General features: G+C 46.7%; 22 protein-coding genes across 45 annotated transcripts; 8 read left to right on the forward strand and 14 right to left on the reverse strand.

The window, feature by feature from the left end:
- The first annotated feature begins 18,191 nt into the window (after positions 1-18,191).
- LOC120953370 (broad-complex core protein isoforms 1/2/3/4/5) lies at positions 18,192-33,529 on the forward strand. 8 transcript variants are annotated; one of them, XM_040373242.2, is made up of 6 exons: positions 18,195-18,481; positions 21,394-21,594; positions 28,856-29,081; positions 29,161-29,478; positions 29,545-30,926; positions 31,015-33,529. In XM_040373242.2, exons 3-6 carry the CDS (start codon positions 28,911-28,913, stop codon positions 31,598-31,600), a joined length of 2,457 nt encoding a protein of 818 aa, XP_040229176.2. In that variant the 5' UTR covers positions 18,195-18,481; positions 21,394-21,594; positions 28,856-28,910; the 3' UTR covers positions 31,601-33,529. The 8 variants fall into 8 exon arrangements, with proteins under 8 accessions (XP_040229182.2, XP_040229176.2, XP_049462690.1 ...); XM_049606733.1 differs by lacking the exon at positions 18,195-18,481 and adding an exon at positions 20,167-20,343; XM_040373243.2 differs by lacking the exon at positions 18,195-18,481 and adding an exon at positions 20,167-20,339.
- Positions 33,530-33,695: 166 nt separating this feature from the next.
- On the reverse strand, positions 33,696-34,864 carry LOC120953380 (TOX high mobility group box family member 4-B). Its single transcript, XM_040373262.2, has 2 exons — positions 34,332-34,864; positions 33,696-34,264 (listed from the first exon to the last, which is right to left on the reverse strand). The coding sequence occupies exons 1-2, from the start codon at positions 34,641-34,643 to the stop codon at positions 34,001-34,003; spliced, it is 576 nt and encodes a 191-aa protein (XP_040229196.2). The 5' UTR covers positions 34,644-34,864; the 3' UTR covers positions 33,696-34,000.
- Positions 34,865-34,941: 77 nt separating this feature from the next.
- Positions 34,942-39,061, forward strand: LOC120953366 (probable DNA mismatch repair protein Msh6). The gene is made up of 4 exons (XM_040373236.2): positions 34,942-35,874; positions 35,957-38,479; positions 38,546-38,701; positions 38,796-39,061. Exons 1-4 carry the CDS (start codon positions 35,077-35,079, stop codon positions 38,913-38,915), a joined length of 3,597 nt encoding a protein of 1,198 aa, XP_040229170.2. The 5' UTR covers positions 34,942-35,076; the 3' UTR covers positions 38,916-39,061.
- A 58-nt stretch (positions 39,062-39,119) lies between these two features.
- LOC120953373 (glycoprotein 3-alpha-L-fucosyltransferase A) lies at positions 39,120-44,640 on the reverse strand. The gene is made up of 5 exons (XM_040373254.2): positions 42,373-44,640; positions 42,199-42,283; positions 41,385-41,980; positions 40,587-40,770; positions 39,120-40,500 (listed from the first exon to the last, which is right to left on the reverse strand). The coding sequence occupies exons 1-5, from the start codon at positions 42,459-42,461 to the stop codon at positions 39,973-39,975; spliced, it is 1,482 nt and encodes a 493-aa protein (XP_040229188.2). The 5' UTR covers positions 42,462-44,640; the 3' UTR covers positions 39,120-39,972.
- A 106-nt stretch (positions 44,641-44,746) lies between these two features.
- On the reverse strand, positions 44,747-48,390 carry LOC120953375 (alpha-soluble NSF attachment protein). The gene is made up of 5 exons (XM_040373257.2): positions 48,146-48,390; positions 47,571-47,757; positions 47,356-47,487; positions 46,958-47,278; positions 44,747-46,873 (listed from the first exon to the last, which is right to left on the reverse strand). Exons 1-5 carry the CDS (start codon positions 48,235-48,237, stop codon positions 46,724-46,726), a joined length of 882 nt encoding a protein of 293 aa, XP_040229191.1. The 5' UTR covers positions 48,238-48,390; the 3' UTR covers positions 44,747-46,723.
- Positions 48,391-48,670: 280 nt separating this feature from the next.
- On the forward strand, positions 48,671-49,728 carry LOC120953374 (GPN-loop GTPase 2). Its single transcript, XM_040373255.2, has one exon. It carries the CDS (start codon positions 48,787-48,789, stop codon positions 49,696-49,698), a length of 912 nt encoding a protein of 303 aa, XP_040229189.1. The 5' UTR covers positions 48,671-48,786; the 3' UTR covers positions 49,699-49,728.
- On the reverse strand, positions 49,714-52,036 carry LOC120953372 (serine protease inhibitor 77Ba). The gene is made up of 5 exons (XM_040373253.2): positions 51,350-52,036; positions 50,979-51,178; positions 50,601-50,880; positions 50,161-50,523; positions 49,714-50,084 (listed from the first exon to the last, which is right to left on the reverse strand). Exons 1-5 carry the CDS (start codon positions 51,716-51,718, stop codon positions 49,812-49,814), a joined length of 1,485 nt encoding a protein of 494 aa, XP_040229187.2. The 5' UTR covers positions 51,719-52,036; the 3' UTR covers positions 49,714-49,811.
- Positions 52,037-52,871: 835 nt separating this feature from the next.
- Positions 52,872-54,948, forward strand: LOC120953378 (elongation of very long chain fatty acids protein AAEL008004-like). Its single transcript, XM_040373260.2, has 2 exons — positions 52,872-53,932; positions 54,030-54,948. The coding sequence occupies exons 1-2, from the start codon at positions 53,678-53,680 to the stop codon at positions 54,576-54,578; spliced, it is 804 nt and encodes a 267-aa protein (XP_040229194.2). The 5' UTR covers positions 52,872-53,677; the 3' UTR covers positions 54,579-54,948.
- A 1,268-nt stretch (positions 54,949-56,216) lies between these two features.
- On the forward strand, positions 56,217-57,398 carry LOC120953377 (elongation of very long chain fatty acids protein AAEL008004-like). Its single transcript, XM_040373259.2, has 3 exons — positions 56,217-56,433; positions 56,520-56,710; positions 56,795-57,398. Exons 1-3 carry the CDS (start codon positions 56,376-56,378, stop codon positions 57,356-57,358), a joined length of 813 nt encoding a protein of 270 aa, XP_040229193.2. The 5' UTR covers positions 56,217-56,375; the 3' UTR covers positions 57,359-57,398.
- A 2,489-nt stretch (positions 57,399-59,887) lies between these two features.
- Positions 59,888-72,814, reverse strand: LOC120953367 (small G protein signaling modulator 2-like). Its single transcript, XM_040373237.2, has 12 exons — positions 71,679-72,814; positions 67,723-67,943; positions 66,358-66,530; positions 65,809-66,250; positions 63,896-64,205; positions 63,652-63,831; positions 63,432-63,571; positions 62,147-63,358; positions 61,948-62,072; positions 61,693-61,872; positions 61,333-61,610; positions 59,888-61,265 (listed from the first exon to the last, which is right to left on the reverse strand). The coding sequence occupies exons 1-12, from the start codon at positions 71,722-71,724 to the stop codon at positions 61,177-61,179; spliced, it is 3,396 nt and encodes a 1,131-aa protein (XP_040229171.2). The 5' UTR covers positions 71,725-72,814; the 3' UTR covers positions 59,888-61,176.
- Positions 72,815-73,078: 264 nt separating this feature from the next.
- LOC120953379 (mitochondrial import inner membrane translocase subunit Tim22) lies at positions 73,079-74,144 on the reverse strand. Its single transcript, XM_040373261.2, has 4 exons — positions 73,880-74,144; positions 73,485-73,803; positions 73,342-73,414; positions 73,079-73,271 (listed from the first exon to the last, which is right to left on the reverse strand). Exons 1-4 carry the CDS (start codon positions 74,017-74,019, stop codon positions 73,189-73,191), a joined length of 615 nt encoding a protein of 204 aa, XP_040229195.1. The 5' UTR covers positions 74,020-74,144; the 3' UTR covers positions 73,079-73,188.
- Positions 74,145-74,756: 612 nt separating this feature from the next.
- Positions 74,757-76,621, reverse strand: LOC120953371 (probable ATP-dependent RNA helicase DDX28). Its single transcript, XM_040373252.2, has one exon. The coding sequence runs from the start codon at positions 76,364-76,366 to the stop codon at positions 74,804-74,806; it is 1,563 nt and encodes a 520-aa protein (XP_040229186.2). The 5' UTR covers positions 76,367-76,621; the 3' UTR covers positions 74,757-74,803.
- A 171-nt stretch (positions 76,622-76,792) lies between these two features.
- Positions 76,793-79,291, forward strand: LOC120953376 (protein NipSnap). Its single transcript, XM_040373258.2, has 5 exons — positions 76,793-77,308; positions 77,611-77,793; positions 78,013-78,178; positions 78,251-78,518; positions 78,606-79,291. Exons 1-5 carry the CDS (start codon positions 77,256-77,258, stop codon positions 78,752-78,754), a joined length of 819 nt encoding a protein of 272 aa, XP_040229192.1. The 5' UTR covers positions 76,793-77,255; the 3' UTR covers positions 78,755-79,291.
- A 145-nt stretch (positions 79,292-79,436) lies between these two features.
- Positions 79,437-91,383, reverse strand: LOC120953368 (serine/threonine-protein kinase Tao). Of its 4 annotated transcripts, none has more exons than XM_040373241.2 (13): positions 91,275-91,383; positions 88,653-89,879; positions 88,099-88,536; positions 87,333-87,993; positions 87,044-87,214; positions 86,749-86,960; positions 86,515-86,665; positions 86,319-86,441; positions 86,130-86,246; positions 85,839-86,012; positions 85,538-85,759; positions 85,336-85,454; positions 79,437-85,256 (listed from the first exon to the last, which is right to left on the reverse strand). In XM_040373241.2, exons 2-13 carry the CDS (start codon positions 89,087-89,089, stop codon positions 85,133-85,135), a joined length of 2,949 nt encoding a protein of 982 aa, XP_040229175.2. In that variant the 5' UTR covers positions 89,090-89,879; positions 91,275-91,383; the 3' UTR covers positions 79,437-85,132. The 4 variants fall into 4 exon arrangements, with proteins under 4 accessions (XP_040229175.2, XP_040229172.2, XP_040229173.2 ...); XM_040373238.2 differs by having other exon boundaries at positions 87,044-87,217; XM_040373239.2 differs by lacking the exon at positions 91,275-91,383 and adding an exon at positions 91,130-91,252 and having other exon boundaries at positions 87,044-87,217.
- A 261-nt stretch (positions 91,384-91,644) lies between these two features.
- Positions 91,645-93,885, reverse strand: LOC120951208 (vacuolar protein sorting-associated protein 33A). The gene is made up of 3 exons (XM_040369789.2): positions 93,521-93,885; positions 93,234-93,447; positions 91,645-93,167 (listed from the first exon to the last, which is right to left on the reverse strand). The coding sequence occupies exons 1-3, from the start codon at positions 93,632-93,634 to the stop codon at positions 91,678-91,680; spliced, it is 1,818 nt and encodes a 605-aa protein (XP_040225723.2). The 5' UTR covers positions 93,635-93,885; the 3' UTR covers positions 91,645-91,677.
- A 2,074-nt stretch (positions 93,886-95,959) lies between these two features.
- LOC120948420 (major facilitator superfamily domain-containing protein 6) lies at positions 95,960-102,395 on the reverse strand. The gene is made up of 10 exons (XM_040364712.2): positions 101,473-102,395; positions 101,130-101,393; positions 100,827-101,063; positions 100,620-100,755; positions 100,207-100,542; positions 99,974-100,135; positions 99,541-99,907; positions 99,385-99,468; positions 99,117-99,325; positions 95,960-99,038 (listed from the first exon to the last, which is right to left on the reverse strand). The coding sequence occupies exons 1-10, from the start codon at positions 101,622-101,624 to the stop codon at positions 98,817-98,819; spliced, it is 2,169 nt and encodes a 722-aa protein (XP_040220646.1). The 5' UTR covers positions 101,625-102,395; the 3' UTR covers positions 95,960-98,816.
- Positions 102,396-102,800: 405 nt separating this feature from the next.
- LOC120948421 (monocarboxylate transporter 3) lies at positions 102,801-112,434 on the reverse strand. 2 transcript variants are annotated; one of them, XM_049606737.1, is made up of 5 exons: positions 112,257-112,434; positions 105,252-106,857; positions 105,006-105,185; positions 104,802-104,927; positions 102,801-104,715 (listed from the first exon to the last, which is right to left on the reverse strand). In XM_049606737.1, exons 2-5 carry the CDS (start codon positions 106,855-106,857, stop codon positions 104,564-104,566), a joined length of 2,064 nt encoding a protein of 687 aa, XP_049462694.1. In that variant the 5' UTR covers positions 112,257-112,434; the 3' UTR covers positions 102,801-104,563. The 2 variants fall into 2 exon arrangements, with proteins under 2 accessions (XP_049462694.1, XP_049462693.1); XM_049606736.1 differs by lacking the exon at positions 112,257-112,434 and adding an exon at positions 111,009-111,122.
- A 13,800-nt stretch (positions 112,435-126,234) lies between these two features.
- On the reverse strand, positions 126,235-155,691 carry LOC120949027 (monocarboxylate transporter 14-like). 5 transcript variants are annotated; one of them, XM_040365970.2, is made up of 10 exons: positions 146,902-147,012; positions 141,238-141,718; positions 132,724-132,848; positions 131,684-132,654; positions 131,364-131,566; positions 129,012-129,243; positions 128,739-128,917; positions 128,442-128,664; positions 128,115-128,346; positions 126,235-128,040 (listed from the first exon to the last, which is right to left on the reverse strand). In XM_040365970.2, exons 2-10 carry the CDS (start codon positions 141,259-141,261, stop codon positions 127,773-127,775), a joined length of 2,457 nt encoding a protein of 818 aa, XP_040221904.1. In that variant the 5' UTR covers positions 141,262-141,718; positions 146,902-147,012; the 3' UTR covers positions 126,235-127,772. The 5 variants fall into 5 exon arrangements, with proteins under 5 accessions (XP_040221904.1, XP_040221903.1, XP_040221899.1 ...); XM_040365969.2 differs by having other exon boundaries at positions 146,845-147,007; XM_040365965.2 differs by lacking the exons at positions 141,238-141,718; positions 146,902-147,012 and adding an exon at positions 154,871-155,691.
- A 2,046-nt stretch (positions 155,692-157,737) lies between these two features.
- On the reverse strand, positions 157,738-189,835 carry LOC120949028 (signal peptide peptidase-like 3). 8 transcript variants are annotated; one of them, XM_040365971.2, is made up of 7 exons: positions 189,726-189,835; positions 186,848-187,498; positions 160,748-161,455; positions 160,550-160,672; positions 159,816-160,464; positions 159,628-159,748; positions 157,738-159,534 (listed from the first exon to the last, which is right to left on the reverse strand). In XM_040365971.2, the coding sequence occupies exons 3-7, from the start codon at positions 161,103-161,105 to the stop codon at positions 159,466-159,468; spliced, it is 1,320 nt and encodes a 439-aa protein (XP_040221905.2). In that variant the 5' UTR covers positions 161,106-161,455; positions 186,848-187,498; positions 189,726-189,835; the 3' UTR covers positions 157,738-159,465. The 8 variants fall into 8 exon arrangements, 5 of the variants coding, with proteins under 5 accessions (XP_040221905.2, XP_040221907.2, XP_040221908.2 ...); XM_040365973.2 differs by having other exon boundaries at positions 189,655-189,789; XM_040365974.2 differs by lacking the exon at positions 189,726-189,835 and adding an exon at positions 188,646-188,938.
- LOC120949030 (solute carrier family 25 member 44) lies at positions 167,611-169,979 on the forward strand. The gene is made up of 2 exons (XM_040365978.2): positions 167,611-167,945; positions 168,279-169,979. The coding sequence occupies exon 2, from the start codon at positions 168,748-168,750 to the stop codon at positions 169,711-169,713; it is 966 nt and encodes a 321-aa protein (XP_040221912.1). The 5' UTR covers positions 167,611-167,945; positions 168,279-168,747; the 3' UTR covers positions 169,714-169,979.
- On the forward strand, positions 182,481-183,874 carry LOC120953089 (fatty acid hydroxylase domain-containing protein 2-like). The gene is made up of 4 exons (XM_049606743.1): positions 182,481-182,696; positions 182,890-183,065; positions 183,137-183,594; positions 183,673-183,874. Exons 1-4 carry the CDS (start codon positions 182,630-182,632, stop codon positions 183,830-183,832), a joined length of 861 nt encoding a protein of 286 aa, XP_049462700.1. The 5' UTR covers positions 182,481-182,629; the 3' UTR covers positions 183,833-183,874.
- A 4,599-nt stretch (positions 189,836-194,434) lies between the features above and the next one.
- Positions 194,435-239,419, reverse strand: LOC120951380 (cuticlin-4). Of its 2 annotated transcripts, none has more exons than XM_040370062.2 (5): positions 238,953-239,419; positions 207,479-207,738; positions 197,020-197,529; positions 195,679-196,957; positions 194,435-195,401 (listed from the first exon to the last, which is right to left on the reverse strand). In XM_040370062.2, the coding sequence occupies exons 2-5, from the start codon at positions 207,536-207,538 to the stop codon at positions 195,379-195,381; spliced, it is 1,872 nt and encodes a 623-aa protein (XP_040225996.1). In that variant the 5' UTR covers positions 207,539-207,738; positions 238,953-239,419; the 3' UTR covers positions 194,435-195,378. The 2 variants fall into 2 exon arrangements, with proteins under 2 accessions (XP_040225996.1, XP_040225995.1); XM_040370061.2 differs by lacking the exon at positions 238,953-239,419 and adding an exon at positions 210,284-210,664.
- Between the last annotated feature and the right edge of the window lie 8,435 nt (positions 239,420-247,854).

Here is a 247,854-nt window from a genome sequence, read left to right on the forward strand (position 1 = left end):
GCGTTGCAATCGAGCTCGAGGAAGTCATGCCACGACTGAGCTTGAAACCATGGTCTGAGGTGCTGCAGCTAGGAGAACGAAGCACTGGAGGGGAGACATACTCGCGCGACGGCTCGAACCATGTCCCACGTTCGTCAAGGAACAGAATTTCTATCCCGGAATCCAGAGAGATTGGGAGGATGGAGTCTTCTGTGTCGTCGAGAAGGGATCCGGTCTGGTCGATCGTGAGGGATCTTGCCACTAAATGTTGCCTGCTGCAGTGCCACATTGGACTACCTCATGGAAAAATGAACGGCTTGTGGCGGTATGTACGGCTGAAACAAAAGCTTAATTTAATTTCAGCAGCAGATAAAGGGAAGTCAGGATACTCATGCCAAATCATCCGTGCGTATCGTGGTACCATCCGGTGCTGGGAAACGTTTATAGACAGCTCGGCGAGTATGTGTGTGCGGTCCGGTTGCAGAAGCTGTGAGCGATTGAACCATTGCGTACAGAGGAGAGGTGTGAGGTACAGAAGCGGGGAGCGCACGGTTCTCCGTACTGCGCTGATAGCTAATTCGCTAAGTAAAGTGAGAGGCGCCGTTACAAAAAGATTATCCGCAGCGAACAAATTCATGTGTGTAGTATGCGATCCACTTATGTGTAGAAACAGTTTTGATCGGTTTAGGCACACAACAATATCGAGATGAATTGTAATCCGTCTTTCTTGTTCAGCTACACGAGTAAGCACGTTTATTTAGCGGAAGGTAAACAAACATTAGCTGACAGTCAGAATAGGAGTGTGACAACAGTTAACGTGGTCTAGTTCGGTGGTTAGAAAGAGAGCTAACTTTGTCGCACTGGAGGGGAGAATGTTGGAAACTGTTATAAGGTTCCAACAAACTGTCAGCTAAGGCGATGTTTTGTATATGGACATAGGCATAAAAAGGGAGAAAACCGCGCAAAAGGGGACAATTGCGATAAAAACACCCAAGAGCGAAGATAACGGAGAATAAATAAAAAAACTAATTTTTTGGTGCACCCTCAGTGCTTACCTATCAAATTCACTTTGTTCTCTTATTTTTTTGGTTAGAGCGCCAGTTTCTAACATGTAATATACCTCTTCTTCTTCATGAAATGCATCTTCAACAGTTCTTTTTACACTATCTTTTGTTTGCTCCTTGCATTCATCGTTAATCTCTCTTTTGTGTGCTGTTGTAGGGTTAATTTTTGCGATAATGGTATGTGGTACATAGCAAAACACTTTTCCGCTTGGTGTCGCTTTTGTTACTGTGCATGGATTGTTTCTATAGTTTAACAAAAATTGATTTAGTTTCCTCTGTAGATTTAGTACTTTAAATCTTGCATCTAACAGATATTTCTTCAATGCATCTTTGACCGTTCGCACTGCCCTTTCAGCTAATCCATTAGATTGTGGATGATACGGTGGTGATTTACTGACCTTAATACCTTTTGACTTTAAGAACATGACAAACTTTTCTGAATTAAAGGGAGGCCCATTGTCTGATACTATCTCTTCTGGCACTCCGAAACATGCGAAAAATGTTTCTATGACTTCAATTACATATTCTGCTCTTATACTTTTCATAATTTTCACTTCTATGAATTTCGAGAAACTGTCTACCATTATCATTAACGTACTATTTTCGAAATAAAAAAAATCAATATGAATTCTCTCAAACGGACGTAAGCTTTTTGGCCATTTTGTTGTAACTACTTCCTTCGGAATGATCTGTCTTGACTGGCAAATTTGACACAACGTAATGAAATTATGAAAATCCTTATCCATGTTTTTCCACCAAACTAATTTTCTTGCTGCCATTTTCATTCTCACTAGACCATCATGATTATCGTGGAACAATTTTACTATTTCTTCTCTCAGTTTTTCTGGGACTATCACTCGATCGTTGAATAGAAGTATTCCATTTTCGATTCCCAAATTGTTTTTGATTTTAAAATACTCTTTTAACTGAACTGACTCATTTTTTGACCAACCGTATTTTACGTTCTTATAAACTTGTTGTAATAATACATCGTTCTGCTGATATTTTCTTATCATCTCAATGTCTAAAATTTCATTTGATGATAGTGCATTCAATGAAACTTCTACTTCTTCTATTATTGATTCTTCTGCTAATGGTAACCTACTCATAGCATCTACATGACCCATATTTTTCCCCGGTCTATGCTCAATTATATACTCGTAATTCGCTAATATTAATGCCCAACGGCTTAATCTCGCCACAGCTATTGATGACGTTGCTCTTGAAGGCTTAAAAATTTCCTTCACTCCTGCATTATCCGTTACTAGTTTAAACTTTACCCCGTAAATATACTTGTGGAATTTTTGCACTCCGTAAATTACCGCTAACGCTTCTTTTTGAACTTGTGCATAGTTTTTTTGTGCTTGTGTTAGAGTCGCAGACGCAAAATAAATTGGCTTCTCTTGTCCACCTATTTCATGCGATAATACCGCACCTACCCCATAGGGACTAGCATCTACCGTTAATATTATCGGTTTTTCAGGATCATACGGTTGTAATACGTGATTTGCCTTTAGCAGTGATTTCGTTTTATCGAAAGACTCCTGACATTCTTTGGACCACTCAAATTTAACATTTTTCCGTAACAATTCGTGTAATGGTCTTAGTAAATTTGCTAAATTTGGCAAAAACCTTCCATAATAGTTTAACATCCCCAAATATGCTTGTAATTGCATTACGTTTACAGGTGCTGGGGCATTATCAATCGCTTTAACTTTCTCTGCGTTTGGCGTAATTCCGTCTTCCGTTATAACGTAACCTAAGTATTCTATCTTCGTTTTGAAAAATTCCGATTTTTTTTCATTTATCTTAACTTTGTATTTTTCAAGCCTCTTTAACACTTCCATTAGATTTTCCATGCATTCTTTTTTCGTTTTTCCTCCTACCAAAATATCATCCATATATGCTATACCTGGTGTTCGTATAAGTATTTGATCAATGATTGATTGAAATATAGCCGGAGCTGATTGCACTCCGAACGGCATCCTTGTGTACTTATACAACCCTTTATGTGTATTTATGGTACAAATATCTTGCGCATTTTTTGATAACCTCACTTGTAAATATGCTCCGGTAAGATCTATCTTACAAAATATTCTCCAGTTTGCAATCTTAGCCAATATATCATCTATTTTAGGCAATGGATAGTGTTCAACGGAAAGATATCGGTTTATTGTCGCTTTTCCATCAATACAAATACGTACCGAGCCATCGCTCTTTTCCACCACTACTATCGGACTTGCCCAAGCCGATGATCTGGTTGGTATCAATATTCCATCTTTCACTAAATTCTCTATGTTTTCTTCTACCTTTGCCACAAGTGCGTACGGCACCGCATATGCCTTATGAAATATTGGAGTGTAGTTTGGTTTTAATATCAAATTTGCTTCGAAATCTTCGATCGTTTCTTTATGGTTACCATCAATCAAACTAGGAAATTTCTCTCTCATTTCATTATTCCAATTACTTTCTTCGATTTGGTTTAACTTAAACGTTTTTCTCCATTCCGGGAATAAGACATCTAAACCATCTCGCCCTAATAATGCACTTCCTTTATCTCCAGTTGGAATTATTACAATTTGCAATTTAACCGTTTTATTATTTCGTGTCGCATCCACTACCATTTTACCCAAGGGGATTAACCTTTGCCCTGACGCCGTTATGAAACGTAATTGTGTTGGTTCTAACTTCACATTTCTAAATTTCTCGAGGTAAATGTCCTCTGGTAACACCGTATTACACGCTCCGCAATCAATCTCGAATACTACATCGATACCGTTAACGTTTAACACACACTCTTCTGGTTCACTTAACTTATATTCGTTTGATATGTGTGCTAGCGAAACCTCTCTCTCGTACGTTTTCAAACTTTGCACTCGCATATTCTTATTTCTACAACACGACGACACATGCCCGATCTTCTTGCATATAAAACACTGCCACGATCGTGCTGGACATGTTTGTGTATTGTGTAGTCTCCCACACCGGTAACACTTTCTCTCGATTGCGTGCACGTTGCTCTGCTTGTGTGGGTGATAACTGCTCCCGACGTGGTTGTAGTGCTGCGCACCGACGCTACTTCTTGGCGCGTGCCTAATTGCCGCCATTTCTCTAGGCTGCACCTTTACTGCAAAAGTCTCGTTCTGCTCTTCCGCCGCTTCCCACGTTCTCGCGATGCTTTCGGCTTGCTCGAAAGTCAGGTCAGACTCTCTTAGCAGGCGCTTCCTCAGACCGTCGTCTCGTACACCAGCCACCAATTGATCACGCAACATCTCCGATAAAAACGATTGGAACTTGCATGTTTGTGCATTAGCCTTCAATTCCACAACGTACTCAGCAATGGAATGTTCTTTCTGCATGCAGTGACGGAAATTGTAACGCTCAGCCACCACATTCACTTTTTGCTCCAATTGTTCTTTAAGCTTTATACACAGCTTTTCATAATTGCACAATTTCGGCTCCTCCGGTGATACCATCTTCGATATCAGACTGTATAGTGACGCTCCTCCTAGTGTTAACAGCATCACTGTCTTTTTAGGCGCCTCTATCTCGTTCACTTGAAAGAATATGTCCATTCTTTCCAAATATTCCCGAATACTTTCCCCCATGACGAAGGATTCTATTTCACCAATCAACGACATTTTTGGACTATTTTACTTTCTGCTGACTATAGACTTTAGCACACGGACCGAATTATCCTCGTCGCCAACTGTTATATCTCAACACAAAAGCTCTTTTCTGTTCGACTGTTCGTATGCGACTGACTGTATTTCCTGCTTATACACCAATACTCTTATTACTACTTACAACTACTTACGCCTACTCTTACACATATACACTCATACTATTCACACACTACACCCATAACTTATTTTCAGTATAACTAAAACCAATTCCGATCACGGCAGATCAGATTCGTTCGGACTGCCAAGATAGGACGTTACGCTGCCTAAAAACTTCGCCTTCCAACTTATTTCCAAAGTTTAGTTATGACCCCTTACCCAAGGTAAGGCTTCTAAACTCCAACGTTTCCAGTAAGGGAAACCCCTTCTGGGTTTCTATGATCGCCTGGACGATCAAGTGTTGAAAAGTCCGCCTCGACCAAAGTTTTATCTAATTAACCTCGATACATGTCAGCGAAACACTGACCTACCGCGACGGTACTCGATGATCAGTTGTGACGATCGTTTGTACGATCGTCACATTACATAACGACTGAATCTAAAATCAAACTTACTACTACTTACTACTGTTATTCAACAACATTTGCACCAACGAACCTGTAATTTTTGGAAAAGGATCGAGCCTATGAAAAAAAAACATGTATAAAACACTAAAATGCTTATTTTTTGTCATTTTGGCAATTATACTCACTTTTCAAGTTTCAGGGGTGAGCATTATTTTATCACCATAGCGCGACTACGTTAGCCATGTGAGATGCTTATGAGTAAGCGCAGCTTGGAAGGTTTTTGTATCTTCGGCTCAGGTTAGCTCTCTCTCTCTCTCTCTCTCTCTCTCGCTCTCTCTCTCTTTTTCTCTCTCTCTCTTTCTCTCTCCCTCTCTCTCTACGATGAAACGATGAAATTGAAGATGAAATTGGCATTCTCAATCAAGAAGGCACTTATTGATAAGATACAGGGTTTACCTAGCCAATCCGGCATCGTCAAAGCGTTATCGGTCGCCGTAAATACTTTTTCGGGCAACATAAACCCTCAATTGGGCACTGTCATTTCTATTCGAGCCTTGTGAAGTATGAATCGGGCATAGTACAGAATGAAAGCGTCCTACTCTTGAAGGTGTCAAATCGGTCGCTCCGGTGTGTTTGATCCATGAAGCAGTTTAAAAATACGTATTTTGCATGTTGTTTAACTTATTATGTGTTATTTTAAAATGTTTACCTAATTAAATCACCAAATATATTGTATTAAAAAAATATATAAAACCAAATTGCATTGTACGGGGTTGAATTAAAAATTTAAAAAAGGATTTTGAATATTTTTTTATGTAATTAAACTTAAAAATAGTGAATTTTCTTACATATCGTTTAACTGATACTCGCAAAAAAGTATTATTTTACAGCTAGAAAGCAACAAAATATAAAGTAGGCCCAATTCATTCTGTACTTTGCCCGATTCATACTTCACAAGGCCCGAATAGAAATGACAGTGCCCAATTGAGGGTTTACGTCGCCCGAAAAAGTATTTACGGCGACCGATAACGTTTTGACGACGCCCGATTGGCTAGGTAAACCCTGTAAGTCAAGACATAAGGCCTTTAACTTAATTTCAGCATCCATTCATCAAAAATGTTATCATGGCCGAAATTTGGAAAAAAAAAATTAAAAAAAAAAATCTAAATTGTCGGTATTTTTGATGATCACAATGGCAATCGAGTCCGGAGAAAGCATAAAACAAATGAACAGCGATTACAACGCACTATCAAGGGTTCATATACATTTCCGCGATTCAGTTTCAGCCCAGCCCTGTAATAGGACGACTTTTGACTCGTGTCGTACAAACGGATTTTCCAAAGGTCCATTAATTCCACCCCAAAAAATGGCAAGAAAAGTGAAAAGTTTTATTTTTTAAATGTGTTTTACACATTGTTATGAGTTCATCCTACGTCTGGCCAAGCGGCACTGGAGATGAACACACTGTGTTTATGGCCCGGTTTTTGCTCGTTTGTAATTTAACCCGCCAGGAATCAGGCCGACTCATCGTCAGTGTGCCGACACTTTTCGCAGCTGCTACTGCCATAAGTGTGTGCGTGTCGCTGTTCATGCGCATGTACTTCACGCTTCACGCCAAAGCTTCCGCCGCCGTTCCCGTTCTGACGCGCGTTACGCAAAAGGGAAGCTGCGCGTGCAACAAACGCGCCAGGCCACACTGTTGCAGCGGCAGCAGCAGCAGCAGCATGGCTCAAATTTAAAACCTTTTTTAAACCTTCCTAGTCTGTGTTTTTTTCCTCTTCTTTCATCTATTGCATCCTGTCCTACGACCACCCCTTTCCAAAAACCCCCTTCCTCCGGCGGATGCACTATCGACTCGATGATAACAAAAGGGGTGAGGGGTGAACAGGAGGCGAATGAAACCGGTACCGAAAAAAGTACCACCTCATTCCGGTACGATTATTACCAGCATTGTGTGTGTGTGACTGTGTCTGTGCAAAGGATAAAATCGACGGGATTTTTTTATCCATTTGTATTACGTTTATTCGCTTCAATTCACTCAAGCTTTGGAAAACGGTTTGAAAATGTGTTAACATTGCCGTAGCAAGGGGGGGGGAGGAGGTGAGAGGGCGCCACACATAGGAGATTGCCAAATTGCATGAATTGCGCAAATGAAACGAGGCGAACGTTTTCTTCCTTTTTTTTTCATCCCGTTTCCCATTCTCCAAAATCCGTTTCCGATCGTTTGTTGATGCTGCTCGAACCGTTTAAAAAGGGGTTTCCCCCGAAACGGCCAGCCACTGGCAGCACACACAGCCAAAGGCCACTCTGCGCCAGACGGGAACCGGGAGAGAGATAGAAAGAGAGAGAGAGAGAGAGAGAGCGTGCGCGCGCGTAAGGGTTCGCCAAAAGGGCGCAAGGGTTTGCGCACTGCATAAAAGGGGGTATGTGTATGGGCAGACCGAGTGGCAGCAGCAACAGCCAACAAAAAAAACAACGGACACGCTCAAATCGAACCCGTCCAGATGAAAAATAACCCGAACAACCAACTCCAATCAAGAGCAGGACAATGAATGCGGGAAAAACAGGAAAGCAAGCAAGAGCTGCTTGTAAGTGGAAAAAGGATGCAACAATGCGCCTAAATGCCGTCGGTAATCCGGGCGCGCAGATCGAGAGGGATTGCGCAAAAAAAGGAACATACTCACACAAGAGGAAACAATGAAGAACGATCTAACCCCAAAACGTCGGCAAAACCCCTGAAACGAATCTGTCTAAAAAGCGAACGCAAAAAGCAGGACGAACGCAAGATCGGTGCGAGATCGAAGTTGGACCAGACGAGAACCAAAAAAAAGGAAGGAGAAAAACACAGAAAGGGCCAAAGGGTGCTACTTTCCGAAGGGCGCTGCCGTTGGATGATTATTTACACGTTTAGCAAAGGTTTGGTACGGGTTTTGCCTACGTCATCGGAAGGTAACAGAGAGGCGCCCGGGCTAGCAATGGAAGGAAAGAAAGGGGGAAAAAGGGAGATGAAAAGGTAGCGCAAAAAAAATGTACACGGTATCTAATATCATGTTCTTGATTCCTCGTCTCACACCGTCTCTCTTTCGCTTCCTTCCGTTTCCTTTCCTCGCTCCTTGCGCACACACACGCCGCAAGAAGAAGGGACCATTCTTTCGCACCTTATGTACACGCCGGCAAGGACAAAGGACACACAGACACACACACACACACGCAACAGGGTGATGCACACTCGAGACCAGCCGCCCGGTGGAGAGTTCAACGACCATAAAGGGATGCTGGGCGAGCGCGATTTGTTATCTGTTTTCCTGTTTTGATCCTGCGTAAAGGATTCATTAATAGCTTTGTCTACTCGTGTGTTCATTGCATGCATTAATTTGGTTCACTTGAAAATGGGATATGTATGTGTGTGTGTGTGTGGGAAATGCGTTTAGTAAAGTAATGTTTAATTGCTTATTGCAAATGGGGTCTATTTATCATGATGCAAATGAGAGAAGGATAGCTTAATTGTGCTGCCGTTGGCCCTACGAACGGGTTAGGGGACAAGGGCAAGGATGTTCATCGTGTTTGGAAATTAATTTTGAAATTAAGTTTTTGAATATTAAATTAAAATAATTCACTATGCTGTCTCTATTCCCTGTTTCACAAACATTTTTTTATCAATTTATCTTTTGTTGTTTTTTTTATTGTTATATTTCCCAAAAATATTTACAATCATCCCATTATTTATCCCATGATGGGAAACTATAAATCAATTTTTGGACGAATAAAAAATATATTATAAACTGTCAATGAATCAACTGAGTAACAAGATAAAAAAATATTGAGAAACTAACAAAAAAAAATAAAGAGAAAAAATAAAAACCGTTAAAACAATGAAAGATCAATACAAACAATAAAGCACCAAAAAAACGTTGATGATTTTTTTTAAATTTTATTATTTTGTGATAATCATTTAAGTTTTACTACATAAATTATTAAAGGGCGATAATTAACGAGCTAAAATACAAATAAAGGAATATTCTCAGTGTGTAGAATATCTACTGTCAATTCAAAATTGCCCTACTAAACTGGATAGAGTTTGGTTTTAAAACTTTTTAAATGCCGAGCCCAAGGTACAGCCGTCAACTGACACAATTTTAAAACAAACCCGTCATGGGTTCAAGCCCCGAATGGACCGAGGACCCGATACGTTTCACACTGACTATTCTGCGATGGGTAATCAATATGTCAGAAATAGACAAGCCCATTAAGGACTTAGATTAAGATTAAATCGCTAAATAAGTAGAAGAAAAAGAGAACTTTTGAAATAGAACGTTAGCCAATTTTTTCTATTAATAAACGTTTTACTACATTTGTTAACTTTTGTCATTCCCGCGGGAAAATCAGTGCTTTCGTGAGCACAGTTTAATTAAACATTTCCATTATAGGTTCAAATCCCAACAAAACTTGAGTGTCTGTTCTGCTGATCAGACAAGTTTACGAGGGGGAGCTGTGATAGACAGCTAAACCCGATTGTAATTGATACATTAAAAAAATCAAATTTGTTTCAAACCGTTCTTTTGAATAAAGGCAGATACATCTTGTTATAATTCTTCTATAATTGCATTTCACTGCAATGATGATCGTTTTTTGTTACCTAAACAGGACATAATTGGATAGAAATGAGTACCTCAGATAAGGATTTCTTTAAATGGGTTTGAATTTAAACGAGAAATCATTTAAACTTGCTTTCAATTGAGCCAAGTTATTCTAGCAAATCAAAAAGCTTTCCTTGCCCCTAGGACAGGGCAACGCCCGGCCCAGTTGTAGTCATCTCATGTCCCAAAAACCACTTCAACTGTTCGTTGCGTTTGTCGTCGCTTATCTGAATTGAAGATATTACCGTGCGACCACTTTTCGTGGAATGTCAATTTACCCACCCCAATTGCTGGAGCAGCACACCTCACTTTCCCAGCGCAAAGACATCTTGGCTGGACGGTTTTTTTTTTTAATTCTTTTTTGCTATGCCATCCCTCCCTACTTTCTGATGTGCTAAAACCCATTCCGTCAAAATTGTCCTTTCCAGTAGGTCTTGAGAGATTTCTCAGCACCTTGACAACCGACCGGGCAAGCATCCCGCTCTGCCGAAACCTTTTCGATTGCTCCGTTTCAACCGCCTCGCAGCAACATATGAAAAATCAACAACAAAAATAACAAAAGCACACACACACACACGCACGCAGGTCTATGGTGAGGCGCGGAAAGAGGAAACCCCATGATGCCTGGGAAAGAAAGGGATCAAACTTGAAAACGGTTAAAAACTAGCAAAAAAATACACGCCAGGCGCTATTTTATTCCCCCTTTCCCACAACCATACACGCGCATAGATTCGCCGACCATCACACACACGCACGTACACACACTTATAGACTTTAAAATCGACTACCGTTTGTTTCATGCTGCCGGGGAAGGGTGTAAGCGGCGCACCACCACCACAACCGTATTTGCTGTTTGTCTGGCGTTCAGTGCGTATGCCGCGGCGGCTCCCGGAAGGGACGACCCGGGGCCTGGAAAAGGGGCAACCCGTTTTTTAATGAAGGGATACGCGGTGAGGCCGCTCGTTTGTTCGCTCGGGTTGGGATTTGGATTGTGTAGATTCACGTCATCTCATCTCGCCCGCTCTCTCTCTCTCTCTCTCTCCCTGTAGCTCTTTTTCTCCCTCATCGTATGCTATCGTATCGCACCTCTTCACACTTTTCAGTGCGTGTTTTTTAGATGGGTTGAAAATTTCTGTTTTACCTTTGCCGTTTTTTTCTCTCTTCAAGTTTGATTCACCCCACCGCCGCCGTCGCCGGTGGAAAACGGCTGCAAGGATTCTGGCCGCGCGGCAGCACCCCTTGCTTTTCGGGCTGGTCGGGTGCTCGGGACAGACTTTCAGTTCACCTGGGAACGGTATTGCGTGCGCATCTCTCTCTCGCGTACTCCGGGCGGCCCGGCGGTCATCCGGGGCCCCGGCGAAGCCAGCCCATTTGGTGGTGCGGTGGCCCCAGCTTTTGGGTGGCCCGGGTTTAGTGGTCGCAGTGGCACGGAAATAGGCTCCGCAAAAGACAATAGTGTGTATTGTATTGCTCAAAGTGTATTTGCCGCAAAAAGCTCCCGCAAAAGCCCCGGTTTTTTGGTTCGTTTTTGTTAGGTTAAACGCGTGTGATTATAGAGGAGTAAATTAGTGGAAACAAAGCGCAAATTCATTACAAACACATACTTTAACTTGGATTAACATACGATTAATGGTACTAAACCAAAAAAACAACGTAAAATGCGTAGTGCTCCTAAGGCAGAGGAAAAGGAAACGGTTCTGCGTACGTCGAAATGCATTGCATACCCTACAGGCGCACCAGCAACGCCCCGCCGAAGGGTATGCAAAATACACTAAGCCTTTCTTCCTCCTGGCAAACGACACCGCCGACCCGGCCCGGGAAGCTACGCGACGTTCACGCGCCCCACGCAGATTAATTGAGTGTTTCCACGCTGGAAAAAGTGAAAGTGTTTCTCCATTCCCAAAACTACCACCCGTGTATCGTATCAATTGTTCGCTACCGCCGCCATTTCCATTTCCCGAGTGTGTTCTTTCCCGCTCGCACTGCCGGTCTCGTTGCGTGCGCGTTCCGATTGGTGGAACACGAGGCCAGGGAACTTCAACACCACACCACCACCACGCACACACATATACAGCGTGTGTGGGTGTTGATTTTCCCTCCCACCCATTTGTAACCGCTGCAAGCTATATCCTTCTCTCCCCAGCCTGCGTTTGTGTGTGTGTGTGTGTGTGTTGGTGAGTGCGCGAAAGTGTGTAGCAAAAGTAGCAAATATGGCGGCTGGTGTGTGTTGCGTGCTGCCGAAACAACGCTCGCTTTCGATGGCCGCTGTTTTTTTCTCCCACTGTTGTGCTTGTTGTCCACCGTGGCCTTGAAGGTCTAACTATTGCGTGGTTTAATTGGCACCAAAAAGCTTTCCTGGACTGGTTTTTTGTGGTTTTGGAAGCAGTTTTGATGGTTGCAAGTGCCAGAAGCAAAAGTGTGCAAAATTCGTCGATAAGTGTTGCAAACGCGAAGCGTTTCCTTCCGCGAAAATGGAGGCTTGGAATGTAGTAGAAAGCACCCCAGGAGTAAACAAAAAAGGATTCGTGTAATGGAGCGTGAAGAAAGTGGACCAAAACTGATGTAAAGTGGAGTGCCAATAGGAGCAGATGCTTGAAGAAATGAGTTCAAAAGTAAGTTTGATTGCACAATGCCTTCGTGAGACGGGAAGAAAAGGTGTCTTCAACGATGTGGCAGCTTACAGCACAGACGACTACACAGTTCCATCTGTTAGTGAATTAATAAATTCAACCCATCCCCTGCACTGTAAACTATGTACCTTTATGTTGCTCTTTTAGATTAATGGACGATTTAACGTGCCCGCGGACACTTTTGACACGTGAAACGCCACAAAACCCAACCACAAACGCTACCCACCGCTACCCCCTTTGGAAACACGTTTGATTGATGGCAACCATTTTAGGAGCTCTCGAGATGTAGATGCAGCTACAATTTAGCCGCTGTAAAGGCTCTGTGCTGTACAGAACGAACAAGTACGAGGGTTAAATTTTTAATCACCGGAACAAACCATATGCAAAACCCGCACCATCCATACAAGCGAGCGCGTCACGCGAGGCTGTCAGTTTTCATTCGGTTTTGTGGGAAAACCCCCGGCCTCCGGAACGACGACGACCGATGATTGCGGAACGGCGAAAATGCTGTCTTATTGTGCACTGTTGCTGTACGTGTGTGTGAATGTGTGATTTTGTATGAAGAGTTGAAGAAAAAACACGCGGAAAGATGGACCAGACCTTCGCTTTTAAAGACGATTTCCCAAAGGTGCGACGAAATGCAGTTCAACATACGGATGTCTCTACGAGCAGGAACAAACTCCAGACGGAATGATATCATGGATTTTTTTACAAACAACGGCAAGATGTATCGTCCAGAATGTCACACACACACACGCACACGCAAGGACAAAGTGTTGGTTCCAATGGACAAGTCATGTCGTTTTATGGACATTTTCAGTGGTAGAAAAATTGCAAAACTAACACTCTTAATCGATTCCATTAAACCATTATTGTGGACGTGCAATGGAAAATTGGAGACACTACCAGAGGGAGGGAGAGAGGGACAGATGGTGGCCAGAGCCAATCGACACCGGAGTCCGTTACAACCGAAGGACAGTGTTGACAGTGCCGGAGCTGGTACGAATCGCTACATGGCGCTGCCAGTTTTAATCAACACCAGCCCGGGATCCCGGCTCCGGTGGGAAGAGTGCACAACACATTTTTCTACATTTCCCTGTGTGATTGTGGTCCTTCGATCGTCCCTCAGTTTCCCCCCTTCAACAGCTGCACGATGCAATGCACCAACCCCTTTCCGGTCCATCCCAACCACCGGGAAAAGGCGTCAAACGATGGATAAGCGTTTTCCAGTAGAGCTTGCCGAAAAACCGGACCATAATTTATGCAGGAAGCTGCTGCACACTCGGCCAGTGTCTGCCGGCGACAACGACGGCTACGACGAAGGTAATGCATGTCAGCTGTGCTCTCTCTCTCTCTCTCTCTCTCTCTTTCGCTTGGCAGTTGATTTCCGTGCAATAATTTGTTTAATTATTCAATACAAACGATTGCAGCCAGCTCGACATGGATAGTAGTATATCGCTGCGCGGGAAAGCGCGAGGAAAGTTTACAGAAAGGAGGAGCAAAATAAAAAAAATAGCGGAGAAAGATATAGAAGAAAAAACGAACGAAACCGACTGTTTCCAAAAACATGGAAACTGCATCAAGCCGGCTGTCGGTCAGTTTTCGGGCTGTCGAAGCCGTCTTCCGTGCATCTCCCCCCTAACTGAAAGGCTTCTGGTTGGCTTACACACAACAAGGTCAATAATTTGCATACGTCAGCATCCATCCGTAAGCCACTATCCATCGGACAGATGGATGGAGGTGCGGGAAGAGCGAAAAGCATTGCCCAAACTGTCAAACGATGGGTTGACACGCTGTCAAAGGACGGTGGATGGAGCCTCGACCAACAAACGACGAACCCCCGGCGGTTGAGTGCAAATTCAAACGTTATGGAATCGTTGACAGCAGTGTGGCAAAGCGTATTGCCGGCTCTTGCTGCTCCCTGTTCGTACGGTTTGTGCAAGCCTTTCAAACGGTTACAAGCAAACCACCGGTGGTGGCAGTAATTATGAATGCGCGAAATTGTGGCACATGTATGCAATTAGCTCGCTCAATCAAAAGTACAGTAAAGATCAGCAGCCGGGATACGTGTGGACGTGAAGGAACAAGGCTTTCCCATTAGTGTTTTTGAAAATGATGTGTTCAAGTGTGTGTGTGTGTGTGTGAATTTTTTTTTTTTGTTTTTGTTTTGCGTCGTCTTCCCGGATGCATACATTATGAGAGCGATACGGCCATCCATACTAAAACAAAGTTTGTAGCGTAGAAAGCTCTTTTTGCATAAATTGTCAAAGAAAATGGTATATGTATGTTATATGTCCCGGTTGTTATCAAAGTTTCGCATATGTAGCTTGATAACATTGGTCAAGGCAAAACAGCAAATCAAATGGAAAAGAGAGCTTTTCTTGTGGTCACAGGAAACAAAATTTTACAAAAGGAGACAAACAAATCAACAACACGTAACCGTGAAGATCAAACGATCAACGTGTAACGAATAAACGAATATACAAAACAGCTTTACAACAGCAAAACAGCTTTGGTAGGGATTTGTTAGCTTTTTATCAACCTTATTTAGTCGCTTCAGGTTTTGCGACAGTTAGTACTCAAATGAAAGTTTTTTATTTAGATTTTTAATAATTATTTCACACAACTCTTACCCACAATGTGAATGGTATATGTGCCAAAAGCAAGAAGCAACAGCATTCCGCAACTACATGCAAACTAACGGTAAATTACATATTTAAAAAATCAAATTCACGACTATTTCACGTGTAAATAGTTGGGAAAAGGACTAATCTTTCACTTGGTATCAAGTGATCTACAATTTGATGTTTAGTTTATGAGTTATTATCGAAAATTAATCCTTCATATTTACCTCAACTCGATCTCAAAAGCTCATCTTTTTGACAAACGTTTGACAAGCTCGTGCCCATTTTAAATAAAAAAAATACAAAGTTTAACGTGATGTTGCAAAAAAGTAAAATCATAAGAAATTCTGTAGAGCTAAACCCTGTACAATTTAATTATTTAGCATCTATCTATCCCTTAATTGGTCTTAATTGCTGCTAGAAAATGTCAATTTAAAAAATTAATATTAGAAATACACACTTTCACGCTCATTTACATAAGCATCTCGGAAAAGAATGAGTATATAATGTACTCCACAGTCGTAAAAATAAGCAATCAAAATATTGATACATTGTTTTTCAGTAATTTACCCAAATACATAGCTTCTTGGTAAGATGCAATCTCCCCCCTCTATTACAACAATATCTATTATCTGTTGTTGTTTACTTCCGCACTCGCTTATGTCCCAAAATTCGCGAAACCATATGCGCGCTGCTGCTGCTGCTGCTGCTAATGCCAATGGCAACTTGACGCTTATATACTCGCGAAGGCAACGAAGAAAACGTTCGAATGGATGCACATCCACTACTGCGCTGGATGCACGGGACGGATGGCACATGCATGTGTGTACCCCAAAATCGGTCGTCCTCCAGTGCGCGCACGTGTCGCACTAGTACATAGATCGATCGACCCTCTCTCTAACCGGAAAGCTCCCATCCGCACGGTGAGCTTTGTTAAGCTTTCGCCGAGATGCGATCAGTTGGTATCAGTTGTGTTCTGGCCACGAGCGTGGCGGGTCGTTCTATTCTGCCCACTGTGGTACTGGTGTGGTGTGTCTGTTGCGATGTTGGTGTAGTTTTTGGATGTGATTCTAGTGCAAATAGTGTGTTGCTGGTGGTGTCATGGCTGCACAAAGTCCAATAAGGTAAGGTAGTTTGTAGTTAGTATTATAGGCCTTTAACCTCCCAAAATCAAAACCACAGCAAAGTGAACCTGTACGTATACGTGTGATGTGTTTGTATAAAATTTTGATTGTTGCTCAGAAAGCCGTGTCGATTAAGCAATTCGCTTTCGGGCAGTAATCAAAGTCAAATACAACACTAACTCTGCATTGTCTGGTCGCGCTATACTTCCCAAACAAGTAGTATTAAGAATAGCTAAACATTGGTACGTATTCGAGTCGAGTTGGCATATCTATGGGGATTCAAAATCGAACTTGATATTCCTAACGAAACCGTGATGTGATAGATGTGAACACTGTATTGGTCGAGACATCTGCTTGAAAGTATTTTGCAGGTTCTATGGTTATATTTCTATAAATATGCGATGTATGCAAAAATGTCAAGGTTTATTTAGAAAAATGATTTTCCTACATTTTGATCTCGACTCATCTCTGTGAGATTTTTATTTGGTGATCACATATCGACACATCGACAACTTGATCGTCGATCGCATAGATATCACCGTTCTTTTGTTGTGGTTACTAGATGTCATTTTTTTTAGATATCAGGGCCTGACTCGTTCGCAATAAAATTTACAATGGAGAATAGAGACTATTATTGTATACTAAAAAGCTGCTATTATTATCTACAGTGAACCCTCTCTTATTTGACACCTCTCCAATTTGAAAAACCTCTCTTATTTGAACATTTTACACAGACCCTTGATTTCCAGTACATTTTTGTTCCTCTAATTTGGAAAACCTCTGAAATCTGTGTCCCTCTTATTTGTGTATGGTGTTGCCATGGTTATTGAATGATGTATGCTCAAATTGGCAATCGTATGCACAGTTTCCTATAGCAACAGTTAAGGCTGCATACTAAATGTTCTGTCTCTTTCGTGTTTGTATGGACCTTCCATTCACTTTCAACCTCTCTAATTTGAAAACCCGTCTTATTCGACAGTCCCATCGCCTCTCAAATAAGAGAGGGTTCACTGTATATGGGGAATATATTCCAGTAGAGGGCAAATATAATTTATATGAGGAAATAATTGAAAATCAACCATGCGATTTTCTTCTTGTAATTCTACATCCAGCCAACACAATAGTTTCCATAGCACTGATTATCCATAGCAGGGTAGCCAGTTCTACGTATGAAGACATGGACCATTCGGGTCTTGAACTCATGACGGGCATGTTTTTTTAAGTCGTACGAGTTGACGACTGTACCACCAAACTGGCCTCATTCTATTTGCACTTCCAGCCAACAAAATAGTTTCCATATTAACTTTTACAACATCTTATTAAGCGTTATGACAAGTAAAGTGCCTTTACACGGTTTCCCACCATTTATTGATTGGTTTCCATCAATTTTAGGTGGGTTCTTATATTTTTTGGTGCGTTCCCACGACGTTTTGGCCGTTTCCCACTATATAAGTTTTTGATTGAATTGAGTACATCACAAAATAAATTCAACTCTTAAGTGAGTTAAAAATATTCAAAAAGGCATTACTAAAGCCTTAAGACAGTTTTTATTAAATAATTACGCTTTTAGTAAAATTCGATCAGTAATTCCGGCACATGGTTTGACCTTAAAGTACGCACTCGCTCTATAATGTGGCATGAGATTAACTAATCCCTGGAACACTATGAAATCTCACCGGTACGATCACGATCGCTGCAAATGCTTGATCCACAACATGTTGCCGAACACGATCATCACTGCGCAGCAAGCCAACATTAAACTGCATCGTAGCTACTACCCACCGCCGCATCGTACTATAGTTGCGATCGGCAATGCTGTGGATCGTTTCCGAGCGATCGTGTATCTACACTCACGACCACCAAAAACGCTCCGCTCTCGGGGGCACTCTGGCAGAAAATCCCTTGCGCGGAAAGAACAAGAAAAAAACACCAACGGTCACGACACGGTTCTCACCGGGAAATGTTTTTCCCGGTAAACGAGCGCATCGCAGCACCGTCCCGTCCGAAGATCGGCAGTCGATCGGCAAGTGTGAGTTGGGCACGACGAGCTCTCGCCTCTCGTGCTTACACGGGGCCACAAGCGCCATACACATCCGTCAGCGTAGCGCACTACCGGACGGGTCAATCGCACAAATCTACTTCCAAACATCGAACGAACGAAAAGAAAAGACCGAAAAGACAGCGCTCGACGGGCGACAGCGTGGGGCATTCAGCGTTTGTGTAGCCACCATTAGGTAGTTAGTTTAGTGTGTGTGTGCGTGTGTTTGTTTTTTCGCAACCCGTTCCCGCTGATCCAGGACACACAAGACACACGCGCGTTCCGTAACCATGTGCAGTTAGTTCCATTTCCTTAACGACGTGGATAGGCGTGAGCCGAGTGTGAGTGAATGTGTCTATTTTCCCACCGCACGATGGTGAAAGTGCGTAAAATTTCAGCACATGCGGCTGATTAAAATCGATGTTTCTGTGTGTATGCGTGTGTGTATGTGTGTGTGAAAGTAGAACAATTACACAGGGTGGTGATGAGATTCGAAAAAGGAAGAAGGAAAATGCACTACCTTTTCCCTCACTCATACGCGCACACCGATGCGCATTCTTACTGGTTCCCCGGTTTCCCGGAATAGCAAAAAAGCACACACATGCAAAGCGAGAGTGGGACAAAGAGGGAGAGAGAGAGAGGGAGAGTGGAGAAAAGCGAGGAAAACAATCACGATCGCACATCGATCGTCACTCGGTCGGTGTCAATCTCATCTCTTGTTTCGAGTTTTTCTCGGTGTCCGGTTGAGAGTTTTTTTTTTTGTTCTGTCGATGACGGTAAAGTCGTACACACACACACGCACACACTTTTCCTTTGGGATCCAACAACAACAACAAAAAACACACACTCCCCCCACACAATTGGAGCCGATCTCGATCAGCGCACAGATCACATTTGGAGCTGATTGTAGTTGTGAGTTGTGAAAAAAGAAAAGAAATCCCGGACACGACCGGGCACGATCGTGCGTGTGCGTATTGCAGTAAGCTCACACCGTCCCAAGAAGGAAATTATCCACATAACTTGCTTACTCCTCCTCCTCCCCCCGCCTACCACTCCCCCACTCAGCTCACGGGGCCCTACGTGTGTGTGTGTGTGTGTGCGTCGATGGACATGGCAGATTGATGGACGTGCCCGTGTGGAGTGTCTCAAAAACCCCTGGCTGGATGTGGTTGCGGCTGCCGCTCGGTCGGGCAATTTTGGTGCGCAAAAGGTGCGAATGGAGACGCTTGGTTGTCACGCCGGAGACCCAGGGGCCAGGAGCTCCCCCCCCCCTCCCTCCCCTGCCATCCACCAACACGTTCGCACGCTCCGGCGGCACCGCGAGCAGCAAGACCTGTTGGCGCAGTCCACACTGCCCGCAAGAAGAAGTGCGCGGACTCGCCCGGACTGTCACTACTGCGCGGCGCGTTGCGCATTGTTGTAGTTGTAGTTTTCTCCAGGGCTGGCCGGCAGCAGCAGCAGCGGCGGCGGCGGCCCGCACCGGCGGGTTGCCACTAAAAATAGTACAATTCGGCCTGGATTTTTGGGGGAAAAAGATGTCGTCGCAACCGTCGCCGCCGTCGTCGCTGCGAGCGCAACGTCTCCCCGTCTGACCGTCTGCCGCACTCTCGCCCTCTTGGGGCGGGATCGTCCACACTGCGCCAAATGGAAAACGCGCTGGCACAGCCCGGAGCACAACACACGGAGGGCCGCCGCCGACGACGGCGACGTTTGGCGTTCGCTTCTTCGTTCTATTTATTGCTGCGCTGCGGTCCGGACACGCGCTCGCTGCCGCGCCAGTCCATCCAAGCCAACATTGGCGAGCGTGCGGCTGTTTCGCTCCAACCCACTATCACTCTCTCGCTGTGTCTCGCTCTCTCTCTCTCTCTGATGGGTGTTCTTGTCCCCCTTTTGCCCACACACACACACACATACATTGCCAGCCCGCAGCGATCGTTCGTCCGTCCACGGAAGGGAGGGCCATTTCATTCGCGGTCCGCCGATCGTTTGCGCTAAACGGTGTGTGCTGTCGTGCTCAGCCTCGACCAGCAGCAGCAGCAGCAGTAGTAGTGATAGTAGGTTCGATTGGCTCGAGAATTGGCGCGGGGTGCGGGTCTGCCTCTGCTCACATAATCCTTTGGGGGGACGGCTTCGATCTGTGCGCAACAACAGGGTCACTGAATCGGAATGGGCTCCACGCAGGAACTAGGTGGCAGCTGAGCAGCAGTTGCAGTGTCCCGGGGCTTTTGTATCTTATACGTTCCTTGCGTTTGGTGTGCGTGTGTAGGTGTGTGTGTGTGTGTGGCCCAGGCCCATCAGTGCGTTATATGTTCCCCCGAACGACCGATGGAAGCGCCTGGTCGTTCACGATCAGTGCGCACATCACCTTTGCTCCACCATCAAGAAAGTCAACGGTCGATCGGTCGCGGTAAAGATCACGATGTGTGCAAGCGATAAGAAAGCAATTAAACACCACTCTCCACTCTGTTTGCATGTGTTTGTTTGTATTTCTTTTTTTTTTAAGCAACTATCGATATAGGGGGTAATCCGAGGTCCTTTTGCTGGCACGGATCATCACCAAAAAAAAAGCGAAAAAAAGCAAAGCCACCACAGCATGTGATATAAGTGCGCAATCTTCGCAGGGGATTGGAAGAGGGGACTGTTGGGGGGATGTGATCGTGTCGTGTGGTGATAGTCGCGGCCGGCCTGTCCACAGTGAAGCATCAACGAAAAAAAAACCCATTCAGGCGCGCAAGTGATGTACGATCGCTTCTGGGTGCGCACGCACGAAGTACGGCGCGCGGTGTGTTGAAGTGGTGGTAGCGAATATAAAAATAAAACCGCAACATGTGCCACCCCGCGCGGGTCCACGCTGTGAAGCCAGACCGCCGCCACCGTCTGGAACGTCCGCTGGAACACGTGTTCCATGCACCTTTTGGGTTGCGCGGATCATCCGGGGCGTGTTACTTCTTGGTGGCTTAGCGAGCGATCGCGTGTGTGTGTGTGTGTGCAAAACCTGGACACCCCCCTGGACTGTATCGATCGTGTGTTGTGGAGCGTTGTTTTAGTTCGTTGCGAATAGTGTTTCTTTACAAATTTGTCCTTTTTTTTGTTTTCGTTTTCATCCAGTCGACCCCGAACCGAATGTGCGCGTGAGGCAGGAAGTTTTACAGGATTGGTAGCACACACGCGCGCACAGGATTGGTGTGCTCAGTGTTCCGTAGTGTACATGCAGCCGCACGCGGTGTGCGCGAAATAGTGGCGCACACATCGCAAAACACCTCGAACCGTGTACAACGACGGGGGGCAAAAGCTGAAAGGAAATCGAATGTAAGTTTGGACTCGTCGTTCGCCAGCGCACGAATCACAATGACACGCCCAAAACAAGCCCAAATCAATGGTTGGCTTCTCCCACAGCCCAGCGTAATGCCGTGAGTTGGCCAATTTCGTACCAATCCATTTAGTTGATATAAACGTCCCTCCCTGGAGCAGGCAAGGTTGCAACGATAATTTCTTGGACACCTCTTGGAAGATTGGCCTGACTCACTGCAAGACACTACAGTGTACGCTCATCACTCGGTGTGAGGATCGCCAGCTACTGTCGAGTGGGGGGTATAATTGAAGGAATTTTTCTTTTCGCGTTACGTTGCCCGACTTCCTTCTTTCCGACGACCCCTTCTCCCCTTTCTCCCTCTCAGCACACACACAAACACACACACTTGCTGCTGTGACCATTTTCCATCCCCTCCGATCAACCAACCACCCTGTTTTGGTTTTGAGCAGGCTGCTTTTGGGCTGATTCAATTACGATGGCCGAGAAGAGACGTAGGGGGTTAAAAATAAACTTAATTCTACTTTATCCATTTGCGCGCACTAAAGAGAGTGAACAAAAAGAAGAAGAAAAACACACACACACATACGAATCAGCATCAACAACAGCAACATGACAAATAAATCACACACTCGTCGTTGTCCGTCGATGTCGTCGTCGTCGTCTTCGTTGCCGTGCTATGAAAAACCAGCCGATTGCCCGCTGCTTGGCTCGTGGAGGCCAAAAGTAGTGAATAGGAGGCTGCAGTAGAATGGGTTTGGCGCGATCGCGCCTCTACCGACGGCAATGGTCCGCGTACTGTGTGTGTGTGTTTTCGAAAGGACACTCACCGAGGGCACGATGCTCTCCGTTTCACTCCCCTGCCTATGGCTTTGCTAATGCTGCTAAGAGTCCTTTTATGTTCTTACAACAATACAACAAAATGATGCAGATAGGAATTTTTTTGTACGCTTCCTTAGTATCATCGCTAAGTTCTCACCCCATTTCGAAAAATGCATTTGAAAACATCCTGCAATCAGTGCCCTTTTTCCTACTCGCCGATCCCCTTTTGGTTGCAAAACCGCCAATGGATGATCGGCGATCGACAAAACGACATACCAACCAACACATTTTTCACGCGAGTTCGTGCGTGATTGATCGCTTGCCGAGCGTGATGTGACATAATCCACCACCAGCACAGCAGCCAGCACAACACGCCTGTGTTCACCGATCGCTCCAACGTGGTGTACAGAAGTGCGTTTTTTTTTCATGGTGTTGTATGGCCAAAAAACACACACACACTCACGCAAACAGACACTCGTGCACAGCCACGATCAGCAGCCGAGTGTGTCGAAGAATCGAAATTAGGAACGCTTCACGCCAAAGCCAGCCAGGCCAGGCTTCAGGACAGGCAAAACAGATAGCAATCTAATCACGGATAGCGACAGAGAGAGAGAGAGCGAGAGAGAGCGAGAGACAGTCATACACACACACATTCGAGCCACTCAAGTCAGTCGGGCCAAAGACACTGCGAGATATCTGCGTGATACACGGTGGTGATCGAACGGTGACGCGAATAATGGCTGCCTGAAGATGGGGCAGAGCGGGAGTGGAGAGAGGAGCGGTCCTAAAAATACACTGGACTATCGTAGTAGGATCTTCCCAGCTTCTTCGCAGCTGGTACTACAACACACAGGAGCATCGGGAGCAAGAATAAAACTCCGCTCACAGAACACAGAACAGAAAAATGCAACGATACCAAACACCAAAGTCCCGTGTGCGTGTGTGTTTTTTTCGGGTCAACCCGTAGCAGTAAAATGACTTCCTCATTTGGAGAATCTTAAAAGGAGGGATGAGGGGGGAATTGATGATTCGGGGCACGAGACACACTCGACCACCCGGCGCCGTCAGATAGCAGGATTTACGCAGCAGATGTCACATATTTAGAACTTGCTGTTCCGTGCTGTCCCAGTTCTGGATCGGAGTATGTCAATCACAAAACCTCTCGGATAATGTGGTGATGAAGCGTTTTGCTACTATTGTACGATCACCTTTGATTATCTACAAAACGATCGGAGGAACTGTGGTTTCAAAGTAGAAATTAACTAGAACAATACCAAATTCCAGGTTGGTGATGTTCTACTTTTTGTAGGTATCTTTAAAGTTCTGAAGTAATGTGAAGTTCTGAATGTGTTTTATGAGGTGTGGTCCTTAAGTCCAGAGGGAATATGTCAAGAAGGAGGGATTATGTTATCGTTTCTTCGATATATGTGTCCCGGGATTTCCTAAAGTCTTATCTTACAGTCATTTCCGCCAACCTTTGGCTCTAAGGCATCATTTTGTCTGAGGCACCACAGTGATCGTTTTTTGACTGTAAGACGATCGTTTTGTTTAGAAGGTTTTAGGTTTTGTATCACCAATAAATAAATCAATGAATTTTGTTGACATATTACATTTGTTATGCAGTTTTTGAAGTCTTCAAAGGAGTCTGCAAGCTTTCTTAATTTCTTAACAACATTCTGAACAAAGCGTTTACAATAGAACAGTACCATACTGTTCTTCTGTTCTGTAAAATGAAACATTAACAAATAACAAGTAACAAGATTGACGAAGTCAAACAATTGTTGGAATATCGTTATGATTAATGTCTTATTTTAGCAATATTCACTGACAGTACATTCAAATCAGTAGCAATATTCACTGACCTTCTTCAGCTGCATATAAGAATTGAAAATAGTTTGTTTTGTCTGATACCATTTCCATAAAGCTTCTCCAATGTGAGAAGAAAGTAATTCTCGACCAATTTTCCAAAGCCGTACATTCTTGCTCACATTTCCGTGGGAAAGTGATCAGTAAACCTATGGGCAAGAAGGGGAATGATACAAATTCTTTATCTATTTTCAATTGCTATCGCAATCTAACAGTTTTTGGTATTTGATTGTCGTTGGTGTTAATTTGTTGCTTCTAAAGAAGTGTTGATGCTTCCTGATTGTGTTTTGTTGAATTTGTTCCGACAAATATTTTGGCATTTCCTACAATTTTTTAAACATTATTTTTCATTACTGTTGGAACGAAGCAAATAAATCGTAAAAACAATTCAAATGTGTGAGAAAGGATCCAAAAATCGTGGAACGAATCCCAAAAAATGTCGCGAAACAAGAGAAAAACCATCGGAAACCCTTTACCTTGGGGCATTGTTGATTGTTTCGCTGAAAATGTATAAATTCATATTTAGAACATATTCTAGATTATGTTTATCTTTAAATTGAACAACAAGAGCTACATTTCAATATAATTTTTGCAAAAAAAGAACAAGCCGTGTAAGTTATCCTCAAGTACATACATATCCAATGTATCTGACTGCATCATCAATTCTGTGACCCACTAAACCCACTAAGATATCTCAAAGCAGCTCAAACCTAGCTAATTTGAGAAAAAGAATGCTACAAGACGTGAACAATTTGAACTTGCAGACAAAATTTACAAAAAAAAACCCGAAAAAATGCAGACAAAATTTACCGACAACGAAAGAGTTATCAAAAAAGATTGATCCTCATCACTGCGACTCTTGCAACAGATCGAGTAGTGTCCGCGCGGAGTGGTAATCTAACACATTAAAACCTTGTAGATACCACCGCTTCCTATCCATAAGCTGTAGCGATACATCCAAGGACTGCACAGATCATGGGACAGTTTTATCATATTCTTCCTTGAGCTTGTGTACTACACACTAGCACCCACATAATTAACAAAACGACTTGACTCATCAAAGTTTTGGACACAAATCACAACTAAAGTAACTCTTCTAATGTAAGCCTTTCTCATGCAGCTCGTAGAGCTGTTGCAGGGAAAGCATTTTCTTGTGTTATTGTTCGACACAAGTGGGTATTGTTTTCCCGTAAGTCGATCACGGATCGCTGGTACACGTACGCGTGACGTACTGACGATGCTGACTCGGACAAGGACCGTCGACGATCGGACATTCCGCAACAACACAGCACAACATACATACCGTAGCAGCAGTTCGCGCCTCTCGTTGCGTACTTGCATTTGGCAATTGCTCTACGCTTACTCATTAACCCTGCGTCTCCGCTTTCCCCGTCTTCATTCCACTCCATCTCTACCTCTCTCTCTCTCTGTGTAATGTGCTCTCACACTCTCACACACACACCCACCGTCACACAGCTTGTCCTGTTCTCGTTTGATATCGGGTGGAAATTCGTCGCGTTCGGTGACATTCGCTCGTTGAATCCACACGGCTGTAGCGAGGAGCAGCGGATGGGTCGGCAACGATCATGGCGACGACGAATTTCCAACGGTACACGACGCAGAGAGCGGAGTTTCGCGCACACACACACACACACACAATCTTGCACACAAACTAGGGGGGAAACCAGCAAGGGAGGGGGGGCTGCAGGGGGTGGCTCACAAAAAAGCGATTGCCGCATTATCATCAGCTTTTGTCTTCTGGGAGGATTTATTTTAAGAAATTCTATCAACCAGCAGCGCGCAGTGGGCAAACGGAATACGGGCAAACACAAACACACACACCAGCCAGCCAGCCAACCAGCCAGCAAGCCAGTCAGCCAGCCAGCCAGTCAGTCAGTCAGCCAGCGGCAACCTTTTCGAGCATCAGCAGCAGGCAGTCGTACAGTAGTAGACGAGCATGGAAAATTTAAAAATACAAATCCCGTGCGCCGTGACAGACTGACAAACTGGCTGGCTGGCTTGGTTTTGGCGTTGGATTTGGCTTTGGCGTTGGCTGGCTAGGTTTGGCTGACAGTTTTCGGGGAACGAACGGGCGACGGACACACCAGCGCAACCTACCTAAAAGGGTTCCGTGTCTGTACGTGTGTGTGTGTGTGCTTGTGTTTTAGTGTCTGTAAGAGTAGCAAAAAGGTATGCGCCGCCATGCATTGTTTCGGTGTGAGTTGTTCCCGGTGTGATTATGCCCCCGGATTTCGCGGTTTCCATCCCGTGTGTCCCGGTGGTGCTGGTATTTTTGTTCGTTTGGCCAGTTCCTCTCTCTCTCGCTCTGTCCTCTATCCGCCCCATATCCCTCCCTCCTTGCTGCCGATCGAGGACGATCGCGGGAAAATCTAGATCCATCTCCCTCCCCATGAGACGAGATCGAGACGCGCATATCGGTGGAGCAATAAAAACAACAACCCCCCCCCCTGTCCTCCACCCCCTCCCAGCAGATGGGGTGGTTGGAGTGTGGTCGATTTATCCTTCTCTTTCCCACCGCGGGCAGTGTTTTGTCCAACGGTCGATTCTTTACCCCGGACCGCGCGTGTGTGTGTGTGTAGGTCTGTGTTTTATTTGCCGTTTGTCACGCGCTCGGTCGTTTAAGTGGCGGTGTGACGGTGGCGATCGTAAACGGCGATCGACACACTCGAGGGGATGGTTTTTTTTTTTCTCCTGCTCCCCTCTCAGCAAACGGTGTCGTCCATTTTCCATGGCCCGGGTGACGAAAGGGCGGAAGGAAATGAGTAGAAAAAAAATAAAATTCACAAACACTCAGAGCTCTTGGTAGGACGTGCTACAGTGACATCGGAGGGAGAGGTTCGTCGTCACCAGTCAATGTCCTTACAGTCAAGGTGCATATGAATCACATGTGTGAAGAACCTTGGTGTACTGAGGTTGCGGGAAATTATTCGTTTTTGTTTTTTTTTTTGTTAATTTATTCTCACTGCCAAACCCACGTTCCATTAAGAAACGACGGTCGACGGCAGCAAGTGGGAGTGTCTAATCCGAGCGTCTAACGAACGCCCCAGACGGAATGGCTTGGTGGCTGCGCTTGATGCTGTCAATCATTGGCGCTTCCTTTTGTGCTTTCTTATGATGACTTGACTTCTTATTGCCAATGCTTGCCATCCTTTTGTTTCGGCAGGTGGTTTTTCTCCGCGAAAGCAAACAGGAAGAAGCATGCAAACAGAGATCGCAACAAGATCGAAGTAATGCTGGTAAAAAGAGAGGAGGGGAGAGTTACTAAAACATTACACCGTATTTTGTGTTTCAATTTTGTTCTGTTCCCCCTTACCCAAATTACTTCCTGCTTCTTAGTTTTGCTCAAAACCAGTGGCTCTAAAAATAATCTTATTGTCTTTTTGTCGCGTTTCGTCGTCACCCTGGAAGGGAGGAGGGGGTGGCCAAGCGACCCAACGAATGGGGTGGGGGGAGGAGAGGAGTGGGGGTACACATGAGAAGGGAAAATAGAACAAATTAAAGATCACAACCTCCTACCAAAGACGAGCGCCGCGCTTCCGTGTATCTTGCACAACCGATCGCACAGACACACACACACACACACACGATCACACCGTGTCTCACATCCCAGAAATCCGTATAAATCACCCGCCCGCGTGGAGAAACCTTGCCCCCCTCCCGGCCCTATCTCCATCGTGTGCCACATCTCGCCGTCCAACGAGATGTGTTTTTCCTCTCGCGATGTGTTTTCTAAATGCTCGCTCTCTCTCTCTATCTCTCGCTCTCTCGCTTGGTGGCGTTATTTTTGTTGCTTGCTGCCTCCCTCCCCTCCCCCCCCCCCCTCCTCCTTTATCTCCGTTTGTCCGTCCGATCAAGTCCAAATTTTCCGCCACCCAGCAGAGAGCGAATGGAACTCGTACGATCGTACACACGATCGTTGTGACACTCTCTCTCTCTCTCTCTCGCTCTCTGTTTTCCGCGAGCCGCTCAGCGATACGGATCGCGAAAATCCCTTCCCCCCCCCCCCCCCCCATCGGTAGTTGTGTGTCTGTGTACAACACCACCACCACGACTGTGTCTCAGTGTCAGTTGCCCTGAGCTCCACATTCCACGGTGACGGTGTGCCATCCTCCGGCCGGGGACCTGCTCTTCGAGCTGCGGGGAGAAACATTCCCACGACACACCGGCCCTAACAAGTGGTTGGTGCGTATCGCACACGCAACATGGGAAGGAAATATCCTCACAATATACACAGACACACATGCGCACACACACAGAAACGATCGTACACATCGCATGACCCGCCCGGGAAGACAGAGAAGCGGGTGAAACGGAACGAAAAGCTCGTCGCCATGTGCGCGAAAATCGCCAATCGAAGGGCGCCCGACGCCACCAGTGTTTGTGTGTCTGTGATTGTGCGTTTGATCGGCGTTTGATCGGCATTGTCGTGTTCGCGCATTCGTTCGCGTACGGCGATTCGCCACACGTTGGAGCGTTTGGGCGCTTGTGTGCATCGCGCAAATGTGCTAAAAGGTTTCGCATTTCTTTCCTTTCTCTCGATACCGTTTGCAGCGCGCGTTTCCGTCCGTTCGCTGAAGTGACCTAAAATTGGCCTTTATTTTTAAAAATGGACACCGCAAACACGCACCCACTTGGAGGTCGGCCCAGTAGCTGCACCGGAGGAGGAGGTGTCGGTGGTGGTGGTGGTGGCGGTGGAGGAGGAGGTGGTGGAAGAATGCCAGGAGCAGCGGGCAGTTCAAGTCCGCAGCAGTTCTGCCTTCGATGGCACAATCATCAGGTAAGAGAGAGAGAGAGAGAGACTGAACGCCCAATTCCGGCCCCGCACCAACTAAACTTGCTCTAACTCATCCTGCTAGGCAAGCCTGCTCAGCTCGCTGCCGCTGCTGCTCGACCAGTCGCACCTTACCGACGTGACGCTGATGGCGGAGGGGCAGAAAATTAAGGCGCACCGGGTCGTCCTGAGCGCCTGCAGCACGTTCTTCTCCGAGCTGTTCCGCACGCTCGATGGCACCCAGTACCCGGTGGTGGTGCTGCCGGGCGCATCGTACCACGCCGTCGCCGCGCTGATCACGTTCATGTACTCGGGCGAGGTGAACGTGTACGAGGCGCAGATATCCGTCCTGCTGTCGCTCGCCGAAACGCTCGGCATCAAGGGGCTGGCCGACTTTAACAGCGTAAGTACAATGCATGACTCTGTAGCGCACTGTGTATAACACGGTTGTTTGCCCTGACGCTTCCAGAACCCGAACAAATCGAGCACACCGTCGACGGAAGCGTCGTCGTCGCGGGACTCCGACGTACCGTCGCCGTACCATTCGATGAAGGTGTCCTCGCCGGTCGACAACTACTTTGCCCGCCCGTACGCGTTCGGTGCGGACCTGTTCGAGATGCGCCACGGGGCGCAGGCACTCAATCTGATCACCAACGCTGGCGGCTCGAATGGAGCGGCAGCATCGAACAGTGCCCCCGGCACGGGCAGTGCCCCGCACAGCGAAGGATTCACCGGCAACAACGCCGCGCACACAATCGCAGCCAATCTTTCCACCAGCAAGTCCGGCGATCTTTACGCGCGGTTCGAAGCCGAACGGAACGAGCAAATGTCGGCGGAAGCACTCTGCAAGCTGAACGAACTGAACCTGCACGCCGAGAGCGCTCTGCTGAAGGAGAAACAGCAACAGCACCATCTAAACCGGTCAGCCACGCCGGTACGTTTGGCGGGCTACGCGCAGCAGCACGCGAACTCGCCCCACAACACCACCGCTGCCGGTGACGCCCGGTCCGTCGACGAGTCGGCCCTGTTCGGCAGCTTTGGCAACGACAACGGTCGGGATTGCAAACTGTCCGCAAATGGGCCGCTACTGCTCGGGCTGAAGCTAAAAGAGGAAGACCTTTCCGACAGCATGCACCACCATCAGCTCAACCAATCGTACGGTTCCGTCCCGTCCACACCGACCGCACAAACGCCCGGACTGGAGGATGCGGGGCGCGTTTCCCAGCCGAACGCCGCGACGCGCAAAACACTGGCTGCCCAGGACACGGCCACGAGCAAGCGCAAAAAGCTGGAACAAATTACCGAAAGCCTGATCGAAACGCTGAAACAGTCCACCGAGTCCGGCAACAAGCTGCCGCTGCACCTGTTCAGCAAACCGCCGACCGTGACGCCGGTCAGCAGCACGCAGAACCCGTACCTGGCGCACCATCACTTCCTCACGAACGAGAGCGCCTCCAAGACGCCGGAAAACTTTAGCCTCGAGTCGTCGCACCCGAACGCCGCCTCGAACGCGAACGCGCTGCGCGCTTCGCCTTCGATCGCGACCGCCACCACGCTCGGCACGGCCGCGTCACCGACGACGACCGCACCACCCGGCACCGGGTCGCTGCTCGCGCTCACCCCATCCTCCTCGCCCGCCAGTGCGAACGAAAATCTGATCAAAACGCTTCACATTACCCATCCGGCGCAGGTAGCCGCGTTGCAGCAGCAGCAGCAGCAGCAGTCATCACAGCAATCCGCCACGCAGAAGCCTCCCTCGTCGAAGCTGTACGCCACGTGCGTCATTTGCAACAAGCAGCTTAGCAACCAGTACAATCTGCGCGTGCACCTGGAAACGCACCAGAACGTTCGGTAAGTACCAGAGTGGGGGGGGGGAGATTTTTTTCTTATTGGAAAGTTTGTTTGTATGTGTAACTTTGTGGCTTACCCAATTTCGCAGCTACGCTTGCCAGGTGTGTTCGCACGTGTCGCGGAGCAAGGATGCGTTGCGAAAGCACGTCTCCTACCGCCATCCGGGTACACCGAGCCCGTGCGATCCGGACACGAAGCGGAAGCGCTCGAAGGGCAACGCGTACAGCCAGCTGGCGAAGCAGGACGGGCTGGCGGAGCAGCAGGCCGCAGCTATCCTGAACCACCACCAGCAACAGCAGCAGCAGCAGCAAGCAAGCAATCTGCTTGCCAACCTAACAGCGCAGGGTCCGCTACCGTCGTTCCTGCAGTCGATTGCCGCGCACAACAAATCGGCCGCCCTGCTATTCAACCAAACGGTGTCGGTGGCGGCACTAGCACAGGCAGGGCAGGCCTGCAACCCGGCCACATCCACTACGCCACCCGCGCCAACCGGTGGGCCAGCCGAACTGGGCGCGACGCCGGGCAAGCGGGATGCCACCACCGGTGCCACGGGTTCGGGCGAGACGGACGGTGTCGAAGAGCGGCCTAAATCGGCACCCGATGGGAAGGTGGACGATTCGAAACCGGATGACCACCCATCCGCGACGACCAAACAATCTGACAAAGACATTTAAAAAGACCCCGAAGCTGTTGTGCCGTACTCAAGTGGGAGGAGAGAGAGAAAGAGAGAGAGAGAGAGAGAGAGAGAGAGAGAGAGAGAGAGAGAGAGAGAGAGAGGGGAAGGAAGGAGACCAACATCGGCTAGACATGGTGCCAGGAAATGAGAAAAAGAAAGAGAGAGAGAGAGAGAGAGAGAGGAGAGAGAGAGAGAGAGAGAGAGAGAGAGAGAGAGCAAGAAACATGCAGCCACTCTTGCCCGGAAAGGCAAAATGCTGCGGAATTTTACTGAAAAAGACATTAGGTTTTAACGCTATTTAACTATACATACGCCGTAATGGCGCTAGTGCTAATACGAGATACGAGTTGATGTTGGAGTGCATACGCGCAAGCATCCCCTCATCCCCCACCCCTCTCTACAAGCGTGGCATTCGGAAGGCCCCGTCACCCACATCGTCCTTCGTCAGCGCAACGGTTTTGCGCAAACTTAGGCAAAATTTACGATTTTACATCTCCATCTCCAGCTTGATTTTCGTATTGTTTTACACAGTTTTACTTAGTTTTCGTTCGTGTTTCCTTCTTTCATTTTTTTTACGCACATATTATTTCCCTTTATTTCCCCTCAGTTGTACTTAAACTTGTTCCCTAGCTGTGATAGTAAGACAATATTTTTGTATAGACCTGTAAAAGCTCTTTGCGTAAGACCTTTGTTTCGACCGATCCTAACTGCACTCGGCCAGCATAAACGTTGGGAAACGCGTGGCTCAGATAGCGTACAGTTTTTTAGGCTTTCGGTGTCGTCCAACTCAGCTGCTGCTGCTGCTGCTACTATTTCTCACACTCAGTACACACACTGAGGTAACAACAACCTATGTGCCTTACTTCATAGTAGAAAAAACACGCACTATTACATTTAAAAGCTCTGCTACCTCACACAATAGAGAGACAGACAACTGTAGATGAAACATCCAGGACCGAATGTACCACTTCTTCGACGTGGTTGCCATGGAGCGTTTAAGAAAGAGAAACGTGTAAGCTGCTGTACTGTACAGTGCAATTGCGCGTCCCATTTTATAGCTGTCGATCGTTAGGACGGACGGAACCTTCTTCGAACACTTAAAAGACATTTAATTACCTACCCAGCGCCTCTCGCACGTTAGTGTTGGACATTTTCGCGAGAGGCCAATTTTTCTTTCCACCCCGTATGTACTTTCCCCCCGAATTGAGTTGTTTTTGGTGTAGCTATTATTTCAAAAACCTCTACTACCCCAATCACACGGGAGGGGCACGTGGGGCCCCTCCTCTCCCGCTCCACCATATATTTATATTCGATCTAGTCTTTTTACCCTTTTATGCGCTCTCCCTCACCCCCCCACTCCTACAGCCCTCGCACATCCAACGCCATAAAAAGCTGGCACACTACAGAGGGTGGAGTGGGGTGGCATGATTCGGTGGCACCGAGGATGGAAACGGGGGTTTGACAAAAAAAAAGGACGCAATACAGAAGAAACATAAGAAAAGACAAACCTTTCTCTTTTAAGGATAATGGATAGGTTAGTAAATTTAAATGATATTTGGTAACACCTTATATTACCACCAGCCGGGGCAGAAAAATGTGTTCTTTTTCCCTCCCGAGCCGCGGTTGGTTAAGACAGGCGCGCGCACACACACACAAACCCTGCGCGAACCTGCACTGCACACCACCACCGTCGCCTACTGCGCTTACGCCTCCCGTCGTGCAGGAGGGAAGGGGAGAAGGGAAGAAAGAACGGTTCAATGTTACCAAAACGGGATCGAAGTGCACGGACATCACCAGTTCGCAGTAGGCGCGGTAGGGTGGGTGCGAGACAGGTGTTATTAAGAAGCTCTATGGCCTCTCTGGAAAAGAAATTAGTGAAAATCTGTTTTAATGAAGTATAAATAATGTTGACCTGTTTTTTTTTGTAGACCACTGTGTTGAAACGAATCATAAACTAAACTAATACCAGTACACAAAACACACACACCAAAAGTAACAAAACTCGTGTTTTAAAATTTTATAATAAAACAAGTTTGTTCAATTGATGCGAAAGAAAGTTCTGTTTAATTCTATTCAGTTCGTGTGAGTTTCAAAAAGGTGAGAAATATCGTAAGAAAATATGGAAAATGATCAGGACGACATCGTCCCTGTTTGAATTCTAACGGCCAACAAAACTGCAGTGTAGAACTTTACAAATGCCAAATAGATGCAACTAAACGGCTGTACCCGTTGGTATTCAAAGTCGATTGTTTAACGAAGGAATGTTCCAGGGCACCGCCACCAGATCCCGCAGAAACAAGCAGAAGATATGGTAGTTTCAATGCATTGGAATCATTTATGGACCAATCCCTGTCAATGCTGTGGTCTAACGTATCTACATTTCACAAGACTCCTAGAGTTACTGCGCCGAAGGAACGTCTTGGGATAGGTTATCCTGTTGGAATTTGGCAAAAATAGCACGACAGTGTACGATAACGCACTTCTGACTGCAGTACTCATCGAGCCACTCCCAACTCTCGATCGCTCGATTGTTGCAACCCGGTCTAATGCACTGTTGCTGCCCTTTCGATCGATTAGAATGCTGCGTTGGATGCGGATCGGATGGCTGCATCTCTTGCAACTGTTGCTGCTTTGGTTCCAGCAAGTCTGCTACATCCAAGACCTGCAAAAATATACCATTCCCCGTGCTTATGCATATCTATTGTTACGTATCAGTGATCGTAACCTACCTTTGGTGTTGGTTGGACGTGCTCCTCGAGTATCATGGCCTCCTGGAACTCCTGCTGGTTGGTCAGCAGTGGCTGATCAGCAATCGGCACCGGTAGCACCGGTAGGCTCTGTGGTACAGCACTGACCGGTACCGGCTGATGCTCCTTTTGTTGTTCTTCCGATTGCGTCACTATCTCGAGTTCTTGAATGTGTATTATGGTGACATTTTCTAGCGGCTGCTCCTGTACGGTGTGTACATTTTCATTCATCTGCACTACCTGAATCACAGAACCAGTTTCGCCGCTCATTACATTCATGTTGTTGTCTTCCATGCGCCACAGACTGCTTACGGAAAAGGCAGTTTTTGAAACGCACCAACGCGAAGAGGTTTATGTTAGGGCTTTATGAAGCTAAATAACAGCACAACTAAACGATTTTCGCGATAGGGAATGAACGACGCGCGAACGGCGAATGCATACAATAGGCAGGTCACTCCGGAATTATCCCGAAATTCGTAGTAAAATAAAACATTTCGATGAAGACCGCCCATTGTGCATGTTCAGCAAACAGCCGAGGTGAACAGAGCGCGCTGTGTGCTGTATAAACCTTGACCGAGCACGAAAAGCGCGCGTCAAACGTCAAACACCCAAACAAAAATCCGCGCGCATGTTGTCGGAGCACTTTGTCTGTGTTTTTGTGCGAAATAAAAGTGTTTGTATTGTAAATTTTTAAAGTACTCTAGCTAGTTTGTGTGCCCGCTGAGCAATGTCGAAAAGCAAGGAAAAGTTTACCAGCTCCCCAAACACACTGCACAACTACTTTGCCCGTTCGCCCGCCAGTACGAAGAAACCCCCGGGTGCCAATCCATCAACCCCTACGAGTGCGCTTGCCGCTGGGCCAAAAGCAATCTCCTCTTCCTCCCATCAAGCCAACAGCGGTACACCGAAAAGCTCGAAAGCAGCCGTAAAGAAGGAAATCGAATCAGCTGGCAAAGAAAAGCCCCCCGCCTTCGTAAAGAAGGAAATCGAATCAGCAGGCAAAGAAAAGCGCCCCGCCTTCGTAAAGCCGGACGCCGACGAGGGAGACGAAGAGCCGATCGGAACGCAAAAGAAGCGTCGCCGTATCCTGCTGCTGGACGATACATCCGACAACGAGGAGGAGGATGCAGGCGGTCGCAACAACGAGAACAAACCGAACAACAATAACAACCAGGAAGGGTACGATGAGCAGACGGGGACGAAGCGGTTCGCGCTGCTTGCGACCTTTGAGCGGCCATTAGAAACGGCTGAAACGAGCGAAAGGCAGGCAGGCAAGGGGGAGAAACCGCTCGACGGAACGGACGAGGGACCGGTGCAGAAAAAGATCAAGCTGGAAGCGCTCGCCGAACCGCACGACGAGGACCCCGGAGCCGTGCTGGACGAGCCGACCGTTTGGACGCACCAGAAGCTGGACTTTTTGAAGCCCAACAAAATCAAGGACATTCACGGGAACCGGCCGAGCAGTGAGAAGTACGACAACAGAACGCTGTTCGTGCCCGATTCCTATCTCAACACGCTCACACCGGTAAGATTGAACAAGCCTACCCGGCGCTCTTAAACAAAAGGCATCTTAAGCTCATTTCCTACCCCTTCGCTTCTCCACACAGGCCATGCGACAGTGGTGGATCTTGAAGAGCAAAAACTTCGACTGTGTGCTGTTCTTCAAGGTGGGCAAGTTTTACGAGCTGTACCACATGGACGCCGAGGTGGGTGTGACCGAGCTCGGGTTCAGCTTCATGAAGGGGGAGTTCGCGCACTCCGGCTTTCCCGAGGCGGCGTACGACCGCATGTCGACCACGCTGGTGGAGAAGGGCTACAAGGTGGCGCGGGTCGAGCAGACCGAAACGCCGGACATGATGCAGGAGCGGTGCAAGGTCGAACGCACGACCAGCAAGTACGACAAGGTCGTGCGGCGCGAGATTTGCCAGATCACCGTCATGGGCACGGAGGTGTTCGGGCAGCAGGTTACCATCACGGCCAACCATCAGCCGCGGTACATGCTGGCCATCACGGAGAGTGGCCGCCAGGGGACGGCGGGCTGTCGGTACGGCGTTTGCTTTATCGACACCTCGATCGGACTGTTCCATCTCGGCGAGTTTGACGACGATAATCAGCAGTCCCGGCTGCTTACGTTCCTATCGCACTATCCGCCGGTGCTGGTACTGCACGAGCGAGCCGCACCGTCCGAGGGAATGCAGCGCATCTTCAAAACATTGCTAGCAAACGTCAAGCGGGAAGCCCTCACCGCCGGGACACAGCTGTGGACGGGCGAGAAAACGCTCAAGTATCTGGCGGAAACCGTGTACGGGGGCTCGTCGAGTGAAGGGTCCAAATGGCCAGCGACGTTGCGCACCATGCTGGACGAGACGGACAGTTTGGGATTGACGCCGAAGGAATCGTATCAGCTCGCGCTGAAAGCACTGGGCGGGTGCGTCTGGTATTTGCAGCGATGCCTGCTAGATCAGCAGGTCCTTTCGCTTGCCACCTTCGAGGAGTACGTACCGTTGGATGAGAATAGAGAGGCAACGGAGACGATCGCAAAGCGGATAGATGATGCTGCAAGAGCCAAACGGTTCATGGTGCTGGATTCGATCACGCTAAACAACCTGAAGATCGTCGGTTCGGAAGGCTCGCTCGTGGACCGGATGGACCACTGCTGCAGCAAGTTTGGCAAGCGACTGCTGTACAACTGGGTGTGTGCGCCGAGCTGCATAAAGGAGGAGATCCTGCAGCGACAGGAAGCCGTGACCGAGCTGATCGAGAATGTGGACTTGCTGCAGGATGTGCGTCAGATACTGGGGCAACTGCCGGACATGGAACGGCATTTGGCGCAGATTCATGGCTTTGGGCTCGCGCTCCGCGACCATCCCGCCCGACGGGCCATCCTGTACGAAGAGCACGTGTACGGCAAGAAGAAGATGCGCGATTTCATCGCCACGCTCAAAGGGTTCCAGTCGCTGCTCCCACTGCCCCAAATGTTTGCCAGCGTACACTCGCAGCTGCTCGTTCGCCTCACACAGAAAGCTAACTCCAACCCGGCCGGTGCCTTCCCATCGATGGAGAAGCAGATCGAATTCTTCGAAAGCTCGTTCGACCACGAGAAGGCACTCAAGAGCGGCAGCATCGTGCCGGAGAAAGGGCTCGACACGGAGTACGATGCGATCGAGCAGGAGATCAAAGATTTGAACGCCGAGCTGGAGGCGTATCTGGCGGAGCAGAGCAAATTCTTTGGCTGTACCGTCAAGTACTTCGGCAACGACAAGAAGCGCTTCCAGCTGGAGGTTCCGGAGGGCAGGGCGAAGAAGGCCACCGGCGACTACACGCTCGAGGGCACCAAGACGGGCAAGAACGCGACGAAGCGGTTCCACACGGAGGAGACACGTCGCTTCCTGAAGCAGATGATGCTGCTTGAGGATCGCCGAAAATCGGTGCTGAAAGATCTGGCGCGACGAATCTTTGAGCGGTTTTCGCGCGACTACGACATGTGGAAGGGCTGCATCGAGCTGGTGGCCACGCTCGACGTGCTGACGTCACTGGCAGAGTACGCCCGCACCGAGGGCCTCTCGTGCGTGCCGGTGCTGCTGAGCAAGGACGAAACGATCGGGGGCAAATCGTTCATCGAGATCGAGGAAGGCATCCATCCGTGCCTGTCGAGCGAGGCGGCCGAAAATTTCATCCCCAACGGTACGGCCATCGGGGGCGAGGGGAAGGCGAACCTGGTGCTGCTTACCGGCCCGAACATGGGCGGCAAGAGTACGCTCATGCGGCAGGTGGGTTTGCTGGCCGTGCTGGCCCAGATTGGATCGCGCTTGCCGGCCGAAGCCTGCCGCATGACGCTGATCGATCGCATCTTCACGCGGCTCGGCGCGAGCGATGACATTATGGCCGGCCACAGCACTTTCCTGGTGGAGCTGAACGAAACGTCCGCCATCCTGAAGCATGCCACCGCCGACAGTCTGGTGCTGCTGGACGAGCTGGGCCGGGGCACGGCAACGTACGACGGGACGGCCGTGGCCGGTGCGGTCGTCCACTTTCTGGCCGATCTCAAGTGTCGCACCATGTTCTCGACCCACTATCACAACCTGGTGGACAGCTTCCACGAGGATCCACGCATCGCACTGGGGCACATGGTACAGTTGTACGATGGAGGGGGAAAAAAGGATGTAAATATTATAGTTTTTCTTGTCCTCTTTTAGGCCTGCATGGTGGAAAACGAAGAGGGTGATGATCCCACGCAAGAGACGGTCACGTTCCTGTATCGCTACACCGATGGGGCGTGCCCGAAATCGTACGGATTCAATGCAGCCAAGCTGGCGGGAATGCCCACAGCCATCATCAAGCGTGCGTACGAGGTGAGAGCAGTCAGTCGTAGCGTGATTTCGATTTGGAGCTTTCTTAACCCTAAATGCCTTCTGTTTTCCCTGTTTTTCCCCACTTCTGTTCTAGCTCTCTAAAACTGTCGAAAAGGAAGCGCTCAAGCGCAAGATACTGATGAAGCTACTCAAGCAAGCGCCACAAAACGAGATCAAGGATCTGGTGGTGAAGCTTAAATCATTCCAGTTTTAAGTGTGTCCGAATGGCTTTTTTTTTAAACTATCTTCATGTTAACCACTATTAATCCACACCACCATACACCACTCAGTATACGTTTAGACGTTACGTGCCATAAGTACAAATTGCAAACGAATGAAAATACATGCGAATTCGCTGCTTCCCGCAGGACAAAACCAAACAAAAAAACTGCACTGCATTCCTTGTCATTGTCATACGTTTCTTTTATCTACATCAAAAAAGGTAATGTATTTGAAAAATAGTTTAAGTAACATAATTCTCCCTCCCTTAGCGCGCGGAATCGGTCTACATCGCCACACGTTGGTGCCGCCTCGCCAAGGAGTTTAAAATGGTGTACTGACTACGAAGAAACATATGTAAGTCGATTCCCCTCTTGCATCTGTCCTCATCCCTTCGGCTCCTATTTCGGTACAGCATTTGCCTACTTGTTGCCTTTTCTTCTACTTCTTCTTTTGTTTGTTTGGAAGGAACATAAAGCACTTCTGACTGCCTAATTCCGCTTATCCGTCTGTCTGTTCTGTTGCGTCTGCTGCTGCTATACTAATTGTTCGCACGCCTCAATACTGTGTGAGCAAAGTGTGTGTTAGTGTGTGTGTGTGTGTGTGTGTGTGTGTGTGTGTGTGTGTGTGTGTGTGTGTGTGTGTGTGTGTGTCAACTCCCTCGCAACTCCCCGGACCGGTGTCCGGTGTAAGCGACCACCACACCATAATTCGTTTGACTTGTAAAATAAATAATATGCTAAATAACTAGCTAACTAACATAGTAAGAAGCATCTCGTCGGCGAACTCTGAATGCTGCCTGAAAATGAATACTAAAACTCGTTTGTGCTTGTCCGGAGGGGGCACGTGAGCGCCTCCCCACCGCACAGATCCTCGCAACTCTAAAAGCATCCCAAAAGGAAAAACAAAGGAACTTTGCTATAACAATACAATATACCGTGCCTGCCTGCCCATTGTTGCAGCCTTCGGGGTCTTGGGTAAATGTGGCGCAAAATAAAAACCCGAGCGACCCCATCATCCGGACCGGCGAAATGTACGCGCGCCCTCCACGCTCATCGGCTGTCGGCCACCATCGGTTTCTCGGGATTGCGCGCCCGGAAATTGCGCCAGGAGCCGTTGGTGCAGACGCCCGGTCCGCGCCACCACTCGTTGATGTCGTCGTACGATTTGGGCCGCCGGAAGGAGGCCTCATCGTGCAGCATGGCGCAGACCCGGCACCAGTAGTACGTGTTGATGAACTCGCCCGTACCCTTCCACTTGAAGTACGAGTTGTACAGCTCGTCGTTCCGGTCGAGCAGGTGCAGATACTCGGCCAGCTCCTTCGGCGAGCCGAACTCGTCCACGTGGATGTAGGACTTCTGGGGCGAGCTCGCCTCGTAGTCCTCGGGCCGGGCGCCCATCACGATCGGCAGCACGTTGCGCGTTAAGGCATTGACGAAGAACTTCTCCGTGATGTAGTCCTTGCAGTTGGAGTTCTCGAAGGCAAGGTAGAACTTGTAGTCACGGTCCAGTATCTCGAAGCACCGTTCCGCCGTGCTGCGGGAGCACTTGAACGTCCCGCAGGCACCATAGATATCGACCTGGAAGGATTGGCGGGAAAAGGGGCAAAACAAGCAAACAAATCAATCCTAATCGCATCGGTACGATAGAGCGATGTTCGTCGTACCTGAATGTACTTCTGGAGCTCGTGAGCATACTGAAGGCGCCCGTTGCGCGCGCCACAGTTGGAAACGAACCAGGCCACCTTGCGCGTCTTGTTGAGCGCGTAGTTGCGATCCTGCTCCACCTGCCGTATGCGAGGATCGAAGTATTCCCACTTTTCGTACGGTGCGACAATATCGCTGTCTTTCCTGTTTTGTTTTTAGAAGTCAAACGTCATTTCCATTAGATTTCAATGATTTCCAAGCAAACAACAAAAAAAATGGGCTTTTGGGCCAGGTTCTAGTGATGGGAAAAATGAAGATTTGGTCGGAATCGATTGCGGCTAGCTCCAAAATCGATTCTAGAATCGGCTACGGAATTGGTTCTGGAATCGGCCCCGGAATCGGAATTGGTTCCGGAATAGAAATCAGCTTCGGCATCGGAATTGGCTCTAAAATCAAAATCGGCTTCGAAACGGAGTCGGTTTTGGCATTTTCATAAGAATAGGCGTTTGGTTCCAATGATGTCTAGTATTGATAGCCGCAAACAATCGAAATTTACTTGTAAACGATCCTGGAGATTCCCGGACTGATTTCGCTTCTGAAATTTCTTATTTCAAGAACTGATTCTCATTTATGAGCTAATTCCATATCTGGAGTCAATCCTGATTCCGTTACCGGGGCAAACTGTGATTCCCAGATTCCCGACTCTGATTCCGGAGCCGGCTTCGGAATCAGCTTCGGAATCGGCACCGAAAATTGTTTCCGAACACGAAATCGGAATCGGGAAGGTCCGCTCCCACCAACTACTATCCTCCCCGTACCTATACGTGGCGGTCCAGTTGAACACGTCCGGATACTTCACGTGCTGCGTGTGGTACGGGCACTCGAGAAAGTACATCATGTAGATCTGGTACGGCGACCGCGGCACCGACGGCGGTATGTAGTGGTCCTTGTACAGCACCAGATCGGCCGTCGAGGCCTTTTCCCGCTGCGCCGTAATGCTGCAGGTGGAAACGGGACACTTGGAGCTGAGAAACACGTCCCGCCCGGCTTTCACGTTCCACGGGCTGAGCCCGTTGTACAGCAGGATCGTTTTCAGCTTGCCCTTCCGCTTGATTGTCTCGTAGTTGGGCGGCACGAACATCAGCTGGTTGCTGATGCGGTCGCCCCGTGCCGTCTCGCTCGGCAGCAGCCGGGCCAGCCGCTTGTTCGTTTTGCGGTTGCGCCTCGCCGGCTTCGGGTACCGCATGCCCTGGGAAAAGTACCACGGCAGATCGCTCGCGGTCAGCGCCTCGCCCTTTGCCAGCTCGCCCGACCGCGCCCGGCCGTAGTCGAGCGGGTCGTCGTTGTTCCCGCGGTCCCGGCCCGGTCCGTGCTGGTCGGCCACCTCCGCCAGCTCCACGGTGGTGACGGAAGGCTGGCAATGAGAGAATAAGAGAGTTGTAAAATGTGTTGTTACTCGTTACCGGGACAGATTAGAAGGTCAGCCGATACGAGCCGATGAAATCGCAGCACAGCATGTTGCGCGATGACCGGATTAATTATACACGAAACGGATCTACACCGCCCAGCGGCTTATCTGCGATGGTGCAGCTGTTTAGCTGAGTTTACAGTATAAGTGGAGGGCTAGCGTACCTCGTGCCGGACGTTCGCCTCCTCTAGCTGGTATTCATCTCTCGCGTATAGCACATGTGGCGATTTGGTACTCCAATCTTTATCCCTACAACAAAAAAGCGACACAAATGAATTGCAGAATTTGAAGTTAACCACGTTGAAGTGAATTCATCACTGCGTCACTACAGCACTTACCTTAAATTAAACACTAATAATATCAGTACGGCGAAACATAAAACAAGAAAGAAACACTTTTTAGGCGACACCTTCGAAAGTCTCATCATAGCCACATGTCCGGCCTAGTTTTAGCTTAGTTTTAGCACACGGTTGGCCCGCTTGTGGCCCCGGTTTGACTTGGGATGGTTGTTTTCGTGTTTTATCCTGCCGCCCCCCAAATCGGAGATGACTCTGGGTGGATCCTGCTAGAGGGATTACAATCGGTAGGATGGTTCCAAAGCCATGGCGTGCCTGTAACGAGGTAACTTCAAGCTCCACAGGACGCTCCCACTACGCGTCGCCAGGAACGTCTACGCACGATGATCACGCTGTTCCATACTTGCTCTAACACTCCAAAAAACAGGGTTTGCTAGATTATCACTGTTCGCTCGTGCGTTTGATTCTATCGTTGCTGTCACATTCGGACACGCGGGTTGCTTTGGGTTCTGTCCGCGCCAGGGGCGGATATGTGTGTTCACCAGTGCACTCTGCTCCGAATAGAGGGCGTACTGCATAAACTAATTTTCACATACACACACACACACACACACACACACACACACACACACACACACACGCGCACTTTCGTGGTGTGCACACCACGCTGATATGGCCGCAATGTTCACGTTTAATGTTCCGTAATGTTTCGAATTATGATGTGACGGCCGATTGTCTGCCCAAAAATCGACTCAATTATTGTTGTTCACTTCCGAGTTTTTTTTTCGCTTTGCTTGTTCTCCACCAATTCCAGCCACCTGCGACCACGTTTTCTGCCGCGGAGTTTGTGCTGCTGGTCAATCTAGTAGGCCCTCATCAGCACCGTTTACCGAAAGGGGCGGCTTAGTAGGCAACAGGGGAGCATCACCAAAAACCTATCTAAAACTGCATCTCGTTCAGTTTTTTCCCCCAATGCCGTGTGTGGTTCTGGGTTTGCGTTTTCAAGAGCATCGCCACCATAGGGGGTTGATTAAAATTGTTGTGCTTTTTTGCGTAATTTTCGATCCAGCAGCAGCAGCACCTAGTGAATTAACGCGTGTGTGTGTTCAATGAACGTGCTCGGGGAGGTCTGGTAAGTTTGTTTTAGAGCACAATTTCTATGGCAATTCGACGCAGTGTGTTAATGTGGTCGATTATTTCACGGTTGTGCGATTGTGCCACCAGTGCGCGTTTCGAATGCTCGGGCGATTATCGGCCAGAGGCTTAGCTTTATTTCGCCATTAGGATACGGTACCTCAGTCTGAGACGATTTCATAATTTTGGTTTTATATCGGCCTCTCCCTGCTCCGCTGCGCTTCACCAAAGGACTCTTCTCGTCCTGGGCTCTCCCTGTCGTTGAATGCAAAAGGTGGATTTGGGTGTCGAATTTACGGACACTACGACACACACAAACACACACACACAAACACACCTGGAATTGTGGATGTTTCTTGTTCGGACGATAGTGGCCACTTGTTTCGTGCCCTGGAAATCTTCGCCCCTGAATCCTGAATCCTGTACCAACCAACCTCGACCACCGTACGTACTAAACCCGTGGGCACAAGGGATACATTTCGTTCGACTACTGTAGCTCCGAAACCGCGGAGACAACAACCGTCCGCGACCCAAAACGGATGACAACCACTATTCTCTCTCGCAGTTTCTCTCTCTCTTTTGGTCTCTCATTTAAGTTGAGTTTATTATTTTCCTGAATTTTCCAACGCAAGGGTGAAAATGGAACAGTACACGTTATCCTTGCCACTGTCATTACCAATACACACACAGAGGCAAACTAACGTAAAGGCGTACGAGTGTGTGTGTGCGCAGGGCAAAAAAATCGCCAACTCTGTATCCTAGCGATGTTCAAATACCACTCCCCGTGTGTGTGTTGTTCTCGGCTACGGCAACAATTAAATCGTTCCGATAAGGAAGAGAGAGAGAGAGAGAGACTGCCATACACGCACACACAGAAGGGAGAGCAGGATATCCGCGGAGAAAAATGAGAAAAGGACACCTTTGGGTGGCTGCTTTGATGGTGTGCTGTTGATAGAAGGGTGCGCGCGCGAACGTGTGCATGTATTGAGAGAGAGAGAGAGAGATTGGGAGAGCGAGAGTCAGAAAGAGAGACTTCAACGACAACAACAAGGGGTGGAAAATGCTCGCGTTTGCACACCCCACTACATTGCATCCAATGCCTAAAGCCAACGATAGGGAAGGAAGGGCATTTAATTCGGGGGAAGGTTGTTATGTAGAGATTTATGCTGCACCGGGGTACGTGTGGTACATGCTCCGTGGCCGCTTGGTCCGATGCTTTAGTGTAGAAATGCATTTCACCACGTTGGAAATCCGAAAAAAAAAGGAAATCGACACAGCACACTTTTTATTTAGCGTTTATAGCGTTGATTTTACTTTATTGACTTCATTCACGGTAGTTTTGTTATTGCAATTCAATTGGAAACATGTAATCGTTAGTATAGTTTTGTTGTTTTTTTTTTCACCCCGCTCCCACTCTCATCTATCTCTGTCCCATCTGCTTCCCTGCTGCTTGTCCGTTTTCGCTGTCTGTTGTCGCAATTTGCTCGAGAATATATGTATATATAGTAATGCTGTACTATTCCCTCTCCATATTCGTGTACATTAATAATAGATTTAATGTATGTTTTTGTTGTTGTTGTTGTGAGTTTTGTTTAGCAAGAAAGTGATAATACCAGCCCCCTTCATTGCCAGGCCCATTTTAACTATGGGTTTCGCTAGTGGTGCTATTAATTTCGCTCGATCGTACTCGATCGTGTGTATCTTACTCTCTTTCGGGCCGATTTCTCTCTCGCTCCGCTCATATACCAACATCCTATCCGCATCGCACGTGGTAGGGATTCGGGGCGCGGTCTGGTTTAACTACGCGTGGCTAAGGGATCTAAACATTTGCACACGAGCCTGCGTACGCCACAAATGCATGGGTAGATTTTGGTAGCAACAATGTGTCCACTGATCCACTGCACCTGCAGCAAGCACTCTGTCTGTGACTGCTGTCCCTTCTGCTGGTGGAGGGGGAGGAGGTGGAGGAGTGGGACGTAAGATACGTACTGGCTTGAGTGTTTGGTTACTCTTTTTGTTTACTAGAATTCTATACCTTTTGCGGTATTATGTCGAATTGTAGCGCGAATCATTACTATTCTTTACGTTGTTAATGCATCTTTCGTACTAAGCGGTACAGACTTCTGGCACGCGTGACCCATTCGTCCACCTGCCCCGTCTGCCCCGTACACCGAAAGGATCGCATTCACTAGCCTATTGAACGATTTTTTGTTTTTGTTTCGCTATTCTTCTGGCAGGCATAATCTATATATATATTTATACGTGTGTGTGTGTGTGTTTTTTTTTTTGCAGCAAAACAACAATGAGCGCAAACAAATCCACGTGACCCGGTGGGAGGGCGTGTGTGTATGTGGCGTGTACAGAGAGGCGGGAAAAAGCTACTTGCTTGCTCAGTTCTCGGTTTCCTCTGGCCACGATCTTCCAGCTAATTTCACTCAATTGCAATCCGTTCCTGGACCACCGGCCCGGTACCACCACGGTGGTCTGTTGTGTGAGTGTTGTGTATGTGTGTATGTACGCCTGGTCCGTTTGCTTCGGTGTGGAACAGCTCCATGCCTTAACCACTTATTTATCTAATGCTGTTTAATTTATTAACAAAAAAAAAAAACAATGTATAATAAGCATTGCTATATAAGTGTTGTAAGACTCAACGTACGTACATGCGCAAACGCAATTCCAAATGGAGGTTGCCGCGTGGTTCGAGGTTAACAGGGATCAACAGATCTCGATGCACCCTGCCAAAGAGGAGCAGGGGTAGGGGGTGGTGGCATGGTTATTACACTACGAAAAGGGAGGGTGTTTTTTTTTAAATAGCGACACTTTTTTACAGTTTACTGTGTTGTAGCGAATAGTTTGTGTGGGTGTTTCCTTTTGTTATCAATATTCTAGAGCGTCTAGAGACGATAAAATTGTGGCTTACGTTTTCCATTAATTCCAGTGGGATAGATGAGTTTTAAAAGGTATGATATACGCCCGTACCACCATCGGTTTCGGCTGTATTTGGGTAACCGCACGAAACGACAGAGTGAAGAGTGTCATGCATTTAATCGGTTCGGTGCGCGGACACAACACGCCCGCGAAAAACAATAGTTTCGAACCGCAAAAACACAACAGTTTAAAAACTTAAACAAACAGGTCTTGGTTTGTGTATGTCCGTGTGTATGTACGTGTGATTATAATGCCGCCTGGAAGGGGAGGAGGCGCGCACAAATAGACCAAAACGAGCGGATTTTGATAGATATTCTTGGTGGTGAGCTGCTTATCGCAGATCCGGATTGTCGTTGGCCTGCTTCTTGATTCGCAACAGGATCGTGGTGTACCACTGGTCCAGCCTGGAGATGCTGTCGTACTCCTTGACCGCTTCAGTGAACCCATCCACGTTTTGTTCCTCCAAATGTTCGCACAGCGTCTAAAATGCAAAAGGGAGCGATGCGTGAAAGTGTGAAACCATTTCCCCCGAGAAACGCATACCGAAACAGGTGGACTCTCTTACCTTTACTAGCTTGTACTCTCGCGAGTCCTGGAATGCCGGGTACTGTTGTGCGTATTTCTCCATCGCGTGCTGAGCGTTCAGCAGATCCACGCTCAGATGGCACAGGGCCGCACGGAAGAAGTACTCTTTGGCGCTGTACTTCAGCAGCGAGCTGTCGAGGCACGAGCCGGCCACCTGCTCGTAGATCTGTATCGCTTTCTCGTAGTCCTCCAGCTGGGCCGCGTACTGGGCCACCTTCAGCATGCACTTGTTGGCCGAGCTGGTGGATTCTTCGCCCTTGAAATAATCGGCCGCCTGTTCGTAGTGCTGCACCGCCCTTTGCTGTGGATGTGAGTGAATGCGGGGCATTAGAAATGGAGTAATGGCTTGGCGTATTCCCAACCGACCCATGCACATACCAAATCGTTTGCTTCATTTTCGTACATTTCCGCAATGCTCTGATGATGCTTCGCAGCCATCGTGAACCGGCCCATATCGGTGTAAATGTCGATTGCCTTCAGCAGACAGTTGACCGCTTCATTTGGGTCGGTCTGGTGGGGGAAGGGCAATGAAGAAAATTTCGTTACAAAAACAGTGTGCTGCAAACCGCAACATCGGAAGCTGAAAAACGTACTTTCTTGTAGCAGTTCGATGCGTCCACGTAGTTGGTGGCCGCGTCGTGTCGGCTGCCCGCCTTGGCGTGCAGGTTGGCCGCCTCACAGAAGGCCGATCCGGCCTGGCTCCATTTCTTAGCCATCTTAAACATATTTGCCGCCCGCTGGTAACATTCTACGGCCTCCTCGACCTTGTTCGAGCCGCCACTGCAATGGAAGGGAATCGAAATGACGACGTATTAAAGTATTAGGGCGCTATTTATTGATTGTCTTCCTAATTCAGTCTGACGGTGTCGGTGGTCTGCTGCAGCTGGATCGGAGATGGAAAAACAAAGAGCACCCTTCATCCAGCGGGAAAACTGTGTGTGTGCGTGTGTCTACGTGCCCAAAATGGGGGGATGGGGAGACACCCTTTTTGGAAGCAGCTATCGAGACACACACTAGTCACAGCACCTTGATTCCAGCAGGGTGACCTCTTCCTCCACCACTTCCCCGTAAGCAAATTAGCGGGATGAGTCACTTGTTTTTTTTCCTCTGATTTCACACTCCTGATAGTGAAGGTGTCGGGGTCTTAGCGAGTTTCGAATGGACCTACCCGAATAGCGAGCCGAAGAAACTTTTGGACGAGTTCAGTTTTTTCTCCGCTTCCGCAATCAGCTGCATCGCTTTCTGCTCGTTGTCGGCCATGGTGTCGCGCGCTGTTGTTTGCTGGAACAATTACGTTAATGCTAACAATGCTGCACAATATCTCACACACAACACAGCGCTTTCTTTCTGCTGATTTGTTCCCCTGGCGATCTCGACTTTGAACGAGAGACCAAAGCTGTATTATTGATTTTTCATTCCTCGACTGCGACGTTGAGCGAATGCAACAAAGAGGAAGATTGCGCGAGAGGGAAGAAACGTCAAATCGAGCTCGTCATTGTTTTAGTTCAAATTATTGACGTTACTTCTTGCAGTAGAGCGTTCCGTTTATGATAAAAAGGCAAATAAGTTGTGTAAAAAATACGACTATTGTAGGTGAATTGTGCTTCCACAAAAAATAATGAAAGTAATGCGCAAAATGTGTTTTCCATAAGTTTGTCGGAAGTTTTGTTTGGAGTCACCCGAGGCACCCTGTGCCGTGGGCCACATCGGAAATGTCAAAGCAGCTGCTGCGGCTGTCACAACAAGCTGTTCATTTGTAAACAAAGCCAGTTTTCGGTGCACTTTCCCCACGATCAGCAGGAAAAAATCATGCAAAGTGGCCTGGTAAAGCTGCGAACACAGGCGCCACTCTATGGGCAGCTCGTAATAGGTCCGCCCGGAGCGGGCAAAACAAGCTACTGCCACAAAATGCAACAGTTTCTGGAAAAAATCGGCCGCAAAGCGGTGGTTGTGAACCTAGACCCGGCCAACGACAACATGGAATACACCAGCGCTGTGGACATCATGCAGCTAATCACCGTGCAGGACGCGATGGAACAGTTTGGGCTCGGACCGAACGGAGCACTAATCTACTGTGTGGAATTCCTCGAGACAAACTTTCAGTGGCTGCTCGATCAGCTCAAGGCGCTCGACTGCAATTACTTCATCTTCGACTGCCCCGGCCAGGTGGAACTGTTTACACACAACAATGCGCTGAAGAATATTTTCACCAAGCTCGAGCAGCTCGGCTACCATCTCTGCACCGTGCATCTGGTCGAGTCGCACTACTGTGTGGAACCGTACAAATTCATCTCCTGCCTGCTGCTCTCCCTGCACACCATGCTACAGATGGGCCTACCGCACGTGAATGTGCTGAGCAAAGCGGACCAGCTGAGAGAGCACGAGGCGAAGCTTCCGTTCAATGTGGAGTACTACACGGAGGTGCTGGACCTTAGCCACCTGCTGGAATGCATGGACACGAGCCGGATGGGGAAGAAATTCAAACAGCTCAATGCGGCCATCGTGTCCATGGTGGAGGATTACAGCCTGGTGTCCTTTCTGCTGCTCGACACCAAGCGTGAGCAAAGTTTGCTGCGGCTTAAGAACGCGATCGACAAAGCGAATGGATACGTGTACGGTGCGGGAGAGGAGAAGAACATCAACACACTGTTGGCGTGTGCCGTTGGAGCGGAAACCGAGTCGGATCGAATGGAGCGAGACATCGACCCGTACCTAAGCTAATGCGAAAACAATAGATATTATTAACTAATATTTTCCCCCCTTTTTTTATTCATTTTGTCTTCATGCTTCCATTCCGAAAGTGCTCACTGCGACGCAGATAGCGTTAGGGCGCGCTAAACCAAATTCGGTCGCTTCACTTGTCCAGCAAACAGGATCGTCCGTTGCTGCCGGTTAACAATCATGAAACCGAACGGACGGTTGGCTAGGAAGCGTGGCGGCGTTGCCTTGTTAGCAAAAACGCCCGTCGTGACGGCAGCTGTCATCGTTCCCTCCTCGTTGACGACGATTTTGGTTTGCTGTATAACGCTGCTAATGTAAATTGCGTTTAGGTCCGATATTTTGTCAAAGTTGGCCACACCGGAATCGAACGCTTCCCTGATACCCATCTGCAAGTGGAGGAATGAAGCGTGTTAAGCGTTAAGATGAGAAGAACTTGAGCATACACCATTCCTGTTCACTTACTTGATTCAAAATCGGTATCAAATTGTAGTCGGAGTTAAACTCAAACTTGGGCAAATGCACCTCCACCTCGTCGTCGTCAAAGTCCACCAAGCTGCGGTCGAGTTCGTCGAACACACGGTCGATGCCGTATGCGGCCAGCTTGCGGATTACCTCCACCAGCGGTACGCCTTTGCGCGGCATGATCAGCAGCATGCTCAGCCGGCGATTCGCACCGTACGGTAGCTCCAGGATCTGTGCGTCCAGCTCCTTGTACCCGGCAAACGGGAAAATGCCTCTCTGAAACATCATCTCCACCATACCGATCGGTTGCTCGTTCTCGTCGTAAAACGGAACGTTGGTGGTGAACGATCGATTGAACGGAATCTGGAGGAAACGTATGATTGAGGGAAATCAAACGGAATGTCGCAATAAAGGCGGGTTCCGGCAAGGGTACCACCTACCGTCCACTGTCCTTGGAAGAACAGCACCGAAAGCATGATCAGTCGCGCATCCTCAAGATCGCTCATTTCGATCGCCTTCGGGATCTGTCCTTGCGTGGCGTCGGCAACGAGCCTGTTCACCCGTTCGTACGTTAGGCTGCGGTTGGCAAAGTTCATCGGCTGCAGTACGCTGGGGCTGTAGAAGTTATCCAAAGCGGATTCAAAGTCCTTGGACACGGGGCGATTTTCGTCCGTGATGACGTACTGGGCCGCTGCCAGCTGTACATCTCGATCGAGTAGGCTGTGAAAAAATATCCCCAAAGCGATTGACGAAAATCGTTAACACCTCATTTTTGGCATATGTGCGTGTGAGTGTATGTGAATGTTCGACCTTCTTACCTGAAGCTTTGGGCGAACGGTTTGTAGTAGTTACGGATCTGCTCCTGCTGCTGCACGTCGAGCGCGACCAGCAGCTCGTCCAGTGTCCGACCGGAGGCGCCTTCCGTTATCAAGGTCAGCAGATTCCAGGCCGAAAACGGTGACACGATTATGTTCGTCGTCGTTACGTTTGGATTGTAGTCGACCAGCTCAGTGACGTACTACGGGTCCACGGAAACGGTGGCCGAGGGAAAACACGAGAAAACATCAACCACAAACTTGAACCATATCACGCGCGCAAGGTCATCCAAGCGCACTGTGAGATGCGCGGTCGGGATCACGATCATGACCACACGAACTCGTCCCCCGCCGCAAAACGGACGGCATCTTACCTGGTAAAACTGGAGGGCAAACTTTTGCGAGCTTCGTTGCAATCGGTCGACGCCCGGCGGCGTGTCCGTAGCACCACCGCCACCACCACCATCGCCCGACGTGGCAAACGTAAAGGTCCCATTTTGCTGGCAGCGCACTAATGTTATCAGCAAACAAACCGCCAAACACTCGAGCACAAACCGTCCCATGATGTGTCTGCAGAAGAATAACAGACACTGGCAGTGGCGGACAAGCCAGCAACCAGCAGCAGCAGCAGCAGCAGGCCACCTCACATCAACGTCAGGGGCACGGATGAATAAATACAAAAACCGGTATTTTGATTCCGGTTTCATGCTGGTGGCGGCGGCGGCGGCGTCTCCCGCTCCCATCTCGCCACTCCTTCTTCATCACCACACCCAGCATCGCATTCTTCACTCTCCCGCCATGCACGCAATGCCGGCGCATTAGCCTTCTATTATCTAATGTTATTTTGGTGACGGTTTTTCGGCTGGAACACGCACACACACACGCGCGCGCGCGGACGCGTAGAGCGATACGCAGTCCATCAAGCGCGGTTTGTTTGTTACCTTGGGCGTCGGTTATTTGTGCATTGGCGTTCATTCGAGCGATGTGGTAGAATATGGCGCGTACGGTGGTTTTTGTTGCTGGTTTTTATCGTCTGGACGGGTTACTGGAAGAGAGAGCGAGAGAGAGAGAGAGAAAGATAGAGAGAAAAAGAGAGAGAGATTTCTGCTGCGTTACCATGGCATTGGAGTTGGGGGGTAAGAGAGATGCTCTTCCGAGACCGCACCGGACAAGGTCATGACCTACTTGCAAGGCAGGCATATCGTATCCATATCCGTGTCCATCATTACTGGACTCAAGTGCATCAATGCGCAATGAGAAGTGCAGGTATGGTGCTAGCTCGTGTGAAGTTACCTTAATTGTTGGGTCGGGCGATAGATTGCACTTGGCCGGTTCAGGTTATTCCAGTAGTAGTGGTTTATCTTAATGCACTCCGGACCACGCTGTGCCGGTATCTGGAACGAACAGTTTGTTGCGAAGAACATTGCCACAGAATATGAGTCAGAACTGTATGAACATCAGGGTCAGTGTTTTGGGCGGACATACCTCAAAGTTTTTTTGTCCCTTTTAATGAGAAAAACAGAATTAGAAATACCTAAAATAGCTCTCCAGTTAGTGAACTTGAAGAATGATGCTTGATGCTATCGCTAGCAATTCGGAAATCAAGTAGGCAGAACGAGTGTAACGGTTGCTATCATTTCCGAGGCTATAGATGGATGCACGCTGCCTCCTATGAACCTGCACGTATATCCATACTCTTCCTGGTAATCCAGGCCTACTTCCTGTGGATAAACACAGATTTAGTCACTGAAATAAGCCAACGTAAGAGATTCCAAGTAGCTTCTATCTGATCTTCAAGATCTTCCTCAGTTGTACTTTTGAAGAATTCAGACCAGTTTATGGGACAAATTGAACAATTCCAAACCATCTAAACTACTCACTGTGTCCTTTGACATTTCACAAAATGATGCCACACTTTGAAGTAATCAAAGGCAGTCAATGTGTATATCGCCCAGTCATCCTCCTCAGTCATCCGCTACGCCCTAGAAGCACATTAAAGCACTGTCACCACCAGGGTTGAAGAAATCCGTACCAGGTAAAACGTTCTACATTCACCACCACGCTTCTGCAACACAACCACTGAACTTGCGAACAAGGTGGCAACGAGCTAGAAAAACAATCGGAGCACAAATCACTTCCGCGCCGCCCAGAATTGGGAACTCCGCGTACTGATTGCGCCATTTTCTAAACGCCAATGTCCAACGGTGACACCATTACAACGCATTACATAAGATTTGTTTGAAAAAACAAAAACACACACATACACAACAATGCGTGCCCGTGTAGCCGCTCCGCCATGTCGCTCCCGAACCAAGAGGGGACCGAACCCTTCGGTTCCGAAATCCGGCAGCTCGCGACTGCCGCGCACTCTAGCAAGCGACTACCGCTTCTAAGCAGGCACACGTTCTTAAGCCGCGGTGTCCAAACGGTGCTGCTATCCATTGGGGGCGACTCACCGAGGGATATGCATTGCAAATTTATAGCATTTAAAAGCCGCCTTACCTATCCATCGGCTACTCAGTCGAAGTTGGTGGATCGAGTGGACGTGCCACGTGGCAGTTGGGTAGTTCGGTAGTGGTTCGGTGTTTTGTTCTTCTTCCTTTGGTTCGCTTTGCATCCCGCGTTCCATCGCCAGTTGACGCCTCGGACCCAGGGGTAGTGTTTTTGGAGTGCAGAACCGGACAAGCAGCAAAGTGGCCACGATGACGCTCGTGCTGGAGCGGATGTACGACGTGTACCGGGAGTACATGGTGGAGCGGCGGGATATGCGCAGCGCCCATCTGCCGCTGGCCGGCAGCCCGTGGCCGCTGATGCTGCTGCTCGCCACCTACCTGTACGGGGTGCTGCACGCGGGCCCTCGGTTCATGGCCCAGCGGAAGGCGTACGATCTGCGGAAGGTGATCCGGGTGTACAACATAGTGCAAGTGCTGATCAACAGTGTCATCTTTCTGTGGATTGTAAGTCACGTTGGAAGGCTCGTGGAGGTGACGAGTCGCCGTTTGCTAACGTCACCGTTATGGGTCTCATTCCCCCCCCCCCCTCCTTCCCCCGCAGGTCATCAAGATGTTTGTCGTGTACCGGGACTACAACTTCTCCTGCCAGGTGTGCAACTACACGTCCGACTACCGGGGGATGGAGGAGATGTACCTGAGCTACAGCTACTTCCTGCTGAAGGTGCTCGACCTGGCCGACACCGTGTTCTTCGTGCTGCGGAAGAAACAGTCGCACGTATCGTTCCTGCACGTGTACCATCACACCATGATGGTGATCGGGTCGTACTTCGGCATGCTGTACGTACCGGGCGGGCATGCCATTATGCTCGGCATCTGGAACACGCTCGTCCACGCGGTCATGTATCTATACTACTTCGTCTCGTCCTACGGCTCGCAGTACAGCGGTTGGTGGAAGAAGCACCTCACGCGCATGCAGCTGCTGCAGTTCGTTCACCTCGCGTTCCACTTCGGCATACCGCTGTTCTTTAATCGCGAGTGCAAGTTCCCGCGCTTCTGGATGGGGGTCGGGTTCCTGCAGGCCCTCTTCATCCTCGGCCTGTTTATGGACTTTTACATTAAGTCGTACGTCGTGAAGCGGAAAGAGCAGTAGGGCGTACGGTAGTAGTAGCAGCAGTCCATTGACTTCACTTACAAGGGAATGGCGGGGGGACTGCAACGCCACCGACCATCAAGGGGCGAACTTTCGCTCGGGTCAAAACCAAAATACAAAAACATCGAACCAATCGTACAAATTTAAGTTTCGTGAGTGTGTGTGTGTGAATGCACCAACAGCGAGTAATGAACCGAGGAAAAAAACTAATAGGAAAAATTAAATCAAAATACAATGACTGAAACAAGTAAAAGAAAATAAAAGAAAACAAAAGCGCGTGAACAACGACGTGGTCACCAATGCAAGCGTACCGGTTCAATGTCAAAGCAGTGTGACAGCACACAGCGCCAACTTCGATTGCTAATTACAATTTCCAATTCTCGCCCCTCATTCGCCCACCCCGAAAACGCTATCCGAACGCAGAAAAGCAGGCGTTGTTGTTGTTGTTGTGTCCACTGTCACCCAAAGGGGTGTTGTAGCACCCGGGCATGTAAGTGCCCCTATTGAACGACAATTAATTACAACTCATTATACAATTTCCCCTTCTGAAGCGGCATGGGAGTTCCTTTGGAGAGCCGAAAATTGCCGATGTCACTGTGACGGACACTGTGGTTCCGGTGTGGTTTGGGCCCGAGGCCCCATACGAAACCGATGGCACCGGTAACCTTTACCTCGTTCGCCGTACGGCCAGCGTATCGGGAATGTCGGCCAGCGCCACATTCGGCCAGGATTAGCATTAGTTGTGCCCTTGTCGAGTTACGGGTTTTTTGGGATGTTCTTTTAGTGTCGTTTTTTTGCAAATGTTCATGCTCTTCATAAAGGACCACGTGGTCACTCCATTTGCGCGGTGTAATTGCCCTTTTTTGTTGTAATTCTTACTTCTTCTAATATGACTCTGATGTCTGGGGAGGAATTAATAGAGTTCTAACGGAGTGTTTAGAGACTAAAATAAAACACACTTAACTGAATGCTCTTTGCGGTTCAAATAAAAGCATAATTTCAGCCCCTAATTCACTGAATGTTGCACTTAATGGCCACAAAAAAGGCACACAAAGCTCGTAAATGTTTGCCAAATTCTTGTTTTTTTGTTGCAGCATGGGAATTATTCTGTGATCGCATAAAAAACCTCTGAATAGGGGCTTAAAATGGTCGTTTTTTTCGCTCCGCGTTTTGCCTTCCTTGTTGCAATCGCAAATCGGTTCTAGCGCCCGTTTGAGTCTTTCCGATGCTACCAAGCTCTGTGTTCCAGCTCCCCTAGAGGCTTAACCGAGAACACATCGAAACCTTAAAGTGTCTACTTTTACATCACGATCGCGTACATTAATATGTAGGCCAAGGCCGTCGAAAATTAATGAATAACGCTCAATCATTTCAAATGAAAACTGTTTACAACCCTTAATACAACCCTTGAGAAAGACACACACACACAAACGCGCGCGCATCGGTTCATTGCCATACCTTTTCCTCCAAAGCGTTGCAACGCGCGAAAGCAAAAAGCTCCCTTCTGCGCAAAGCGAAATGCGAGCGCACGCGTGCGCCCGCGCGCAAAAAAAGCGCACACTCGAACCACGCGGTTAGAATACGTCTGGCGCCGATCTGGCACTACGTCACACAGTGACGATATTATTTGTACCCGGTGTTCGTTGTATGGTTAATTAATTGTCCACCGCTGGTGCGATAAAGCAGTGCTACAAAGTATCGGGCACCGTGCGGTGTCAGTCTCACTTGCGTGCTGCCGCCGTGCGGAGAGTACCTGCTAGGTCCTTACTTCCCATTCCCTACGCGATACGGTTCACGATGGCGTTGATCATACGCTCGATCTACAGCGGGTACAGCTACCTCGTGGACAAAACAGGTACAAGGGGGTGCAATAGTTTGTCGGGTGGGGCAAGTGCGCTTCCAAGTCCGTTTCAATCAATGCTCCGTTTCAATGAACCGTAGATGAGCGGGTGGTGGAACTGCCGCTGCTGCGCTCCGTCTGGACGGTTCCACTGATAACGGGCGCGTACCTGTACTTTGTGCTCGATCTCGGCCCCAAGCTGATGGCCAACCGGAAGCCGTTCGAGATGCGCCGCTTCCTTTGCGCCTACAATCTGGCCCAGGTCGCTGCCAACGTGTGGACATTCGCGATGGTAAGCACAACCGGCGGGAGCGGCGCGCGGAGATTTCCTGCACTAAAATTGCTAGTGATCCCCTTCTCTCTGTGCTCCTCGCAGGGCGTAAGGTACCTGCGGACGTACAACTTCTCCTTCGTCTGTCAGCCGCTGCGCCTGGACCGTAGCGACCAATCGATGGACGAGATGTATCTGGCCTACGCGTACTTCCTGCTCAAGATCCTCGATCTGGCCGATACCGTGTTTTTCGTGCTGCGCAAGAAACAATCGCACGTGACGTTTCTGCACGTGTACCATCACACGATCATGGCGCTGTCGGCTTCACTGTTTTTGCGCTATCTGTCCGGTGGGCACTGCTTTATGCTCGGCATGCTGAACACGTTCGTGCACGCGGTCATGTACTTTTACTTCTTTCTCACGATCTACCGGCCGGAAGCGGTGCGCGGTGCGAGCTGGAAGCGCTACGTTACGCTACTGCAGATGGCGCAGTTTGCGTACAATGTGGTGCACTTCTTCCGGCCGATCGTGCTCGGTGTGGACTGTGGGTATCCGCGGGCGGTCATGTGGTTCGTGGGCATGCAGAACATCTTTATGCTGCTGATGTTTAGCGATTTCTATCGGCGGGCGTACTTGCGAACCCCGAAAGCAGCGGCACACGCTCACTGAGTCGATGGAGTCGGTGGCGAATAAAGTATAACACTTAAATTAAACAGAAACTGGACGACCGAAGTTAATGAAAGAACGCTGGCTGTACTTAATAGGATAGAATACCTTTATTTCAGTAATGTACCTGTAAATACGGGCCTTAGCGCTAGCCGCATTTGCTGGGTTTGTATTTTCTTTGTCACAAAATAAAAGAATACCCTATGGTGTACTCTCTCTCTCTCTCTCTCTGCTTCCCTCTTCGTTTATCTCTCCCTCTCGCAAGGACTTTGGTCCTTACAGGGTTTCCCACGATTTATTGGTTGGTTCCCACGATTTATTGGTGCGTTCCCACGATTTTTTGGTCATTTCCCATAATTTTTTGGTAGCAACCCACGATTTATTGGTCGGTTCCCAAATATTATTGGTCGGTTCCCAAATATTATTGGTCGTTTCCCAAATATTATTGGTCGGTATTATATTATATTATATTTGGGAACCGACCAATAATATTTGGGAAACGACCAATAATATTTGGGAACCGACCAATAATATTTGGGAACCGACCAATAAATCGTGGGTTGCTACCAAAAAATTATGGGAAATGACCAAAAAATCGTGGGAACGCACCAATAAATCGTGGGAACCAACCAATAAATCGTGGGAAACCCTGTATTATGCACTCTGTCCTGCCGTAGTAGATTTGTAGGATGTTTGTTTGTTTTTTTCTTTGTTTCTAAATGCCATTCTGTAGCAGAATGTAATTAAACCCTTATATGAAAACACTTTCAGTATCATCAACATTGACTACACAAATATATGGTGTGCACAGTACCAGCTGCTCTGCAGTGGTTGTCGCCTGCTCGTATCCATCTCGTCTCGCCGCGACGCCCACGCCCTCCAAAACGGTTTCAAAATGCTCCGGCTGTATGCCGCCCTTGACTTTGTCTGCTTTTTTGGTTTTGTCCTCAGCTCCCACAGCTCCTACTTTTCGAGTGTATGTGTGTTTGTGTTTGTGTGTTTGTGTGCAGGTATGTTGCATTTGCTGTTTGCAACTGCACTTTTGTATGCACTATTCTTGCTAAGAATATTGTGTTCGAATAGTTGCATGTTTTTTCGTCTTAGGTGTAATTCGTTTACAATGGTACACTTTTGCGTCCTATGCTAATACAGGGCTACTCAGACCATCTCAACGCCTTAGGGGAAAAAATTCATATCCGTAAAACAAATTTCAAAGATATTAACCGAAGGGAACAAAACTAACATGCTTCCTCTTTCTAACCAACAGAACAATCGGAGCTGACAGAATGAGACAGCATGTTGATTGTTTTCTTTGGAAATGACAATTCAAACGATCGGTCACTGGTTGCTAGGATCTATATGTCGACATACAATTCAGGAGAACAGGTCGATGCCAAGCCCGTTGCTAGGTTGCCATTTTCAGCTCGCTTTTGACAGTTTCATGAAAAAGTGTTTACAAACAAACGGTTAATAGTTAACGCGGAAAAGTGGACTATTTTACTATTAGGAAGATTATATAGGTTAAATTTCTTGCGGTCAATCACTTCTGGAGAATGAACGAGAAGTAATTGCAGTCTACTCTCGGACTCACAAAACATTGATAACCTTTTTCATTGTTTGCCATTCCGTGGCCAGCACAGTACATGTTCCAACTGGGTAAAAGAAGTCCTATTTACTTTCAATTAAACCTCTTCATCTTCTTTGGCACAACAACCGTTGTCGGTCAAGGCCTGCCTGTACCACTTATGGGGTTGGCTTTCAGTGACTTTTGGATTACCCCCCATAGCAGAATAGTCAGTCCTGCGTACGGTCTAGTTGGGGCTTGAACCCATGACGAGCATGTTGTTAAGTCTTACGAGTTGACGACTGTACCATGAGACCGGCTTAAAATTATTAAAATTAAAATTAAACACTGAGAGTTAAATGAAACATCCAATCGGTACACACTGGTACAATATGCACACCGTCCTTTGCTTATAACCTGGCGATGAATAAAAGAGATCCTTGGATTGTATCAGCCATGTAATATTCTAATTGGATTATAATTCTTATAATATTGGTAAAAGGAAATGAGTGCAAAATGCTGAACACAACTCTCATTCACTCCATAGTAACGTACATCGCTAAACATAAACAATGTTCAATTTAACTGTCAAATTTTTCCATGGCTTTCTGTCAATTTACTCTAAACGCATCGACCTGTTCTCTTTCAAAGACCTTGTTTACGATGTTGAGCCGAACCCTGTAAAACTGCGCTAACCAGAGGGTCAACATCGAGTTTTAGCAGTTTTGTTTACGAGACGACTCATTTTCATCTTTTTTAGTACAATTGCACTACAAATTCCATGGATTTTATGAGTTTGTGTTTGGTAATTAATGAACGAGACAAACAAATTATGCCCGTAAAAGAGTGGCGAGCTGTGAGACTCCTGGCGGCAGGCTTTTGTACGAGTTTGATTAAATGTGTACCCCTGGTATAAACCACACAACGCTACCGGTGATGGTTGTAAAGAAAAGCTAATGTACGCAAAGTGCAACTAATACTGGTAAATATAATTGATTACATCGTTACCAACAATAGTTTTGCTTACGTAGGTCTAAAACAGTATAACTTGCTGTGTTTTTTTTCTTTCTTCTTGCTTTCATTATATTTCTGTCTTGTTTTTTCTTCTTCTTGTTGTACCATTTTTGTTAGTACGATTCATCATAAGATTCAATTGCATTGGATATTGTAGTGGATTTTTGTTTGTTTGTTTGTTTGTATTATGTTTTTTTGTGTTTCATTTCCCTTTTTGTATTTTTTTTTGTTCATTCACTAATTTATACTGCTATATTTTGAAGTAGTTTGTTTATCTTTGTTTTGTTTTGCTCTTGTTTTGCTATTTAGACTTTTAGACACTCACACTATAAGGAACTCTACGAAATGTGAAACAAAAGATGAAGATGCTTTTTTGTTGTTGTTGTTATTGTTTGTTTAGTGTTGTACGCAACGAACATAACTCACCGCTTTATGGGTTTAGCATGTACTTTTATGTTCTTTTTTATGATACCACACACTTTAGCTGATTGGCTTGGGCTACCCCCCTATATACTTTTGATCAGCTTGGCCACGGAATGGTCTGTGTGTGTGTGTATTTATGGTGGGATGGCACTAAAGTTTTACAACACTACGTCTGCTTAACAGAGTGAAGCACCAGCTACACTAAAGTGTGTGTGTTTGTGTTTGTGTGTGCTTTCATATAATTATATTTTCGTAAAGGAAACACTCCTAACGGAGTCGACAACAGCAATGGCGACAACAACGACAACGGAAAGCAACTTAACGACACGCTGTCGACAACGCATCAACAGGGGACAGCTACAAAAAGTACAAACAAACTGTCCAAAAGTGCTAAACAGTGACATTACACAGACTAACAGACAGACAGACAGACAAATAGACAGACAGACGGACAGTCAGATGGGAAGGAGCACCTCTAAAACATCGTGAAAGAGTCCACCTTTCATGGGTAAGTTGGAGAGGACTCTTTGTCGCCTTATAATTGTTCGATAAGTATAAATTTGCTCTACCGCTTATCTTCCACCTTTTTTAGCTTTCAATTTAGGATGGGTAGGAGTTGTATTCGCTCTGCCTTTAAAAGTAGATACAGTACATTTGTCTACTACTCCCTTAACTCCCGCGAGAGTTAACTGCACGCGCTGACCATTGTTGTACAACGTGTAACGCTTGCAGCAGCTTCCTTGTATACTGTTGCACGTCTTCTTCGGTGCTGGCTGACTGTAGTGCGACTACGGTGTGTGTGTGTAACGTCACACCTTTTTTACTTGTTTTCAATGATCGTTTGCAGCTGTAGCACCAAGCTTCGGGCCAGCTTCAAAACGGAGGGTGTGTTGTGCCGTTCGGCCATTTCTGGAAAGGGAGAAAGCGAGATTGTAAGAGAAGCGGACCTAACGGACAGAGCTACTTGTTACCATACCGTTGAAAAATTTAATAATGTCCGTAAAGTCCATACTGTTCGACAGGATGATGTCACGGTACGTCTCGAGCAGGGCCAGCGCCAGAAACAGCACAAAGTGTGCGGACGCGACGTGCTTGGCCGCCCAGATCACCTCCCACACGGAGAAGATGTCGGCGTAGATCAGCTCGCGCTTGAAGTCGAGCAGGAACCAGCGATAGCAGAAGTAGAAGTGCGTGTAGTCACCGTGCGCGTGCATCAGATCGTACATTTCCGAGTCCAGGATCTGTATCAGCGATCTGCGCAAAGCAAAGCAGGGTAAGAGCGAGCGGGTACAAGTCGCGTGTGTCGGCGTCTTCGGCAGGGTCGTCGCCTACTTACCTCATGTTAGCAAAGTGCATATCCATCGCACCGCCGTTCGGGAAGTTTTCAATCATGCGCTCCATGAAGCGGCAAAAGCAGCCGTAGCTCAGCGACTCATCGTCGAAGATGACCAGCAGTGGGGCGACGAGATCGCACATGCCCTGCATGTACCCCACGTCCAGATGCTCCCAGACGTATCTGATGCAGATGCCAAAAAAAAAACAACAACCCCACAATCATCCAACATCGTCACCAGGGCATGGCACTACTCACGTGCAAATGACATTGCGCAGCTTGTCCAAGTTTTCGTTGGCAAAGTACCAGTAGTTACGGTCGCACCGCTGGACGTCCTTCTCGATGCGATGCAGGTTCAGCCCGAACGACTCCAGCAGCTCGCTCTGGAAGGAAGGAAGACGCCCATTTCGTGAGCGATCAGTGACATCGGTGACAGCCACAGCCAACAAACACCTACACTATAGATGCCCCCGTTCGAGCTGGCCGGTGACACGCAGGCCGATTTGGGCTCTTGCAGCGAGTCCAGCGCCGGCTGCTGCTGGTTGCCCCCCTCCTCCGCCAGCGTCGACAGCGTGTGGTTGTTGTTCAGCTCGCGCACCTCGCCCGGCAGCAGCATGGTCACGTCGATCGACGCATCGGTCACGATGACGGCGCGCGGCTGCTCGAGCGACTTCGGCGAGTCCGGTTCGTCCTCCTCCTCGTCCGGCCCCGCGCCCCCCTCGCCCGACGTAACCCCATCCTCGTCCTCGCCCTCCTGCATGCGCTCTACCGCCCCGAGCGATCGAGCGCCTTCCGAGTCCTCCTCGCCCATCGGCGAGATAATGTCCGCCACGTCGATGAAATCGTTGCCAACCGTCGCGTACGACGAGTCAGACGGCGAACTCTTGTTGCTATCAAAGTCTTGCTCCTGCTCCTGCTCCTCTCCTCGATCGGCCGACTCTGCGGCGCCCACACCCCCGGCCGTCTCGACGGTGAGGGCGTCCTGCGCCACCACCGGCAGCGTGATCGTGTCCTTCGTCAGCTGCACCTTCGCGTCGGACCGCTCCTCGCCCTCCACCTCCGGCTCGGACATGTCGGAGAAGCCGTTCTCCTCGAACACCTCGTTTTCCATCTCTTCCTCCTCGTCCTCTCCCTCCCCCTGCTCCCCGTCGGCGTCTTGGTCGAGCGTTTTGCTCCTGTTTTCCATGCTGCCGCTGCCCGAGCTCAGCTTCGCCACGGCCACCGCCGTCTTCTCCTTGTCCCGCTGGCGCACGATCGCTTCCACCGCCAGCCATTCGCTCATGGTCGTTTCGTAGTAGTGTTTGGCCGTCTCGTCCAGCTCGGCCCGCTCGTCCGGCGTGCTGCCGAAGCTGTAGTGGCCGAGCAGGTACGGCCACACCTCCTTCCGGATGTCGTGCTCGACGCCGCCGTAGTACACTAACCGGTACACCTCCTGATCGTCCGCCACGACACCGTTGCCGTCGTGCAGGCTTTCCCAGCGCGATCGCGTCAGCCCCTGCTCGGCCCCGGTTTCCGGCGTGATGCGCCCGTTCACCAGCCCGGACAGGTGGGTGCGAACGGTGGACAGATGGCGACAGTACGCCAGCCAGCCGTAGAAGGCGCGCGAAATGATCTGCCGCTTCATCGTGCTGCAGACGAGCGCAATGCTGGTGGATTGGGTTGTCTGGGGCTGTTCGAGAACGAAACGAAATAGTGAAGTCGATTAGTGGATGCTGAGAGGAATGCACTTGCTGCGGACTTACATTCGGACTGTCAATGGACATGGCGTCGATCGAGAGACTTTTGCTGGAGCAGTCGCTACTTTCGTTCGTTGAGCAGCTGCTCAGCTGGGCACGGTAGCGGGGACTGGTGCGCCCCAGCTCCAGTATGGAATGTGTTGCCACTGTCGGGAAAAGAAGGAAAACAATTATGCGTCACACACACAAGCAACGATCGGGAAAAAACCCCACTCTGACCACTTACAGAACTCATCCGTGTTGCCTTTGTTGACCACACGGAACACGTAATCGATCGGCATCTCGTCGTTCGTCTCGAGCAGCGATGGAAGCGGTCGGCGGCGCGACTTCTGCGGCCAGGGGAAGATGCGTCCAATGCCCCGTTGGGACCACAGTGGCGGATCCAGCTGCCCATGTGGGAGAAGACCTGCGCGAAAGGGCACAATCAAATGAACCACTGGACCCCAAAGCTGGACGATGGCGATCATTACCAGTTTCAAGGCAGCTCAGAAATGCCGCCATATGGCCACCTTCGGGGAAGTGTATCGGCGGTCGCTGGACACCGTCCTGGCCGACGAGGATGATGGTGCCGCCGGTGTCGCCACCGCGCGCCTGATGGCAGTGCACGTACACGATCTCGTCCACGTTCACATTCAGCGCGTACGCCCAGTACGAGCTTTTATCGATGTTCTCCGACTCGGTGTACCCGTTCATCAGCTGGTTCGGCGTCCACTTGATCGTGAGCGATTGTACCGTCTGATGCAGGCTGAGATAGCCGGGCATTGGTTCGCTGACGTCCTTCTGGACTCAGCAAACAGAGAGAGAGAGAGAGAGAGAGAGAGAGAGAGAGAGAGAGAGAGAGAGAGAGAGAGAGAGAGAGAGAGAGAGAGAGAGCGAGCGAGAGAATGGAAGATAAAGAGGAAGAGGGAGTTCATTCCAATAGTTCTAGCTAATTGTTTGTTAAGATTCTATGCGGTAATTTATAAAATTATTTGCAAATCCTTAAGGCTCATTTAATAAACAAAAAATCATTAACAAAAAAATTTAAAAAATCACATTTACTTTCACTCTTCACTTCCGGAATCTAAGTGTACTACTTGTTGCTTTCGCTAGTATTGCCAAACAACAGTCAGCAAGGCCGCTAGAACCGTTAGGATTCGTAATTAGGCTAATTTTAAACATAAAAGACGTAATCTAATCCAAAATGTTATATCCCGCTTTCGTACAACCTATCTTGAAGTGCGATTCAGACCTGTTCTCACCATATGGTGACCTATTTAAGATTTGTAGGATATTTCGTTGGAGGTAACTTCCACAAAATCAACCCGAAATCACTCGAAAAAGCACTAACGTGACAAATAATGTTTGTCCCAAGTGAAAACTGCGCTTCAAAACAATAATAACGGCAACGAGGGAAAACAAACTTCAATATTATCCCAAGGAAATGATATGCATCGCTAGAGGTGCATCTCAATTATGGGTAAACTGTTCGGTAAAAAAAATGCTGAACTCATTTGCAGCATTGATTATGGAGCCTAGAGGCTAGGCATTTCCTTGCGCCCAAATCAATTAGCAGGTAAAGCTAACACTTACTTGTGCTCCACGGAGATTTTGCATTCAAACTCGAGCACAACTTCAAACTCAGATATAAAGCAATAACTAGCATATTCTCCAGAATAGCAATAACTCAACAATTTGACTATTTATTGGACGTTAGGTTTTGCGGACATCCGTTGATAAGATGCCAAGCAATAGACTATATTCTAGAAAATATAATATTTATGCTATTAAAAAAAATCTGAGGTTGCGTCAACTGTTGAGATCTGCATTCTCGAGCAAATTGTTCTGCTGTACCTATTAATCGAATGCTTTGAAAGCTTCAACATACAGTGAAATTTCTCTATGGTGAATCTTCAAGAGACCGTCATCTTAGAGAGATATTCTTGTTGAGGAAAACTAATGAAGCCGTTGCTATGAAGTATCCAAGCATCCCGGCCTCATGTTACAGTCGTCAACTCGCACGACTTAGCAACATGCCCGTCGCGGGTTCAAGTCCCGAATGTACCTTTCCCCCATACGTAGGACTGACTATCCTGCTATGTATAATCAGTAAGTCACTGAAAGCCTAGTACATTAGAGTGATACAAGGCAGGCCTTGACCAAGAATGGTTGTTGTAACCAAGAAGAAGAAGATAAAAAAAACCACGGGAAAAGCATGGCATCCTTTGACCAATATAGATTGCACTGTAAACCGAAGGTTTTCTTGGAATTTGAAAACGAATTGTCTTCCATTATTGCTCCAATCTTAGCTTAGCTCTTAGCTTAAGTGTACATTTTGGCACAGTAAGTGTCCCAGCAAAACCCTCCGCAGTACACTAATTGAGGAGTAAATAACATAAATTACCGGCAGCACGAGCACATTGTTCTTGCCGTACAGTAGGGTGGCGCGCGAGTTCTGATGCAACGATTCCACGTAGTCCTTCGAGGCGGACGCCAGACTGTTCGACTTGAACGACGCCATGCTGCCCTCCTCGGAGCTGGTGTGGAGGCTGCGCTTGAAGTTCAGCATCGGGCGCCGGTACGCCGGTGGCGTCGGATTGCTCGAGCTGATACGGTGCCGCTGGACGAGCTCGTCGGCCGGCGGATCGGTCCAGAAGTGGTCGGCAGTTTTGGCGCGCGAGTAGTCGAGCGCACAGGGCCCAACGAGCAGCGAGCTCAGTATCGAACCGTAGTCCGGATCGGCGACGAGTGAATCGCGCTCGTAGTAGCGCGTTGCGTTCGACACGAGATGGTCGATGATGCGGGACAGCTTCTTCTCGTACAGTGCCAACCGGATCCAGAGATATCTGGGTGAGGAAGAGAAGAAGAACGGAAAGGCAAAGTGCCCACGAACACGATTACAAGCGATTGCTGGAGCCTGGGGGAGTGGGCTTTGCTTTGGTGTGCCGCTTACTTGACGACTGGCGGTGTCTGGGGTGGTGTCGTGGTCGAGACCGAGTTGCTGCTGCCCTTCTTCAGGATCGGCGGCTTGTTTGTGCTGTCGCTGCTGGACGAGGATCGTTTGTTCGGGTCACTGTTTTCGATGTCCTGCACCTTCCTACTGATGCAGGCCGCCTCGGGACAGTGCTGCAAGCGCGGCGAAGGAGGAGGAGGAGGGAGAGAGAGCATGGGAAAAATAACGTTTGTGCGTTCGTATGTGGCATATAGGGGTTCTATTCAGAATCGATTCAGTTGAAATTAAAGCATCAGTTGGGCAATGGGATTCTACGCGTGGTTCGGCATAACTGCGTTCTGTACATTCGTGGAATAATACGTATCGAAATTCGGAACCAGATTACAACTTTTCACAACTTTCTCTTTAGGTTTTTTGGGAGGGCAGTGGGAGACTTATCTTCGGCACAGTACGTATGATACAAGATCAGAGTGTACAGAGGGTTGTGACTGTTACACATTGAAACGATGGGCGAGCTTTCCGGCACGGAGATAGCAATTGTTGGGCTGGTGGGCGGGGTAATTTATAAAAAAAAATCCAAACAATTTTGTTACAAAGCGACGTGAATCTAATCCACGGTTTTGGTCTAACGATCTACCGTACAAACATTGAAACAAAACAAACAGCACCAATAGTAATCTCTAATCAACTCCTAAATCCAACGAGTTACCGATAGCGCCAAAAATGGGGTAATGTGTAGGTGTTTGTGTAGGTGTAGGAAAGCTGATATAGAACATGTTGGAGCCATAGAACGAAACCAAAACAACGAAACGAAACCAGCGGCTACAAAGAAACCGATCGAAGTCAAAACTAAGGAAGTAAAGCACCAGATTCAACTGAGCATCAGAAACCAATTTAAATGACAGCTAAGCGCTTTTGCTGCCTTTGCTTACATGTTTGTTGATCTACCTGTTACACAGGGATGTTACACACGCGGTACCGGACCCATATAACCGAGGGCCCACACACACACACTACACTGGACTGGAAGGGGATTCGTTGTACTTATGTCTTTACTGCTTGGCACGGTTTACTAACCATTAACCCCGGCACAAAACAAAGCAAACCATGAAAAAAACATAACGAACGGCTACAGAACGTCTACATAAAACAGACGATCGAAAGCTCTCTACTTCAGTTACAACAACAAAAACGAAAATAAATAAATACAAAATGCCACAATATGCAGTCGGTTCGCTTGTGAAAACAGGACAGGGATGGACGTGGGAGGCGATGATCACTGGCGCAAGCAGTGAAGCGTTCGGGTGATGGAAGCGGGGTAGGGGGGAGAAAGAACAGAGCGAGCGAATACAGTGGGATACTCACCTTGGCCACCTTGTGCAGCAGGGCGGTGGTGGAGGATGTCTTGAACAGTCCGAGGGCTCGCCTTCGCAGCCCCTGGCTGAGGCAGGCCTCGACCGCAGCGCACAGGGCCGTTACCGAGCAAGACTCTTCGTGTATGTACTTCTTGGTGACGGCTTCCTCCATCACCTGTTTGACCTCTTTCTTCACTGCCGCTATGAGCTTTTCTTTAAAATCGACCGGATCTGGTGGGGAAATGGTTGAGGGAAATGGCGCACGTGGGGGGGGGGGGGGGGGGGAGAAGTAGGGTTTGGAATGTCCAATGAGGGAACATACATGTTTAGATACGGTTTGTTTGTTTTTTTTAGTTTATTGCGAACAGTGCCGCAAAATGAGACCACCAAAATCGGATAATGCGAAATAGAAACGTACAGCGAGGTAGAAGAGGTTGATAGGTTAGGGGTAAAGGAAAACAAACAAACAAACACAAGATAGCAGGAAGTTTGGAACAGCACCGGACGACAGAACCAGACGGGCGGCCAAACACAGCGCAGGAAGACAGCAGGTGGAGAGCGATCGAGCGATCGACACGGGAAGACGAAAGAACAAGAACAAACATTTACTAAACACTCACACACATACGCACACATACAGAGGTAACGTTTGAAACGGAAAGCGGAAGCTGCGGTACGTCCGCAAATGGTGTGGGAGGATGCTTGCAAGGGAGAGTTATTAATGTGAGTACTATTTACACACTTTTTTTTGTATTTTTGGGTAACCCTTAAATTCGGGAAGGAAATTATAACAATTTCTCTATGAAAATATGATTTGATGTGTATACCAAGCTGAAAGGTGAATATTTAATATTGTTATTATTGTTATTATTATTATTGTTGTCATTTTTCTTATTACTGTCATTATTTTATTGTTATTATTATCATTATTATTATTATTATTATTATTATTATTATTATTATTATTATTATTATTATTATTATTATTATTATTATTATTATTATTATTATAATTATTATTATTATTATTATTATTATTATTATTATTATTATTATAATTATTATTATTATTATTATTATTATTATTATTATTATTATTATTATTATTATTATTATTATTATTATTATTATTATTATTATTTTTATTTTTATTATTATTATTAACATTATTATTTTCATGTTTATTATTAAGCTTATAAATTATAACAATTATAACAATTAATTAAAGCCATTCTGAGTGTGCAATTGGGGCAAAGTGTTCCTGCGTGTCCATTGAGTGCTGTAAGCTTTAAACGATAGCGTACAAAAAAGCTCACACAAATAGAAAGTGCAATTTTCGTTTCATCTTGTCATGCAAATCATGTTCCTATACTACTGCCACCACCAAAGCTGCTTCTTATCAACAAGTTTATGTTCTCTCCTGTCTGGGACAAGAATAAGCCATCTTCCGGCACCGTGATGGCTCACTGCTGACGTCAGCAACTCACCATCACAAGCTTGCGAGGAGCATACCTTTTAAAAAGAAACTAACTCTTATCTAGCGCACGCGAAAGAGAGAGAGAGATAGAGGGAGAGAAAACGAAAAAAAAAACAAGCAAGAACAGCTCTTTGCATGCGTTTGATGTGCCGTGAGCATGAAATGCCGCCCAATTTTCCGTACCACCCTCGGCGAGCCATTACCAAGCCATCGCAGCACGCGCGCTCTGATCTGCGCCCACCATTGCAGCACGGTGCACATGGTGCGATGGAGCAGCCTGGTGGCTGACGATTCGCCCGATTCGGCGGGATGATGATGGTGAGCGATGTTCGCCCGAAACATTAGCCCAAACAAGAGCGCAAAAGTAATAAATAAAAAAAAACGTCGTGAATCATGCTGGACCGATAATGGTTGGGAGAAATATGTTGCAAAATTTTCCACTAAAGCTGGGGCTCCGGGTGGCGAATGTGACCTTCTGTCGTTTGCTCATAATTTCGTTTGCTAGCGTTTTGCTTAAAATGCGAACATCGACCCCTCGAGCTTTTCTGGTCACGCTTGAATGACCGCACTCTGACCGGATAAGCCCCAAGGTGCTTGATTAGATTATCCTCAGCCCTGGAGCACACGCAGCACCCGTACGTGAACACACACACACACACATGTATAACGCAATGCCATATCTAAACACGCTCACTGCCTTTTGCTTAGTACGGACACATACAGACAGCTCTCATACGGTCATCTCACCGCTATGGACGCTCTTCTCATCTCATGTAAGCTTTTTTTTTGCTCCACTCTCTCTGTCTCTCGCTCTATCATACACTCTCGCACTCTAGTGGCTTACTTGGAAGCGGAAACGAAGTATCAGAGTAGGCAGGATTTACTACTAACGGGCGGGTTCAGTTTGCACAACCAACTTTGCGTCTCCGTGCGCCTTTTTTATGTCGCTTTTTTGCCATTATTGTCGCCATGGCATTGATTTTCCCATTGCTCTGCCATTTATTCCGCAACGCTCGCCCTCGCATCATTCCGCCAGCCCGGTCGGTAAGGGGCTCCTATTGTGTGATTGTTTACCTTTGAAGTATCCGTACCATCCGTCGGCCAAAAGATGGTGTACCATGTCGGTCTGGCGTCGCGTTACTCGTTGGCAATAAAACGACCTCTCTCCTTCTCCTTCTCACTGCTTTTGTTCCTCTCTTTTTGCTCTCTACCACTCTTCCCTCCCCGTAGATCGCCACAGGGACGATGTTTACTTTCCTACTCGAATGGCAAATAAGTTTCCAGTTTTAATTAATGCAATAAAAATACCCCCCCCCCCCCGCTCCATCTCCTCGCGTGTATCCTCACGTTCGAGCGCACACCCACACATACTCACGCTGTGTTCAGTGGGGGGTGGGTGGACCTTTCCAAAGGAAATATGGAAATGCAAGTGCAAAACAAAACATAACAACAAAAAAAAACATACACACACACACACAAACGCATGGAATGTTAATCGAACGCACCAACCAAGCCCATGGCGACAGTCGGATGCGCAACACATCTTGCCAAGCCAATGGTGGTGCCTGTTGTTTTCCTTCCTCACCACACCAGTACTATCTCCCACTTCCCTCGCAAAAAAAAAACAGCTGCTCATCGACGGCAGCGTGTCCAGCGAAGGGCAAAATCAACAAACAAAACACGGCTGGGCGGGCACTGCTCTGTCGAAAAGGGGGTGCGCTGCTGGTGATGGAGACGCCTTGTACGAAACATTCTCGCCCGAGTGAGATAATCATGGCCCACTGTGCCGTTGGTGTTGTTTTCTGCTGCCTGTTTGTTTGTATTTTTCCCCTTTCCTTCTTTTGCTGCTGCTTCGCCAGTAACCAATTTGGCACATGCAGGCTCACACACACACACGCGTGCCTACACAGACGTTCACGCTCACATTCAACATGTGGGCTGGTCAAAGAAAAAAAAGCGTTTCAATGCACACACGAGCTTTATCTCGAGCATGTGCACGGGTGTGAGTGTTTGTGTGTGTGTGTGTGTGTGTGTGTGTGTATGTAGAAATGGAGGGGTGCGTTAAATGAGTTAAGGGCGAGGGTGAAAGTGGGAAAGCGAAGAAGAAGAAAAAAAAGCGCAGCAATAATTGTGCATGGGAAAATGTGTTGCTTTTTTGTGCGAGAAAAAGGCTTTTTCTTTAAGAAAAAAATATAAAATAGAAGAAAAAATTACTCAAATTTCCTTACAAAAACAATAATCAACAAGGAAAAGAGGCACACACAGTAGGAGAAAACGAAAATGCAGAAAAAGAAGGGGGTAAAAAATCAGAAATAGCGAAAAGCGTACAGGAAAAACACACACACACATAGAGAGTGAGAAAGAGATGACAGTAAGGAAGCAAACAAAACGCGCCACGGAACGCGGTTTGGGATGCACAACACAGATACGCACATAGAACACGGGGGGAGGGGGGGGGGGGGATGCAAAGTAATTTCCATGTACCATACCTGCTTGGAACGACATTTTCCTGGGAGGATTTATTTCGGGAAACATGTTCCCCGAGCAAGCCTTTCACTTTTCCGCACACTTTTTGTTTGGTACAGTTTCGCTTGCTGCTGCTCCTGCTGCCGCTCGGACAGGTCGTTTTTGCACCGTATGGAACGGGGCTGGGCACGTACCTCACACACAGATGGTTGACTTGCTTCACACTTCCGAGCTCCGTCCAGGCTACGGGCCAAAATTCATTTTCGATTTTTCGAGGCGCTCTCGGTGTCTGATTGGGAGGCGGAGGGGACTTGGGCAAATTTACACACTGCCCCCGTCAAACCACATCCATATGATACGCACTCTGGTCCCTCCGTGTACACATATACGCTCCTCGGTGCTGCTGCTTCACTGTGAACTTCACCTTCGCACAGAACTTTATGTGTATTTGTGTGTGTGTGTGTTTTTATTCTTTACGCTCAGAACGTTGGGTTTTTCCTGTAACACTGCCGCACACACATACACACATACACTCAGCTTTTCTGCTCACAGCTGCTGCTTCCACCAAAGCCTCGCACGACCTTCCTTTTCCTTGGTTTAATTCATCAATTCGCTAAAGTTGCCGCTGCTTACCGTAGTGCACACTACCCCGGAAGAAAGTGAAACACATCGAGGCAGGCTAGTGGCAGCAGCTTTTCATACGCCCAACCGAATGGTGAAGCTGGGCCGTATTTCATGCCACTCGAAAAATCAAGGACACTTGTGAAAAACCTTCCAACCTTTGCCTCTGCCCCCCTCCCCTCCTCTCCGGTCCCGTTGTTACGTTTACACGCACACACGCACACACAGAGACACACTGGGCCACCCGACCGTAATCAATCTGCAAACGCACTGTTCCCTTCCGTACTCCGCGTTTGTGCCGTCGTTTTGCAAAATTTTCCACTCGTTTTTCTTTCCAAAATTGCTCCACCAAACGCTGTGCCCTGCTTACGTGTTTACTCGTGCACCTGTTTACTGGTGCCAGCTGTGCCGATGTGCCCTGCTACTACCACTGGCAGTATTGCAATCTGCAGCGCACTGAAAATGGTAGGAAGCGTTGATAAGCGACCTCACATGCGTACTGAACGTGGCGAGAGATGGCACACTACGATGGTGTACGCGGGCCGCTGGAAAACGCTCCAGCAGGTTTTTTCTTTCATTTTTTTTGGCTGCTGTGCCTTTACCGCGTTACTACGCATGCGTTGGGTGGATTCCAGCGGGAGGCGAGCAGCTTTCAAGTTTAGTGTTGGGGTATCTCCCAACGGATCCATCCCGCTGCTTGACGTGTGCCGGATGACTTATGGCAAAAGTTGGAATGAAATGTGTTTTTTCTCTCTCACACTTGCTTTTGATTGAATAATAATGTCATTCACTGCTTGGTGGATTCGGGCTAGCGGTAGGGATCTATTTTATTCCATATTCCGTAATGCCTATTATGCCTGAAAGTCTACAACGTTTTAAAAATATTTGCTTTATGCACTGCTTGGTATGCATTTATCTGTGTCGCATGTAGTAATCTATAACCGTGGAGAACGCAGCGAAACCAGCTGCTCCAATAATTCCAGCCTTGACTCCCGCTAAAAACACACAAAAAACACACAATTATTGGTCTGTTTAGCCCAGTTCCTGTGTGCCACTCATACGTACCTCTTAGGCCAATCAATCCTCCCGTCACCGCTCCGGCGTAGGTACCATTCTTCCAGTCGGAAACGCCGCGTTTCTGCAACAAAAAAGCACCCCCAAACATGTAACTAGCTCCTATTAACCCATCAACCATGGAGGACACGTACCGACTCGATGGCGCACTCGACCGCCGCAAACACTGCCCCGATGACGGCAAAGTTTTTACCGTACGAGTGCGTCGCTGCCCGCATTTCGCGGAAAATTTCCCTCGCCGTCTGCTGCTTATCGCCCGCCATCGGATCGGCAATGCTCGGATTGACGGACGAGCTGAACAGCCCGATGGCCGCGCCCAACCCGTACCCGAGCACGCAGCTCATGAACGATTTGAACGCACAGCTCTCGAAGGCGGCTTCCACCAGCTTTTCCTCGTTGGTTTTTATCTGCACCACGCCGTACATTTTCGGTATGATGATGTTTTCCCGATAGCTACAATCAAATGTATGAAATAAAAAGACTATTAGCAAGCAAAGCGTAAAGCGCGTTACCACGTGCCATCCATTACCGGTGAGTGTTACCGATGAAATGTTTGGCCACCTCGTCCAGATCGGAGCCGGGGAAAAATATGCCCTCCGTTTTGGTGGCGCTGTTCTGCTTGGCCGCCGCCTCCTCCGGATCGACGGGCTTCGGTAAAAGGGTGGCCATGGTTTTCCGCCTACCGAACGCCGTTTTCCAGTGCGTGAATCTTGCGGGAGCGTAATTTGCGTGTTTCGGTCCGCAGCACACTAGAGCCCAGCTGAGTTACAACACCGTTTGTTTACATCAGATTTGTGTTCAGAGTGACCAGAAATAATGTATTCCTACCGATTTTTTGTTTTTCCTACCGAAAATCACAGATTTTTTTTATAATACTGATAGAGTAACCATAAAATCATTTACCCATTCTTTTTAAAAGTTAAACTTCATATGAAAATATTGAATTCACCAGCGTTCAGAACAAGAAGTTTAACACTGACAAATAAGGCCCTTGGCTGTGTTTCGTCAGATGCCATTAAATCGGATATGGTGTTAACGTTTTATATGGGACTGAGGATGTATTTCTAACTCTGGGACTTCTTTTTAACTGAGTTTCGTGTTTCTAAAACTACCGAAAATAATAGATAAAATTTTGGTTCTCCTAATGAAGACCGCCAAAATAATCTGACCACACTGTTTGTGTTGATGAAATTCCGACAGCTTGGGGATATACTGTTGTGTTTGGTACTTGAAATCGGGTTTAGCTTGGCGCTTGATGCACGTGGTGATTGAGCAACTGTTGTAGCTCAGTAGAATTCAAAACAATTCCAAAACAGCCGCTATATTTCGCTATCAAAAGTACAAAATTAAGTTGATGAAATGCTATAAAAACTCCCATTACACACTAATTTCAGCTTGAAATAAATGCCATTTGAACTTTTCCTACGCTTCACTATTTGAACACTTTATTACTTTATCCCTTCTGGTTGCCTACAGTAAGTATGTCCCCTTCGTTGGGCATTCCGCTCAGTTTCTGCATTCTCCTCCGTATAATACCCTTCACATTTGCATCCACATTCCGCAGCACGTTCGTAGTTCTTGCTGCATGCTCCAGCCGCTGCACAGCTCCAATCTCAGCCTGGCTCGAGATCAAATTTGTCGCCAAACAATCGTTCCTGCTGCCGATGCGCCCGATGCGCCCAACCCGATGAATGTAGTCCGCCGTGTACAGTGGAAAGTCAAAGTTGATCACGTGTGCCGCACGGATCGTGTTTAACCCGCGGCTCGCCACATCCGTCGTGGACAGAACGTTCACCTCGGCCTGCTGAAACTTCTCGAACTGGCCCAACCGCAGCTTCAGTATCATGTCACCGTTCAGGTTGACGCACGGCAGCCCGTGCCCGTTCAGGTGCATCGACACAAAGTCGCAGGCGGGCGTTTTGTTGCTGAAAATGATCGTCGGCACATTGCGCTTCGCGTCCTTGCGCACCAGATCGAGCAGTATCTGCGGCCGGTCGGATTTGCGTACGCGCATGAAGCGCTGCGTAACGTGCCCCATTAGACGGTGCAGGTTCGGGCTCAGCACCTGCTCGATCGTTTCCACGTTGACCAGCCTCGCCAGCAGCTCCTCCATGTTGGAGGGCATGGTGGCCGCGGCCAGGATCAGTTGCGTACCGTGAATGCCTTCGCCGAGATCCTGCAGATGGTTTTTGTGAAAGGGGAAGCGCTTCATCAGGTGCAACAGCTTGCTGTTGAAGCTGTCGTCCAGCAGCGTGTCCGCTTCGTCCAGCACCACGTACCGGACCTCCTCCATGCGGTAGATGCCGCTCGTGATCAGCTTGCTGATTGCGCCGAAGCTCGCCACCAGTATGTCGATGTCCTCGAACGATGGATTCAGCATCTGTTGCTTGGTGCGGCCACCGAGCACTATCCGCGTCTTGATACCGGTCCCATCCGTAAGCCTCGCCGCCACGGCCCCTATCTGCTGCGCAAGCTCGCGACCGGGCGTAATGATCAGCATCAGGGGTGTGTTGAAATCGCGCTGCCTTTCGTGCAACCGGCGGCGCAGAATCTGTTCCACCACCGGCACCAGGTAGGTGTAGGTTTTGCCGCATCCCGTCTCAGCGGCCAGCAGCAGATGGCTCCCGTCCAGCATGGCCCGTATGCCCTCCACCTGAAAGTGGGTGGGCGACAGGACGTGCTGCTGTTTCAGGTTTTCCACCAACGGTTCGCTAATGCCCAGCTCCGGGAAGGTAAGGTTGCTCAGCCCGTACGCCTCGTACGCCCGCTGCACCGGGTGGATGATGAAGTAATCGCCATTGGAGCGCCGGTGCCGCCAGCCGTCGGAGGCGAGCGGCAGTTCGCCAAACTTGATCCGTTCCGGGCTGGCGGGCAGATCGTGCTGGTAGATGTTGAACTGCTGCCGTTTGCACGTTACCACGGGCACCGGTCCCTGGCCCGGGACGGCCGCCAACGGTCGCACCTGGGTGGAGAAGCGGGCCCGTAGCGAAAGGCACACGCGTGCTAACTTTGCCATTGCCCTGGAAACCAAGCGCAGTGGTCTTCGCGTGATTGCCGCCGGTCCGGACAGCGTGCTTGGGGGTTTGTTTACGAAACGAATCAAAACACACTTTGATCTGATTGGAGATGGGCAGCTGTCAAGCAGATGTACAGCGAGCTGAGCTACGGAGCAACACTGAGCTACATGGGAGGTAGCTCACAGAAACCGGCAAATCAGCGCTGTTTTTTCTAATAAAAATTAAGTAAATGGTCTTTTCATGCAAATAATTTTAAATAGATGTTTTAAAGCGTATAAAGTTGGACATATAACTCCATTGTCCTTCATAAACCTTCCGTAGAACGTCCAACAGCTGATCTGCGCGCTCAGTGCTGTCAGGGTTGAGTAAAAAGTTAGCCCAGCCCAGACAAATGGTGGCAAAATATGATAACACAACTTCTGGGATTATTTGTTGTTTTCTTCCCGTCCTTTCGACCCGCCTGCACACGGTTCTGCTGCTCTCCGCCACGGCCCAGACACCAAGTGCGTAGATAATCTTTTACACAATCAGTCGCTAGATAATAATAGAAACAACATCCACCCCGGCTGGAACCGAACCGAAAGCTGTTGCGTTGCACCTGCCCGTGTGGTTGTGTGTTGTTTATTTGTGTGCGGCCCACAAACGGCACGAACGAACGGTGGGAGCTGATCCCTTCAACAAACGTTCCGGTCTTTCTGTAGTGTGCCCGCCCGCATTCATTCCCTAACCGGAACACACAACCAGATCGACTAGGGTTACGGGGTCGGTGAACTTTGACCGCGAAGCCGTGTGTGTGTGTGTGTGGATAGGAAGCTAGCGGAAGTGTTTTTTTTTTCTTTAAAAAGTGGCCACAGCAGAACGAGCAACACCGTCATCACCACCTTCACCATGTCCTTAGCATCTCTACGTCACGCACGGGCAGTTCTGCCGCAGCCGGTTAGGTAACAAAACATATATTTATATGGCCAATAGAGAAGGTGCAAGAGTTGTACGCATTTTCCAGGCGATGATGTTGGTGATTACAAAAATGACTATAAACAAACAACACCACCACCATATTCACCTGCGCAAATGCGTAATAACTCATGCCGACGACCACCGCTGGATAGTAATTTGTACCCCCTTTTGGCATTCATTCTTTTTTTGCGCAAACGATGACGGTCGATGACGATGACCACGACCACCATCGACACGATGGCTGTGACGTCCACTTTGCCTATGACCGCTGCGGTACACCATGAAGGACACTGGCGACGAGCAGCGCCCTGAGCAAGGACGAATCGTCATGGCTGAGCAAGCTGATGGTTCGCAAGATCGAACCGACGAAAAACTCCCACAGCCGGATGCTGAGCGACAAGTTCGACATCTACGAGCTGCACACGCACAATGTCCGCCCGGATTCGGTCGGAAAGTATCTGGAAAACTAGTGAGTATGCAACCGCGCACAGACGCAATCGAAATCGGCAATTGGATCACTGTACGGCTACAATGTGGCCTCGGCTAAGACGGTTTAGCAAAATTCATGCGCTGATACGGCGTGTGTGTGTGTGTGTGCGTTATCAGCGATGATGCCGGAAATGTCTTATCCGCCCGGGGTACCGTTCTATATTAATAATTCGACTTGCTTGTCTGCCCTGGTCCACAGCAAAAACACGGTCCAAATCGTACAATCCAAGGGGAACCTGTCGATGGAGCTGATAGGCTCGTGGAACGTGGAGGTGGGCGATCTGGACCAATGTCTGCACCTGTGGCGCTATACCGGCGGCTTCGAAATGGTGGATCAAGCAAAGCGAGAGCTCAGCAGCGATAAGGTTGTGTGAGATAAGCACTGCACCACTGCAGCCAACGTTTCTTAATGCCCTCCCAAAACAATTTCCCCACAGAGCTACGTGCAGTTGATGCAGGAACGGGGCACCTTTCTGCGGTCCCGGCATTTGCAATACCTGCTAGCATTTAGCTACTGGCCGCAGCTGCAGCTGCGCGAGGGCAAAAACATCTACGAAATCCGTTCCTACCGGCTGAAGCCGGGCACGATGATCGAGTGGGGCAACAACTGGGCCCGGGCGATCAACCACCGCCAGAACAACAACGAAGCGTTCGCCGGCTACTTTTCGCAGATCGGGCGCCTCTACAACGTGCACCACATTTGGTGTAAGCAGCTGCTGTTTCCCTTTTTACCTTGCACTCACAAAACTCACACAACTGACACACTTTTTTTGTCACACCCTTTTTCCACAGGCTACAAGGATTTGCAGGGACGAAAGGAAACGCGCGAATCGGCCTGGCGATCGCCCGGCTGGGACGAATGCGTCGCCTACACTGTGCCACTGATCCGCGAAATGCACTGCCGCATCCTAGCCCCGACCGAGTTTTCACCGACCCAGTAGGCCGATAGAGACGGGCTGTTGCTGTTGCCTTGTTTCCTCTCCTTCTTTCTCCTCCGACAACAAAAAAATCTCCCGATATGTGTGTGTACGTGCGTGTGTGAGATTGAGCGCAGCAGGCCAATTAATTAGTGTTTCGTCGATCGGTTGTTAGCGAAACGATTTTCTTCAATCTACCAACTAACTATCTATCTCATCACTCACGTGCATTTTTTTGTTGTTAAGTTTTGAACAGTTTCGGGACTTAATTGAGCAATAATAGAAATGAGCTTAATATAGTTTACATCGCTTACAAAAATGAATTCACACACACACACTCTCTCCGCTGCAAGGAGGGAGGACGGATGGTGGAGTTTCTTAGTTTCTCTTGTTTAATTTTCACTCGACCGCTTTCCTTGTGTTTTCCCCAGCTTCGGCTCTGCCAGTTGGGGGAAGTTGCATTTTTTAATACGTTAAATGAAATATTATTATCCTTTTCCTTTACTGTAAAACACACACATGTGGCATGTGATGTAAGATAATAAACGAAATGTAAAATTACGCGAACGAAGTGCATTAGTTCCAGTGGACGAAGGAGACGAGGAGAAACAAGAAAACGATCAACCACAATCGCTGCTTTCGGATTCGCGTTTTGTTTGCAAGCACCAAAAAAAAGGAAAAGGTAAAAGAGAAAGAAAAAGGAAAGTAAATTTCGCATTGTGAGTATGTATTGTTTTGAATGTTGTGTTGTGTGTTCGCTGCTCCTTCCTTCCTTCATCATCATCATCATCGTTCCTCGTGTCTGCTCTTTTTTTCCCTAATTCTTGCTATTAGCGCATTTACCTTCCTACTATCGCTCCCACCCCTTTTCCTTATTTTCTTCTTCCCGATTGGCTTATCTTCTCCTCAGGATTATTCACAATTAGAGTTAATCATATGTACAAAAACGAATCGATCTAACTGTGTGCTGGCGGCTGCTGCTTCTCTACACAAACTCGAACAAGTGAATCGTACGGCATCGTCGCAATCGTTGTTTGGAAAGCGTTCTCTCTTCCATCCCGCTTCGGGTGATAGCCAAGGAGGGAAGAGTTTAGTGTGTTGTGTAGGTTTTTCTTGCCCGTCCAATACCATAACCTACATGTGGGCACACTTTTCCAATGGCCGATCCAACATTCAGGATGCTGCTGGCGAGCAAGCAATCGAACAGAGAGGATTATCTACTTTTTGTTGCTTTTTGTTTGCCTAACGGTCCTTCTTTTTATTTTACGCCTTTTCTTCCGCCCAATTATTCGAGATGCTGCTGCTCCACGTCGACAAGTCGTGGTATTCGTTGCGCTTAAACTACGATTTACCTTTCACTCCCTTCTAAGCCACCATTCACTGTCTTCGTCCTGGTTCGCTATCTGTTCTTACACAAAGCAGCAGCAGCAGCAGCGGTGTGTGTTTGGCGAAGCAACTGGTCCTACCCGGTCATGCTTCCTCCACATGGCCTACTACTTCGCGTAGCGTCTGGCTTAGGTAAAATCGTTTACAACTTGTTGCAGTTACTACACACATTTACACAGTGACAGAGAGGCAGGCGGTGCAAAATTCGTACTGCGCTTGAAGCAAAATGCAATAAGAAAGTACATATGCAATGGTGTATGCTTGTAGAGTATGTAGCGCTAAGTGTGTAGAGCTAGCTAAAGTGTGTGTGTGTGTGTGTGTGTGTGTGTTAGTGATTTATGGTTTGTGTAGAGAGTGTGTCGAAAAAATGAATCCACAATTGATTTGATAACGTTGTAGTAGCAGAAGTGAAAAATAATTACTTTAAAAAAAACCGTTGCCCCTACAGAGCATTAGCTGCGTAGCTTTGAATGCACCAGCTTTGAATGCAACATAAATTGCATGCTTTTGGTTAATTCGCGTCCGTATCTACCCTCCTTCCCAATCCCGACGCCAAAGAGCGGGGTGTAGAGGGAAGGGAGAGCATTTCATAGGTATGTGTATATTATGCTATCATTATATAAAGAGCGTCGTCAGAAGCGTAGTAGTAGTACGTATTTTATTTATCGTTTTCCTTTTCTTCTTCTTCTTCTGCTCTATTCCTTTTCCACTGTGTGTTGTTGTTTGTATTAAACGCTAAAGAGATGTCGCTGCTACTACTGGTTTTGTTTTGCTTTGCTTATTTGTTTTTTTTGCTTCTTTTTTTAAATTTTATTAGATTGTTTATTTGCTTCTAATTATTATGGTTTGTGTTGTTTGCCTCTGTTTGCGCTTGCTGGAGCAGCAGCAGTAGCAGTAGCAGTAACAGCAGCAGCATCAACTACCCACTTGTGCTGCCGGCTTGCGGTAAAAGGTTTCCGTTCGAGGCAGATTTCTAACCGTTTGTTTTAAATATCCATCACTCACACACTCACACACACATACAGATTGCGCGCCCTATTACCATCCTTCTTGTCGCCGCCTTTTGCCTTCCCTCTGTCTTTAACTACATCCCTCCATCCGGCTATTATTTCCCTTCCTATCCTTTCCCTTCTCGGCCTTTCACGCTATTTGTTTTGTTCGCTAAAGCATTGGAGTCTAATTAATAAAACCTAGTGGCGATCTATTCACACCCATTACTTTCTCTCTCTCTCTCTCATACTTTCGTCTAATCATCCAGCGCGTTATCGTAAAGTTGATTATTTGTGTTTACTTATTTAAAGTGTTAATATGTTGTTTTCCCCCCTCTTTTCGCTACAACACACGCACCATTATCCTTCTGTTGCTAACACACACACACACACACAAACACGATCGCCGATGATCTTATCCTGGTTTGAATGATCATTCGGTTCTCCTGCCTACGATCTACACGCATTGTGCCCTATAACACCGCTCTCCTGTCTACTGGGGGGAGGGAGGGGGGATTATTATTGATTGTTTGGCTTCCTTTTGGCCTGAGCCTGCAACAAAGCCGAAGAAAGATGACTGGGAAATTTCTCTACTGAACGGTTGCTGTTGCCGCTGGAGGTTGGAGTATCGCCCCTTCTTTCTCTCTCTCTCGCTCTCTCTCTCTCGTTCGTGACAGTTCCCTAACCAATTGTTCGATTTTGATTATCCAATTTTTATTATCTTACAGGAAGAACGTAGAGAGTACATAAATAGGAACCAAATGGCTTTGCAGGGGGATCGGGTTACCGTTTATCCGCTTTAACGGTGATTTTTGTATGTGGATAGAAAGATAATATGGCGCGCACCATATCATGTGATTGGCACACTGTATTCGAGTGCTATTGTGCAAGCAGATTAGAAGTTCAGTCCCGGTACGGAACGATAGATACAAAAGGATAATGGTTACCAGAGGCAAGAAGAACCTTTCTAGTGGGTTGTGATAATTGTAGTAAGACCGTATGTGCCCGATAAGAGAATGTAACCCCCCTCGAACACACTCTCCTTAACCTTTCTAAGCGACATTAATTCAGTAAATTAGTACTTATCTGCCTCTTGCAACTAGCCTCCCAATTTTAAACCGCCAGCCAGCCCTGGTATCTTCACTGTTTCCCCTCACTTTGGCCGGCCTTTGTATGGTCTATTATGTTATATTGTCTAAAGGATTCACCGTGCCGTACCATACACGCGCGCGCGCTTTACACTTATTTGCTTTGTCTCTTCGCTGTACTTTTTCTTCCCCTACTGCCCCCTTTTTCCTGCTGACTGTTCTGTTCTGCGCGATATCAGATCTCTGCCAAGGCGGCGCGCGAGCGACAGTGTGTGCTGCCGTGTGCTTATCGTGTTATAAATTGGGATAAGAGAGGATGATTATAATGTTTACTATAATTTCAGTTTCGGCCTCGGTAAATCTTATAAATGCACCGATTGTTTTGGGGGCCCCGCAGCTTCTTCATGCTTCCATCCTGCGCCTACACCTTCCCCATCATGCTTCCCTTCCTTCTCGTGCGCCGATAGGGCCACGTCTTACGACATCATTCTGACGACATTTGCCACAATTACATATACCTAATAAGGATGTTGCTTTTTTTTCTCTGCTTCGTTTCGTGTTATCTATTTATAATTGAATATGCCGCCTGCCTTCGAATCGCAATGCTTTACTTTCTCGGCGCACAATGAAAGCAGCTATCTCTTTCCTCGCTATTTAGCCTTCCTGCTCAGTTTTGTGGAACAACATAAGCAAGAGGTTGTGGTAAGGAAGTATGTTATATCGATGCAAATTAAAACATGTGTTCTGTTGTGTATGTTTCCAGGGGGGACATTGCAATTCCTGTTCGCGCTGTTTCTACTGACCTTGTTTTTTTCTTTTCTTTTTTTAGTGCGGCTAGATTGTGTGATGGTGGTGATTGAACAGTTCGTTGAGTCGGTTTAGTAATATCTTAGTACACTGAACGCTAACTACACTAAACTCGCCTTGCTGGGAAACTCAATCGGAACCATGGACCGACTTCCCTGTCCGTCGCTTCACACAAACTTACTCTTCCGACGCTTTTGTTTCATTACTTTGATGCAAAACTACCCCATTGAAGCTACATTTTCGAATAAAAGCCAAGACTTTGTGTACGCTTTGGCCTTTTTGTAGTAAAATGTTTTGTCTAATACACCCCCTCCGCCGCCCGTTCGAGTTTCACAGCAAGGCTTTAAACAATAGAGAAATAAACTTAACGCATACATAACGAATGTGGGTGGTACGGCCGAATTAGAAGTAAAAGAGCAAAAAAAAAACAACTTTTTGTTAAAACAAAATTCCACCCATCGCACACATACACACACGCGCAAATTTAATAATATACTTCTCCATTCCCTTCACTCTCCTAGATGGTGTTGTTTGGTGACTTTATCGCTTTTTGTTTTGCGCCTAGACACAATCGTCTAGCACCCCCAATTGTAATTAGCGGCGGTGATGGTGGTGGTGGTGGTGGTTTGGAATTTACAAAACAACTCAAATTTACACCTAACAGAATTTGTAGCTTTTACACCCTTCGCTTTTTGTTTCGTTTTTTGCTTAAACCGCGATCACATTCTCAGTCGTAGAGTCCAATAAAGAAAGCTAATAAAGTGTAAATGTGTTTTCTTCTTCTCTCTTCTTCCTATATTACAATTACAAACCCCATGCTCTCCAAGCTTCGGCACAAAAAGCAGGGAAACCGTCAGCGTTTCTTTTTGTTTCGAAAAGCAACGGAAAACAGGTTCAAATTATTTAGTCAACAATATTAATTCACCCCAACACAATCACGACCTTTCCCGCAATCGATCGGTCGGTCGTCCTTTCCTTTCGTAGCAATTAGGATAGTAGTTTTGAGTATTTTTAGTTTAAAATTCCATTTCGTTGCGCTGCTGGGTGTGGCTTTACTTTACTTTGTTTAGATTGTATGGTTTAGTTTGAAAATCGATTAACGCACTTCAAGCTGTGTTGTGTTTTTCAATCGCACGTTGACTAGACATTCTTTCGGCGGTAGGTTCAGCGAAATAGCGCACGTGCGTAAGCATTAACTAAAACGCGCGTGTGTGTATGTGTTGGTGTAAGGTGCTAGATTAATTGCTTCCCGGGGTTGATTGGATCACAACGGACGCTTCCGATAGTGTAAAAAAAGTGTTAATTTACTAGTACGATCGTTTGCAAATGTTGCAGTTACGAACTAAATGTGTTCCAAAACGTACCCGATGCCCCATTTCTCCCGATACTCAACAATTTAGCCAAACCGAAGGCAACCAACCTATCATTCCAGTCGGTTTGCTGCGAACCCGGAGATGCGAAGAAACAAAAACCGGCAAATGAAATTGGTCAGTTTGCCACGGAAGTGGTAGTAGTTAGTTAGCACTGTCGTCTTAATATACAATTATTAAAGCTGAAACCGAATATTGGGTGCCTTTAGAGCGCATGGTAACACAGAACAAGGGAGGGGGAAAACCATACCATCATAAAACATACGAGTACATTTATCAAGACGTTAGAAACAACACCACCAGCGCAGCGTGTGTGGCAACGCGCGGCGCCGCGCGGAACCACCCTACATTATATTAGCCCACACATGTCTATTGCATCGAACACTCATCGTCGTCTACCCGAACCCCGAGTACCGTAATTCCAAATTGATCATCGTTCTATCAGTCTACTAATCCGTCTGGCCCTGCTTAACATTATCATGCTGAATTTGCTGATCCCCCCTCACTACGATCTCGGCACAATCTCAGAATCGATTCCCCGTGCTATCCATTGGGTGCGAGAATTGCGTGCATCACACACACGCGCACTCCCATACACAGTGCGGAATTGAGTGCAGGATGAACGCTGCTGGATCGCTCGCACTGGTTGGTTTTCCAAATGTCCTACCCAACCCCTACCCAAGTGCCTGGAGAGGCGGCCACGCCGGTTTCCTCTTACATCGAATGCTGACTCGACAGGGTCATCCATCTGGTGGACTTATGCTATAGAGATCCAGCCGGGAAGCTGGTGGAACTGTTACTGTGCGCCAGGCTCAGCATCGACCCGGACAGGCTGGCCTCCTCGTCCGGGTACGTCTCCTTCGATGCTTCCGCTAAGGCCAGTGCACTGCAAGCAAACGCCGAACAAGGGGGGTGAACATGTGAATGATAGGACAAGGTTTTCGTGCAACAACACCACAACTTACCTGAAGCCCATGCGGGCCGACTCTTCATCAAACGCCTCAAGCTGCTTGTCATGCTTCTCCTTCAGCTGGCGGATTCGTTCGGCACGCTCCTGATTGAACTGCTGCAGTTCCGTCTCCATCTGCGGGAGAAAGAATCATTACAGGTTTATCGATCGTTCGCTTAGGGGGAGGAGGGTTAGTATCGCATTCGTGCGCTGCTTACCTTACTCTCCAGCAGTGCCCGTCGCACACTGACACGGTCCTCCAGCTCCTTGCGCTCGCGGTCGCGCTGCGCTTGCGCCTGCATGCGATTTTTGCTCTGGTAGGCGGTCAGTATGTCCAGCTCGTACTGGAGCCGGTCCTTCAGCTGGTGGCACTCCACTTCCTGGCTTTCGTCCAAACGAAGGCTCTGCTTCTGCAGCATGTCGGCAATACTTTGTTCGTACTAGCGGAAAGGAGTTGCAAATTCGTTCACCGTAGGACAAAAACAACTTTCGCGCACACACAACACAACACACACTTACCTGATCGCCCAGTAGTGTTAACTTACGATGTTGCTCTTCCTTTAGTTGCTTTATCACAGCCTTTTGATCTTCCTTAGGTGTTGTCTGCAGTATCTGCCGCTTCAGTGCCTTGTACTGGATTGTTTGTGTTTTACACGTTTCACGAAACTGTTTCCTAATCTGGAGTTCTTTTTGCTGTTGGTGAGGCAAGGTGTAAAAAGAAGGAACAAAAAAACCCGCATGTTACACGCTGTTTGGGATTGTCACAAAAGCTAACAGACAAGAGCATATGGGCTCTTTCCCTTTCCCTACCTTCAGGCTCTTTGGTTGCTGTTTCAATTCGAGTGCGTGTCTTCGTAACAACTCTCGCTCGGCCCGGTCCATGTACTCATTTTGGTTTCGCAGCTCGCTTTCATGCTGCTTTGATATCTGAAAGTACGCAGAATGCCAGTGGTTAGGTCATGCATGTGTGCTAAAATGCCGTAGCGCTGTTTCACCCACCTGCTCCTCTCTGAGTGCATGTACGCTCTTCTGCTGGCGGTACTCGAGATCTTGTGTTTTTTCGTGGTGTTTAATAAGCATGGCATGAGCTTGCTCTAGTTGCTGCTGCTTCTTACTGAGCTCCTGCAAATGCAAACGCAAATGGTAAGACGCACTGGGGCCTAACCCGATTGGACCGTTTCTTCGCCACACTTACGTCTCGTAACAGTTGATCCTCGAGGTCGTGCAGGAGGCCCATCTTTTTCCTGCGGAACTTTCGCATCTCCAGCTCGATGTACGTCTTCTGTACCCGCAGCAATCGCTGTTCCTCCTGTGCTTCCGCCAGCTTGAGGTTGTCCTTTTGCGTTCTGGAAGAGAGATGCAAGAATCGGGGTTAGGAGGAGTTGGCAAACCGCTTGTGGGACGATCCCCAGAAGTAGACAACACTCACTGCAAGGTTGCATCGCGCTGACGCTTGGGCGTCGTGTCATCCATCGACAGCTCCCGCTTCCAGCGCTCCTTGTTCGCCTTGTACTCCTTCTTTCGATGGATTTCGAACGCCTTCCGATCGCCCTCCTGTCTGGTCGCTATTTCCTTGTGCAGCTTCTTCTCTGCCGTGTCATTCTGCTTAACCCTTCGCACAATTTCCTGCTGATGTTTTGCCTGTGCCGGAACAACACACACACACACACACATACATTGATTAGATGGTACCGTACACCCACAAACACCCAAGACTGACTTACAGATTGTTTGTCTAGCTCCCGTGTAAAATTATGCAGCAACAGATCGTACTCCTTGTCCAGGGCGGACTTGTGCTGCTCCATCTCCACCTTGCACTTCTCCTCCAGCTTCACCAGTGCGGCCTGGTGCTCCCGTCGCATACGCTTGTAGCCCGACATTTGCTCGTGCATTTCCTCCTTGACCAAAGGCAAAGTTCATCATTAAAACCCTCTATCAGTATCTTACTGCGCCGCAAACGGGACAATCGGACGGTGTGCGCTCTACGGTGCACGCCGCCCTCGTCCGCCTTACCTGCATGTGCTCCTTCTGCTGCTTCGTCACAATACTGGTCGTGCGGATGGTGGCGAAATTGTTGGCACCGTGTTCTGCCACGGCATTGGCCGCCACCTGCGACACGTGGTTGTGATTGTGCTGCGGGTGATGGTGGGCCGACACGACCGGACTAGAGGAGTTGTGATGGTGGTAGCCCATGCTAGCGCCCATGTTCGCCTGTCCACCGGCCGCACCCGCACTCTGCATACCGCTCGTGCCCATGCCGACGCTGCCGCCGCCGGCCATACCGCTCGCCATCATCATGCCGCTGCCCGAACCGCTGCCACCGCTGATGCCGGCCATCATCACGTTCGACAGCATGCTGTCCCGGGCGTTGCCGCCGGCCGAGTTGTTATGCATCGCCGACATCGCATTGGCGGGCCGGGATCGGGACGAGTTTCGCATCAAACCGCTGCCAACGCCGTGCTGCTGGTGCAGCTGCTGCTGCTGCTGCTGATCCACCGATGGCAGTGAGTGTTCGGAGGTAATGCTGTTGCTCTTGCTACTGTCGCCTCCGATCTGCTCGTCGGGCGTATCCTCCGCGTCGCCTATGTTGCTCTCCGTCTCACAGTCCACCATCAAGATTTTCTTCATCTTTCTGTAGTTCAGATTGTCCAGCTCTCGTACAGCGGCCTTCGTTCTGCAATAACAAAAAAACAACAACACACACACGATTGCAGTTAGAACGGGATGCAATGCTGCGCCATTCTCTAGCGGCGCGCACAGGTGCCGATTGCAACATTACCTGGCGATCAAATCAATTAGCACGTTCGGCGATCGTGCCCTGGTGACCAACGTGTGCTTCAGCAGCTGCGTCGACGTCGGCCGATCGATCGGTGACTTTTTCAGACAAAAGTCGACAAAGTTCCGAAACATGTCCGACCACTCCTGCGCCTGCAGCGACGGTGCATCGTTCTGCGCGATGTGGTACAGCGCCGACATGGCGTTCATGTTGAAGTACGGCGGCTTCCGTTCGGCCAGCTCGATACAGGTGATGCCGAGCGACCACACGTCCACCTTGCCATCGTACTGGCCCTCGTCCATCGCCAGTATCACTTCCGGTGCCATCCAGTAGGGCGTACCGACGAAGCTGTTGGCCGGGCACTTGATAGCAGCGCTGCCGAAATCGGCCAGCTTCACGATACCCTGCTCGGTGAGCAGAATGTTGCCCGCTTTGATGTCCCTACGAAGATGACGCAGAAAATAAAAAAGGACAAATAAACCGTTACCTCTCCGTGTGGCTTTCTCTTTCTCGCTCTCTCCGCTCTTCAACACAGTACGCTCGTGCTGTTCGCTTACCGGTGAATGCGTCCGAGACTGTGCAGATAGCTTAACCCGCGCAGCACGCCGTCACAGATGGCCGAGATTTCGTCCTCCTTGAGCGGGCGCTTGTGCACCTCGATGATGTCCGAGGCCGACCCGACACAGTACTCCATCACCAGCCAGGCCGTGTTTTCGTGCAGATAGCAGCCCTTGTACTCGATCGTGTTCGGATGGTTGAGCTGCCGCAGGAACCGGATCTCCTTCAGGATATCCTGCCATTTCTCCATGCTCTGCTTGCCCATGTAGGACATCTTCTTGATCGCGACGATCTCGGGCGTAAGGTTGCATTTCGCGTAGTACACCGCACCGAACGAGCCGTGCCCGATCTCGCGCAAATCTTCGAATATCTTTTCCGGATCATGTTTGTTGAACAGTTCCGCTATCTCGGGGTCTTTCAGGCTTCCGGGCCTCATCGTCGCTGCCCGCTGTCGCCACTCGCGTTACGCGAATGGACGCCCCCGCTTCCGTTTTGCACACACACACGTACACACACACACACACACACACACAAACGACTATTGCTCACACCCTGCACACCGGCCGGTGCGTGCACTTTGCTCGCTTCCGCGTGGCAATCACACTTCACACTACGCACACGCGGCCCCTCCTTCCACCGTACGCAAGGGACCTGCTGGCGCAGTTGGCCGTTTCTAGACACACTTTCACACACAATGCCCACTCCCGTAGCAACCGTTTTTCTTGACACATTAAACACATTAAAAACACGCACCGCACGCGCACGGAGTGACACAGCTAGCACCACCTTTCCTATTGCTTTTTTTGTGCGCCACTCGTCGTCCCTCTTCTCCTTGTTCACGACATTACACACAGCCGATCGTCGCTTGACGCATCATCAGCGCACACCAGACGGATGCGATCATCATCTACGATTGATACTGGAGCGCACACATATCCTTTCGCTGGATGCTCGCTTCCCTTAAATCGAATCCTCGAACCGAACTCGAACTCGAGGGCGATGCGCGCTGTGGGTGGTGCGGCTATTATTGTCGAACACAACACAACTACTCCGCAAAAAGCAAACCCCCTCAGCACCGAGTGTGTGTGTTGGGGCGTGTGGAGTGATGTCGATGCTGACGAAGCTGAGGGTGATGATGATGATGATGATCACGAGATGGTACGCGCACGCCTGTCACTTCCGGTCGGGTAGGGCGGATTTAAGGGTATGCTCTAGCTTGGCCGAACCTGGGGAGGAAAAAAGCCAAGCACAGATAAAGAATTACGTATTTGCCGTTGCTCATCGGTGAATCGGTCTGTTGGAGTGGAATGTCTACATTTCGAAATGATTGCAAATCGGTTTTACAAATGATTCATTCACAATTATCAGAGGAATTTCCCTCCCAAAAAGAGAAAAACAAAAAAGACCGTGTAATGAGCTAGCTAATTGCCTGCTAACAACCATCGTATCGATTTGGGAAGTTTACAACGTATTTTGCCCCCCCCCCCCCCCCCCCCCCCGCATGGGAAAGGCGTTCGGGGTGTAAATTTGAATATGCGCTACAGGATGGTATCTAATTGCGGTCTAATCATTGATACCACTTGGCAGTCGGGCTTGCTAATTTAATAGATCAACACAATTTGTCATGCGACGCACGCTCGTCTTTTAATCATTGTGACGCACGGATGGCATTTATTACGACGGGCAGGAATTTTCTGCCAGATGTCCCTCCAGTTTCTTTGTCACTCGTATCGTCCGGTCAGCAGCACCTGATGCGGCATCATCACGCCATCATCCTGCTACACCTGCCCTTCTGCTCCTCCACCCTAGAAGACCCAGCTTTTCCACTTCTTCGACTGCGCTAACATGCTATTGCGGTAGAACCGTGACTCGGGTTTTGTCGTTTTTTTTTCTCTCTCTCTTGTATGTCCACACACCATGCACACAACACCTTCGACACCTTTTTGGCTGGCAACTTTTGGCAAAGAATTTCAAGGTCGACCGGCCGCATGTGTGTCATGTTTTATTTGGTTTCATTAGTTTTTCTTCACCTTCCACTTTTTTCGAACATTTCTCTCTTTGCACAGAAAACTATCGCTCCACTACGGGCACATACACATGCACACACATACACACACGGTCATTCCATTCCACAGTTTCACCCACTGCACACCACCAAACCACATTCGAGGTTTGTCTTTTCGCACTCAGACCACGCCTAGAGCAATTCGGTGGGTGTGTGTGCGGCGGGGACGTACGTTTTCAGCGCACACACACATACACACACGCAGGCAGGCACACAGCGCAAGGGGGTTACTGTGTCTACACCTAATGGTCCTTTAATGGTGCATCGTCTTTTCCGATTGCCAAATTTGCATAATTTGCAGCTGACCAGCAGCGCACTCGAACGGGGCAGACGATTGGGACGGTCCGTCGGCTACCGAAAGTTGCCACTAACAAATTGTGAAGATTTTTCGTAACACGGAGAAGTCACCACCTCTGCACCGTGCAATCCATCCCGTGCGCTGTTCCGTGGGCGGCCGTACGTCTCGGGTCAACAGGATGAATGCTTGCGAACGCTTCCCTTCGGCCATATGATGGTGGATTGGTAAAGTATATTAACGAAATCGTCTGATCTTAACCTTTTCTCCGCTCGTCCGAATTCACATCGCCCTGAAACACAAAATGGCGATTTCACACAAAAAACATACATACATACACGCACACACGCAAACACAACCGTGAAACGTCAAGGGAACGTCGAACGGACCTGTCAAGCTTCGGAGCGCAGTTTTCAAACTTCGGCTGTCATCGGGACCGTTTGCCAACTTCGTGCTGGTATAGAAAACTCACACACACACAGATATGACATTAGACCTTGGTTTAACTGTTCAGTTACATGTTTTTGTACATTTTAAAATGCTTGCAGTTCACTCAGAGTGCAGCAAAATTAGGCAAAAGATCGTTTGCTTTGTATTCGCTTTCATTTTACAACCATATGAATGCAGGATATAGCAATTAGATAACATACATTTATTAGCCAGCTCAATTTTCTATAAACGAATCAAGGAACGTGTTCTTGTTGATCAACTTCGTCGTGCAGATGAGAAACTCGACGTTGTTATCGTCCTGTTGCGCCAGAAAGCGAAGCGCTGATATTTCCGCAAAGGTACACCCTCCGACGAAAAACACCACAATCACGCGCGGAATGTCGGACTGGGACAGCTCGCTGGTGAACGAACCACGCCGGCTGCTCAAGCTGGGCGATGCCTGAAAATCCTCAAACGTTGGGCCGGGCAGCGAGGACAGCTTTTCGGTCAGCAGTTGCCATCCGTTCGGTTTCAGGTGCTGCTCGATGATGCGCACGGACAGCGGTGCGTAGATGCTGTGCACGTACGTGATATCCTTTGGTGAAACTTCTTCCGGCGTTTCGGCGGTCAGGTTGAGCGTTTTGCGCAGCACGTGATAGGTGCGCGAGCCGGTCTGCTGACGCAGCAGTCCCGCCTTTTCGAGATTACCCAGCGTGAGCAGCGTTTTCAAACCGTACACCTGCACCAGCTCGCGCTTGTAGTAGTCCAGCACCTTCGGCTTGAGCCCCGTCCCAGCGATCGATTGCATGCAGATCAGGCGCAGAACACTGCGCAGCGGTGCCTCCTTCGCGATCATATCCTCGATGAAGCTGTTCGGTTTGTCCACGTCCGAGCAGAGCAGAAACTCCTGCTCGCAGCCCAGCACATCCAGAAAGGCGTGCGACGAGATCACGTCCTGCACCAGCTCGGCAATCGTGGTGTGTGTGGCCAGCGACTGCTCGTTCGATTTGATGTGTGGCAAACTTTCGACGAACTTTTTCAGCTCCTGGATCGATTTTTCGCCATGGTTCTCGTTCGCCCGCGATCGTATCGATTTGGCCATGCGGGAGAGAACCGCCCCCACCGCATTGAAGTTTTTGTCCCGCAGCTCCGCGTACAGCTGCTCCTTCGAGTTCAGTATGAATTGGCTTTTCTCCGTGTTGCGGTCCGTAGATAGACCCTCGCCTGTGTTGAATTTTTCCGCCGGCAGATTGACGGTCGTATTGTTGATGCCGAATATCTCATCGATCAGCCCTTCGTAGGTGAGCTGCGTGGCGAGCACGCTCATCAGGTCGGTCGACCGATCGAGTATGATCATCTGGTCGATGACACCCTTCTCGCTGTTCATCACATGCCCGTCCTCCTCGGTCAGCGCTTTCGTCATCTCCCAGACGCGCTGCGCGTAGCCGCCGATGCCGTACACCTTCGGAATGCGGCCATACAATTTCTGCAGCGCGACAAGCGCACACGCCGACTGGTGCAGACTGCTCGTGTCACCCTCGAGGTAGATCTCTTTGTAGGCATCTTTCAGCTCCATCGAAAGCAGATCGTTGTCGAATGGGAAAAACTCGCAGCGAAACTCGCCAATGTAGGACAGACTGCCGTGTACGCCCTTGATTTGAAGCCGCTTTTCACACAGGAAGGATTTTTTCGGCAGAAAGTACAGAAAATACTCTTTGCGAGAAACTGAAACAGGGAAAACTGCATTAAACCTTCACGGCTCTATACAAGAAAGGGCGGCGAAAAAAAAACCTTTTCGTTTCCGCTCCTCCTCGTGAATGTTGTTGGCAATGTAATCCATCAGCGTTTGATGGGGGCGTGTTATGAAGATAATGTTCTTCACATCGATGTCCGTCCACGCTTCCGACCGGAGCGGATACATCTTGGTAACGTGGTGCTCCTTGAGGAACGTGTATCGTGCCACAAGCCCCACCGGCCCACCCAATGACTCATCCCAAATGATTGCCTAGAAAAGGGGGATGAAAGTAAGAGTTTTCGCCAAGAGTTGATACATACATTCAATAGGCGCTGCGACTTACCTTTGTGCCTTCGCAGCGATCAAGAATCTTTACAAACTCCCGTACGGCTGCTTCCTGCAGCAGCTGTACGTTAGCCCGACCTCCCGAAAGATGGGAATACATGTTCATTACCATCGGTTTGTTATGAAAAAGGTGTTCGATATGACGAGGAGTGTTTGTTGTCCTTTGTCCTTAGGGAAAAGTATGCACAACGGCGTGAGTCCAATTGTGAATTACAATAATACTAGAGGTAAATCAAGTAAATAGAACACATTTTAGCACTAAGTTAATGCACGACTCGTTTTTATCAATACACTTTTAGCTAGAATCTGTTCAATTATCTGGTCTCGTAAATGCCCGTTTTGACAGATAGGCGGACCAGTGACGTCTATGCGTGTATGTATAAGGACTGTTGTGGTATGTGTGAGACCCTAGGTTTCAATGTTTACAATCAAACTACGAGACAGAATTTGTTAAAACCTTCTAATGTTTGGTGATTAAATACCCTTTAGGATAAGTTTGAATCTTCACATATGTCGCTTATTCGGTAAATTAAACCCATTGCATTTAGTCGGAAATTGGGAACCCTATTTCTTCCTCAATTTCGTCGTAAAACCACCAATTCCACGAAATTTAAACAGGCAGCTATCAACTCGCTATCATAAGCTTTTCTACATGGTAGCGCGATAATCGCGCAAGCGATACAAGCAAAACTCGATGTAGAGAAAAAAATAAAACTTATTTTGTTTCTTGTTGTTTTCGATTCCACCATGAGCCGAAACCATTATTTTATCGAAAAAAACCGGCAGTTTTATATAAAAAAAGCTGTAATTGTTCAAAATAACAAAACTAATCAATTTGCCCTAAAATCATAGTAATCCCATTGTTTATTTTGGACGCGTAGTCTACGCCAGCTGTCCATAGTAGGCAGAGATCCAAACAGTGGCCGTGTGTAGCAAAACAGTGTTTTATGTGGAAAATAGAATTGAATAATCCAAAACATTTCACGGTTTTACAGAATAACAAGTATCGGCTGAAGCAGTAGTCGTGAAAAACTGGAAAATACCGTGAAATACCGTGAAAATTGTGTCACTTATAATTTCAGCGCACATTTCCGCGATTTCAAAGCGGGCATTCCTTACAAACAGTTTAGTTTCGAAACTGACGAGCAGAGGGCGCTCGCTCGGTGTTGAAATTAAATTCCCGGGTGAGATTTTTGTTTTCTTTATTACACTTCCTTGGCTTAATTTGTTATTACACTTCTTCGGGGCGATCCCGTGGTACTGTCGTCAACTAATATGTCTTAACAACATGTCCTTCATAGGTTCAATCCTAATTTAGAGACCCTCTCCCCAAAGGACTGTCTATACGGCTGCGTGGTACTGACTAATGTCTCTAAAGCAGATGTGCAGGCCGGAACGACCGTATTCAGGTCGTTACGTTAAACAGTAAACGTTAAACAGGGGAATCCAAAATACGGCCCGCAGACCTTCTACTTTTCAAAGACAGAACTCAAACCACCGACAAACCGACGTGACACTTCGAACAAAATGAGCTTCAAAAGTTGTCTCCTTATTTCAAATGAAAATACGTTAAACACTAGCGCCATCTCTATAATGATTCGCTTACTACACTGATATAGAAAAGAAACTGCTAAATCCCCTTTTTGTTTTTCTTCGCAAATTCCAATGCGTATTGTTTTATGTACTTCTCACATCTTTTGCATTGATTTGGAAACTTACAAAATGATTTTCCTTGGTGTTTTGTCCAATAATTCTCACAAAATCGTGCCTCACACTTCCTTCGCAATTTGTATTTAGAAAAGTTGTTAACATCGAAGCAGCAGTGAACAGTGCTTACTTTGACAGAAGTGATCGCCTCACTGGTAAATGACAGTACTTTCGTGTGGGACACTTTTGTAACGCCAGTGTCACGTCGGTTTGTCGGTGCTCAAACGACAACTATAAAAAGCTGCAGGAGACCAGTTTGGAGACCCCTGCAGTAGAAGAACAAGAAAGCCAATATCCAAAAGAGACCAGGAGAACTTCAGTACAAATCAGATCAACTTAGCATGTTATTAAGCCTAGTGGCACTTCAGTTAGGTAGCTTAAATATAAGAATTCACTCATTTTTCTTAACTAAAAAGCTCTAACGCTTTAGGCGTATACAAATAGAGCGTCTGAATACACTAATATATCATGTGTTCAAATCGTGTCGAGAAATACAGTTACGTGGCCTCCCAAAACGAATTTGTTACAAAACTCTGATCTAAACTCAATACAACCATTAACGCAATGTTGAATGCACCGGAATTTGGATTGGAGATTGGGTTTTAGGAAAAACGATTTGGCAACGATTTGAGTTTGTTGCTGTCCTTAAATAAGGAAAAGGACATAGACACTACTTTCGGATGGATGTCTTAAATTCTATAATTTCCAACGCAACAAACACCACCTTGCGTTACGTTTTTAACGTTTTGTCTTTATTTGCCCATGATTGGTGAGTTTGCGTACGCAGTTAGAGATATCTTTACAGCATAATTTCTTTAGCGGTGCTTTTCTTACAATACTCATGTACGTGTAAATGTGTGTCTGTGCGTATGTGTGTATGTGAGTGTGGGGATGTGTCTTTCGGTGAGTCGCTCTTACACGTGCTCGCTTTCTCTGTGCTGTACATCGATCATGGGCATCGGATGTATTGGAACGGCAAATTTTTTTGCCCTGTTTGATTGTTTAGTATCAGTGATAATAGTTGATCGATATTAGTATTATTATTATTATTATTATTAATATTATTTGGGTTTGTTTTCTTTTGTTTTACTGGTATATTCAGGTTGATCGTTTACGGTTAGGTCACGAAAACATCTACAAGGATACGATTAGACTTCAAACAGTAGAGTGATCAATATAGCAGTGTAACGAGAAAAACCGATTCTTATGAAATAAATAACACGTGATTTAGTTCGCATAATACTTTTCAAGCGTTAAACAGTAGCACCGCACTATCCGGTGGTAACACAATAACTAATACATTTCGCAATGCGTTACGATCCTTGTAACGCTAACAGAAAGATAGTACGTTTAAAGGGAGTGCATTCAGATTTTGTCGAGTCGAGTCTTCCACGGACCAAATTCTCACCATAAGTGCAATAGTTTCACAATAATCATAGTGTGTGTGTGTTTGTATATATATGTATATTTTGTTTGCTTCTCCAGCTCTATACGTAGTAAATACTCTCTGTAAGATGGCGCACGATCGAATGCTGTACACCCATTCCCATTTGTATTTGTGTTTGTATGAGTGCGCGTGTGTATCACTACAGGTACACCGGTTGCATTCTTCGAGCTAGCAAAAAACAAAACCATCCATAGTGCCATCTCCCGTCCGGCGTAAGTTAATATGCTGCTGGTTTAAATATACTTCTCTCAATAAAAATACCATCCACGTGTAAGGTTTTTGGAAACTGATATGCGCACTGATGTCTCGCTAGAGATAATAAAGCTTTTGCGTGTGTTGTTTACGTTCGTCGTAAAAATTGCCACTTTGATACCATCTTGTTGTTTTATACTACATATATCAGATTGTTCCTGTGCCAGTTATCCTGTTTCTCGTCTGTACCGTTTGCAGAGGGCCTGGGGTAGAATTTGCTTTGCAAACTTATGAGCTACTCGCCAAAATTAAAATTCCCTAAAACGAATACGCAGTTAAGCTTCCGCGAGGGTATGCAAATGAGATTCGAACATTCGTTGTGCCATGGTATGGTTTTGGTAGTATTTCGTAATTTTTGTTTTCGATTCTTTTGGATTCGTTTCATGTTGTATTTAAGGTGTGTGCATATCTATTTTTTTTCGTTTGAAAAAAAAAGAAGAAAATTATTTGCTAAAGAACTGCTCCAAACTGGTGTATCGAGTCTGTAGATTATTTAATACTATGTTTTTCCTCATTGCTCCTGTTGATCGTTTAAAGACTGTTATTTTTTCCCACTCCATTCGTACACTTACGCCTCTCACCTATTACAGAGATGCAACGGACAGCTTAGTCAGCACACTTACACAAAAAACACACCAACAGACGTGACGGGAAACGTGAATCCCCTGTGAGGGAGACAGAGAGCGCAATACAACCACATCTAATAGTTAAGTTTGTAGCACATTTCCTGCTATCGTTACTATTCTGACATGTGACTCTAGAATTTGATTTGTTCCTAAATTCAGGAACACACTAGACTACACTAGACTAGACCTTGTTCAACAGTTGTTTCAGGGTGTTCGAGGGCTTCCCCAGAGATTTTAACACGTGATTTTACCTGTCATTTGCTGCCATGAGTAACGCGTTACTTCACACGTTAGATGTCGCCGGATCTTAACACCGGTAGATGTCGCTTCGCTCACTCACATCAATGCTAGGATACTACATATGTCCCGCTTACTTAAGGTATAATTAAACAGACTCACCATGTCCACCTGCACAAACGCCTCAACCAGAGATGTGCGGTGAAAGATAGATTAATAGATAGATAGTATTAATAGCATTCCTAAAGTTTGCTCCAATTTGCTACTTGAATACAATCGAATGTTGCTTTTTGAGGGGGGAGGAGGCGATGCTGCACGTAGAAAGCAACAGATCAACAGCAGCAGCTTGGATATACTAATACATTGAGTGCTATAGCACTACAAGAATTGCCCGATACGTAGTGGCGGGAAAACGATCCAGGAAAATGGAAAGCTTGCGGTAGGATGTCTTTTCTTTTCGCTTATCGGGTGGGATCTTAAACAGAGTGTTACTTGTAACAGTGATTCTTTAGCATTTGCTGACGTTTAAGAATAGGTTACTAACAACCACAGTCCCGAGACAATGGTTGTGTAGCTTATCATGTCACACATCCGCTTACACCTTGCACACGCCTTACCATCATAGCACATCAAAGTAATAGTTTAGTTGTAGTTAGTAGCTAGCCGCCGTCGTCGTCCTTGTCGCCGTGGGCGGTTTTTGGGCCGGAATGGCTGAATGGCGCTTTGCTTGAGCACATGTACATGGGTTCCGAGACTCTGGTTCGCTCAATATCTTAAGAGTGAGAGAGATATAGGGAGAGACCGATAGGGGAATACACATTCGCTTCACATTCGCAGAGTGTTGCTGTTGTAGACATCCATTTGTGTTGTTTATATCATCGCCCGCAAGTACTTGTATCTACTACCGGATTCAGTCGTTCGAACGTTCTGTCGCGTTTTACGGTGTAGTAATTCGATCGTATCGACCACATCAGCCACGCAGCCGCCGGTGTGCGGTCTTTGTCGTGTGTAAAGCGTTACACTTTTTAGTACTGATTTCCACCGTACACATTACCCTGTGGAGCACCGAACGGATTCTTGGGGGCACCGCCGGGCACATCCAGTGCACCACCAGTCGTCTGATAGGTGCCATAGCCATTGTCAACGTTCTGCTGACCAATCTCGTTGAGCCGCGTGCTCGAGAGGGCACGCGGTATGGGATTGCTCGGGACACCGTGCGGAGCCAGATGAGCCGTCTCTTCTGCCACCTTTAGTTCAAGAAGGGAAACATAACAGTGAGTTAAATCACATCAATTTACTATCGAACCTGCGGTGTGCTATCTAACCTGATGAGGATCCTCCGTGGTAGGAATTTCCGAGATGAAACCTTCATCCTTGCGGTAGAAGTTGATGAACACGAAGGCGGCCAGCACGAGAATACAGATCACACCGTAACCACGGAAGGTGGCCGTTGTGCCGAAGTAGGTGACAAACATACCGCCAATGACGGCACCGCAGCCTCTACCCAGCCCATGATGCAGTCCCTGCAGTACTCCTGAAACGATGCACGGTTAGTGTCCTGCCCGCTTCCCGTACACTGCCACCGCGACTTACCTTGTGCCGAAGATCGTAGGTGTTGTGGGGTGTTGTGCGCGATGTAGGAACAGCAGGCAGCCCATACGGCAGCATGAGTGATGCCTTAAATATCAAAGAAGTGTCATCGTTATGAAGCCCTTTTTTCAGTAAAAAATACTGTACAGTTCTACATACCTTGCATAAACTCGAACGGCAGCACCCACCACGGGTTCTTCAGGTAGGAGATGTACAGGAAGCGAAGAATGTTACCGACCAGCCCAAGGCACAGCACCTTCACGTGTCCGATCTGGGTGATCAGTCGGAAGCTGAAGAAGTAGGCAAAGATCTCCGAGATGTGGTTGATGACGGACGCAACGCCGAACAGCGTCGGTGAGCCACCGTAGTCCTGCAGATGCCAGAACAGGAACGTAAAGATGAGCCCGATGCCGAAGCCCATGAACCACGCCACGAACAGGAACGAGGCACACTTGAGATTCTTGAACTGCTTCAGCACCGTGACCCATTCCGGCATTTCGCGTGTAGTTTGGGCGAACATTTTCGTCTGGTAATGAGAGAGGAGGGGAGTAGTTAGACAAGGAGCTTTGCTCTACAGACGACCACGACATACCTGCGCTCCAAGTGCTGCTGGTGGCGGCGCAGCACTGGCCATCCCTGTACCGGTGGCTGCCAGTGAAGGCAACTGCAGTTGCTGTGCCAACTGTGCCTGCATCTGCTCTTCGTGTGTTAACTCTTGGGGTACCTTCTCCACCTGGACGGGTTCTTGTGGTTCCTGGAAAACGAATGGAAGCAATGGGATGAGTAATGCTCCCACAGGCACTGGAACCACCTGCATCGACGTACCGAGTAGTCATACTTGAACTGGATCTGTGTAGCGGAAATCAGTGCCGCACCCATCAGCACGGAGAACGTCGCGAAGCAGATGGTGTAGTTCTTTTCCTGCTTTTCCGGCCCACAAGGATGGTCGGGGAAGGCGGTCGAGTGATCTAGCGCAATGCCGACGAAAAACATTGCCAAACCCCAGCCGAGCGAACCGAACATTCGCTGATGCCCGTACCGGTCGGCGTCTTCGCCGAGGATCGTGATGACGGCCGAATCTGCCAGCGTGATTGCCGGTGCGCTAAAGAACTCACCAATGATGACGAGCAGCAGCAGCAGAAAGAAGGCTTTTTGAATGTCCTGGAAGAAGGAAAGGCGTTAAGTTATGGCCAGCTAGTTTGCTGCTCACCATCTGCTGATGGTAGATCTTGCCGTACCGCTGTACGATAAACGATCGAGGAAAACAATGGCGAGACCCAATCGCGGTGCAGCTTCTCGTTGAAGTTGTTCGCGTAGCTTACGTCGAGCGGCGATACACCGGCCGCTGCCACGGGACGTGCCGCACGTTCCACCCTAAAGGTATCAAAAGGATATAGTGTAAGGGGCAACGTTCCACATGGCAGACGTCACTGGTTGAAACGCACCTGGTAAAGGAACTGCCACTATCGGTCGCATACTTGCCGAAGCTCAGCTCTTCCAGCATGCTCTCGTCGATGGAGCGCTTCAGGATGCGCGGAACCTGCGGCGTGCGGAGCTCGAAATCGGTGGCATTCTTGCGCTCGATACAGCTCGTGGCCGGTGGTTGAATGAAGCCGAGGGGCAGCGTAAAGATGATCCACGCGGCAAGCGAGGCCAGCAGCAACATTTTGCCCTTTTTACAGCTGCAGAAAGAGGGAACTTTTCAGTCGCAAACATGCTCCTCCCCTCGCTGTGCACCGTGTGCTTACCGATCCGCATAACTGCCCCAGAACGGTGCCGACAGGAACTCGACGAACGGGCGCGTACCGATCAGCAGCCCACACTGGCCCGGGTTCATGCCCATCTGCTTGAAGTACACTCCCATCAGCGGAAACAGTGAGCCAAACGCGGAGTAGAAGAAGAAGTAGAACGTCTTCACGGGCAGCAGCTCCTGGTCGACGGAACCGAACAGCATCTCCAGTATGTCCGACTTGCCCCGGATCTTGTGTGTCGATTCCTTCGCCTGCGGGTAGCTATAGAAACGAGAAATATGGGATGCACCTGCTTAGATGGAGTTTCGTTGTACTACGAAAGGACTTAGGGCAGACGTACAGTGTTGGGTCCACCTCGCCCATGGCCTCCGGGTCAACCATCGGCCGGGCGACACCCTGCGTACGCATCGGGATCTCTTGCTGGGGCTGCTGCTCCTCGTACCCATTACCACCGCCATACCCTCCACCGTAGTCGTTCGAAAAGGGTTGCATGGTTGTGTTGTTTTGTCACTCGATGAGGGCAATCAATAATTTATTCCACGTTGGAAATCGACCTTGGACCACCACCAAATTCAGGATTTGGTTGTTTTTGTTTGTTCGCTTCGCGAGAGAGAGGGCACGCTGGCTCCTGCTGCTGTGCCCACAACGGATTAAAGCTCACACCTACCGGACCGAACTTTCCACAAGGGCATCGATTTCTTTTCCCGTTCCGAACCGTTCATTCATTTACATGAATGACATAACGTAAGTGAAAACTGACACCGAGTTCCGTTCGTCCGACCTGAGACCTGGTTCAAGTGGGGTTTTACTTTGCTGTGCCACCCCTCTCGCTAGAGCTAGTTTTGCTATAAGCAGGACCGCGTAGGGAACGGTGAAGTATCCAGCTTTGCACTTTCGATCCTGATGAATGGCCTCGTGAAAGCTGGTTTTGGCGAGAGCACACACTACCAGTAAGATTACACGCACATACACACACACACACACACACTCACACGTACACTCTATACCCGATATGCAATCAAGAATACGGGAAATCTTAAACTATGCTTCAAAGGATATACTCCTTTTTTGAAGTGAAAAACAACCACCAAAAAGATCAGACGCACACACGAGCCCTCAAAATGCTGCCCACAATACGGCGGAGGCACACCAATTTTTCCGCAACGCTCACGACAGCAACCACCACGACGACGAAGGCGACGGGACCACAGCTCTATGGTTGGCGAGAGATGCCAGAGATAATCGATATCTTGCAAGAAAACAGTACGAGCAAAGCTTGCTCCGTACCGAGGACCGAGAGACGGTGGCTCCGTTACGCGGCGAGCCTGCGCACAATGGTGCGGGTCCGTGCAGTGCGTGAAATTCCGTCACACGCGGAAGCTTTTGGGCTTACGCGCTCGTGTGTGTGTGTGTGTGACAAACGCCTGCTAGGACGGGGGTTTGTATCGACCGTTACATTCTGTGGAACGTTAATCGACGAACAGAAAGTAGATTTTGAAACTCCCGATATCCCATTAATATGGCGCAATCCGAACGAAATGGTTACTGTCGTGGAGGAAATCGTTTTGATAACAGGAACCTGGTTGCATCATTTCTTTCGTTGGTTCATTTCGTCACAGGGTTCTTTCATTTAGTAGACAAAAAAGGCTTACACAGAAGGCAGGAACATAAAATGTACAAATTCCAGACAATTCTTATTTATTTCAATCTTAACGGTACTCGTTGTCTTGCTTAAAAGCTACAGCTATGTGTGTGGTGGTTGGATGTTAGAATGGATGTTACTGATGTTGGCTTTAATAATCTTCCTAGGCTTGGTGGGGCGGGAAGAACTAACAGTCGTCCCCGCTGCACACCGTACAGGAGGAGACGACTGTATCTTATAGAAATTGGAAACGTAAGAACGGTGCTGATGTGTTTTGTTGGGGGGCTTCGGATCGCACACGATCGAACCCCACCCCGTCCGTCCGTGTGATGTCTGCGGATTATATCAACAACATATTATAAAGATAGCTCATATGTATATGCTGATATCACAGATAATTTATTCACGTATTGGGGTTCTATTGACTTCCTACTTGCTGTTGGGGGATTGGCTTGGCTTTGCTGTACACGTGTGTACGCACATACACACACCCTGGCTTTCACGGTCGGAAGACGGAGAAGGGCAGACACTTTATTGCACAGGGAATTCCGAAACACAAGAAGGAGGTGTGAAGAAGTCCGTTAATGAGGAGTGTAAAATTACAAATCTAAATAATAATTAATGGGTTCCGTTTTCTCTAGACGGCGTCTGCAGTGAAACAGCATCTCGGCATCGGGGTTTGACAGTGCTTTTCAGTTGTATGGCAAAGGTAGGAACTACGGCTGCTATTTGTCTAACGTTTTCTTTTTGTTCTATTGTAGTGTGAAACCGTGTGGTTTTATTTTTGTTTGAGTGTGTGTGTCTTCTCTTGCACTTTTAGGATCGGTTGCTGGAGCCAATTTGTTTGTGTTTGTTCCTATTGTATGTGTGTTTAGCAAATGGTTTTAGTGAACTTTTTAACACCCTCTCGCTCTCTCTGTCTCTCTCTGTATTTGCGGTCACACTTAATGCTGACCGTTGGTCAGTCTCCGTAAACGTACAAAATTGTGGAACTGCATTTAATTTCTATAACAAAAAGCGTTACATCCATAAAGGCCTGTGTGTATGTGTGAATTTTGCAATGGAACATGGCTTATGATTTGACTTAACTGTAAAAAATAGCCTTAAATATGCAAACAAAAGCGAATTGGATCGTTGTGTTCGTAGCTGTTAATGTTATCATGTTTAAAAACCTTAAAAAAATGACAAGTAAATGGGGATGAATGTTGGCTCAACACAGTACACTCGTTAACTCGTTAACTAAAGCTATTACTATCGTTAAGCTTATTTGCTTGGAAGCACGTACAGTATTGCAAATTTAGTTCCTGCTTATTCCACTAGCTGGCGTTTGATGATGTGTTCTAGCGTAAGCTTTAAGCTCCAGTGCGGAAACGATCCTTTCCATCGTTCGCAACATCGCTTTAGAACCGCACCGGGTGTAAGCAAATAATCATCGGCAACTTCCGGGCCCAGATTTAGCAATATGCTATTGGATGAGCAAATCATTCAAACACTACCTTACTACTACTACTACTACTAGCTTACTTAATTCAGTTGCTTCCGACCCGGGGTGGCCATGATTGTTGACTGTGTCAACAGTAAGAGCCGTATGTGAGAGCCTATCAATGATAAATAGCACCGAATTGCGTTCCTTACAGAGCCCTACCATCGGTAGCATTGTCGCATGATGACATCAGCGTGTACGTTTGGCGATATCTTGCTTCCTCGATATCGTACATTAAACCAACACCGGCTCCTTCATTAAAACCCTCCGGCTCGGAAGTGTTCACTGCCCAGTTGCCAGCAGTGTTTACACCTTCTGTGAGTCTTTTTTAGCAGCGCGTTGCTTTTCCCATCGATTGACAAAGGCTAGCGGGTAGCAGAGAACGGCCGAGAGCGTAATTAGTGCACCGGAAATGTAGAACGACGCGTCATAGGTACCGGTCAGCTCGGTAAAGTATCCTGCAGGAGGGAGTATAGAGAGCATCGTGTTTAGTGGCGGGAACGTATCACAGGAACCGTGTATGTACTGAAGGGCCAATACTAACCAGCAATCGGTGCACCAAGGAAAGCGGCGATACCCTGGAACAGGCACAGTATACCGAAGGCGTTGGTCAGTTTTTCCAGTCCCATCAGGTCGACGACCAGAATTGAACGGAGTGCCGAGAAGCATGCTGCAAGATAGGAAGTGCAGTGCAGGTAATGTTAGTTCGTTCGTTGAGGAAGTTCAATGCTGGGATATCATTACGTACCGATGGCAAGTCCGAAAATGGCTGCATACGTAAACTGATAGACCTCGGTAATGTACATGCCACTCATCATGGTCGCTATTCCTCCGAGTGTGATCGCTACGTTGTTCAGGTGCAGTGCGTTAATGTTCTTGAACGACGTCAACACTCCACAAACCACCCTAGCAATCGTGTTGGAAATGCCTGTACAATGGAAGCAGGTCATTAATGTCTGGAAAGGATGGTAACATGAAGACGTCCAATACTCACCAATAGCCGATACAATGAACGTCGACACTTCATCCGCCATACCACCGGCCACCGCCCGTTGCTTGACGTACAGGAACGGCACGAAGAAGCCCATCATCGTGAGGAACCCGCTGAACGCTAGCATCATGAACGAGATGGACTTCAGCAGCGACATGTCCAGCATAGTGACCAGCGTGCGGCGGACCGCCTCCGGGCACACCATGCACTGTTCCGTCTCCGTCTCCTCCACATCGGCCTGGGTAGGCAACCGGGTGACGGACATGTGGTAACCGAGCGAGGTCTGCGACTTGTACTGGGGAATGCGTGCCAGCGATCCGGTGAAGAAGATATCATCACGATACATTGGACGTGCGCCATCGTTCAGGGTGCGCCTAGAGCCGTGTCTTGAGCTGGCCGGTTCGTTGGGCCGTCTGCCCGACACGGTGTGCCGGCGACCGGCCGCCGTCGTAATGGTGACAGACTGTTGCTCTGGCGCGGCCAGCAGCGTGCCATTCTCCGTCTCCTCCTCGTCCGCCTCGCCGACCGGATTGAGCTCGTGGTGTGCCGTCGGGTAGCCGTGCGCATGGATCGTATCGTCCGGAGTCATCTGCCCGGCGAGCCGCTTCTGGATCTTTTCCAGCTTCTTCGTAGTGCTCTGAAGGTTGTGGCTCACCAGCTGGCCCGAGGTGTGCGACGGACGACGATCGAGGTTGTGCCCACTGCCCTGGCGGAAGATCTCGGCCGCCGTCGGGTACTGGTAGTTCGGGTTCGCTCCCATCCACGTGTTGTGCGAGCTGTTCGGCATCGAGTACGCGTACCGGCCTTCGGGCAGCGGGCGCGTGTAGACGACCGGCAGGCCCTCGCCCAGCAGAATGCCCTTGTCGGCCGGTGTGTCTGCCGCTTTGGTGGCCGTCACCTCGGTCGGTTGGATCGGGCGGAAGATGGCACCGCAAGCAATGCACAGCAGTATGATGGCGGCCTGTGCTACCAGCGCACTGCGCCAGCCGAGCGACTCGATCAGCATCGCGTTGACGGGCGAGAAGATGAACGTACCGACGCCCGAACCGCACAGCGCAATGCCCGTCGCCACGGCACGCCACTTCTCGAAGTAGTACCCGACGGTAATGACCGACGGGACGTAGATGAAGCAAAAGCCCACCCCGCCAATGAAACCGAACGTCACGTACAGGAACACGATGCTCGTCGCGTACTGGGAAACGAAGAAGCCGACAGCGGCCACCACCGATCCGATGATGGTGACGATCCGGAATCCCCAACGGTTAGCAAGCGCACTGACGAACGGACCGGTCAGCAGGTAGAACCCGCTCAGCAGCGAGCTGACCAGTGCTACTTCGGCCTCGCTTACGCCAAACTCGTCGCGGATTGGGCCCAGGAAGCTGCCGACGTTCATCACAATACCGTCGACGATCACGTTGCAGAAGAAGGATGCAACCATCACCAGCCAGCCCCAGCCACCGTCCGGCGGTACGATCAGCGTCGTGGTGGGTGGATCCTCCTTTGCTTTCTCCGTGTCGCCGTTACCGTTACCGTTGGCGAGCAGCTTGCCCGTGGCGCCATTCTCCGCCTCCGGTTTGGTCGTCAGCTCGATCGAGTTTTGGGGCGGCATCTGCAGAGAGGGAAGAAAGTGGGGCACAATTAGAAGGGAATAGTAATTAATTAGCATGTTTTATCGTTTGTTTCACTTAAAACATGTATAAAATGATGAAACTGCGTAAAAATCATTTTTAGTACAATTTTAGTACAAGTCAGTGTTTCTCAACCAAAATACCATTTATTGTTAGTCGAATGTGACAGAATCGCCGTATGACATCTTGTTATGCTTTTCAATCATTTTTGTAATGATTTCAATCCCTCCTAAAAACCTATCCACTCCCTTATCTCGCCAGATGTCTTTGATGAATCATATCAGATCGGTTTCAAAACTTAGAGCCCAAACGTCACGTGTGCAATAACCCAACCAACCATCGAACATCGACTTCCTCGAAATTTGGTTGCTCGTTCATGACTAATCGAAACCTGCTGGCACCGGTGGGGTGGGTTTGTCCGCCCTATTGCGTTCCAGTCCTATTAAATCACCCCCCAAAACTCGTGATCGTTCGGTTAGCCCACACAATTCCGGTGCGCCATAAATTTGACCGTTTCACGTGACGGTGTTATTTCGCGTGAGACAAACAACATTGATTGGTATCTGAAGATGGGGTTGCTTTACGTAGTCCGTGCGATATAACCCATACACGAACCGTGCAAGCGCGCAGAGTATCGAAGTACCTGGAAAGGCTGGAACGTAACCAACCAACCAGGCCATCGACTGTTCGTGTGCATATGTGTGTGTGTGTGTGTTCAATCGTTCAAATTCGGTAACGTTTCGGCAAACACGTTTTTGGTCATCCCCTTTCCCCATTCCATCAGCGCCAGACCGTAGAAGGTGGTACACAGCATGGCTGTACATACATTTTTTTTATCTTATCGTCCAATGCGGCGCTGCTCTGGCCAAAGAAACGCGCATGCTTCATGCGGTAGCCATGTCTGGAGAAGGCGCGAGGATGGGATGAAAGGTGGAAGTTCCTTAATATATATAATTTTAAAGATAAAAAAAACCTCGAACCCCACCTGCCCGGTGTTCGGCGAAGGGGTTGCAGTACCGTGAACTTTATTTGCCCCGGTGTGTAGCGGTCGTGGCGCGCTAGCAGTGGCGGTTTTGCGCCGTTAAATGGCGTCACACGGAAGTCGTGCGTAACCGATATGCCAAGCGGCTACCGGTATCGTTTTGTCCTCTGTTTCGGTGGAAGACGCCACCACTGAGTAGCTATCTAAGACGAAGAAGTTGGATCTTAAGATGATCTTCCACGTGACTGTTGGGCGATCATCAAACATTCTGCTAATGAATGCCATTTAGGAGCCGCTGAGAGAGGAATGGCAATGGTGAATTTTGAAATGCGCGAATAATGGTTGGTATTGGATGGTGAAAGATGGATGAATATGCAAATCCAGCCGCAACCAGACTGTTCAGTTTTTTTTTTTGATCAACCGAGTCGACAGATGCATTGCAGGTCGCCCGCTGGGGGATATCCTTGCGACCATGAAGATCTTGTTGCTCTTGAGGCAGCGATCGTAGCAAAATTTCCAAAGAAATAAGGTCGAAGCTGCAACTTTCGACCACTGCAAAGCAATTCGTCATCGTACCAAAAAGTATATACAACTTTTTACACTGTCGGTGTACGCTTTTGAAGGTAGCAAACAATGAAATGAAAGAGTTACAAGAGTTGCAGCACTTAAAAAAATGGCGCTCGGCTGACTCCGTAGCCGGACATTCGGGTTTGCCAAATATGGTTAGCACATGTTCAGTTTTTGGTCCACGCCTTTTCCCTTACAAAAGCAGACAAACACGTACATACCATGCCGGCCTGCCGTTCGGCAGACGCTGTGTGGGTGCGATCGTTGAGGCCAGCAAAGCTGAAACTGTGGAAGGAACGAACTGTGACGTTCTGGGTCGATAGATTCGCGCGTAGCAAAGATTTTGGTTGCCGCTCGAGAAGAACACGATCGTATGGTGCACACCCACGTGAAGCTTACCGGTCGAAAAAGCACCAAACAAGCACCAGTAAACACCACCTGAAGGGACCATGAACAGTTTGGGGAGCATTTTCACCGTACCATTAGCAGCACAGTTTGATACGATTTTTACGAACCTTCCGGTCGCTTTTATTTCGACACGATCACTAACGATCAACCGTGGGCAGCCAAGTATGGCGCAGTGCCAGGGTGGTGGCAATGTGGGCAACGAGGCTTGTTTTGGCTGGCGTTGGTGAAGTGGAACCGAGAGGGACGGAGAAGTACGAGAAAGCACAGTGCCACAGTGTTTGCCACTGACCAAGCCCTTTTCCCAAAAATGCTGCAAACATGCTATGCACGTAAGCGCCGAAGTAAAGCAGCGTCCGATCGACGCTGGATGACGATCGTTCGCGGACCCAACCAACACCATCCAGCAAACGGTTACCGAACGATTGTGCGAATTACACACGTTTGGAGCAGTGGAGGACTTGTTCGACCACTTTTCCACCACGCCGCGCAACAAACCTCTTCAGACGGTTGTTATTTCGTGCGGCATAGACGGCCGTCTCAAAGTCAAGGTCATACCTTTGGGGGCCATGCACGGGCGCCGTATGTACAACATAAGAAAGTGTTGCAGCAGGTGGAATGTGGTTGTTACTACACCGTACATAGTAGCGATGGAGCTCGGCTAGGCGCAGTGTAGGTCATCGGCACTCCGCACTCCGGCCGATCGCACGAGGAATTAGACGAGAAGGATAAGATCGGCACAACCGATTGTGTCGAGTTTAGCAACGGAACCGGTCCCAGAAGGTTGCTAGTCCGACGAAGTTATTAATGAGGAACGCTTAACCAGCGGACGCATCTCAGCTATTGCTGGCGTGCTGAAAAGTGGAGCGTGGAGCGACGAACCCCGATCGGGGACCTGTTTGGGTAGGGAAGTGGTAAACCCACCCCACGAGGATCGACGTTTTCTAATCCATTCAGTCGGGCCTATGCGAAGGATTGCAGGTGAGCTTTCTGGAATGTGTCAGACTAAGATTAATCATCAAAGTACAAACATCAATATCCAAGCGTTAGCGTTGCACTTAATGTAGCAAAATTTCGATCACGCTCATGATTACTGCAGCCAAAAAGAAGGGGGAATGCGGGATATGCGTGCAGGGCCAAACACATCATTATCTGGGACCGTTTTTTTAACATCATTTCATGCCGTTAATCCGTAGCGCTTATCTTCCCAATATATATATATCGATGCCGAGACGGAAAACGTGCCTGGCAGCACTACCGCTCGCACTGGCCGGTGGCCTCCTGACCCCTGGTGAGATACGGGCAGCAGAGATGTAATCGCCAGCACCCCCCCAGTGAAGGGAAAGTGAACTTCACGGTCTAGGTCTCGCGTGTGCCGGGGGAAGGCGCCAGCCACTCGGTGTCCCAGAAGGCCAACCGAAGGTGTAGTGTGTGCTGCACGCGAGGGAACTATTATTCAAGACCGTTTCGCCAATTGTGGCGCGGGTGGCGATTTTCCGCCGCTTCTACCTCTCGTCGATCAAGAAAGAGAAGCATCGTGGGAGCCGGAGGAGTTCGTACAGCGGTCATCCCAATTGTAAAAAGCTCGTCTATGATTTCAACCCCTTAGCTGGCACGAACTGGGTAAGGCAGCGTGCAGTTCGCATGTTCAAAGATTTAACTAGACTATGACAAAACCCGTTCAAAAGCGTTCCAAAATGTCTTAGACGGTTTCCAAGTACACGGCACTTTGTACAGCTGCTTACGCTCTACAAATTTTGAGCGTTTTGCGTCATCCAATGTGTCTTCGTTGTTCTTTTCTCTCTTTGCTTTTGTGGCAAACAAGAACGCGAGCTCAAACAGAACCAGATGACACTTTTTGGATGATAAAGAGCGTCCAAGTTGGGTTATGCTACCACCAATGTACCGCTCACAATGCGCCCCATTGTACACAGTGACTAGTGACTGTTTGATTCACAATTTTGAGTTTTTTGTACATTAAAACTCTGCTCTCTTGTTCATGGTTGTGCAAAGATCCATGTCTAGACACAGCACAACGCGTCTTCAATTAAGCACGAGATCGATCGAACGCACGTGGTTCGCACAAATCGTGCACTATGCGCGCGCCGTTGGTCCAACTTGTAAAATCTACACCCCCCTTTTTCGTCGAACAACAACATATGGCATCCCGAAACTTACCACGCTGCTGTATCAGCGGAATCCAGCGCCAGGTCGTCGCGCAGTTCGTACGCGAAGAGTGTGTGGCGCGTACGCGCGTTTTTGTTTTTTTGGTATCGTTTCTTTTCGTCGTATTGATCGGACTCGCCGAAGTCGTCGAACTTTCTGGAGGTTGAACTTTCGCTTTAATAAAAAATCGACACTGTCACCAGAAACCGAAAAGGTGATTGCGTAGGCTTTCCGATCAATCGACGCGGCACTGTAATTAGCGCGGATCGGTGGTCTGATCACTGTGGGATAGGAAAATACGTACAACGTTGAAATACATTAAAGTGCTGAAGATCGTTCAAGATGTTTTTTAGAACAAAACTAAAGAAACAATCCCTAAAAAATAGTCACTAACGATCGTTGTCTAAACTATCAACATTACTGGTTGGCTCGTTAGCGCCAGCCAGTTTTTGTTCAAGCGGAAGTTGATGTACTGTTAACCTCCTCAAAACACGTTCTGAGCCGAGGTTTCTACGCTCGATTTTGTTTTCGCTATGTTTACGCTGCACAAATCGTGGTGACGATTTATGTGCTCCGTACTACACTGATGACACCAACAGTTGTACCTTTTTTTCAAAAAAAAATCAAATTAATTTTATACACGCGGGCAAATGGTATAAATTGAACATTTAAAACAAACTAAGAAAGAACTGTAAACCAAATATTTGTTTGGGTAACATATCATAACTCATCCTAAAATACACTGCACTGGTGTTCTCCCTTTCTTTTGACAAAAAAGATTGATTCGCCTAACTGATAAGCCCTCGGCCCCAAACCGGAAGACCACGAAACGCGCCGTTCAAGTACGATAAGTTGAAAGTAAATTTGTTCTTTTTAAATTTTAAATTTATACACAACCAAAACCAGACATTTGAGAAAGAGAGAGAGAGAGAGAGAGAGAGAGAGAGCGAGCCCGCCCAAAACCACTTCCACTTCATCACATCCAACCGCGCCCCGAACGTTCGGAATGTTAATGTTCGTTCACTCTCTTTGCCCCAAAATAAAAGGGGCTCACACGATCACGCACACGAGGCACAGAATACAGTTTTTAATGTTGCCACAGGGGCTCGCGTGGTGGATTAAACTCATTCACACTGTGTAAAACAACTCTCGCTTTGATGTTCATTGGCACACTACTTAATGGTTTATTTTTGTATTAAATTTTGGAAACAAAAAACAATAACACGCACAGAAACAAGAGCACTATAAACATATTATTACCGCTGGGTGACTGTGTGACCGCGTGATCACGATCGCGACGTGCCGACGACCCAAAACTACCGAAAGCTTTGAAACAATTGCGTGACGCGCGCGCGCGTGGCAAAAGCGGCGCTAAAAGACGTGTGTTGCCTCGCTGGCGGCCAAAACCGAAGTGTGGGCTCGGCGTGATCGGCCAGTTCTAAACTGCCACAGATTAACTGAATTCCACGGACATTCGTTCGGGGTGCGAGAGCATACGTACCCACACACACATGCACGCCAGCGCAGAAGTCGTTGTTGATTGGGTGCCGTTGCGGTTGAGCATATCCATCCACCACCGTGTGGTTTGATAGTAAGCGTGTTGCCCCGATGGGGAGGCTTCTTGCGAATGTGCGATATGTATGTTTAATTAATGTGCAATTTTACATGCTGTTTTCGTTTTCGTTTCTACGGATCTGCTTCTTCTTCTTCTTCGTCTTCTTCTTCTGTGGTTTAGCGATGATTACGATCGGTGTTTATTTGAGAGTCGGTTTTTCTTTTTCTGTTCCTGCTGATCTTTTTTGTTGTGCATCTTTGGAACGGTTGGAGGAAGGGAGTACATTGAACAGTAACACATTTGTATTGAATTTATAAAATATTGATTCACTCGTTAAAGATTCGTTCAAACTCTTTAACGTATCGTTACAGGGTTTCCCGCTTCATTGGAAACAGTTGGTAAATTTTATCGAGCACCTCTTCTTTTTCTTTCTTCTTCTTTGCCATAACAACCGTTGTCGGTCATAGCCTGCCTGTCTGTACCACTTATGAGATTGGCTTTTAGTGACAGTTACCATAGCCAGGATAGTCAGTGCTACGTATGGGAGCACGGTCCATTCGGGGCTTGAACCCATGACGAGCATGGTATTAAGTCGTACGTGTTGACGTACTGTACCACAAGATCGAGATTGTCATGGTGCTATTTTTCAATGAGTTTATTTATTTATTTTAAATCTTTGAATTTTATGATACGTACATGATTTTCGGAGTGTTGCAATCAGTCCTGCAAAATGTCATGAGAATGATGTGATTATCACCACCAAAAATAATGAACATATCCGTAGTAGCTTGATGTTCACTGCTGATACTCAATGAAAGTACGTCATGACATGCCGAACACGATATGCGAGTGCTTGAGTCAACCGCGATACTCTGACTCACAAGCAGAGCTTAATGCCGTCACAAGCATAATTATGCCTTTTTGTGGCTGTGAATAGTGCTGCCAAATGTCACTGTTTCAGTCACCAACACTCATGACTGAAACCAAGCTCACGTACACAACAGAGATGATCAGAGGAGAGACTCAAACAGTTGGCGGACCAATCACATACTTGGTGACATTTTGTTTAGCACCCAACCCTTGGTCACTCACTTGGTCACGACATTTTGTGTCGGTGATAATCACGACATTCTTGGAATATACTTGGCGTGTGGTCCCAAGCTACAAAATCAGCATTCATTCTCGCTCTGACTGCTTTGATGGTCTGTCGGGTCAAACAGAGCGAGAAAACATGCTCATTTTGTTGTTTGGGACCACTCGCAAGCACCGCATATCTCTCATGAGTATCGTGATAATCACCGACACAAAATGTCACAAGGGTTGGTTGCACAAAATGTCTCCAAGCATGTGATGGTCGCAGCAACTGTTTGCGTCTTACATCTGATCCTCACAGTAGAGCTCGTGACGCTGACATTATTTTGTTTCAGTCGAAATTTGTCATGACTATGTCAGTGACATTTTGCAGAACTGATCACATTAAAAAAGGCATGACAGAGCGATAGATCATGCGTTGGTTGCTAAAATATCACCAAGCATGTATTGGTCACACCAACTGTTTGAGCATCAACTCTGATTATCGCAATTGAGTACGTAACGCTGCCATGGATTTTGTTTCAGTTAGAAATGTTTATGAGAGTGACAGTGACATTTTGTAGCACTGGTTGCAAAGCAAACTGTCAAATAATGACTCTGGATAGTCGACGTCTTAAAATGAGAAAGTAAGCCTCTAAATATGGGAGTTGCAAACATCGCTTTGAACGAACATAGGGAGGATACTCCCTTTCTCGCCGAAATAGAAGAAACTGTCAAATACAAAAATACCTACAATAGATTGAAAACCCCTGTAATATATATGATGGACTGGTTATTAAACAGAATTTCTTTTGGCTTATTTACTAACGAGTGTAACAAATTAATAACAATTGCATACCCATAAATTAATAATCATAAAACGACTAATCTACCGTTCTTCCCCCACACGCACAATTATTCACCCAAAACCCAATAAACTCCCGAAATTATGTACCATCAACATATATAAACCATTTAAGTAGGGGTGCAAATTGTGGGTTGCAAAACTGTTTACATCGTGGGCAGTAGTGGGGCGTCTTTTTGTTGCCAAATTTTAGAGGCAGGCACCCAAGAACGCTGGTCCGAACGTGCCGCAACGGCGGGCAACGGCGTCTCCGCTTGCAGCACGGACCCGGCGACCTTAGAGGAATGCGAACCGGTCGCGGAGCCGTTTGGAAACTGCAACCCAAGTAAACAAGAAGCAGGCAAACAGAGGAAAGCGGGGTGGAAAATAAATGAACGAATAGGACGCGTTTCGATGGCAAAAGTGAAGAACAGATTGGTAGAATGGCAAAAGATCGCACGGATGTGTGCGAAACGACGGCGTGTGTATGTGTTTGTGTGTGTGCGAATCGCAAGCAAAGTGAAGCGAGAATGTTACAAGACCTGTTGTCAATATGCTCATGCTTCGACTTCCTCCATACGAGAATGCCGGAGGATGTTTGTAAGAAGATGCGTGCTTTGAATGGAATAAATTGAGCGCCACAGTTCCTGGAAAAAGGGAAAAGGGCACAGAGCTGGTGGTGGTCGTGGTGAAATAGAACGAAGAAAAGAAAACTGCTAAGGAATGCCAACGAAAAGCGAAACGAACGTAGGAGAGACAACGACAACATCAACAAAAAATAACAAGTAACTCAAGAAGATATAAGCGATAACAAAAAGCTTTAGCGAAAACGCATTCCCGCACCAACACGGATGATCATAACATAGAGAAAAGATGAGCGGAGAGAAATCGACACGAACAAAATGCTACACCTATAGGTTCGGTTGCGGTTGCGACTCTTTCGTTCTTTGCACTGTTGAGCGACTTGTTGCGTTCATTCAATATTCTTGTTGCGTAAGGCTCCGCACATTCGATTGTTGCGTGTTTTGTATTTCATGTTTCACACATTATAAACGCATATTTTGCATAATGTTTTTTCTCTTGTCTTCTAGATTAATTATTGTAAATTCGTTTCGTTTTCATTCCTTTTGTTATGCTCTATTCTTTTCTTTTTAATGATTTTTTAAATCTGTTATCTTCTTATCTATTAGTATGATTTTTGTTTCGTTTGTTCTCTTCTATAAATGTGTATAAATGTTTGTTTCTTTTTGTATTACCAAAATGTTTTACTTATTTTGTGTGCTGATACTGATTGATAGCTCTTTTACCACATAAACATGACTAAAATTTGTCAAAAAATGCAGATTAAAATGAAAATGTCTGCAAAGAAAGTGAACTATATCTAACATTCTCCATTATCAACAAAACCTGTGACGAAAACCCCTGCACAACTTGTCGGAATGTGTCATCGTTTTTTGCTTCTTTTTAATAGCTTAAAAGAACACATTTATCCTTCCGGAAAACGTGGCGAACAAAGCAAAACAAAACCCCTCATATAATCTTGCCCAGCAGGAGATCTGCCGGGGCGCCTAGATCCGTCATTCATACGTATCTTGTGCAAATTGTGTTGTTTTTTTCGCCCTCTTTGCTCTTGCACTCTTGTATTGTGCTCTTGCCTGTTCCCGAAAAAAAGCATGATCCCTTTTTTTTTTGTTACGACGATGTTAGATCCGCCACCCCGAATACAATACCCGGAATCGGAACTCATCTATTTTGGGCAAGTGTTCCCTTTTTAGGTTTTGTTTTTCGTTCTCTGCCTCTTTCTCCCTCGCCACCATTGCTTTGTGCTAGCGTTCTTATGGAAAAGTATTCGGATACATTCCGATACGGCAGGATCGTCCGATCGTCCGCTGGCGGTGGTAAACGAAGTCTTAAACAAAATACGATCCCATCTCCTCGCAGACCCTTCCGTAGCATTTGCAGTTGTTGTTTTTTGTTTTTTTTTTTTGTTACATGTTGCTGTTTTGTGCCATTTCATTGCTGTCCTTTGCGTCGGCTTTGCGTTCACGCCACATGTGCCCTGTTTGCCGCACACGGTTTCCTGCAAACCACTGTCGGCGATCAGTGCGGAGGTGCAGGATCGTCCGTCTACCTCGGCCCATTGCATGTACACCGAAAACCGGTCAAAGTGCGAGAAGATTCTGTCAGACCAGAGAGACAGAACGGGAGAGAGAGTGTGAGAGATAGAGAGAGATAGAGAGAGACGAAGAGAACGGATGGACGGTGCAAGTGCAACTGCAGCACTGCAGACGGTTTGTTTTCCGCGTGGTCTCCGCGTGTGGCTGTCGACGCAGCAATGCTATTTTCGTTTGCATCGTTGGAAGCTGCGAAGGGGAATGCGTTTGTGATGCATTTGGTGTTTGCACTATATTTAGAAAAATGTGCCTCGAGGGAAGAATCTGATGCGCACAAAAAAGGGAAAGTAAAAGTGCAGTGCGTGTTACCGTGGGCGCCGAATCCGTGGGATGATTTTTGATAAGCGCCTCAACGGGTTTGGTAGTATAATTGTAGAAGATTTCACCAATGTATATGGTACTTTGTTAAACACTCATTAAACAGCCTTTAAAAGGGCAACCTACAACTCAATCTAAACATAAAGTTTGACTCCTCTGCTGACGGTGGTGGCACCAACCTGGTACCTGGTAGTTAGCAGTCAGGGTTGATGCTGGAGCTGGAATGAGCGTATGTTTATGAGGTGTTTGTAAGTACCTATTAATACGCCCCAAAAAGGAACGCTTTGAACAGTATTACTTTTACCACCTGGGATGGTCTTTGCATTGCAAACCGATGTCATTAAATTCCTGCCATTAATCCTCTGTTGTACATATGTTCTCTGCAAACTAATTGACCATGAAAGTGCTCTCAGCTTTTGGTTGGACAGTTTTGGAAGGTTTGGAAGCTCGTTTAACTGCACAATTAATCAATCAACCTGCAGTATACGGAACACTCGACAACCTTACCCCTGAGCCTATTAAATCTGAACTAAAGCTTTCGATTGGGATTTTTTTAAATGGTGCTAGTTTTTCACTGGTACTGGTATCCCAAACCTTGACCACAAAGCACAATTCGTCACTAATTCAACCTATTGCACATTAACATACATTGCTACACGCATGAGGTAAGAATGGTCAAAACCGACGGCAGCGGAAGCACAAATTCCTTCCACAATTAACCGGAAGCTGTGAGACACGCCGCTGAGCCATTTTTGTGCGAATGCGAATGGTAAAACAAATGTAGGCAAGTCGTCGTTACCACCGGTCGCGTCTGGATGGAAAGGAGAGGGGGGGAGGGGAGGGGGTTTGTTGGTGTTTTTTGTGCTGATTTGCGCGTACTAATTTGACAACCAAACATACGTGTCGTACATGTGTAACCGCGCGGGTAGCACGGTGCGACGGCGTTGGGCTTCGCTTGCCCCGCCATGTGCAAACGATAAAGAAATGTGGCTGAGAGTTTTGCTGTACTAAAACCTGACACCATGAGTAGTTCTAAAAAGAGAATTGTATTGCGTTTTATCGTGCGAACAATCCGTTGGGGGTTGCCACTTTGGACCATTGAGCTAGTTTAAAATTCAATTAATTCTGTATTTTCATTAAAAATATGCTCCTGATAAAGGTTATTGTATTGTAAAATATACTATCTGATCAATCGTATGCTCCTTGATCGCCATGCCAAGACGAAACAGCACGAAATCTAGTCAAATAATTAGTTGGCAATAACAACATCGCTGTAATTCCATAATTCATACGTTGAAAAAGGAATTACTATTGCATCATACAGGGTTTCCCACGATTTATTGGTCAGTTCCCATGATTTTTTGGTGCGTTCCCACGATTTTTGATCGTATCCCATAGATTTTTGGTTCGTTCCCATAACTTATTGGTATTTTCCGATTGCATATCAATACAATTGGACCACAAAAAACTGAGAATCGACCAAAAAATCGTGGGAACGCACCAAAAAATATGGGAACCCACCAAAAATTGATGGGAACCAACCAATAAATCGTGGGAAACCCTGTAAAGTTTGAAAGAAATCACTTGCTTTAATCGAGATAACAAAAATGTGCTAAACACACTAATTCCAGAAATTTTATACTTGCATTCCAGACATTGTGCATGACATTTGTCCAACGTTATCCTGTTACTTTGGTCAAATATTCAGTAATTAAGTTAGAAGCATTTCTTATTTGAGTAATAAGTATAATGTTGATGATACAATATAGCAGTGTTCACCAACCTTTTAAGGATCGCGGACCACTTGGCTTAGAAAATACATTTATCGCGGCCCACATCGATTGAGGGCATACATTTTGTAGACTTAGTTCGAAGTTTTTGATCAAAAATGTGTTTAAATCTTATTCTAGACGTGCCTGTTGAAAATTGAAGCTTAATTGTGGGAAAAAAGCCCAATATTTATAGTAATAAGCTTATCATTTCCAAAAATACATTCTTTCGCGGACTACATCTGTTAATGGCACGGACCACAGGTTGGAGAGCACTGCAATATAGGGATCATTATGTTCTATAGTATTATCGAATCACATGATCGTATATTGCACACGAAATTTTGTTTTTACGTATTATTCTTAATTTATAATTCCTCAAAGCATGCCCGTCTTGGGTCATTGAAATAGATCGCGCATCCTGTTGCGCAGAATCGACTGCCCTACTATGGGTTTACCAATTAATCACAAATCGTTCTCATCAGCGCCTAAGACTGGTCTTGGCCGACTACTTCGTTATAGCTCAGTCTTCGCTCGTAACAAATGACTGGGAGGAAAAACGAAGAAAATGATTCCGCACTACTAACAGACGTAGTACTAAAAGCTTTTTTATACAATCGCACACTCTGCCAATGGCGTGTGACAACGAATCGCGCCAGTTAAACTGCAACTAATTAGCGGGCGAGATTGCGGGACACAAAGATCTTGATCTCCACAACTTTGCCAACCGTCTATGTCAAGTTCATAAAAGCAGCCTGCTGATAGCACGTACGGGCCCGTACGTCACTAGCGCCACCCTGTGGCTGTCCTGTATCTCCTGCACCACCTGTGTTATGATTTATGGGCAGGGAAAGCAAACAAAAATGAAAGTAAAACACCCAGCGACCGGCCAAGGAAATACACCCCGGCCGGCTTGTAGGCTCCAACGCGACCGTCCGCTCAGGGGGAGGTCTCATCATCATCAACATCAGCAGCTCACTTGCACAAACAAACGGAACGGACAACGCTGCCAGTGCGCGGTTACTGTGGCGCACACGCTAGATCATCCACCCATTGCATTGTCAAACGGACAAAACGGCCCACACTACTCCTGTGGGGTGATAACGGGCACCTTGCCTAACGCCGTCCGATTCGGAACTATCTGCCCATTATCACTAACCGGGGCGATCTTTCCGCATCGACGAATCGGGTCAGCTGACCAGCACCACCAGCTTTTCTTATGCGTTCTGTGCTGGCATCCTGGCGGCATTATCTCCCCTCCGGCGAGATGCCGCAATGTGCACGATCGTTCTAATAAATTCGGTCGAAGCTTCCCGTTCGAATCGGACCGTGGCGGAAGTGAACCGGTGAAGACCGAGTCCGAGTCCAAAAATGAAGCGCTGAGGCGCTTAAACGTTGGATGGGATCATTCCGCGCGGCCTAATAACGAGTGGACACGAGTAGGTTAGCCGTCTCTGCCTGCCATCAATCTTATCACCAGCCCGGGGATGCTCGGTGATGGAAGGAAATCATAAATAAACAACAACGATCGACACCATACAAACACAGACAGGGGATGATCATGGTACGGTGTATTAGAACGGACAGATAAGAAGCCGCACGAACGGCAAAATATGTTTACCACGCTGATCGTACGTCGATTACTAATCTGTGGCGATGTCAGCTCGAAGCACACGGACAGAGCGAGATGATTCTTTTGGGCGGAATTGAGACTTCCTTGAAGAAACATGTAATTTGTGGGAGGCTTGTTCGTGGTACAATCGCTTAGGTTCGGATTTGCGGCTCTGTGTTATATTTGGTCTCTGATTTCACTTATCAAGCACTGCTAAATTGCTTGGAGTGGACTTCGTTTGCCAATTGATTATGCGAGCATTATTATTTAGTCTGCCAATGTGAGCTATCTTCTGGCAAACAGTCTAGATTTACTATCTGCAAGTTTGTTTTTACCAAATTAAGCTAGCTTTTCCTGTTGCCTTTTGCTTAAATAAACACAAACATGCAAATATCCACTAAAACTGATTTTTGATTGTTTCATTCTATATGAAATTTACATAGTGTTTTATGTCAATAGTATACATGGCAATTGAATTGATTTTTGTAGTATGTACTAAAACAAGACCCTTTTTCAACAGTTCTCATAAGCTGATAATACTTGCTCTAAAAGCTCAAATCGTATAAATGTAAAGTAGAAATGAAGGTATTTAAAAATTACACTGCTTCTAAACGACCCACAAATTCTTCTGCGACAAATTTTGGTGACACTTTTCATATGTCAAACCGTCTAAGTTTTAGCACAAAAGCATGGCTAACTTCGATCGTTCCATCGCGAAACGCGAGCCCTAAGCATCTGTGAAAAACTCACAAACCCGCGACAATCACGGTTGCCCCTGATTTTGTTCTAAATTTTGATGTTTTTTAGAACAAAGAGTTCGCAGAACATTTTTCACGGTACAAAGGTTGGTCGTCTAGAACAGGGGTCTCCAAACTAGTCCTGAGTCTGCGGCCCTCAAGAGCCTTTAATGCGGCCCGCGATGACTGGGTAAAGGATAAAGTAAATAGTTTTCTTTTCTGACTAACCAATCTAAATTTATTTTTTTAATTCTGAAAGACGAAAATCAAGATTCAATAAAAGAAAGCTCCAGAAATTTTATATATTTTGTTGGTATTTTCTTATTAAAACGAGATTTGAACTTCCACTCATTCTAAAGGTAGCGTCAAAATGGCCCTCGACAATGTTGATTGTGAAGCAATGCGGCCCGCGAACTGAAAAGTTTGGAGACCCCTGGTCTAGAAGCAGTTTTACGATAACAAAGTTAAAAAAATGTGTTTTTAAACATAAGTTAAATCATTTTCTAGTCCTCGAGTGAAGATCGCAAAACTTTCAGTTTAATCTACGATTTTCTTTGGAAGAATATATAAAATATATCTAGTTTTTGTTAGTACAAATTATTTGAAGATTCTTCCTTGAGTATTTGGAAACCTTGTTATAAATAAATTTATGAAATCAAAAAGCAGTTTAACACATAAACGTCTAAACAGAAAAATAGTACGAATAAAATTGTCCCTACACTTCTTGTAGTTGTACTAAAATGTTATATTATCTTATATGATTAATTTCAGTTGGTCAGATTCTGGTTTGATGTACTAACTGTTTTTTTTTTATTATACGAAACCTGAATCGACCTGCAATCAAGTGCAAAGAAAAAAGACCTGCTGGAATATGCTCCTGTAGATGTTTTAACACAATTGAACTGCATTGAGTTATTGACATGTCATGATCACGCTCTACGACACTCTCTACGATCACTTTACTTCTTCTAATTAACCTGCACGTTCGTTGCACGCTCAACGCGGCCCCAAAAAGCAAAAGTCGAGCCCGGTCGTAGGCTAGCTCAACGTCATCGCTTAAATTTGGTGAAGGTGTGCCAAAATTGTGTACGTCCTCGTCAAGGTAATGCGCCTCAGTTTGCAACAGTTATTAGCGGTTATCCTCGTTTGCTTGCACGCCGCAGCGTGCACCTCCAATCAAAGGGGCGCAGCAGTTCGGCACCACCATCATCGATCAGGTTGGGAACGAGCGCGGCGGATCGATCGGAAAAGGCCGAACCAATTCGCCAATCGCCCCAATCCACCACCGGTCATTAGGTTTGCGATGTTCGTTCCGGCCCATTCCAAAAACCTGTGCAAGGTTGGTGGTATTTTTTTTATAGCAAAAGTAAATCAATAGTAAAACAATCTCTACCTCCATAGTGTGTGTGTGTGTGTGGCTGTGTGTAGTGAACTCCCAAAGCCTGAAATGGCCCGGTTGGTGTTACGTAACGACGCCATGACAGTGTCCGTTCATGACCGGCCATGACTTGGGACCGGTACGCGAAAAGCGGTTTATTTTTTGCAAACCGTTTTGATCTACGACTGTGGTGGAGCAGTTCCGTCGTGTAATGGAAGGCGAAGAGGAAGGCGATAGTTTTTTTGTTGTTGCCCTGGTCACTTTTATCTCCTGTTTTGAAGCAACTTCATCTCACGCGAAGGAAACGCTCGCTAAGATGGGGAGGTAGAGCGATGTGTTGAGGGCTGGCAGGGTTCAGCAGGAGTCAGATTTTAAAGGATTTTTTGTTGGTTAGTTTCGTTTCTGCTTTCAACAAACAACTTACCTAGGTCGTAAGAAGGGTTGGTTTAGCCGCCAGTGATGGAGCAATAAAAATTCGACGCAATAAATTTCGACACGTTCACTTTGCGCTTCTCAGTCCGTTACGTTTTTGTTGTTGTTGTTACGGTTGTGTTCGTGTTGTTATTTGTCTGCTTTGCCATCGCTGGTGTGGCTTTCGGCCAGCCGTAGCTACTCTAGAGAAGGTTTGGGTTGTTCCTTTTTTTTGCTCCCCGGCCCCCGATTCAATCCTGGAAAGTCCGTACGTCACCTACGCTACCTGAGGCCGATGCGTTCGATGCGCGACCAGCAAATGTGCGATCGTCATCATCTCCGGCCACAGTTTCGTGGCCGGCTTCGATCTGCTTGGTGCTGCACTTTCACGCTCAGCTAGAGTAGCGAGCCGTTCCAGCGGCAACAAGTTGGCCATGAGTAGAGTGGATTCAAGGGAAAAAAAATACCAAATAGCAAAAACAACGCATGTGCGCATAATCGAATCCAAGTGTTGGGAAGAAAAGGTCAAAGCCCTCCAGTTCCCTGGCTACAATAAATAAAAAAGCGTCAACAAAGTTCGGAAACTGTCGACGCCGGGGACATTTTACACAACGGTCCGTTTCAATTTTGTTCCCAGCGAGAACTAGGTTAATTCTACCGTATGGCTCGCCGGCGGGTGGCAAAACATGATCATAAAACACTTTGCACGTCCGAAGCAGAACGCAAAATACCTCGAACCTGCACCAACCGGCGACAGCTTGCACACTAGTGATGGGTAAAATGGGGTAGTCTGCGGGAATCGAAACGATTCGAGACTTTCTATTCAGTTGGAGTCGGTGTCGGGGTCCCTGTGGATGATGTGAGCGTGCAGAAGGAGATTATGAGGGTTGAGTTTAAGAAAATCCATACTCGTACCCATGTCTCACGACACCGCTCCGGATTACCACCCATCACTAACGCACACACAACAATAAAATATCTTGTGTGGCGCATTATCTTATCGCGAAAGGTTAAAAGATCCTGCCGTGCCTTAAATACAGCCACGATCAGCTGTGTGCTGTGGGGTGTGTAAACATTACACCCAAAAGTGCTTGCACCCTATTTACTGACCCTCCGAGCAGGTCTATCGCCGGGGCAAACGAACGAAATGATCACGAGCGATTGCCGCGTGTAATCGGTTGTCATTCCATTGAGCCAGTATTGGAATTTTGAAAATTTGTTTTACTAGTTTGTATGCACAATTAGCTGATATTTTGTATTATTTTGATTCACAGCAATCATTTTACTCAAACATCACAGGTTTTCATTTCTTCAACCGAATTGATCGTGATTTTGAACTTACAAAACTCATGCACGCTGAAAACGCCTAAAAGTATGCAATCGTGCTGTCATGTGTGTTGTCGGATAATTTAAACTTTCCGTTAACCCTACTGTGATGAAATTCGACAGACAACAGTGAATAATGTTGCGGATTTTATTGTATACTATCAGTGTTTATTTGATATTATTTCAACTTTCTTTTCTTTCACATCGTTTAACACAACACACCAAACTCGAGCGATTATTTTGACCGCTTGGCATTTGCATTTATAATCAACTTTATTTCAAATAACATTGTTTGTCTGTTCTCCTGCGTTCGCCATGGCGTACCACAACACCTGGCAGACACTGTGTAATGTGTCCTCCTTTCTTTATATCCTTTTAGTTAACACTGTTTTGTTTGTTTTTTTTTGTGTTGCTTCCCCGCCCCCATACTTGTACTGGCTTCACCGGTAAAGCCTCGGCGAGGAAAATAGGCTTGTAATTTACTATTAAACGACAGAGAAGAAGTCGACTGATCTCATGGTTCAGGCTTCGGTGTGTTTGGTTTGAGCATCAATCTTTTGTGACGGCGAGAAAATGGAAAGGTATTTTTGCTTATTTTTGAAATAGTTTGATAAAACATACAAAACCGAATCGAAACATTATGCTTGCTGTCGCTGCTACCACACACACCAGGCGGGTAAAAGTGATCTGAGGAGTAGGATCACCTTAACGTTACATACTTATCAATTATACAAAATGGGTAGAGAAACCCCATTACTAGGGCGTACAAAAATGACATCCTCACTGTTTGGTGTAAACACCCCTTCCAAAATGATGTGTGAGCATTTTACCAACCATGTTACTTTTCTGATATGTTTCAAGTTTTGAAGTGTTAACGATTTTCGTTTGAAACGTTGAAAACCATTTAATCGTGGGAATTGTTACAAGATTTAAAGGTGAATCGAAGCACTCAATGCCACAGTTTGAACGATTTGCAGTAAAGATTATGTTAAAATATGTAACTCTAATTTAAACAGTGGCACACACATACTGTTTGATATTTTCGACAGGAGAAAGCTCCCAATAAAAGAAATTTTGGCGCACGTTTCATACAGTGCCAGCGTGTCCACGAAAGAGTTTTTTTTTCCTTAACCATAGGTCTTAGTTCTAGTGGTGATAAGTAACAAAAACAAAAAAATAGTCAAAAAAGTTTAAAACGCTACCGCTGATTTGATTTCCACGATCACGATCACTCACAAAAGATTGCTGCTCAAACCCCTTTAACCATCGGGATCTTTCCTTCGGCTCTAAGCGCGCCATAATAAACAAAACATATCCCTTCCTCATTCTAGCCGTGCCACGCTGGTTAGCGTTCGGGGGGTTTCCCGTTTGCGTTTGTGTATATATAGAATGCAACTGCTCGATTTGTTCGTGAAGCAAAAGCTCGTTTTTGTAATGTATCGGCCGGCGGTTACGTGTGATGGAGTGTTGCAGTACATAGTAGAATAGTGTGTCTGTGTCTTTGTGTGTGAGAGAGAGAAAGAGAGAAAAGAAACCGGCTTTATTGAGGAAAGGATGCATGCCTTCCTTTTTGTTAGCAGCTAAGCAACCATTGGTTCTACTATATGTGTATATCAGCCTACAACAACTGGTTCGGTTGGCCCACTCTTTCCATTTTCACCATTTTCACCACTAGTGCGCACATTCACCTTCGATTTGTAAGTCTCCTGTTATTGATTCCTAGAGTACACAGTGTGTATGTATAGTTTGTTTGCTCTTTTGTTTTTTTTCTTCCTCTCCTTCTTTCGTCTAATATATGCTAGCGTGCTAGCCTTCTTCCCCCTTTTCCCTTCTCCCTGCAGCCTTGTGTAAGCTAATATGGCCATAGTATCGTATGCAACAACAGGCAGGACTCATCATTGCGCCCTGTTACGACTAGACTTAAACATAAAACACCCGGGCGGCACACCACCACTGAGCGCGCGAGATGCTACGATTCTTTCCACCATTTCCGTGTTCATCCCTATGTATGTACAACTCATAAGAAGCTAATACTCTTTCGTATGTGTGTGAGTGTTGTTTTTTTTGTATGCTTTTTGTTTTATTACACATTTTGCAACGCTACCTCATTAGGGCTTTGTTTAGGAGTTGTGGCTGGCTGGCTGGCGTTTACATTTTACTTGCATTTTCCTCATCGTAGTACAATCTCTTAGTTTACTTTCCATCTTTTTCCCTTTTCATTGTACCTGTGCCCGCACTCCTGTCATCTACAACATATATATCTCTCTCTCTGCATGTTTGTATGGTGTATGATGTATGGTGAGCTTCATTAGTAAATAGAGGTTGGCTGGCGTTCGTCTTCCTTAAACTTCCCCCTAAGCGTACACTACCTACCGGCGTACCTGCTGCTAACGGTTTTAGCAGGCTTTCCACTAACTGGGAAAAGCAAAGTGTGGTAGTGGATTTGTTCAACATCGGCTTGTGTGTGTGTATATATGAGCTATTATCATTTATTTACGCTTCTTCAAGCGTACGTACAAACGCCTAAGTACTGAGTACCGGATGGTTTGTTTACAGCATTAAGCAAAATGGCTTGGATATGACTTTGAAACCTTAAAAGAACAGATCCTAACTGAGAACTAAGTACGACGATCGCGCAAACACTCACAAGCACGCACTGATCGTGTAGTGGCTTGCGCGCGTAATAAAAGTAACAAAAGTTCAACTAATAAAGTGAAGAGTGGGGTAGAGTAAGTTTGGTGGTGGGGGGGGGGGGGGGGGGGGGGGCAATAATAAAACAAACGTTTAAACAACGGGAAAATAAAATAGTCATACGGCCGTCCTACTGGCGTCATACCACTAACACATGTGGCTCTTTGTCGCGTTTTTTTCCTCTTTTTTTGTTACATCTATATATGCTTTGCACACGACGCACACATTCTAACACATTCATTCGCTTCTTTCGTTCTCTTCTTACTATGACACTAAAGGTTTCAATTTTTGTTTTTGTATGTTTTCTTTTTCTTGCTTTGTTCTCGATTATGTTCCTATCATACCTAGTATTTCACGTTTCTCTCTTTGTTTCTCTCTCTCTCGCTTTTTCTTGTCGTGTTTTTACACCATGTTTTTCTTTGCACTGCAAATTCCGTTCCGTTGCGTTCTAACTCTGCTTCTTTCTTTTTTTGTTTTTTTTTTGCTTCACACTTTCGCGTTGCGATAAAAACTCGTTTTGTTTCAATTAAAAATAACATAATCAAAACAAATCTTTCCACGATACGATATAACTAGATAAGCCTAACACACTAGCTAGTTGAAACATTGGAGCTGATAACGGTTACACTCTTCGCTCTAAAACACTCGCTCTTTCTCGTCCCACCGTCATCTCCACGCTCCTTTCCCACAGTTGCTTTTGGTGTAAGCAGGTGGAGCAACTGGCTGAGGGTGAGTCAGCGTACCGACTACCGACGAATGGTAAATATGATCCTTCTCGGGGATATTATCGTCGCCCAACCACCGACAGTCTCCATCGCGCGCTCTGTTTGTTCCAACCTGCAACATTCACCCCCTTTCGCTGTGTCCTTTGCCGGAAGCCCCGGTCCAGGTTACAGAACGGACTCCATCTGGCTCACTTCCTTGTCCGTGTCCTTTGCGCTACCGTTCGACTGCGGCTGCTTGCGATCGTCATTGATGGTGGTCGTGGAGGTGATATTCGACGTGACGGGCTGCTCCGTGGACGGGCTGGGGGCGGTTTGAATGATCTTTGGTACCATCGTGATCGGTTGATCATCGTCCGCCAAATCTTCGGACGGTTCCTCGTCGATCGGCGTCAGCACCTCGACGTGCACGGGTGCTTCCGATGGCTTGCGGAATCTAAAACATTCCGAAAAAAGAGCGGTCAATTAATGTGACTTTTGCTCCCTCTGCTACACTATCGCAGCACTTACCTCTTCATGGCGGGTGCCGCAAAGCTAGTTATGGCCGACAGGGCAAACAGACCGCCGGCAACGAAGAACGGTATGGAGTAGGACTGGGTGGCATCGTACAGGGCTCCGGCCAGCGGTGAGCCGACGATCGTGGCGGCACCACGGAACAGAATCAGCAAACCGAACGCATTCGTAAGCTTGTCCAGCCCGAGCAGATCGACCAGAATAATTGACGTCAGTGAAATGTAGCCAGCTGAAGCGAGATAAACAAACACAAGGGTCAATGCAAGTGCGCTTTTTTGCATGTGTTCCATCGTCGAGCAAAAACCGCTCCACGACGATACCTACCGATGGCAATGCCGAACGCGATCGCCATCGCCACGTACGCGGCGTAACTGTGGCAGAAAGGCGTCAGTGCGACCGCTACGGTGGAGATGACTAGACAGATGTTGTTCAGAAACAGGGCGTCCACTTGCGGGAAGTCAGCAACGTAACCGCACACGATACGGCCCACCGTGTTCGTAATACCAATGATCGAGATAAGGAAGGAGGCAGAGTTTTGTTCAATTCCCTACACACAGAGAAAGAGAGAGCAAGAGGTTAGTTTGCTGAAGATCATTGCAACCGATCCGCGAAGGGACTTACATCCAGAACAGCCGCATCGACCAGGTACACGAAGGGGACGTACAGACCGGCCATGCCGAAGATATTCGATACGCCAATCATCATAAAGACGGGATCACGCAGCAAGCTCACATCCATCATGGCACCGATCGCATTCTTGAACGATTCCGGCAGCGCCAGGCACGGGCAAAGATCGTACTCTGTACCGCGCGATGGGTTGTGGGTTGTCGGAAAGCAGAGAGAAGTTAAATTAAACATGTAACACTCACGCACTGTAGCACTTGTACAACTTACGCTCTTCCCGCCCCTTCTCCACATCGTCCCGCACATCGTTCCGGTGCTCCTTCTCGAACTTGGTCAGCGAGACGACGGAATTGCGATAGTTCGTTAGCGACTTTTGCGACTGGAACTCTTTCAGGTTCGTGACGGAGCCGGAGTAGAAGATGTCCTTACGCGACAGCGGACGCACCATTGCCGGCCGGTCCGCCTTCAGTGAGGCTTTTGAGGTAAACATGCTGCCATCATCCTGTGTGTGCGCGATCGGGTGTGTAAGCAATGTGTGAGTGGTGGCAAAAGGGATCGTTAGAACATTTCACTTTAAATATAATAATATGTGAAGGGGAAATGTGTACGAAATGTGTGTGTGTGTGTGTGTGGATGCAAGGCAGGAGCAGGACTAAGGCGATAAGCGAAAAATGAGCAACTGCTAACTAGTGAAGCTTTGCTAGAATAGCTATAACCAACAACTATTGCAAAAAATATAAATGTGCGAAAAAAATAAGCTAATTAAGCTACTTGCTTGCCAAAATGATGCAATTTTTGCGTGTGCTATCCTAATAAACTAACAAGTTACTAACAAATGAGCTAAAAGCAACAAATAACAGCGATCGCATACAGGGTTTTTCAGGAGTTCTCATAGCTGTGGGTCACTTTATTGACTCTATCTTACGTGAAAAGAACTTATTGTAATGGGAATTGGACGCTATAGCACCATTGTTGAACAAATACAATAAGAATTTCAAATGAACCTGGTCAAAAATGTTGCCATAGAGTCCAATTTCCATCATACAGCGTTTCGAAACATATAAGGGAATAGTTCAATCACTTAGCGGAACGTTGCAAGCATGCTGCGGAAGTTTGCAATCACTTAGGGGAGTTTTGCAATCGATTAGGGGACTTTTGTAAGCATACTGTGGAGCTGTCATCAGACTGTGGGTGCCGCTGTAAAAAGCTTCGAATTGATACCGATGATGTTTTTTTTTTAAACATTATTCGGAGTTGTTTTTGTGTGGCATTCAGCTTTACACATGATAAACTAAATAAATCCTGCTGCAACTACACAACTAAACATGAAAAAGTAGTAAAATTAACGAAAATATTTTAGAGTATTTACAGCGGCACACACAGTCTGATGACAGCTCCATAGCTCCATATGTTTGCAAAATTCTCCTAGTCGATTGCAAAGCTCCCCTATATGATTACAAACTTCCACAGCATGCTTGCAACATTCCCCTACCGATTTGAAACAATTCCCCTAAGTGATTGAGCTATTCTTTTATATGGTTAGAAACCCTGTATGAAGTTCACTTCCCATAAGAAAGAGTCAAGGAAGTGTCCCACAACTATGAGAACCCCTGGTGGCAAACCCTGTAAATGAATGGAAGACCCATCGAAATGCTGTACGCTATAGACTGGCTATTCCCTCTGCGCAATGCGTGCAAAATGAGGTGCAGTTCAGGTGCAATGCAATGCGAGGAAATGAATGACGATAGCTCTCCCCACGTGGTCAAGTTAATGTGAGCTCTGATAATAGCGCTGAATAATGCCTTTTTTTGTTTTCTCTACTTGCTACACCTTTGGTCCGCAAATCACAGTGTATACGTTTTGGCGGTTTTGTTTTTAGCATCCAGAGCCCCAGACAGCGCCGCTAGCTAGCCAGCCAAACACAGAGTGAGAACCATTTCACACACGTACGCGAGAAAGCTTAGGCGGCATCCTTTCTAGCAGGCCTGTTAGTCTTTTGGTTGCCGTCCAAGAGTGGTTCTAAATTTAACGTCGTCCATTCTCCAAGGAGCTTACACAGAACGGGTTATTAGCGAGTGGTGTTAAAAAAACTTAATACACCCTACCGTCTTTTTTCCATGCTATCGTTAATTTTAGGCAATTACTTCACACACAGGCGCACGCGCCGCCAATTTGCACATACATTGTAGAGCAACGGTTGGTTTTTAGTGGGAGGAGGACGGGTTACGGGTTTTGGTTGTTTGCAAGAAATATCGCTACTGGGTGTTAATGGGGTGGGGTATTAATATGGGAAAATATAAACAGATCGCCTACTAGGAAACAGATTAAAAGTGTTACAGCTCTCTAAATACATAGTACATAGTAGGATAAGGGTTTTAGAAGAGATAGTCCACACCGTGTTAAGTAGATTAAAACCAAAAACTAAAACCGCGCCGTGTACGGCAGCATCAAACCGAACCTAGTTTACACAACTGCTAAACAGTAAGAGAGAGAGAGAGAGAGAGAAAGGGCACACAAAACCAAATGAAGAACTTGTAGGGGTTCCGGACCCCAATCGTAGTGTTTTTGTAGTTGGGAAAGAGAAAAAACAAAAAGAAGTGGACAGAAAAATTGGCTACTAACGAATTCTTCAGCGTTATTATTTTTGCTGCCATTGACTGAGCCGCGCGAGAGTCTGAGATGCATGGATTTACGTACGTCACCGTTGCTACCGACATCGCCCCGCGAGCTAGCCTTGATGGCGGCGAGCGACGGTTTGAACCGTTCCCCGGTCGAGTGTTTGCGGACGCGATCGAACGTCGGTACGGAACCATTCTTCGGCATGCCTACAAAAAACAGATAAACCAAAAAAAAAACAAAATTCATCCCCCATTAGTGTTTCCTGCTGTCCGGTCGGCGAAGGGGAAAAGGCGAATCAGCCGAACCACCCGAACCCGACTCACCCGACTGATGGCTGGTAAAGGCAGGCTGTGAGGCATTGCGGGGCATATTGTCCGCCCCGTAGTCGGCGGCATCGGACTCCGAGTTGGTGTTGCGCTTCTTGTTCAGCGGTTTCTTCATCTCGATCTGGCTCGACTCGGACGACGAGCCGCTGCTGCCGTTCTGCTCCTGCGCCTTAAACTCGGAAATGGTGGGCAGGGTGGCCACCGGATGCATGCCGCCCTGCTGGGCGGCCAGCTGGTCCAGCGCCAGGCTCGAGTGTACGCCCGGGTCCGCGTTCAGCGGCGCCTTCAGTCTTTTCTCCATCGTGCCGTCCGGCAGCTGAACCATAAAGTACGACCCACCGATCGAGCCGCGCTCCATCTGCAGCCGCTTTTCCTCGTACATGCGCTGCATCAGCGGCTTCACCTTGTCCTCCTTCGGGTAGGTGAGCGGTCGCATCATCGCCCCAAACACGGCACAGTTCAGTATCAGCCCGGCCAGGATGAGGTTGGAGTTTTTCCAGTCAAAGTTTTCCAGCAGCATGTTCGCGAGCGGTGCGAACGCGAACGTGCCGAACCCGGACCCGCACACGGCAATGCCGGTGGCGAGCGAGCGCTTCGTTTCGAAGTAGTACCCGACGGCCACGACCGCGGGCAGATAGATCAGCCCGAACCCGATGCCGCCCATCACGCCGTACGTGAGCATCAGCATCGTCACGGAGGTGCTGAGCGTGCTGAGCGCAAACGCCGCGCAGGAGATGATGCTGCCCGCGATACACACCGCCCGGCAGCCGTACTTGTTGGCCAGCGCGGACACAACCGGACCGGCGCTCAGGTACATACCGCTGAGCAAGCTGCCCACCCAGGCCACCGTACCCTTGCCCTCGCCGAAGTACACCACGAACTCGTTCAGGAACACGCCGAACGTGTACGCGATGCCGTCCACGATCATGTTGCACATAAACGAGGCGAATACGATCACCCAGCCGTATCTGGAAAAGGAAGCATTATCGAGCGATTAGCGGGGGGGATTTTACGATCTGCGACTGGTATACACTTACCCACCGTCCGGTGGGGGCGGCATATCGTGGTACTCGCACCCTCCATCGTCATCGTCCGGCGATGTATATTCCTGTGTGTCGGCCGTCAATCGTGCCGCCTCCTCGCACGCAATTTCACTGTCCGTCTGGAATGGGGGGAAAAGAAGATAGAAAAATGTGGTTAGCACACACCGTATTGGACGACACAAAAACGGCTCATTATGTTAATGCATTTTCGATTGCCCACCCAACCATGCGACCCATATTTCGACAGCGCAAACCTAAGTTTTGGGTGAGGTTGTCCACTGTTTGCTCTATCTTCCGATGATTAAAAAAACTACAGTCAACAGGAAAAGACACCCGAAAAGGTATTGATCGAAAACGCGTATCGAGTAACGTTTGTTTTAAAAATCCATCCATCATCCAACACTGACACATGGCGGCGGCGGCGGGAGGATCGAAAGCGCACTCCAACCGCGTGCCTAGTAACGCAAGAACCTTCAGCAACACAACAGGCGCTTTTCTTTCGCTATTAATCAACCACTTGCCGCCGCCATCCAAATCGATGACAAAATAGCATCGCTTCTACCTCCCCACAACTGCAATGAAATTCTTTCTGACTGATGTGAGTTGAGTTGCTTCGGCGTAAACAATCGCTCGAAGTCGGTCTAAGCTTTGTCGGTCCTCTCCTCTTTGCGCGTTGGTAGATTTAGAAGCCACACAAATTAGAGAAATACATGTTAACTTGTGCGTTCCATATTTCGGTCGACCGGAGGGCAATCTCCAGGCAGACGGTGAACCCAGGACGACCTCCCCTCCGCATTCGTACATCATCGTCCCGGGCCGACGTGGCCGACATGCTGCTGGTGGACCGTTCCGTTACGTTGCGTAACTGGATGGCGCACATTTTATCGTGTTGCATCGTTAGCGCGTTAAACGGTTTCGTCACCAGGCACAGTTTAATTAAGGGAATAATATTGTTTACGGACGCGAAATGTGCAGCGCTCTGAGATGGCGCGCGTTCGTTTAGAACGATTCGGAGTCGGAGTAGCTGGTGTGGCGCCTTTTGTGGCGCTTTTAAATGGAAGTTAAACGCTATATTGGGACAACGGTTATTTACCACTTAAGAGGAGATTATATGATTTCAATTTGTACCCATATTATACAAGCCATTTCTCCCATTCGAGAGGAAAAGGACATAAAAACTTCGCTGGAGGATGTGGTTTGTTCAACACACTCCACCCCAAACCGTACGGCTGTAGACTGAATCTACCCAATTGGGTATTGTTTAACATCCTCTTACTTCTAAAGCAAGACAAACACATAACATTGAAAGTTAGTTATATCTAGATAGCGTAGTTTGTGAGTCTTAATGCAGTAACTTACGAGGAAGTGCAAGAAAAAGGAAGTCGCATCTAGGACATGGAGGCAACAAGTAACGCGCCAAGTAATGAATTAATGCTCAAATATGATGGCTATTGTTATACAAAAGCATCTATTGACTGGTCGGTCAACTCGGTACAGTACCGCGGTACAGTCCCGTGGTACAGTCGTCAACTCGTACGACTCAATAACATGCCCGTCATGGGTTCAAACCTAGAATGGACCGTCACCCCGTAGCAAGGATTGGCTATCCGGCTGTGTGGTAATGAATTAAGTCTCGAAAGCCTGTATAGGACGGGCATGTCCGCGTAGGATGTTACGCCAAATAGAAGAAGAAGATCTATTGACTGGTCGTGGCTTTGAAAAAAGGCAAACATATTTTTTTAAAAAGTCAACTGATGATACTGATGTGATAAGAAAAGCTCATTTCGCCAAAGCGTAATGCCATACTTACAACGGATATTGCAGGATTACTTTGGTTGGTTCAAAATTGTATCATCCATCCCTTACAATCGATTATCTATCCATTCTCCATCCAATGATTTATGATTCGCAGTACAATAGATATTGTTCAAATGTATTTGAAGAGTATACAACCCTTGCTTATGACAAGGGTCTTTGATCTTCTCAGAATGTGGGAGCATTGATTTAAGATTATATTATTGAACATTATTTTTCCTTTTTTTTATAGTGAATGTAGAAATCATGGTTTGTATAGAAAGCAAAAACAAGAAATATACAATTTTGACACCAATTTTCTAGTATTGAAATATAAAACCCTTCTTAAAAGTATTTTTATATAAATCATATTTTTTTATAATTTTTGTATGAAATAGCCCCGCGTGACTTAATTTGGAGACTCCTTGTCTGGCATCCCTGACTTGGCTCGAAGTTTTCGGAGGTTTGTTAAAAATGTCATGGCCAATTTCCTTGCTACACTCACATTGTTTATGCCATTCGATAGACAATTTGGCTGAGTGTCAATTAAGTTTTAAAGCAGGCAGATTATCATACTTTGCCTATCATATTTTGGCTTAAATGTACAAAAGCACCATCATTCGATGTCATACAGTTGAAGGTACATCTATGGTTATATGGACACATGTGCCACATTTTAGGTCCCGCATCAGCTAAAAAGATCCAACAACTCGACTTCTCAGGTTGCATAAAAGTAATGAAAAAAGTCTATTTTTCTAAAAAAGTAAGAGTTCCGCAAATATCAAAAGACCTAAAGCCAATAGAAATTAGCTATAAATGTTGCGTACAGTAAAACACTTGGGTTAGTGAGCCACCGTATTACATTGCGCACGAAAAGCTTCCCAACGACTGTCACCGATTTTAATTCCGTCACTATCTCATCATCTTTTTCGATCAAATGATTTTCCACCCATCGCAACGCCGCACTGATGTGTGAGACAAGAGCCATAACAAACTCTCGTCTCTCGTTCGGTTCTGCAAACCTATCCAATTAAAAAACCTAAGCCATATTAGTCTATTTTCCTATTCGCTTTCCAGCTCCGCCGTCCCAAACCGATAAGCGCGTACCGTAAACAACACCTGCATAAAATAACCATCCCGTCCGTATAGCACAGATTCTACCAATTCCCATTCCTTTTTTATCCTTTTCCTAGATCCCAGATGAGGATCCATTGAAGCGTAACGTCAATTTGTCAATCGCTTCACAGAGAGAGAAAAAATAAAATCAATGCCTCAGGATAAAAAGCCGACCCGGGAATGGGCACGAAACGGAAAAAACCACCCCGCTGCCACATTGTCTACCGTGTGTGTGCGCCGGCGGAAGTGAAGGCCGTACACTACCAGACAACCAACAAGGGAGGGAGGGAAGGGGGAAGAGTAGACCCTTCCGCTGTGTACCGCACAGCCATTGACGACCGTTTGCAGGAAGCCGGCACGCGACACTCACTGTCCCCCTGCGGATGACGGACAGACGACAGGGCATGACGCGCGCGGGCGGTTTTGTGTGTGCTCGTTCTTTCTTTCCTTCTCTCCCGTTCGATGGCACAGCTTTATTTTTAGACACAAAAAACCCATCCTCGAAACCAGAAAGACTGGCGACTGCAATAACAGTAACACACAGTACAAGGGGGGAGGAGTTGGGCTGTCCACGGGATAAGGAAGCTCGGGTGGAGAAAGACGTCAGTTGAAAGAAACGAACCCCTGTGGAAATGCGGGGTGGTTTGTGCACTGGCAAATATTGCTACCATTCCACCACACACTACCTTTGGTCACACTACTTTCCGCAGCCTCTTGCCCACCACTTCGCTTGCCAAAAACAGTCAACAGGTGGGTTTTTTTTGGGGGATAGGGGATGAGAACGCTGGGTTCCCACAGTACAGATATCTCAAGTATTGAGACACACTCAAACAGCTATAGAAACGACAATCGCAGTAGGACGGAAATATGCCCACCACACTTCAATGGCACGTCTAGTGCAGACGGCCAGGCCAGGGGTGTAGCTCTGGTGGAGCACGCGAAGGTAAATGAAGGTGATCGACCACTAACAAGCAGTCGTCGCAGTAGTCTGCACTCTACCATCTTTCGAGTGTATCGTCAGTGACAAATCGTTCCTTTTTTATGTGACAGATCGATAGCAATATCTGCACATTCAAAATAGACGCAACTCTGTCCGGGGGTTATTGGTTTGAAGTAGTAAATGACGATCCTCCGTTACTATTAGACTATTGCATTGGCTTGCACACTTGCACTGGGGTACACGTATGGTTGCGTTTTGTACATTCAACTCAAACCAGACGCTTGGCTGGAAACATAAAGCGCGATTTATCGCTATTACAGTATCATTCGCTACAGCTCCACAGCCAAAGCAAGTTGGCAGCCGACTGTAAACAGCTAGCCAACCAGCCGCAACCCACCATTCGCTTTGTTAGGGGGATGGAGTTTCGCTCCAAAAAGACTCGCTGTCGCTAGGAGGGGAATAAACTGTGGATGTCTCTTCCGGCGTATAGCAAGCATGCCATGGGCGCTTTTTATACTACTTTTACTAGCCCTCTTTATTCCTAAGAGACTAAGAACGAACGACGAAACAACAAGAACGCCCCACAACCGCTAGGAAAGAGCAGTTGCACAAATAACAGCAAACGCACATGCAGTTGTTAGTGTGGCGGTTGTGCCGGTTGTGTCGTGAAGTACTGAGTGACGCCCTTTCTTCGCAAGACTTCGCAACAACAAAAGGAGGTCAGCTGATAGCTGGGCGGTGCGTTCTGTTTGGTGAGTCATCGGGACGGCCACATTCGCCGTCTACTAAATGGTTGAATGATTAAACTTACATGCCAGCGCTACATGTATGGAGTCATCTGCGACACAAACACACCAGAGGCCATATTTTAATTATTCAATCTTGTAATTCCACATGAAAATATAAAAAGGGGAAGAAGGGCCTCTGGGGTGGTGCAACAATGTTGCAGCCATCGTGGGACAATATTCCCCCGTGGTACCTCTCGGGAAGCAGCAATCTCCATCATCAATGGCACCCAGGCAGCAGCGGCCCGCACAAACATCGTGTCGTTACATCGTGTTTTTTTTTTTCTAGTTTCCCAACTGTCCACTAGAATGCGCACGTCCGAAGGGATTTACCACTACCGGACATGCGACGTTCCCTCTCTATACCCCCCCCCCCCCCCCCCCTTGCCACACGTCACTCATCATGATGATCGTGATGAAAAATGGAACGTAATCAAACGTCAGATCATATCGTGGCGGAAGGGTTCGGTAGATTATTGTTCACTGGGGAGGAAAAGATTGAAAACTCCCGGGCACAAAATAAATTGTCATTCCGCCTGGGCACGCATTGCTACAGGTATTCCTCGGTCAGTGCTGTGTGTGTGTGTGACCGCCTTGTGTGAGGGTAAGGGCATATGTCACGTGTTAGCAATTATTATCGTTCGGAAGAGCGCAGCTGCGCACCACTCGTCCGTTAGATTCCCCTCCTGCCAGTGGTCAATCAAAAGGATGGCTCGAGAGTTAAGCTTCAATGACACTCATCGAGGGGGCATGGAATTCCAGAGACACACTCCAAAATACATCCCTTCCTTCTTGGCCCCTCTTGGCAACACACAGATACCCCCTCGCTCCCTTCACGATCAGTGCCCCATTACGGTAACAGATTATCGTGGGGGCAAGTGGGGCTAGTAGTAAAGGAGTGAACAACACACGCAACACGGTCGCAACCGCTGCGATAAGATACACAAGCAGCGAGATGAATGGTCGAATAATGTCCGATCCATTTTCCACCACCATTGCTGTCATGGCAGGTATTGGTTAGCCGGGGCGACCCAGCAACCCGTCAGCAGTTTGAAGGGTAGTACTTGTGTACTCCGGCTATTATTGCCATTATCGAGTTATCATTATCAATCCCTGTGCATTACAAAGCAATGAGGGGGAGAGGGGGATCGATGCGATCTGAAGTGCTCCTATTATTACGTATCTCTGCTTGTCAAGCCACACGCGGTCATCCATCTAAGCGAAGGGCAGCCCAGGGCACTCCAGCGACACTCGGTAGATTTATTGGCCATTGCATTGTATTGAATTGGGACATATTTATTGGGGGCCTGGGGGTATTGCTGTGATGAACGAAATCTTCATCACCAGCCATCACTTTAGCCCATCACGTTGTTACTAGCGATGTTGCATTCTTCAGAGGTTCCAACAAGTGTGCTTCTGAACTCCTGAATGGACTACATTTGAACATACACACACACACTCGCGCGCATTTCCAACTTATAGAACATTTCAAAATTGCTGAGATATTGTCGATTATTCTAATAAAACATCATCGCCACATTGTCACTCCACTGATCTTACATAATCGAAAAGTGAATGTGGTTCTACTGGGTCCAGACGACCCGTTCGTCACTTCGCCTGGACAACACACTCCCATGGTTTTCAAATTTCAGTTTGGATGCATCAAAACAGCTCAATTAATGCCAATTAAAGAATGTACGATTGACGATCACTTTCGCCCAGCAACTGGTACGTTTTGCTCCCCCCAGCGCAGCGATCGTGGTGACTACATGGTTCTGGTACTGGTCGGGTTGTCAGCTCACCGTGGTTTTGCTCGCTTTACTGGTCATGGTTGGCACTGGACACACTGTTGCACGCTGCTACACGAACTTATAATCCAAGGTATATGAAGACGAAACGGAACTCTAGCCACTATTTCAATTTCACACCTTATTGAACCTCACACATCACTAAGAGCAACCTCGAATGCCCGGGGAATCGCTTGATCGATGTTTCCCAAAACCCCAATCCACACCACACTGATCGCACATGCGAAAGTGAACTTGGAAGTCACCCACACCCGACCCGGCCGAACGCACAGTATGCGGATGCGTTCGCAGGGCGGTTACAACACCGTATTACTAGCAGAGCAGAGACCGGGAGACACCAAACCCGACTCCTCGCGTATTGTACTGTACAGTATGGTGTATCGGTACGCAACTAACACCGAGCGCGGAATGACGCGATTTGGGTGCGGGAAATTGTTTAAAAGCCAATTAAACGAACGGCTGGCCTCTCTATCTCGGTGGAGAAGTGTGCAGCAGATCGTGTGTCTCTATCCCTCTATCTCGACGCACGTCAGTGTTGGTGGCTGAACCGGGTGCTCGAACCGATACCACCAACACCCCCAACGACGGAGCACATAGGCATGGCATCATGCATATAGCGACGGTCGGCCAATGCACACGACCACCAATGTGTGGCCACCGGCAGGGGTGGACTCATTCGGTGTGGAGATATCGTACCAGACGGCGGATTGCCAACGACCTCCGACCGACTACCAGGCGCTCTGTCTAACGTATCTTCACACTGTCGGGCATCCAAGGAGCCAAGGAGTGTTTATTGTCCAGGCTATATTGAGAAACATCACATTGCGAGTCATCAAGACAGAGTGTGGTTGGGTTGTCTATCGCGATCTTGCTGTTTTTCACTGCCTGCTGTTTGCGTTAGACGCGTGGACCCGTTACAATCTTTGTATGAACAGTGATATTGGAATCAGGCATGCAAGTATGCCGAGTTGATGCGTTGACCATCGAGGGCTGTAGAAAGCGTGCTGGTACTGAGTGATTTGGTGATTCTTTTGAATTGTCCTCTAACATTGAAACTCCATTAGATGGATTCGCAAACAGAGTACGTTACGCCACCAAGCTGTCCTTTACATATGATTCATTGCTCATTTTAAATGCTTATCGATTCATCCCATTTTCCTCATATTTTCCGGACCGGACATCCGGAACCATTCGATCCTTTACACACACGCACACAGACCCATAAACATCTCATTGGTGTTTGTTTTCAATCCCGTCATCTCCCGACTGGCGCCATCAAAGTATCCCTTCGGACGGCGAAACTCGGTCCACTGAGTCCGCCGTAAACGGAAACATAAAACAAACTGTCCTGCTTCCACCACGGACGAGTTGGGAGATGATATCGACGGTTCAGCATTACCAAGGTTGCTGCCTGCAACATGCACATGCACACGCCATGCGACGGCCAGCGGATGCAACGAACGAATTCCGACTCCGATCGTCGTCCCCTATCGCGAGGCGTGACATTGGCGCACCAACGCAATTTACCGCGCTGCGCTGTTGGAACGGTTTGTGTAAAGCAGAATTGAAACGGCAAAACTGGCGGCCCGAAAATCCAGGTCAATGTTAGCAACGTTGCCCCTTACGCAGGCAGTCTTACACTCTCCTCCAGACGGTTTGGTTAGTACCGGTCGCCGTTTGCAGTAGGGAGACAGCCAGACTCGATTGCACCGAACGTCAGAGAAGTGGGGGAGAGAAAAAAAAAGAAAGGATCCGACGCATGATGGTAATGTAAGAACAAAAAACAGCAATAGTTATATTTCCCAGCGCATTCGAAGCTTTCCGGAGCCATTCGTCTCTTTTCACAACCTTCCACAACACTGCATTCTTAGCAGACATTATTCAGACTGATAAATATGCAACACGGTGCGTACATTATACTGTAACAACAGTCGATGATGATGATGATGATGAGGAGGAGGAGGATGGCCGAGTGGTTGCAATCAATTAATGATACAATTTATGACAGCTCACGTGGCACAGCTATTTTACCGACAGGAGGAAAAGAAGAAGAAGAAACACCTACCCGGCGGGCCTTTTTACTGGCCATGTTGCACTACTGTCTTGCAGCTGCAGCTGGTAAACTCCGTGGGGGTTGGGAAGGAGGAGAAGGACCCCGTTGCAATACTTCCACAGCGATGGGAACTGTTCTCAACAACCTTCGGCAGGTGAAGAGTGAACGTTTTTGTGCAAGCTTTTCACACCTCGTACGACAGAGTGCACGGTTGCTTCGATCATTCGGTACGGACGGAAGGTACAGGACCAGAACTTAACGGAATCACTACAAGCACACGCACGCACACGCACACTGACTTAATGGATGTACTAATCGCGCAATAATGGAAATGTAACGCTTTTATGAACACTTTAGTTTTAATTTTTAAGAGCTTTTTGGCACTGTTTTTTATATCACGCAAGCTCCAACATACTTTGGAAAAGTGCTTCTTGGAAGATCTTCGTTAAGTACACCTTTTACTTGGACACTGACACGGATGCCCCGAACTCTACTGCAAGATAGGTATAATCAACACCATACACATTGGAATGTTAAACCTTGCTTTCCTTAATCACTCGCCAAATCAAATGCAGCCTTTATCCCTTTTTCGGAAGCTACCTAAGGACTGCCCATCGGATGCACGATCATCGCAACGAATCGCTAAATAAGTAACACAAGGCTCATCTGCATACTACGATGCGCGATTTGCAACACTGGAGCTGCCTTCCTTGCCGAATCTACAAAAGGAATCGTTTGCGAGGCAGGTTTCCTTCCCTTGAAATCAAACTCCCCACCCCTTCTTAAATCATGACTCCCAACACGCGGGAGATTAATCCGGACGCAAACGCAGGTTCCTCCTGTTGGGCCTTTCACGGCAAATCACGATTACATCACGATTATCGTCATCAGCTGGCTGGCTGTGTCTTGGTGTTCAAGTTAGCAGTTACCAGTAACGGGGTGTTTCGGGGTACGCACATTTTGGACAGCGCCTTTACAACCCGCTTAATGGCACAATGATTCGCTTCTATCTTATCATCTGCGACCCTCCTTTCCCGCGGGCAAACCCCGTGGTCGCTGCACTGATAAACGGAACAGCGTGGTTCCAGCCCGGGGTGGTTCTTACAAATTCCATGTTACCAATTGCGGTAGTAACACACTTAAAGAGCGGGTTTTTGCTTGTTGTTGCTTTCCCCTTCAGCACACCGTACACTCCACACCTGGTTGCACATACGCACCCCGATCGCTGTAGGAGATTAATCTACGATTCCACTCCATTCAACTGTCGCGCACTGTTGAATGATGATGAGCCTTTCTTCCCGCGGTCGGGAAGTTGTACACAAACCACTCGAGGGGTAGGGAATTGGAATGCAGTGCCCGTGTCAGGTGACCGGTGAGACATCTTCAACACCACACCACAAAAACTCGCAACATGTTTCCATAATGAGCATCCTTTAGACGAGAAAAAGCCTTCAGAAGGTACTGAGTATGAAGAGTTTCATATCCTTGACACGAAGTTATCAAGAACAAGGTCAAGGTTTGTTTTGATTGCTCCAAAATATCTAACCCTCCCTCCCCCCAACTAAACTGCAGCAAAATCGTACTGTTGTTCTTGGATGCCCGATACGGATGCCAAACACCATCGGAAAGCACAACCGCCGCACTCGACGATCGCGGAATACTGTTTACTATTTTGCTGCTCCGACTCGGCGATCACGCAAAGGCACGATCGCGTGCCCCTGTTGTGTGTTTGGTTGTTTGCTGTTTTTGCGCCCATTCATGAAAGCAACACAAACATGACACTGTCCCTTCCGCTGCTCCACCGTTCGACAGCACACACACACTCACACGACACGCGGAAGGTTCACGAATGCCGTGTGGCGTCCCCATACCTAAACAGCCCCAGTGAGTGAGTTTGTCCCCCGTTTGCTGCTGCCTCGCGCATATTTATTAGCATTGGTGCGCAGCACAAAAAAAACTCCCCTGGGAAAGTGAGTGCTGGTGGGGCGACCGGTTTTGGCGCCATAACCTTCGACAGAGGCACAACACCACCACCGCCCCCAAAACGGGTTACAGCTCTCGGCCGATCGGTTCAAACGATCGTGTGCACATGGTGCATTTGTGTGTCACGGTATCATCGGTGCGAAGGTCCGGTTGAAATTCTTCCGATGCCGTGAGAGATGCTGCTGAATGGCCAGCGATCGATACTCAATGCCAATGCAACGGGCGAACGGGTGTTTTATGAAGCAAACGCCCTCAACGCCTGCCAAGGACGAGTGGAGTGCAGTAGGACACGGCCTGGAGAGCGTGTTGGCGTCTTGAACTCGAGAGTGAGAGAAAAAGGAGAAACTGTTCCCCGTCGCTAACCAGCAATTCCTTTCAACAGGCAGCAACTTATGCTCGATTTTGTTGCAAATCGTGTGCCGTGCCACTCCACACAAATACCAAATCCCGACAACCCTGTGTCTAATTAGCGCGCGTTAGTCTGTAATAAAACAAACCTATTCGTGGAACACTCATTAATGCTTGGGACGATCGCAACCGATTCGATCGTGTGTACCACCGCCTCCTCCAGTTCCAATCGACACACAAACACGCTAATGCCAAAGGTATGTAATTTACCCCGCTGTTGCCGGCTGGTGATTTATGATGCCCAGGCGCGACAAACACTTCAAAGGGCCTTCCCCCCTGCTCGGAACGGATTGGTGAAAGATAATCACGTTGCGATGGCGAGACCTTCAGCGGCAGCCCGCCGCATTGGGCTGATCGTCCTCTATTGGCCTTGCTAGCTAAAACCGCACCAGCCCGCCCGCAGCATCCACACCAGCTGATTCGCTAACACACAAAAGCCAGCTAAACGATTGCCACCGATAGAATCGGAAGCAGCCGTGCACAAACAACAGCAGGCAGGCTGCTGCTATCCAACTGTCACGTACTTTATCTGTCAAACAAGCGGCCGAAGTAAATAAAGGGACCGCACACTACTATCGTCCGCGTTTGGCGCGCTGCTGACAAACGCCACACAAACACCAACATCACTCGGGCCCTTATCGCTGCGGCGCTATTGTTCGGCGCGTTAGATACTAACCCCGTGGGCAAACACAGTTTCGTTATTGTTCTGCACACACCGACACACACTCACACACCCACACTTCGCAATCGATTACTTATCGATAAGGGGGCGGTAGCGGGTGATGGGGTTTCGACTTAGATTTAAAAGAGGCCTCAGGGCCTAGAAAGTGAAAACAAGGAACGAGAGCGCGTGCATCATTAGCGTCAAACGCCACACACAAAGAACCGATCAGTCGATTCGGCGTAGGCCGCCACAGCACACCGACCGAAACGAGGTCAGTTAGCTCCCCGATGACTAACTCACACACACACATGCAAACAGATTCGGATCGATGCGACTCGATAAATGCATATTGAGCGCACAAGGTTAATACGGTTAATATACACAATGGGCGGGATGGGGGTAAGCGTGTATCGATCGGACACAACAGCAGTGCCGCGCACAACAGCGCGGCAGAGCGTCATACGGCCGAATACTAATGAGGATAGTGGAGGAAAAAAAACGCAATCACCCACAGACAAAGACGACACAATTGCGCCCAATTTTACGACTGCCACTACCACCACCACACACCAATGGGGAGCGATCCTCCGTTAAACCTCTTTTCGGGAGATCGAGCGACGTAATTTGGGCACAATCAGGGCGCGTTCTTAGTAGCGTGTGACGAAGAAGGGTCACTACTTCACCTGATTCTCGCCACACACAAACATACACAGAGCATCCACGAGCACTGCGCGTAATTAGGCCACCCCGGTCTAACACGCCCGCGCCATCTAACGTCGGTGGCGCAGGAGATACACACCTTGACCATGGCTTGTTTTGATGCCGTTTGCGCTTCTATCGCTAGTGTGCGGCGAGTACTACCACCACCACCACCACAGAGCCTGAGAAGCACCACTCAGAAACAGCTGTTTGCTATGGTGGTGTGAGCGACCGACACCGACCGCACACCAGCACAGTAGGCCGAAATGTTTCGGTGTGTGCAAACGCTGCTACTCGCTCGGCACGTTTGTTTTGGCTTGATTTGTTTGTTTGATGACCCCCGCTAGCTGGCTGATGCTGCTGCTGCTGAGTTCTCGAGAGCCCTGATGTTTTCTTGTGTGCCGTCCCGTGTCTCTCGCATCCGGGGCAATAGAGTGTCTGAGTAAAACGCTGCGATATATTGTGCGCACAAAGCCATTTACTGCGCGGCGTATAAATAATTCAAATTAAAGATTTATTCTTTTGGGGGAGTGTAAAAACAAAGCATGAAATTACAAGATCTTGTTTGTTTTGTTCCTTCTTCAGAATGATCAAGCAATTTTTGTACCGAAAATAAAGGGCTCCCCCAGCAGAGGGATCTTTCGTGAGCGAATCACTCAAATCGCGCAAGCGACCGGCGCAGTAGCCACAAGACACCACCACCACACCCTGAGCGTGTATATATAGTTAAGTCGATCGCCGACGATGGCACGCAACACACAAGGGCGGTGTTGCCGATCCCTTCGCGCGTGTCCCCATGCCGTGCGCGCATACCTTCAAACACGGGAAGGGGGAGAATTTATTCGCTCCGCGTCCCATAGGTCGTGATAACCCGTGCACCATCGTGTCATGCTCTTGTTTTATTTTTTTTTTGCCCTGCCTTCTCCACCGGAAAGGATTCTTTTTTTATCCGCTTTTTTATTAACGCGGCGGCGCTGGTGGCGGTGGGGGTTAGGGGTTACGCGCTCTTGTTTGAGGGTCGGGATGGGCCGCCGACCGTGATTCACTGGTCGGTCGTGCGCGCGCTCAGAACAAAATTTTGTGATTTCCCACACACACACACACACGGTGCTAGACTTTAGGGGTGAAAATCTCTCTGAAGAATTCACACAGTGTAATGGACCACCTACGTGGAGGATGGTGATCGTTTCGCTTAGTGAGAGAGAGAGTTTCCCAAGCATTTGTCTGGTCCACCATCTCTTCCCCAAGACAGCATAAGGAGTAACAACGCTGTAACAACGGGTGGACAGACATGACTCAAGCATACAAAAAAAAACCGCCGACTGCATTGCTGCGCGTAGCATTGCAACGAAGAATTCTATCTCACATTGTGACACACGGACGGCGGCTTCGTTACGGAACCCGGACGGCAGTCGGACGGATTAAAACCACCCCCAACGACCCCCCTCGCGTCGTAATTTGGAGCAAATTACGGTGCCACTCAGCTGCAAGTCGGACCGATACAGGCACTGGAGTAAGACGATCGATTTGTTCCAAGACCGTTTCGTACCGGACAGAGAGAGAGAGACAGAGAGCTACAACTGGTCTGCTGGTGCTGCTGCGCAGAGCAAAAACACCTTCCGGATAGAAAATTGTCGAGGGCAGGAATAAAATGAACAGATGTCGACTCGCACGCTCTCCCACTCCCAGCTCCTCACTCTTTGTATTAATCACATTCGACCGGTCCCTAGTACAGCATAACGTTAATACACCTGTCTAGCCAGAACAAAGTCCAGTGCAACAAGCACAGCGCCTTTCTTCGGTGCTAACAGAACAACAGAACACGCGCGCGCATTTCTATGTCTTGACCGCACACTGCTACCAACCGAGAGAAGCACAACACACACACACACACACACTGGCCCCTGGCTATGGTGGTTCACCTGAGGACAGAAACGACTGTCCGACCGTTTTGGTTGGTCCCGAGTAAAACCGCGCAAGGGAGATCCTTCGACACACGACGATCGGTGTGAACGGTGGACGAAAAACTGATTTAGCGGAAAATGCGAACCACCAGCTCTACGCCACGGTAACGCGGATTCGGTCGCGATCGGGGTTCGCTCGCGAACTACCACCACCACCGTATCCCTTGGCGAGCGCGAGGTTAGAGGGTGCCGTCTTACCGTCCACTACGGACAGGGTAGTAGTATGGGTATGATGTATGGTTGTGTGCCGCTGGGTGCCAGCTACGCGACAGCGGTAGTGGCCGTCTACTACTACTACTACTACTACTACTACTACTGCCGGTTTTAGGGTTACAGAAGACACACACTACCAACAGTGGTGTAGGGCGACGAGAGCGTATGGTACCGCACTACAATATGGTCTTTTTCTTGTTTGTTCGTGCTCGGTCCTTTTCACACTTCACGCTCAGCAACCCCCTACTAGGAGGGTCGGTAGGGGGGTTTAATGCGGCTTGTCGGGTCGGTCTTGGGTATAAATAACAAAACATCACACCCGCATACAAAACGCAAACATTCAGAGAGAGAGCGAGAGAGAACAACTGAGTAGCAACGCAATTCAACCCCTACCCTGCGCCTACTAGGGAAAGGTGATAATGCGAACGCACTCATACGCTACGAGAGGGGAGGGTTGGGGTTGGGGAGGTAAGACGATGCGAAGGTTTTGTGAGTGGTCGCGCAGAACGCATTGCAACAGTGCGCGGCTTTAGGTCTCTCTCGCTCTAATTGTCTCTCCCGTCGATGTCAGTGGAGGAGTTGCTCCCCTTTTTGGCTTTCCACCCCCAAGCGCACTCTCTCTCTCTCTCTAGTTGATCATGACGTCGTAAACGTCGGATGTGTGGAGATCCGTGACAGATTTAGTACACCATGGATTGAAAAGTTAGTAGAATGGCGAAGTTAGAGAATGTGGAAACTAAGTACCATCGGAAAAGGGAAACGATCCACGTTAAGGGTTGTAGGAGCTTTCCAATTGTATCACAATACCACATAGCCACTCGCATCATGTTGTGATTTTTTCGAATAAAAGTGAACATGTTTTTTTTCAATTTTTTTTTAATTGAAAGGAAAGAAATTACATGGTTCCTTCTCATGAAAGAAGAAATTAGAATATTTTATTTTTGTAATTGACATAATAATTCCCAAGTTTTCAGAAAAGAAATATAAACCATCACACTAATTTACATTCATCGTCGAACCGGGATAGTTACTGTACACACCTTATAAATATTTACTATAAGATGTAATGAATTGTAGATAAGTTAGGAGAAGGAAAAAAAGGCAGCCATTACAATCATCATCATCATGTACGGCGATCTCAACCACTGTCGTGCAGCTTATTAAGCTTATTAAGCCACCGACAAGGACATTGTGGACGTATTTTTACAGGGTTTTCGAGGATTATATAGACATGTTCAGCGAGTTGTAGATTCGTTCAGGCATATAATAGACTCTTTCAGCGAGATATAGAATTGTTCGGAAGTAGGTGTAGACATGTTCGGTTATACTGTAGAGCTGTCACTTTCGTACCCCTTGGACTGCAAGTTGGATCATTCTCATCAGAAGGTAAACAAACGGTTTTCGAAAAAATATACTTTTTTCAACTAATTTATGTATTAAACAGCTTGGAGAATGATTATTAGCTACTTTTAGGACTTTTAAGAATGAAAAATTGAACCCTGCGGCACAGTGTGTAAACAAAACAAATGACAGCTCTACAGAATCGCTGAACATGTCTACACCTACATCCGAACAATTCTATATCTCGCTGAAAGAGTCTATTATATGCCTGAACGAATCTACAACTCGCTGAACATGTCTATATAATCCTCGAAAACCCTGTAAAGTAAATAAAGATAAAAGTCGATTTTAAAAGGCTTGTGCTAAAACAATCTTCAGGATAAGCACTTTGAGGCATCTTAAAGGTGTGACTTTAAGGGAATTAGCTCGAAATTTCGAGGAAAAATGCCACCTAGGAGGTGAAGGCAACAAGATGGCTAAGAAGCATCTTCTCTAAACCACGAAATAAACGACTGGCATACGAAGGGTTGAGACTTTGTGTGGTTTCGAACACACCTGCAATATATCAAGAGCGTAAAGCCGGCTGTAGCGCCGGATAAGTAGATAAGTGCGACAGCTGTAAGTGAGCACCATTGTTTGAAGTAAAATTTTACCAAATCCTCGAATACGATACGTTGATTTTTTTCCAGCTTTATCTTGGTAGCTTATCAAGCAATGGATTTGGCCGATTGCGCTAACGATGACGACGCGCCCTTGTGACGCGTTCGAACCAGTGACGCGATGTTCATTTCCCACTCAAAACCAACCTCCCACATTGCGAGGCAGCCCGCTGACCGTTTGTAACGCCTATAGTAACGCTTTCGTAACGTAAAACAAATCGCAACGATTTAGTCAAAACAAATGAAACCACTACCGAATTGATTGTGTACCACATCAATGTGATAAACTTGAATAAACAAAACGCTTATATGATGATCATCAACACTGGGGTTTGCTAAAAATAGACAATTTTAATTGAAATTACTTCCCTGGATCTTTGTTTACATCGGTATTCGAGGCAGGAATGTCTGTAACTGAGTAGGTAACTCACTAAACAATTTGACTGACGATAACCACCATTGAAAGAATGTTATAAAACATTCCTATTATCCCCTTTTTTTGGTATTGACATAACATACATTCAGAGTACGCCATTTGCCTCGCACGGTGGTAAAATATAAATCAATAAAAATTGCCAACGGCCAACGTAACCCAGCTCTTAGTGAGCCCCATATTTCAAACCGACGTAGGTTGGTCTGATGACAAAACAGAAACGTCACTGACGGCTAATGATATCAATAAACATCAGAAGAAAAGATGGGCAGGCAAATGAAAATGAAGGCATGTTAGCAAATTCGCACATTCTGTTTGACAATAAATGCGCCCAGTTACGGTGCTACTTTGTCCATTGCGGAGCGGAGAGAGAGAGAGAGAGATGGGTGATGAAACGTCTGAATAAAATGCTAACTACGCCATGCCCATGGCCACAATACCCATGGCCGCAGTGTGTTATATTAGAAACAATAGATTAGAGACAGCTATAGTTAAGCTGTCTACTGTTCCCAAGGAAATCGTTCCACCGTCGGCGGCTGCAAGGAAACGTTCCAATATAAGGCGTCGCCGAACCGAAGCTGCCCCGAAGGAACAAACGCGGCCGTGCCTTTTGGACGGCTGTGCTCCACTCGTAGCAACAACGAAACAAGTTGATGCAACCATTTAGCACGCTAAATGGATTTTCGCTTCCTTTTTATTCGTTTACCGATCGTCCCAGCTCCACAATCCACAACCAGCGACCCGGCTCGAGGCAGTAACCGATCCCGATGGGCTATTAATTTGCACACTAAACAGCCACACGCTCGCGAGTTTCGGTGGGTTGGTAGGGGAGGGAGGGGAAAGAAAAAGGATCGGTCTCCTCCCACGGGGCAGTTCGTTTCGTCAGTCGCGAATAAACAGGGCTAGAGCTTTATTGCTGCGGGCAGGAAACGGAGGTATGATATGGTGCTAAACGCACCTCAAATGTTCATCAAGCAACATCCAATTCGTATGTAATCGTGATATGGGGAACGGACTGTTTTTTTTGGCGCACAACAAAAAGGAAGTACAAATTGTAAATGTAAATTAACAGTTTAGCTATCCCCAGGTAATGAGCCAAACGCAATCAAAGATTCAGCATAAGGTGGTAACAACCGTACGGGTGAAACTGGCTCAACAAAAGTGCTACTGCTGCTGCTGACGTACTGGACGTGTTCGTGCTGGAGGCTCGTTACGAAAGGATAAGGAAGATAAAGCACACGCCACTCCCACACCACTCCCCCGCGTCATCACCAACGTTGCAGGCACAAAACGATGCAAATAGATAATTAGTTGAAAAAATAGAAACTTATCACGCTTGGCGCGTCATCGCCGCATCACAAATACGGTAAAAAAGCCTGCTTGCTTGCAATACAGTGGACACGTGGCGACACGTATTGGTTCTGGGAACTGTTTGATTGGGCCCGGGTCGTAGCAATAGTTACAATTTTTCAAAGTTACAGCCAGCCTCTGCAACAGTGGCACACATTAAAGCCACACAGTAGCTTGTTGTTGTTGTGGTTGATTAGCTAGAGTGACCAGGGCCACACAGTCACACAGGCCACGTTTGTTTGGATGTGTAATTTAAGATGAACTTTTTGATAAAAATATTTGCCTTTTGCATTCTCACTGAATCGATACTGGTCACTCGTTTATAGGCAGGTGGCCCCGAATCGGTATGTACCATTTGCGCATGAGAGCATGTTTATTATTTGTGGGGTTTGGTTTTGCATGCAAATGTACAACCATTGAAATAGGTAAAATGATATCTTTGCTAGGGCGAATTTTGCATACATTATAGATCCACTAGCAATCGTTTCAAAACAACTTTCAGGTGTTCTCTTTCCGCAAGGTATATATTTCTATTTGTGTTTTCCAATTAGAAGTGTGGTACTCTCTTACTACTTGCTCCTCCTCAATTCCTCATTTTGAAAGCAAATAATATATTCAGATACCTCGGATGTTTGTACATTGGTACAACCTTTATCACACGCCACACTGAGTTTATCCGATGTCTGACTAGCCCACAAGGACGAAAGCAAGGCGTCCAGCGACTACATCTGATTCTCGGTTGAACTGGAAAGGGTTTGTTTTTCATAATTTAAACTAGCTCGTAAAAATAAGTTAGTCAGCATGATGATGAAGCCAAGCGTCCATTACTCGACCCGATCCCGGCGAGCTGTCGATTCCCTTGTCCAGAAGCTTTGAAGGCTATTAAATTTCCGCCTAGCCATGCCAACTGGCTGCCCTGGCAGGCAGGCAGGCAGGCAGGGCAGTGTCATAATGCAATGACAAAGAGATGATTCGTTGAAGGCAGCAGTAGTTGGTGTGCCGGTGTCTGTATGCGATGCGACTACAGGCTGTTGTCTAGTCCTTTGTGTCCAGCGTACAGTGAAGGTCCAACATATTACCTCTTTGGTGAAATGTCTCAAAATAGTATAGGTCATAAGTTCCCGCTGTGTGCTCTTAATTATGACTTCAAGGGTGGCCCAACAGTTCAATACTCATTTAGACAGCTTCGGTGGTAAAAGCTGTAACATTTCCGTTACGTAGTTGAAACATAGAAAGCCTTAAGATGAAGTAAGTTGCATAATTGTTACACCAAGAAAAAGGATAATCAATGTTGAGTCACTCTCTTTGTTTGATGCCACAACTAAGAACTTTTTGAGTGAAAAAATCGTATTGCAAAATATATATAAGGAAATAAGCAAAACCTCTTCTTCTTTGATAACAAACAACGTGATAGACTTACATATCGACCTGTCTATTTTATTTCAAATGGATGGCTTTCTGTAACTTCTAGTTGGGAATAAGAATAATAAGTACCAAGAATACTTTTACGAAAAGTAAATTAGCATAAACATTATATAAATAAAAGAAGAGAAAAAAGTATTGGCAGAAACCATTAGCTTAGCTAGTTTACTTTCATGCCGTAACTAAGAGACTGACTTGTTGATGTTGGGACGTAAATCTTCAAAGTACCAACGGATAGATAGAGGAAAAATAAAAAAGCACCAACTTTGAGCATTGATGGAGCTATTGTATTACCAAAACAACACAACGCATTCCCTATTAGGCAGCCAGAAATATTGAATTACTCTAAATTTGTGTTTTTTTTTATTCCGGAGGAATAGTCCAATTACGTTAAAGGTAATCTTAATTAAAAATTCCATTTATAGCATATAAAACATTAGATTCGCTGCTTTAAGAATGAAATTTGAGATTGAGGTTAAATTAGGACGCAATTTCAACCACAATACACTGGTTGAGATTTTGTGCACCATTGTACACGGTTTTCCGTATCAATTTCGAATGTCAACATTGTTATTCACCGCGCGCAAGATGTTAATACACATAAATAAGACATTTCTTTTCCATCATCATATTTCCGTCATTAATTTCTCAATATGATTTTCAACACGCCTCAAGCAGAATTGAGTTTGACATTTATTTGTTATGTGTTGAAAATCATGTGTAAAAATTGAAATTTCATTATGAAGCAAATATACCATTTGACAGCTGTTGAAAAACAATTACACATTCGAAAGTGACTTGGAAAACCGTGTAAATTACAGGATTTTCCAAGTCAGTTTTGAATGTAAACATTGTTATTCACCACATGCAAAATGTTGTTCCACATCGATCTGGCATTTCATTTCCATCACAATAATTTCCGAATTTCAGCATGATTTTCAACACGACTCAAGCTGGATTGAGTTTGACAGTTTTTTGTTATCTGTTGAAAATCATGCGTAGAAACTGAAATACCATTTTGAAAAAAAAATAAACCAAACTGTTGAAAAACATCTTGGATGGGGCGAATAACAATGTTTACATTCGAAACTGACTAGGACAACCCTGTAACATGATAAACAAACAAATAGCTTGATTGAAATAGATGACAAAAAACAATACAAACAGGTGGTCATGTAAAATAAAATGAATAACAAAAAAATGGGTTTATGCTGCACACACTGCCAGCGTATATTGGCTCCATAAATTGCTTCAATTCTTGTTAATATTATTTGCCATAAAACTCTCACCGAAATTAAATGCCGTACACCACTGTACATTAGTTCTCGCTAACAAACAGTTAACTGGACCCGCTCCTCTCACCCCACTACCATCCCCCAGAAAGATAACACCCAGTGCGCACACGTGTTGCAGCACCCCCCATTTGCCCTAGGATAGCCACCCCGTCACCCCATTCGTATAAACGGTGGGAAGGGGGGCGCTTTTTTACGAACATAAAATCCACAGCTACATTGTACAAACCGAAAAAAAGCACCGACGGAAGCGAAGAAAGCGAAGAAATGCTTCGCAAGCCAAAGCAAGCAGTAATGTAGTAGCGTCATCATCATCAGCTTCATTTAATATCTCACTCGATCATGGCGACAGCACACTGTTGCACGTGCGAGCGAGCCAGCGGAGAACCGCGTCCACGCGCTGCGGTGCTTGTCGTGCTTGGGTGTTGGGTTCGTACTGTGCTCACACCGCGTTACGGATGGGAGAAGAGAATGAATGGATGGAAATGGAAACTGCAAGCGTGATAGCGCAGCAGACCAGTTCCGGGAAAGACGGCAGCGATTCGTATGCTTATTATAATGGGACAGCCGTAGACAGGCCATCGTGAGAAGGGCTGAAGTTTGGAAAGGAAAACAACATAACACGGTCACACACACAAGCACACATTCCACCACATTTGCATTCCGAAATCGTCCACGCGTCGGATAACTTGCTTCTCACCCCCTTCCCATCGCACACACTCCATATCCCTGTGTGAAACTGATATGTTGAGTAAGTCGCCCCCGCCTCCCCTTCCGTCCGCCAACCAACTTCGCCCCATCGAAACTGTTGGCGCGTGGACCCTTTCCGCAAGTGCTTGCTACGCTTTTCGCAGGACATTCGACGCACATTCTTCTTTCTGCGCCGTTCTCTAATGCAAACTATAAAAAACACCCTGACTCACACACACACAGAGCAGGCGATGGCGCATTTGTGAAGCGAAAATGCAAACAACAACAATCCCCGCTGACTCTTGCTGCGTACGTCCATATACAGACACAATTGGAGTGGGGGAAGAAGGGGGCATGAACAAAACCGGGACAACGAAACTGCGCGACGCAACACGGCGAAGCGAATGCGCAAAGAGAGAACGCTAAACGCCTTTAACATTTATGAATGAATGAATGAAGCGAGGCCAAAGGATTTCGTCCCCGCCTTGGCCTCCCTCCACTGCTCCGCCCCCCCCCCCCCTACTTACCACCAGGAAGCGATCCGAGCGCATCGGGATGATGCCTCCATCGTCGTCCTCCTCCTCCTCGCCGCCGCCGGCCTGGCCGCCACCCTGTTCCGCATCCTCCTGGCTCGCAGCTTGACCCATTTTTCTTCCTACTCTCTCTCTCTCTCTCTCTCACACACACACTCGCACGAATGAAGCACTATCCCTCCCCGTTTCCCGCTCTGGAAAGACCGCTATGGATGGATGGGAGAACCGATGGGTGGCCGTCGGATGTATTGGATTGATTGGCGCTGGGTAGCGGAAACGAGGCCAACCTTCCACCGATCCCTCGCGTTTGGCCCTTTCTTGTTTTAGGCTTTAGGGTGCTTTCTCTACCACCACCTCGGTACGGCACTGCCACCGAAGGACATGGCTTGCCCGATACACTCTCACACACACTCTCTTCCAGCAAGGATGCACAACAACGACTTCTTCTGTGTTTGACACTTTGTATTATTGCGTAAATTACGCCACCTCTGCGTGCCACCGCCAAAACTAAAGGGGTTTTGGAGGAGCCACACACACACCACGCACAGCACACACAGCACACACTTTCAGAGCAACACAACGACACACCACTACTCGGTCGGCGACTGCTGCGATATGGCACTGCACTTTCCCGTTATGCGCTCGTTATGCTACTACACAGCCCCCACCCCGCACGTGGGCAGCCCGACGACAATGGTGAAAGAAACGGTGGCGGTGGCGACGGCAGCAGCAGTAGGGAGCTGAACTACAAACCGGGAGAACAGAAACGAAAAGATGGAACAAAAAAAGAACGCAACATAATTGCAATCTTTTCACCGGGGGGAAAGGCTGGGTTTTTTTTTCGGTGGTTTCGGAGGTGTTCCTGTTGGGGGTTGAAGCAGAACCTGCACCGCGGCGCGCTGGGGTGTGTTTTCCGTGCAACAAACCCCCGGGGCCTGCGAGTGTGCACAGAGCACTGGTACAGTCGCACACACGCGTACTAGTAGCACTGGCAACCGAGGCACTGAACAAGAAACGGGATAACGCACACACACGCTCCTGTGTCCTGCGATCCTGGAACGAGGGAGCAGCTTCTGGAGTTCGGCCGCACACCCAGACATGCACACTCATCCAATCAGACACCTTTACGAAAAGGACTCAAAAGTGCACACACACACACACACACCTGCAATGGGGATATCCAAAACACGGCTCACAATCAATTAGCCTCTCTCGCTCTCACTCTCGCTCTCTCTCTCTCTCTCTCCCTTCGCGAGTGGTACGGTAGTCTGGCGTGTGAATCCTGTTTATCGCAGCCAACTGTGATTTTTGCATTGAAACCGCCGCCGTGTACCAACCGTACGCTGTTCTTCCGGTGCGCCTTTTTACCACTGTGTGCACAGCTCTGTGTGCGTGTGTGTGTGTTCACACAAAGCTTTTTGAAAAAGGCGTTCGATGGTGCGACCTCCGTCCACTGTCCCGGCCACCCAACTCAAGTCAATCGATTATCCTTCACGCTGGCGTGTATCCTTTTTCACACTGGCCGTTACCGTACAACGGTAGCGCAATACAGGAAGCAGCAGACACACACACACACACACACACACACACACACACACACACACACACACACACACACACACACACTTTTATGAACTGATTTGCACGGCTCAACGTACGCAACTACACCGGACACGGGTCGACTGCAACTGCTGCAATACCGCATGGTGGTGGCTGCACCTGAAGGGCAATAAAACAAACCCCTTGGACGACGTCCCTTTGCTTCCACGCTTTCTTTGCCGGAACCCCAGGAGCCCTGTTCTGGGACCTTCTGCTGGAAACCGAAAACCGACACACGATATATTCGAGTAGCACGATGAGCACGATATTTTGCTGCTGGTGCGCCCGTACTACACGCGGCAATGGGCTCGTTCGGCTGTGTTTCTGTTTTCTTCTTCTTCCTCTTCTTTTTCTCCTGCTCTTTGCGCTCTCCTCTGCGTTATCACCTGGTACCAGTGCTTTACAGGCCGCCGCGTTGCGATTTCCGTTCCCTTTCGATTTTGGGGGCCGTTCCCCACTTTATTGCGCCCGGCCGCCACTGCCCGATGATACGGCCGTCTCTGATATCGTGCCGTCGCTCGAACGGCCGGGGGGAAGGGATAGGGGGTCGACCCCTCCAAACAAAAAACCAGCGACCAAAGTGTGCGCGCGGATTGCACCAAAATTTATGAGCGTGGTACGACGGCCCGATTAAAGGATTAACACGACGGCTGGCAAGACACGGCCGCACGCACACACGGTCCGAACGGTCCGAAAACGTAGCGCCACCACTCGTGCCATTTTTGCCAAAAATTAGTGTGGGCTCCGCTCCACAAACATAAACAAGAGAGCGCCGCTGGAGCGCGTGCAGGGAGCGAAAGAGAAGGTGGGATAAACGGTTGTTTCTGTTTCTTTCCCTCGCTGTTGCAATAATTATGGCAACAGGGTGCGGGTTGTGGGTACCTTGGGTTTGGAACTAACTGCACAGCTTGCATGTATACACCTTGGGCGAATGTCAACCCGCGCGCTCGTGAGTTCGTGCAGTTTGCTCACCTGTTCGAGCAGTGCGCGCTCACCGTGCAGCGAGGTGTAAGTGGATTTTTGTGCTCTTTTGAACAGATTCGTTTGCATTCGTTTTAGTTGTTTTTCTTTCCATTTTTGCAACCACTTTTGCATAATTGTGATGAGTGTAGTTGTATTTGTCATCATGAGTGAAACAATAGCTTTCGATTCCGTAGCATTTCTCTTCAGAAGATTCTTTTCTGGAAAAATTAAAAGTTATATTTCTTTTTCACTATTATTAACAGTACTTTTGATTATAGAAAAAAAACGTATGTAAAGTATACATTCGAGACGGGGCAGAGATTTATATGAAATTATATGAAAATTAAAATAAAACAAAAAGGTAAAGAAAGAATTATCACATTATGTATATCGAAGTGTTCAGGTTCCGTGCAAACTCACGTATGCTAAGCAGCACACAGGGAGAAAGCAGTTTCACCGGGTACAACATTTATCGGCTAAAAAGGTGTACGATGATCATGATCTGGAGGAACGAAACGCTGAATCTGTTTGTAACGAATTGCCTTGCCTTTGTTTAGCCTTCTCTGTCCCTCTCTCTCTCGTTCTCTTTACAATTCACTCACGAAAATAAAAGTTGTCAATATGAGTCAACCCGGAACGGAACCGTAATTAAAAGTTGATCTACGCTCTATACGGTTTTTCGTTTTAGTATTCCAATTTTGTCTTACAGGCCAAAGATGAACCAGCATATGCAGATGCAAGCAGTGCTGGTGTGGTGCGTCGCATAGGTATGTTCAGTTTTTACATGATAGTTTTAACATTTGTTTTTTTGTATGAGAGCAATTGTATATCCTTTGCTAACCCGGGTATAATGTGATACATCTATACCAATTCGCACCTACTCAAAAATTCAGAGATGAGAAAAAATTTTAAACATAATTAATGTTGTAGTTGCATTACGCCAAACAGTGCTGCGCTGTAACGGTCAATAAAGTTATCCATCCGATTCGCTAACAATGCTAAGGTACGAAGAAAAATGCGTTCTGCTTTAAATTTAAAACATCCACGGCCATATCATGTTCCTCCGGGAAGAGAAAAGAGAGACGGAAAGAGTGATAGAGAGAAAGCGAGAGACAAAAGCTGCGCGATTAGAAAAAAAAAACACAAATGTCTGTCGCGCGCAAAAACAAAAGAACACACCTTTATCCGGTATAGCAGGTAGTAGGCGGCAGGCAAGTCAACGGAAGCGTGCACTGCGCGCTGCAACGTGACTCACCAGGCGTGTATGAATCGTTCGTTGGTGTAATATGCATAGGAAAGTGGGTTGTGTACAGAGACGATGCAAAATGAGATGTAATCCTATAATAACCTAACTCGTACGTCCGCGCGCCCGAGCGTACACCTGTACCGACGACACTCTGTCGTCTCTGCTCGTTTTGATTAGCGAACGTTTTGCGTTTTCTGCCACCGGCACACGGTTCTGAAAACACACACACACACATACAAACACACAAACGGCTCTACGAATTCCCTAACGCCTAATCACATTCAAATATTGTTAAACTACCTTAAATGATTCATTCGTGCCATGTCGCCGTCCGCCCCTGTTGCTTGCATTCGATCCCTTCCCGTCACGATAAACCTAACCACAATCTAAACCTACACTGCTGCTACCGTGCCCGGAAGGTATTTCCCGTGCTGGTCTCGAGTGCTTTCCAGGAAAGGGGGGTGTGTACTAGAAAAAGGGATCTTTGTTCAAGAGTTTTGTTCAATCTCGGCACATCCACACTGCCCACTTATTGACTTTCCCCCTTCCGGCCCGGTACCGTCAGTTGGGCGGTACCAGCATGCGATACGCTATGTACGGTTGCATATAATTGCAGTAGTAGTTATAGTAGTAATCCTTTTCCTAGTACACTACTACGATCGATCGTTCGCCCCGTGTACGTGTGTTTGTGTAGTTAGTTGCACTTAATACTATTTTGCGTACAGAGTTGTGTGTTGCTGTATTGTATTCGCTTCCATGGAGAGCATGTGATCAGTGTGGTTTATACCTCTAGCTGCTTCGAAGCTTGTTGGATGATGAACGGTTCACTCCACATGCGTCGCAGATCACCCTGACGAAATGGGGAATGAAAATTTGAAAAAAAGAGAGAGAGAGAGATTAGCATATCGATGTCGCTCGCGGTAACGCGCCAGTCCAGATTTACCTTCAGATATGCCATCGTAAGCAGAGGTAGCAGTGTAAACGGTACGAGATACAGCAGCGCAGGCTGTGCCGCTTTGAATACTTCAGAACTGACAGTCGCGGTTAACAATCCAAGGAAGTAACTGTGGCGATGAAAAGAAGACCAATCATTAGAACGTAACGACCTGCACCCGGCCACCCGGCACTCACCCTAATAAGGAACAATGAAAATAAGTAAGCTTCGAGCCAACTCCTTTCGGTGGTGGAACGCCGGCCTCGGCCGTCTGGGTGGACTGGGACTTTTTGTAAGCGTCGTAGCGCAGCACAAAGCACAGCAGCAGCCCCGGCATCACGATATCGCCCAGACCGAGCATCGAAAAGTGGCCGCTGTTGTGGATGCTCGGAAACACCAGCTTGCCGGGCAGGTTCAGCTTGGGCGGTTCCTTCACGATGCCGCCCAGGTTCAGCTTGCGCGCCACAATGCCGACCGGATTGTCGGCCGGCCGGGTCGCCACCTTCACCATCACGTTCGTGCTGAAGATGTACGAGGAAAAGAACACCCAAAACACGTCGTAGATGAGCAGCCCGGTCAGCAGCAGCGTCGACACCTTCAGGCTCGGCAGTCGCACAAACGCGATGAACGCGACGCACAGCCCCATGCCCATGGCGTCCATCAGCAGCCAGTGCCCGGTCAGCACCCAAATGCACACGATCGATACGGCGAGCGAAAAGCTAAACAGTTCCGCCGCCGTAAAGCGTCCACACACGCCGAACGATATCCGATTGCCGTCCGTGCACGGCCGGATAATGTACTGGCACATCGGAAGCAGCAGAAAGGCTAGGGCAACGGTGGCGATTACTGTGGCGATTGGAGGAGAGAAAAAGAGAGCATTAGAAGGGTCACTGTACGGGTCCGGATATGGACGGGTTTGCTCGATACATACTTGCTGTGCAGACCGCAAACAGCATCTGCATTGAGTCGAAGAAGAAAAACATCACTAGCAGCGAGATCGATGCACCGAGAGGTAAGCACAGTGCGTGCATCGTGTCCAATGTGGCGAATTTGTCTGCAAACAAAAGGAAAACAGTTCATCAGGCGCCTGGAGGGGGGGGGGGGGGGTGTCCACAACTCGTTGTCTTACTCTGTTCCTGCTGGACCGGTTCACCGGTCAGTAGGTTGTTCATGCTTTCGCTCTGTCGTTTCTTTTCCTTCTCCCGCTGTTCCTGCTCCATGTTCAGGCTCCGGAAGCTGCCGTACACGATCAGCAGCATCGAGATGAGACAGGTCGAGACGCGGGACGAGTCCATGATCGTGCCGTACGCCCACTGGTATTCGTTGCCGTCACCACCACCACCAGCACCACCAGCACCACCGCCGTGTCCGAGAAGGTTGTCGTCCACCACTAGCTGTCCTGCTGCGGCAGCTGCTGCCGCCGCCGCTGCTGCTGCTGCTGCTGCTGCTGCTCCTTCCTGTTGGCCGTTGCCAAATCCTTCCGACATGGCGGTACGGCCGAGCCAGGTAAAGGAGCTGGTGATACGCGGCGGGGCGTCGTCCGTGTGTGCGTTCGCTTTTGAGGCAGCTATCCAACTATTACCGACACACAAACACACACACACACAGGAAAATGAAACGAAAAAGCTGATTGTCGCAAAGCACCCACACGCCCACCCCGTTCTGCTCGCTATGCTCGCCTTCCGGTGCCCGTCCCGGAGCCGCAGCACAGTACCGGACAACGAGGAATTATAATGACAGCGTCATCGTGGGGCCCATTGGTGGTGGTTTCGGTGGACCTTTCGCTAACCTAATGGCAGATGTTTGACCGGCGCACCTTCTAATTCGGGGCTCTTATCTGTACCGAAAGGGTGAGGCAGGAAAAAAGAGAGAGAAAAAAAGATAAGTAAAAGCATAAATATATGCATGTTTGCATACAGGAATGGTACCAGCAGCGGGAAGTTGTGTCTGTCGTACCGAAACCCAGCTAAACCAAGTGGATGATCACAACATTGCCCTTCTTCTTCTTCTTCTTCTTCAGTTTGTCGAGGTCGTTTGACGGTTCGGAACTGAAATCCAGCTTCCTGGGCCCTTCAGTACTAGTCCGCTATTGTGTTAAAACACAACCTCTGTTGTTTTTGGACGGCATCAAAGGCCATATGTCCTCTTTCTATATTTGTTCTTGTGATTTGTTTTCTGAAGTTTTGTGTGTGTTGTCAGTTTATGTTGCTAGGTTAAGTACTTCGTCGGTTTATTTATGTCATGTAGTTTAAGCGAGACGTTTCAGAAGGATATTCGGTTAGTTTTTATAAATTTTATCACCATTTTCATTTTCTTTTTATCTTTCGTCTTCCAGGCCTTGATGAAGTTTTGTTCATTTATTTTTAACTGGTCTTTTCGTTCCATGTCGAATTTGTGGCAATAGAAGACTCTGTGACTCGCTGTGTCCTCTACGTTACAAATTGCACATGTTCCTCTGTCTATGAGCTTCATTTTGTGTAGCCAGAAATTCCCATAATCATGGCCTGCTATTAATCTATTAAGTGTTTTGATGTCCTTTGCTGGGATTTTTAGTTTATAGTGCCACATTTTATTTTCAATTGAGCTTTGGTATCTAGCAAATTTTTTCCCTTTGCTTCGGCATAGTTCAGTGTACCATGTATTAGTCTCGTGGTTAGCTCTATGTTGGAATAAATTAATAGCATCTTTTAATCTTATTTTGTTATTTATCACAGTTTGTTTACTAAGACTATCTTTGGCTAATTGGTCGGCAATTTCATTTCCAGCTATTCCGACATGGCTTGGGATCCATTGGATTATTGCTCGAGTGACTTCACAGTTATGTAGTATTCTCCCGAGGAGTTCGTCTATTCGGTTTTCTTCTTTGGCTGTATTTAATGTTTGGCATGCTGATAGACTGTCTGTGTAAATGGCAATATTATTCCATCGTTTTTTCGTCGACATCTCGAGTGCCAGGTCTATTGCGTAGAGTTCTGTAGTGCTTATGGATGTTGGGTGTTGGAGTTTCTTTGATATTTTGAGTTCTTCAATTTGAGTTTTTACATAAATTCCTATGCCGCAATTTTCATCTTTTTTGCTGCCGTCTGTATATATTTTTATGCCCTGATGTGAGTTGATGATTTGCATGCTTGTTTGGTAAAGGACTGTTATGTTTAAGTTGTGTTTGTTGGTGTCAATGCCTGGGATGATCGTGTTAATATTGATGTTTTCGGAAGTGGATTTTGAGTGGTTGAAATCATACTTAGTTATGTTGTTGAAGATGAGTTTGTCAGTTATGTATGTTTTTTCTTGAGCGGTTAGATTTCTTGATGTGATTGGGAGTGGCTGAGATGTTGTGGTGAAAAAGGAATGTGCTATTGCTTTGCATAGTTGTTTTTGCATAAGAAGTTTAGATCGTATGTGGAAGGGCATTTCTGCTGCTATGGCGTGGAGTGTGTTGATCGGAGTAGTTTTTGTGCAGCCTGTAATTTTCCTGAGTGACTGGTTAATTATTGTGCTCATGGTGTTGAGTTTGTTCTTGTTGGCGTTGCTACTTAGAGTTATCCCGTATTCCAGGGTACCCCTCACAAGAGCTTGGTGTAGTTGTTTAGCTTTTTCTGGATTTATGTGGTTGGATTTGTTGCATACGGCTTTAATGAAATTCATTTTTTTCTGGGCTTTGTTGATTTGGTTGTTAATATGGGAGTGGAATTTTAATCTGTTGTCAATTTCTATGCCTAGGAAGTGGTGGGAGTTGACTTGTTCAAGGGGAGTTCCGTTTAGTGCTATTGTTGTGTGAGTGTAGTTTTTGGAAAATGTCATGAGTTTTGTTTTTGCTACGTTTATTTCAAGTTGAAGGGAAGATAGTGTGTTTGCCAATTGGTTCAGGGCCCGTTGTGTTTTTGTTTGAGCTGCTGGAGAGGTGATTGCACTTCCAATTAATGCGAAATCGTCTGCATATTGGATTATTTTTACATTATACCGGTTTAATTCGTGACATCCACTTGTATACAGGTTGAAAAGCAGTGGTGAAAGGACGTCCCCTTGGGGCAACCCGTTAGTTATCCTTCTCTTAATCGATTTACCTTCAGCAGCGATCTCTACCAGTCGGTTTGAGAGGAATCCTTCTATCCATCTGATATCTTCGTGTGGTATCATTTTTCCGGAGAGGATTTTTGTTAAAAGGCCAACATTCACACTATTGTAGGCGTTTTTAATGTCAATAAAAACTACTGTAGTGTGTTTGTTTTTTCTTATGTTATTTTTTAAAATGTTGGAGAGAGAATCAACTGCGGAGGTTGTGGGACGGTTTTTCCTAAATCCGAAGGATGTGCTGGGGAGGATGTCAAACTTATCTACGATGTGGTTAATGTTGTGTAAGATGGCCGTGTTTGCCACTTTCGTTATAGTAGGAAGCAAAGCTATGGGTCTGTGATTTGCTGCTAGACTGAGATCCTTGCCGGGTTTTCCAATTGCTACGATTTTTATTCTTCTGAGCTTTTTTTCCACGACTCCTCTTTTGTACATGTCATTGATGTTTCCGATTATGGCTTTGGTGTTTTCGCTGCTTAGTAGTTTCAATGTTTTGTACGATATTTTGTCAATACCAGGAGCTGAATTCTTTTTTGAGTTTAGGATATTTTGCCATCTGTTGTAGTCAATTAGATTTTTATCGCTTATGAATCGGGGTCTTGTTTCATTTTTTTTTTGGTTTGATGAACCGAAATGAATTTTTAAGAACTCTTTTGCTAGGGATTCATCTGTGGCAATCTTGTTTGTTCTGGCAGGTTTATCTTTGAACATTCCCAAAAGAGTCCAAAGGTCATCCATAGAGGATTGAGAATCGATCAAGTCAAGTTTTTCCTCGATTCGTTTGGTTTTTGATTTTTGTTTTGCGAATCGAAATTTGGCTGATTCTTTCTTGTACTTGATTTGGTTTTCGATCGTCCGATTTTGGTTATAGTCTGTTCTAGCTCTGCATTTCTCTTCCCATGCTTTTTGAACGATATCATTCCACCATGATTTTGGGGTGAACGGGGTCTTGATTTTGTTTCTTAAAATAATTTTATTGATATCTTTGGTAATTGAGTTGATGTCAGAATTGTTATTGTATGGTAGGCTGGATATTTCTTCGTCTATTTTTTTCTTATTATAAACTGTGATTTTTTGTGGGGGAGGTTTGAATAGGTTAAAATTGGTGAATATAACCCGATGTCCACTATTGCCGATGTGTATGTCTGAAACGTTCCTTTGAATATGTGGGGTTATAGCTAGAGAGGTGATTGTCAAATCTATTGCTGAGTTACTTTTGTTTGGGTCTGGGTTAATGAAAGTCTGTTCATAGTTATTTATCACAGTTAGATTGTTTTCATTAATCTCATGTAAAAGGATGTTTCCTTTTCCGTCACACGTCTGATTTCCCCATTCAGAGTGATGAGAGTTAAAATCACCCATAATTATTAATTTGTTATATTTCGCCAAGCTTGTGATGCTAAGGGTTAGTAAGCTGCGGAATGTTGCGATTGGTGTGTTGGGTTTAACGTACACCGAAGCGATTACTAAGCCTGCTTGCTTTATACGAGCGGCTACTATCTGTATGTATGGGTTAGGGGGAATCACTTTGAGTTTTTCTGTGTTTAGCTCTGTGCGTATTAATATTGCCGCTCCTCCGTAACCATCTTCTCTATTGTCCGATATTAGTTCATAGTGTGGGATGTTTATTTTCCCTATGGCTTTATCATCCAACCATGTCTCCTGCAGGCAGGCTACATCGATCTTTCTTTTTATTAGCAATTCTCTAATTTCTTCTTTGTTGGCTCTTAGTCCCTGTATGTTAGCTTGTAATAACGAGAACATGAGACCAAATGTTTAAGTGTGGATGTGGATGCCTTGTGAGTGGTATTTAGTATATAATTTTGAATTTATCGTATTCTGATGTGTTGTCTTCTTGTGTATTAGTAATTATATATTCCTCCACCATCATAGTGGGGGTTTTAGGTGTTTCATTAGTAACTTCTATGTATATAGAATCTGGTGATTCAGGTGAACTGATCGTTAGTGTGTCGCTGCTTGTGGGTGTGTTTGTTTGTTCGTTGGGTGTAATCGGTTGATCGATTACGGTTGTCTGTTTATGTGTTTCTCTTGGAGTGGTGGGTTCGGCTGTGTGTGTTTTGTTATTTTCTGTGGTGTTTGTGTTGTTTATATCATTGGTGGTATTTCGTGAATTTGTTTCTTCTGTCGAGTTTGTACTTACGCTTTTTGTTGCTGATTTTGTTCTTTGTGCATAGGATATGTCTGATGTGTAGATTTTAGGGATTTCGGGACACTGTCGTCTACGTATACGTTTTGCTTCTCCGTATGTTATTTTGTTCACTGTGCGTATTTTACTGATCTCCATTTCGTCACAAAAAACAGGGCAGTTCCTGTCTAGCGTATTGTGGGCATCTCCACATGACACGCATTTTGTTCTTACGCATGACTCTTTGTGCTCCAGTTCACTGCAGTTTGCACATATTTTATCGCGCTGGCAAGATTTTTTTGTATGACCGAGTCTCATGCAGGTGGTGCACCGCATGGGTCTCGGAATGTAGAGTTCCACTTTCAGTGGATACAGTCCGAAATCGACTGTACGTGGGATTCTTCCTGTTTTGAAGGTGACGATTGCTGTGCGAGTATTGGTTAACACATTATTTATCTTTCTTTTTAAGATAATCACCTCTGTTGCCTTCTGTGCTTGAAGTCCGTCCAATATTTCCCCTTCCGTAAGGAATTCGATATCGGGGCATCGAATCACTCCTTTGCTACAATTTAAAGTGGGGTGTTCTAGCGTTTGAACCTGGATCTCTCCTCTGTGATCGGGTATCGATTTTATTTTTTTAATCTTCTCTGCTTGTTTCTGGTTGGCCACCTTGATCAGTAGCTTCCCGTCTTTCAAGCGACTGACCAGCATTGGCTTTCCGGAGATCGCATTTTCAATTACCTTTGAGATCAAAAACGGGCTAACTCGGCTTAGATCTCTATCTCGGGTTGTGGATTCCATCACCATGAATACCTCATCCTCCATGATTTCTTTCTCAAATCCTAGGATTTTATTCTTTTTCCCCATTTTCCTTTTAGGTTCGCTTTGGAACTCTAAAATGTCGTAGTAGTTCCCGAGGGGAATGCCCCCCCCTGGGTCCTGGACCCCCATTTTCCACTAGTCACTAACGCACTCTACTTCCACTCCTCCTTTCTTATCCTTTTTTTGAAAATACCCTTGTCTTGGTAAGAAACTTTATAATTGATTTTCCTTCTTCACTCTCTTCTCGCTATGCTTGTTGTTGGTCAACCGCTGCTTCGAAAAAACCGTCTTTACTCTTCAGTGTCACACTGTCGAATGACAAAATTGCCCTCAAATGTACACAAACACACACGGTACAGCCGATTGACTATATCGAACGCCTTTTATCATTATGCAAACAATATCAGCGTAAATAGAAGGGTGGCCATCGGTACACTTCAGTGAGGGAAGCTTTTTTTCCTCACACAAACAATCCAGCTGATGGATGAGAAAACATCAATTCTGCGCTGTCAACAAATGGTTACGAACATTGGTGCAATGTATTGAAAGGTTGAGTTTAGATATTTAGATTGATTTTTTAAAATTGTGAAAAATTCAAGAATAATAATGCAAATCACAGTAAACAAAAAGTTGCACAAATATTAGTAACTAACAATTATGCAAATGCATTGAATTTTACATAGTTTCTTCAAGGTGGCAATTGATTTAAAATTCAATTGAACAGTTTCTGAATACTTAAAACAAATTAATATTTTTCCAAAAATCATAAAAAAGCGACAATCAGCATAAAAAACGGACGGAAAACAAATTATGCACCTTGACCACAGTGCATTCAAAACATTTTTGCATAGCAATTGCTATAAAAATTATAGCAACCACATTGCCATAAAATTTTGACAGCTTCGTACAGCGTGAAAGAGAGACGGCGCGGCAAACCACCTGTTTTCTCTTTCCCTCGCGACGTCAGCTGTCACATTGATTGTTTTTTTCCTGCATCATTTGCAACACACAGAGTCACGAGAAGTTTTCTCCCTCGCCTCGAATGTAATTTCGAGAAAAAGACGGACTTTTTGGTGCAAATATCAGCAATAAACTCCTTCGTCTACGCACAATGGATAACGGCCACCGGCGGTGGCACCACAAATCGACGGAACAGGCGACTTTCTAGCCGCTAAAACCGCGTGCCGTGTTGGACCGATTGGTGGCTGGGCAGATAGCTTTCGATAGGACCGTTCCATGCCATGAAGGACACTGGAGAACGGGGAAGGCGTTGCAGTGCAAAACGAAGGTGAGTGGGTTTTGGGATGTGACTTCCGGAAGGCACTTGTGGTCGAGCGTGCTGTGGAAATGCACTTTTGACCAGCGTAGTGAAGCGAGAGGGACTACGTGTGTGTGTACTACATTGCGACAGTGAGAAGGAGTGAGAGCAGCTACCGTGTCGAAAGAACACCATCGCTACACAACATTACATAAACAGTGGCTGAGAGACGTACCCATCGTTCCCATTCTGATGATGATGATGATGATGATGACGGTGGTGATAGTGTGCCTGATAATACAACACGAAAAAGGGAAAACGCTCCTGATTGCACTAACTGACGTTCGCTTTCTTTCCCTGCAGGATTATTGGCTCCGGTAGTAGTGGTCGACTAAAGCAACGGTGAACCACAAACGCACAACGAACCTAGGAAGGAAAGCTGCTAACACAACCAGTTGACCTGTGCTGACCCTAGGCACGGCCACACTGCCATACATCATCAAGGTCACAGCCACATCCGGCAGTAGGTTGCTTTTAGGTTCGTGATGAAGTACATGCAACATATTTCGCCATCTGTTCAGCAGCTTCTGGTCTGACGTCACTCAAGCCGAAAGGAATTTACATCATATATATCAGTGCAAACATCAGCACGCACAAAAACACATACACAGTGACTGCCAAACCGGCGATTATCAGCAAGATAAGTCACTGGAGGCACCGTCGTGCCATCAGCTGTTGATAGCGTGCGCATTTGGTTATTTAACAACCAAAGGTGAAGAAGGCAGTTCCGCATAGGAAAAAAAACACACACCGTTACCCGCTAGTGAGAAAGATGGCAGACCCTGCAACGAACGGCAAATTTCTGCGCACCATCGAGTGGGACATGATGGACAAGCGCAAATTTTTCCCACTCTCGATGCTGAGCTCGTTTTCGGTCCGCTGTGCCCTGTATCCGCTGACCGTGATCAAAACGCAGCTCCAGGTACAGTTCCGGAACGACATCTACAAGGGCATGATCGATGCCGGCGTTAAAATCTACCGCGCCGAGGGCGTGCCCGGCCTGTACCGGGGATTCTGGATCTCCTCGGTGCAAATCGTGAGCGGAGTGTTTTACATCAGCACGTACGAAGGGGTCCGGCACGTGCTCGGTCAGTACGGGGCAAACCAGCGGGTAAAATCGCTCGCTGCGGGCGGGTGCGCTTCACTCGTCGGCCAAACCATCATCGTACCGTTCGATGTGATTTCGCAGCACGCGATGGTGCTCGGGATGGGTGCGCACGGTGGCAAAAATGGGGCAGTGAACCCGCTCGGTATCAACTTCGACAAAGGCAGCAGCCGATTACGCATTACGCACGACATTGCGCGCGAAATTTTGCGCCGTGACGGTGTGCGCGGTTTCTACCGGGGGTACACCGCCAGCTTGATGGCGTACGTGCCGAATTCGGCCATGTGGTGGGCGTTCTATCATCTGTACCAGGACGAGCTGTTAAAGATCGTACCGCCGTGGGTGTCCCACCTGTTCGTGCAGTGTGTGGCCGGTAGCTTTGGTGGGTTCACCACCACGATCATAACGAATCCGCTCGATATTGTACGGGCCCGGTTGCAGGTGCAGCGGCTCGATTCGATGAGTGTCGCGTTCCGGGAGCTGTGGCACGAGGAACACTTTCACATGTTCTTTAAGGGGCTGACGGCGCGGTTAGTGCAATCGGCCGCCTTCTCCTTCAGCATCATTCTCGGGTACGAAACGATCAAACGCGTGTCGGTGAACGAGCAGTACCGTCACATGATCAAATGGTAACGGTCTACACGGTCATGCTTTGAGGTGAAATGTTTCTTTTTGTGTACAGGCAAGCAAGTGCGATCGTTGGTAGCGTGTATCATCGTCGTCGTAATGTTCATTCGTTTTGTAGATTCGTTTACACCAGCGTGTATATCTCATCATGGAATGTAGAAGCTAAGGAAAACCAATGTTAAAATGCTAGAACGTGTTCCACAGTATCCGTTGAACAATAATAAGAAGAAGAGAGAAAGTGGATAAAAAACATAGCAAATAAGCAGGTTACAAATAACAAAAAACACAGTTTATAACAATTCGATTGATGTGCAATAAGTAGGTATCGCAGCTAGTAAAAGGCACGCAACAATGCACGTGTGAAACTTTAAGCTGGACTCAAAAAAAAAGTTGCGCATAAGCATAACCAGAACGAACGATCAGACAATATCAATTGCATCTAGAACCAGTGCTTCGCACACACGCAGGAGAGGGAAGCAGCAGATAGTGCAACTTTTTGTAAATCGCTTGTAAACCAACCCGTTTGGGTGCGCATAGACCATTATTTAAGTTGGACTTAGAAGAAATTATGTACATTGTTTTTACCTCGTAGGTTGCTCTCGCAAAAAAGCAAATCCCGACCGGTGGAGCCGATCGACTTCTTGATCACTTTGCCGACTTACACTTACAGTATCACATTTACTTTTATTTCTCCACACACACCCGAAAACACGGAGCATGTTTTGTGTTGTCACCTAAACAGAGTTTAGTAATACTTCTGGGAGAAACAGAGAGAAGGAGAGAGAATGAAGGATAGAGAGGGTTGTCTTTATTTATATTGTCATTTGTAAAACAAAACAAAAGCTGACAATAGCAACACAGCACGATATTGAGAGATATACCGAGTGTCTGTAGCGGGTAAAATTAAACCAAAAACTATATACAGAAAACAGCTTTAATAAAGCATAACCAGTTTAAACTGTTACCAAAAAAAAAACAATAGGTTGCAAATGGAGGTCGTGTCTGTTTAACATCCGAAGATATTCGATTTGTGTTTCTATTTGTAAACGAAACAAAACGGGAAGCTTTAATGTCTTTTAAAACAGCTGTTGAAACATGGTGTCAGCAACGTGGACGAGGCATATTCAAACTGGATGCTGGAAAAGAGAATTCGTTTGTATACACAGTTGCTCATCCTAACGAGGCAGTCGGCTAGAGCCATTGAACACTTGCGTACAAAAGCGTCGCGATTTGTTGTAGCTATTTATGTTAAACTGCTGCTTGCGATGCATTTCTCCCACGTTCCAGCAACGGGATGGTGGCGCTGTTTAATTAAACAATGAAAAGCTGAGAAGAAGCTGAAAGAAGCAGCCTCTTGAAACAAAAGCGTGGAAACAACGGGTAAAGTATGCCACCGCGGTGTCTAGGGCGCGTTGCGTTCGTGCCTACCGAATTGTTGGTGCAATCAATGGCGAAAGAGCTGTACAAACAATCTAAAAGAGATGTGCATTCTTCCCTCCCTTCGCCCATTCTCGGGAGAGTACCGCAAGCCCCCCATCCTCCCCGCCCAGGTGCCCATTGTAATGCACACCCGCCGTCCTCCACGGCGGTGTGGTAAGATTCTTAACCCAATATTTGAACGTTCTGCGCGGCCCTTCGCGCGATCGTGATGAAAACATTTGGACATGGATTGCGTTGCGCCCCGCTTTAATTGTCTGCTGCACCAACGTGAGGAAACCAACGGGAATAGGGAAGGCACTCGGAACTACAGATACTGGGGCGGATACTGCTGCTGCTGCTGCTGGTACTGCGCCCATTGCTTAGTAGTATGAAGATACCATGGCGCGATCGCTCTTAGCCAAGGGATGGAGTGCCAGCAGTGTCGGTTGCATGCTCGTAACAAAATCATAAATGGGAGCACCCGGTACCTGCAACATAAAACATGGGGCGGCGAGAAAAAGCATGACACTCACAATGCAATAAAGCCAAACCCGGCAACAGCAACAACAAAAGCAACCAAATAGAAAGGCAAGAACGGCGGGGCTACACGGCAACCCCAGTGGATGAAAAACAGAAGATTAGCCTTAAATGGATCAACCCCAGAGCCCGGAGCCCGGCTTGCGATTGGAGACAAACTGAATTCTCACGATGATGATTTTCCTTCCTTGCCCCTGCCCGTGCGATCATCACGAAACGATCTTGCGTTTCTTTCGCTTCTTTGCAGCAATTTGGGTTCGGTTTGGGTCACGGGGCCACGCAAGGGCGGATTGAATCTGGTGCGCGGGTATAACAGGGTGGTACCGGGAGGAATAAAAACTAGGTGTATATGTTTTTTTTTCGTTGCTTTGCCAGTAAGCTCGTCCCCAAAACAAGATCATACCTTTGAAATGAAAGGGTCTATAGGTAATGGGTCGCGGCTTATTCTCAGGAGGTGTGGAAGATGGATAGAGGAGGAGAGTTTTCTTTCCAGTTTTTTAGGGAGACAAAGCTAAAGCTTTCATAGCACAACTGATAAGATCATACTATCCCTTACTGAAGAGATCGAAAGGATTGACATTGTGATAGCTTTTGTATGATTTATGATATGACTTTTAATGATAATTTAGAAATTGTTTAGATCAGCGTTTCAATGATAATGAAAGACGTGATCATCTAGCCTTTAATCGTATCGACAAATCGTAATAAAGTTATTACTAAATAAACCTTATTGTTATATTTCAATATCATTATCATTATTATTTAATTATCAATAAATTAGTAAATAATTTGACGATAATTCCTTGCAGTTATGTAGTTAATTCTTAGTGTATTCCTGGGGAAAGTACACTTACTTCATTAATTAAGACATCCTTTAAAGTTATCCATAAATCCTGCTTTCTGTTGTATAACTAACTAAACACGAATAACACACCATCGGAAGATACTATTTTAAAACCAAAAAAAGCGCGAGAAAACCAACGCCACTGCACAGCATTTGAACCATACATTAATGCCGTTCGTACATTGGGACTAAAAGATTAACAAAAACCGAACCGTACAATCGTGCCAGAGGGGCTAGTGCAACCCCGTACTGGAAAATCGCTTGCGGGGCTCGTCTGTGCAAACTCATTTATCACCATTAAAGCAAATGTCTAGTGGCGTCACCTTTAAAGGCTGGAGCTTCCGAAAGACCGGGCGGGCCAGTTAGCGCTCCCAATGCTCTCCTTCCCCCCTCGCGCCAATGGTACCCAAGAGAGGTTATAGGTTGTGTGCAGAAGTTAAAAGGTTAGGAAAGATGTTGCTGCCACCAAAACTCACTGGACGTGCGCACCCCGTCAGTTGTGTGTTTGTGTGCCGGCTGGCCGGCTGGCTGGCTCTGGCTGGCTGCCTGTTGCAGCAATTGCGCTCTCGCGTGCGACCCTGTTATAAAAACAAACACAATTGTGGCTTCATTTTCGCCGCCATCGTGCCAGTTTCTTTCTTGCGCGGTCTTTGTCTCTCTATCGCGGACTCTTTTTTTTTTTATTAGCTGGAAATCTATGCCACCTACCACTATTGCTACTACTTTTCCGCCCGCCCGTTCGCGGGCGTAGTTTGAAACAATGGAGTCACATTCATAAATACACGTGTCCTGTCCTGGGCAAGCCCACGGATTGCATTCGTCAGTATCAACAACCGGCGCACCATGGTTGTGCAGCAAATAGCTGGGGCCGCCGACGTCGTCATCCTACACCACAGTCACCCACAATCGGGCGAGAAAAAATGGCCAACACAACCGTGCCCAGCACCAGGAGGAGCAATGAAACAATAGGCCAATGCCGGTTGCTGCCTGCACAAGGGAGCGTAGAAGAGGTAAGGAAATGTTATGAAAGATTTGAAGTGCTTTGCTGCTTTGTTGGCTGGAAACACACAAAGCAATTGGCCAAGGGGGAAGAGGGAGCACAGTGTGTCTTTCTCCTTCCCATTCCCCAAACTTAAGGGTTCACGATCGTGCAATCTTCACAATTCGCTCACAACAACAATCTAGAGCGAGAGAGAGAGAGAGGGGCACACTTACAATGCAAACGTACGAAATGAAAGAAGCACTAAAACACAGCCGCCTTGCGGATGCCCGCGGATGAGGAAATAGTAATTCCCCACCGCTCATCGATCATCGGGCGAGAAGGAAAAGCGAGAAATGGCGACCCGACAGAGTATGACATAGTTTTTTGCTTAGTTTTCATGTTGTTTTCCCCCCTTGCTTTCCGCTCACCACCTTCGCAGCAACTTCCGCCTCTAGCTTCCACCGAGGTGAAGGAAAAAGTTCCACCGGGCAGTGTTCGATGATGGAGGGGTGTATGGGGGAGCGAAGGAAAATTGCTCGCCAACGTGGAATGAGGAAAATGGAACGGTAGAGCGAAAACTCGCTCCACAGACGTTGGGGACTTGGAGCGGATGGAGTGTGGCAGTGGAAATTGTCTGCGATTGCATTCGTTTCTATTGCTTCACATACCGACGACTCAGCGCCTGTGTACGGCGGGACTGGGGGAAAAGATTAGAGTAGACATTATTAGCACACGCCTTTTGCAGCAATACGCCGTCGATGTTGAGGCCGTTCCTGTACGGGGAGCGGAGTAAATGGTATAATAAATATTGATTGATTTTCTACCCTTCCTCGTGGGCGGCGATAATTTACGGTAAGGAATAAGTTGTACAAACTAGTGATGGATAAAGTTGGCATAAATCCGGAGTCGACTCCGATCCGACTCCGATAAATTCGGAATCGACTGCGGAAGGTAGGTCCACCCTGCATCATCCAGATCCGTCCGGAGTCGTTCGGAGTCGTTCTGAGAGGTTCGGAGTCGGAGTCGTTCGGAGTCGTTCGGAGTCGTTCGGAGTCGTTCGGAGTCGGAGTCGTTCGGAGTCGTTCGGATTCGTTCGGAGTCGATCGGAGTCGGAGTAGTCCGGAGTCGGAGTCGTTCGGACGACTCTGGACGACTCCGAACGACTCCGCACTACACTCCGAACAACTCCGGACGACTCCGGACGACTCCGATTCCGAACGACTCCGGACGACTCCGACCGACTCCGAACGACTCCGGACGACTCTAAACGACTTCGGACGACTCCAAACGACTCCGAACGTCTCCGGACGACTTCGAAAGACTCCGAACGACTCCGGAAGGCTCTAGACGACTCCGGGCGACTCTGACTTCGGGCGGATCTAGTGGTTTCATTTTGCCGGAGTCAGAATCGGACTAACAATAGTTGGAGTCGGATCGGAGTCGTGGGTGCGTTCCAGAGATCACATCACTAGTACACACCATCGGAAAACTTGCCATTCCATTGCTAGGAAAGAGCTTTTCCCCCTTCTGCAAGGGTTGTTTAAATGACGCGTAAATAGACCGACAAATGCCAGCGAGGGATTAAGTCTACACTTCACGGTAAGCAAATCAGTAGAAAAATTGAAATTGAAATACAAACAATTAGTTGCATTACAGTTGTTGCGTTTTTTCTTCTCTCCTCTGCGTGTTTGTTATGCACTCACAGGCTCACAAATTATGTCACACTTCTTGTTATGCTGGGCGGGAAGGAGGCCTGTCTGGCGGGTGCGCTAACTTTTACGCTTCGCCAAGCGCGGTTCTACGGTTTCCGTACGATTGTGCGATTGTTTTAAGCGCATTGTTTGTGCGTTGTCCCCCGTGCGCAGTGTGACAAACCAACCCGCCCGGCAGGTGGAACAATAATTGTTACAGCGAGGCGAAGAAACCGAGTAGAAAATTTAATTTCACACTTGTGAGCATCAATTATAGCAGGAGGTTTAGAATTGCAAGGTTTATTGACTTTAACACACGATGACGGTGGAAGCATCTCAACCCAGCGCCTATTATCTTTGCCTGATTTGCGTTGTTGCTATTGTGATTCTTGATTGATCGCGAAATTGCAAGATGATTTTCAAAATTCAAAATGATTGTTGTTTAAACTCATACCCATACGGATAATCGGGGATGTATATATTCCTTCCGTGTACTTGCTTGAGCGGCGGAGGGAACACAATTAACGCGTCCACAATTAACCAATTTTTAACGAACAACAATCCCAAAAACTCAATCACCTTTTTGAGTGCGCTCGTCGCTGCTGTGTCTGTTAATTGTGGATTCCTCCTTTTGGGTAAACGGGCAAGCCGCTATTACCCGTACCGCTGCTCGTTCGGTTCGTTCGGTTTGGTTTTGAACGCGAGCCGCCGCCAGACAGCCAGTTTATGCTGGTGGTGGTACACTTCCTGATGGTAGCCTGATGCAACGTAATACACGCTACCAGTATGATGCACCACCGCACACACACACGCGCGCGTTAAATGGCGTCCCAAAAAAGGGGGCCAAACTAATGTTTCCTGGTGAGAGGGGCTTGCTTCCTGTCGATTGCTCGCTTATGTCATCAACACGCCGCCATGGAACGGTTGGTAGTGGTAGAAATGGTTTCTGTTTTTGGTAGCAGCTTTTTAAAACCATTTCTCCAAATTTACCATGCATCTCCATGCACCTTAAACTGCAAAATACTTTCGCAGCGAAACATTCAATGTTTCTGGCTGTGGGGGAACAGGATTTTATCTCGCTTGTTACTGTTCTTTATGTTTTATCCAGAAAAAAAAACCCTTCAAAAGCGTGAGATTCAAAACGACCTGGCGCAACCTTCAACAGGCAGCTGAAAACGTCCGGACACACACACCGGCTATTCAATTTGTTTAATGTGAAATTTAGATCCATATTCAGATTTCCGTGGCGATGGCGGTCGGTAGCGCTTCCTGATGATTAAATTAGCCATTTCTATTCGCGTCACTTCCCACTTCCCAAACACAGCCACCAACAAAAGCCACCGCCATCATGTCCAAGCTGGTGGGAAGCTTTATTCAATCAAGCAGCGCTTTAGCAGAGGTTATGTTACGATGACCTAGAATGAATGGAAACAGTACGAGATCGCTGGTTTGTTCTAAACTATTATTTTCAATTTGTCAAACAACTTGTTTTGCCTCGAAATAAGAAACAAAAAATTAAATTCGCCATTATTCTAATGTACCACCAGCATGTGAACATCGCACTATGTGGCCAGCTGCCCGTCAGATACAACCAGAAGCATCCCCCGATCAACCCCGATGGTGGATGTGAAAGAGCTTTAACGCTGGCAAATGCCTGAAGAGCACCGGGCAAATGCTCATGTGAACTTTTTCATTTTCCCCACCGTTGTGCTGACCGCTCTACAATTACTTAATCCCCCCTCCTGCCGTCATACCCACATCCTCCGATTTTTTTTCTCCCCCCGCGTCCGTGGCCACCGCTAACCAGTTCGAAATGAAAACGGAACCGGGTTTTTTACTGCCCGACCGGGTTCGAGAGTGCGAGTATGGCCGCGTGCACTCGGTACGCCGGCAGCATACGCAGCATAGCAGTGCCCGGACGACGACGGCGACGAACATGACTACTTTCTCTTTCAACTGCGCTCTCACCACTTTGTGTGGTCAGTTTGCGCAGAAATGGTGTTTTACTGGCACTGGCTGGGTTTACTTTCTGGGGCGAAAGCACTACCGAGCGTTGATGATCGTGTTTGTTTCGCATTTGACCCCGCGCGCGCAAGCTCTGTGCGTCTGTGGTAACAATAACATATGCAAAGTGATCTGATTTAAGCGTCATTAAGTGTATTGTCCGAACAAAAAAAAAAGAAACACTGTACAGCGAGGGGTTTCACTGTGGTTCGTTCCACATAAAGCATAACCGCTGGATAAAATCGTCCGACGGCGAATGTGTCATATTGTGAGCTTATTGAATCAAAGTTTTGAAATACAATTATGTTAATTGCATGGACTTAAAGGTGCCTAAAACTTACACGTTTTACGGACTATTTATACATGGACTATTTAGCAGTTTTCATTCAGTTTTAGAGACCGATTATTAAAATAATAGTTGTTTATTTTAATTTTCTGAAGCATATGAAAATACTTTTTTTTGAACTTAAAAAAACATGAAAGAATTAAAAAACGGACCGAAAATATAGGCAATGTCTCCAAAATCCAAGTAAAATTAATGATTTTCTGAGCAAAGGCAGCAACTTGTTTTTTTAAGTTCCTTTAAAACAATTTTCCATGTGTTTTTTTTTTAATTTTTACGTTATGAACATTCTATGCTAGCCAATACTGTCTTAAAGAATTGGAATAAATCAAAATGTTCCTATACAAACAATTTGCTTCATTTCCGCGAATTCAACATGCGACTCGTACTGTGAAATGATCTTCACATACTATTGCAAACTGACTCTGCACCAACAAACTTAATTATTTAATTTTTCATCACACGTTCATCACAATGCATTCAAAGCCCTAATTGGCAAATCCTAAACCAAGACATTTGTATTTTCGCACCAAACCATCACGCGCATACAGATCAGCAGCCAGCAACCAGAGCAGGTCTTACAACACCCATAACACAACGCACAGTAACGTATTACTCAACAAGGATCTTAAATTCCTTCAAACTTTGCATTCATCTGAGCGTGCGAGTACGAGTACGAGTTCCACCACACTTCGCTCGCATTCAACGCACAGAAAAACGTTTGCGCGGGAACCGGGAGGAAAAAACGTGATATGGTTTCCCCGTTCGCGGCGACGCTACCGATTACGTCGTCGTGCATGAGCTGCGGCGATGCCCTTCTCCTTGGAGGTGTGTTACTGGTGATCGAATTTCACCACCATCGCAGGATCACCGGCAAGGCGAGATAGAGTGAGAGAGAGAGAGCGGACTGAGGGCCCGGAGTGAATTTCCGTACACCTACTCCGCACGGCCAACGACACAGCGAAGTCGGCAGGCGAAGCGGGAAAGGACCACCACCACCACCATCACACCCGGCGAATGAAGGCGGTGCAAGAAGACGAAGAAGACAAAATGTAGCCGATCCGCCAAACACACTCCACAGCACCCCCTTTGCCGCCCTTTTGTCGCTGGTAGCAATTTGACTCCGACGTTACAACAAAAAAAAGAAGCTTTCCAATCCGTTGATGGGATTGTGTTTTGCCTTTTTGCAGTGGAGAGACACATTCGTGGCAGAAAAGAGCAATAGAAGGACGTGTGTTTACGTGCTGCCGGTTGGTTGGTTGGTGCTGGCAGACGGAAATGATGGTCTAAATATTTGGAGCATAGGTTGCATAATGGTACGCTACAGCTGGTCATGGAAGTTGGGGCTGGCCGCACAAAAGCCCTGCGAAGCCGTGGCGCACTTTGATGGCTTGGAATTCAAGTATGGTAGAAATTGTGATTAATATTGCAATAGTAAAATAGTGTCTCATAGGCTGTTGTACATCGTCTAATTTCCTTAAAAGTGTTCTTAACAAATAAATAGTTTACATTGAAAAACAATTTTCAGCACTGGCTTGTTCCCAACACTTTTCATCGTACAACATCTTCTCTATGTCACTCCTGCATTAGTGACATTTCCCTCAGCTTACACTACCTAAATGGCTTCCCTGCAATTGATTGCAATACCCTTGCGACCACTACTACCATCGCGAAAGAGGAAAGCCATGGCACAGACCAAACTTATGGCCACTAGAAACTAGAAAAAATCCACCACCTTCGTCGATTCCCACTGTTTCAACATCCAAATGCGTGCAACAACCCGCTGGCTGGCCTCGCTTGTTCCTCCCCCTTTCTAGGTCCCGGGTTTCAGCAAGGGACTGGAAAAGCCACCGGACTCACACTGGCCAGCAATTTGACAGTGATTGATTGTGGAACGACAGAGAGCAGATTTGGCAGATTCGTTTCGGCGACAAACTGGCCACACTCAAAACGCGACCGAACGAACACGTTTTGGGCTGAAAATGCAAATCGAAACTACATTACTACACACAAGTGTGAGTGTGTCGTTGTTTTTTTCCCTTTTTGGGGTGTAAGTTACACTGGTTCACTTTCGCTGGTCGTTGTTTTTGGAGGGGGTGGGTGGGTTTTGTTTGTTTTTGACGAACAATTAATGCTGCAGGGAAGCAAAACGAACACACAACAGCTCCACCGAGGTATGGGAAATTAAAGCCAACCTCTCCCGCTAATGGTCCTGTCTGGCTGCCTGCCTGCCTGCCTGGAATGAAATGTGAAACCAAAAGGGGTAGAGAAAAGGGGAAGGCAACAAAAAAACCCGGCGTTTGGAGACGGAAGGCATCGGGGGTCATGACATGTGGCCGTCGTTTGATGGCCTGATTGATATAATGCTAGCGCGCTGTATGATGGCTAACCCACGCCTTGGGGAATGTTTACAATTACCATCATTAACAATAATTCTTCCACCGTTTTTGTGCTGAACTCGCGGTGGAATTTGTTTTTTGTTCCATCACGATCGATTTTTCCCGTTCCGTTTCGACGGACGAAAGGGGAATCAATTTATGACACCGAACACCTCACGAAGCCAAGGAACAAATTGATAGTAAGTTTCATCGCCAGCGATCAAATGATAGGGAAAGTAAACTCTACCAAAGAACGTAAAGCTTAATGCGGGTTTTTTTAGTATCGATTGGATCTAGAAATAAACGGTTGATTAGAACAGCAATTAACGTTCGTGGTAAATAATTTTCAAAAATAATAGACACAACAAATTCTTTTATTTTACGTTACTATATGTTTCCACTTAACCTTCAAACCTTACTCGTTAAGTGCCTTTAGGCGAAATAATGCTTTGAAGAAAATCTTTCCCCTACCATCACTAAAGGATGGTGAATTGATCCGGAATCGGCTCCGGAATCGGAATCCGTTCCGGAATCGACTCCGGAATCAGAATCGGTTCCGGCTTCTAAATCGGCTCTAGAATCGGAATTGGCTCCTAAATTAGAATCGGCTTCCAAATGGAGTCAGTTTCGGCATCGCCAGGCGTTTGGGTCCAATCATACTACGTATTGATAACCACAAAAAATCAAAGTTTACTTGTAAAACATTCATTCTTCTTCTTCTTCTTCTTCTTCTTCTTCTTTAAATCTTTAAATTCGAAACTTCTTCTTTAAATTCAAGAACTAATTCCCATTCCGGAGCTAATTCTAATTCTGAAGTCAAGCCTGATTCCGTTATCGGGGCAAATTGCTTCTGATCGCGGAATCGATTCCAGAGCCGACTCGGGAATCGGCCCCGGAGTCAACTCCAGCATCGGCTCCGGAATAGGCTCCGGAATCAGCTCTAGAATTGGCTCCGGAATGGGCTCCGGAATCGACTCCAGAATCGGAATCGACTCCGGAATTGATTCCGAGCACGGAACCGGAATCGGGTAAGTCCGATTCCGAGCTCCCAGCACTAGTTAACATGGGACAAATCTTTCGTGGATTCGCAAACGGCAAATGAAAAGTTTCAATGGCAAATCTTACATGTAATGCACTTGGACTTTTTTCGGTTGGCTATAGAAAAAAGCTAAGCTTCTTTTCATGAACATCCTTTGAAAAGTCATTATTTAAGCTCACTTGCAAAAATAAATCTACCACCTTGCTAACTTCCTGCCGTGAGTTATCTATAATTTTCATCATATCGGACGAAAAAACATGCGTGGAGGCATGTTTTAAGGTCTACCTTGGATTTTTATCAATTCTTCCTAGGTATTCACATCAAAATAGTTGAAGTAGAGCGTTTGCATCATGTTTGTCCAGAAATTTTCGTTGGGACACAGCTAGGGGATGTTGGACCAGTTCGCGGACTAGGGTGTCATATCAAAATTCCCGAAATACGCCTAAAAAGGCCCCATTGAGTTTTGATGTCATTGCTTGCCGCTGCGAAGCCAGTGGACGCAATTTCTGCTTCCTGATATGTTTGTTAATGTTCCCCAGGAACTAATTCACTGTTTGGCCGGTTGCATTAACCTCCCGGCTAAGCTAACGCAGCAATGTAGCCACATATCCCTCGGTCTTCATTTTCAGCTTCCTTTGGAACCTCTCAAGTCGCTCAGGGTCGTTGGCCATTCGGAATAGGGCTTTCTTTCGATGCTCTGACTGTTGTCTAATAGTGCCAAGATGATGTAGATACCGGAACAGGCTTATACGACGTCCACAACCTGGCACACGGTGTCTGTTTTAGACGCTACAGGGTGCCGTTCTTTATTCACGCACACTTCTAAACGAAGTAGCTTCACTTTTTTGGAAACCACGGTTAGAGTTCGACTGATAGAGGTGTCAAATTTACTGTCTCATGGGATACTGTACAAAAATTTCATAAGATTGATTATAAAATGTTGCCTAGCCTTAAAGATATGTAAAAAAAATAAACAATTCAGCTAATATTTGCCATCTAAACAATTAAGATCTAATACAAAAATTTAACCATCTGAACGCCGTCTAAACGAAAGTTCTATATTCCGGGATAGCTTGAGCTGAACTGATTGCGGGCATAACACAATCCACAATAGAATAACATCACAACTTTCATCTAACTTGACCTACATATACTACCAACAAAAATGGCTTGGTTTATTTATACGAATTTTTGCCACTCGTCTAAACCACTGTGTTCGTTGTCGCTAATCAGAATTTCATCACAAGCGCACGCGTCGCTTTAAAAACCTCAACGCTCAATTCCGTTTCCATGTTTTCCTTCGGCATTTACGAACCAATCTAATTCCATTGCCACCTCAATGCCCCTTTCACCTGATACCGTCGTATCGTCACTTCCTTCCACTCACTCGGTGCACACGCGTTGTAGGGGGGCAAAGGTTTCTTATCTTATCATGGTCAAGCCAGTGCGGGCACCACACAAGGATTAACGCGAGTTCGATTGTAACAGCAAAGAAAAATGTGGAAAAAAGTGCGCACTCCAAACAACGACAAACATTTAAGCGTCCATCACTTAATCGACGACGTGCGGGACGTACGGTTGTGGACGTCTGTACACATTCGAAAAGTTAGTAAACATTCAGTGAAGGTGTGCTCGACATTCTCTCTCTCTGTTTTGCTGCTGCTTGCAGTCGGCCGGCATTGAAAATGGAGTTGAACGTTACTAACCCTGGCTATCTACAGCAACGGTGGGATGCATTCCTGGATGTGGTCGGTAAGGAAGAGTTTGCAGCATCTTCGTGCAAATCCGTTCTGCTACACGATGTGACAGACCGATAGTGATCGATTTGTTTGCAAGTGACTGATTGTCGCTGTTTCCCCACCGTGCACTAATCAACGAACTTCCTGCTCTTTTGTCTCGCATCTAACACACCAATCAATTGAATGATGCAAATTAACGACCCCAGGCGATGATCCGGAACGGTTGTACGTGTGGGGCCTGTCCTTCTACATACACACCCTTTACTGGGTACTCGGATCGTTCTTCGTTTTTATGGACGTGTTCCAGTGGCCGCCGGCGCTCAGGAAGTTCAAAAACCAACCCGGACTCAACGAACCACTCAGGTGGTCCGACCTGCGAAAGGTATGCGGCGTAAAACCACGGGGAGAAAGTGCTACACACACATACACACTAACACTAATCAATTCTTCCAGATCGTTCGCACCGTACTGATCAACCAGCTGTTGATCAGCGTTCCGATAACGTTCTTCGGGTTCCGGGCCCTGCTGGCCAGCGGTGTCGCAGTCAACGTGCGTACCCTCCCGTCACTGTACGAGGTGGTGCGGGATCTGCTCGTCAGTGCCGCCGGCTGGGAGCTCGGGTTCTACTACAGCCACCGGCTGCTTCACTCGAAGCATCTGTACAAGCTGATCCACAAGCAGCACCACGAGTTTACTGCACCGGTGGCCTGGGCCGCCATCTACGCGCATCCGATCGAGCACATCTTCAGCAATCTGCTGCCACCGCTGATCGGCATTCAGCTGATGCGCAGCCACGTGCTGACGTCGGCGCTCTGGCTAACGTTTGTCATCCAGGACACGATCACCGGACATTCGGGGTACCACGTGCCGTTTCTGAGCAGCAACGAAGCGCACGACTACCACCACATGAAGTAAGTGCTGGCTGCATAGAAAAGAGGGTATTATCGAATCATACGATCGTACATAACTTTGCCGCCTTTCTTCGACAGATTCAACCAATGCTACGGTGTGTTCGGTTGGCTCGACTGGCTACACGGTTCCGATGCGCAGTTCCGGGCATCGCGATACTACAAGCGGCACCAGATGCTGCTCGGCACCAAATCGGCCCGGGAGCTGATTCCGGATGACAAGAAACAGCACAAAAAGTAAAGTTTGTAGAACATTTTGTATAATAAAACGAGGAGACTGTATGATTCCTATGGTGTTTGCTACATCGTTCGTTTAATTTTCTTAGAGTGGTCTTTGCTGACGGTTGGTATTAGGACTTGGAAGTTAAGTGTTCCTTATAGACTTTTTACGAACACTTAACTTGATGTTGGTTGGAGTTAAAACCTTATCTATGGCCTTCTATATCCTAAGTCGAAATGCTTGGACTTCGCATTAGTATTCCTCTGTAGTATTCCCATAAATCAGGCTTGATCGTTAGTACTTCTTTACAATTTTGATGCTTCGATCTGCTATTGGAATTGTATTTGGAAATTGTCTTTGTATTAATCCTATCATGGTTTTCAAAGAAATTTACCTTTAAATAGTTTCTTGAATTGGTTTTAGTACATTAAATTAAATGAAAATCTTGTAAAACACACTACTGCACATGCAACGGTGCATCCTTATCCTACCAGAAACAGTGTGTCATTGCCATAATCATTTCGTTGTCTTATCGTTGCCCGGTCGATAAGAATCAATCCACTTACAGCACAAATTCTGCTGTTTCATCGTCTTCGAAGGGCTTTAAAAATCACCCCCCAAACGGCAGTAACATAACATTCAAAACAAATACCATACCACCACAATCCACTTAAATAACACTTGATTCAACGTTAACCGTAGAATTCAATAAGCAATCGGTTACGAGTCGAGTCTGAGCCTAGTAATGGAAATACAATATTTACAAAACCACGCGCTGCCCTTTTCCATGCAAAGTAGGAAAGTGGGAAATGAAGAAAAATCCAAAAACCTCCAGTTGCACTCAGCAAACCGTATTGCCACCGCACGAGCAACCACAACATTCAGCAAACTGCACGCACGAAACGGTTGGCCCGATGCAACGCAGCATAACCGTGCAATCGATAGGGTTGATCTGATTACCATACACCCGCATGGTTCCGCTTACAAAGCGCCACCGGAATGAAGATGTAAATAAAGGAAAGCAACTGATTGCGAAGCAAATCTCCGTTCCACGATCGACGTCACGCCAAATTTGTTCCATAAATTCACGCAACGAACTACATTGAACCGGGAAGTGTTTTCGAGTTGTTCTCTTTTTTCCCCTCCGATTCTTCTCCGAGCCCTAAGGAGAGTGGCGATTGGGCCCGGGCGATACCATTTTCCATGCGGCCGGCCACTTCAGCCGATGAAGAATGCCGCCTCGAATGAGTGTATGCAAATGGTTCGCCAACATCCGGTCCCCCCCGGCCCTTTTTTCTTCGTGCGAGTGCGTGGTCGTACGTAATTCCAGCTTTAATGCACATACACACTCATTATCGGTTATGTAGCCGGCACGGGACGGGAGAGGCAAGCGAGCGAAAGAAAGGTCGATCCTCGCTCGATCCTCGTCAAGGTGTATGTGTACTTTTCTTTTCCATCAGAAATTGATCCACATTTTAGTACACAGCCATTTCACCACGAGCGTACGTAGTACGTGCCAGGATGGCCGTGTATGCTTGGCCGTGCGATGGCAACTTTCCAAATCCGACCCGACCGCGCCGCGTATCGTTAAACGTTTTAGCTTCAAAACGTAGGGACGACGCAAGAGTAGCTTCATTGCAGAAAAGTGAATTTGCAATGCAAACAAGTCGCAGGAACGAGATGCAAACATGCACGCTGGAGGGAAAATGCAACGCTACCTTCTCGCCCAATCTCTACTCAGGTATCTAGTGCCGGTGGTGCAAAGTGTGCGGCGAAGGCAAATGAGCGTGGCGGGCACATTGGGACAGGGTACACTATTTCCCTGCTGTTAACTTTCGATCACATTTCCCATCAATTCACACCTACTTTAAGGGAACTTGTCAAGCTACAGTGGACAGGGCGCTTTACGAAAGCGCTGGCGAATCTTTGACTGGGCGTAACGTAATGGCCCTAGGACTGTTGAATCGATCCAAGCGATGGCCATATTTACATGCCGTTTTTTTCGCCTCCAACGACCAGTTTGATGATGCGGGCAGCTAAATTGCATTCAATTTTGCTCAATGATTGAAATTTAGCACTTGCACTGCAAAAACGTGTGCGCAAAGTGGTTAAATGGTCGCGTGAAATTTGATTGGATTGGGTGGTGTTAGGCACAGGGGCTTAGATTGATAGAGCATGCGTTTTGCCTGCACAGGCGTCAATAGACGCATTATGATGATAATTATTCTGCGAGCATGATTAAGTTGTATTAAATTATCATTTCAAGCGCAGGAAAGCTCCTGTGGAGATGATTAGTTTTTCCCTAATAGGTGAAAAGTGAGGTCATTGTACATGTCTCGAAAGGGTTTCAGGCAAAGGCTTTCAGAGCTCAATTAAAGCGGCTTCATATTCCGCATGAACCTGGCAAGAGGTTTAAAAGACTTTCTTGTGCTTTCATATTCCATGCATGAATATGAACATAAATTGAAGATCATATAATTGTATTCACTTGAACCTATGTTACGTACCAAGTACCGCAATTTTAACAATACAGAATTAAAATATAGTGCAAATGGTGTGCGAATTTTACTTTTGGTTATAAACTATTTTGTTTTTAAGGTCGTTTTTATGCCGTTTTTTAGCGTTACCGTTCTATTCTGTACTATTAGCGATAGTTCGACCGATTGAAGGAATACTTGGTTTAAAATTTAATTGGAATTTGGAATTTTCATTTTTTTATATTCATTCAAAAATTGGTAAATTGGATTCACAAACTAAACAGCAGCACTAAACACAATACTATAATAGTTTTCGGTACCAAGTTTAATCGAGTGTTTATGTCAGTGTTATTTGAAAGATCTTTTAAATTGTTAAGTTAACATATAAGACCTTAACAGTAGCACGCAAGAGCATAATGTTAGTTTGTTGCACCATCGAAATGACCTTGGAAAATTAGCAAAAGGAGAAAATAAACATCCTTCCAAATTTCGTCCCAAATACATCCTAAGCGAACCAAACTGATTCGAACTAAATTTAGCATAAATATTGAACGCTTACCATCCAAACCGCTAAACTGGTTCCAGCCCGATCCACTTGCGCCTGTGCTGTCCGGTGAATGTCGTCCACTTCGGATCGCCGCCGTTGTCGTCGTCGAGGTCAAGCACAAGATTCAACTCGTACAATCATTTGATCATCGGCGAGCGTAGCTGCAGCAACCCCACCAACAACGTCCGACAAGATCCTCGGGACCCGATGGATTATCGGCACCCACACAGCCACGCGCAAACGATGCGGATAAAGCTATGTATTTTAAGCTTTATTTCAATTTTTGCATCCAGCACCAACAGCGGGGAACCGGGGGAGAAGGATGTTCCAGTGTTCCAACAAGCGTAGCTGGGCCCACTACAACCGATTCTGCAACGTGAATTGGGAACAGACTGGCGGGACGGCTTCACTTTCCACCCCCGCCGCTTCGATCAGGAAGACTGGTGCTGGTGATTTTGGTTTGGCGCAAAAGGTCAAACACAACGCAGCGCTACTACGCTCAGCTCAAAACAAACGCACACACCGAACACAGCTTACTTCTATTGGGCAATCGCGCACGCTTTCTCACGCTCACGCACACACTCGCTCACGCACGACACAACACGACACAGGGAGAGGGCGGATGAATGAACGCCGTCTGCTGTCAATAGCGCGCTGACACAGCTGATTGGGTAATAATTGAAGCAAAATTAAATTTCTTCTACCATTAGAAACCTTTCCCCGTTCTTCCCACATTCGCTTCCTTCGGGAAGGGTTTTGTGACGAACGTTTTGTAGTTATTAATGGACGCTTTTGGGACAAGCGAAGGAATCCCTCCAATGTGTACCGTATGTTTGTTTATTCATAATGCAGATGGCGATGAATGAACGGTGGAAACGTTCATTTTCGTGCTGGGCAAACTGGGATGGGAAAAGGGGGTTAGAAAAACGCGGCGAGAGCAGAGGAAGGTTTACCGACAGCAAACAGTAAACAAACAATGGTGTCACATTTATGGAGAATGATTTCCCTCTAGCCAGTTGAAAAGAGAACACAACCCCATGATGTTTGACGTCCCTTCCCCTGTCGGTATGTGAAAAAAGAAAAGCCAAATCTGTTCAGGTGACAACCGTGCTGTTGCACCGCTGTCGACAGTCTTCGTTCCCCACAGAACTCCTCCTGCTTTCTATTTTCGGGGAGGAATCGTACAAGGTGTGAAAATGCTGTACATCGAAGCAGCCCGGTTACCGCTGTAACCCAGTTACCATGCCAGTTCACTGTCGCTGTACTGTAGCGACGCGTACAGCCCTTGTCCCTCGGTACAGCCGCGTGAGGCGATGGATTACGTTCGCTTCTCGTGCGCCCTGCTCACTTACGCCCAGGTGAGCCAGCACAGCACAACACGGCATCGAGCCGTGCCTTTCACTTGTCTGCTGCACTAACTGAGCGGTGCTCACTGCTGTTCACTCTTTTCCACTCATCTGGCTGTGTTTGTTTTCCCTTTGGAAGGCATCACAATTTTCCCCATGCAGCTTCAGGCCGACCAGAATCACTACCCACGCGCGAACGAAAGAGCAGGAACACTTTTTTGTTTACACTGTGTACAGAGCAGCACTGCACAAGGACATCGGTTGAATGGGGTTATTACTTCTTCTCGGGAGCACATACACCGTCCCGGTCGGTCACAAACGTTTCTTGAAACTGTATGCAAGTTGAACTGAAGCCCACGCAATTTTCCATCGTTTTTTTCACATTTCTTTTTTTTTGCATTTACGAAAATATTAATCGCACGCGTACGTAAACGAAAAATAAACTACCGGAAACTGAATTTTACAGGGCAGGGGTTTTCTTCACGCTTCTTGTTCCGCTCCGCGGCTCGAAAGGAAAACCGCACAACTCGCTGGCCACTGGCATGGACGGACTGGGCGACACAACACAACGGCAGCCACACAACGACTACCATCACCATCACCACCACCACCGACGAGAAGTTGGTTGTACGGTGAGCGTTGCGGGTGCTTCCCCCTTACACGTTCCGTTTCTGGGCCAGAGAGCATAGCTTTCATTCAGGGTCCACCACTACTTGCCACACGGCGCATTCGCTTTTCGCCCCTCTACCAACCCCTCCCCTATCAACCATTCGCCTACTGACAATGGTTGTGCTTTTTTCGAGACCTCTCCTATACACATCTACACAGCAAATACTCACACACACAACATACACAACTAGACGTGCAACGCACACTTCTATGCGCAAGCATACACACGCACACACATATACACGCATTTACAGGGGGTATCTTTTCCACCCCACCAGCAGGCTGAGGTGTGAAAACTCTACCCTCGAGATGCACGAGCTGCATTTTAGAGCAAATGTTACTCTGCACTCCACGGCATCGGGGATTGTTTTTACAAACTCAATGTGCCCTTTTCCCATAAGTGCATTACTTCAGTGTAGCGATGGAGAAGAATGCATGCTTCCACCAAAATGTGTGGAGAACGGTCCCGTTTCTCTTCTCCTTTGCTGTTTTCATTTTTTCCCCCACAGCTGTCAATTACTGTATTCGCTCGATGTTTGGTATCCAACAACGCGTTTAGGTTGATGATTTGTGTTAGTTTTACTGCTCGGAAGTACATTCAGCTTCAGTTGTTCAAGTTCTCATTGCTCCAGTACCGTTGCCCTCTGGCATTCTGTTCAGTTTGTCACTTTTCCCAAGATCCAGCACCAACAGCTCCTGGCACAAACCTGCCCTTGGTGTGGATAACAACAGAAAAAAACCTGCCACCATAGCTGTATGATGCCTTTTCCTTTCCGGCGTTTATTCCGTCCGTTCAACACTTACTCCGTCACAACACAACAACCGAAAATGGGTAACAATTGTGTAAAGCAAACCAATCGAAGAACTTGACCCACCGTAATTCATCCGCAACAGCGTGCGTTCGGAACGATATTCCTAGGCTAATTCTTCACAACCGAACGCAAAGCCTGCGAGTGTTTGTTTATGGTTCGTCTGACATTTGGTGAAGTGGCCTCTCCACCAGCGCAGCTTTTGTCACCCGAGAACTGTGCCGAGAACGTTGTTCACGATCTGTTTTTGCTTGATCTACCTTCTGTTTTGCTTCAAATTTCCATTTTTCTTCATTTTACATTTCACTTAAAATATTCCACGCAAATGTTCGACGCAGGTAAAAAACATTTTGTTTTTATTAGGAAAAGCACAGCGAGAAAACGCTTTATGAGAAATCTGACAGTTTGCAGGGTTCGCTCTGCCGTACGCTTGCAGTGCTGCTCAATCGGTTGCTCTTTCTATTGCTGAGTGTTGATAATGGTTTGCTCTAGAGAAATTTGAAATTGTTTATGATTTACACTATGTTTATTGTGTTTCATTGCAATTTTTTTTTAAATTTCAACAATATTTAATAAATGATGGTGCGTGAAAATATTTAAAATCTATTTTATAATCATCCTGTCATGCTTTCCATGTCGTGTCGCTTATGCAGTACAGGTTGACTCCAAGTTGTCGGATTTTCGCGTATGTCGAATCACGCTGTTTACAGCCAAAATACAGGTACTGATCTTCCACAACGCTCTAGAAGGTGTCATTCGCAGCGCGGGGCTAGACAACGACACCGGTGGCACGATCCTCTACCGGTCTCTCCAATTTCTTGGCTTCGCGGATGACATCTAAATCATCGGCAGGACAACAGCGAAGGTGTGTGAGACGTACACCCGACACAAACGCAAGCAGCAAGAATTGCATGGAGAATCAATGCTACGAAGACGAAGTTCCAGCAGCGAAAGCCGGAGGCGCATTGTGCAGGGGCATCGTGCATACTATGTGCTTCACCGACTGCTGCGATTCAGAAGACTTCGACACCGCGTGAAATGGGAGATTTATCGCTCATTGATTCGCCTGAAGGTCCATCATAGAGCCTTAGACCATCCGAGCGGAAGTTACAAACGTTGTAGGCGTGTTTGAGCGGTGCATCCTCCGAGTCATCCTTGGCGGTGTGTTCGAGCATAGAGCTGTACGGCTATGCTGCACGGCGAATCGAGCATCCTAACGGAGGTGAAGGCTGGCAGGATACGATGACTGGGGGATGCTATGAGGATGCCGGACACATGCCCCACCAAGAAGGCGTGCGACAGTGATCCCCAGTTCGGCATAAGGCGCAGGGAAGCACAGCGAACTCGATGGCTGGATCAGATGATGCGATACCTGTCAGAAATCAGGTGTCTACATGGATGGGAAGCTGCAGCCAGGGACTGAGCATCCTGGACAACAATTGTTGACCGAGCCATGCCACAACGACGAGCCCCATCGTGAGCAGGCCAACAAGAGAGAGAGAGATAGAGAAAGAGAGAGAGGGTAGTCTCAGGCAATACATTAATTATTCGATATAATTCGATATAATTAATTATTACTATTTTGAATATTTTTGAGTGATTTTTAAAATTTGATCAAGAGGGCAAAATATTTGCATTTGACAATTGATTTTAGAATTTAGAAAACCGTGTATCTTCCCATCTGCGTATAAGATGTACCGTGTATCTCGGGGATTACCTGTATACGGCATTTGCTAGAGCACTGCATAAGCCATCTGTACGAAGAACGAAATATAGTTTCGCTACTTCCACATAGATGGCGCCACTATGAAGGCCGTGGACAGTGCTTGGCAAACGTGTTTTTCAAATCGAATCATATGATTAAAATTAAATATATAGTCAGAATGCTACAATAGCTATAAGCAAAGTTAAATTCAATATTTACACCTGTTTCCATCTACGTTCGAATCTCGTGCCGTTTGCATCGAATCGCAAACCGCCTGCTTCGAATCGCATGCCACTACGATCGAATGCGTGCACCCATGGTTGAATCGCGTGCCAGTACGGTTGAATCGCGTTCCACTATGGTCGAATCATATGCCACTACGATCGAATCGTGTGCCGCTACCATTGGATTTCTGAAAGCAAGAGCATAGTAAACTGTTTGTTTACGTTTCAAAGCTGTTTCCTTCTTCGCCGACGGCATTTCATTTGTAAAATACTAATAAAAGGGATTTATTCTCTGATTATAGGTAAACCCCACGAATATTGGTTGAAACCAAGGATTTTACCATCAACAACGAACACCGAATATTAATTGAACTTAAGGATTTTACCATCAACAAGGGACCACGATATTCGTCGATAACAAGGATTTTACGTGTAATCAGTGAATAACTGCCTTTTATTAGAATTTTACAACCGAATTGCCATTGGCGAAGAAAGAAGCAGCTTTCAAACGCAAACAAACAGTTTGCTAAGCCCTACCTTTCAGAAATCCAATGATAGCGGCACACGATTCGATCGTAGTGGCATATGATTCGACCATAGTGGAACGCGATTCAACCATGGTTGCACGCATTCGATCGTAGTGGCATGCGATTCGAAGCAGGCGGTTTGCGATTCGATGCAAATGGCACGAGATTCGAACGTAGCTGGAAACAGGTGTATATACTCCTGTTGTAGCGTTTTTTTTTGTGTTACTTTCTGGTCGTGTTGAAGAGACCTTCAAAATCAACAAAACCACAACTAGAAAACCAACAAAAAGACAAACAATAACAAACCAGTAATAAACCAAGAAACGTTACGTATTTTAACGACATTTTTATTGGAAAAGATTATTTTGAATGACTTCATCTACAAGATGATCTTCTTCATGTCGGTCTTTACATGGTTCCTAAACATAAGCACTGCACAACCAGATAGTCGACTGCAACGGGAGGTTGGTCCGGTTGAGATTCGAACGTCTCCTGGATTGTTTACGTAGTTCTTCTTCTTTTCTTTTTGGTGTTACAATTTACAACGTCATGCCTTTACAGGCTTTCAGGATTTATTTAATACCACGCATTCGGATAATCAGTTCTCAGTATCCTCTGATCCACGACGGCTTCAGACGTTGTTAAGTCGTACGAGTTGACGCCTGTATCACGCGCCCGTCTTTATTATTGCGTATGTAATATTTTGAAATCTGTTGTGATATTAGGCAGGGCAGCGTGCAATATTACATATCATAGTTCAATACTAAGGTAGATATGCTATTAGACAACAACAAAAAAACAAGGATACACAATAGTCTTTCATTACTAATCACTTTATTTTCTTCAACTATCTTTCTGTTCAATAAATATTTACAATAATATCCACGTCGCTGATATTTGCAAGGAAGTAGTACCCGCAACTACGCGCTGCTCGATCAACGGATTTCACGAGTTTACAATACACACAACAACACACCCTGTTAACTGCCTGTTTCCACTAGAGTTTTGGCGAGCGAGAAATGGAAATTGAACAATAAACCAAAACAAAAATGATACACATTCCTAAAAAGAAAACACTCCAGAACACAATTCAACCCTAACCATTACTGCAGCTTCGTGCTTCGTCCTATTGCAAATTTTCAAACTTTTTTGCTTTTGTCTGTTTTTTTTTTTTCATCTCCTTTGCGCAAAACTTTTCTCGCCCTCGCGTTACGCGTTCGTGGCCTATTTCTACGCTTCCTCGGCTCGCACCACACACCACACCTTTGCGCTTTTACACCTTATCTTTTACGGCCCCTTTGCATGGGGAGCAAAACACAAAAAAAAAACACAAAAAATACTGTTATCAAGCACAATCACCAAAAACTATTCGTACAGTACTGGACCGGAGAGAGGGGGAGTGGATATAGTGACTCCGCAAACGGGCGGTCGTTCCATTGTTCGTACTCCTTTTCACTCCAACAGGAATGCTTACATCCTAACCCTATTTCAATTCTACGTATCGAACGTTCGTGTTGCAGTTTGTCGTTGCTGCGGCGGGCCGCCTTGCTTTGCGTTTGCGCACGGTATAGCGCCAAGCGGAAGCTTCAAGTCATGTCGCGTCTTTAAACTCTTGAACCGGTGCACCGAACGTCTCCGTTAAGACTAGGGGCGACATCCAGCAAACGGTCAACTTTTAAAAGCTAAACACACTCTAAACCACCTGCTCTCTTTCCATATATATATTTATATATGTACGGGTAAAATGATGAAGAGGGGGGAAACAGTTAAGAATGGTACAGGAAAAAGGTGCACCAAGCAAAAGCCAAAACACAAAATATCCAAAAAACATACATAAACATAATCAACCGTTTTTGTGCGTGCGCGAAAAAACAGCGATGGAAAACAGAAAAGCGTCGCTCACGCAGTAGTACACCCCGTAGTTTGCTTGTGTTTGAGGAGGTGTGTGTGTGTGTGGTTGTGTGGGTGAAAACAGACCAACGAAAAAAAGGAACGTGGTGACTAAGAAAAATAGACAGAAAATTAGGGAGATTAAATAAATACTCTTTTGAAGCAAAGATACACGTCCTTCATAAGATCGAATGTCCGTGTCCGTGAGGATGTCCTCTATCGCCGCGATAAGGCTGAGGGGACGACCAAATGGAAATGACATTCTCCCCAATGAATAAGCTGATGGGTGATGGTGATAATTACTATAATAAGTGCCTTTACAAACTAACCAGCACATCGTCGAAGAACGAGATAGAGGGCGAGAGAGAGTGAGAGAAAGGGCAAACGTCGGCCCAAACTCTTCTTCCTAGGGATGCCTTTACCTTTTGCCCATGTTCTGTTCATCTGTCCAAACTTTGTGTCACTGTGAGATGAGCAAAAGATTTCTCTTCGCTAATGCCCTTGCCCTTGCGGCAGAACTCACTGTCACACACAGCGCGCAAGCAAAAACCTCCGAACAGGAAGCGCTGGAGATGAGGGAAGGGGATCGGTTTGGATCGGTTGGGGTGAAGATGTACAGGATGATAGTATCGAGTTGCGAGCTTGGAAGAGGGGCGGTGGAGCAAATAAATTAAATGTTGGTGGTATGTTGGTAATACACAATCGTTTGGTATCGTACACTAAGCGCAAGAGAAGCAGCTTGAAAGGACTGCCTGAGGGAGAGGGGCATGATAGAGGGAACTCGTTCGCGATCATATAAACCGATTCGATAATAATAATAATATAATAATAATAATCGTAATAAATTAAGAGGCAATCGTGTTAATGGTGGCGCGGGCACGCACCGGAAAAGGGGACGATGAAATGAGGTTGTTAGACGGTTGCTAGGCTACACGGTTGTCGGAAGGAGGGAAGGTGGATGGATTTTAGCGCATCTTCGCGAACTGTTGGAGCAGCCACGATCGTCACCCGGTTGCGGTGCGATTACTGCGACAAGTGGTAGTAGATTGCATTTCGTACGATTTCACAACGGTCCCTCGTCCTTGTCTTCCGATCTCCTGTATCGACCTCCCCAGAAGCTTCCTTTCCTTTTCCTGCACTAAACCGCACCGTCGTGACGCGCGAACGAGCAACTGCTCTCTAGGATGAGATGGTGCTCAGGTAACAGGAGTGTTCAAGCTGCAGAGTGAGCCCGGTGCCGAAAGCTGTTTTCAGATGAAGGATGAAGATGCTCCCGCGAAGGTGCAGAACGGAGGGAGAAACTTTCCCGAGCTTCATGCGGGGTCAAGGGTCGCTCGGGACACGAGGACCGACCCACGGACGGGGTTCGTCGCTTAGTGTCCGGAGAAAGGATTGCCTGTGAGGGTTCAGAATGAGTGCGCAAGTGCGGTGCGTGGAGTGCGTCATGGATCCCAGGGTGATGTGTGATGTCCCACAACATGATGGAAGGGTGCAATCCGAAATCCAGGTCCACACGAACCGGGTGGCGTTTGCGTGCGATGAAAGAGAGAAAAGAAAAGATAGATAAGATGAGCTGTTCGCAAAGGGAAAAGGAAGCCGAGACATCTCGCTGCCTGCGCCTTAGGTCCACAGCTCCGACAGTACAAAGTGCGGTCTGCGGCTGGCGGTCGTACCTTTCCGGTCGAAGTGTCGCACGCGCACGAACAGGAAGGCCGCTACCAGGGACGCCACGGCGAGCACGAGCAACAGCATCACCAGTCCGCCGACGAAACTCGGCACCGACATGCAGATCGTTTCCGGGTCGACGGTTCGCTGCGACTGGATCACGACCGTCTCGTTGCCGGACGCGTTGTTAAGCGCAAAGTTGACGTCTCCCGGTGCCACCACCTGGATGATGCGCTCGGTGTTGACGTCCGTCATCTCCTGGGCGTCGCGCTTGTAGATGCGCGGCCGGATCACCACCGACATCGTGTCCCGTCGTCGGCGCACACCGCGCAGATCGTCCAGTCCCTCCACCGAGCGGGGCCGTCCGCCCAGGCTCACCAGATTGCCGCTGTTCTCGCCCGACAGTCCATCGTCCTTCTTCTGCTGCTTGGTCACGGTGACGTACGACGTCTGGCCTGGTGGCGGCGGTGGCGGCATGTTGATGTGGTCGTGGATATCGTTGGACGACGGGTTCGCCGACTGTGGCTGCGATTCGATGCGATCGTTAGCGTTCACCGGGCCGTCCGATTTGTTCTCGGCCGAGTTGGCGGACGTTTGGGCTTGCGGGGCCGGCACCACACTGTCCTGGTTCTCCGAGTACGCGCCGGACGCGTCGGACGGGTGGCGCGGGTCCGGGTAGGCCGCTGGCGGTACACCGTACTCGGACAGGTGCGGTGGTCCGTACTCGCCGCTCAGCGGTCCCGGTGCACCGTACTCGCCCGAGATGCCGTTACCGGTCAGCGCTGGCAGTCCGTAGTCGCCGCCGGCGCACTTCGGCTCGGGGCAGTTGTACCGGCACACCTGGATCACGCACTGGAAGTGCACGTTCATCGAGTCGGGGAACTTGAACGCCTGGAAGTAGGCGAACGAAACGACCGACGCGGACGGGCCAAAGTTCTTGATCTTCTGGAACTTGCTCATAATCTTCGGCCGCACCACACAGCCGTGCTGGTCGACCAGCTGGATCGGGGCGCGCTTGCCGTCGTGGGCCACGCAGTTGCGCACCAGCATGTCGAACTTGTTCTCGTCGTCCTTGATCGCCAGCACCATCGTCATCGTTTGGCCGATCTTCACGATGCCCGACACCTCGGACGCCCACGGGCCCTTGCCGACCTGGATCTGCATCCAGCACTGGAGGTTGTCGCCCAGGAAGTTGGCCGTGACGGCGTGCAGCATATCGACCTGGAACGGCCGGAAGGTGACCGCCTTCTCGTAGAAGTCGTACCACGTGCAGCGGAGTTTGCGGGCCTGAAAGTGAGATTGTCGTTAGCGCCACGACCGATCAACGCTGCGCGTCCACCAATACATACCTGATCCCAAACCTCCTGCACGTACGGATCGTACTGGATAATGATCGTGTTCTCGACGTAGCTACCGGACGGCGTCGGACCGCCGAAGCTTGCCGCGTTGTGGTTGGCCGAGCTGGACATACCGCAGCTGTTCAGGAAGATCTCAAAGGTGGCGCTCAGGTGCCCAGTGCCCGGCTTCAGATGCACGCAGTGCGGATCGCTGTAGAAACCCTTGGAGAAGATCATGCCGTAGAACGGCCGGTCGAACTCGATGTTGACGCGCATGTGCGTCTTTTCGCACTGCACCTGCAGATGCTTGATCTGCGGGCTGTCGTTCGAGGCGGACAGTGGCCACGGGTCGTCTCCGCCGCCGCCACCGCCGCCGCCCCCGATCAGGCCGCCGCTACCTCCGCCGCCACTCAGCAAACCAGGCGTACCGTATACTGGTGAGGGTGCAGGCGGACCGTAGACGGCTCTGTGTTCCAGCGGCAGCGCTGCCGAATCGACCAACGGTGCATCACAGTGGACATTCTGTGGAAAGAAATCAAGAGCGAAGTAATTAGTACCGTAACGAATTAGCACTTTGCCAGGTGTGTGTGTCTGTGTGTGTTTGTGTCTTACAACCTCTACGGTGTTTCGTTCATTTTCGTTCAATTGTTTTCGTCCCAATGCAACAAACGCGAGCGCAGAGCGCGCGTACTTTCTATTTTCCCTTTGCAATTTCCATTTCTATGCGCGAATTAATGCTTGGATTCAATTTATTCCCGTCCGCCCGTCCGTGCGATGTGCGCCGTAGCATTGTGGGGATGAGAAGTTGCAACGGAGCGATGGAAATGGTGCGCACTGCGCTGCGCTTTAATTTGCCAACCGGCCCCGTGAGAGCCGCAACATCGCTTTCCCAAATGTGTGATGTGTAGTTGTGTATGTATGTGTGTGTTTTTTTGCCGCTTCTCGTCAAAACTCCACCAACCGGGGAAAGATGCATGCTTTTTTCCTGCCTCCTTTCTTGTGCCCTCGTCAACTGGACTGGTACCGTACGTCGTACCGAACCACCCGCCTTAACGATACCGAACACCATTACGGTCCAGCGATCATACCCGGTGTCCAACTGCAGCCGGGGAAGCAGGCCGCTAATAAAACACCGGCCACATTTTCTTTATGAGTCGATGAGTCGTCACCGAGGGAGGAAGCGGATGGGGGGAGAAAAAAAGGTAACACAGCACAGCAGTAATTAAATGAAACCGGTACAGATTTTCCTTGCGCTTTCTTGTTTAGGCGGCAGCCGTATGGAGACCGCAGGCTGTGTGGAGGTACGCGAACGGCCTTCTGGATGTGTGTGGTAAGCCTGCGTACGTTGTGAGCATTCCAGCGGTGATGTTGGTCTGCTGCAGTACCGTACGGTCGGTCCACACGTGGTTGATGCGCTTTCTCTTCATCGTATCTTAGACGGTACGGCTGAAGATTTTAGGCTCACGAACATCATTGCAAAACTGTTGCCGTGCGTGTTCCAAAATCTATTGCTTGTGTAGTGTCATGAGACATTCAAACATTTGTATTGATCGTTAACATTTTTTTGTTAAACAGAAAACATCTATCTATCGTAAATCTGATTCTTATATTCAATTGGAATCCTTAAAAACCAAAATAAAACATAAACAAAGGCATTAAAACCTTTTCTTAGTGCATTAGTGTTTGTCTCTATCAAAATCTTCAACGCGATCGCAGCACCATCTAGCGGATTCTTAGGTAAAGCAAATCGATATTTCTCCAGAATCATACATCCACTAATCGTAAGATGCGCTCCGATTCCTCTCCCCTTAGCCGCACAGTGCAACGTTTGCGTCTGTTTGCGCCAAACAATCCGCCAAAGACGCTCGCCACATAATTGGGTCACTCCAGCAGATAAACAAGCTACTGTTCCGCAAAACCGTTCGGTACTTCCCATACGCCCATAGAGAGGGGGAAAAAAACAGTCTCCACCCCATTGCTCCTACTTGCTTTTGCTTTAATTCGATTTTGACGAACAGTTTTCGCTGCCCGGCGGCAGATCCACCTCGGGTTTAAAGATGCGTGACTGATAACCCAATTACAGATGGGGCCGGCGTGAAGAAAGTTGACTATCCTGCCATTCAACAACAACAACACACAAAAAAGCACCTAATACTACGTGAGCCCAACGATTTTGCTGGGAAGTTAACACTTGAGCGGTCGGTCGAGCAGGAAAAAAGAATCTATTCGCCCACTGAACATGCTTAATGCACACACACGAACACGGAGGCGTTTGGGAAGAGGCGCTTCGGTCCATTATTATATGTGCCGATTGATTTAATGCCGTTTTGTTTGGCTGATTTCGGAGCGAGGCACATTAGAGCGGCGAAAATCGTTTATTTGAAGGGTTCTTTGAGGTAACTTCCTGGTAGATGTGGTAAATCTTCCTCTCAACCGTTGTTCTGAGAGTAGTACAAGATCGTGCATCGACAACATGGGCTCGGCTGGGCTGCGTGCGTGTTTGTGAGCAGTGCATCAAAACATCCGGTGAACCACCAACTGTGGCCGGCTTTCTACTTCCACAGGAAAGGGCAAATTACGATGCAAACATTAGCATACACTAGATCATCAGTGTGTGCAAGTCACGGGAGTCTTCCACCCTCCCCTGTTTGCTGCGCTTTACCGAAGTTGTTGCAAAAATTTAGTACAAAAACAGGCACCAGAGATTTGAGCGCTACTCACAAGCGTAGTGCAGCAAGCGATTTAGCCTGAGCGCTAAAACCTTAACCTACAGCCAGATTCCTTTTCTACCAAGGCCTTTAGTGAATCTTTTCTTTCCCGATGGTTAATTCCACTCAGCAACGCATTATTCAAATCGCTTTCTCCGTCTTTTATCCAACCGTAAAACCGTATCTCTATATCATCCCGTTCAATGTAGCCAATGTTGCTCCACACTCTGCGATACGTTTGCATCGAACAGGCTGACTCCGGTTTTACGCAAAAAAAAACAACCTACCCACCCTCCCACCCGTGAAAATGCACTCCAAGTGCACCAACGGTGCACCAACGGACAGGTATGGTCATAATTGCGGGCACAGGCTCGACAGTGTGCCCTAGAAAACGCTAGTATCGTCGTCGTCGTCATTACACTTTCTTCTTCGATTTGCTTCCCCATCGCTGCACCGTTCGACGAGTGCCGGACGAACTGAATCGAATCGATGCCAAACCAATGCCACACGCACGGTGCAGCCAACTGCCTCGTGGTGGCTCAGGGTAATAAAGTAATGTCCCTGAGGGGGAGGCAGTGTCGCCGGTGTCCGGAATTCCGGAGCGCTTCAAAGTGACAGATAGCTAAATCCCTCCGTGGACGTGGCTTTTGATTGGATTGGAATCGTACCACGCGAGTGTGTGTGTGTGTTTGAGAGAGAGAGATAGAGAAAATGGGAGCTAAGAAAAGTAGTCGACACCTTCAGCGAGAGTGAGTGTAAGAAATTCCGAACCTGTCGTGCAAGAGCAGCAAAACGAGTCTACACACATCAGTATCACTTTAGGCAGGTTTTGCTTTGCGCAGCAGCAAGTTGCATTTGCGGTACAATTTGTGTTGTTTTGCAACAAAAAAAAAGAAGTTATACTTTTTCGGAATCCGTTTTGTGTCCTCTCTGTGGATACTTTCCTTCAGTCAATTAGCTGAGTGAATCGGAAATAATTAGGGATGCCGTTGCCGTTTTTTTTTTCTTCCTTTGCTCCAACCCGCTTACTTGTAGGGGTGAAAAGTGAGTGAAATGGTTGGTTACGCTCACTAAATAAACAACCATACCGGCAAGTGATCATTAACCTGTCGACTAATCGATCAGTGATCGAGCGAACGAGTTGTCAATGGATGCGCCCGAGTGTGCTTGAGCCTGTCAATGGTGCGATGGGTTTGCATTCATTATCGATCAGCCGATCAATAAGCTGTTTCCGAGTTGGATTTGCATACTTATTGGCCTACATTAGCAGGAGGAGGAGATACAGAGCATATGGAGACTGTGCTGGTACTGGTGCCGTGATTCAATTACGATGACCAGGAAGTTACATTGTAGAAGAGCCGAGAGAGCAGGAAACATTGAGAAAATGTTATTTATCTTCCTAGTCTATGTATTTGGAGTAGTTCAATTGAGTACTCAGTACTGCGAATTTGAATTTTAACGGTTAGTTCTTTGTATTGAAAGTACTTTTCAAAGATATTTCCAAATAAATTAGAAGTGCGTGACCTACATAAATACGACTATTATTGAGAATTTGATGTTTAACTTTAACAAAAGAGTTATATTATGTGACAGTTGATTTTTATTTTATAAAAAAAGCTTCGCACCATCCCACACTGAGCTAGCATGATTGATGACGAGCCCATAGGTTGTCACATTCCTGTACTTCCTCTTTCAGTGTTACCTTTTACACACCCAGTTCGTCCTAGAAAGGCAAAGGAAAGAGAGAAAAAAAAGTTCGCCTCAATCGTGCAAACGATAGGCAGTGGTCTCGCAACCCCCCATCTACCCTAATGACAGTGTAAATGACCGAACGATCCTGTTTTCACTGCCAACCCTCATCACATAGATAGCATGATTGAAAGAAAAAGTGATCCATCCATTTCTCCTTCACCGCGGTCAACAGGCGGCGGCGCCCACCGCAGTGAAACCCGCGGCTTGGTTGGAATAATTAATTTCCTGTCCTGATCACCTTCCCAACTGCAAACGGGGTGGCCCGGCCATGGCTTCCCTGCTGAGGGTGTGCATGTGTGTCGTCGTGTGCATGTGTTCTGCCGAAACCACCAAGCATATGGGGAAGATCGTTTCGATAGGAACTGGGTCATTGTATCCAAAATAGCGAAATTCGTTAAAGGGTTGTGCGAAGAACGATCGAAAACGGTGATGTAGACGCATAAGCGGATGGGTGGACCTTTGAAAGCTGCCACACCATGACACCGGACTATCGAGCACTATCAAGTGCTTTTCCTGGGTACGGCCGGCACGATCCAAAAACCGGCCCGCTAATCGAAAATCGATTCCGGACGCTAATTGCTGGTGAATGATTTAATAGTAGTTTATTGCAGATTACTCTTGGTGGGGTGTTTAAAAACCAAATCAACACCCATGATTAGAGCTTGTTATGGGTGCGGGATGGTGATTTGATATCATTTTCATCAGCCCTAGACCGGAAGGCGGAAGTTGAAGACACAGTACCACAATGGACTGGACGAATACATTAAAAGGAGGGGAAATAGTTTCAAGCATTCAATTTGCCCACGAAAGAATGAAAAGAAAGCCCACAAAATTAGCATTCAACATCAAAATTGCTACGATCGATCATCAATAGGAGTTAGTGGAAAATAAAACCCAACCGTTTGTCCTGTTCAGGCTTGCTAGCCATCGAAAGTAAACATCAATCAGGTGCCCATAAATGGTCTATTCAGTAAAACATTGTACACAACTGCCTTCGCTAATGACTTTCCAGGCCAATGCCAAAATAAAGGATTATCATAAATCAAAGATCATCGGCTTGATTTGTCGATTTGGTTTGACGCGAGAGAAATGGCCGCAGCGAAAGGCAAAGAATGACAGCTTGCTCACCCGCAATCCTTCCCGACAGGTGTTTGGCGCGCAACCACACGCCACCTCCAGCCATATATGCCTGCTAACGGCCACTAACTGTGGCGAGATCTTGTTTGCCGAATGAAGCTGCGGTTCTAATCCCGCCGTATTGACACTCCCTGTGCGAGTGTGGTGTGGCAACACACACTCATGCAGGCCCCGGCCGATTGCTTCCATTTCGACACGAGCGACAGCCGCGGCCCGTGCCGTGAAGTGGAAAGCAAAGTGAAAGTTTTGTGTGAGTGTCGCAGTTCACAAACTCTCGCTGTGCCGGGGCAAAGTTTCTCCCTGGCGCGTACGGCTTTGCGGACACACATTCGCGCGTCCGATGATCGAAATGCCGCCAAAGCGACGAACCCTCCCTGACGAGCAACACGATTCACAAATCATCACAAGCGGCTGGAAAGACGAAAGACGTTTCTCCGTCGTGCAGGCTGTGGCGCTACAGAGCCTGCTCGTTTTGTTCACCCGTCTTACAGGGCCTTGTATGTTGTGAAGCTGGTGAGCAAGGGTAAATAAATTCACCAAACCCGGCGCTCGTCTACCGTTGGCGCTTTTCACCTGGCGCTTTTCACCGGGCCTGCCCAAAGGGGAACTCCGAATGGATGCAATTTTCAAATTTTCTCCTACGGAAGGAAGTAACACAACAGCTCGCACGATCGTGTGTTGCATCTTTGCTTTTCCCCTTCGGTGTTGTAGCGTGGAAAGCAATTGTTTGTGGAGCGGAACTGCTCCGATGCGATCGGTTAACAGCCGATTTCTAATGCGTTACTGTTACCGCTACCTGTAGTGGTGTGTTGATGTTTGGCAGCTTCATATATTTATATGCGCGTCTTCTAAAGACTGTAAAAGTATAAGCATTTTAGCCTTTTTTTTACTAATTCCTTACACCACTCACACTTGATATACATCAAACCATTTAAACAAGCCATAAGCAAATGTGCTCCTTGAACAAGGATACGGAATAGCGTCATCTGAAACATTAGCCAAACTTCGAAGCCCGATAAAGGCGGCAGATGGTCAAACGGATATTAAATTAGGTCATGCTGATGTAATCGTATATCATTTATAACGGGTTCAGTCGGGTGCATCGGGGCGTATTGAGTAAGTTGCACTGGGTCGAAGCTCACCAGCAGGTCTTCCCATGGGCAGTGGGCACGAGGGAGAAAAACGACAACGACAGGGAAGCCAGACAGTGTTCGGGGCTGTTCTGAATGAGAGCCAGTACACTTTCACTGCAAAGGCAAGAGTTGAAGAACTTGCGAAACGGACAACCCGTTTTCCCTTTCAACGAACGCACTTGCGAGTAAAAAAAAGGGGGATAAGAAGATGTTTTGCAGTTCTAGACTTGAGTATCGCCACATACGATTTCTTTAGTTTTTTGGGCAAAACAATTTATGGCGCACAAGCTTTTTGTAAAATCTGGGTAAGATTTATAGCATCAAAATACAGGACCTCGAAGCCGTTCCTCGTTTAGTGCGTGCTACCTTCGATCCCGATTATTTATTGTCACTTTCGAAACTGGTACCATTGTTTCCGCCAGGATTGATATTCCATAAAAAGGTAAGACTTATTTATCGAATGTTAAGACCATATTAAGGCTATTTTTATTGCTTCGATGTTTCGAAAGTTGAAAGCACGATACAAAAATGTAAAAGGAGAAATAATCATATCCGCCGTTTCGATGCGCATGATCAATTCTTTTTTTCACTTCTTTAAAGATAGATTGAAAGAAAAATCGATGATTTACTTAATCAAGATTGATTAAATGTGATTTATGGCGGAATTGCATCGAATTATCGTAAATGAATGCCAAAGTGAATGCAAAAAAATTGCTAAAAACAAAGCTTGCCTGTGCTAATCTTGCACTAATTATCTCATTTTCTTTTAATCTATTCCTATATTCCTCCCTCAGATGAATCAGTGAAAAACTGGTAAACCAAATACCGATAGAATTTGCAAACAAGCGATAAAGCAAAGCGAACACGAACCATCGATCCACTTGTCGTGGTATGCTTTTTGGGTTTCATCATGGAGAGAACGCCCGAACAGTTGGGTGAGATTTCCCATAAACCGCTATTTAGCGGTGAAACAAATAATCGACCTCAAGGTAACGAGCAGAACCGGGTAACTGAATACCGACACGCCAAGAAGAAGAATAGAAAATAGGGAAAAGCCTAAACTCTTTCTCCAATACCCGAACGCAGCTAAGCTGGTTGGATGTGTTTTGGCGCTGCGTGTGGTTGCTGCGTGAGATAAACATAATGGAAAACTGTAAACGGTGAATAGGCAACATGCAAAGATCCCAGCATAATGCATCATATAAAATTGCAACTGCTAATCTGCTTCCCGTAACCTAATCGGCCACCGTTCGGCACTTTGCCAGAGGGTAAATAATGAAAACATTCAAAAGTGCACAGGCAGCTAAGAGTGAGACTTCCCGATTGAATGTAATTCAATTAAAAGCAGGTGAAGAAAGTAGCACACAAAACTAAGCAGCGAAAATAATGCAATTGTAGAAGGGAAACCCCACTTTTCTTCTATTTTCGCTCATTCACAGCACACGATCAAACTTCAGTTCATCCCGTCGGCAGGGTCGGCTGGGCCGATTTTCTCCCATTTACTGGCGACGATTTAAAGTCCATTTTGAAGAGTTTTCTTTGAGTGCATCTACTGTTGTGGCTGTCGTAGTGAGAGTTTTCCCTTAGATAAGTTGTACCTTTTCGCACGTGCATATCCGCCCGATGGCTGAAAGTGGTGAAAGTGACACAAAATAATGCACAGTGCAGTTTTATATTTTAATGAGTGCCGATTGTCTGTGCACATTGCCGGGTGCGTGCAGGGTGTGTGCAGTGTTGCCGATCGCTCGGAATGCAGCGATCATTCGGCACCTTCCATTGTTATTACGGCGCGATGGGAACGTGGTGAAGGAAAACAGCCCCCCAGTATGAACGATCGATGTCACACGTAGCGGCAATCTGCATGGAAAACCAAACCGCATAGTGCTGGCGCGCATGGATCGCGCACTGGAAAGCGTTTCAGGTGAAGGTGAAAGTTTTGTATGCTGCGGAGTTTGGGACTTCCCCGGCCTGGCAGGAGCAGCGAAGACCTTGGCGAACGAGCGTTTCCCACCAAAGAGGAGGTTAACCGTTCTTCGCTCGGCGCTCATTATAATTCTTTGTTTTGTCACCGATTTACCACCGATCTGGCGCTGTTGATGAGTTTATGAATTGTTGTAGCTTATAAGGGGAGGGGAACTCGCTTTTTATGGCCCTGTTGAGGGCTTGAGCAATAAAATGGTACTGACTTTCGCGCGCTTGGTAAGACGGTAAAGTGTACCAATTACGTGCACCGGATTTCGGTAAAGTTGTATTTGCTTCAAAAGCTCACAGCAGGTAGTAAAACATCAGTGTCGAGTGTTTCGTCAGCAAGGCGATTTTCTAACTAGCATTATGAGAGCTGTAAGCTTTATGAAAGTCTCATTAAAATATCGGAGAGATAGATCATCGTGAGGATCGTTTCTTCAATTCACATTTGTTTGAATTGCTGTTTCTACCATAATGTATCTTTTGTTATATAAAACATAAAATCAATTAGTTCGTTAAAAAAACACTTCATATTCTAGTTGTAAAATGATTTAAATTCATTCGCCATGCATAGAGAAAATACCATCACAGACATACCCTGTAATTACAATACTGCCCAGTCGTTACTCTACTTCTATTTTTTGACTTTGTTACGCGGCTTGATTGCATCGATATGATACGACGGTGTGCGGCACAGAGCCTCGTCCAATCGATAACGATCACATAAGACACATTATGACCTCACGTAATCTTTGTCTAGCTTATCAACCTGATCCGACAGACATTACGAATACATGGTGTACTTTTCGTAGAAACATGAGCGCAAGTGCCGAATTATGTTAGTGTAACACTCTTCGCGTACCAACAGCTAATTGTTACTAGGAAACGTACGTACGCGCGTTACGTGATGGTTCCAGCAATCGAACAGAAAGGATCTGCGTACGCAACGCAATGATAGCAACGCAACTGAACGGAATTACCTAAATTTACATCTCACTCCGAATGTGGCACTTTGTTTACGTCTTGCTTTATGATTTGTATGCGCCGCACTTCCTGCTGCGCATAATTGTGAGGATTCCGAGAGAAGAAGCCCAACATTACCTACACACAAACCTTCGTTTCTTAAGCGGTTTTAATAAACCTTTTAGATAACCCTTCCTGCTTCTTCTTCTTCACTCTTCTTCACTCTTCTTCAATGCAGTAAATCTGTGTAAAACTGGGCCATCTCTACAGAAAGAGAGAATGAAGAGAGAAAGGGAGAAGCAGAGGGATAAAAAAGGCCTCCCGCCTCTCATTGAGTTCGTTCCGCACATTAATGTGCAGCGGCGCAGTTTGAAGCAAGGCCTTGATTGCAGCTAAATGCTAAATCGCCGAAAGGGCAACAGGTAGCACCTTCCAGGCTGTTAAACCTTGGTGCAAGGAGTAAAGAAAAGAGAAGAAAAAAAACGAAATGTGCTGGAAATAAAAATCGAATTATAAATAACGATTTCCAGCCACGGCTATCACGGACGCGAGCGGCCGAGTGAGCAAGCGAGCGAGCCACCATAACTGTTGATCGTTCGCCTTTTATCCGGGTGGAAAGCTGCCATGTGTTGTTTTTCGTTTTCATTCCGATAGGCCGGACTGTTTTCCAGCAAGCGTTTTTGCTTTTGGCTTGTCTCGATGGGAAAGAAGCCAATCGGGAAGGAAATACATCACCAGGAGTATTGTGGTGTGCTCAAACCTTATGATTGCCTTAAGGACATTTCTTCGTCTCGATCCCATAGCCCGACTTACCTCGAGTACTGTGAATAGTAGCACGAACGTCGCGACCAAGGATCGCATTCGGTTGCCCATCGTTTTTTCGTTCGCTTTTTCGTGTCGCAGAGTTTTTCGTGCTCGCAGTTCGTTGCTGCGTGGTTTTGTTTTGTTGTTGCAAGGGCCGCTTCGTTTGCGGACGTCCTGTTTCGTTCGGTTACTTTTTCGTTCACAATGTTCGCTCCTCTATATCGCACTACAACGGTCTATGGCAGCAGTTGGTACAGTTTATCCGTTATCTGGGAAAGGTAAGAAGAAAAATGGGAAAATTAGGAGAGTTAGTTACTGGTTATATGGATATGAAATATGGAAGCGTTTCTATCACACATCGCTAAGCTTGATCCAACAAAACAGCTGAAAATGCCTTTAATCTTATCCGTATTCAAACTATTAAGCTAAGCTCGGTTAAGCTTTCGCCGTGTTAAACAATCCTTTTTTCCGAAAGTGACAACATCATATCTTAAACGCGCTAAAAGACACACTCAGTTAGCAGAATCGTGTCCCGAAGCTTACGTATCGCAAATCAAGCATTGGCAACGCAAAGGCGCTTAAGCCGTCCTACTTAATCCATCGTTTTCCGTATGTGCGTCATGATGGTCATTGCGTACAAAAAAACTGATCCCCTTTCCAACGCCACGCAACCTTCACGCTTCTCCTCTTCTCAGGGTGTTTCGTGAAGGCACGGCATCAGACGCTCCGCTACAGAACGGTAAATCTCCGGTGCGTTACTTGCCACCGTGTGGCACGAGCTTTGAACCCGTGCAACGGAAACGGCGAACACGGTTTGACAGCGACAAATTACGTAATGGGCTCAGGCCATCACACAAATTCGCCAAAAGTTACGATGCACACGCCGAAACCCAAACTACGAAACGGCTCAGGCAACCGCGGAATTTACTGCGATGGAATTAGCCCCAGCTGGAACGGGCAACCCAGAGGCCCGAATATTTATTGCACACTTTTTTTACCAGTCGCTCTTTAGCGGTTTTCTCCGCTTCTGTTTATGCTACCATTTATGCTACTTTGCAGCAGCTCATTGCACGGTTCTCGGCGAGATTTGGCACGGATAAGAACGGAAAACCAAGCTTTCCTTTTATTCCTTCTACCGAATCATGACCGAGTGGTGTAAAACAAGTGCGGACAAACTAATTGAGCTGTTTGGAGTTTAATTGTGGTGTGCGTGATTTTTCATCTTCTTCTCGATGCTGTATTTTAAAATCACACACTCGATGCTGTATTTTAAAATCGCTACGCTGTAAGTCGGAGGCAACGCTTAGCGCTGCTAACCACTGAGCAAAGATAATCGTCCCCGTAGTGTCTACTTTCTCCTTCACGATCGGGACATTGGCTGTGCTGCTCCACTGCTGGGGAAAAAGCTCACTCTGCCGGGATGGCGCTCGAAACGTGTGTGTGCGTTTATGTGTCCCAAGCAGATCCGGTTCCGCTGCACTGCACCCCACTGGAAACCAGTTGCCATTCATTCACTTTCACACACATACACACGGTCACGCGGTCACGATCGAACCTTCCTTTCGACACTACGTTTGAATCCTAAATAATGCGATCGTTTCGGGGTCCGAAGTTTTTCACCGCTTCACCATTTTTCACACATCACACAAATCCATCATATTGCTCAGACGGAGGGGAACGAGGCCTTTAACATTGTATGTTCTACATTTTACAGGTGTTTTGGTCGAAGGGAGAGGATGTTGGTCGTTACACGTTTGCTACCAAACGGAGGACTGATGATTGATCGGTATGAAATTTCGAACAAAAAAATCCCTGCGCACACATCCGGAAACGGCACTTTCACGTGGTTGGCTGACGTTTGGTAGCGGACAGGCATGGAAGATTTGTTTTCTCGGGCCAGTTATTCCCCATAGTTCACAGCGTTTGACCTCGGGGCCATACTGTCAAGAAAGTAAAGATCACTCAACAAAGTACAAGCGTTCGGCGCAATATGACCGAGGATTTTAATTTCATTAAATTTCGAAAAGGCAGCATGGTAATATTTCACTTTCACTACTGCTTCATTCGATCGTTGATCTTTAAAGTAACAGAGAACTAAAATTACAAGTCACAGGGTATGCTTTAGCTTAATACTGTTGTTTGTTGAAATATTCAGTCCTTAGTCATCAGCGTCAATAAAACCCTTCAAAATATTCGTTTTAAATATTCACTACACAGATACACTCATGTACACACAAACACACAAGCACACAATTTGCTAAATAGGATATCATCAACCATTTTTGAACCAATTCCAACGCATCTGCGCAAGATAATATCCGCTCTTACACTGCGCGTTTTTGAACCGTTTTTTTGCCCGTCCATTTTCACGCGTGTGCAGGCTACAGGTGTACTACATCCGCAACCGGCTACTCGCAACCGTTTTGGTTCGGGGCTTCGATACGCATCACATGCGCGAACTAGCTGTTGTTTGCCGTTTCTTGCCCGCGGTCCGAATAAAAATATGTAATAAAATTCCGAAAAGCAGCGCTCGACGCCCCGTGCTGCAACTGTTGTGGAAAAACGGTGTGAGAGTTATATCTGGGTCACTGGGAGAATGTAGTGTATTTTCACTACTACCTCACCACATGCGTTCACGATCGATCGTGATTTCTTATGGTGCTTTAAACGGCTGCCAACCGAGGCCCCGCATTAGTACGAGCGTCTTAAACGGGATTAACGTCAACGGATCGAGCCTAACAATCGCTTCATCGCTTAACTCAACCTTCAAGGCGGAGGGACTGTATGCCACAGTTGCGGGGATCTTCAACTTACACTTTAACATGTAAAAGCACAGGCTCGCTGGTTTGGTGTGGACATTCGCAACCACTGCGTTGATGCGCTGCTACACGGCACACACTAGCCTCGGGCACAATCAAGCACAAACACCTCCAATGCCCCTGCCCCACACGCACCGGTACACAAATGCACACGCACAAAACCCGTACGACCTGTCCACCAAGCGGTAGCACTAAACTAGCACTCCAAACTCAGCAACTGGACCCGATCTCTGTTTCCCTGGATGGACGCCGACGTGATTCCGGACGTCGGTCTCGCGGACTGTGGTACCACCCGTGCTGTTGCTCCGTTTGCGACCGTCGCGTTTCGAAAGTAGCGCTCAACTGAACGCTGGCCGACCGGTGCGCACCGTGCCGAGCGCTTTGCCGCATGCGCTGAGTGCCCGTTACGCCGGCCTGCCCGGGGCTCCCACTTGCTTGCTTTCCAATTTTCCTTCCCTCTGTCTCGCTCTCGTTCGTCGTCGTCGTCGTCGTCGAGACGAGACTTTCTTTTCTCTCCCCCCTTGACTGCTAGTACTACAACCGCCCGTTCCACCGAGCAACGCACGCGCAGCAAAGCTGTCTGTGGAAAGCTGTGTGCTCGCCGTGCGGCCTTCACTCATCCGTTTTGCGTGCAGCTTCTTTCTCTGCTGGTTGGTGGTGGTGTTGCCGGTGGAGAGCAAAAAAGTAACAACGGGAAGAGAGAAAGGTGCAGCAATATCCCCGTTGCTCCCGCTTTATCTTGCAGCGTTAAACTGGGAGGGGAAGGTTCGCAAGCGATGCTGCTGAGGGTGAGCTGTTGTGAGCGGTACTGGGCAGTGAGGGCAACTTTCTCGAAACTCGATCGAGCAGGCTAAGAAGCGGGTGGGGGTTGAGATGTATCGTTTGGCGAGGGGGGGGGGATCGAGGGGATCGCCCCCAGCACACTCAAACCCTGCCGGGTGATCTCACTTTCATTTTCGTTGCGTGAGTGACCGTGTTGGTGGTGCTCTTTTCTTTTCCTTTTTGCACCATTGGTGCTCCGCCGCAAAGTAACTCCCGTCGCAAGGGAGGGGGAGATCGAGGGGATGGTATCGAATTCCAGAAAACTCCCCAAAAGCCACCTCCTCCACCTTCAGCAAAATGGTCGGGGGAAGGTTGTCGCTCTTTTTTTATAGACAGTTTTCTTTTATTAACTGACGAGACTCTCAAATCAACGTGGCGAAGATGATGATGATGATGATCGTGATGATGTTTGCGCACTGATAAATCATTCAAACGAGAAAGTTGTGCGTTCGGTCGGATCTACGGCCGATGCTGCGCCCAGGGTGTTTGGCCTAGGAATTTCAAATGGTTTCGCAAATAGATTTGCAGTGAATTGTGTATTCCGCACGAAGGTACAACGCTTTGGCGGAAGAAATTGAGAGCATTTTTGTCAACGACAACCTTCAATCAGGATGTACCAACGTGTGCGCATCCGGGATCAGGGATCAACACCAAGCAGACTGGGGGTTTTCTGACGTAGTAAGACTTTCTTTTTCTTACCTTCACTGTCGCAGTCAGGTTCGTCGCTTCTGTCCTTGAACGACATGTTTAACTTTCCGTCACTTTTGTGTCCTATAAACTGTTTTTTTTGTTGGTTTTTTTGCACACGCTCCCCAACAGGTCAACCGACAAGCGTAGGCCGGTATGGCTTGCATAATTTCACCACGCCTGCATCCGGATACCGTCTAGTGAGCCGGATGTGGGTTATTTGGCGCCTGGATGCATGTTTACGACCTGCACGTCACTTGTTTGCCTGTTGTTCGACTGTACAAAGCTCGACCAACCATGGACTGTTTGGATGTAGCGTGCGTTCATTGAACAACGTTTTACCACAATGATCACAACCGGGGCAAAGAAGATCGTGGCGCCGTGGCGTTTGCTTTTAATTTCTTCCCTTCCCTCTTGCACTCTTTCTCTCTCTCTCTCTCTTCCTTGTGGCCCTCCCTTTTGGGGCGCTCTGGTTACACGCTTTGGAAAAATCCCTTCACGTGATCGATTACAAGACCGACCACGACCTACTTCCCTTTCCGCAAAAATGCTGTCGATCGCTCGGCAAGGATGGGCCTAGCGGGGCAGTGGCGAAGCTTTGCGTCACTTCCATTACGTGATTATCCGGGGGCGGACGAGCGGTTGGGGATCGATGTGAAGATCCGTTTTGGCTTCCTGTGACTCATCGAAACGTCCTGCTCTTTTGGGGGGTGAAATTGCTCAATAGATGTAATGGAATTATGATGGTTCGCCGTGCATGATTTCATCGCCGGGCACTTCACGCTCTCGAAGTTTCTGAACGGCACGGACGCACCACCGAGCAAGCGCTTGCCCATTATTCGGAGAAAGCTTGCACGGTGGATGGTTGTAACATTTTGCTCGCACGTACCGTAAAAGGTTAGTGAAATAAATTACTAACGCAGGTAGATGCACAGTTTTAGTGATGATTAGACACTTTTTGTTTTCTTCTCTCGTGCTCCTTGCGACGGCTTTCCCTCGGCCGTTTGGGGCTGAGTTGCGTTGAATTGGCTTTTGCTCGAAACAGATCGCACCATTTCCAGCAAACCCCCTGTAACCCATATCATATGATGGATAACCCTTTTGTCCCTTTGATCCTTGCTTTCGCGACCCCGTGTGCATCACTTTCCCTTACGGGTCCCGGTCCCGCCGTGTTTTTATCGTCGATTTCGTCTGCTGATGGTGGCCCGTGCAATCGAGACACCGGTCAACGGCACTTGCACCTTTTCGGTAAAGGCACCGAAGCACACACACCGCAAACATCAACAAGACCACCGGCCTGCGAATGTGGGTCACAGGCGGGCGGCCTGCTGCAAGATAAAAGAACCGATCCGAACCCGACTGAGGGGAGGGGATCCGGGGATCGGGGTAATTATTTCAGCGCCGATCATTACGTATCGTACGCGGTGCGGCGCCCCTTTCGTCGCTTGCTGCCTGGGTTCGATCTTCCGCAGTTTGGTTTGGATCCGGGCAGTGTTCCGAAGCGTTTTTTTGTGGTTGCTGTTATTGCGGCGGAGTGCGTAATTATTGTTGTTTCGTGCACCTTATCAACGGTGTGGTTATTAAATGGTGGAAACAAAATTTTTACTACAACAAAAAACTGTGTATTCGAAGATGAGAGCTCGCTGGGGTGGAAGGAAGTAACAAGGTGGACAATAATTGGATCTGGTGCCTTGGATGGCTTTTTTTTTCTTCTCTCTTTTCTGGTTTGTCGCTGTCGCGATCTGGGTGGATTCAGGGATGTGTAATTTCCCAATTACAAATTGAAACAAAGTGAGAAACGTACAGATGGTTTTGTTTTATTTTTATAAAAATGAATAATTACACTAGGATTGGTTTTGTATTTGATACTTGGACATACGTTGCACTACCAAAATTCATATGTGTCATACAGCAAAGCAGAACAATTATAAGTGATTGATTTTCACGACTTTAAATTCCATCACGTCTTTCATTCAGGTTGTGAGCGCGAATTGGATACTTTGCTCAGACTTCAATGATTGTAAACAAATAAAAAATGACCACACCAAGCCGAAAAAAGCCCATGCCCTTTTAAATTTTAAAACAGCATAAACGAAAAAACCAAGCTGACCAAAGCGCAACAAAGCAACGCCCCGGGTCGGCACCCCAACAACAGCTCGTGGTTATTTGTCAGCATTAATTTAACCCAATAGCATCCCCGCGAACGACGGAAGTGAAGGCAGCCAAAAATTAAACCTGTCATTTAATTATCGACGTTTAGCGGCGATGTTGATGCCGATGGTTCCCTTTTTTTCTGCTTACTCTCGTCTGTCCTGGAGACACTCTGCGTATGGGCCGCAAAAATGGACCACACCACCAACCTTGAAACGGGACAAGCCCACAGCGCAACCGGACGAGTTGCTTCTGATCGAGCGCGATCGAGATCGCTTCTCTGGCAGGGGTTTGCCTGCTAATGATGATTGTTCATAATGCAACCGCAAGCCTCTCGTGCACCAGAGCGCATTCCAAAACGCTGGGAGGGATCCGTTTGTTTGCGTATGTTTGCCCCGTGCTTCACCGTTGCATTTGGGTGTTGGGACAACTCGTATGCGAGAGCTCTTTCTTTCCCGCCCGTTTCGGTTTCTGCGATACTTTCCCCGGTGATTCTTTCTGTCAAAATCACCAGACTCGGCAAGAAATGTGCGATTTTGGGGGGTAACAAAAAAGTGAAACTGGCTTGTTTTTATTTTCCCATTTGCAGTGCGAAAGTATTTACGGATTTCTTGTTCGATCATAAAATTGTACCATATTGCAAGCACCAGTTTGCGATACGGCACAGATCGGAAGAGATCAAGCGCATTCTGAGCGCGGGGTTCCGCAGTACGCAACAGTACAATATATACGGATGTTGTGCGTTGTGAGCCAGAAATATTGCTGGAACCACCAATCACTGTTTTTTATTGAGCCACGCTGCGCTCAGCGAACACGATTTCGAAAGGAAATTGTTTAACGAAATATTTACGCCAGGACGGCATCAATATTGACTTTCTTTGTCGAAAAGGTGCGATGTGATAATGCGAATATAATAATAGCCTTTATTCCCCGTTGCTATTAGAGCACACAGAACCGGGAATCGTTTACAAAAAGAAGTAACAATCATAAAAGAAAACCACATCCCCAATAACAACACCTTTGGAAGAAATGTTACCTTTAACCATTCTGGCGATGAACAGTCGGCTTTACTCGGAAGCATAAACATAGCCAAAGCAAAGGGGGGAAACGACACAAACCGATGCATGTCACAGATGGGTCGTTCAATAAATAAGCTTTATTTTGTGCTGTCAGAGTTTTCATCGCAGAAGAAAGCGGTGCTCGACTTTCCTTTGCTTTGGTGGAACTACACTTTATACAGCGAATGGTACCGAAAAAAACCAGCAACGATACCATAACAAACGTGTTTGTTTGCAGGTAAAAGACAGGCTGTACTAAATTTCAGTTCCGCCTTCGAAATGTCGATCGTCCATTTAAGTATCGTATTAACGCTCCAAAACGGAAGGCAAAGAAAAGATTGATTTTTTTAGCGAAATTATATTTACAATCAAGCTCCACGCCATCGGAACGGCTCATACTGAATATATAGAAAACACATAAACAACTTAGCAGGTAAGAAACCACCAAACGTTACATTTTTGGTCTCCCATTTCCTCACTGTTGCATAAAGGAGCATCATCTAATGATTCCAGCAAATTGAACAAATTTCTCACGTATCTGACAAATCTCTCATGTCATATCCATATACACCAACGATCGGACCCTTCATCAGCAGTGCGCCGTAGCAGGTGGGCCCAGTATGTGCACCCGTGGAGATAAAACCACCCGCAAGGAATCGATCAACACACCATTAACCGTCGCTTCCTCCATCGAGAATCGATCGACCCCAGGCACACGTTCCTTCACACAGACACACACACGCAATCGATACCGGTAGGGTTTCGGAACCCTTTTCTCGAGTGATTGATTTATTGTGCTCACCCACGGTTACGGTATGCGCAAGCGCATCCCAATGCACGCTGGCGCATGACGATGCGCTTCGAGTTTCCGTCCCACCGTCCCACCGGGTTTAAGGAAGCTGAACAACGCTGAATAAGAAAGACTGACGAGTTTGATTTCTTTTTACTCTTCACCGCTCAACTGGTTGCTTTGATGTGGTGAGCCAAAACGGGGCGTTGCCGTGCCGAAAAGGATACAAACAACTTCAATGCGCGGTGTATGTCAAACAAGCGACGAACCCTCCTTGCCTTGTTACTCTCTGCACAGAAATCAGAGTATTCTTCGCCGCTTCCCGCGTGCTTTTTCACTCATTTCCTTTTGTTTTGATATTTTTTTTCTCTACTTAGTGGCCGTCTTCAATGAGTTCAGCTGATCAGGGAAGAATGGAATTTAAATCAATTTATGCACGTTCCCGCGTGCTTCCTTTTAGTGGCATGAAAATCGATACTCTGTTCTCAGCGATGCCATCCGATTAGATCAGGCGTGTTTACAATCTCTTGTCCCTTTTTCGTCTACCCGAGATGCGGGAGCCACAGGTATGGTGTGTAATTAAAAATGTATTAAAAGGATTCACTTTCGTTCCCGCATTAACCAACGCGGCGGCCATCCTGCGGCAGGGCAGCGTGACTGTTTAATGTGTATGGTAGAAAAATAAGGTACAGGAACATTGCGGGCATGCTGTTAAAAGAAAACGTTTCGTTTACGCTCAATTTCACGCTTCATCAAATGGGTAGACTCGTTGCCCTTGCGCAACTGTCCTGATGATTAGAATAAAAAATATAAAGGATCCGCTTTGTATACAGCACGGTCGATCAATACCGATGCTGATTGGTGGTATTTATGTACGCTCTCTGTGTACCACCCAAGTAGGACACTACACAGTATTGTGATTATTCAGAAGCATGGCAGTACACATTTGCTCAACCTGCATCCTGCAAGGACGATGATGCGTAAAATATTTCTTTCACCCCGCGTACGCTAATGTGTTTGGGGCGGCATCAATCAAGTTTCCTTTTTCGACCGACCAAGCACTGAAACTAATGAAGGTTAGCCGACGCAGTGGAGTGCGTTTCTTTTGCTCGCTACATTACTGCACCGAACAAATGACAAATAGAAGCAGTCAAATTTAAATTAAAAAAAAACAAAGCTTCCCCAAAAAAGGGCAACTCGTTAAAACGGGCATTAGAGTATGGTGATGGTCCAACAAAATTTGAAGCAAGGAAAATGCTTCATCGTACGCTCCATCATAGCCATGAAATCGGTCTGAGTGACTTGAGGAACTCAAGTAAAGTTGAAGCGAAACAAAAAGAGGTAAAACATATAAAAAGTGAAATGCTTACCGTCAATTCAAACGCCGGACGGGCTAACGTGAAAGGCATTTAAATTGTGTCTTTATCCATACTTCACCACTGACGGTACCAACACACAAAAAGAGAGGATCTTTATTCTAACGCTTTTTGCCATGCATGAAGTGGGAACCGTATGGTTTGGTTCTTTTTTTTTTTATTTTTAATGGAACGACCTTTAATGCACTTTCTTGTGCAAACGTCACGGTGACGACTCCGCGGGAATCTTTTGCATGTCCAGCTTCAAAGACAACCGAAGCTCACCAAAGGCAGTGAAAGAAAAATAACAAAACACACATCAAAACCTGTTCCGAAAACTTGACCCACTGATAATGGGATACCTGGGATGGCTTGGCAAGGGGTTATCTTTTACACTCTCTTTTTCTCCCTGGCCTGTGTCGGGCCACCATATTTGCGTTTCGTTAATTTCGTTGTGTTTGCGAGCCATTCGCTTCGATGCTCGTGTGATGGTGAGCGGCTGCGATAAACCATAGGGAAAGAGAGAGAGACAAAAAGTTTTATGTACATATGACACCCATTCAGGCCGTGCGCAGATCGCGTAGATCGCATACCCGCGATCTTGATGACGGCACAGTGCCGAGACAGTGCAAAGGAAGGGGACACACCGACCGCACAACAGTTGGGTGAAATTGTAAACAACCATCAGTGGGTAAGCGTGATGAAGGGTGCGGACGTGGCCGTGGCACATCGTCTTAAGCCGAAACCGTTAGCGTCGGCACGTACGAGGACCAGCGCTCACCCACCAGTACGAGACGTTTCGAATCGAGATTTGTTTGTGATTTGTCTTTCTTTCTTCCGCATGAAAGTGTGCTGCTGGGTACGAGGTGGCGTCAACGGAAGCATGACCAGGAAATTGATGCTTTATAGCAAGCTTAAGTGAGCAAATTTACAATCGCCACCGCGTTACAAGGCGAATCAACGCGGCAAAACTGTACGATGTGCATGGAGGAACACATAATGCAACAACTCTGCACCGAGTTTAAAATAAGATCATTTACAAACAATTAGAAAATATATTTTCAAACATTGTTCGAGAAAAGTAATGTTGCTCGTGCACTTAAAATAAATGAAAAAGCTACATATCATGATTTGTGGATAATCAGCCACTATCAAGCATGCACAGCAATGTTCCTGCTTCCCGCCATTCCTCCAAATGAGCATGAAAAATTACCCCACCAACAAATCATCTCGATTGAGCATTGAGCGAGAAAAAAAACAACACTTTTGCTATCGTACCACAAACATAGCATCATAACCCAGAAACATCGTTCTCAGCCAATGACACACCATCCGCAACCATCGCTCTTTGCTCTTGAAGGTGATAAATTACGGTGCCGTGCTGAACCACCAAATGAATAGAAAACTATGTGTTTCCCAAAACATGCCACATCACGCATTACCGCTCGAGCGGGGCACGAAGTGCTTTCATTCCACTTGTCCGGGCGAACAATTGTGCTGCACCCACAAACCATCACCGAAAGTGTCCATCGCTGCCCCAATCCCCGGGGGCAATTAGAATGAAAGCCACTTGCTTTCCGGCCAGAATATTGCTGCTTTGCAGCGAATCGTCATCCCACTTTAAAGCTCACAGGCAACCACTCGCGCAAGGTGTTGTAATGGCCCTTCGGCTGGCGGCTAATGCGCGAGACATTTATCACGCCCGTACGTACCGTGTCACGCTTTCGTCGGTGGAAGTTAAAAGATGGTTGCCGTTTAAAATCGGGCCATGGTCACTGTGCTTTGACCGCAGGGAGGGCGAGATAGTGCAGAGAGAGAGAGAGAGTGCCAGTTGTGCTAAGGTATGATCCCGAATTGATCGAGTGGCGCGTTTGGGACTGCTCTCGCGCCCCGTTGATTGACAAAACAACAAGAGCTCTTCTGTTCCTAGCTGCCTTCTGTGAGCGGTTCCATTCGCCCTTTGATACCGGCTGCATGTTAATTAAATTCATCTTTTCACGCTGGAACATAGCATTCCAAGAAAAGCGTAATCCATTTGTGGTCCATCCATTCGGTAGGAAATGTTCTGCACCTTTAATCTCCCTTGCCGCCAGTCATCCAGGCGCATAAAAAGGGGATCAATGCACCCGATCGACAATTTATGCATTCCCGACGCGTACGCGTTCGATTGTGAGCGTGGTCAACGACCCACTTGGCCTGCGTAGCACCAGTTTCTCGCTGCTGTCGCTTGTGGCAAAACCTGCTTGCATTCCGCTGGGTGCGTGTGGTTGCATTTCCGTGTCCGTGCCAAACCTTGGCACTGCAAATCCAGCATCCAATCGATTCCGCTTCCGCTGCACCATTTCTTGCCCCCCCCCCCCCCCCCCTTGGTGCTCTCCCACTGGATGTTCCCAATCACCTAACGCGATCGGAGAAACGAAAGTCGGGGCACACGTTGCCCGTTTACCACCAGTGCGGTGAAAAACTTTCAGTTTTTATTGACCTTTTACTGCGTTCGGGCGTACCGAGCAATCGAGTGCCGATGATAACACGCCTGCAAATATCGAACTGCGATAAATGGCAATGGGAAACGCACTTAAAATGAGTCCGACCAAATGAGAAGAAGAAAAAACAATCACATACACACACACGCATTCGCATAATAACTGAAAATGACCAAACGGTTTAAGCATGGTGAACTGCAGGGAAAGTGAATGATAGCTACAACCTGCTTCAGAAAAAACGTATTTCAGTTTTTAAAAACACTGTTCGCACGATTAGTGCCAAAACAAAATCGCAAAGGTTAGCGTTTGCGATCGTGATTGCAAACGCGGGATTTGCCGCGCACACGGTTTCGCACGATCAACTTTGCGCTGATGAGCTTCGTTACAATCTAGCAAGCCAAACGCAGCCATTAATCCATTAGAAAGTGTGCGATTTAGATTTTTGTTTTAAAAGGCTTAGTTAACCATGGTTTGCAGCATTGCAGCTCTGGTAGGGGTGGTCGGAAAATGTGCTCATCATTTCCACCATGCACAACCTCCTGCACAACAAGAGAGTGAGGAAAAATATGCTAATAGTGGTTCGCTGTTTGGGGTCAAAAGCGTTAATGAACGGCGAAGTGTTTTGTTCATTTAGCAATTGCTAAGCAGCTTCATCAACCCGCATGCGGTGCTGCCAAATCAAGGTACATCAAAAGAAATGCATGATGTGTATGCAAAAGAAAGTAGGCAACAAACCTGATGAATTTAAATTTTAAAACAGTTTTTAATATATCACAATCCAGAGGATGGTAAATGCTTCAAAAACTACCGCAATTAAGACAGCTAGTGTGATTCATGCGCTCCTGTCTGCAGTTGAGTAGGCCATACCTGAAACGAAAAAGAATTCGAATATAAGCATCTCGAAGCTCGACAGCTCGGTGTGATATCGTCCCAGAATCATTATCGTCCCTTTAAACTGTATACGTTTCTTTGATTGTACCATCAAATACCAACAACTCGTCTAGCACCATCGATGGATATTTCTTAGAATGCTCTTCCAGTAGCTCTTAACACATCTCACGCTGTCCGTAACGCACCAAACTCGTCATGAGGATCTGCTTTTCATAGCATAGCGTACATTCTAATCTTGCCTTTGAGATTACAATGCTGTGCCAACCATGTCACAAACTTTAAAATTCCGTGACGAAACTTAGAATCGATTTTCTCAACCACAATTGACCGCAGAACCTTTCTAAAAGGGAAGAATATCGGTCAAAGCAAAGCAGAATGAATGGTAGGCGAACAAACGCGTCCTGCGTCTCACTGCGTCAATCAATTATTTGTAATTTTGTTTGTCCAAATAGAAAAGCTGGAGAAGTTGCAACTCGATGTTTTCTTCCCTCGCATGATGCATTCCAACCACTTTCCGGGTGTTTTGTGCCTCTTCTTAGGTGTCTTAGCTTCCAGCCAATCGTTGCAATGATTGACATTTCCGAAACGACCTCCGGACTGATGCATTGCTTTTTGTCTATTTCCTCCATTGAGTGCATTGCAAAGGGGATTGATAATTGAGAGAAGCACAGGAAGGATGATTACAAAGCGGTAAAAAAAGCTAGCCCATCCGAAATCACTCAAATTGTTACTTTCTTGTGTCTTTAAACAAGTGTAAATTAAAATAAATACTTTTTTCTGCCATTCACAACAATCTACGTTTGTTTCACGACCTTTATACAATTTTCTTAAACGTTTTGTAATAACTTTATAATAGCTTTAGATCATAATTCCATTTTCCATCTAGAGACACTTCACCAATCAAAGTGATATGCTCGTTATGTTTAATAAATCAACAATTTGTCACAGCTGGTAGAAATCCTGTTAAAAATTATATTCGTCTGCTCTCTTTTTGCCTCTTCTACGCCAACGGGCGACTTATTAAAACACATTTTTTACCATGTTTTATTCATGTCACGCGTCTTTCAGCCATGGGATGATGAATCAATTCATTAGTTTTGTTCGAGATCATAAAAAAAACAAGTCTTAAGCATCCAACTCCCCCAAAGAAAGCTACCGCCTTTCAACCGATGTCATTGACGTCCGATTCAGTTGTCTGTTCCTTATGAGAGAAACTGCGAAACTTGTGCCACGGCCTTCGCACCCATTAACGAAGATCGCTCAAACGGAAGCAGCTTTCGATGGTACTGTTATTTTTTCCTCCCTGCTTAGTGTGCTTTGTTTATGGGGAGAGAAAAAAAACAACTCAACAAAAACTACCACATAAACTAAACGCACAAAAACACACACACGCAACACTTGCTCACACATGAAGCCCATGCTCAGGACGCTCCACTACCGGTAACCACCGGGTGTGTAAATCTCTTTCTCTTTATACCATCAAACGATCATCCAACTCATCCAATTCACGCAACATATCGGCGCGCATCCAAATTAGGCTTTTCTTTTTCGGCACCACACAATTGCGCATGGTCGAGGGCAAAAGAAAACAGACGGCTGGCTGGCAGCCCGCGTACCAAACTGCCTGAAGCCACGTGGATTTTCACTTTCATTTTGCGCACGAGGCTGGCGCGACGGGGCGTGTTCGATGCTGCGATGATTAGAAGACGCGGAGAGTAGAAGATGAAAGTTAATGTGCCTTGTTTGGGAAAGGCAGGTAGCGGAGACTGTGCGTTTTTTTTTCTCCACTACGGTTACAGTTTGAGCATGAGTTTTTATTTTGTGCTGCTTTTTGTTCCAACTCTCGTTTGCTTTTTAGTTAGCCATTATTTTTGGAAGCGTTCCGCGCCTTTGCAACCATTGAAATCGTTCGTTCATTGACTCCGCCATCGATTGGAGTCGTTTCGTATTTCTTTTTTTTTTGTTTACTTTTCTTTTCAATGCATCAACCTCACTGATGCTGGGCTTTTGTTTTGGGGAAATTTTTGTTGCATTTTCATTGCACGTCATTATCAGTGAAACGCGTTTTCGTTGGTTTAAAAGGAAAAGATGATAACCGATTAGATGGAAATGGATGCTACATTTGGGGTACAATCGGTACGTTGATAATTTGGTTTTTTTCAACGGATTTTGTAATTGTCGGCCATTTTGCTTTCGATCAAAAGCTCCTTTCCTCTAGAAATAGTTTGAAACAAACGAGCTCCCATGCCTAACATGATTCATTATAAGTAACCAAGAATAGAAGTATTTATGCAGCGAGGCGTGTACCAGCAGCATACTTCAAAAACAGCATGCGACAGCACGAAATGACTCCCCGGAAGGATTTGCCCTCCGAAACAGCATTCCATTTTCGAGCAGTTCATTAGTGGTACGGTTTGTGTCGTGCACGGTACACGGTGAACAGTAGGACAAACCGGAAAACGGAAACACACCGTTCGGTGTAGGTTGATTGATTGATCCTAGATGCGAAACGTCGGGATAAGGAACGTCGAGAACGGACCAGCCAAGCCTAAGTCTCTCTCCGTCCGCCAAAAAGTGATAGTAGTAACTTCAGCGGCCTCGGTGGCGTCTAGAGAGTGAAACTTTTCCCACTTTTGTCCCGCGTAGGTCCCGCAGCACGAACGGGTTTGCCCAGATGCATTCCATCTTGCCACGGGACCGCTCGTCGACCGCACATTTCTTAGCGTGGTCCACCTTCTCGTTAAGCCGCTGCGTTAACCGCTGGCATTTAAAGGAAAACATGATCTCAAGGTGATACACAACCCCGGCGCACGCTAATGCCGACTAATTCGGTTAATTTTTATCCCCATCTTGCTGCTCCCTCGGGGGGTTGTAGAGAATGGCGCTGTTGGGTTTACGTTGCTTTCTTCACTCACACTTTTGTTTCACATTTCGGTACCTCAAATCTCGTGGGACGATTTCCGTAGCGCCATTCGGACGAGCGAAACTGGAGCAGGACTCAGTGGGAGCGGCGAGCCTGCTGTGAAAATTGGAACTTTCTAAACCGATCCAGCTCAGCTACACTCCGATCGGGACGTGACGAAAGCGATGCTTATCCCAAATGAACTTACTTAAATATACATTGATTTCGTTTTCAGGATATTTATCGATGCTATTATCTTTCGTCAAAAGTTTGCAATCAAAAAACGGCGCATGCTGCATAATAAATACCAAATTTATTTATTTGCGTAAGATGGTAAGCTGGCATGCTACACGGTCACGCAATGCATAACTGTTTGGCACAAAATCTAATTCTGCTATGGTCTGGCGCACGTGATGCAACCGCAACGCAGTGCTGCGTATTACACAAATTTGAAACGCGCGCCCTGTGACCCGAAAAATCCACCTGACAGTTTCATCCATTTGCGCAACTCTAACCACTTGCGCGTAAAACAATAGCGAAAGCAAACAAGACGACACAAACCACGATGAATCAAACACAAATACGGATGCGCTACGCTGACAGCAAACAATGTGTGTTTGTCACCGCGGCACCACACGCGATCGCAACGGGTGGCGGCACCAAGCGCGTGCGCAGTGGACGATCAATTTGGTTCGCTTCTGTACGATCGAATTTTGGATTGCATAAATTTTATGGAAACTCTACACCAGCACCAGCTAGGTTCGACACCTTTTGGTGTGATAAATGGGACCACGTTAGTAGGCCCAACGCTGCAACACTGCGGGTGACAACCATGGGCCATTCACCTATTGTTCAACGCGGGTGTTGAGTAGGTTGCCACCCGGTACGCTTCCTGTCCCGCACAATTTGTGACTACCTTTAGGCATAGGGAGAGGGTAATCGATGCCTGCAGCGTGCGACGATATTTAGCGAAAGTGGTTCATCGCTTGGTGGCGACACCAAATTCACTTTCATTCTGCAATAAAGCCATTCTGATAGTGGCAGGCAAGTTTGTGTTATCTTTAAGCACTTTGTAGCTTCTAGTATATTGTTTTAGGAGGTTTTACTTTAGGAGGCAATTTATCATAAAACAAATGTATATGTCTTAGAGAAAGACGATTTTGAACAACTTTTTAAAATATTGTTTATAAACATACGCAACACCTTCTGCTTCGTGTTATTTTTCGTGTAGAAACGATAATGATGATTTGTTTTCTCCTTGTTTTTGATACACAATGGAACAAGAAAACAATTAACCAGCCTCGAACCTTTTACGGTGACAGCAGAAAAGGGCAATAGAAATGCAATTTCCTTTGCCTTTTTATCACACGCAGCAATTCATCAAACAATTGTCAATGGTCGCATTGGTAATGGTACAGCAATAACAACAAAAGAAGAGTTAATCCGTATCCATAGAAATGATAAATCATCGTGCCGACTTTGGAAATCGATGTTTCTTTCTCTTTGAATCAGATTTTTTCTTCTTATGTTATGTATTACCACCGCTCGTTGGTGGGTTAGTAATAGCGGGGGCAGAGAAAAATGCTACCCATTTCACCTGATCTACGCCGCGTGTATTGGTGCGGAAGACACGGAAAGCGATCACGGTGAAGGTGCAAGGCGGATGATAAGGTAAGCGGGGCAAGGTTTCGTCCACGTTCCACCACTCGGAACTAGGAAGTTTCCTACCTATCTGGTTCACCTAGTTTCTTCGCATGAACGATCCGGTAGCATGCGAGTCAAACACACACACACAGAGCCGGTCGTTCCATGGGCTGTGTCCATTCGTACCACTGAGCCATTCGAACCGTGGATATTGATAGGATAAAACTGTGTTTTTTTGCTCCCTTTGCACTTTACGGCTGTCGCAGTGGGTTAGTTTTTCCTAGTGCTACACGCTAATAGGACCGGGCTAGTTGATATGATGCATGTCCATTCGCAGCCGTATCTCGTTATCACGCCTTCTGGGCGACTCTCATGGTTTCTACTCATCCACCAAAAGGTGTGGAAAGATGTGGTTGAAAGTATAAAAAAATGCTCTTTTCCAATAAGATTGAGGTTTTTCCCTAGGGATCAATAGTAACGTAAGGAGTTTGTTTAATCTTTCATCTTTTCAAAAACAAAATACATTCGTTACGTTGCGTGCAATTTGCAAACAAGAGGCGTAAACCGTGTCAGATTTAATCAATCAAAAGACAGCAATGCTTAACAAGCGATGAACCTTTGTTTAATTGGAAGTTAAAAGTGCTGCTTTTTTTTGGTTGGCAACCTTGCTCAAACCTCTCTAAACTCTCACTTTATTTCAACTCGCTGCTTAGGCGCAAGCTTTACCATTTCTACGTTGTAGCATTTTTCCACCGTTTTGTCACAGTACAGAAGGCCCCCCTCCCCTGTTTACGTTCGCTCGTTTTCAATTGGTAATTGGGTGGCCGCACTGCTCGCCGTGCTAATTAAATTAGGTCCCGTGAAAAGTTTCACATATATTATTGATGCGCTCCAAAAGCCGGCCAGAAACGCCAGCCACCGGTGGCAAACAGCGATCGGTGATCTGTGGCAAAAGGTGGCGCCCAGCCACTCGTGGTCGCTGTTGTGCTGCGAGAAAGTTGGGAGAAGAAAGCGTCGATAAACCGGGTGCGCAATTAGTGCGCGGCGTGTTCGTTCGCTCGTTTGAGCGATTTACGATAGGGGGCGCTCTCTTGCCACATACACACACACGCACACACGAACGCGATGCGTGCGGAAACGATCCAGCGGAAAAGTGACGGAAATGGGATGGGAAAGGTTTGGGTTTTGGTGATTGAATTTCAATGCCATGTGCTATGCTCCATCGACGGCAGTAATGATGAGGCTGGCACGATGGCTATCGGTGTGAGAGCCGTGCTGTGAGCGAAAAGCTACCAAGCTGCCACCTTCCTCCCCGATGCCGCTGATTAGGCGAGTGCAGTGCAGAAAAATATCAATAACACATGTGGCGGGGTAGAAATGTTGACCCGTACGCCCGTTTAAAGTGCAGCTCAAAGAGGGTGCGTGTTGCCGATCGGTACGATCAGTCATTACCATCTCGAAGTGTACAATAGCGGGGATGGCTTGACGGGGAAGAAAAGAAGAAGAAGAAAAAACCCGATAGTCCCGCTGACGCCATGACAAGTGTATCCAGCCCACTTAAATGAGAGATTCCTCAACCCACTCGATCGGGGAGAAAGAAATCGCTTTTTGACACATTGGATTATGTTTGCCCATTAGAGGCCCGGCGTATGCCCAAATGCATTCACCCGACCTTCGACATCATCATCATCATCGTTTGAAGCTGGCCAACAGACGCCAGCGCTCGAGATAGTTGGCTCGAACGATCAATTTTCAGCGTTCAGCCAGTAACAGCAACAAAAATCTGCTGTCCACCAAACACGCTTCGCGCTCACTTTCTTTCCGCCACGAGCTGCCACAAACCCATTACGGCTAAGTACCCACGGTCCACGGGGAGCACCAGGGTGGACACCCGCCAGCCCCGCTTGGCTTCAAGTTGACTCGTGACTCGGCAAAACTACCCACAGTGAGGCAACGGCCCCGTGTCCCTGTTCTGTCACTTCTAACACGAAAGCTACAACAAACAGCTGCTGCACCTCGGTGTTTTGGTACGTTGTTTTTTCTCGGTGAGTTGAGTTTCGTGCTCTCTCGCTCGTTCGCTTGCAATGAATGGCACATGGTCTCGTGCCTGCTTAGTCCTCTCGCTCTGGGATGATGGACCGGGCTATAGGGACCCGCTGGCACACTGACGTGTACCTTCCCGGTGGGGACCTGTTTGCCCGAACCAACAGCACAGCGAATGGCAATGCGCAAAAGAGAAAACGCTTTTCCAGTCCGACGGTTCAATGAACCGAGAAAGAGAACGTGACTTCAATTCCGGGAGTTTACTATGCGCTATCTGGAAGTGCTGGAATCCGGACGGCTTGTGAGCCATACAGACGGGAACCGGTATAATTTGTTGGCGAGGTTTTGTCATCTATTGATAATTGGAGAATGTCTTTGATTTTTAAAGAATTGCTACAATGTAGCCGCCATCTTACTTGCATTCTAAACGGTATTATCGATCAGTGTAAGAAGGCTGAATGATGGTCGTTTAACAAGCGAATGCTTTTGAGTCTGAAGCTAGATTTATGCAAGCTTATTGCTACATTTTGTGTATTTGAGTACCATAAACTAAAAAACACTCTTCTTTTTCACAGTTCAAGTTGATCGTGGTTTGATCTTTACAAAATCTCGACATCTTTCTTCTGAGTTGTAGTTGAATGAAGATCTCTCTTGAACTCCGAAATCTCGATCTTACTTTTCATTGAACAAAAGCCTTTTAAAAACTATCGATAAAAGCTGTCAATATATCAAGTGTGTTCCATTGGAACCAGTATTAGAACCGACCCCAACCTACCCGAACATCTAAGCTGACAAAACAAAACGTCCCCTTTGTTCGCGGTCATGGACGCACTCTAACAGCTGAAAGCAAGCCGACGTTTATCAATCCCCATACTTGTCATCCCAAGATCAATTCTCTCCTTACCCTTGCCCCTTCTTTATTCCAACTGGCAGCCATCAGAATGGCTTTCCCAAAAAGTGAGAGTTAATAAAATAATTGCCAGATTAAGCGGGTGTGAAACTGATACGCGGCATTCTAATGAAGATATTCGTTCCGATGCGTGCCCGGTCGTGATTTGCTTTTCTGATTCCACTTTATGGCTCCCTGTCACATTCCATTCGGGTGTACGGAAGGGCACCGAAGCGTTCGTTTACGTTAAACATCCAACTACCGAATGCGAGAGAATGATATCAGACAACAGATAGGACCACAATGGACGGCTTCAAAAACGGTTCGAACCCTTCCAAAAGCATCTAGCTTTGTTGCATAGAATCGGGATTTGTTTCTCTTGTTTCTCTTGAAAATGGTCAATAATTTGTTGCATACTGTTTTAATCTTCTTTCCTAATCCATTTTAGGCAATGCTACTAAAATGAATAAATTGCGTTTAGTTGTACAATCTTGTGTGGAATTTCATTTCAAATCTTATCGCTCATCAACCGGTCAATGCTCCAGCATTAGCGACCCGCCGTAGGATGATAGCTCGTTCTCCGTCGCGGATGTGACTGACCTTTCTTAACACAAAATACAAACCCTTCCGTACACTCACTGCCCTAGTAAATCCTCATACTTTCAACACCTCGACCCAAACGAAGGTGAAAAATTACCCAATTCGAATGAGAAATGAGAAGCAATTTCAAGGCACGATTGCTTTATTGCATTGGCCTTCAGAGGATAAACCTTCTTTGACGATCACAAATCGCCGTTGTTTGCGGTTCGAGAGATGGAGTAAACTAAGCACAATAACTCCCAAACGCCCTTGCTCTGTTTCAAGGGTTTCTTTTTTTGTACTCTTTCTGTTCTATCGCACCATCCCCTGTGGAACGCAGCGATAGATATAGTTTTGAGAGCACCGTCAGATGAACAAATTGGTAAATAGGATAGTAAGTTACTCGGTAATGCGCTTTAATCACATACTTCACCTTGAACCTGAGAGATTAACGTCCATGGAATGGGATTTGGTATCTCGAGATTGGTCTCCGGCTCGGGGAAAGCTGAGCGAAGAAGCGTTGTAATTATGCGAGAGTTTATTAGTTTCTCCAAGCGGCACTGTTAATGATAGACTTCAATCGTTCATTGTACCGCTGAGAAATGCGCTGAGCTTCAACCTTATATCGTGTTCTAGTAGAACGCGATGAGTGGTTTTGTTTAAAGTTGAAACAAAATCATTGGTGTTTCAAAATGTTATTATTTAAAATATGTTAAATGACAATGCATAAAAATATTGCATTCAATTAATTTCTATAAAGACAACTGCCGCCGACAAATGACGGGTTAAGAAATAATTTCATACATTCTCTATCATTAATTTGTTCTGATATCAGTGCTCTTTAATTTATCATTAATTCCACACCCTGCAGAAGCTCTGACCCTGGCAGGGAACCTGCCTAATTTAATCCCAGTGCGATAAGAAACGTTCTACCGTATCTTGAGAAAAAATGAATTTCTTCTGCTGGGAAAAGTAAACAACTTTCGTTTTCTACACCCATCTGTCTCTCACCATGGGACCAGATGCTTTTAGTGACCGCTGGCATATCAGGGTGCTGCTCCCTGTTGCTTCCCACTGGACTGGGAGAAGTGATGCTGTTCTAACTCTAATTTGTTGCGTTTTACCCTTCAGCTCCATTCCATTGCATCTGGTAGGCCAAATCAAACGGCCTCTCTCTCGATTGATTGATTTACGATTGTGTTCCGTTTTCGATCTCTGAGTTGAAGGGCCTTCGGAAAGCAATCAAAAGTGGCTCCCACCCTCCGTGCATTTAATCGAGCTCACCGCTCTTTTGGGTCTGATTTTATTCTGATTGATCAGTTGCTAGCGTGCATTTCAGCAACAGAGTGGCAAGAAGATAAGATTTCAAACAAATTCTTCCAACGTTATCTAATCGATCTAGTAACGAATGACGTTTGGCTTCGGTCCTGGTTTATCAATTTGAGCTATTACAGTGAAGAACAAAGCCTCCTGCTACGATTCGATTCCAGCCGTCTGAGATTTATGACTCCTACAAAGAAGCTCCCACCAATTACCTCAACCAGAATGTGCACTCCCGTTTGTGGTCCAGCAGTTTTGTTTTACCACGCGCTCTCCACTGCAATCCCACCGTCTTCTTCAGTTTATTACCTAGAACGAGTAAAAAGAAAATACCAATCAGAATGATGTACAAGGCAGGGAAAGTAAGCAGTTACGCTTTCGCTTTCATTCGAGTAGTTCAGCGAAAGAGGGGACAGTAAATGAGCGGAATCGAGTTTTGGTTTTTACGATCCACAGTACGGCATTGTTTTTTATGGCTCTACCCCAATAGTCAAATATTATGCTAAACGTAAGCTGAAAACATGCTAGCTGGGACTATTTGGGTGTGCAATAAAACCATTCAATACTTGAATTTTCATGGCACGATTTTATTGGCTTTGATATGGAATCAAACATAACAAGCATTCGCTGCCGGTAAGATGATTTCTACTGAGAGATGCTCATGTGACGTTGCTATTTACAACTATATTATGCAGAGACTAGTTTCAATCGGTTTGGTTAGTGTGAATAATCGAAATAGCTGTCAACTTTCGTTTTCATTGAATTTATTTTTGGCTTGTAGTGTCTTCTTTCCCCCCACTTCTATGCAGCCCGATGGTATTTAGTCATCCATTAGTCTTGCCAATCAAATTGTTGTAAATTGATGAGTAATGTTCACACTAGGCGGGAAGGATGTGGTAAGCAAAGGAAATGACGTTCTCCATTCTCAAGCGATTTAAATTCATACCACTTTAGCGGAGCATTTGTACCAAGGGTGTCAAGTACAGGGAGTGAACTTTCACTGCCAAACGAAGCAGGTGAACAGGAACACGAACGCTCCTACGCTTTCAAATCGATCGTCCAACACAAGCAAACTGGATCATCTCACCGCACTCGATTGAGTGGAAAATTATATCAATATCCTCGGTGAGGATCACGCAGTCATCACTCCACTCTAATGGTCGCCCGTCACGCGCTCCCTCATGGGGCGAACGTTCGGCACATTCGCTGTCACACGGATGAGGCTGCGCATTTTCCGAAACGCGAAACGCTTTCTCCGCACGTGTCACGACCAGCGTTCGATTAGGCGCCTACAACACCGTCTCGCTATGTTTCTGCTTCTTTTTTTCTACGAGTGGTGTGACAATTTGTTTCGTCACCTGATTTAAGTATCCATCGAAAAAGTGGCACGAAGTACACAAGCAAAAGTGACATCACAATGGTGTTCTTTATATCCGAAAGAAACCGGGGGATAGAAACACGTACAACAAAGCGGCTCTCTTTTAACCGCAAAATCCAAAGACATCGTTGAAAAGGACAACCTGATCATTGTACAAAACCGAATAATCGAAAGATTTCAATGCTAGCGACGAACCTTGCCTTGCCGCAGTCATGTATACCCCAAAAAATGATCGCACATGGCTCTAATAACTGGTTTCGATTTGAACGAAAGTAAAAATTGCTAAACACTGAGATCATTGCCGCGCGTTGGCAGCTTTCGATCCTTAATGGCTGATGTGGCTGGTGCGTCTCGCTGAGCAGCAGGATCATTTACAGCATTTTGTGAAAGCTGTGATAATTGTTATTCGAAAACAAAATTTCATTTCAAGTCGTTAGCAAAATTGACCATTTGTAGTCGGTAAGAAGCTTGGTAGATTATCATATGAAAGAGCTGGTGTAATTTGTCCGCTGAAAGTGAATTTTCGATCGATTTCGTTGAGATGAAACACGATCATTACAAATATTTTTTTTTCTTTCTTTTTTTACTTTCTCCAATATTTTCGATTTGCTAGCATTAAATTTCATATGTTGAAGCAAGTAATCAACACCAACGTATGATGCAGTATCGTTGGAATGATAAATACTCGGACAGTAGCAAATCTATGAACCAAATTATGTTTGTGTGTTTCCCCTCATAGACGAACAAAAGGCGGCGCAAAACAATCGATTGATTAATTTGTTCTTTCGAACCGTGCGTCCCGGCAGATTGTTGCCCGGTTGCTTCGGAAGGTATTGAAAATGGAGCAATTTGTAAACGTGCTACCGGTACGCCGGATGGGAAGTGAGCAATTATAGGCAATCGGCTATGAATTGAATTGTAACGAAGATTAATGTTTGTACCACCCAAGAGAATAGTAAAGAAAATGAATCTGTTGTTGGCCTGTTTACCCGTAACACATTCTTAAAGTCTTAAAAATATCATGATTTGTTTCAAATAGCTTTAAGTTTTATCTAATAGAAACTAACACATGAAGCTATGGAAAAGAAAAACAAAACCTTATCCATACTATCTGTTTATGGTTACTACACCGCACAAACAAATCACCAACTGGTAAATCACTCTGCTGCAATGTGTTATCACCCTCCAAACCATCGGCGCCAAGCATCAAAAGTAATGGACTTCACGGAAAACCCATCCAAAAACGGTACCCGCACACAATTCAGGGCGCTTTCTCACTATCATCAGTGATCGCGCTGTTTCGGCTCTGAATGCACCGCGGATCGCGTCTGCTATTAGCCAGTTAGTCGATTGAATTGCCGATTCAACGAATGTGTGCGTTAGTTCCACCACGTGCACACGCTCAAGTGCAGTTATATAAAGCATCATGAGAGTATAGGACCGGTGGTCCGGCCACTAATCTGCAGGGTTTGCTGTGGCAAACCATTACTGTTGGGTTAATTAAGTTTAATAAATAGAGGGTAGAGCACCATCGAAAAAAAAAACCAGGCAAGCAAAAGCCATTAGAGTGAACAGCTTAAGGCAACGGCCCACAGACGATAAACGTTACGGAGCAGAGTGTCGGATGATACTACTGACCCGGTTTACCAATCGTGAAGTCTGTAATAGAACATTCCAAAATTAAACAATTGATTTTATAAACAGTTGTTTATCCGTCAACTGAGGCATGTTTTCACATCAAATGGCAATTTATTTGGATGCATGAATAACATAAAATAACCATCAATAAACTGTTAAATGAGTTGTTTTATTATTATTATGTTTTGTGTTAAGTAAAGAGAACAAGAATCATTCATTTTAGGAATTATTCAATTATCATTGTCATTATCATTTATCAGGAATTATCATTGTATTTTAGGAATTTATTACATTAAAAAAAATCTATATACTTCTGCTATTTTCTTTATAAAAAAACTTCTCAACTTGCTGTACTACAAGTCTAACCGAATAAGTGAGTTTATTATCCACTCCCCTGACCAAAAACCTTCAATTATTCACTTTGAGCATATGAATTTTTCCCTACGTTTCTACGAGCCCTCACTCTACACTGTCGACCCTACCATCGTGAACAATGATTTCTTTTTGTGTGCCTCGTTCACTTTTAAACCGCCCCCATACGACACGATCTGCTCTGGTTGCAAAAAAGTGCAATACAGTACAATCGTACACTCGGATTGTCTGCTTCATCCCTGCACGGGGTACGGTCGTGCCGGGTAAAGTGAAAGTTATTTTGCATTCCCCTCAATGCTCCACATTGCCCGCCCAGCACACAGCTTCCCGTCGGCCTACGGTCGACTTCGTTTAGCTTCGTTCCTGCAACCCTCTCCCTCTCTCTCTCTCTCTCGCTGCAGTAACGGAACAAAACTCAGTGCCCAGTGCTGGTTATTAGTAGGCGGAGGGAAAAGAAAACTCTCCGAACCGGAACTTGCCAGTTAAGGCAACAGAAACAGAATCAAAAACACCAGCACATGGATGTTTATTAAAGGAACACGAATCATGCATCAAGCGATCGATGGCGTCACTCGGCCAGATGGAAGTGTTTGGTGCTTCCTCACGCGGCATTTTGTGACTAAGTTGCAACTGGAGTCGACGTGCGGAAACATCAACCTTCAGCAGCAACAATTACAACAATATCGTGGGTGCTAAGTATTTCACTTTCTCCCGTACGGAAGCCCATACACAGACGTTCCGGTAGTACTACTCCATGTAGCACGATGAATGTCAAACGTTCGACCGGTGTTTGCAGAGAATTATTAGCCGACCAAGCAAGCAAATATGATCGTTTCTTTTTGACGCTTTTCAAGGGCCAATCGTTGCTTACGATCGCCATCAACGTCTAGCCCCAGCGTCGACCTTTCCGGTGGATATGTTGCAATTTTATTACAGCCTGTTCCTCGGATTTTCTTGTTCGCTTCAAACCACAAACTATTCCTGCTGGTGTGCCTGGTAGCGAGTACACCGTGTACCAGAAAGCGAAAGTACCATAAAAATACACCCCACAACCGAACCGGATGCATGCCATGGGTGATGGATCTACAGCAGTTGCCAGAACACGAAACGAATCTCGAAACCGTGCGGTGGAAACCCGAGAAGAGCGTGTGAGGTCGGTTTGCTCTCGCCCCTTCTTTCTTTTACTTTGCTTCTTTCGTTGGGGTTCGTTGCTTAACTGCTAGAATACAGTTTCACTTTCCACCCGGCCGGGGAGCCGTGTTTGGCTATGCTGAGTTGTGGCTGTGGCTGTGTAGGTGTGCAACTGGTAGTACTTTTCTTTGCCGTTTTATTTTTGCGTTTCGTCTCGTTTACGGGGTCCCGGATTTCCTTTCTTTGCCGTTTCATCGTTCCTCCAGACCGACGTAATATTTGGTTGCGTTTTCTTTCTCGCTTGTTGGTTTTCTGAGGTCTAGCAAAGGGTTTCTGCTTTGCTGCAGAAGAACAGTAGTGGTGAGAACTACCAGTGGTTGTAAAACATGGAACGAGTAGCCTTGAAGGTAAGGGAAAAGTGAAAGCTTCGCACCACAAACGATTGACATGGTAAGAACATAAAGATAACGTTGGTACAGAAATAGCTTCGGCGAGGCAAATGTTGGCTGTGATACTAAAGTTTTTAAAACTGCAGTATCTAGCTTAAATAGTGTATATCAATCCTATCATTGCATTTGCCCCAACGCAAAAGGCCCTCATCGTTGACTGCCACTCAAAGCAAGTGGGGTAGTTTCTTGTCTTATTTTGCTTTCTTTTTTCTCACCACCTGACCGTAACACTGCCATTCATTTGGAAACGAAGCGGAAGATAAGAATTTATTAGAGTGCATCAGCCTTCCGGGCACTGTTAGCACGTTGCGTACGGGAAAGTCAAGGCACGTCAATGTTTAGCCCTTGGGGTCTATAAGTATCGAACAATTTTCCAACCAACGGTAAGAATTGATTGAAACAATCGAATCAAACCATGCCACCATGAACCGAATTCCGTCCACGATCGCGTTTCCTATTAACACGTAGGTGTGGAAATTAACCCCTCTGTTGTACTGTTGGTCAACGTTGAGTTTTCTTTTTTTTTTTGGTAGCTACATTTTTAACCCATTTCCTTCATTCTCGGGCACGAATATCGAAAGGTCACGAGAAAGGTTTCGTTTCGACGCGAAGGGAATTGTTACATGGTACGGTAAAGGAACGAATCAACACCAATATGGCTGAATGCTGTTTTGTTAATAATACCAGAAATGGAAGTGAATCAACATTGAACTCACAACCAACAAATGAACCACAAAATCGGTAACCATTTGGATGAGCAAAAGAACAAAAAACCAGTTTTACCAAAAAGTTTCAATGAAGATTCGAACTCCATCGCAGCAGCTCAATTACTATGTGTACTCTGCCAGAAGTAAACAAAGCTATAAGTTTTAATTACAAATGCCAATCGCTAAATATTGAGATTGTTGTAAACATTGGCAAAAAAATTTATTAAAAAAGGGGGTTGCAAACTCATTATTACGAACGATTAAAAATGAAATGCGCCTATAGGTCTTCGATTCATTAAATTTTACGAGCTGAAAACCATTTGGTTTGGACGCGCACAGTAAAAAGATGAAATAAATGATGTAAAAGAAATTGTGAACAGTGGGTAATGTGGAGAGTGTTTATCAAGGTTAGTTTGTGCGTAATGAAAACGTTTTAACCATTTCTTTTACAGATAGTGTGGAATAAAATGAAATTGTTATCTACCTATAGTGTGTACCACACCCCAAGAGTCATTTTAAATCGCGATAAATTGAACACATTTTATAAAATAGTTTGGTGAGCCATGATATTGAGTTTGATCTTCCACTTCCTCAAACCTTTCCAACAAGAAAATCATTATGAATGAAATTTTATCTTCAACAATACTTGAACATTGGAGAAAACAGTGTCATATTCATCATCCATCATGCACCGTTGGCACATGGGAACGAACGAGTGTTGTCAAGGTACCCTTGTTGAAAATGTTAAACAGAGACGAGGAAAAAAATCAATCTCAATGCCATAAACGATCATAATTCATTAGCATAGATTTTCTTTCCCTCCTATCCCCACAAATAATATATTTTTGTGTTGTTTTTCCTCCGCTCAAATGGACCAGCAAGCACCAATTGCAAATGCTTCTGTTTCCGTAAATCAAATACACTACAAAAGACTTCAATGCCGTTGATCGACTTTCAAGTGACGAACCTGCGGGCGGAAGATAAATGACCATCAACCGGTGGTTCCCTGTTTCTGATCCGTTATATTTTCCCTCGCTGTGGTATTCAGTCACGATGTGGTAGGATAGGGTTTCCAAATGAAATTGACACTGCTTAATCGTTTGACCAGGCTAAGGGCCACCTAAATCTATGTATCCAGCAACCTTCGAAGATTGTAAAAACTAGGCCAAAGGTGAAGGTATTTGTTGATCGTATTGGTTCCGCATGTTATGCAGTTGTTGTTTTCGTTTTTCTTGTAAATACATGACAATGCTGCCATACCTCGTAGTTGTAGGATTTCTGTAAGCGAAACCCTATTTTGTTTTTTGACATCGCATACCACTATTCCAACCCGTTTGAAAACCATTCAAAACACTATTAATCATCGAAAAGGGTTGTACTTGATATAATCCAATCCGATCTTTACAAACATTTCTCTTCAGCTATAGTATGAGGACCGCCAGTATTGTGTGAATTGAATGTAGTCCCTTTGCTTTCTTAATCATACGCTTCGTATTAAATATATCGCAACAGACGGCATGACATCACCAGGAACAGAAAATTATGATTGCAAAAGAAACTCTATATCAAAACCAAGGCAAACATAGCGCCTTTTTAATGGATTTAATTAGCACCCCTTTGCTGCCTCATTGGGCAAATTATTTATTTCACTTTCTTTTTACTTGTTTTTTTTTTTGCAATTCCATCCGCTATCATTCATTTGTCATTAAAATCAGAACCACAATCAGCTGATTGGTGCCCATGTGTTTCTCACTGAGCCACCCATTACATGCGATAAGCCGGCAATGCACAAGACATCGCGCAAAAGAAAATTATTAAACCAACCAACCGACTTGTTCACTTAATTAAACGCTTTCCTCGCCCAGCTTATCGAAAGTGACACGGAACCGCAACACGCCCCAAACCCGGAATCATAAACTGCGCTAAATTATGTTATTGTAATTTTGGCCTACTTCGATGCAGTTGGGGGCTTTGCAAAAATTGCAACGCAAATTGCAATGACAAACGCATGCACACGGGCTGTTGCACATTGTTGCAAGTGCGTTGTTTTTTTTTTCGTTCAACCAGCTTTCTGGGTTTTTTTTTCATTTGCTTTGCTATCTACCTTCTCGATCGTCGTTTAAACGAGACGCAGCGTCCGGTTCGTACGTTGCGGTTGGAATGGCAGGTAATTGGAGAAGAAAGGGGTTGCAAAATGAGTGTGGAAAATTTTACGTACTTTCTTCTAGCTTTGGCTACGAGCACCAACCAGCCGTGGGGTTCGTCTCTTCAACCACAAACAAAAGACACTACTCGCAAGATGGCAAAGAATGCGGCAGCGTTGGTGTAGCTCCGAGCAAAGAGAAACAGAAAGTGAATCTAGATCGTTGGCACCAAAGTACCGATCGCAAAGCAAGCTCTCAAACACTGTCACGATGCATCATCAAGTGCCGAGGTGTAGGGGAGGAGAGGCGACTTGACGGCGTAGACAATACCCAGCTGAAGGGTGAGGATGCGGTTGTAATTTAATCCAATCTCTCTCGCTCCCCGCTGAAAGAACCGCTGGGAACGGAGCGAAGACAGGCAAACGGGATTAAAACTCCCGCTCGGGTGACGTGTGGCGTTGACTTTTCTCACCCAAGCGTAGGGCAACGGAGAGAAGAAGAAAAGGTTCCGCACACGCTCTTGTTCCGTCAAAATCCTTCGAAACAAAAGTCAATCATCGTCGGCCGGTGCGTAATGAGTGGGAGCAAAACAAAGCCGCCCAATTCGCCGTACTGGTGCATTTCCCAATCCCGTCACCACCAGTGGCAGTGCGTGATCTGCATCCGACACGAGCGTTATTAGTTTGGATAGCTTTATTTCGGGGAGGGAAAGGGGGCGCGTATGCAGAACAACTCGGCAGTGAAAGTAGCGCCATGCGACGATGCTGCGTTAAAATCGTGCAACCATTACTGTTGCACCTTGTTCCCAGCGGTGGGAATGCGAAACGGTGATTCAACGAAATGGGTAGGTTTCCTTTCGATCGCTTTGCATCGCCGTAGCCCACAGCCCACATAATTGGAGCACCTTGATAGCACGCATAAACGCAACACCAACACAATCACGCACACACTAGCACATGTAAAGCAATTGCACTTTTTTTAATGTAGGCATTAATTTCCGGCTGTATCAGGGTGGAGTGGGATCGCTGGACCGTCAGATTAAAATCACACGAACTGATCAGACAGCTTCATTTTCGCTCGATCCTCCAATCACGTGGCTTTCGATCGATCCGATAATCAGATTAACTTTCTTGCGTCTTGGATTTTAATTGTGAAGCATGCTTTTTTGTTTGTTTTAAACTAAACTAGACGCCAGTTCAACTTCCTACACCTCCAGGCAGTCTTCCCTTACCTGTTGTTAGCTGCCAACAGGCTTGCAAGCTGCCGGATATTGATTCACGTTTGCAGATTTGTCTCCGATCACTCAATCACACATACACACACGAGCACACTGCCCAGCTCACTCAGCGGAAAAGTGTATTCTTACGAATTCGAACACTAATAATACGCTTTCACTTTCGGGTTTCAGATCAGTTTGAACCTCTTTTTGCATTCGCACTGCAGGGTCACTTCTTCACTTCGGTTCACCAATGTCGAAACCAACCTCGAACGAATTGCACCAGTTTCTTTTTTTTCTGTGATCAATCTTTCTCCACTGCTTATCACACTATCACACCGTCTTCGCATCCACTAGCTCAACGCATCAGCGTGCTGCATTCGGAATGAATGAAAAACAAAAGCAGTTCGCTCCTATCCAGCGGGAGCCGTACGGTGTGCACTCGCATAGACGCTCGGTATGGCAATAACGCCGGCAAACGGTCTGCCCGGCGATTTTATATGACGTGAAAGTTGTGGCCCTGCGCCACCGCGACTCACCTTTAAGCGAGCGCCCTCTAGCGGCAATGCAGGCGAAAGAGAGAAGCACACTACGCAGGGGATAGTCGATTGCGCACGCTCGGGTTTTTTTTTTCTCTTGGTTTTGGTTCGGTGGTGCGTGTCGTGCTGCAACTACAGTCTATTGCTGTTGCTGGTGGTGGTGCTGGTGCTTCTTCTTTCATAGAGTGTGCGTCACTCACTCAACTGACACACTGAACCAACGCTCCTGCTCTGCACACTTCGCCAAAGATAGCGGGTTGAACGAGGGCTGCTTTCGCTTTCATGCCATGCGCGTTTGTGCTCACGTTTGTTGTTGTCTTGTGTCCACCAATCACCCCCTCTCCCCCGGAATGACGTCAGAGGGCTGGCGTCGGGGGTGTATACCGGGTCAATCTGCTGCCCACCAGTGGTCGGTGAATCAACTGGCCAACGCCGTTCGCGTCCTTGAGTGTTGGGGCCTGCCCAGCCTGAAGGATTTCCGTTTTCCAGCCAGCGCTAATACGCGTCAGTGGACCAAATGCAGCTGTAGTTTCTTAATTTCACTCGGCCGTATCACTGCCACGCAATGCTTATGGCAAGGGGAATAATTGAAGGCGGATTCGCACAGCACGTCAGCACAAATCCGGGTTATGTAACGCGGCTGTACCGTGGAGCATGTTTGTGCATTCCATGCCGGTAGTGGGTCGATGACTAAGCGGGAACAACGGTGTCCTGAAAGCACAACACCGCCGCTTTCGCAACACGCCGCTGTGAGTAATTTCGATGTGTGATCAAATAGATTATTTGACTGCTGGTACTGTGTCACGTTTACGCTTAAAGAAATTTGTTTTAAACATCAAATCCTATCCCATTAATGCAAATGTTCGCAATTATCTGCTAAAAACTGAAAGCATCGAGGAACACTATGTTTTATATTTTACAATCTGTCCTCAATTTCTGTGTTTTGAAAAAAAAAAACATTAATTAGTCGCTGGACAGGACAACATTCGGGGCGATTGTGATAAATATGTAACGTTTTGTGATATGCTCGCCGTTACGCCCTGTTACGCCCCCCATAGGCGCAGGCGGATAATGTACACTCGAGCCCACTGGAACGTGAGGTGACATATCGTTATATCACACACCATTATCAAACGGTAGTACAATCGTTTCACCCAGATCATTGGACCAGAAGTTTCGCAAAGCGAAAGACATCACCATCTAGGAAAACACCGTGAAAATGGCTGCTAAATGGCCAAATGTTGCAATGCAACAATGGCTTTGCTCATCGTTTTGAAAGCTGATTTTATTAATAACTTGTAGACGGTGGGTGCTTTAACAATATCAAGGATTGGGAAATGCGTGTTTGATGGTGGAAATTTAAAAGCTGTTTTCCTTATCTTGCCTTACAGGGGTTTTCAGCGGTTCTTATAGTTGTGGGACACTTTATTGATTATTTCTTACGGATTCTTACGGAAAATTAAATGCATGTGATGGGAATTGGACTCCACAGCACCCTTTTTGTAGAAGTTCAATAAGAATTTCTAAGGAACCTGTCCAAAAAAGGTGTCATCGAGTCCAATTCCCAACATATAAAGTTCACTCTCCATAACAAAATGTCAAGGAGGTGTCCCACAACTATGAGAACTCTTGAAAACCCCTTCATTTGAGATAATTAGCTGAAATTTCTTGCATTGAAAATCTGAACAATTATTTTGTGGTTGAAATTTTTAAGTTTTATCGTTTAAATAATAGTTGTGAAATACTGTAAATTATTACATTATACATGAAACTACATGATTAAGCAATAACAGAAAATAAACATAAATTTCAATCAATTTACTAAACAAACCATGTGCATTAATTCAATATTGTACAAATGTCTCGTGTGAACAGTTTCATTTTCCACCAACTATTTTTCACTTTCTCACTCTACTGTACGCTTCATTCTTCAAACAGACCGCAAAATGAAAGTGATGACCCAATTCTGGTTCCTGTCAGAGCGACGCTTGCGACGGTGCGGGAACCAGGCAGCTACCGTCGGGTCGTTCGATCGTACGGAAACCAGCAGTGAACACAAAAAAAAACAACGGTAAGCCCCCCCCCCCCCCCCCACACACAGGTGGCTGGTGGCAGAATTCATTTGCATATTTGTTTACGTTCGACCGGCCTTCGGCCTCCTGCAGGCTTTTGCATATCAGTGGCGGTATTTAATTTTCCTTTGTTTTTGCTGCCTTTTTCGCTGCCGATTCAAGCTTCGCTGCGGCGCGGAAGATTCAAACGTGCGAGCCGAAACGGAAACGGGACCGTCCAATTACATGGTTTTCTGCCATTTGCTTTCCATGCTTGCGTATCCTTGCGGTGAGTTGATCGCGAACATCGCTTTTGGCAGTGACAGCACTCGGGAAGGACGTTTCTGGGCAAATGCAGACAGGGGGTGAGGGGACTTAGCTTTTCCGTTCAATAAATCGCTGCAGGCTAACGCAGAGAGAGAGAGAGAGAGAGAGAGAGAGAGAGAGAGAGAGAGAGAGCGTTGAAGAAGATTTTTCGAAGGCGATCAGAGGTGAAGATAGTCCACATGATCGATGGACGTTTAAAAGAGGTTGTTTGTATTTTTGTTGATGAAAATTACGGCGATTTAAAAATCATGTAAAATAAGGTTGTTGTTTTTTTTCCTTTTACATCATCACGTGTGGCCTCTTTTACTGTTATTTTTTTGTCTTCACTTAAATTTTTCTTCCTTCCCTCCCTTTTTGTGTTTTATTAATTATCCTATGTGTGAATTTAAAACATAATATCTTAGCAGATAGACCAACACCAACATCGAAAGGTTCAATCAACTGCTGGGATGTGACATTTTTCATGCACTCTAACTACATTTCAAACACACAAGATGAAAACATAAGCTGACAGAGAAAAAGCCATTGCTATCGTTTGGGCTTGTGCAGTGCCATCTTCTCACCGCGCCTCCAACCCCCTCAATAACGTACTTGGACATGCTCATTGCATCCCGGCCACAACGATACGGCCCGGTTCCATATCGCTCCATAAGTGCAAGTACATTGGCACACTACAGCCAATTCCGGCTGCATCCGTTGGTCGATGGCCGATAGGGAACGTTAATGAACCGGTTGCTCGTTTTCCGATACATTGGACGACATGCCAAGATTGCTATTATTATTATTATTATTGCCCGTCAACAAAATGCATACATGCGATGGGAAGAAAAAGGGAAGAAAGGAAGCAATGGCGCTTTTCAAGCATTTCATAAAATGCCGAGGAAAGTTTCATTTTTGGTGCTTGGAGTAGGTTTGCGATTTTTTCCCCCGCTTTGAGGAGATAATAGATTTCCTACTACAAGCTACAGGCCTACAGCTCAATGGGAAGCTGTTGGATGGATTGTTAACATGGAATGCTTAAAAAACCGGGACTTTTAATGAAAATATGCCGGTTTAATAAATGATGTGACGAGCTGATTATCGCATAAATGGGTAATTAATTAGAGCCGTTACTGGTTCAAAGATTCTGTATTTGTTTTGTCATAATTATTGTACAATAACAAAATATTTCATATGTAAATATGTAAATAGCTATACCAGTAATAATTAATATTACTCCTGAAGTAAACTTAAACACACCTTGTCCCGCTTTATCGATCCGCTCAACTGGTAAACATCGCAATAAAGAACGATTAACGGTTGAAGGCGCCACTCTCGTCGCGACAATCTTCAATGGTCGTAAAATTTCTTCCTCAAACCGATCAGTTTGATCCTTACCAGTGGCAACGGAGCTTTATGTTTCGGGCAAAATCTCCAATCTGCATTTCGAGCCGCTCGAGAAGCTCGAAACGATCGCCTAGCTGCTGGACGGTTGCATTCAAACCTGATAAAAACCCGCTGCCGGCAGCCGGCAGTGGAAGCTGTATCAATAAAACCACCGACGCGAAAACGGAGAAAGTGTCTCAAACGGTTATTATTTTTCAAAACCCTACCCCCCGCACCCAGCGATGCGGTTAACTGGAATGAGGCACGGAGGAAAACACAAAAATTGCACCAAGAGGTTTGTTAGTGATGCACCAGTTCATGCTGCTCCATCCGCCAGACGCTCGGACAGACGCTCGGTGCACGGCGGACAACGTCCAGCTCCAGGAAGAACTGCCGCTGCTCCACAAGGCACTACTGCAGCAGCATTGCAGGGGAAAAGTACACGAGCCGACGGACAGGGGGGGGCTCAACATATAACGCAGCTGAAACTAATGCACTGCGGCTGGCGGTTGTGGGGCCAATTCGTTGCGGCTGCAGAATCACAGCCGAGCGCTAAAACCGTTCGCACGAAAGCGAAACGGAAATGGCAGGCGGACAGGCGGAAGGCCGGACCGCCGGGCACAAGGGATGCACATGCAACACACCCAGCGTCCAGCGATCGCTGGCACAGTTCATTGGCACAGTTTTGTCTTTTTGATTTGCTACTTTTCTTTCGCGCTGCTTCACTTCACCTTCATGCTTCGCCCAAGGCTTTTTATTCGTTCATTCAATTCCATGTCGCGGGTGCATGCCGCTTAAAGCAAATAGAACGGGAGAGGGATGGTAGGGGCACCGACGACGCAAACCAGTGCACCAGCCGCACCATGTCAATGACCACGAAACGTGTCGCAAATGGTAAAATGCCATCGGACGTGTGAATGTAACAGACAAGTTCGGCAACGAGTTCGTGTTTTCCTTCCCGGCACGCAAGCCACCAGGCCGATAGGGAACGGAGATAACAAATCGATCAAAATAATGCCTAGCGGTCAGAGAGCGAAGAGAGAATGGGGATGCATCTAATGCACTTTAGCTGTCGGACGTGTCCACGTGTCTTGAGTTCATCTTAATTCGCACCACTCCAGGAATAAATCAAATGTTGGCCGGCTCCAAACTTACACACCACCGGTTCGTCGCTTATACCGGCGTGGAGATTTATAGATTCATTTTTGCTCCCGTTCCGTTTCTCTTTACGTGCAGCCCAGCGAGCGAAGATAAAGCGCGTACGTCATCGTTTAACTGCACGTGATAAAGATCATTGCGCTGGGATTTTGCGAAAGATGAATGGATGGCCAAAAGGTGAATGCATTGCGCATGGTGAATATACGAGCGAAAGACATTGCGATGGACGCTTGTGATAAATGTTGTCTAGCCGTAGCGGGTGAGGTTGATTTACAACCATGACCATTAGGTTCCTTGGCGCTCATTGCCGGTGTGACGCTGTGCAAAGAGTGTGTGTGTGCCGTTAGCGGAGCTTCTAATCGTTCCATGCAAGCAACACGGATTTGCTCGGTACTTGATGCCCATCCTGTGTTTGGTGTGACCACATGCGGCATATATTTTAGTTCAAATTATGCTTTGATTGGTTGTTACAGTCCCAATCTCTTTCACATTGAACCGGAAATGAAATAAAAGTTAAACCACTTTCACACCGATTTTAAACCAATGTGACGCCATCGGCTGACGTGCCGTGTGTCGTTTGGCGACATTTGTCAGCTGAAAATTATGAATAACCTCAATATCGTTTTACATCCGCAGCGCTCCAAGCCACAACAAACGGATCCACCCGATGACTGTGACACCATTGTGAGTCATTTTATTTCTATTTCACAAAAATGTCAGAGCTGTGACGCCGCTGCGCTGTCAGGTGACGATAACTGTATTAAAATTTCACTTTTCAAACCTACCTACCAGCCGCTGAGCTGCTTTGCTTGCTTGCTTGCTGCGAACCAGCTCCTGGCCCTGGCTCCTGTGTGCATTCGTTTTTCGCTTATTATCGTTGCGCCCGTCGTAGAATCGGCAGCAGTTTCCAATTTTCCCATTTCGGCCAAACTCGAGCTCCATCACAAAAAAAACAAACCGCAGTGGCAGTGCCGGAGAAAACTGGCCGTCAAAATCGGAGGCCCAAAAAATTGAATTTGAATTTTTCCCCGTTTCCGAAAGTGCATGAAAGAAAGTGAAATTTGTTTCACGCCGCAACACTGCCCGATCCGAACCGGGCGGCTGCTTATCTCCGGCGGACTCCTCCGCCAAAAGGGAAGGAAAAATCTTTCTCGTCGAATCGCTTCCTCGCTTCACACCACACGAATCGTTTCCGTGGCAGTGGCAGTAAGTTTGTTTCTTCTCCTTGTCACTCTCTCTTGTCGCTGGCTCTTGCCTGACCGTCTGTCGGGGGGTGTTGGCTCATTTTCACTAACAAAAACACCCCCGAGGCGGCTTTCATTCATCGGACTGGCGGTTACGTGGTGCCCGTCGTTGTCGTACGCCCTTGCCCGTGCTGAAGGACGCCCGGTAGTTGGGCGGCTGGAATAGAAATGCTGGCAGTGTAGTAAAATAGCAGCAAACAACAGGCACACGGAAATTGATCGAAATTCAATTATCGATCGCTGTTTGGCAGTAGAAAGGTGTGGTTTTTCATTGGGAAACCAAATTCGATATACTAACCAGAGATGTACTAGGAGTATTGATCTGTTTTTCTTTTGCCCAAGCTAGTTTGTAGAGAAAGCATACGGAACCCGGAAGTTTTTCTTACAATTTCGTTAGTTTTTGGTGTTGAGGTGTGTTGAGATGCCGTACGGAATAAAGTTACGTAAATAAATTGAATTGTTTTTATAGCTGACTAGCGCATTGATGCAATAGTACATGCAGGGAAATGAACTCAGGTGGGACTAAATCATATACCTTTCAGCTACTGTAGTGGATTGTTTTAGTATCAAATAAATATTAATACAGTTTTAAAAAAGATAAGAATATGATGATCAGCGAAGTTAATCCATCGTGAATAAGAAAATTGTAGAAGGAAAGGAGGCATCTGAGCATTTTAATAAATCAGGACAAAATTAAAAACACGATTGATTCACTTGCATTAAACTACGACCATTTGCTTTCCTTTCTTGAACCAAAGGCAAGCCTTCTAGACCTTCTACCGTGTTAACCTTAGCAGATGCAATTATCGTAAAAATGCATGTGAAAACAAACCTGTTGTTTCCACCCCTACTGCACCGATCGTTAGAGACGGACGTTTACGATCCGCAACACAAAAGTGATAAGACACTCCAACCCCCAGCCCATGCTGCCTGCAATTGAAAAAAAAGACGACATACTAGAAATAGTAGCATGAGGAGCAACAGCAACAAACTACACACGCTCGTAAATCAAAGATACGTCGTTAAAAATGTTGAACGACCATTAGTCAAGTTTTTTTTTCTCTCGCTCAAAGCAAGTACAGCCGGTCCCGCGGTCGCATCATTCAACCCACTACACCTGCCGGCAACCACCACAACACCGTTCTGGTATCGGTCGACTCCACCGCCGCCGAGCGCAACCTCTGGGCCGCTTTTTGCAAGTGCACGACGGCTTCAAACGATGGCAGAAAAGGTAAACTCTTCCTATTCGCATCCACAGTGGGCACACCGAGAGTGAGGAGAAAAGGGCAACAACCCCCCATCATTAAGTGGTGTTGATAACACACCGTTTTACTACCGTCCGGGCTGCCGCACGGGAAGATGTTGCACGCTGTGTTGCAAAGTGTTGATAGCAAACGCGCTCGGCAGTGGGTGTTTTCTTTTCCCGCGAACGGCACAAACACACACACACACCTGCGAGCTGTTTGCAGATGTTGAGGTTTTCGGTTTTTCGCACCGGTTGTACGCCGTCCACGGAACGAATGGGTGCGGGAATGTGATCGAGCGTACCCCGGTGGCTTGAAAGCTGGGCCATGGCAGGGCGTGGAAAACGAAGTAGAAATGAAATTTGGTTTTAAACGTTATTGACAACTTATTTATTTATGATCCATTTTAATGGTGAGCCCCGGCACGACTCGGTAAATCATGGTTTCAAAATTTTCACTACACTGCCGTTAAAAAAAAAAACATTTGCTTTTCAACACCTGCAAGACGGTGAAACTGATGATGCAGCAACAACAACAACTACTACAACCGAAAGCATCCGAAGATAACGTTGCGTGTATGACATGAGGAAATATCCTCCTCTTAAACGTGATCATTTCGAGCCGTCTCTCGCGAACATATTTTATGCTCGCGTGCCTACATACGCCGAGGTGACCCTTTCAGCGCGTACGAGCTGCGTTACTGCGGTTACTGGGTTTGTCGTGCAATGGGATTGAAAGTGATAGCCTAGCCTCATCCTTCCGCCGAGACCCTGCCTCGCCCGCCCGAACCGGTGCCGGTGGAAAGTGAAACATCAATGATAAGCTGCCCAACGGCACTTGTCGAATCGTACCCGGGCCACGTTGTCGCGTTATCAGGTGCCTTATAATGGTGGTGGGCTTACGCAGCTTTCTAGCAGTGTGCGTGCGTGCGTCTGTGTGCGGCACCTGGTACGCATGCCTCGGGTGGTGGTAAACATTGACACATCATC

The sequence above is a fragment of the Anopheles coluzzii genome, chromosome 2, assembly GCF_943734685.1.
Source record: "Anopheles coluzzii chromosome 2, AcolN3, whole genome shotgun sequence".
In the NCBI taxonomy this organism is placed as follows: Eukaryota; Metazoa; Arthropoda; class Insecta; order Diptera; family Culicidae; genus Anopheles; species Anopheles coluzzii.

Coding starts and splice junctions, on each gene's coding strand:
- LOC120953370 (XM_040373248.2), top strand. CDS start 28,911: ATGGACACCGCAAACACGCACCCACTTGGAGGTCGGCCCAGTAGCTGC. Junction 29,082..29,160: donor TTCGATGGCACAATCATCAG/GTAAGAGAGAGA, acceptor TCATCCTGCTAG/GCAAGCCTGCTCAGCTCGCT. Junction 29,479..29,544: donor GGCTGGCCGACTTTAACAGC/GTAAGTACAATG, acceptor TGACGCTTCCAG/AACCCGAACAAATCGAGCAC.
- LOC120953380 (XM_040373262.2), bottom strand. CDS start 34,643: ATGGAAGACAACAACATGAATGTAATGAGCGGCGAAACTGGTTCTGTG. Junction 34,265..34,331: donor ACGTCCAACCAACACCAAAG/GTAGGTTACGAT, acceptor ATATTTTTGCAG/GTCTTGGATGTAGCAGACTT.
- LOC120953366 (XM_040373236.2), top strand. CDS start 35,077: ATGTCGAAAAGCAAGGAAAAGTTTACCAGCTCCCCAAACACACTGCAC. Junction 35,875..35,956: donor ATCTCAACACGCTCACACCG/GTAAGATTGAAC, acceptor TTCTCCACACAG/GCCATGCGACAGTGGTGGAT. Junction 38,702..38,795: donor TCATCAAGCGTGCGTACGAG/GTGAGAGCAGTC, acceptor CTTCTGTTCTAG/CTCTCTAAAACTGTCGAAAA.
- LOC120953373 (XM_040373254.2), bottom strand. CDS start 42,461: ATGATGAGACTTTCGAAGGTGTCGCCTAAAAAGTGTTTCTTTCTTGTT. Junction 42,284..42,372: donor TTATTAGTGTTTAATTTAAG/GTAAGTGCTGTA, acceptor TTTTTGTTGTAG/GGATAAAGATTGGAGTACCA. Junction 41,981..42,198: donor AGGCGAACGTCCGGCACGAG/GTACGCTAGCCC, acceptor TCTCATTGCCAG/CCTTCCGTCACCACCGTGGA.
- LOC120953375 (XM_040373257.2), bottom strand. CDS start 48,237: ATGGCCGACAACGAGCAGAAAGCGATGCAGCTGATTGCGGAAGCGGAG. Junction 47,279..47,355: donor AAAATGAAGCAAACGATTTG/GTATGTGCATGG, acceptor TCACATCCACAG/CAAAGGGCGGTGCAGCACTA. Junction 46,874..46,957: donor GAGAGTACAAGCTAGTAAAG/GTAAGAGAGTCC, acceptor TTTGCATTTTAG/ACGCTGTGCGAACATTTGGA.
- LOC120953374 (XM_040373255.2), top strand. CDS start 48,787: ATGCAAAGTGGCCTGGTAAAGCTGCGAACACAGGCGCCACTCTATGGG.
- LOC120953372 (XM_040373253.2), bottom strand. CDS start 51,718: ATGGGAGCGGGAGACGCCGCCGCCGCCGCCACCAGCATGAAACCGGAA. Junction 50,881..50,978: donor CCGTTCGCCCAAAGCTTCAG/GTAAGAAGGTCG, acceptor ATTTTTTCACAG/CCTACTCGATCGAGATGTAC. Junction 50,085..50,160: donor TGATACCGATTTTGAATCAA/GTAAGTGAACAG, acceptor CTCCACTTGCAG/ATGGGTATCAGGGAAGCGTT.
- LOC120953378 (XM_040373260.2), top strand. CDS start 53,678: ATGACGCTCGTGCTGGAGCGGATGTACGACGTGTACCGGGAGTACATG. Junction 53,933..54,029: donor GTGTCATCTTTCTGTGGATT/GTAAGTCACGTT, acceptor CTTCCCCCGCAG/GTCATCAAGATGTTTGTCGT.
- LOC120953377 (XM_040373259.2), top strand. CDS start 56,376: ATGGCGTTGATCATACGCTCGATCTACAGCGGGTACAGCTACCTCGTG. Junction 56,434..56,519: donor CTACCTCGTGGACAAAACAG/GTACAAGGGGGT, acceptor AATGAACCGTAG/ATGAGCGGGTGGTGGAACTG. Junction 56,711..56,794: donor ACGTGTGGACATTCGCGATG/GTAAGCACAACC, acceptor TGCTCCTCGCAG/GGCGTAAGGTACCTGCGGAC.
- LOC120953367 (XM_040373237.2), bottom strand. CDS start 71,724: ATGTTTCCCGAAATAAATCCTCCCAGGAAAATGTCGTTCCAAGCAG. Junction 67,944..71,678: donor GAAAATGTCGTTCCAAGCAG/GTATGGTACATG, acceptor TTTCCCCACCAG/ATCCGGTCGATTTTAAAGAA. Junction 66,531..67,722: donor TGCTGCACAAGGTGGCCAAG/GTGAGTATCCCA, acceptor CCGCGCTTGCAG/CACTGTCCCGAGGCGGCCTG.
- LOC120953379 (XM_040373261.2), bottom strand. CDS start 74,019: ATGGCCACCCTTTTACCGAAGCCCGTCGATCCGGAGGAGGCGGCGGCC. Junction 73,804..73,879: donor TTCATCGGTAACACTCACCG/GTAATGGATGGC, acceptor ATTTGATTGTAG/CTATCGGGAAAACATCATCA. Junction 73,415..73,484: donor TCGAGTGCGCCATCGAGTCG/GTACGTGTCCTC, acceptor TTTTTGTTGCAG/AAACGCGGCGTTTCCGACTG.
- LOC120953371 (XM_040373252.2), bottom strand. CDS start 76,366: ATGGCAAAGTTAGCACGCGTGTGCCTTTCGCTACGGGCCCGCTTCTCC.
- LOC120953376 (XM_040373258.2), top strand. CDS start 77,256: ATGTCCTTAGCATCTCTACGTCACGCACGGGCAGTTCTGCCGCAGCCG. Junction 77,794..78,012: donor GGAAAGTATCTGGAAAACTA/GTGAGTATGCAA, acceptor CCTGGTCCACAG/CAAAAACACGGTCCAAATCG. Junction 78,519..78,605: donor CAACGTGCACCACATTTGGT/GTAAGCAGCTGC, acceptor CTTTTTCCACAG/GCTACAAGGATTTGCAGGGA.
- LOC120953368 (XM_040373238.2), bottom strand. CDS start 89,089: ATGAGGCCCGGAAGCCTGAAAGACCCCGAGATAGCGGAACTGTTCAAC. Junction 87,218..87,332: donor AGCAGAAGGAGCACATGCAG/GTAAGGCGGACG, acceptor CCTTTGGTCAAG/GAGGAAATGCACGAGCAAAT. Junction 86,247..86,318: donor ATGCACTCAGAGAGGAGCAG/GTGGGTGAAACA, acceptor GCGTACTTTCAG/ATATCAAAGCAGCATGAAAG.
- LOC120951208 (XM_040369789.2), bottom strand. CDS start 93,634: ATGGTAATGAACATGTATTCCCATCTTTCGGGAGGTCGGGCTAACGTA. Junction 93,448..93,520: donor ATCGCTGCGAAGGCACAAAG/GTAAGTCGCAGC, acceptor CCCCTTTTCTAG/GCAATCATTTGGGATGAGTC. Junction 93,168..93,233: donor GGAGGAGCGGAAACGAAAAG/GTTTTTTTTTCG, acceptor TCCCTGTTTCAG/TTTCTCGCAAAGAGTATTTT.
- LOC120948420 (XM_040364712.2), bottom strand. CDS start 101,624: ATGCAACCCTTTTCGAACGACTACGGTGGAGGGTATGGCGGTGGTAAT. Junction 101,394..101,472: donor GGCGAGGTGGACCCAACACT/GTACGTCTGCCC, acceptor TCGTTTCTATAG/CTACCCGCAGGCGAAGGAAT. Junction 101,064..101,129: donor TGGGGCAGTTATGCGGATCG/GTAAGCACACGG, acceptor CTCTTTCTGCAG/CTGTAAAAAGGGCAAAATGT.
- LOC120948421 (XM_049606737.1), bottom strand. CDS start 106,857: ATGCCGCCCCAAAACTCGATCGAGCTGACGACCAAACCGGAGGCGGAG. Junction 105,186..105,251: donor GTTCATTGTATCGGCTATTG/GTGAGTATTGGA, acceptor TCCATTGTACAG/GCATTTCCAACACGATTGCT. Junction 104,928..105,005: donor CATTTTCGGACTTGCCATCG/GTACGTAATGAT, acceptor CCTATCTTGCAG/CATGCTTCTCGGCACTCCGT.
- LOC120949027 (XM_040365965.2), bottom strand. CDS start 154,990: ATGGGTCAAGCTGCGAGCCAGGAGGATGCGGAACAGGGTGGCGGCCAG. Junction 132,655..132,723: donor CCGCCCCCACCGGACGGTGG/GTAAGTGTATAC, acceptor TTCCTTTTCCAG/ATACGGCTGGGTGATCGTAT. Junction 128,041..128,114: donor GCGGCACCCGCCATGAAGAG/GTAAGTGCTGCG, acceptor GGAATGTTTTAG/ATTCCGCAAGCCATCGGAAG.
- LOC120949028 (XM_040365971.2), bottom strand. CDS start 161,105: ATGTCGGAAGGATTTGGCAACGGCCAACAGGAAGGAGCAGCAGCAGCA. Junction 160,673..160,747: donor ACCGGTCCAGCAGGAACAGA/GTAAGACAACGA, acceptor TTTTGTTTGCAG/ACAAATTCGCCACATTGGAC. Junction 160,465..160,549: donor GTTTGCGGTCTGCACAGCAA/GTATGTATCGAG, acceptor CAATCGCCACAG/TAATCGCCACCGTTGCCCTA.
- LOC120949030 (XM_040365978.2), top strand. CDS start 168,748: ATGGCAGACCCTGCAACGAACGGCAAATTTCTGCGCACCATCGAGTGG.
- LOC120953089 (XM_049606743.1), top strand. CDS start 182,630: ATGGAGTTGAACGTTACTAACCCTGGCTATCTACAGCAACGGTGGGAT. Junction 182,697..182,889: donor TGCATTCCTGGATGTGGTCG/GTAAGGAAGAGT, acceptor TAACGACCCCAG/GCGATGATCCGGAACGGTTG. Junction 183,595..183,672: donor CACGACTACCACCACATGAA/GTAAGTGCTGGC, acceptor TTTCTTCGACAG/ATTCAACCAATGCTACGGTG.
- LOC120951380 (XM_040370062.2), bottom strand. CDS start 207,538: ATGGGCAACCGAATGCGATCCTTGGTCGCGACGTTCGTGCTACTATTC. Junction 197,530..207,478: donor TACTATTCACAGTACTCGAG/GTAAGTCGGGCT, acceptor TTCTTTCCACAG/AATGTCCACTGTGATGCACC. Junction 195,402..195,678: donor GCGACACTTCGACCGGAAAG/GTACGACCGCCA, acceptor GAACCCTCACAG/GCAATCCTTTCTCCGGACAC.